At 37.5% G+C, this 252,149-nt stretch overlaps 1 protein-coding gene across 5 annotated transcripts; it reads right to left on the reverse strand.

Annotated features, from left to right (window-relative positions):
• Positions 1–18,850: 18,850 nt before the first annotated feature.
• Positions 18,851–191,006, reverse strand: RAPGEF2 (Rap guanine nucleotide exchange factor 2). Of its 5 annotated transcripts, XM_026675829.2 has the most exons (30): positions 190,190–191,006; positions 139,671–139,741; positions 136,390–136,446; positions 130,916–130,999; positions 124,258–124,333; positions 115,160–115,327; positions 110,324–110,341; positions 72,839–72,970; positions 60,971–61,148; positions 56,398–56,534; positions 54,881–55,039; positions 53,725–53,877; positions 50,179–50,343; positions 49,217–49,324; positions 48,914–49,117; positions 48,492–48,600; positions 45,182–45,428; positions 42,445–42,602; positions 38,126–38,366; positions 37,629–38,012; positions 33,387–33,598; positions 33,139–33,262; positions 31,080–31,103; positions 29,819–30,042; positions 28,942–29,127; positions 27,579–27,731; positions 25,964–26,183; positions 23,993–24,552; positions 21,764–22,072; positions 18,851–20,815 (listed from the first exon to the last, which is right to left on the reverse strand). In XM_026675829.2, the coding sequence occupies exons 1-30, from the start codon at positions 190,256–190,258 to the stop codon at positions 20,790–20,792; spliced, it is 4,956 nt and encodes a 1,651-aa protein (XP_026531614.1). In that variant the 5' UTR covers positions 190,259–191,006; the 3' UTR covers positions 18,851–20,789. The 5 variants fall into 5 exon arrangements, with proteins under 5 accessions (XP_026531614.1, XP_026531615.1, XP_026531616.1 ...); XM_026675830.2 differs by lacking the exon at positions 110,324–110,341; XM_026675831.2 differs by lacking the exon at positions 31,080–31,103.
• Between the last annotated feature and the right edge of the window lie 61,143 nt (positions 191,007–252,149).

Below are 252,149 nucleotides of genomic sequence, written 5' to 3' on the forward strand. Positions count from 1 at the left end.
ATGAAATGTTTGTGTCATTCCTCTTGTGAGTGGAGTGAACAGATGGCCTGTCAGGCCAAATTACTATCTATCCTAGTTCCAGCCAGCCTAGAGCCGTGCAACATAAAGCGACCCGTTGGCAAGAGATGGCTTTTTATCATTAAAAGTAAAAGCATTAACAACCTGCCCATCCTTTGCTGATCTTAACTTTGTAGCCTGAGAGATTTGTTCATCCTTCTATTTATGCTAATAGGTTGCCAAGATTGCGGTACACACATTGGTTGATGCCAGGTAAGGGATCTATTTATAAACAGATCTTGGGAATATTTTTTTTATTGCTTATAGCAGTAGCAGTAGCTGATTTCTTAAGGTGGGATAGACTGCACTCTATTGGCCAATAAAATACCTTGCAGTTTTCCCCCCTAATAATCTAGTAATATTTTTTAAAAAAAAAATCAAGGTAAACTTTTAAAAAAAAAATCATACCAAGCTTTTTCATACCTATTTGAATATATATTCTCCCTTTTCCTAAACTTGAAACCACTGAGTTTAATGTCAAGTCACTGAAAACCAGGGGAGATCAGGAAATAGCAGGGGGTTTATTCCACGTTTTCATGTGCTTCCAAAGCTATAGGGGTTTATATCTTTAATGCACAGCCATTTAAATGAATTGATCAGCAAATTACTGGGTTCATGAGGCTGGATCATATTGCGCACAAAGAATAAAAGAACAACAGAGTGGAGGGGACATTGAAGGACTTCTAGCTGCAGTCGTACAGACATCTACGTCAGAGCTGATGTGGAATCCATCGTGAGCCGGGCGCTTGCCCAGATGGCTGGCAGCCCCAAAGATGGCTGAAAAAGCAATGAATGGATTGCCTGCGTGAAGCCATGCGAGCCATAACTGTGATGCCCCACCAATACTGCAGACCGGATGAAGTGGCAGGTGAAATGCAAGACTGCAGACCCGGCAATATGATGGGGATAATGCAAAGAACAAGAACGTTCAGGAATTTTAAAAACTCTTTTAAGGCTTTAAATTCACATATATTCCTGCCATTCAAAATCTGGTTAATTAAAAAAAAAAAAGCATAAAATTTATTTGGGAGATCAATTCCAGCCCAAATGGGTTTTAAAAATTATATTTAAAAATAATGTCACACACTGAATAGGTTCAGGACCAGATGTCAGTGGGCCTTGATCATTTATATTCTCCATGAATCTCCTGACTGGCACCAATGTAACTTCTGCCTAATTGTTCTTCAATACTATTACACATTTTCTTCCTGTTTATCTTTTCGTGCTGGGGGATCTGTCTTTTCGTATGTAACTCAGTTGCCTCACTATTCAGCTTTGATCAATAGCTCAAGGAGGCATCATTCATTTCTTCTACAAATACAGGTGCAACATATCCAGTGCCTCTAGATGCAAATGTATGTGAATCTAAACAGGACAGAAGAAGGGCCAAGATTTGATCTGGATTAGACTCTTTCAGGAATTTTAAGGGTAAAATTAACAGTATCCCAAGTTTCTTGCAAGTTTTAAAATACCCATTTTTACTCTGTAAATAAAACTAAAATTCAAAACATGTCCAAAGATCTTGACCCCCACCATTGTAGGGAAGGCTCAGTGAGATATACAGGAGCTTCTGGTGGTCTCATGTAGCTTCTAAGCCACATTTGATATGATAGCACAGAACAAAAAAAATATTAAGTTGATAGTACATTTACCACCAGCATAACTTTCGAAAGAAGAACAGTAAATCAGATTCTGTTCCAGCCTGAAGCTCTTCCAATAAAACCAAAGTGTAACAATACATAATTTGTGTGCGCACACACACACACACACAAAGAGAGGGGCAGAGAGAGAGAGAGAGAGGATAATATGCTGTATTATGTAGCTGATCATCATCTCATGCAGCGATGGATTAAATACCTGAAGACTAGGCATGACTGCTTGTTCAATGTTCAAGCTGATGTGTTCAATGCTTGTTCAATGTTCAATGCTTGTTCAGTGTTCAATGCTTGTTCAAGCTGCTTGTTCAATGTTCAAGATGATGCCTGCATGGAATGATGCATACCCTAAATGTTTGCTGCTTCTAGCTGTAACTTTCCTCCAATGCCTGCTGATTAAAGCAGTAACAACAGATGGTCCATATAATGTATGATCAGAGTATAATATAACATTTTCTGGTGGTTTTCTCATCCAGCACTTTTAAATAAATGAATTCCTTTCCCTTTATTCTGGCATCATAGCCTCTATAATCCCACCCACCCCACCCCCACGAATCAAGCCAATTATATTTGGCATTGACTTTCTAAAACACAGCACAGAATTCATGGATTAGGAACTAAAAACTCATGGCATGAAACTATCGCTTCCAGCAACTCTTCACTTAAAGAGACATTGCCATCTAGCCTTAGTGCAATGTAAACTGCAGCTCGCTTTGCAACACTTTTTAAAAATGTTTCTCTAACATTTAATACCGATAGCAAAGCACCTGTGCTTTTCTGTTGAAGGAACCAAATGAGGAGGCAGGAAATCTCCACCTTCAGGAAGGAAAAACAACAAAGGAAATAATTCTACTAATAGACAAGCGTGACTTTTCTCGAAAGGGTCACATTTGATTTTTCATCACTCCTAATGTCCATATATGCCACCATATAAATCCAATGCTATTATCTTTCACTAAAGGAGCCTCGGTGGCATAATGGTTAGAGTGCAGTCCTGCAAGCTACTCCTACTCCAATTTGGCAGATCGAATCTCACCAGGCTCAAGGTTAACTCAGCCTTCCATCCTTCCGAGGTGGGTAAAATGAGGACCCAGATTGTTGGGGGCAAGAGGCTGGCTCTGTAAATCACTTAGAGAGGGCTGTAAAGCACTGTGAAGCGGAATGTAAGTCTTAAGTGCTATTGCTATTGCTAAATAAACTGTCTTGTGAAAAGTAATGGAACTGTCCCTATTATATTCCAACTTTAGGGAGGGGAGAGTGGGTGGTGCAAAAGATCACAAGACACATTGGGGTAGAAGGGTGCTCCATAAGGTGGGTACCATGGTAGAGAAGGCATCGCTCCTTGGACTCACCAAATGTAGATCCCTAGCTGATGGGACCCACAACATCCCCCATATCATGGAGGGCTTTAAAATAGGGGTCCCCAACCACGGGCCCCGGACCGGTACTGGTCCGTGGATCATTTTGTACCGGGCCGCAAAGAATGAAAGTTTGGGCGCCACCATCTTGTTTTGGCGGCGCTTGAGAAAGTGCTTCCGGGTGAGCTTGTCGGTCGTTGGTTGGAAAGCGGCGTTTGGGTGCTGAAGGAATCCTCGCACCTTAGTTTCGTCGAGGGGGGGCGGTTTCGAACGAAGAGCCATCCCGATGGCGGTGGAGACTCGCGTTACTCAGGAGGAGATTAAGAAAGGGCCCGAAAAGCCCATCGACCGCGAGAAGGTACAAAGGAGGAGCTGAAGGTGGCGGAGAGAAGCGGGGGATGGATGGATGGCCGGTCGCTCTTGCCTTGGTCGTGTGTGCTGATGCCGGTACCGGTCCGTGGATCATTTTGTACCGGGCCGCAAAGAATGAATAATCATGAAACTGGTCCCTGGTACAAAAAAGGTTGGGGACCACTGCTTTAAAAGTTAAAACCAGCATCTTGATTTGTGCTGTTCTAGGAGTAAACAAAACTGAGAAGGTTACTGCATTCTGTGCCAGCTGAAGCTTCTGAATATTCTTCAGGGGCAGCCCCATATAGAGTGCATTCATAGAGTAGCCTAATCTGGAGGTGACTAGGGCAGGAGTGACTATAAACAAGACCTGCCAATCCAGGAACTGGCACAACTGGTGTACAAGATGAGGCTGTGCTAAGGTCCTCTTAGCCACGGCTGTTATCTGTTCATTGAGCATGAATTGTAATTATAGGAGGACCCCCCAGATTGTACATTGGGTCTGTCTGGAGCAATGCAACCACATCCAACACCAGAGATCGCATAGTCCAAGAACTATTGAGACCCCAAATCCAAAGCCACTCACGCCTGAACAGGGTTCAGGTGAAGCCACAGCCTCCAGATATTGGAGACATTTCACAGCATCACTTAATATGGCAGGGGTGTAGATATATAACGCGGTATTATCAGCATACAGATGATATCTCACCCCGTGGCAATGGATGGGGTTCCCCAGCAGTCTCATATATGTTTAAAAGGATAGGAGAAAGGCATCAGGCCCAGTAACACTCCACATAGTAGGAGCTGAGGACAGGAATTCTCCTCCCCAATCATCACTAACTGGAGTCAGCCTGAAGGAAGGAAATGAATCAGCACAACACAGTATGGGCCAATTCTCTGAGCTGATCCAGATAAGTACCCTGGTCAATGGTATCAAAAACATCAAGCGGTCAAGTAGAGCAAGGATAAAAGTACTGTTCCTATCCTGCCCACACCAGAAGTCATTAGAAATCATGATCAATGCCGTTTTCATCCCAACCCCGAGTATGAAACCTGAGTGAAAAGGATCAAAATAATATGCTGTTTCCAATGTTCTCTGAAACTTGCAAAAAGGGAAGGTAGATTTTGTGTGAAAATTGTCCAATACAGTGGGATCCAGTGATGGGCTTCTTGTGAAGGGGTGACTTGAGGCCTCTTTAAGAGGAAAATAAACAATCCCGTCCCTCAGTGTAGAATTAACCATCTATTATATCATTTATTGTACCAGTATGCTACTCTGTGCAGCTCATAGCAGTAAAATAAATTACAATAACTTCAGTGAAAGATATGGCAAGCATGATGAAGTGAGGACACCAAGGCCTGGATGATGAGCAGATATCTACAGTTATATCTGTGTATCTAATATCTACATATTTGTACCCTCTCTATAACTTCATCTCTGTCAAATTAGGAAACCAGGTAAACTATGGAAAAGGAAAGATAAAAGGAGAAAGAAGATTTGGGGGTTGCTTCCCTTCCCCTTCCTGTAGATGAAAGAGAACTCATGAATAAACAGAAATGGACTAAGGAATTCAGTTAAGTGTATTCAAACTTTAATCTAGCTAATATATCACAGATATATTCCATCTTCTTAAACATTTTACAGACAGATAATAGGGATATACTAATGTGCAAGAAAGTTTATATCTAACATATAAATTGGAGAAGAAAATATGCCTTTTTTAGTGTGAGTACAGGTAGTCCTCGATTTACAACAGTTCATTTAGTGACTTCAAAAGTTACAGTGGCTTGGAAAAAAGTGGTTTATGACTGTTTTTCACACTTATGACGCTTGAAGCATCCCTATAGCCATCTGGTTTAAATTCAGATACTTGGCAACTGACCCATATTTATGACAACTACAACATCCTGGGATCATGTGATCACCTTTTGTAATCTTCTGACAAGCAAAGTCAACGGGGAAGCCAGATTCACTTAACAACCACATTACTAACTTAACAACTGCACTGGTTCACTTAACAACTGTGACAAGACAGGTTGTAAAATGAGGCAAAACTCACTTATCAAATGTCTTACTTAGCAGTGTAAATTTTGGGCTTAATTGTGGTCGTAAGTTGTGGATTACCTGTATTTTCTACAGGCACTGATGTGCCACAATCCAGCACGTTATTATAATTTTTTAATACAATAACCCACTTTGGGAGACTACAGTTTCAAGAGCTTTTTTAAAAAATAAAACTTTTAATAAAAAAAACAAACCTGAGAGTTCACCATCGCCTTTTATTTCTCTGAAGGTGGGCATTATATTCCAGCTGTCCCAAAACTGCTTCAGGAAAAAGTTATGGCACAATTAATATGGGATTCAACTAGGACCTCACACGCTAATCTAACTGCAGGCAAGAAGGTACAGTGTAAGTTTTTAAGATCAATCATGGAAGTCCCCAAATGTACGTCAACACAGCTTTAAGATTAGAACTAAGAATTATGATAGAAACTGGATCTGAATTGTTAACTTTAACTACACAACAGACCTGATATTCTTGGCTAACGGAGATAAGTTACAATCCACCTGGAAGAAATCCATTCGAGAAAAAAGTAAGTCTACAGTTTATCTAATGACACAAAGTTGAGACACAATCAAGCAAACATGTCACTGACACAGGAGGGCAACAAGATATTTGTTTTGCTCCAAGGCAACATAAATCAAGGAGACCTTTTTTTTTTAAACCACCAAACCAGGTGACTATTGCCAAACCCTCATAAACAACAGACAACAGGGAACATTTACTCTGGCTAGATTCAACAAATGACTGTGTGCATGGACTTCAATTTGTTGCAGGAGGCACTGAACAGGTGGGGGAAATTTTCAAACGAGCCTCAGTAGTTAATAATCCGAGATACTTCTTAGGATGGTCGTGCAAGGATTTGAAAAGATAATTTGAACCAAATTTATTATACAACCCGCTTTTTACCACTCCCAAAAGGAAGACTAGGTGAACATGAAAAGAGATGTTGAATCAGCATTACCTCCTTTAGTTCAAGAACTATTGAGCTGGTCTGAAATAGCAGGAGAAAAGGACAGGATTTTTTAAATCTACTTTCACAGAGATGAAGGCAGTTATTCTAAATAAGAGTCATTAGCCAGAACTACTGGAAAAACAGTGTGCAATCTAAATTAAGTGAATTCATGGCTGACTTGGTGGAAATCACGTTATCATTACAAGTTTTTTTCTTCATTTCTTCTTCTTTTATGTTATAATTGTTACAATTATCAATAGAAATATGAATAATTAAAGGTGCATTATAATTATAATCCTAATACACTTTATTTATATTTAGTTATAATTCAACATAAATTAAATGTATAATTATAATTAAAACATAATTATATATTATTATTTTTAATGATTAATAGCTATAATGTATGCAAAGGTTTTTTACTCTACAATAACTGCAGTATCTTTTGGCTTTTGGTATTTCTTATTTGTATTATATTTCCTCTGTAAAAATTAACAATAAATCTTTTTACAAAAGCAGAGGGGAAACTTCAAACCAGTCACAAATGCTACATCCTATTTCTATTATAATAACATAGCAATAATATACTAAGAATCATCACTGCATATGGATATAAAAGGCACTTAACTGAAAAGAAATCAACCAAAGCTGTATGCCAGGAATGTATTATCTATAGCCTCAGGGCTATAAGCAGCCTTAAAATGTCTCAAATTGTTCCTTTTTCTAAGTTGTAATGTTTAATTTTAAAGGAGTACCAATAATAAAATTTAACTTAAAATAAATCCAATCTATTTTATGTGCTGGTCTCGCCAATCTCTTTTTAATATAGCCTCTGGTAACTCCTCTTCTATAGAAAGTTGTTCATCCAGGATTTAATAAATGGGTTATTTGATGCAATTCCCTAGCTCATGCTGTATGTTGCTTTCAAATGCCATTTAAGAAGAAAACCAAGACATGGAATAGTAATATCTGTGGCCCTTGAACAAAACTAACAGTTCAATCATCAACATCAGGATTAAGCTGAAATACGTAAATTGGATATCTGGGGTATAATATCACTAGTTTGCAGTGTAACCTATTTAAGTAACACTGAGAAGGAGAAATAGTTTTAATGTAAAGTTAATGATCGTTGTACTGAATAGGAAATTGCCTTTTTATGCTTTAAGTAAATTTCATACCAAATTCAGCACAGAAATCTTACTTTAAAATTGTAATACTTGAGAATACACACAAGAGGTCTCCTTTGTTAAATATTTCAGATATTTCAGGTTCTCTTAACATTCTGTGAAACCTGAAATAGGAAAAAAATACGTCAGCTTACATTTTTGTCAAATAGTTGAACTTGAAATAGGAAAAGGATGATAAAGACTTTTCTTTCACTGTGTTCTCTTTAGTCAAGGGAAGAGGTGAGGTGACATTAGTATACTTAACAACAGTGTTCTGTACTAGTAGAGAGTAAGAAAAGGAGCTTGACTTCCTTCTCTGCACAATATTCCATGGCACTATTGGTTTTCCTAAAACTTAATGGGAACAGGTTATTTTTGAACTGTTAATGGTGTAAATACCGATCACATTCTATCAGTACACATAGTGGATATAAAAAGTCTACGTACCCCTGTTAAAATGCCAGGTTTTAGAAATGTAAACAAATGAGACCAAAATAAATCAGAAATTTTCTACCTTTAATATAACATATAAGTGATACCATTCATATGAAAAACAAACTGAAGTTTTATTTATTTTTTTGGTGGGGGGGAACGACAATATAAATCTAGAATTATCTGGCTGTATAAATGAACAGTAGTCAGTACACACCCATTTAAAGTAACTTTGATCAAGCCCTAATGAAAATGCTTATTTTTTTGCAGCATCAAACTGCAAGTTTTAAAATTATATATTAGTTAATAGTCTAATCCCCATTTGAAAAACAATATAAAAATCTGTATAGAAAGATGACAATACAAAAACATCAGTCATTGAATTCCAAAAAGTGATTTTAAATATAGATTTTCACTGTTATAACTTGAGATAAGTTTAGAGAAAATATATTTCATGTTTTTTAGCACGTAACATAAACTAGAAATTCACTGACTCCTTAAAAGGAACGTATGTCAATACTAAATATTATACTGTCCTTCCTCCAAAGATCTAAAGGTATCTTTGTATGATAGTATCACAACCCTGTAAAATAAATTATATAAACTTAATGCTTGAGGGACTTTGAACCTGGATTTCTCTATTGTTTATATTGCTCCTCCCTAACCCTAACCCTTCCTAAAGTTGAACTATAACTTCCATAATTCTGCAGCACAGACCATAATAACCAGGCTAAAGGGAAGTGCAATTCAACAATATCTGCTGTGGTTAAAATAACTTGAACGTGGAATCTGCATATGGGCCAATTCACATAAACATGCAACACAAAGTTTTTGGGGAAAAACATAACCTTTTATTAGGCAAACAATCCACTATTAATATTCAGAGTGATTACATTTCTGCTTGCTATTACTCTGCTATCCTGCTAGTATGCCATTGTTCATAATTTCTTGCAAGTTAAATAGAGTTAAAATAGTTATTTTATTGCTATTTATACCTATTTACCACCAGCAACAAACATATGCAATACAGAATAAGATTTCAATGCTGCATCCAACTAGATTATAAAAACACATTCCAGCATGTAATTTATATTACCTCACACTGTGTGTGGAGGGGTGTGTGTGTGTGGGGGGTATGTGGGTGTGGGTGTGTGTATGTAGAGAATGTGTGTGAAATGCATCTAGTATCTCACAGGAGATTAAGATGTGCACATTTTAGAAAGCAACATCCCTGTGGTTTTATGCCATGTTCTACGTCATTGCTATTAAAGGCTGATTGCTATGGAGACTTTTCAATATTTCCATGATGAATATTTAGGTGCAACAGGTGTGCACAGACAGCCTATATTTTCCTTTCTGTTCTCATACAATGAACTAGTGAATCTTTCAATTATTACTGGTCACTTTCAGGTGCACATTGATTCATTCATTCATTTTAGAAATGATACCTATAGCACCTAGACCATACATACATACATACATACATACATACATACATACATACATACATACATTCGTAGATTTTCACGGGTACAGGTATGCAGGTCTTGGCGTGTTCAGGTCTTTTCCCGTGTAAGATTGAGAGCATCTTGGCAACCTTTCGATGAGGTCCCACTCGCCATCTTCAGGCTGGTGCTTTCAGCTTCGTGCTTGTGCGAGCAAAGCGTGATCAGAGCTGCCATCTCCCTACATATACTGGTGGGGAGGTTGGCTGTGTTGTCATTTCTTGATTGGTTGATGGAGTTGATGTTTGATTGGCTGGCTTTTTCGTAAGAACATGTGCGGCTGAAGTATTGGCTGTGTGTCTATCAGCCTCCTGTGTTGTAATGACCTGGGTAATGGGCTGTGTGATGACCTTCTGAGTTCTATTGTTGTGGCATCCTGGGTCTTGTGCTGTAATCTCCTGGGTCGTTGGCTGTGTTGCAATATCCTGAGGTTTTGTGGTGTAACCTCCTGAGTTCTGTGATGCGATATCCTGAACGGGTGGCTGTGATGTGACATTCTGGGTTTTGGTTTGGCTCCAAGTTTGAGGCCTGGATATGTGTTCATGGCATGTATCCGTTTGCTTAGTTTGGGGGTCGGGATGTGTGGCAGCTGGTGATGCAGCCGTGGTCTGGTTTCCGGATGGTTGTCTTTAGTCTATGGGATGGTTTTAGGTTTGAGTCTGGTGAGGGAGAATGGTGGTGGTGTCATGTGTTGTTTTGGGTCCGGTGTTGGTTTTCGTGGCTGGGACTCGTTTGTTGATAAGGGCTAGTTTCCAGATGTCTGGTAGGTGGGAGGCATCGTCCCGTTTATTCAAATAGAGAAACACCCCCATAACATGAATAAACAGGATGATGCCTCCTGCCTACTAGACATCTGGAAATGCCACCTCTGACTGCCCCACCCCCATCTATTCTCTGCCTCCCGAATCCCAGCTGATTGGCTGGGTCTTCTTTTGTTGCCCTGCACAGGAGAACGGAGCTGGAAAGCAGGTTAGTGGGGTGGGGTGGGGAAGAAATGGGGATTTTGCAGTATCCTTCCTCTACGTCTACCAAGCCATGGCCACCAAGCCATGCCACGCCCACCAAGCCACACCCACAGAAACAGTAGTAAAAAAATTTGAATCCTACCACTGAGAGAGCGCCTCACTAATGTATGTCATTTTGTACTAAGCATCTTCAACTGCACGAAGGTGCTTGGTACCTTTAAATATATAACTTCTGTGAAATTAAGTGAAACAGAAAGGGTTAAGGTGTCATTTCAGAATAATAATAAGAAGGTTATTGAGATGGATATGAAAGTAGAAAACTATAGGTTGGTAATAGCTGCTTGTTTTCTTTGAATAATGTATAAGAGGGTGCTAAGGCTCAGCAGTTAAAGACACTGAGCTTTCAGCTGGAAAACGGACAGACCAGGTTTGAGACTCGAATACCACATGACGGGGTGAGTTCCCATTACTTGCCCCAGCTCCTATCCACCTAGCCATTCAAAAGCATGCACGTGACAGTAGATAAATAGGTACCACTTTGGTGGGAAGGTAACAGTGTTCTGTGCACCTTGGCATATACCATACTGGCCAAATGATCACCAAAGTATCTTCAGACAATGGTGGCTGGAGATGAGTGCCATCCCTAAAGTCAAACATGACTGGACAATATAATGATTAATAAGTGATAGTAGAAGAACAAATTATGGAAAATATTCTGAATTAATGTAATTCAGGAGGGAAATATCCTTCCATGTGATATAAATTGATTGATTTATTAAACCAATTTATATAGCAGCCCATCTTACAAAATAGCAACTTTGGACAACAACAAAAAACAGTAAATAAAAGTTAATAAATACATGAAGATGTATAAAAACCAGACTGAAACAAAGAACAACAGATAAAAAGATTTTTAAAATAGCTGAACCACTTCACTAGCGCATCTGTCTCCTGAAGTCCCCCAGCCTGCTGGCATAACCCAGTCATGAGGGACCTTTAGAAGTTCAAATGTGATGAAGCTCACCTCACTTCAGAGAAGAAAAGATTCCACAGTGCAGAAGCCAAAACAGAAAAGGCCTGCCACTTATAGCTTGTCAAATGTAGCTCCCCATGAGAAGGATGGGAAGGATAGTCAGATGAAACCAAAAAGAGGCAGTCACTCAAGTTAGTTCTGTTCTGTGCATGAAGGGCTTGTATGAATGAATGGATAAGAGAGAATGGAAAACTCCATGGTTCATTCGGAAAACTAAGAATGAGTAAAAACGGTGGTTGCTTAGTAAACTTCATCTTAGAAAAACCATTTTTAAATATGTCTATTCAATTGTTTATAATGAATAACTGGAAAACAAACTGAAGGGTAAAAGATTGACCAGAGGCTCTGAATATGGAACAGAGCATTTTTTGGAAAAAGGTCAGAATATGAGAGGTGGTACCTATTTACCTACTCTTATACTCATACTAGGTTTTAAAAAATGAACTTGAAAAAAAAAATTCAAAGCAACTGAATGAACATAGAATGATTGAAGCAATAGGCTGTGTTCCAATGAAAAACTTCAATGTATTATTTTCTCAACAAAATAAAATAATAGTTTGGTGATATTTAAAATATGTTGGTAAAGCTAATGAATGTATGCCCCTTTATGCTGTGTTATTGACTGAGCATCTGAATAATTTTTTGTGAATGTTAGCATTAGATGATGTAGCACATTGGAACTGGAGATGTTGGTATCAAAGGTAGTTTTGATTGACATGGACAGTGAAGTTGAAATTTATAAACCGTATAAAGAATGAAAAGAGCTGAAAACAGCACTACTTCAGCTTCAACCACAACAATACACGAGCACACGATAGATACAAACTCAAGGTAAACCGTACCCAACTCGACTGCAGGAAATACGACTTCAGCAACAGAGTGGTCAATGTCTGGAGTACACTACCTGACTGTTGTTTCTTCCACTAACCCCAAACACTTTAACCTCAGACTGTCTACTGTTGACCTCACCCCATTCCTAAGAGATCTATAAGGAGCATGCATAAGCGCACCAATGTGCCTACTGTCCCTGTCATAATGTTCCCTTTTATTCCTGATAAACCCTGATTTTACATATACTAACCGTAGCTAGAATCGTATATGCTTAACAGTGGAAGTGTGATTAAATCCCGACAGATGAGATTGTAATTAAGAAAATATTAGAACGTGCAGAAATAGATAGACTAACTCTTTCTATTAAGGACAAAGAAGGAACTAAATACTTTTTGACATGGGACTCATTTTATTGACGGCTAGAAAATAAAAACAGAAGTTAGAAAGAAAGGGACATAAAAAAGGATAAATGTTAAAAGGGAAATTAGTTAAAGTGGACAAAAACAAAATATTATTGTTACTACAGTATTAATGTTACTGTGATGTCATTGTAAACATCTTGATTATGATAGCCTAAAAACAATTGTACCCAGACAACACACTGTTTGATTGAAATTGATTTTTTATATATTATATTAATAAAACAAATAAAACTTAAAAAAGAATAAAGATGGGAGAACATGAAGAAAAGATAGTGTGTGAGGGATAAAAATTTGCCAAACTGAGAGAAAACAGCTATGGATACAAGTGTGTTTCTGTCCAATTTGTTATAAGGATTAAATGTTGGTTATACAAGGAGAAATATAGTGGAATATATCACTAATAGGGTACTACAAAGTATGTACCGTGTTTCTCACAAAATAAGGCAGGGCCTTATTTTTTTTTGAGCCCCGAAAAAACGGGTAGGACATCTTTTCGGGGGTGAATTAATTTCCCCCCCACACACACACCAGCGCCATCTCCAACAACAGCATCTGAGTCGCTCCCGCTTTCCCCCCGTCCCCGTAACAACAGGAAAAAAAGATTCTGAGGTACCTGGGAGCGCCGCGTGCTGCGTTTTGGTTTAAACCCAAGCGGCTGGGTGGGCATGAGAAGAGCTGAGCGAGCGTCTCTGATGCTGCTACCCTTGGTGCTCCAGCCTCGGGCTCTGCAAGTTTACAAAAGTCCCGGTGCGCAGCCCATTCCTGCATTCCAAGCGCCCAGGTCGAGCTGCAGTTGTCCCTCTCTCGCCAGTGCCATCTCCAATAACAGCGGCAGCAGCGGCGGGAACCGTGGAAGTTACGGAGGCAGCTCCCCCACCCGAGAAGCGGCTGAAACACTTCCACGGTTTCCGCCGCTGCTGCTGGAGACGGTGCTGGCGAGAGAGGGACAGCTGCAGCTCGGCCTGGGCGCTTGGAATCAGGAACGGGCTGTGCACCGGGACTTTTGCAAACTTGCAGAGCCCGAGGCTGGAGCACCAAGGGTAGCAGCAGCAGAGATGCTCGCTCGGCTCTTCTCACGCCCACCCAGCCGCTCGGGATTAAACCAAAATGCAGCACGCGGCGCTCCCAGGTACCAACATTGGTTTAATGTTTTTTTTCCTGTTGTTACAGGGACAGGGGGGAAAGGGAGCGACTCAGTCGCTGTTGGGACAGCACTGGCGAGAGAGGCACCAACACCGGTGGGAACCGTGGAAGCTATGAAGCGGCTGAAATATCCACGCTGACGCCGCCTGCCTGCTGACCCGGGTAAGGGAGGAGTAAGGGAGCCCTCCGTGCTCCACCATGATTGGCTGTTAGGAGCGGTTGATGGTGAGGCGTAGCTGCCTGCGGGCACTCCTAATGGCAAGTTCCCCCCGCCTCCCCCCAATTTCGCATGTTTTAAACTAGGCCTAAATTTGGGGGGAGGGGATTAATTTCATTTTATACCTAGAAAACATGCTGAGTCTTCCTATGGGGGGGGCGCATTGTTGGAGAAACACGGTAACATAAAATAAAAAGATTGGTAAATATCAATAGGTGATGAATTAATGTGGACTGAATACAAATTGAGTGACAGATATTAAAGAAACACAGTGAGATAATTTGGCCATGCTGAGAAAATAGAGATTAGATAGATGGATAAATAGCTAGGCAGGCATATATATCCAAACATACACACAAAGAACAAATGGGCTGACAACAAGAGCATGGCTGAGAAATTCATTAAGGAATGGAGTTGAAAAGATCCTGAAACACACAAAAATGAAGTGAAGTGGTATATGGACATAATGAAAGCATAGAAGCAAGAATAGTATTTAAAATTAGAAAAATATAGAGCAACTAGTGAATAACACTGATATAATCTAATTTTAGCTGTATTTCAGGGGTGGGATTCAAATTTTTTAACAACTGGTTCTGTGGGTGTGGCTTAGGTGGTGGGCGTGGCTTGATGGTCCTGTGATTGGGTGGACATGGCTTTGTGGTCATGTTATTGGCTGGGCATGGCCAACTCAATATTACTCACATCGAGGCACGCATCTCCTTGCCTGGCCTCTCATGACTGTGGGGATGCTGCAACGGTCATAAGTGTGAAAAATGGTCATAAGTCGCTTTTTTCAATGCCATTGTAACTTTGAATGGTCACTCCACACAAGCAAAGTACCAGCAAAGGGGGAAAAAAGAACTCCAGAGAAGTTCCAGAGACAGGAAGTGTAGTCCTGCCAAGAATATATAAAAGGTTAATGGAGAGGCAGTTTCTGTAAGCAACAACAGAATGTTTCCTTCCTGCCTTCTTTACAGGATTAGGCCAGTAATTTCTTCTAACAACTGGTTCTCTGAACTGCTTAGAATGTTAACAACCGGTTCTAGCGAATAGGTGCAAACTGGTAGAATCCCACCCCTGCTGTATTTCCTTTTCCCCCCTCATCTCATGTCTTGAATTTCCTTGGCTTACTATTCTATATACAGTATAATTTTGCTTACCTTAAAAAAGAAATGCATAAGTATTTAGGTATAAAACATTAAAGTAATTCAACATAAATTATTTAAAGCCAGTAGTGCTACATTGAGACAACCTCTGTGGTAGAAAGTATGTCATTAAGGTACACTAAATGTTTTCTCAGCTATTAAGGCCATTCAAAGCTACTTTTACAATTCACATGTAAGTTGCAATATATTCACTCGTTCAATCATCTTAAGTTAATTCCCATTTCCCAACAACTATTATTTTTTCATATTACTTTGATTCCCACAGTATCTAGGAACACTCTGTAGATGATAACCAGCAACTTAAAACACAACAAGATGCTTACTGAGACCCAGCGCAGCTCATGAGAGAGCGGTGCTTTATGGATATAATGAGAAATGCCAAAAACCTGCCCACATCTGTGTATTCAGGGCCAGCTGCAGCTTCCAAGTATTTTAAAAAGGCAGCCCCATGTAGAGTGAGTTACTGAAATCTACACAGGAGTGATTGAGGTATTAGTTTCCATGAGCAAGGCCTCCCAGTTAAGGAATGGATACAATTGGTACATAAAACAAATTTGCACAAAAGCCAGGATGGCAAAAAGAAATGGACTATTATATTGAAGACACTCTACGGTGCTATATAGAATTCTTTGAATGATTTCACCTTGGACTGCCCATCTTTGAACAGCATGGACAGCTTTGCCAACATAGATAATTTTCTCCTTTAAGCAATGACTGGTTTTGAAATACCTGGAGAAGGAGATTAAAGAGAATTAATACAGGGAGAGGGTCTGGAGTTTTGCATCAATGGTTGACAAGTTCAATCTCCTACATTTTTAAAAAAGTTAAGTTAAAGATTATTTTAATGAACTTTTTTTCACCTTATTTCTAATATTTCTTATTTTGGGAAGCTAGTAAGAAAAGAATCCATTGGTATCAGAAAGGTATTTGGGGCATTCTGTCAGATATAGATATATGGAAGGCTAAGCAGAGAGACAAATGATGAAAGGCATTTTTTTTTTAGACTTACTAGAAACCCATAAAGTTGCAGTAATTAGAACACTTGAACTAGAATAAGGTTTTGATTGATAGGTAGAAACTTTCTGTATTGTAAGATGTTCTGTTTTGGATCTGAAACATCTGCAAAATATTGAAATCATTTTGAAACTGAACCGTTGTTACAGGATGGCTTTGGCCGTTTCCTATGAAAACTACTAAGGGCATCTTATAAAATACTTTCCACAAAACACAGATGATCTTGATCTTTTAATAAAAAAGCTTGTCTCAGAATGTGATACTTTGTATCATCTCAGAGAAAATAAAATTCTGGGACCCAAAAAAAGTTGTACAAGTAATAGGTATGAACATACTCTCTATAGAAATAATCTTTATTGAAAGCTAGTGTTGGATAAGGCTAAAGGTGTATGCTGAGAAAAGTATAAAGAAATCTACACTTTTTTAAAAAAAATATCACTCTTATATCGAAACTTGATTTTCTCTCTACTTTCTCACGTATCAAGAAAATATTTATGTCAAAATATTTTTAGAATATTTTAGGTTGAGGGATGTACAAAGCTTAAGACTGCAGTTACAAAAATGGTCCAAAGGGGGGAAAGATTAATTTGGATCCCAAGCAACTCATGGAGCACACTTTTCTTACTTTTAAAAATGGGTGGATTTTATCTATACGGATAGTCCTCACTTACTGCTTATTCAGCAACTGTTCAAAGTTATACAGTATTTTTTTGCTGCAAAAGGATTTATGACTGATCCTCGAACTTTTGGCTGTTGCTGTATATTCACAACTCAGGCACTTTCCTACTGCTGTCCTGTTGTACATTATCACTTTCTAAACATAAAGACCAGAGAGTTTAGTCCTCTTCATATGAAGGGTCATTTCAGCAACTATGAAAGCATGGGTGCCTTGGAACATTGCCTCACCAACTGGACTTGACAAAGAATGAACTTGTCTTTGCTGTCTGGCTTTACATTTTGACCATTTCTGACAAAATGTATTTTCCCTTGTTTTGATTTGGCTTGTTTTTGAAGATTATCATAAACTCTGGGTGTTCTCTTAAAGACAATACATACAGAAACAGCATTTGTTTATTTACAATTATACTATTATCTGAATGAGTGGTGCGGTGGCCTAGAGGTATAGCTCTTGCCTCACAATCAGGGAGCTGTGGGTTTGATCCTAGGTAGAGGCAGGCATTTCTCTCTGGACACAAAGAGAATAGATCTGCTGAATGAAATTCCGCAGTGGTGACAGGAAGGGCATCCGACCAGTAAACACTCAGCTCCATTCAGTTGGCCTGACTCCAACCCGCAAGTGATTATGGGGTCATTAAAAGGAGATGATGATACTATTATCTGAATAAGACACCAGGTTTAATTTTGGAGATTTATACTTAAATTCTGTGTAAAACCCAAAGGTGCTTTTCCAAAAGGCAACTGGACTTTGTTTTTAGGACTTGGTAGGAAAACCAAAGTCCAGTTGCCTTTTGAAAAAGCACCTTTGGGACAACCACGACCTGGATGACTGAGAATTTCCACAGATATACTGTGTGAAACATTTTAACACTTTCAAGCATATTTGTAAAAAACTTAAATGTAATCATCTCATACTCAACATATTATTCAACAATTACAGCATCGTTTATTCTGTGACTTTCATCTCTGTCCATCTTTTATATAAAATGGCTGTGTGTATCCAGTCACCCTTACCAAAATGGAATTATCCACGTCTAACATTTCCCAACAGAGAAAATAATGCAACGTATTATCTGTACCAGAAAATAATTTTATAGCATATTGGGGAGAGATTTGTTTTTTGTTATATTCAATATGTTTAAATGTATTTCAAAAGCTAACAATCCAATTTTCATTTTTTTTAAAAAAAAAAAGTTACGTGACTATTTATTACAGGAGTGAAATTTGTTTCAGTTTGCTTTGTTATAAAATAAGGATACATTCATACAGTACAGGACCACCACAGATCATCAACCCTAATAAATCCAGACCTTGATTTCAGAGAACAGAAATAAGATGTAGATTATGCTATCAATAAAACAAGTTGTATAAAAGTAACCTTCTAAAACTCTTCATAGTTATTTCATAGAATCTAGTCTCATGGTAAATAAAATGAATTTCTGTAATAGTTAGCAATTTATCTTGTGCATTAAATATTTCATAAAATAAATTGGGTTAATATATATATATATATATATTTTCTTCCTAGTCCTCTTCCTGCAAGTTCAGGATCTGCTCTTTCTTTTTCAGATGAATAGAGCGTTATTGGTTGAGACAGGAACTGACCAACCAACTTAAAATGAGATATCATATTTTATATCTTGCTGCATATTTTGGATGAAAATGTGTGCATGATTTTTACCATAATATTACTAGTACTAGATCTTGATTTTATGTCAATATTAGTTCCTCAAATAACTTCTGTGACTAAAGTTATATGTATGGTTCCCCCCCCCCCACATGTAAGAATATTGCACAAAACCCCCCTCTCCCAAGCAAATCAGCATGAAACAAATCAGACATCATTAACATTATATTTATTTATATTCCAGCTTAATACAAACTGGATAGAAGCATAAACATAGTACATTTCTACCATTTTCAACAAAAATATATAACCAATATGTACAATTATTGTATTAAAAATACAAAAGGGATACAGACTCCACCAATGTCTTTCTAAAAGACATACAGGTACAAGTAGTATCAAAAGTATGAGGAAATCACCAGTAAGTCGTACATTCTGCACTTGACATCACAGAGTGAACTGAGATTAGCAGTCCTATGGTCTACAATTACTTAATTCCTATATAACATTTGTGCAACTTGTGAGACAGCTAGGTTTGTTCTGTTTTGCTATATGCACATGAGGTCCATAGCCTATATAATGAAACTGGCAAATGCATATTACATGTAAAATTACAAATGCATAATTGACAATGTGATATATAAGCAAATAGAGAAAAGCTATGATTATAGAAGAAAGAGATTAAATAAAGCACTGACATTGTTCAATACAGTGAAAAACCACTGTAAATTGATCTTTATAACTTGATACTATTTACTTTTATCTACTGATCAATATGATCAGCTGAATTTAATGAAAAAAAAAATCCAAGAACAGCAGTTTCTCACATTTGAGTACTACTCGGATTGGCAGCCTTCACTTTTCTGGAGTCTGTGCAAAACCAAAAATAACAACAGAAAATAGAAAGGGGATGTAGTTTCATTTCCAACACTAAAGGGTTCATAGCAGCTGTAAGCAGGTGATTGATACCCACTGGCCTCGTCTATATATGCAATGTTCTGTAAAAGACAATTGTGAATAATAGTTCACTGCAAAAGCTTGCTGAGCGACACCTACTTTCTTCAAAAGGTTCACTATTTTCTAATGCCAAGCCAATAGCAACACAATTTGAGATTAGTATTAAGGATTGGCACTGGTTGCAGGGTGTGCTGAATTGCCTTAATACATTACCCTGATTCTTTCTGTGTGACAAAAGCCCATTATGTAGTACAAGGAGGAGGATGGGAAAAAAAATAATGTAAATATTTTCAGTAAAAGATGATATTGCCATTTGACAATTGAGGACAAATATTTTTTACTCACCATCCTGTATTCCTTAAGGCACAGGAAAAGGACACTAACTTTCTTCACAGATTATTTGCAAGAGTCAATAGAATCACACCATTAGAGATGCAAAGCAACAAAACCAACAATTCTGAAATTAATCAACTGTGTTTTGAGTGGAACACTAAAAACAAAGCTTGAAAGGCTGAATCCTTCCTATAAACCATGCCATTTTTAGCTAACCACATCATCACTTGAAACAAAAAAAAAGTAGTCCAGGCTAGCAAACTTTCTTAAATAATACAAAATAATACTGTAGTTAACGCAGGTGTAACCTTTTATCCCTCTCCAAATACAATATATATATATATAGAGTAGCAACAAAGGCATTGTAAACAAGAAACAAGCACTGGGTACTTGAAGGATTTCAATACATTTCTTTCTTTATAAAGGCCAAATGTATTTGTCCACTAGTTGATCTCTTCATCAATCAAGTGAAGTGCTAGGATCATGATTAAGATAGGAAAAAGAATTTAAAATGCTTCCAGGCATGGGAGAGTGCAGTCAGAGTTATGAGTTGATCTTGGAATTTGGAATGATACTGTGTGATGTGGTAGACAGCGACAGTGATAGCTGAGAGAATGCTGCACTGCGCATTTCAAGCAACACAGTTTGAAAAGTGCCAGGGCAATTTCTTCACAGTATTTCACATGCAAGGGAGGAAAGGGTGGAGGGAAGAAGGGGAGAAGAAGCCCATGCTGCTTTAAGGCAGGGAAGGAGGCACAGGTCCACCATCCTTTAATTAATGTTCCAAGGCTCCTATATTAGGGATGTCATCTTGTGCTCTCCTTAAAGTTGGCTTACTTGGAATCCCGAAAGCTCCAATTCTTAGACGGCAGAGACTTGCTCATCTTCTGCAAACACAACATGACAGGAGGGAAGTAAAGATAAAGATACTTAAAACTTAATACCTGTGTTCATGCTTTATCTTCCTTAAACACTGAATTTTGGGGGACTATATTTTCTTTATTTCCTCTCCACTAAAATACTAAATGTTAATTTTAACGTGTCAATTAATTAAATTTGACAGGCAATTTGACATCCTGCTCAGAAGTTTTTTAAGTGATAGGTTTGTCACATACTTTTTTTTGTCAGTCTTGTCTTCTAGGGAATACATGCATTTTTCTAGTTTTCAGAATTGATTTGCCATTGCCATTGCCATTGCCTTTTTCCTAGTGCTGAAACAGAGGGATTGATCCAAACTTTCCCTGCTGGCCTCATGTCTAAGGCAGGACTAGGACTCAAAGTTTCTTGATTTCCAGCCCAGAGCCTTTAACTGTTACAGCAAACTGGCATATATTTGGTATTCTTAAATTTGGTTCCATTTAATTATAATCCTGAACTATATATTACAACTGAAGTACACCTTTATAATTGGCCTGAGGGACTTCACTGGAATTTGACCATACCTAGCTAGTATTGTGGAGCAAAATCAAGAAAGCCAGTTTCTTCAGCTTTGCTTTAAATATCTTGATATAGAAAACAGCGTATTTAAAAACGCCTTCAACATCTGTTCAGAGAAGCTCTTTTTCAACAAAAAAGCTATACACCACATTTAAACAATTATCAGCATGTGGTATGAGCTTTCAACCTTTCACAAAGGCTTGGGAGAAACCTAGCAGATTTGCCAAACAGTTAATAGTCCTATTATCTTTTCCTTCATAAACATATTCAGGTAACAAAGTGAGAAATTTAAATGAGCCTGCGTCTTTTTTTTTTTTTTGGTAGATTTGCACCATCCCTTCTAATGCCCTTTGCGAAATTATCCTTTTATGATTTTCAAAATGTGATAAGATGTTTACCATCCTCCTCTGTGGAAAACCCTTGAGACTGATAATGAGCAAGATGTGGGTCTGACTCGTTTGGTTTATGCCACTGAGGTTTGTTAACAGGCCTGATAGAGGAATGACCCTGTGACTGCTGCTGTGAAGGTGAAGCTGAAATCCCAGGGGCTTCATTAGACCGTGCCACCATCCTCGACCTCTGAAGTGCTACGTTGTAATCTGGAGGTTTTCGGGCTGGATGAGAAATTCCTTCCGCAAAATCAATAGGTATTCCTACATAACCCGGAGGGGTGGGTGGTGGTTCACGATAGCGACCCTCTTTTCGAGCTGTAGTAAAATAATACACTATTAGCAATCATTTAAAATATTAGTGTAACATCATAATACATACTGATATTGACTCTGTATTAGGTTATGTGCAATATTGTGCAAACCATCATAACGATGAAAAATCCACTAAAGGTCACAGTCTTTTGTGGATTTGCAGCATCTCCTCAAAAGCCCTAACTTTTTTATGACTTCCAAAATGTGATATGTTTACATGATCTTGATTACATAAGCCAGTCAAAAGGCAGTTATGTTTTCAATTTTCTCATGGGGAGCTGATCATGGGTGTAAAACTTTTCTATGAAGTAATTATCATACACAAGTGGTTAATTAGGCTTAATTTTGCAATCTATCTGCATAGTTTAGACATTATTTTAATGTGCGTGTCTGATTTATAAGACACAAATAGAAACACTTTAAGAAAGCTACAGAAAAGGCAGAAAAGCAATTGATCAGAAGTGGAAATTTAGAACCATTTTAGAAAGCACTCATAAAGGGAATTCACAAAGGAATGGTGACATCTGGAAAAGATATCTTACGACTTTAGTACCATAAAAATATAGCTACTACAAGGATTCTATGTAATAAGGTGTAATAATATTAAACCAATTTGTGAAATAAATGGTTTTAAATGTTATATATATATTCCCTCCTTATAACAAGATTCATGTTTTGCCTAATTTTTTCAGCATAGTTCAATAAAATCAGTAAAAGCAAGTTAATTATATTAAAACCAATAAAGCATATAATTTGAAGTATTCTTCCAATAAAACCATTGTTTTTGTTTATTTTTCAATTCACTAAACATTTCAAGTTTTTTTTTTTCTTCAAACATGCACAAACATGGGCGTAGAAAGCAAATTGAATTGGTATCTGGATAAGCTAAAAGACAACGTAAAGTCCTTTTGTGAGGAGGGAAAAATGAAAAACCAATCAATTCAGACAAAATTAGTAAAGAAGGCACTGTAATTATTGGACCTCATTGTAGGTTCTGCTTTGGCACATTCCAGACTCCTCACTCACTAATTTTTTTAACATTAAAAAAAAAAGTTTGTATGTGTGTGTGGGGGAGGGGGGGGGGAAGCTGGCCCATTGCAAAGGACGTCTAACATCATTTCTGTTTTTAAGACCATAACCTTTCTTAGACAATCAACTGATGGGCCAGTGCTTCATTTGCAAGTCAGCTCAATTGTTAGAAAAAGGACAAAATTTACAAGGAAACGTTGTGGTGCTTAGTAACTTGCTGTTTTGTTAAAGGGAAATCCCCCACCATCCCCACCAGTCATTTTATGAGTACATCAACCTGGTTTTCCAATTCCAAATATCCCAGTAAGCCAAAAGCTGGCTGGTTTAATTATATGTCCACACAGTCAAGTGAAATTGTCAATCTACTCAGAATGAGAGTAATGTTTCCTATTCTTAACTAATTTTATTTAACTGGGTCATTATGACAACTTTGGATGCTGTGTAATTACTAAACCATTACGATGCTAAGATATATGGTCAGTAATTTGCTTTCAGAGTTGGGGGAAGCTGATGGTGAAGGTGGGCTTAGGTAGAAGATATAGGCTAGAGTAGATTGGGTGAGAAACAGCAACTGTGCATAGGGAATTTATCTGTTCCATAACTCTTAATATTTACACACGTTGTCTTTATAAATATGCATTGCTTTGTGCAAATGAACTTCATAATTTGGCTTTAGTAACATGATGATTATTATGACAATGACAAAAGTAGTATCTGCAACAGAAAGCATTACTTTTCATAGTAGTATCTGCAACAGAAAGCATGGTTTCATGAAAAAAAGAGATAAAGGTTAACCTCTAGGTACATTTTTTAAAAAGTCTAAATAAAAATATCTATAAAATAAATTCATAATAAATATGTAGGATATTTTGTGGAAAACAAAATTAAACTTACCAATAAGACCCTTTGCGTTACTTGTTGGCATAGCTATGTGAGCTGGCATAGCAACTGGTTTTGAGTCCTCTGTTGTCATAGACGTTATGCTGCTGGATTCAGCTTCACTTGATACATCTTTCCCACCCCTCCGTTTTATGGTACCTGTATCACCTTCAGAGTCCTCTCCCCAGTATCCTGTGGAGGATGCCCAGCTTGCTCTGGACTGTGCTTGATCAAGGCCCTCCCTCCCTTGACTCTGCCTGGCATATTTTGTGCCATGATCGGAGAACATCAAGGGGTCCATGTGACTGCCTGAGGCCCACAGTCCTGCCCCATCGCCTGAATTATCAAAATGAACGTGTCCAAAAGGCAGAGTTTCCCAACTTCGCTGATGTTGTATTGTCTGTATGTTGTCATGGGAACCGCTTGAGCAAGAAGTCCAACTCCCTCGGCCACTGTCTGCTGCATCAAGTGACGCTCGATCTCCCTGATCCTGGGATAGCTCTTCCGTACTGGGAGAAGAAAGCATGGTTGCTGCAGCATAGAACCCTCTGTTTTCTGACAGTGCTGCATAGGAGCTAAAAGTGCATAGCAATGAAATAATTAGTCACTATAACATAACCCAATGATGTAACCAATAGCGACTGGTAGAGTAGAAGACAAATTTTATACAAATTTTATTCCCCCGAATACATTAAAAAGTTATTCCTCCCTTACCGCAATTATACAAAGCACTTTAATCATTACAGATCCAGGCAGTCCTCAACTTACAACTATTCAGTTAGTGAACATTCAGGGTTATAACACTACTGAATAATATGACTTTTATGATAGTTTTACACACTTAAAATCATTGCAACATTCCCAAGGTTACATGATCAAAATTTGGGCACTTGGCAACTGGCATGTATTTATTTCTCCTCGGGTCTCCTGGATCACCATTTGTAACCTTGCCAGATGGCTTTGGACAAGCAAAATCAATGGGGGAAGCCAGATTAGCTTAATGACTGCATGATTCACTTAACAACTGAACTGACTCACTCAACCACCCTGGCAAAAAAAATGGTCATAAAATGGGGCAGAATTCACTTGATTAGCCTTGATTAGCAACAGAAATTTTGGGCTCAATTGTGGTCATAAGTTGAAGACTATTTGTACTGGAATGTCCAAATACTGGCAACTAAATCTATCATAATCAGTACTATTTCAAGTAAGAAGGTTGGTTTTTCAACATGTATTTTTTCTATTTTTCTTTATTTCATATAAATGAATAAGAATAAGAATATAATATAAGAATAAGAATATAAATGAAATAAATAAGAAAATATTCAAATCTAGCAAAAAAAAACAAAAACAGATCAGTCTTAGAAACGTATATGGTATGGTGATACACAGATAAATAGATGCATTGGTGGATGTATATACACACACATACACAATGTTTAAGTTTTATGAGCCCAGTAAAAGGCTACACTGCTTCAACCATTGCATAAAGGACTTATCTATATTTATATGCTGATCTGCTTTGAAAGATCTTTTAGTTATTGAATCTAAAAGTACAGCAGAGAGGAGGGCTCAAGACTGGAATTAGTCTGGACTAGTTAAGTAAACCCAAGAAGAACAAGGTCTGACTCTCAACCACCCCCCACCCCATACATTTGAGCCTTATCTAATCTTCACCAGACAAAAACTGCTGGCTGACAATATTCCTGTGAAATAGGCATAAAACAATAAAACAGCAAGTTTGAACACCACATGTGTGTATCCGGTTGTTCATGCCTGACAGTTGATCTTTATTACAGATCTTATAGATTTGATCTTATAAATCCTATAGGTTTAGTCTTATATTTCGTATAATTTCTAAGTCATCAACAGGCAAAATTGTTGAAGTATAACAACGTATGTATTCAAAACCTGATTCAAAGAGCGGAATAAATAAATAAAAATCACATAGAAATCTTAAATACATAGAAGACATGAACATCATACCCTAAACTGTACTGATCCGGTTCAACCATGGCTCTTCTTTCAATCCTGCCCACTCCAAGATTAGTCTCGACAATGCTGACTGAATGCCTCTGTCTTCTTTCATCTTGTAGAGACATGGAGTCAAAAGAAGAATTGCTGACAATGCTAGACCGGGAAGAAATTTCACTGTGACCAGAGTCGGAAAAGTTATCCACTGTGCCACTAGGAGCCAGCATGTAACCTGCAGGAAGAATAGTTTAATTACTTAATAAAATTTTCCACAATTTTTATAAAAACTACAAATGAACAAAACTAATTCAAATGTCTTCTTATTCCAAAAACAAATAAAGTACAGTGGAATATTGATAACATCTCATTTCCAAGATGCTGAGTTTGAAAAGGAGGAAGTATAATATGCAATGTACTTTTTTGATAAATGTGTATTTTTTATCAGTTTGAAACCCTGCTTCGCACAATCTGTTCTTTTTCAGTCCTGATGAATATAGTCATATAACCTTTAGCATGATTCCTTCACAATGGACAACTATACTTGCACTTTTTATTCAGTTCTGACACAATAAACTAATAAACTGTTGGGCTATTCTATCCTTAATAGTACAAAATTTAAAATATGCAGTAGTAATTTACTTTCCTTGAACTTACTTATATGCTTTTTGAAAGAATTTATCTCCACATAAGGAGATACTATGCCTGAAAATGAAGGCAATCCTATGACTTATTAAATTCCCATACTTCTGTAATTATGATTCTTGACAGCACACAAAAAGGAACATAAATGCCAATGGAACAGTAAGAAATTATAATTAAAAATAACTACCATTCAGTCTAAAGACAAAGCAAGAAATAAAGAAAAAAAATACTAAGAAGATTAATTATTTCATGATGTTTAAAAAGTGCTTTGTAAATGCTGTGTATTGTTGCTTTCAGAAGCTCTCTGGTGTCTGGGCTAATCAAATTTCCAAGGAAAAGACTTCTTTGCAGCATATGGGTCACGACAGAGAAACCTATTTTCCCAGCCTTAGCTCCCAGCCTCATAAAAGTAATGAAAACTGACTTTTCTGAAGAAAAAACAAAACCAGAAATAAAGTTATAGAACTTGTGATTATGAAATAACTATAAAAATTGGCTGTGGCTGAGTTAATTAAACTCCTCTAAGTCTGTTCAGATGAATCAGCATTTTTCTAATTTTTTCAGTCAACTGAATGTAAAGGGAGTGTTAAAAACTGTTAGCAGTGGGTTTGGTTTTTTTTTAGACGAAGCATTCAATATTGCCTATAAATTTATGCATATTTAATATAAATTTAAGAACACAGAGAAAATTATTCCCTTAAGGGACTTTATGACATAGTATATAATTTATAATGGAAGCAAATGTCTCTTCATTATAAAACATAGTTTACAGGGTTTTTGGCAATGTATTATTTTTTTGGCAACTAAAGATTATGGCTATTGTTAACTGTTACTATAGCTAACTATGATTAGAGAGAGCATATGAGAATTTTAAAGTATTAATATATTGTATATTATCAAATATATTATATTTTAAAGTATATTAATATATTTTAAACTATATTTTTAAAAATATTTTAACAAATTAAAAATGTAACTAAAGTACATTTTCTTGGAGAGCTCTGGGGTGAGGTGGGAGGAGAAGATAATTGTGAAGAAGCATTTGAAATTGTGTCTTCTGCTTGCTTCTTGTGGCGGTCCAAACTTCCTTCTTCAGAGAGTGAAAGAATTTTCTTTAAAGCTTGTGGGGAGTTTATGCCTTAAAGAGAAAAAGGAAAACAAACTTCAGATATATATATATATATATACACACACACACACACACACACTTTCCTCAGTCAGTATGTGCATAAAAAGGCACTTCGTGGACCTTTCATATGTAATATTAATTACATTTTAACTCACCCTTTCCCTGTAAAGCTCATTACCCATTTACATTTATCTTCACCACCCCTGCCATGAAATTAGGTAATACACTGAGACAGAAGAATGACCCCCAAATCTCAAAGTGTATGACACTCTTGCTAAAGTCAACTCATGCCAATTCACAAATTATTATGACTCAGAAGAAACAACTGATATGTATAACTCATCATAGTAAAAAGTAAGTTTGAATAAAATACATGCAAATAATGACCAATTCACTCTCCGGGTAAAGAGAGGATCAGACTTCATCCACATATGCTCTGGATGGCTTCTCCTCATGAAGAGAAGAGAAATGCGGGACTGCATTTTTCGCACCAGGAGGTGATGCGATTCATCATCTCGCTCCCAACCACAGTGGAGACTTAAAAGACATTAAGTTCAAAAACCTTGCTTTCTAATCACTTTTGGAAATTGCTCATCAACTACTATTACAGACCTTCGGAGTGACAAGTTTAAAAAGGCTGGGTGAATCTGCTTTTAATCATGAACAGAAAAAGTTTTAATCATACACTTTAAAAAAAAAAAAATCTGAAGGAAACGCCAAAAAGCTAAACAAGATTTTGATCGTAGAAAATTATAAAAACCATTTAGGGTCCAAATAAAATTGGAATAGTGAATCATTTACAATAAAAATTTGGAATTAATTATAAAATATGAACAGATTCTTGCGGGAAATAGATCCTGTTTTGGTTGTTACAAGGCATAACATGTTAAGCTAAGAGATGGGATATGGAGTGAAGCAAAACTATTTGTAACATTAAAAGATGAAAAGTATATTTATACTTGTGATGAAGATTTGAAATCTTTATACACTTTTATACACTTTTTCTTTATTATAGTCTTATTCTTGTTTTTCTTCTCTTTTCCTTTTCATTATTCTTTTCCCTCCTATTATCTTTTCTTTAAGTTTAGCTTCTATTAGATTTTACTATTATTATCATAATTCTTAATAACAATTGTATATACTTTTATTTGCAAAGTTATTGAAATTTTTCTAGTGAAAATTTGTTTTCCTCCCAAACAAAATTCTTTGTGGAACTTACCAAATGGTGGGAGATCTTTTACTGGTACTTTCTTACGAGAAGGATAAAGTGATACAGCAGGAACCTGTAAAACCTGGTTTGCTTTGGACTGTTGCTGCTGCTGAGTCTTCTGTTGCATCCCTGACCGATGTGTTACTGGGGACGTTTCAGCTTTTCCAGACCGTTTGTCCCCTGGAGTTTTGGGTACTTCAACAAAAAATATAGAATGGCATAGATTAAGATGATAATTGAGTCTGTTAGAATGTTTGAATTTTAAATTAATGACAAAAGGTGTTAATATCTATTAAAAAAATAAAATATAATCTGTTCTCTAAATATTCTAAAATATTCCTTATTCAACTGAAAGGCAATTATCATTAAAAATAATATGGCATCATAATAAAGAGTAATAAAACTATTTACATAATTTAAGGCATGAAAACATAAGATATTAAAAACAAAAGTATAAGAAAGTATAAATACAATCTGCATTGGTGTACAGTAACCAGTTTGCTAATGCAAATAGCCTAATCATAAAGACTTTTCTTACTTACATGACAAAAAAATATTTTAATTTATTTTCATGTATTTATTATTTGTAACCTTCCATAAACTTATATACCTTAAGAAAGATTAGATTTAATTAAGAAATTAACAAATTATAAAAATCAAAGTTTTTTAATAAATAAAACCCAAATGTTTATGAATAGCCAGGCCTGAACTTAATGCCAAAATAAAATTATTATTAGTATAAGTTGACTTGGGTGCAGTTCATCTGTACCCTAATAATTATGAGGATACAGAGGAACATGATTCAGAATACTGTAATTCTTTAATTTAAACTTATTTCATCCCTGTCATTTGGGATACTAATAGAGAGTAAAAAAACAACACTTACGTGTATTGCTGGCTGGTTCACACTGCAAGGACAGTGCCTGAAGACTTTCTTCATCCATTTCTAAGTCTAGGTTAGAGAGATACTGCTTGACTTTTCGAGCCATCTGGGCATCTTCATACAGCTTTTTGGCATTAAGAAATGAGCTGCGACGCACCCGTTTTTTGTGTCCACCTGTTTGTGCGACATCAAGTACTGCTGTGTTTGTACTGCCTTGGCTAAGAGACCTAGGATAAAGGAAGATGATAAGTCAGAAATTGAGCTCATCGCTAAACCCTTTAAAGAACTATAAACATGCAAAGATCTGCATGAACTCAGTCTATGGTAAAGCTCACATGCCTCATTCAGGTAAGTCATACAACTAAAATAAAGGCTAAAAATCAAGGATTTTAAAATCACATTTTAGTTATAAGTCTCTGCATATCTTTATTAAAATATATCCATAATACCTCCTCTGCCCAAAATAAAAAATAATCAAATTCTACATCATTGGGAGGTGATCCATACTAATTCTTCACAATAATCTATTTCAAAAGCAGTACTAGTAAACAAAATGGACTCATGCATAAAAATGTCCGTAGTGAGTAAATACAAATCAAATTTCACTGAAGCTTAATGTTAGATACCTTTTTAAACAATGTATATTTGGAATTATATTTATTAAAACATTTAATTTGTTGCAAATACTGTAACAAATCTCTCTCCTCTTTCATTTTTCCTGGTTGAAATGAATTTCTTGTTATACAATAAAGACTCTTATTAGTTAATAAGGAAACAACATGCAGATTTGGATGTTTTTCTGTATGGGAGTTATATCTAAGTCGTTAACAGCAAAAATGAAGTTTGGTTTGAATGAAGACCGATTTGTAGAAAGATAATTTAGTTAGTTGAGCTGTAAAAAGCACTATATTTAAAATGTAGTTCACACAAATTTGAATAGTGCACCTAATTTATGAGACACATCTAAATTTATTTTTTGATATAACTGAACCATCATCACACAACCCAATTTTGGAACACAAATCTAATTACATGGGACTGCTAAATCCAATCAGAGTGTCTCATGACTTGTAAAGTTTCACAGCTCTTACATTTATGACCTCAAGCAAAAGAAGCACTAGGATTAAATTTGATGTAAGTAACAAAGTGTTATCAAAAAGGAAAAAGTGCTAAGGCATCAGAAAATTAAAGAGAAGCAAGAAAAGTACAATGCAGAAGTTCACGAAAGGAATGGCTGCCTGTATCGTTCTCTCCAGCCACTTACCCCAGACTCCTCCATTTCTTCTTCCTGCAAGTGAGAGCCATGAATATTGAAGCATGGATTTAAAGAAGAGACAGAGAAAGATTATAAGCTCAGAAGAAAAGAGTCAGACTTCAGGACAAGCTGTAACAGACATCTCAGAATAGCCTTCTCTCGGGCACTTTTTCAGAACAATTAACCATTATATATCTTTGACATTGGATTGGGACCGATAGGGGCATGTTGGTTTTGAATGTGCTTTGGACCTCCCTATGGAACGAACACCAATTGCCCAGACAACAAAGCAATAAAGCCTGATTCACATTTTTGGGATAGTTTTTCATTGGAAAATAAATTTTGGATTCCTATTTAACACATTTTCTTGCCTTTCTGGGCAAGATACACTAACAATATGGAAGGCTTTCATGAAATTAAGTGCAGGAGATTTATGTTGTACGACACTATTTCTTCCCCTATTCATCCTGATTAAAGGTAAATAAGATAGTGACTAATTGTACACTGCAATTTGAAAGTCTTTTATTGTCTTTAATCAAGAATATTACATTGTCTGTTCTCTTTTCTTGCTTAGAACACAAAAAACGATCCTGCAACGGACAGTCATCTTTATGAATAGCAATGAATGAATTTTTTTTCCCCTAAATTACTTTAAAACTCATTCATGGTATATACTGTAGTAGTTGCATTTTGATCATAGTTCAGCATGATATTTGATAAATTTAAGAATTCAAAAGTAGTTCTGAAACAAAAAAACCCTCAAGCTGGATTTAGTTAAAACTAGACAACAGTAAACTTCAGATTCAATCTGATAGCACAATGTCATTGCACTGTTTTATTTTTCTTTCCTTGTTTTGCCTTCTTCTTACATAATCATGAAATGATATGATTATACATATGATTATATGATTATAATAAACAACTAAATTTGAAGCACAATAGATGATGGCTTAAGACATTTTTTTTAATTTTTCTTCTTCTTTCTCCTCTCTTTTGTGTAAATTACTCAGGTATTTTACCTCACTCCTTTCTCCACTATAATACTATTTCTGAATTGTGCCTATATATGACCAGTGAGAATGATAAAGGATTCGACATGGAATATATCAAGTATGTAGAACAATTACAATTTAAGATTGCTTGCACTGAATTAATTGTGTCAATAGAATCATCTAATTTTCCTGAATAAACATTGGTAGGATGTTATTCAAATTGTTAGAAAATGTGACATGGTAATAGAACAATCTGAGTGCTTATGCTGAAGTAGTCATAACGAGAGAACCACAGATAAATCAGTGGGAAGGCAAACCCTGAATACTAATGTCTAAATGATGAGTAGTTCATCTATTACGTATAATGTTTATTGAACATGTTGGATAATGTTGATTGAACATGTTGGATTCTGATGTGAACCTCAAAAGGGAAAGTACATTACTTAAAAATGCCAAAAAAGTTCTCAAAGTTCCCAAAGTTCTCCAAGGACTTCATTGGTTCTACTCAAAAACCTATTATATTCTACAAGGATGCTAGAACTCCCATGCTTGATAAAGGCCATAGATATACTTTTTATACTAGGGCATTGCCCTGAATGCAGAGGTAGGTGCTATATGTAGCAAAAGCAACCAGACTTGTAATTCATTTCTTGCCTTATTGAATTGGGGCGGGGAGCCTTGTGGATGTAGACAAGTTCTGGCTTCTGTTTTACTTGAAAGGGTGATCCCCAATTACTCATCACTGCCAAACCACAGCTTTATAGCAAAAGATTTAATTTTTAATGTCATTTTTAAAGGTAAATAAATATTTCTATAGTTGTAAAAAAAATGCTAAAAAGACCATTACAGATTGTTTCAGATTGATAAATACAAGAATCCATGATTATGTAAAAACATGTAGTTATCTAAGAAATAATGATCTCTTTTCCAATTCATTTAAAATTCTACATGCTTATTAGTTAAGTAAATAAACATAAGTAATTAATGATTACAGTACAGTATGCCTGCCTCTTATTACATAGTAAATTATTTAATACATATTTTAACTGATTTTCTGTTGGTCAGCATTTACTCACCGAGTCCTGAACATTAAAGCAGGATCCATATTAACAGAAGCCATTCGGCCCACATGGCGGATCTCTTTTGCAATCATTCTTAGTTTCTCAAAATTCACCAAACCTTCCACTTTGGAATCATTTCCTATGTTACAAAATAATTATTGGCAAAGAACTATTCATTTTTTTCTATCTGTTGTAAAAACAATTGACACACTTCAGCAGAATGCTGAATACGTGGTTAAGTACCTGATGTAATTTTAACTGACCTTCATGAAGAAATGTAAGATCCTTTTTTATTACAGGGAACAATGGAATAATGGGCGGCTGTAGATTTTGGCTATTCAAGACATTGCGGTATTTTGCCATGTTTCTAGATGGATCAAATAAGTCCTGAAGATCTTGAAACAATTTCTCGTATTTGCTTGGAAGTTTTTCCCACGTGGTTCGTAATCTTGCAACCGGAGCTAAATTCAGACCACTAAACAATATTTTTAAAAGGTTTTTGAAATTTGCATGTGCACCACTCATATTCAGTTTGTAAATCAAGAATTAAATTAATTCAGTTGACATAAACATAGCTGAAAATCAGACAGTAGCGAAGAAAGCTTTTCAAGAGTTTAATCTTAAAATAAAAGCAGAAATCTTTGAACAGTGAATTGAAGGACAATAAAAAGATAATACAGTATTTCTCTTTTTCTAAATGTTCTCCCAAGTATTTTATAACACTGCTACAACACAAAGGAATACAGTACAAAGATGTGACAATGATTATTATAAAAAACTCTCTTAGGCTTGAGTCTCTGCCCTGACATTTGACATTCAGCCTTCATTTTCATAGTAATTTGGCTAAAATATAGGCAGTCTTCAATTACAACCACAACTGGGACCAGAATTAATATTGCTAAGCAATGTGGTCATTAAGTGAGTCTTCCCTTTTTATTATTTTTGTAATGGTGGTTAAGCAAATAACCATGGTAGTTAAATAAATGACATTAAGTCATTAAGCGAATCTGTCTTCCTCTACAGACTGTCAGAAATCAGCTAGCTAGGAAGGTTGCAAATGGCCAGGATGCTGCAGCCATCATAAATATCATGCCGGTTGTTAAGTATTTGAATCTTTATCATGTGGCTTTAGGGATGCTGCAAGGGTCATAAGTGTGAGGACCAGTTATAAACTGACTTTTCAGTTGCATTATGATTACTGAATGAATGTACTCAAACAAAAATGCCTGAATTAAGTATCCTAACTTCTTTCAATGGTATTAAGATATTAACAGATCAAAATTGCATGTTTTCATATTTAATTATAATAAGGGACAAGATACGGACCTCAGTATAAACTTACTGTACCATGTTCAAACTTTGATATTTAAGATTTTAAACATTAAAAAACTCCAGAAAACATGTTACTGTGGAGAGTTAGTGTTAAACATATATTGTGCTATAATTTAAGAGATTATTTTTGCAAAACAATTTACTGATGATATATGACATTAACTAAATTGTCTAAAATTTAAAAGAAATATCAAATAAGGACTAGAAATGTGAAAAGGAAGGGTGAACTTATTAACACGCATGGCAAAAAAGCAAAAACAAGGATACAAATTCATACAACAATGAAAAAGATATTACAGTCTAATATCATGATGAAACTAGAATTATACTTATTGAGTTGTATGGACAAGGAATTAAAAAAGAAATACGGGAGTTTTGGTTGACATAAAGAAATACAGATTGATTGTTTATTGATTGATTTAATATGCCAACCATGTCCCCAATAAGGCAACTATGAGTGGTTTACATATCATAAAAAGATAATCAGCAAAACAATTAAAATTTAAAACTATGCACATTAAAAAATTTAAAACTATGGGGAAAAACAGAACCAAGGAGTCAAGGGGCATAGGGATGAAGTTGTTTTACCCTGTCAACCACCTCCAGTGGTAAATGGCCCTCTCAGGGACCCAAGCCAAACAGCAAAACCAAGTTCGAATACTGTCATGCCCCCTCAGGGACTGCATCCGAGAAGAATGACATGATGGAGCTAGGACCGACAGAGGAAGATGGCACAGCCTCTCTTGCACCCGGGGAATGACCGGAGGAGCAGAACGAGACAATCCCAGGTCCCTTGGGCCTGGGAAGGGTCGCCAGCGAAGGAGAGAGGGCATAGGATGACCAAGCGAGGGGGGAGGCTCATTGTCGCAAGTTGGCCAGCACTGGGAGGACTGAGGCCTTGTGGACATATATGGAGGACCTGTTACGCTTCTGCGACCACCTCTACGTTCCTGATGGACCCCTCTATGGCACTGTCCTGTGTCAATGCCATGACAACCCAGCCCAATGCCATGACAGGCCACTTCGGGGTCTTTAAGACATTGTATTCAGGACTTCTGGTTTGGGCTTCTTTGGCGACGGACCAAAATCCACGATCGTGGGTGGTTTTGATCCGTGCTCGCCATCGGAGTACCCCGAGCCACTTGGATTCGGGACTAAAGCCACCCCGTAGAGGTGAAGACGGGGGAGACTACCAGTGGGATTGAGAAGAGCCACATCTCTCCTCCTCGGCTGGCCATTATTCCCTTTCCCAAAGGCAGTTGCAGCGGTGGTCAGAAATGGCCACCTCAAAGAAGAACCCGACCGGACAAGATTGTGCAGGAGGAAGATAAAAGAGAAAGTTTTGACTAACCAGGTCGAACTGAGAAGACAACAATACAAGGTACCCTGGGCTTTGAATTATAAAGAATAATACTATTCCCAAAAAAGATTTTTGAAGCGGCGAAAGAGAGGAAAGGGAAAAGATTTGGTGTTTTTTTTCTCTCATATTGACTGCTGTAATTGGCTTTAAATGCTAAGAAGAAGAGATCTAAGCAAGAAATTGATATAAATCCACTTTGACATTAGTAGGCAATTTTAAGCTGAAAATAAAATGTCAAAGGGACAATAAAGACTTTTGGATATTTCAAAATATTTCAAAGGAGAAAAGGAGAGAGAAAAAAAAGAAAAGGGTGGGATCTGGAAAAAATGGAGGAAACCACCTGAAATTAAGAATTAACAGTGAAATCTTAACAAGAAATCTTAACAAGATAAATTGTAATTGAAACTTCACCACAAGATAACAGAACCTCCGGAAAGAGAAAGTGGAAAGAAGAAGTAAGAAGCAGCAGCTCTGGATTATTTGGATTATTTGGTGATTTTTGGATTTTTGGTTGTTGGATTTTAATGACTAAAATTAATGGGGTGGTTGTTTAAAAGTGTTTAAAATGGCATCACTCCCTGAAGAGCTAAAAATGGAACTTAAAAAACAGAAAGAAAGAAGATGCACAAGAGGGAAGAGGATCTTTTGGCTTCGTATCTCAATTTTTAGAAATGGAGATTTTGAACTATGAAAAACAACAAGAAATGCTTGCAGAACAAGAAGGGTGGGACAAAGAAGAAGCCATCTTTAATGATCAAGTAATGCTATGTGGGGTTAAAGAGGAAAAGGGGGGAAAGGGAGGGAAAAACTTAAGATCTGAGAAAACAACCACAAAAAAAAAAAGAATAGCTTGAAAAGTAATTATAATACTAGAAAGAAGCAGAAGAAAGGATTACAGAAGGGAGAATTAGAATTAGAGAGAAAGGGGGTCAAAAAGGTGAGGGAGAAGAAGAGGGGGAAAATGGAAAGGAGAAGAAGTTATAAAGGACAGAAACAGGATATAGAGAAGCAGGGAAAACGTACAAGGATTCAGAGATAATGGTTGAAAACTTAACTGAAAGAGAGGATTCTGCAAGGGTACATTAGATAGTATTGTTATATTATAAATAGTAATGAGTATAGAAAATATGAAACTTGGCTACATTCATATTCTCTATTGTGCTTCATTATGAGTTCTTAAAAACTCAAAAGCTTTCAATGATTTTATAAACTTCATTGAATTGGATTTTCCCCCATTATGGGTAACAATTACTACTTTTTAAATGTAACTTACATTGTGTGACTTTTAAAGGACTTCTATATGTGTTGTCACCAGGATGGGAAGTGGGTGGAGACTACTATTTTTTTGCATTATTATTTATTATTTTCTTTTATTATTTTTATTTTTATATGATGTTTTTATATTTGTGTAAACAGCCTTAACTCGCCATGGGTGAGTAGACAGCAATATAAATTTTCTAAAACAAACAAACTTATGTCGCATTAACTCTTAAAAGAGAAATTTGTGGCCATTCATTTCAGTCCAAGTTTTTGGGATACTTAAGAATGCTTATAAATATATTTATAATGTAAACTTGTAATTATTATTTAAACAGGGAAGAAAACTTAGTATTTTACATTACTCTTGTCTTTATAGCTACTGAGATCGCTTCAGGTTGATGAAATATTTTTGTAATATAAATTTACTAATTCCTAAAAATATACAGTATGTGTGTATGTGTATCCTACTTTCCAATACCTTTTTAATTACAAAACATGTTAACCTTTGATACCCTTCTACATAAACATGAGAAAGAAATCTATCGTTGCTTACCTTATTATTGCAAACATTGAGTTAAAGTTCTTGCATTCTCTGCAGTGCAGAGCTATCTTAATGAAGTGCTTAATTATCTTCATCCTTTTCAGTTGGTTGGTTTCTCGCAAAATCTCAGATGCTACCCAAAAGGTTTCTTGGTTTATTACTTCTTCAAACTTTTTTAAATTAGCACAGTTTAATTTAGATTTCAGTTTAAATAAATCGTCTATGTACTCTGTAGGTTCAATGTTGCGGAACAGTTCAAAATTACGCATGGAGAGTTGGGTAGCCACCTCTATAGTGCTGAGCTGCAGTAGAGAAATTTGGCTCTCTCTTAGCAATTCCTGAGCATCTTCATCTGAACACAAAGTTTCTGTCTCCATGTTATTTTTCAGATAATACCTGAAAAATATTTTTCACATATTAACCTATCAGGTTTAAATAAATAAACAGCTTCCAAATGACTTTATTTACTGGACACCAATTGTAAGCCAAAATAGTATCTATTTTTTCACCTTCCACTAAGCTGTATTCTGTCCGCAAGTTTGGAGAGTTGATCTGGAAGTCTCCGCTGCTTAATGACACCCTCTGGAGTGACAGAGACCTCACATAAAGAATAAGCATCTGGGGTGGTGGTTAAAGCAAACTCACGAATAGCTTGAACAACTACTTCTTTTGCAGTTGTGTCCTTGCTTATCATAATATAGCGACTTTGCTGATCTGCTTTAAAAACTCGTAGTACCTGATCTGGTAAATCTGTAATGAAAAGAAAAATACACTAAGACATATAACAGAATAAAGTGTCACTGTTTCTCAGCAAGGAATAATATAATAAGAATAGGGATATTTTTCTTCTGATAACTTTTTCTTCATGATAAATCCTTCTTGCATAAATACCTTAAGTATCCTGTTTTTAGAATATTGTTTTCCTATTTATATTAGATATCACATCTAAGACATATGTAGAATGGATACACTAGATCTGAACAACAGACCTCTCTGTAAAGTGTACCATATATTTTCACCTATTCAATAAACAGTTGGTATACAGGTAGTCCTCACTTAATGACTGGCTGGCAACTTCATCACAAAATGATGTGATTGTTAAGTGAACATTATAACATTATATAACCAAATCTAACTTATGTTAATTATACCCTTTTTGTATGTTACAATTGTCCCTAGGGGGTTCCCGGGGGGCAAACTTTCCTTTCCTTCCAAATGCCCCCCCCCCCCAACTCACAGTTGTTAAACATGATATCACATGACAATGACTTGTTACTTTACTGCCAGCTTCTCCATTGACTTTGTGGGACAGAAGCTGGCTATGAGGGTCAAAAATACAAATCACTTCACCATAGGTCACTGTGATTGTCGTAACTGCTTGCAGGTAGTGAAGAACCCATATCACAGAGACATTGCAATGGTGAAAGTTCAAGGACCAATCATAAATCTACTTTTTCACTGCTACCATAAATTTAAATGGTTGCTGAATAAATCGTTAACCAAGAAACTATCTATAATCATATTGGAAATTTATTTACTGCATGAAGGCAAAGTAATGAACTATATTAAAATTACTAAAGTCAAATTTGGCAAGCTCCCCCGTCAACCTTCCTCTACTGTACCTGGTATTTTTAAATAAACTTATTTTAGCATCATGCTCTACCAATTTTGTACTTGTTTATTGAAATAACCAACTTCAAAGCTATAAAACTGATTTGTTTTCAAAAGCTTTAGTCATGATTAATTAAGAGAGTTAGTATTTTACCTGTTACTATGTTTTTTGTGTGGTCATCTGTAAATTTACATACAGGCATTCTGCATCTGTACAATGAATCAAGTTGAATGTTCTAAAACAAAATCCATTATTTTGATATGAGCCCTGTCATATCATGTTACATACAAAGACAGCAGTATCTCCAACCGTCTCAATTCTGATGACTACCAGAATGGATCCAAAATATATACTAGTCTCAGTTTTGAGTAGGGTAGTTTGCTGGCCCGTGTAAATTTATGGATGATCAGTTACAAAGCACCAGTTACCAGTTGCTTAATCACTGCTTGAATCATATGTATAGATGAGTAACCAGCAACTGAACCTGGGGGTGGGATGCTTCTAACAAATTCTAACAATACCAATCAAATATTGAAAACATGAGAGGAAGAATTAAGATGGCTTTTTAAAAAATCAAAATCAAAACAAGATTGAAATGGTTGGCAGGAGTCCTATGTTTTCATGAAGTGTTTCATAACGAGTTATAGCTCTTATCAAAATCTTAAGCTCTAAAGTTAGCAGACTAGGGTAACCTTTGTGTATGAATCACATGAGACAAAATTAAGGATCAAATGTTCTAATATAGTGTGAAATACTGATTTGCTGAAAGCGGGGGCAATTTTTTTGAACCTCCCTCATTTTTAATGTACCAGTAATGAAAAAGGAAGAGGTACACACTACTCTGGAGTTCATACTTTCCTTAACCCAAGGTCACATGCACCTCATTGCACCCTCCCTGATCAATGCCATGCAAATCGAACACTCCCTCACACTTCCTTGACCTGCACTACACCTCCCTCTCATTCTTGTGTATCCCTTGCTCCCTTCCTTGACCCATGCTTCTTACTCACCCCTTGTATTGCCTCTTTGACATCTTATTGTGTCCTGTGCACCCCCTCATTCTCTTACCCACCTAGCAACCGCCACTTACCTGCCTGCCACCTTGAAACTTGCAACTTCCTGCAGCTTCCTCAATGACTTTTATTATGGAAAGCCAGCATAAAATTGCCTTGCGTAACCACTGTGGGATTTGATTGACCATCTCAGTGAGATTGTGAGGATTAATATCACTAAGAGATGTGGTCATGCTTTATGATAATTTAGCAACAGAAATTCCAGTTCCGGTTGCCATCATGAGTTAAGGACTACCTGTATACCTCTGAATGATATGGAATGGACACTATAATATGCAAGGTTTCAAATCTATAATGTCTACCAAGAACTGCATTATGTCACAGTAAATTCAAGTAAAGGAAATGGAACGTCTAATTAGTATCTTGCATTAAATTATATTTAAAGATCTTAAGTGAATGCCTTATACAATGAAATAATCAGATTTAAAATACAAATCTGGATTATTACCCAAACCCATTAAAATGTAATTTGAATTTTCAATGTACAATCCAATTACTCTGGAACTACAAGTTTAAAATATTCATGTAACTAAACACTCTTGCCTAAGCAGCACTACAAACTTCTTAACCATAATAGACAACAATTCTATCTTTTTTTTTCTATTTTAGGATCCTGAAGTACTAATACCTGGATGTTCCTCCATCTTAGTCTTTATGCAGTCAATACTAACACCAACTAATTTAAACTGTGAACATGCTATTAAAATACAAATGGCAGCTTGAGATTAAAATACAACTTCCTTCAAAATTCCTAAGGGAACAATATATATTGACATTAAATAGACTATAGAATATTAAGAAATAGTTTTCAAAAAAGCACATAGCATTTGTTGAGGAAGTATATAATAGTTTATAATCATTATCAGCTATTCTACAAGATAGTTATTTCACTTCTCTTTATAAACTAAAATTTCTTTGTATTTTATTTACTAACTTCAAGCAATACATTTCTCTTCTTCAGAGAACGTCTATTTTTCCACTGTCCTTTCTTTCTCTTTACCGTTCTCTTAACTGAATTCTATATGCCATGGAGAACAGTTAAACAATCTGGGAATTTTTAGTTTACTGAAAATATGGCTGGGAAAAAATATCACAGTATATTTATGCATAAATATAGCATAAATATAATCTTGAAATATCTAAAGAGTTGTCACACAACTTCTCTACTGCTCCAGAGCAGTGGTTGCCAACTGGTGGGCCGCAGCCCACTGGTGGGCCGCAAGGAAATTTTGGTGGTCTGCAGAGAAATGTCACCCCAAAGCACCCCCCGCAATTAATCCAGGCTGCGAGGAACAAAAGGCTGCTCTGCCCCACATGGCCCACAGGGACACAAGACTTGTGTCGCTTGCATTAGGAACAACACGAGGTAGTGAGGGGAGCGGGGAAAGAGCAGAGGGGGAAACTTGCCTGGCCACCGGGTTGCTTCTTCCGCTTCTTTCTTCTTCTGCTTTTGGCTGCACACAAGGAAAGCAGCAGAAGTCTTTCTTTCTCTCCCCCAAACTCCACCAGAAATGAGTTTTTGGGATCCTGCAAGGCATCCTGCTCCAAGAGGCTGCACTGGCAAAGACTCATTTCTGGCAGAGTATGGGGGGAGATAAAGAAAGACTTCTGCTGCTTTTCTTGTACGCAGCCTGAGAACAGAGCTCAAAGCAGGCTAGGAATGGAGCTGCTTTGGAGGGGGTGGGAGTGTGTGAGGGAGAGAGAGAAAGAGAAAGAAAATCCCCAGCCCTCAAAGTTAGATCGAAGATCTCTCTCTCTCTCTCTCTCCCCCCCCTATATATATCGTATATTTAACATTGTATTTGTTTCATTTCATAGGTTCAGCTGTCTTTATTTTTGTTAAATGTTATTTTGTCCAATATGTATATGCCGGCCTCATTTCCTGTGAATGTGATAACTGATCTCTAATGGTTTCTAAAATAAGACCATGACTAGAACATTCTCTCTATGAGCAACCTAATTGGGACATATTTACTATGTTACTGAATTTGTGTACTAAATAGTCTTACCCATTTCTAAATATTTTACTGTGACATGAAGCAAACACAACTGAACTTAAGGCGCACATGTTTCATGTCAGTTTCTATATTCATCAACAAAATAAAAGGTTGATTCTAGATGACAATCAAAATTTGATACTCACCCGGGGTTGTATTGAAATCTAAGATTCGATGATGTGATTGCAATAAATCAGGATTACTTGATGACAGTGTTCCACTGACAGGTAGAGCAGGTGGAATGTGCTTGGTCTGCCTTAAACCTACAATGCTATCATCCTGAGATTGACCAATTCCAATATCACTACAGCAACAAGACAGAAACATAGTTACTGTGCTTACACAGTTAGTCCTGTATATAATGTAACACATCCTTTCTCATTACTCTTGAAAGTTATGAGCTTTCTTGCTGCTCGAAACTCATTGACACATAAAACTCATAAATTTAAGCATAACTTTGAAAAACCAACCATAATAATAAACTAAAATATATTCACAAATCTGATAACAGATGAAATGGCATTAATATATCTAGACACGGATAAAACTGAGAAGCTCAAGTTTGCTGTAGTACCTATGGAAAGAACAGAAATGTGTCCATGGATGGAATAGCATTTTAAAACTACAGGAGAATAAAGACTGGTATACTTAATAATTAGCTTCAGTTCCCAAATTATTCATGAGTACATAAAAACAAGTTTCCTGCATCTTTACAGTGTAACAGTTATTTAATCAGACTCTAATTATCAGAATAGTCAAATAATATTTCACTGAGCTTCATTTAATTTTGAGAATAAAAGAAAAAAGAAAAAGGCCGCTGCTACAAAAATGGTTTTTAAAAAGTAATTTAAGTTTCTGATATATTTGAATACATATTATTGCACTAAATAGATATTTAATTTCGAATAAACAATTTTAATTCATGATGGTTATACTACTAATTCTATTTTAGGTAAACATGAATACCTAAATGCTTGAATTGAGAGATGCTAAGAATTTGTTATAACACGGGTGGCTATACAAATATTTAAAATAAATAAATCAATACATAAAATAAATCAAACTAATTTGGTTGTTTAACTGTGCAACATTATGATAGCCTCAGAAAGAGTGCTTCATGGCTTGTAAAGCATTTCCAGCTGTTATATAACATTATACTGGCCCTCCCACAGTCACATGACCATATTTCAGGTACTTGGCAATTGCCTCATATTTATGACCAGGTGAAGTGTTCCGCAGCTGCAATTTGCAATGTTCCTTGCTCATTCCTGGAGTATCTACGGGTACCTACAATGGTTCATGCTGGAGGCTTTCAGGCTGTGGAAGTTGTTCTTTAAAATATAACTAAACCATATAGAAACCGAATCCTGATCAAGATGCAAAGCCCTAGTGAAAAAAAATGGCTCTGTGTGAGTCACATTTTTTTATCCCCTGAATTCTCTCATGGAATCCCACCAAGTTCTCATGGAAAGTAAGGGTTCTGTTGATTGGTTTTAAAAATCCTGCTTTATATTCAAACTTGGGAGTGCCCAGGCAAATTACTATAACTTGTAACATCTTGAAATACATCCTCCGCATTGGAAAATGAAATGGAATCTGCTATGTCACAGATTTAGGATTGGAAATATATATTATATTACATTTAGTAATATGGGCTAGCTCAGGGGTGCCAAACTCAAGGCCCATAGGCCAGATCCAGCCCGTAGGATGCTTAGATCTGGCCCATCGGGGCACTCAGGAAACAGCAAAGAACCAACCCGAGGTGCTCCTGCAGGAGACCATTGTGGCCAAAAACGGGCCCTGGGGGCCCCGCGCACAGTCCTCAAGGGCTCTGTTTTTCTAGCCCGCTAGCAGAGAGCTAGAAAAACAAACTCAAAACAAAACAAAAGGAGAAATGTTTTCCCTTTTGCATTTAAGCAAGAAGGGACAGGAAAGGAAAAAAGGAAAGAAGAAAGACAAAGAAAAAGAAAGTAAGTTGGAAAGAGAGCAAGGAAGGAAAAATAAGGAAAGAGGGGAAGGAAGAAGAAAGGAGAATGAAGAGGGAAGGGGAAAAAAGGGAGGGAGGGAGGGAGGGAGGGAGGGAGGGAGGGAGGGAGGGAGGGAGGAAGGAAGGAAGGAAGGAAGGAAGGAAGGAAGGAAGGAAGGAAGGAAGGAAGGAAGGAAGGAAGGAAGGAAGGAAAATGAGAGTGAGGGAGAGTCCAAGGGGAATCCTGCCACAAGTGGCCCTGACACGAGTGACATCAAGCTGGCCAGGCCTACTATGGCCACACCAACCTTGGCCCCACAACCCTGATGCGGCCCTCAATGAAAATGAGTTTGACACGCTTGGGCTAGCAATACTAGCTGAGTGGGAAAAATTGTCTTCTCATCCTTAATAATTTCTTGCAAAATCCTATCAAAATGCAAGAAGAAAAGATGAAGCTTAATTTCTTTTTAAAACAAAAAACATGACTAACAAACCAGTTCTGGAACCATTGGGTTGGGTTTAATTATTAACACAAAGCACAGATCAAGATGCACTCTCTGTGTATTTGCTTTGAGATTTCTTATCATTTATTCAACTGTCAAAACAATCTTAGAATCTTTCTCTAACCAACAAAATTTTATTTCATTTACCTGTATTCTTCTATGCCAGGATCTATATTCAAGCAAACAGAACTATCAATTATGCCTACTTTTATTCTAACACTTAGAAAAATAGAAATAATATTTCATTTGGTTTTCCATAAGCATATTTTGAAATTCTTCCCTTTCATCCCTGGTTTATTCTTCTATGCTCTTTGTTTATGATCATTTGTCAATGCTAAAAAATGCATGGGTAACATATCTAAGCTAATGCAGTATAGCATGAAAGCATATTGTCCTTCTACATTTCACACTCACTTGTATGGTTTCTGAGGCAGGATACTGATGCGGGTTTTGTCCAGTATTTTCTTTAACTTGTTTCTTCCTCCAACAGTGTTGGCTTTGCTTTTCTTTGTTACTTTTTCCAAGCCCATCACCTGTTCCACATCAACTGCAAGATCTGGGATGGAGTAACGGCTTGCTTTTTTAATATCACCAATTTTAGGAAGATGAGGAGCACCATTTCTTTTGTCCTCAGACAATCTTGCCAGAAGTTCTTTAAAAACTGCATAGAAAGAAAAAGAAAGCATGTAGAAAAATAGTCCTCCTCCATGTATACTTTGCAAGTTCCAGTAAATAGAAAATTCCACCAATCCCTTTTACAGGCAGAACTGAGTCTTCAAGATATACATATATTCCTCAATGTACAATCAGGATTGGAACAGAAGGTCCATTTCTAAGCAATGCATTCATTAAATGATTTGCATTTGATTTTACGTTGTATGCCATGTTGCTAAGCAAATCACTGCTGGAGTTAAGTGAATCATGCGATCATTTATGAATCCATTGACTTTGCTGCCAAAACCCCACTGAGAAGGTCTGTGATGGAATGTAGTCTGGATTCCCAGGAGGGAAAAAATGCAATCCAAAGGATCAAAAGACAGTGAAGTTTAGATAGTTTGTGTGAGAGAAAGAGTTAAGACAGCTTGGTCCCAGTAGTTTTCAGATTATGTTTAATGTTGCAAATAGTATGTTTTAGTTTGACAAGCTTTTTGTCTATAAATCAGAAATAATAAAGGAAACTGCTTAGAAGAACTTCAATCTGTCTTTCTTGGTTTTTGAAGCCTAACATTTTGATTGCTCTCCTTGATCTCTCAGCAGCTTTCAAATACCATCAACCATGGTATCATTTGGGGCCAACTTAAAGAGATGAGTGTGGGCCGCACAGTTTTGTGCTGGTTCACTTCCTTCCTTCAAGGCGGTGTTAATAGGGAGTGAGAGATCCAGCTCATGGCCCCTCCTTTGTGGGGTGCTGCAGGGCTCAATGTTCACTCCTTTTTAATATCTACATGAAACTGCTGGGTGAGAACATCTGACACCGTGGGAGGACATATCATCAGTATGCTGATGATACACACCTTTACCTTTCCATCCCAGTAAGCCAAGTGATGCTGTGTCTGCCCTTTTTCAGTACACGGAGGCTGTAGAGGTCTGGATAGGGGACAACAGGCTTCAGCTGAACCCTGGCAAGATAGAGTGGCTGTGGGTACAAGAGACCTCAGGATTCAACTGTTTATCAACTTTAATTCTGGATAGGTTTGCACTACCATAGATAGATCTAGCACACAATCTGGGGTTCTCCTGGACTTGGTGTCTCCTACTCTAAGAAGAGGTGGCAGTTGTGGCTATGAGAGCCTTTGTACAACTTTTGTCATACACACCACTTGTACCCTTACCTAGATTGTGAGGTCCTGCTCATGCCATCTCTTCGTTGGATGTCATCTCTTTGTTGGATGTCATCTCTTCGTTGGATTACTATAATGTGCTCTACTTGGAGCTAGCCTTGGAAAGAATTCAGAAGCTACAGCTGGTGTAGAATGCAATGATGTGCACACTTTGGGGGATCTTTTGTCAACAGAATACTGCTGCGTAACTTCGGTGTCCTCTTAGACTCATGGCTCCTGCTAAAGAGCAGGTGGAAGCTGTGGCTAAGAGGTCCTTTGGGCAACTCTGCATTGTGTGCCAATTATGACCGGGCAGCTCTCCATTTTGTCACTCATGACCTCGTCACCTTCCGATTGGACTACTGCAATGTGCTCTATATGGGGCTACCCTTCAAAAGTGTATGGAAGCTGGTGTGGCGAGATCTAGGAAGGCAACCTTCTCTGCTGCTGTCCCTGCATTATACAATATCCTTTCCCCAAAGCTAAGGCAGCCCCCACTTTCTTGCTTGCCGTAAAGAGGTCAAAACTGGCTATACGATCTTGCATGGGAGGCAAAAAGGTCCATGGTATTGTGGGGCTGGCTGATGCCATGAGAGCCTTATTAACCAGTGTTAAATTACCATCTTTGAATTATTTTTATTTCTTTGAAATGTTATAATCTTTTAATTGTTAAATTTTTAACCCTAAATTAATCTCAATATTTTATTGTTAATTTTACATGCTGTTTCATATATTGATTATACTGTATATTGCCTAGAGCCCCTCCTTGAAACATGAAATGTAAATAAACAAACAAGTGGTCTTTTTGCTGACTTTAATGTGATACGCAATGGCAATAAATAATTTATCGTTATTGGACATTTCCAATTGGTTTTCATGCACTGCTCAAGCCCCTAATTTTTCTGATGGGCTCAAGATTGACTCAGTCTTCCATCCTTCTGAGGTCAGTAAAACGAGGACCCAGATTATTGGGGGCAATATGATATTGTAAACTTCCCATAGGGTCTTGTAAAGCAATATGGGATGGTATATAAGTTTCACTGTTCTTCTTATTGATATGAAAAATGGGGATTTTGTACTGTTTTTTGTTAATACTTGTGTTGCAAAGCGTATCATCTCAGCCAGGTTGTTTATTAATTTGATCCATTCTAAAATCTGCTTGGTTTTATATCCAAACAAATATTGTTAATGCTTGCTGGTGTATGCAGTTTTTAATAGCATTTATTTACATATTAATTTATTTATTGTGGATTAGTTTATTTTATTCTTTAATCATCATGGTCATTTTATTGAAACCAGTGGTGTTTTAAGTCATGTTATTAATGAGATAGAATCATATAGTAGTTGATGGTATATAGGCCAATTAATTAGATAAATATTGTATCACACTTTTAACATACTTTACTTGAATAAAAATAACAACCTTGTCATTAATTCATATATTAATGTTGAGACTCTACAAAAAGTGCAGAGAAGAGCAACCAGGATAATTAGGGGACTGGAGACTAAAACATATGAAGAACGGTTACAGGAACTGAACATGGCTAGACTAGTGAAGAAAAGGACCAGAGGAGACAGGATAGCAGTGTTCCAATATTTGAGGGGCTGCCACAGAGAGGAAGGGGTCAAGCTATTTTCCAAAGCACCTGAAGACCATACAAGGAATAATGGATGGAAACTGAACAAGGAGAGATTTAACCTGGAAATAAGGAGAAATTTTCTGACAGTGAGAACAATCAACCAATGGAACAGCTTGCCTTCAGAAGTTGTGAGAGCTTCATCACTTAAGACTTTCAAGAAGAGATTGGACTGCCATTTGTCAGAAATGGTGTAGGGTTTCCTGCTTGGATGGGACTAGATAACCTACAAGGGCCCTTCCAACTCTATTAATCTATAATACTTACCAAATAAGTTTGTTTTCACAGTGATAGATAAATGGGTATTATTTTGAAGAATTTCCATGGCTTTTGCTAGCTGAATATTTTCAAAGTTCTGGCCATTCACCTCCAATATCTAGACAGAGAAACAAGAGAATCTCATCCTTGCAAATTAGAAAAATCAGAAGTTTAAAATATATTATAAAAACAACACTGTTTGTTTCCAATGAATTCACATTCAACTGATGTTTTTAGAATACACTTCTCTCTGTAATTCACTGTCTCATTCACAAAACTTTCCAGTGTTCCAGAAATGATAACCTTTCTGCAAATCTCCTGTGCTTTCCTACTCCTTTTCTCTCTCTTTAGTTTTCATATAAAAATGGAACAGTTAAACCTTTTCTTTTTCTGAAAGTGCCTACTGACATTTCAAATGTTAATTTGCATACCTGATCTCCACGTTTCAACCCTGCTTCAGTAGCTTTGCTACCCAAATCGACACTGTCAACAAAGATTCCAAATCCCTTTTCAGAGCCTCCTAGTAATAAGAAAGGCAAAGGAGCTTCCCGAGATGGCTTGGTTAATGTTATCATCCTTCGTTTAGCTTTAGCAGCACATGCAATATTTAACAGCCTCAGATGTCCACCCATTTTCTGTAAGCAAAAATATTAATTTAGATCCATTAATTTCAATATTATTCTCAACAGAGCACCAAAACTTTTTTCTTTCCTTGTCTAGGGCTCTATTTATACCTCTCTTTCCAAATTGTTCTCAAATTCCTCCAGAAAACGAGTCATTGCAGGGTCTCCCTCAAAATCATTGAAGTGATTGTTCACCCACAATAAAACTACCCGTGTAACCTGAAGGAAATATAAAATGGTGTTACATTTTTATATAAAAATATTACATTCAGTGAATTAATATTAATGACATTTAACTTAATAGAATGGTGTGAAATTCATCATTTAATAAGAGTACATCAATATAATAAAAAACAATCTGGAATTTTTTTTAAAAAAAATTAAAAATGTATATTTTCTGAATGATTAATTTCACCACAATTTATTTGCAAATGAGAATACACAGCCTAATAATTGAATAACACAAATAATAATAATAGTCAGCTAAGGCTAATCAGCACGTATCTCATTTAAGGACTTTTCAGTTCATATAGACTCTTCCAATGTTCAATTATTGAGAGGAGAATCAGGATTTAAGACTTTACAGCATGACATAAGGGTCAGGACAGTCTGAATCTCAGCTATAAAGCAGGATAATCAGAAATTTAAACCTACGTGATATATACAATATTTTTTAAATTATAACAAGAGATGGACAGCTTATCCAAGATTTAACATTCCATATTATTCCATATTAAGGAAACTGTTCATGTAAATGGTGATGATGAAGCAAACAAAACATTAAAATTTGGCAGGGGGGGAGAGACAGCTAACCGAAAAAGTTGAAACATGAAAATACTACTAAAAACCTAGAAAAACAGTTTACATTACTTTTTATTTGTAATGGAAAAAATTAATAGTTTTACTATGTGAAAATTGCATTGTGTTAGACATAATGAAATAAATATGTTAAATGCTATTTTGTTCCAGTGACCTGAAAAAAATATTGTCACTCCCCATCCTCCAGTCCCATATAAATTATCCAAATACATTACAGTTAAAATAAGGATATAGAAGCAAATTGTTTATGCAACCTTATCCCTGAGGCTAGGATCATTAAACCACTCCAATAACTTTTTTCCCACTTCCATTGGGCTTGAAAGGAAAGTTCTATATGTCAATAGGAAATCTTCTATGTAAGTTGGATCCACTACTGAATGCTCTTCGACTAAATGCATTGTTAATCTTTCCGGTGTTCCCTGTAAAAGTAAATATTCAAACATCAACAAATGAATGTGTTTTTCTTTGCATCTTATTTGTTTTATCAAATTTAAAACCGAATGGAATCTTTATTAGACTATATTTTAAATCAGACAATGACATATCACACACACACATACAATATATACATATATACACATATATACACACGTATTACAGATTAACATTTGTATTCATGCTATATGCAACTTTCTCTGCTACATACAAAGTTAGTAGAAGCAGTTTTAGCAAAGTTCAGTCTTACCACAAGAATTTTGTGTGTGTGTGTGTGTGTGTGTGTGTGTGTGTGTTTGTTTGTTTGTTTGTTTTATGGCATTTGGGCAGCTACATAATAATTTGCAAGGTGTTTTTGAGAATACAGATTCTAGCTTGTCTAAAATATCATGAAAATTCTTGTGGCAAAACTGAATTTTTCTAAAACTGCCCACTACTATCTTTGCATGTAGCAAAAAAGTTGCATATACTGTAGCATGAATACAAATAATGATGGTCCTCTAGTCTACATCTTCTATAACTTATTAAAGCATTACATAAAAGCTTCAGACCAAAAACAAGATGAACTATAGAACTTAATAGCAATAGCAATAGCATTTAGACTTATATACGCTTCACAGTGCTTTACAACCTTTCCCTAAACAGTTTACAGAGTCAGCCTATTGCCCCCAACAATCTGGGTCCTCATTTTACCGACCTTGGAAGGATGAAAGGCTGAGTCAACTTTGAACTGGTGGGAATTCAACTGCTGAACTGCTGGCAGCCAGCAGCCAGCAGAAGTAGCCAGCAGTTAGCAGAAGTAGCCTGCAGTACTGCATTGTAACCACTACGTCACCACGGCCCTTAATACAACATAATATTTAATTATGTTTATATACTTAAACATATAATTAAATATATTTAACCAAATTATTTAATCACTTTTATATTCAATTCATTCTGAATTAAATTGTTGATTGTGGCATATGGATGATTGCACCATGGAATGTAAGAGATGTCAGTGATAAAGAAGATCAAGAATGAAATGAAATGAAATGAAATACAAACAGGTAAGTAGTGCATTTATAGAAAGAAAGCAGAATCTAAAGTCTTTCAACAGAATGAAGTATAAAAAACGGTGCTTGATGAAGTGAAAGCATTTATGCATAAAAATACATATAAAACAATGATTACGTAACAAATGATTATAAGAAAAATATAAGATGTAGAAAGGAACAGTTAAAAAGCATGCAGTCAATGAGAAAAGAACAGTGATCACTAAAAAAGACAGAAAATGCAGAGCAATCTTTGAAAGAATTAGAAAATTGTTCTAGATGGGGATGGAGGGGGTAAGCAAGGAATCTCCTGCAGAATGAATTAAATATAAAAAAAATTAAATAATTTTAATTAAATATATTTAATTATATATTTAAATATATAAACATAATTAAATAGTAAAATTAAATATCATATTAAATATAAAAATAATTTTAGTATAAAATGATAATGGTACACTAAAAAGTAAAATATTAGGGTCCAAGAGAACAAGATGAAAAGGAAGTCATAAATACTGTAAAACATTGAAAATAAATACTGTAAAACATTCAAATTTAGACAGTGGAACTAGAGATACATTAAAATATGGATGTGGTTTGGCTATGGAGTGGCTATGCAATTTGTTTACTGTGTGTGTGTGAAGAGTGGATCTGCACTTGATAATTGGAAAAATCGTGTTACTGTTTCTCTGCCAAAGAAAAAGTAGGAAGAGTGAATGCAAAAACTGTTAGAGGATTCATTTGAAAATGTTAGAATTCTAATAGAGTTGATATAAGAATAAAAAATGGTTGATATAAGAATAATTGTGCATTTACTGATTTAGAGAAAGCATATGATAAATCAATATTGAATTATGAAATTTTTGGATGAATGTGGGATTATAAGTTATGCACTAAGAGTGGCATTTAATAGAACTAAAAATATGTACGAGAGTAAAAGAGAATGGTTCAATTGTGACTATGAGTAAGGCAAGCATGTGTGATAACCCTTTTTATAGAGAAATATGTAAGAAATCCTCATGGTTATGTTGAAGTGATGAGTTGGTTGAAGGACTTTGTGCAGATGTTGCTTAGTTTTTGGTAGAAAAACAAAATTATTTGAAATAATATTAAACAAATTGTAGGATGCAATTAAAACTACAGATCTGAACATTAATCTATCAAAGTTCACATAAGCTTAATTTTACAAGAAAAGTGAACAACTGCAGTGAAAATGTAAAAAAAACCAGATTAGACAGATACATTTTGTAGTTTTGCAGAGTATTTACAAAAGATGTATGCATCTTAGGATCTGCAAATGCTATTAGAAACTGGGGGATCTGGAATGAATGCTTCCTGAAAAATATGAAATTGGCTGCATATTAAATCTTGCTTGGCCAACTTCTTTTACAAAGTACTGAGAGTCAAAAGAAACATTAAAGTAAGGTGAATACAGTGGAAATGAGTACTTGGGAAGTGTAAGTAGTGTAATAAAAAGATAATTTCAAGAATGAATAGATGCCAAATAAGTATGGATTGAAGTGAGTGACTAGCATTCACAAGAGAATGTATGTGGATTAAACGGCAGAAAATACATGGCAGAAAAAGGAAATAGGCTGAAAAGAGGAGGGAATATCAGAATATAATAGTTGGATGACATTGAGAACATTCTCGATGGAGACTAGAGACGTTTAAAAAAAATAAAAGGTATGTAGGAATTGGTAGTGGATAGTGTAGGGATGCAATGGAAGCAAGTAAGGGTGGGAAAGAAAGGTATATAGTATCATACTGAATGGTGCTGGAATAAACAATTTTAGTTACATTTCTTTTCTTTATCTCATGCCTTAATTTTTTTTTAGTTTGATGTGATAGAATGTAGTCCAAATTCCCAACAAAAAAGGAGTGAATTCAGTCAAGAGACAATTCAGTTCAGAGAATTTGTGTGAGAGAAAGAAGGTGAAGACAGCTTCTCCCTAATAGTTCTCAGAGTATATGCTTTATGGGGGAGTTGGTATACTTCTATTTATGGGTAAAGAACAATAAAGACATCTGTGTGGTAGAGTCACAACGTATCTTTCTTGCTTTTTGGAGATTGGCATCTACCATTTCTTACTTCCTTTTTGGATTCTACATAACAGTACTTAAACCAGAAACTGGAAACTGCATATATATTTGCATATATCTAAGAATTCAGTTTTCTCTTAAAATTTTAATTTTAACTTAAAAATTACAAATACTTAAACCATTGAAAATAAGGCATTATTTGTGTATTATAACATTAATATACAAATACTCCCTTAAACAGCATTCATTTTTTCAATTACATACATGATGATGTAAATATATATATACCTTAATAACAATGTGACCTTTTCTTGTTCCAGTGCGATCCAATTCCCTATGCTCTTTTACCATAACAATCTCTCCTTCCTCTTCTACCTTTTGCATGTTCTTTTCTACTTGGTTCAGTATGCGACAGTAATCTTGTTGGGCTATACATACAAACTGGAAACAGAGGTTTACAATAGTGCATTAATTATTTTGAATTTTATCCACATATCAAAAATATTTAAAACTGTAAAGCCACAGTGTTATACTTAATTCCCTAATATAAAGTAGTAAGTAAGAATTCAGACATTATAGAAAAATAAAAATAAATAACATTCATCACAAATCTTTGTATCTTTATTCAGAATTAAGGTTTATGACTTCTGTGTGCTTATTCCACAATAACTACACTTATAAACTTAGTAGAATTAATGTTTTTCTACGTATTTATGTTATTTTTAATACTCTGTAGTCAAACCAAAATATTTCTAGAACTTCTATTTGATTTTAGAATAGTAAATTACTATGGTACTAGAAATAATTTATGTATTATTTTTATTATTATTATTTTTATTAGGTCATCTTTTTTATAAGATGAATACACAGCTATGCCAAAAAGTGATTACTGTTACCTCAAGTAGGAAACTGGACTAGGCTTCTTGTTTATGAAAGTGCATTAATAATTAATTCAATTTGAATAAACAACTATCACAACAATTTTATATCACCTTTCCCCTCCTTTTCTCAAATAAACCAATTTCAATGCAAATATGGCGTCTTCCAGATATGTGGACTTTTCACCTGTGCTAGATGGGGAATTAGTCATGCAGAAGGAAGTTCCTTAGTTAGGGAAATGTTAAAGAGAATGCAGTGCAATTCTGGGAAAAAATATATATATTCTTTTTTATATATTTATATAAAACTATACAGTTTTATATATTCACAAAGAACATACTGATATGTGGAGGAAGTAAGGTTCAGACAACTAGGCAGTCTGCAATTTGCATATACAGAAGATTATTCAAGAGACATAGGCTGAAACTGATAATTGAAAACAAAGGACAAAATTCGATTTCTGGTTGCTGTGGGGTGAAACACAAAAGGCACAGAATTTTAATAATGTCCAATCATAGGAAATTTGTAAACTCTTCTAATGGTTCACTCAGATTTCAAATTGTACCTGGCAGTCATCCACTTTGGTTCTCATGATTCCTTTCATATATTCTTTGTCCATAGTAGGAGAAACACCGAAACTGTTTCCCATGCATAATATTTCTGTTCTTCCATCTGGATATGTTACTTCTACAGAACCATTCAAAATAACAGACCAGGAATCAAGCTAAAAACAAAGTACATTATTTCAGATAAGAAAGATAAAACTACGTTTTCAGTTTTCTTCTAATAAATGCTTGTAAATAGGGAAGAAACAAAGATGTGACCATGCAAATTTTTAGGTGAAGATGGGTGTGCTTTAAGTCCAAATGAATACATAACAATTTACACATTCAGTCAACAAAAAATAAAGATATCACACTTGATATTCTGGTCTCATTTCTGAGCTATTTCCCAGGTAAATAAAGTAATAGGTAGTCTCCAATATATGGACATTATTTAGCAGCTGTTACGAAAGTTACAGCAGCAATGAATTATAATTATAACCACTCCTCAGAGTTCTGGCCGTCCCAGCACCCCATGATCTCAACCTGGATGCTGGGCAACTGATGCACATTTAGCACTCTGTGATGACATGATTGCCTTTTGCAATTTTCTCTGCTGGTTTCCCCAGAAATCAATGGGGAAGCTGGCAAGGAATGTTCCAAGTCACTGGGTTCAGTCTCCCCCACATCTCTGTACCCTACCTTAGCCCCTCTGCACTTGCAACATACTAGCCACTCACACCCCTATAGCACTTGCCCGACCCATGACTCGCCTCTCATCTACTCTTTTGCATCCTCATGCACTTCCCTGACCTGTGCTGCCACCCTGATCATACCTTCACCCATCCTTCCTGACCCATGCTTCTTACCCATACAGCCCTTCACATTTTTACACCCTCTCCCTGACCCATGTTGTATCACTTGCACATGCCCTTGCATCCACCCCAACCCATTCCACATCTCTCGTGCATCCCCTCACACTTTCCCCTACACTATCATACTCCCCACCTGACTGTTTCCCTATGCACCCCCCTTGCTCCTTGCCCCAGCCTGCCTGCCAGCCAGCCTGGGACATGCAACTTCCAGCTGGCTTCCCCGCTGATTTTGGCTGTGGGAAGCCAGCAGAAACCTAATGATCATGGCATTCTTTTAACAATGGGATCCAGAACTGTAGGAATTGCTGTCCCTAAGTGATGCACTTGTGCTTTACAACCACACTGCTTACCTACAGCTAGATTTGCTTCTGCTATAATCTACACAAATCAAGAATTGGATAGAGAATCCTAGTATTTTAATCACATACTCTTTCAAATTACCTGTCAGTTTATATATATTCGGAAATGTATATATATTTGAATAAAGAAATTCAGTTTCATAATACATACAAAACTGTGTATCGATCATTTTAAAGTCAATACTGTAACCAAATGCATGTATTTTACATTCAGCAATTTATCTATGATTTTATTAATGTCTTTATTATATGAAATAAAATGAAATAAATTTAATGTTTCTTTGATAAGAAGCTACAAATACTTACTTCTTCTCCATCATTTAGAACAATGGTTCCTGCCCTTTCTACAACTGCAAATACCATCACAGCACAGAGTTCTCTTCTCACTGACATAGTCATGTTAGCAAAAGCAGGTAACTGATGCATGAATTCCAAGAGTTGTTCTAGAGAAGAAAATATAGCAGAGTTATATGTGTACATGCAACATAATCTTAGTAAGGAGAATTAAAAATATTCCATCTATTGTATTATATATACCATGTCATCTCCAAATAGTTTACAATTGCCACAAACTGTTTAAACTAATATTAAAAAATAAAAAATAAACCATTTCACAACTTTTTAAAAATAAACAAATCATGTTCAGAAAAAAACAAATTTCATGAATCATACCTGGAAATTTTCTAGGTGTATATATCTTTCTAGCATATTGGGCATATATTAGATTGACGGGGCCCAGTTACTGACAGAATTAGTTCAATGACATTCAGATCAGTTTTATCTTAACAGAATGTTATACTTGCTGAAAAAAAAGTATATTGTTCCTTATGTAAGATTATGATATTGCTTTTTACTTAGAATGCTGAGCGTGGTTTATAGCAAGCAAGCAAATATGTTTCCACCCACCCCCAAAGCATTTAATGCTTTAGAAGACTAATAAATGTTATTTGATTATGCTTATGTTTTTATATTACCTATCATTACAATCTTCTGATAATTCTGATTCATAGAACAGACATGGAAAAATATCTTCCCCTAGATATTTCTCATGTTATTAAAATATATTTTATTTTAATAATAAAATTACCTAGAGAATTCATGAGCCATTGTGTTATGGGCTATCAGATTTCTTATCACCTTCCTGAATACCTTCAACAATGGCAGAGGCTTTAATGTACTGGAAAAATCTTAAAAATGCAGAGAGATATCTGTCTTGAAAGTAGCCCGTGTTGAAATGTATAGTACAGTCAAACACCAGCAGCTGACCACAGGAAATATTTTATGACATTTATTATTATTATGTCATAAAATGCTTTATAAAATTTGCCAAATTTCAATTCCAGACAAGCAATGGGTCCTGGATTTTGACACATTCTGTAAGTTAGCCCATTTGAGGTATTTTGTGTGAAAAAGTTTTGTCCTATAGTGCACCATTTCACCCAGCTAAAGGTTACAAGAATCTTAATAGTATAGATAATAAATGCTATGCTACTAGTAGTATAATCAATACTATAGATAGTAAATGTTGCCCGATTCCCCTGCTTTAAGAAAATTGTAGATTAACAATAAAAGAAATGAAATAAAAACAAATTAGGGGGGGGGAATTGAGTTCGCAAACAAACCAAGGGAGTGGTTGGCATATAAATTACAAAAAAATGAAAAAAATGAATTGAAACTACAAGAGGCAGATATTGTATTAATGGATAACACAGTCACACAAAAAGTATTTCATCAATATTTTCCCAACTTAAGGAACTGACATATCTCTGTGAAAAAAATAGATAAAATTCAAAGAAAATTTGGGAAGGATTACAGAAGAACAAAGGGATTATGAATGGACCTACAATAATAAGGGAAGTTTCTGAAGCTATAAAAAAGATTAAACCAGGAACAGTGCCTGGACTAGATGAATTATCAGGTTCTTATTATAATTATTTTAAGGATGAACTTTTTATAGCCTTTATAAAACGTGACAAACTCTATCTGATAGGAAGGAAAGATGCAGAAATTTGGAAAGAGGCCAAAATACTACTAACACCTAAAGAGGGACAAATGTTGACTTTAACAACAAACCATAGGCCAGCATCATTATTGAATAATGACAAGTTATTCACAAGAATTTTAGCTGGCAAACTGAAAATAATTTTGCAAAAAATTTGTTCATACAGCTCAATGTGGATGTTTACAGAAAAAAAACAGTTAAAACACAACATTAAAATAGTATGGAATATTTGAATCATCATAATGAAAAACAAACTGCACTCACAGATTCAGAAAAAAGCCTTGGACAGTGTGAACTGGGCTTTCCTATACAAGCTTTTAAAATATTTATTTTTGGAAAGAACTTTAAAAATGGATAAGATTGATTTATACTTCACAGAAAGCACAAATAATTATTAATGGAGCTCTAATAAAACATATGCAATTACAAAAGAAACAAGACAGCCATCATTTCATCTCTTTATTTAGTTCTTGAAATACTGGACAAAGACATAAGGCAAGATGAGAGGATTGTGAGAGCAAAGATTACAAAAGAAACTTGTAAATTAAAGACTGACTTGGTCTTGATTTGGGAAGATCGTTAAAGGGAATTGAAACATTAATGGGGAAATTAAAAGAATTTGGTGTATTAGCAAATTTCAAGATAACCAAATAGAAGTAAATATTAAAAAATTCAGATCAAGAAAAACTGGCAAATAAAACAGGTTTTAAGATTGAAAAGAATATAACATATTTGATTATCACTATGGCAAATATAAACTGTATGTTACTTCAAAATAACTATGTTAAGACATGAAATGAAGCTAAAAACATTTTAGATTGGAGATGGGAAAAACTACAACTGTCATTGCTAAGGAAAATTTCTGTGATAAAAATGAGTATCTTGCCTAATGATTGTGTTTTAGACAAAACCTGCCTTGACAACTGATGCATGGTTTAAAAAGTGACAGAAGAATATATTTCAATATATTTGGTCAAAAAAATGAGTTAAATATAAGATGTTACAAATTGCAAAGGAAAAAAGGAAAGCTTGGGTCTGCATGATTTGAAACTGTATTTTGTAGCTTACTGTTTGGTTTGAAACAGAGTGAGTGCTGCTTAGAAATAGAATGTCTTGCAGTTATAAGGACACAATCAGAGATCTGAGTGGTATAGATGTTTGTGGCACGACAAAGGCAATGTTAATGTGCATTTTAAAAATAATTTTGTTAGCGGTGCATACTGAGAATATGGAATAGATACAAATGCAGGTGTGCCTGAAAGCACCCTTATGACTTTCAGAATAAGAATCATTTTATAGACAAGTTAACAAGCAAATACAAATGGCTATCTTCTCAAACAAATACTAGAATTTTGTCAATAGGAAAGTAAAATAAAATCAGGAGAACTGTTGGCAAGTTGACATAGTTCTCAATTTTTTTTACTTACAATTATTAGAAATATTTAAAGTAGATAAAAGGATTTATGGTCTTGAACACTGTAAGACTGAATATGAAAAAGAATTATGCACAAATGATAAACGTGTAATTGTTAAAATGTACATTTTTTATTGACATTTGAAAAGAAAAACAGGTGAAATAATGTATGATAAAGTATGCTTAAAATTTTGGTAGGACAATATACAGGTGAATCAATATACTGTACAGGTGCGACAATGGAAAAATATGTGATTTAAAAGATTTAAATTTACACTATGCTATAATCTTAAAGAGAATTTTTATAAAATGATGTACTGTTGGTATATTGTATGTCACTAGAGAAATTGTCTAGAACAGAGGTCTCCAACCTTGGCAACTTTAAGCCTGGAGGACTTCAATTCCCAGAATTCTCCAGCCAGCTTTGCCTAGATTGGAGACTCCTGGTCAAGAATGTACAAAGTCACCCCAAGGTTAGAAATGTGAACGATAAGGATATTTTATTATGTTTGGTAGATATGTAAAAAAGCAAGAAAATTTTGGATTCAAACAGATTTGCTGATTCAGATTATATTAAACATTAATATACAATTAAGACCGTAGGCTTTTTTCTTTTGAAATTGATGTGAAAAGAGTCATGAAATTTTGTTTTTAAATATCATAACTGCAGCTAGATTGTTGTAGTGCATAAAGATAGAAAGTTTCAATATGACTCACAACGGAGGAATGGTGGGTGAAGGTAGAACTTCCCAAGATAGGTAAATTGACTTCTTTATGAGAGAAAATAATTTTATTGCTCACTGGAAACCTCTTATAATTTTTTTTTTTGCATAAAAAAGAAATAATGAACATGATTTATGGTTTTGATTATTACACACAATACATTATAGAAATAAGACCATCATGTTACAACTATAGACAAAGAAATACATTTATAATTGTACTTATAATTTCTGTGAAGAGATTGGAAGCCACTTCTATATATCTTTTTTCATTATTTTCTATTTTTTTTTTACTTTTATGTTTCTTGCACATTAAGCTTTCTTGTTGATTTCTTCTTTTACTTATTTTTTTTTACTTTATATTAGTTTGCATTATTTTTATTGTCTTTTCTAATTGTGTGTGTGTGTGTGTGTGTGTGTGTGTGTGTATAGACACACACAGAGATAAGTTAATGTTTAAAGTTCTAGTGTATTTCAAATTCTACTCCTAGCATTGAAAACTTCTGAAGCAAAAAAATATGAATCCTTAAATATGGGGTGGGAAGTCCAACAGGTTTCATCACTGCATGCATATACACAGCATGTTCATCTCAGACATTTAGAATTTGGTTTTGTTAATTCTATTTTGATTCATGGAAATAATTTCATTCTGTTAAATTCTGAAATTGAAAATATCTCATCAAAAGTTCTTAAGTTTTTAAATCGTCCTTTCCTTTTTTGTGTGTGTCAATGGTAGCTTACCAATATCATCATCTGTCCTGTCTATTGGATCTTTTTCTAGACAGTCTCTAACAATATCTCTGCTCATCAAAGGATCAGAAGCCCTCTCAATATCTTCTTCATCGTCATCATCCTCAGAATCTACTGCTGTTTCTGGTAATCCACTCAGGTCCATGTCACCAGCTTCACTTTCTGTGGCCTAAAATGATAATATAAAATTCAGAATAAAGGATTGTAGGCTTTCTATTATGCTATCGAAACATTAAATTAATTGATTTGATGTATTGCTTTTTATTCAGAAATATGTTTGCCAAAAATAAATTCTTAAGTAAAAATCCCAACATGTTGTAAAGGACCAAAGTTACTTCAGCTAAACTTCAGAAGCAACAGTGATATTTGAAAAGATTATATTTCAATAAATCACTTTTATCTTTTGAGATATATTTATGTTGATAATTTGTTGTTGTTATTGTTGAACTACAACAGGATAAATGAGTATTCTAGATAAGTGGCAGCACATGCATCTCCTATCTCAACTAGAATCCCAGACATCATATCCTGCCACTATCTATCATACCTGTTACAGACACTAATTTCTCATTCTCAGCTTTTTGGCCTGACAGCTGTTTTTTCTATTCATTCTGCCCAATGCTCCTTTTTTGGAATTTCTCAACCATTTTTTCAACCCATAACCAATACCCAACTGACTTTGATTTTTCCATTTATAGCTTCTCAGGCCACCTTCCTATTTTTTAAAACAGCAGAAATTACTACATATTATACAGAAATAAGAAAAATGAGTGTTTATTTTTTGCAATTTGATTAATTAAAAATATAAAACAAAAATGTTTAAAAATTATATCTAGCTAGCTAGCTCACTCACTCGCTCAAATAAAAGAAATTGATCTCCTGTTTTTTGAGAGTAGTTCTTATATAATATGTAACAGAAGGTACAGAAATTAATCTAGTAGGAGTTGCGGTATCTGTATTTTAAAGTGTTTTGAAGAACAGTCTTTTAGTTTAGCCTAGTAAAAATAATGAACTATGAAACAAGGCCATGTTATTTTTGCTAAAGTACCAATCCCATTACCGCTGGTTAATAATCATATTTAAAATAAATTTTAGAAAACTAAAATTGTAAAAAAAAAAACCTAACCTTTATATCAAAGGGGCTTTTTATTGTTGTTGATAGTTATTTATTTCTTCATTAGAATTATGTTATGAGCCAAGGGTTATGAGCTAACATGACTGGAGGAGGAATTCTGGGAGTTGAAGTCCACAAGTCTTAAAGCTATCAAGTTTGAAGACGCCTGTTATGAGCACATACATTCCTCCTACATTTCCCCAAAGTAACAACAATGAAAGCCAGCTAGGTGACTTGGATCAGTCGCTCTCAGCTCAACACACCTCACTGGGTTGTTATTGTGGGGAAAATAGGAGGAAGATGTATTAGGTATATTCATCACATTGAGTCAACCAAAACATAAACAGACAGAGAGCTACGATGAGGTTAAGAGTTATGCCCATGGTAAATAAAAAACTATGATGGAAGTAAATAAAAAAGTTATTGCTTCTATAATAAAGGATATCAAAAAGATGGCTGCAATGATTAAAATAACATCTATCAAACAGATCAATTGGTTTGCCTACAGTACTGCAATGATGTTTAACAGAAGAACTGGGTATCAATATTAGAAAACCAAAAAAGCAAAATCTTATTCAAACCTAAAGTAGATCAGACTGGAGGATGAGATAAAAAAAATTAAAATCAGATGTAAGTAATTTAAAGAACATGAAAGAACAGAAATTGAAAAATGTAAAGAACAAGACAAATCTAATAAAAAATTCCAGCTTAGTACCAGAAAAACTGAAGAAGCTTTGGAAAGCATAAAGCAAAGAACCACAGCAGATAATTGAACACTGTGAATCATTGCATGAATCATCCAATTTAAGCAAAATCAGCTATTTCAATCAAACTAAAGGTGATTCTCATCTTCAAAGTATAAGAAATAAAATTCTGAAAATAGAAATTATTAGAAATTAATATTACTTAATATTTAATTAATTAGATGCTGGAAATGAAAACAATGCATGTCAACATTAAGAGAGACAAGATCACCCTTATTATTTGTCACTGCAATGATCCAACTTTCAGTCATGGAGAAAACAAATATTGGCTACCAAGCAGCAAAAATAATTCTAATAAAATCTCACGTTCACTTTATATGGATGATCTAGAATTTATGGAAAATCAGAAACTGAAATCAGGTCATTGACAAATACTGCAGTAGCAATAAATCAGGGTAAAATCACAAACAGCAATGAAATTGAAATGCCAAAAGGCCAAACCACCAGAAGCCATTAGGATGAAGTCTACAAGTATCTGGGCATTTTACAGTCGGATAACATCCAGTATGAACGTTAAAATGTGATTAATAAAGAATACACCCAAAGATTGAGAAAATGCTAAAAGCAAAATTGAATAATGGAAACACCTCCAAAGCCAGAAATACCTGGGCAGAGGGAAGGTACTATAGCAGAAAAAGCATACCTCCTGGTCCCACCAACCAACATTATTTGGCTGATGGGACCCAGAAAATGCCCATCTGGCCAGACCAGATTGAATGGGTAGAAATAACTGCCAGAAGATGGCCCCAAGCCATGAAGCGTTTTAAGGTGAGAACCAGCACTATTAATTGCAACTGGAAGCATATTGGCTAACAACGCAGCCACTAAAGCTCAGGCACAATCCAGTACAAAGATGCAGACCATGTGCAGACTTTCTGGAACAACACCAAGCTCCCTCTGATTCCATCAGTCATTGGGGGTAGTCCAATCTGTTAGTATCAGTCTCCCTGTGGAGTGGGGTACCACCACAGAAGGGTCGTTGGTTCTCACCTGATACAACCTTTCTCTTTGGGTGGAGATAGCATTCAGGATTGTGTGATCAGTCTCTGCTTGCTGATTGGACTGGGTCTGTCAAAACTTTGAGGACACTCCCTCTGCTGTTAGAAATTGGCGAAGGAATAGTGACAGACTGACGTGTTCTCCTATAAACATATCATACACCATTTCATTCGGAACGCACCACAAATGGGTGGGACTGAATGCTATCTCCACCCAAAGAGAAAGGTCGTATCAGGTGTAAACCAACAACCCTTCTCCATTGTGGTGGACATAGCATTCAGGATCGGGACATACCAAAGCAGGCTGTCCTATGGGTGGCCTAGTGCGGTCCAAATCCCTTATACAGGATGGACCTTTTGCAGAACCCTCCGTCCAAAAGCTGTCTCAGCAGAAGCAAGAGTCCAGCTTATAGTGTCTGATGAACGGAGAAGGTGAGGCCCAGGTAGCTGCCCTGCAAACCTCCCCCAAAGAGGCCTGGGTGGCCCACGCCATCGATGTGGCCGCACTTCTCATTGAGTGCGCTGTTATCCTTGGAGGAACTGCAAATCCTTGGGATTGGTAGGCTTTGGATATGCAGTCTTATCCATCTCCCCACAGTCGTTAGAGTCACCTTGCAGCCCATGGTAGAAGGTTGAAAGGAAATAAAGAGGGATTCAGACCTCCTAAAGGACGATGTTCTCTTAATGTAAATCCTCAAACATCTAGAGTATGGCATCTTCTTTCTAACGCGTGCACAGGATGCAGACAAAAGTCAGATAAGATTAGTTCCTGGGCTCTGTGGAACCATGAGTTCACCTTTGGCATGAATGAAGGGTCTAGTCTTAACACCACTCGGTTGGTGTGAAAAACACAAAGGTTTTTCCTGACAGACAAGGCTGCCAGGTCTGAAATCCTTCTGGCAGAGGTGATTGCTACCAGAAAGGCTATCTTACAAGACAAAAACTGCAAGGGGATTGACCTCGGTGGTTCAAATGGGGCCTCAGTCAGCGATTGCAGTACTTTGGAGAGGTCCCATGTCGGATATCGATGAACCACTGGAGGCCTCAGGTTTGTAGCATCCTTCAGAAACCTGTGGATCATGGGATGTCTAGACAAAGATTCCACTCTCCCCAAGGACAGAACAGAGGACAAGGCTGCAACCTGCCTTCACAAAGTGTTAGGTGAAAGTCCCTTGTCGAGGCCCTCTTGGAGGAAGCCCAGCACCTGGGCAATTGAGGCCCCAGAAGGGACAATGTCAGACCTAGAACACCATTTGCTGAAAGCCTTCCAGGTTGCATTGTAGATGCGGTTGGTGGAGGGTCTTCTGGAGGCCTGGATAGTTCTTATTACTCTGGAGGAATAGTTGTCCCAGATCAGAGATCCCCGCTCAATCTCCAGACGGCCAACTGGAGCCACTGGGGCTCTGGATGTAATATTGGCCCCTGGCTGAGCGGCACTCTGTCCTCTGGTATCCTCCAAGGTCTCGAGATGGAAATGTTTACTAAGTCTGCAAACCATGGCCTCTTGGGCCAATGAGGGCCTACACGTATAAGTTCTGCTCTTTCCGCCAACAATTTCTAGATGACCCTCGGGATGAGGGGCAGAGAAGGAAAGGCATACAGGAGCTCCCATGTCCAAGGGCTGTATAAAGCGTTTGTTCCCTCCGCCCCCGGAACCTCAAACCTGGAGTAGAAACTTGGGAGTTGCATGTTGTCCTGGGAAGCGAAGAGATCCACTGCTGGCCATCCAAAGTGCTCTGACAGCTCCTGAAATAAATCGGGGTGCAAACGCCACTCTGCATGGTCAATGGTGGCTATGCTAAGCCAGCCAGCCTCAACATTGGCCACGTCTGCAATGTACTCAGCTCTGAGCGATACCTGGTGTCTCTCTGCCCATAAGCAGAGTTGTTCTGCCTCTAGCATCAGGGGCCCTGAATGTATCCCACCCTGAGGGTTAATGTGTGCCTTTGTTGACACATTGTTAGTCAAGATCAGGAAATCCTTCTCTGTGACAGAATCCACTAATTGTGTCAGGGCCAAATGGACTGCTCAAAGCGCTAGCCAATTGATATTATGGCCCAAATCTGCCTGGGACCATTGTCCCTGGACCACCCTGGATTGAAAGTGGGCTCCCCAGCCACAAAGACTGGCATCCATGGTCAGCACTAACCTGTCCAGTTCCTTGAACAAGAGCCCTATGGAAAGCACCTCAGATGACCACCATTATTGAGATTTAAGGACCAACTGAGTTAATCTGACCTGAAAGAGAAACATCTCCGACCTGTCTTCTGATAAGGTAGAAGAAACCATTGGAGTGACCTGGCATGCAATCTAGCCCAGGGCACTATATTAATGCGTGATATCATTTTCCCCAGGAGCTTGGAAAGCATAGCCAGGAAGACTCTAGGTTTGGATTTTACTTGCCCAGTTAACTCCCTGATACTCTCCTGATGTTCCTGTGATAAGTACATCTTGCAGGAAATGTTATCCATTACAGCTCCCAGATGGAGTTATGTATTGGTGGGAGTGAAGTGGCTTTTGGCCTCGTTGACAGAGAAGCCATGCTCTTGGAGCACCTGAATGGTGATTTCCAAATCCTCTGCTGCCCTAGATGGGGAAGATGACTGGACCAGTATATTATCCAGGTAACATTGCACTCTTACCGGAATTGCCCTAAGGTGGGCTGTCAGGGCTGCCAACAGCTTGGTAAATGACCAGGGGGCTGATGAGAGTCCAAAGGGCAAGGCCCTGTATTGATAGTGCCACCCATTATAGCAGAACCTGATGAACTGTTGATGGGCCGGAATAATGGGGGCATGGAGGTAGGCCTCCGTTAAATCTATGGAGGTTAGGAAGTCCCCTTCCTGAATACCCCCCAGAATAGACTGGTGTGAATGCATCTTAAATCGCCTGTATTTCACCCAGCGGTTAAGACGCTTCAAGTCCAGAATTTTCCTCCATCCCCCTGAGGCTTTGGGGATTACAAATAAGATGGAATACATCCCATGCCCTGTTGGCTCTCAGGCACTGGCTGAATAGCCTGAATTTCCAGCAGGTGCTGAATAGCTGTTTCCATAAGGGCCTTTCTTTCTCTATTGCCAGAGACAGGACAACGAATGAAAAACCTCGGGGGTATAGAGAGGAACTCTATGGATAGGCCCATCTCCAGGACCCAGGCATCTGTGGTTACCTCCTCCCAATGCCTGGCAAATAATGCCAGATGTCCCCCAATGGGAGGGTTGACATCCAGTTTATCTGGGGCGTCGGAAGGGACGACCCCCAGCCCCTCGAAAGGGCCACTTATTGGTAAATGGGTGACTTCTACCTGTCCTCTCCTGGGGTTGCTCCTGCCTGGGGGCGAAAGGCCTCTGTGGCCTAGGGAACCCCCCTCCTACTTCAGGGGTCCTATAATAGGAGCGTCTGACATAGGGTCTGAAGTCCCCTCTTCTGGACCTGGACGGCAAGACCTTCCCCTTGTCCTTGGAGTCCACCAGAACCTTGTCCAGAGCCTCTCCAAATAACTTGTTCCCCTTAAAGGGGGCAGTGGCCAACCTCCACTTATGTCTCATGTCAGCCTGCCATTGCCTTAGCTAGAGCAGGTGACCAGAGGTAACAGTTCCCCCTATTGCCCTAGATGCAAATCTGGCTGCACTGAGGGTGGCATTGGCTAAAAATTCCACTGCTGCTAATAACTTGTCCACCTGTTGGTGTGATCTGACATCGTCCAGTGGAATTCTCTCTTGCAGCTCCTGGAGCCAGGTAAGAGAGGCCCTGTTAAAGAAAGATGCGGCTGTGGAGGCCCTCACTGCCCATACCATTGACAGGTGTGTTCTCTGCAATGTTTGCTCAGCCCTCTTCAATCCTCTTCAGTCCTCCGCCTTCAGCAAGTCCTCAGGCTCCCCAGGGATGTCAGTGGTGGCTTGCAGGGCCGCAACTGGGGCATCAACATTGGGCACTTGCAGGGCTTTGGCTAGATCTCCTCCCACGTTGAACATCTTCTTGTCCAGGGAGGAAGGGCTTGGACCCGACCCAAGGGATGACCACTGCCTTTGGATGACAGTGGTGAACATCTTTGGTGCAGGAATGACATCAGCTGTTACTGTTTTTTCTGAAAATAGTGGGTCATTGAAGTCCTCAGAAGGGTCAGTAAGCTCCTGTGGTTCAGGAACCAAGCCTCGCCCTGTGGCTTTTTTCGCCTTGAAAAGGAGCGACCTGAAGATGGCTGGTTGGAACAGACCTGGTATAGAGACTTGGTCAGCATCGTTGAGGCCTTCATCAGTAGTTTCTGTCCAACAGTTGCCCACTTTCAGATGTGACAAGAGTGGGAGCTTTCAGCAGGAACATATGAGCCTGATTCTGAATGCAGGGAAAAATCATCCTCATGAGGACACCTATGTCTCCTGTTACGTCTGGATGAAGGGACTGAAGCCTCTGAGGGTGGATCTCCTAGTCTGTCTCAAGACAGCTGACACCCCTTGCCTTACTGCCTCATTTAACACAGCCTGCATATTAACCTGGTACTCAGGCTCCTGCCCCCTGACTGGCCTAATTCCAGATGACATGGGGGTGAATGTGGCTTCTGGAGCCCTTCTGTGTCTCTGATCAGAAACTGTCAGTTGCTCTGTTGCTGGGCAGACAGAGAACAAATTTCTAATCTCTGAAGCCTCAATAGAGTCCTGCTGCTCTTCAGCTCCCCCTGTGGCCGCTTCTGTTACTGCACTTCCTGTCAGTTTGCAGCTGCCTATCTCCTGTTAATAACGGTCGCTCCTGATTTAGGCAGGAAACTAAAATGGGCGCCATTTCTTCAGAAGTTCGGGCTGCTTCTTTTCCCCGAGCCCACAACTTATCTAGAGCCTTGTCTCTTTGGTGCTCGTCCTGCTCAGCTGGCCGTGCCTTGCAGAACGAAAGCTCGTCCTCTTCGGTGCTCGTCCTCCTGCTGGCCGTGCCTTGCAGAACGAAAGCGCACAGCCCCTGCTTGGGCACCGCTGGGCTGCGCATACCTTACGTGGTGTGCATTGGAGTTCTTTTGAGCCCCTGCAACCTAGTCCTTTGGCTTGGGGCTGTAATAGGGAGCTGTTTGGTCTGGGGTTGCTGGGCTTAGAGACTGTGATGGCCAGCGAGCCATCTCCTTGCCCTCCTGACATCGCAGTTAGCGTTTGACTCCGCCATCTTTAACTCCAAGGTTTTTATTCCAGAGTTGAGAGGCTGAGAGCCTTGCCGCTGAGAGCCTTGCCAAGCCAAAGCGCGGGGAAGCAGTGTGGATGGTGTTTCTACACACCTTCTGCAAAAGGTACCTCAGTACAATGTAGATCAGCCCTCAGCCAATCCGTCATCCGGCGGCCTGGGCTGAAGCCCCCGACCGCGTTGTCTGACAGCTGTCAAACCGGTAGACCAGTTCCTCTTTGAAATGGTATTCAGGATTGGTGTTTTTCTCTGTTTGTTGAATTAAATTCAATTAAATTTTGGTTGTTTAGGAGAAGAAATTAACACGTCGTCCAGCTAGCTGACTGAGTCAATTTCTGGGGAGGTCCCTAACAGCAGAGGGAGTGTCCTCAAAGTTTTGACAGACCCAATCCAATCAGCAAGCAGAGACTGATCACCCAATCCTGAATGCTATCTCCACCACAGTGGAGAATGGTAGGCTTACCAGGCAATGAAATAAGCATAATATGAGGAAACCAATATGTTTCCCAAATTCAGAATACTCTGCCAGTGCTCCAATAGAAAAACCAGGCCACGTATACAACCACTATTATACACTGGGCCTGGATGACATGAGCCAAGACCATGGCCATCATGATGGCCATGAACTCCTGAGATATCTCTGCCCCAATACCCAGGGAAGACAAATTGAGGTCTCCTCAAACCAAAGGTCCTGGGAATTCCACTGCCAAATTTGTCACAGAGTCAAGACGCTCAGGCAGAGAGTTAGAGCTCAATGTAATAAACACAGTATGGTATCACACCCAGCAATCTGAGGAAAGCTGCCCCTGGATGCCTTCATGAGTTTGGGAAGACTGGATGATATTAGACGTAGGGCAATGTTCCCAAAGAAACACATCCAGAAATCTACAGCGTAATCAAAGTGGTGTTAATGTCAGGAAAAGTTATAGCTTGTTTGAGTATATACTAAATATAATAATAAGAGCAAGCAGGGGTTCATCAAGTTTACAGTAGCTAGTGCAATGAATATTTGGAAAGCAAAGCAATTGATTCTGAGAAGATTTTCTAAAGTACTCTTACTGATTAAATAGAGAAAAAAGGGTTGGAGGCCATTAACGTTAGATGGATTCTAACTAAATCCAGAAGGAGTCATTACTGGCAGTGGTTCAATCCTGAGGGAGATTTTGATGAGAAGATAGAGGGTGTTTTTATCAAATCTGAAACCATACAGGTGGCAAGGATAGGTAATATTGAAGATGACAAAAATAGTTCTGTATGCTCAAACCCTAAATTTAAAACCTCAGTTTAAAACTTCATCATCATCACCATGTATGGGAAAACTGATAAGCTATCAGCAGTTGTAAACATACAGAACTTTGAATAAATTGTCAGTTGAATGTAAGTTAGTAAGACTGTGTTTCCCTGAAAATAAGGCCCAGCACTAGGGTTTATTTTTGGAGAAACACAATTTCAGGGTGATCAGCTCAGCTGGGCGCCTTGCCCCCCCTCCCCCAGGGCACACACGAGAGTCAGCAAGCATGTGGGGACCAACGGTATTCAGCAACAGCTGTACCCTGCCAGTCACATGGTTGGTCACTCTGGAGTTGCGCAGAGCAGAAGGCATGGAGCAGAAGGCAGATGATCCCGACGCGTCATGAGGGCTGTAGGCAAGCCGAGACACGTGCAGTTGAGCCTCCCGCGGCTGTCCACCATGCCAGCTCACTGCTGCTCGGCTTTTCCATGCCCACGTGATGCATTCAGATTATGCATGTCGAAATTGTAGAGAAGCAGTTATCAGCTGACTTGTATGAGAACTTTCTTAGAAGCATGAGACCTTTTTCACATGAAAGATTGCTTAAAGATGAAATGGAGTCTCCTTTATTGAAATTATCTAAAGAATGGCCAAATATCACACTCTAAAGCCATATCTTGTCTGTGGAAACTGAATTGACCTGGAATTTGGAATATATGATGTGTAGGATCTAATCACATGATATTCTTAACTGGGTTGGGAGAGATGTATTTGCATATACCCTAACATTTCCTAATAACAATGAGATAGAAAGAACTAGTTAGCTTCAGTTGATGTTTATCCTCGTTGCTGATAAAGAGAACAAATGTTCGGTGGTTCTACAAAACTGAGGAACTTCTAGAAATTATCTCCAACTTTATTATGCAATCATTGGTTTGCAGAGACATTAATGGATAGAAACTGGCTCTCCACTCTTACTCTTAATTCAAACTTCTTTGGGCAATCAGCTATTTGATATGGTTTTAATCTTAGTCTGAAATAGTCACAACATAGCTATTATTGATTAAAACCACATCAAACCTCTGACTGAATGACGTTATTACAGCTTCTTCTTTTAAATTCAACTTGGCACCTTTTTCTCCTACTCTTCCAGCAGCTTAATGGAAACCCTGCTTTGTATTTCTCACACTTAGTGTTAGATTTTACAGGTAGTCCTTAGTTCATTTAGTGATTGTTCGAAGTTACAACAGCACTGAAAAAAAGTTACTTATAATCATTTTTCACACTTACGATAACTGCAGCATCTCCATGGTCATGTAATTAAAATTCAGATGCTTGGCAACTGACTCATATTTATGACACTTGCAGTGCCCTGGGCTCATGTGATCCCTTTTTGCAATCTTCTGACAAGCAAAATAAATGGGGATGCCAAATTCACTTAACAACTGTGTTACTAAATTAACAACTGCAGTGATTCATCTAATAACTGTGAAAAGAAAGTTCATAAAATGGAGCATAACTCACCTAACAATTGTCTTGCTTACCTTAGCAACAGAAATTTTGGGCTCAATTGCGGTCATAAGTCAAGGACTATTTACATTTACATATTCACATTCTCAGCACTCCTACTTTGGGACACTAGTTTCTACTGTATCATTTATAAATATTGAAATTGTCAAGGTTCCAACTAATGAGCCCAAGCAAATCAGAACTCTGAGGCTATCATTTTCCTCAAATAATTCCTTTACTGGGCACATACCGGCCCACTTAGCGTAAAACCAATTCTAACTCTTTCCCTTGGTTTCAGCATAGTTTAAACCCAGCAACAACCCTTCCCTCCAAGTGTCACTTATCATGTTGGCCATTTAAGCTTGGTTGGCAGGTTTCTCAGGCACTTCTCTCCTTCTTCTTCCATCACCTTGGTTCTCACAGGAAAGCCTTGTGTCTAGTAATGCATTCCCTCCCCCTCCACCCAGTGTGTGGCAATGGCGAACAGGGAAAATGGCTTCTGCCATTCTGGTTACTACTTTATATCTAATAGGTCCCCAATAAGAACCATAAGCTAAGTATCTGAGTTTGCTTCGTTGTATGACAAGTAACACACACACAAAATCATAAAATATTTCTATGATTCATTTTTTAGATTTCTTTTGTAATTATTAGTCAAAGCAAACAAGCCCTTCTACCAAACGTAAATAAAAATATATATGACAAAATAACTACTGCATGTTGCAAAGTGTTATTTAACCACAATATGCTTGCTGATAATTGTAACTAGATATGAATCAAATTGTTCTACTCTCAATTTCAAAATTCAAACGCGTATTCATATGACTTAAAAATTAATGGATGGATACATAAACATTTTTGTAAGAAGAATACTTCTAATCCATGATATGCTTCTGAATTACAGCTTCCAATAGTTTTCAGTACCAGTTGTTACTACTTGGATAGTCAGTAGTTGTTTGTCATCAACATAAATCACTGTTGGTTTCACAACTCTGCTTAGATTTGCAAAATAGTTCAACAATGATATTCAATTGTTAAAATTTAACTAAGAATGAGATTTTAAAAACCATTGTAGCATACCTGATAGATATCAGATAGACTGCTGCTGCCAGAGTCACTGGTGATACTACATCCTGAATGACTAGATGAAACGTGGGTCACCTGTGGATGGAGACTGTCAGTGAGGTGCAGTTTTGTAAAATCTGCAGGTAGCTGTAAACAGAAGGAGAAAAATATCTTTAGAGTTTGTATAATGGCAAAAATTTCATTAAAAATTTAAAAATTTACACTACATGTTTTTTCTAAGATATAAGCAAATTATTAAGCATATTCATGGTTTAAGAATCTTGGGAAGAAATATTTAAATGTAATGCTTCATATTCATAAGTGAAAAACTTGAATGCTCATTATGCTTAAACAGCAACAGCCTTTGTTATTTTTCAAAGAAAGGAATATGCATATCTAAAACAGACCTTTAGCAGCAATTTCTACTGAAATCATTAAGAGTTTTAGAATTTATAAGAGTACCATGAGTGTAGTACTGATTTATATGAGTGGAACCCCTGTTAATTTTTAAATATAAATGCTTTGTACAGAACTAAAAACAATATTTCAGTTACTAGAATAAGTATTCATCTTTTCTAATGCCTAAGGACTACAGAAAATCATTATAAGTACAATAACCCTCAGTTTTATCAGGGAAAAGCTATGTGTTGGATATGAATTATAGTCAAATTTATAGTCAATCAATTTACATTATTTAGCAACATCATTACACAAAAGATATAAATTGATACAATTTACCCAAATTTCTTTTAAAAATCCATAAAGTAGAATTTATCTGCTACCTGAGATATTAGGAGGAAAGTTTTGTTGTTTGTTACATCTAAATTCTGCTAAACTAAAGTCTTTTAAATTGATGACTTATTGTTCTAAGATTTTACACCTGGCAATGCTTTTACATGTGTTTCTCACATATTAGTATGGGATTAAAAAAGAAAATGTGAATTTTTTATTTGTTTTTAAAAAAAGAGTACACGATGTACAAATTCTCTAACTCTTAATTTGGAAAGAAGCATATTAAAAACTGGTATACCATATAATACTTTCTTTAAGTTCTAATGCCAAGAATGAATTTTGAATCTTGAATCTTTTCAAAAAGTTTACATCTGAAAATTTATTGGCACCAAGTATGTGCAAATTGTTGTCTAATTTCAGGAAATCTTAGCTACTTATAATTTCTAGAAGTACCAGCAACTCTGACCATCTCTTGACACACAATAAAGTGTTTCTTGCCCTCTATCAATTTCTCTAACCATTTTTTATTTTGGAACTGAACCAAGCATGGAACAAATGACTGGACCACAAATATTGAACAACAGTATTCAGAAGGAGACTTAGCTCAGCTCAACTGAACTGTTCCCAATTTGAAGTCTTCAAACAGTGAAGGACATTTTCAAACAAGAACACGGGTATTCCCAGCTGAACCTAAAGAAATTCAGTTGATATTGATAGTAGTAGTGATTTCCTTGAACTTCCCATCTTTGGTCTGCATTTAATCATCTAACAGGTATATCCTATAATTTACTTTCCATACCATCCTATTCAGTTTTGTACAGATCAGTAATTTACAGCAGTGGTCGCCAACTGGTGGTCCGCAGCCCACTGGTGGTCCATGAGAAAAATTTGGTGGTCGGCAGGGAAATGCCACCCCAAAGTAATTAATCCAGGCTGTGGGGGAACACAAGGCTGTGCCACCCACATGGCCCGGGAACACAAGGCTTGCATCGCTTGCATTAGGAACAATACAAGGTAGTGAGGGGAGGGGGGAAAGGGGGGAGGGGGAAAGGGGGGAGGGGAGAACTTGCCTGGCCACCGGGTTGCTTCTTTCCGCTTCTTTCATTTTCTGCTTTTGGCTGCATGCAAGGATAGCAGCAAAAGTCTTTCTTTCTATCCCCCAAACTCTGCCAGAAACGAGTCTTTGGGACCCTACAAGGCATCCTGCTCCAAGAGGCTGCAAAGACTCATTTCTGGCGGAGTTTGAGGAAGAGAAAAAAAGGCTTCTGCTGCTTTCCTTGCATGGCAGCCTGACAACGGAACTCAAAGCAGGCTAGGAATGGGGCTGCCTTGGAGGGGGTGGGGGGTGTGAGGGAGAGAGAGAAAGCAAATCAAATTCACCCGGGCGGGGGGGCAATTTGCACATCTCTGTGTCTTTTCTTTCCAGTCTCAAAATGGTGGTGGGGGGGTGAGGAAGGAAGATCCACATTGCTGGGGAATTAAATTCACGGGGGAAATTTGCATGGCTTGACTGCTACAGAGTGACCTATATCAGGAAAACGTTAGATAGTACTGTGCATTCAAATGTTTGTCCTGTAATAACTGGAATGAAAATGGAGTGGAAATGGGTATTTCGTGCTTGCTGACAAACTTTCATAAGTGTGAAAGTATAGGGAAAAAATACTAGTTACACATTACTCTTAACAAAGGACAAAACACCAGGACTTTGGATCCCCCCCAAACCCAAAGGATAAGAGAAGCCCTTTCCTTTCCCTTCACTCTGCCCCACAGTTCCCATCTAAGTTTAATATAAAAAATAAAATTTTTACATTAAATATATTATCTTTTTTTTAAAAAAAAAAATCATATTAGTGGGCCTCGGGATTTAAAAGTTTGAGTTTCGTGATCCCTGAGGTCCAAAAGGTTGGCGACCCCTGATTTACAGCATTATAGTCATACAATGCATGTTTAACCCATTCTATCCCCCTCTTCTCTGCTCACATAATTACATTGATAAAACACTTCACAGATGATAAGCTGAGGTGGGCCATTAAAGAAATACAAGGAAAAGATAAAAACAACTTTTGTTAAATATTGATACTTTTAACCATTAGCTAAAATATAATCATAAATATAGTCTTAGACACAGATAAGTAGGTCATTACTCAGGTGATCTTGATGACGCAGACAAACCCCCAAGTGGCACAACTTTCTAAAAGAATGCAAATGACCAGCTGCCTTCAAGGAATATAAATCCCCACCATCCAGTCTTGAAACATCTTAAAAACAAAAACAAAAAAACAAGAAAATCCACTTGCCTCTTGAAAAAGCATGTTTGGGAAAATTATGACCTGGGTAACTGAGAATCTCCATAGAAATTTAGCCTTCTTCAATCTCTTTCTAATTTTCTATACTGAACTAACTTCACTATATGGAAACACTCCAGTAGCCCATCTAGGCATCATCTATTTACTTCCTCAAATATTCAAACTAGTCACCCAGGCTGCCATATTGTTTCAAGCACTGGAACTATCACAACTGAAATATCAGGGTTCACTAACTTATTACTCAGACCTTACACCAGCAATATAACTATACCAACATCTTCCACAAAGTCCTCAATTTATGACCATTTATTTAATGTTCAAAAATATGAGGCTAAAAAAAGTTATTTATGACCAGTCCTTACACTTCTGACCACTGCAACATCTCCATGTCAGGGTAATGAGGATTTAATAGCTGACCAGCTGCTGTAATGTTGTAATACTGCAATGTTGTAATGATGATGCAATGGTAGCAATGCTGATTACTGATTGCTGTTTGTTCGAGGCCACCCAGGAGCACAAGACAACCCAGGAGCAAATATATCCATATCCATACATACATACATACATACATACATACATACATCCATACATCCATCCATACATACATACATACATACATACATACATACATACAAATACAAACCTGTGTGCTGTATTTGCTCCTGGGTTGTCTCACCTAGTCACACTGTGTGCACTCTGACATTACATAGATTGAAATTTGGGTGCTTGGCAACCAGCATTTATTTACAAAGGTTGCACAATGGATTCACATAATGATGGTGTGATTTTCTTAACCACCATAGCAATTTGTTAACCACAGTGGCAAAAAAAAGTTGTAAAATCAGATGTGACTCTCTTAACGACTGCACTGCTTAGTGATGGAAGTTCCAGTTCCACTGTGGTCATAAGTCAAGGACTCCCCATAAATTTTAAGCCATAATCACTGCTGCTAAAACAGCATGCCTTATGTTAGCTTCCCTAGATACTCCAGGCCAAAAAAACCAACTCCACAAGAAAGCTAAAACTACTTTTATTGAGATTACCTATAGAAACATAATTTTGTAAAGCTGATTGCACTGAGCTTTTCCTGCTTTTCATAGTTCAATGAATTAGGGACACATCTGTATAAGTCACTTCCAAACGTTATCTGCACATTCTGGAGATAAAAAAATGCTCTAACATGTTATTTACAGTTCAAACCACTCTATTGTATTAATCAACCACTTACTGGACAATGAAACTGCATTTTCACAAACACTTGATGGCAGGTCCAAACTGCTCATTCTTAATCAAATTCTCACAAGGAACAATAAACAACAGGACAATAAAACTAACATGGGAACCAGACCCTACAACCTTAGTAGGGGAACCAGATCTTACAAGAAATATACTTGTCTAAGGAAGTCTATTTTGCCATTATACACTAAAAACATCATTACAGGTTCCAATAAGGGTATGCAGAAGATAAAAGTGCCTCCATGGTGATATATACCATTATCTGCTACTCTGGATACTAAATGTATAACAGGGACCAGTTCTGTGCAGAAGGATTAATGTACAGTTTGACATTAGAACTCCAAACAATGAAAATATAACATCAGAAGATTTCAAACTCCAAGAACAATTTATGGCGGAACTCAAACCATCATGAAAAAGCAGGAGTTGAACAGCACCGCTGAGCTACAGATTACTGAACTCACATACATGGAAAGATTATAGGCAATCACAAAAAGGCTCAACAATGTATTTTGACACATTACAATTGTTAAAGTACTTACCGTATTTTTCACTTCATAAGACACATTCCCCCCCCCCCCCAAAAAAAAAAGTGGGTTGAAATGTCTGTGTGTTGTTGCTGATCCTTTGAACAGCAGATGGGCTGCTGTGGTGGGGTCCTTTTACAGTGCTGAACCCTGCCTCTTCTGTCTTTGTCAATGCCCCTCTTCTGTCTCTTTTCCACAGTGCAAGAGTCAATAGGCCAAGCTGGCACATGCTAGACACCTATCTGTGGTCCTCTCAGGCTCCGCCTGATATTTTTTTTCTTGTTTTCCTCCTCTAAACCTAGGCGCGCCGTATGGTCAGGTGCATCTTATAGTGTGAAATATACAGTATAATCTGTCCTATGTGTACCTGTATCAGCATAAGCAATCTCTATTGCTCTCCTTTCCTTCCATCTCTTTTGACAAAATCTGTAAAGATAGTCCTCACTGAGCAATCACAATTGGGATTGGCAGGTCCTTTGTTAAGCAAAATGGTCGCTAAGTGAGCCTGACCCACTGAGATAAAATTTTAGTTATCTGATTCAGTCGATTAAAAGGGTAAGAGTCAATACACCTGATTACAGAACAATGATATTTATAGACATAATAGACAATGAATTTATAGACATTAAAAAGAGACAAATCCAACATAGGATAAAATCCAATTAAGTAACATTGGAATGCTATTTTAAATAAATGGTTCATTTTCATATAATTTACTGTATATTAATCTAATGGCCACCAGAAATATATTGTATATTGATACAACAACTTCCAGAATCACCAATAAATATGACATTTTTAACAATTATCCGGAAGGAGGAGGATTTCTTACATACAGTTGCATATACTGCTTTATCATTTCAATCACTAGTTACAAAAAAAAATCTGACTTTACTTATTTATTTATTTTTCAATTTGTATGGTCCCCTGTCAAGAGACTATGGATGATGAACAGTTTTAAAATAAATTAAAAACAATTCCCAATATAAATATAAAAAATAAAATACTTTCAGCTAAGGAAAATACCACAACAGTCGCTGTTAGCCAGGTGACAGGACCCTTCTCACACTTAAACAGAACTTCAGGGCCTTACAAAATGCTAGCAGGATCAGGATTATCCTACTTTCGGGATAGAGAATATTCCACAGTGCTATGGTAGAAAGGAACCACCTCCTGGGTTCTACCAACCAGCATTCGTTGGCTAAAGTGCTTCAACCACAACCCGTATAGTATAGTATAGTATAGTATAGTATAGTATAGTATAGTATAGTATAGTATAGTATAGTATAGTATAGTATAGTATAGTATAGTATAGTATAGAACAATAAATTTAATGTAACATAACATAATATATAATAGCATAGCATAGCATAATATAATATCTAATCGGCAATGGGCAACTATTAAAACTAAAACAATATAGTAAGCACAATGTTTATATAAATAATTTCCTAAACTTTTAGTAATTGTTTAACAGAGATTATAGTTAAGATAATAGTCAGATAACTAGTTTTATCCATCGCAATAATCTCCAAAAATATAAAATATAAATCATAAAATTTAGTTTCCAAATAGATTATTCACTGCAAATATTTGTATGCCAGTCATTTGAATGATTCTAGACAGTTTACAATAGCTACACATTAAAAAAATTCATACATTAATTCAGCATTAAAACTTTAAAACAAAATCTGTACCTGTTCTCAGTAAAATCTCCCTTATTGAACCTCCTATGGAAAAGGATTGCTTTTTAATCAACTTTATAAATGACAAAAGAGCAACCTAACTCTAGACGGCAAACTATTCTAAACTGAAGGGGTTGCCACTGAGAATCCAATAATTCAAATCATTCTCTCCTGGTGGACTGGGTAAAGTAGGCAGATTCTAGCTGGAGGGGATGATCCCACAAATTCAAAAGTCCAAGACATATATGGCACTAGCATCTTGAATTTATTTACTTTATTACTCTGTTGCTGATTTCTAAATAATCCGATTGGCTAATAATCAGAAACATAATCAACTCATGCACCTTCCAAAAATAATAAACTCACCCATAAGATAACCCAATTACAATATAAAAAATGACGGATGGAGGAAAGAAGTTGTATGTTAAACTCATATTTTCAATCACATCAATCAGTCCTCCTTGCGAATGATGGAATAACCAGATCTTAACTGAATCCCACAATTAAAGGAGAAGACTGAATCTCTGTGGTGAAGAAATTCTAGATTGGGGCCTATCAGAATATAAGGAGGATGATCTAGTGACAGAAAGCTGTATAATGCTAAAAAAAACAAAAACAAACAAGTATAGGTTTCCCCCCTTTTACTGTTTTGAGTGTGACACCTCAATAGTTAAAATATACCTTTATTCCCACATCTTGATTCCCAATAAACCATTATTTTTAAGAAGTTACAATAATAATCATTACATCTTTTCATTTGGATTCCGCAGCATATTTTCCCCACTTGATTTTTAATAAGAGTTATCAGTATCTATATTACCCTATTTTCTAAATATTTTTAATTGCAGAAATATTCTTATTACCTTGTCACCCTGCAGAATCCCCTTTTTAATTCATCAACCATTATCTCTGAAAAAACAATTTCTTTTTAACATTTTACTATTTCCATATTTCTTTATTTCATGCACCTGTTTCTTACAGCTTCTCCTCCCCCTCTTTTCCCCATATCTTTTCTCATTCAGTTAATATCCCTCTCTTTCTTAATATCTTCCTTTCCCCTTTTCTGCTGGGTCTTTCTGCCTTTCCTGACTTCACAGGTATTCCCCCTTTTGATTGCCTTCTTAAATCTCAACTTTTTAGCCTTCCTTCTTTCCCCACTTCTTTGTAGTGTTCTTTGTGTTAATTGTCTATTTAAAATGTCTTCTCCTTGAGTCGACTCCTCCTCCTCTGAAGCTCTTTCTTCTTGTTCTTCAATCGTCATTTCCATTTTTTCTAACACAGAGCAAAGTGATTCGCCTCTTTCCTGTAGTAATTCTCTCATATTTTTAGTGTTAAAATTTATATTAATCTAGAATTTATAAAAAGAATGTGTAATGGAAAGGGAATATGACAGACTAAAGAACCAACTAAATTAATAAGTTAATATAGACTATTAAAAGCAAGGAGAGACATTGGTAACTTTTATTATTATTATTATTATTATTATTATTATTATTATGCAAACGCATATTGTTTATCTTTATTTTTAAAATAAATATTAAAGGATTATATTTGAAATAATTGAAATGAAACAAAAAGATGTTTCGATTGAGATTAATGAAAGAGGCTAGAATTAATGTGTTTGTTTCTCTCCTTACTGAAAATTTGGAATGGAAAAGGTAATAATATAATTAAGTATGCATATATGAATGTATAATTGCTGTCATATTTGTATGTAAAGGTGCTGACCCGGAAATATGTTGTCCACTAAAAAGAGATTTTTGTTTTTAATGTGAAAAACTGAATAAAATTTGTTAAAAAAAAGAAAAAGAAAGCTGTATAATATCAGCCATACACAATCTGCAATCCATTTCCTTTATGTGTCTTGAAGTTAGCAATATATTTCAAAAGAGAAATGCTTGAAGTGTTTAAGATGCAATGGAAGGGGGAGAGGAGAGAGAGCACACTAAATTGCACATAAAGTAAAGATAAAAGTTCCCCTGGAGTCTTAGTGGACAACCAGCTAAATATGAGCCAGCAGTGTACAGCAGCAGCCAGAAAAGCTAATGCAATCCTAAATTGTATTAACAGAAGGATACAGTCAAGATCAAGGGAAGTACTAATACCACTCTATAAAGCCTTAGTAAGACCACACCTAGAGTACTGCATCCAGTTTTGGTCACCACATTATAAAAAAGATGTTGAGACTCTAGAAAAAGTACAGAGAAGAACAACCAGGATGATTAGGGGACTGGAGGCTGAAACATACAACAAACGGTTGCAGGAACTGGGCTTGGCTAGTCTAGTAAAGAGAAGGACCAGGGGAGACATGATAGCGGTCTTCCAATATTTGAGGGGCTGCCACAGGGAGGAAGGGGTCAAGCTATTTTCTAAAGCACCTGTAGGCCAGGCAAGGAATAATGGATGGAAACTGAACAAGGAGAGATTTAACCCGGAAATAAGAAGAAACTTTCTGACAGTGAGAACAATCAACCAATGGAACAGCTTGCCCTCGGAAGTTGTGGGAGCGCCATCGCTTGAGACGTTCAAGAAGAGATTGGACTGCCATTTGCCAGAAATGGTGTAGGGTCTCCCACTTGGGCGGGGAGGGGTGGGGGGTGGACAAGGTCCCTTCCAACTCTGATTATCTGTTATCTGTTTACCTCGCACATACATGCTAGTCATTTCCAGTTCTAGGGGGCGGTGCCCATCTCTGTTACAATGCCAAAGAGCCAGTGCCGTCTGAAGATTTCTCCGTGGTCATGTGGCCAGCATGACTAAATGCCAAAGGCGCATAGAATGCTGTTACATTGCACATACATTATATTAAATTACCCCATTATTGATGTATGACAGAGTTAGCGTCCACAGAGGTGATATCAAAAATTACAACATTCCCAGAATATCATCAGATTGGTTTTGTTGACTTATGGAAGCAATGTTGAAATTTAGAGAAAAGCACGAGTTAATAAAATCCACAAGCTCCAATATTTTTATTCTTCCAACATCAGCCAAGAAAGTTTCCATTTTCTCTGCCTTATACAAATAGAAGTAGGAAAAAAGAAAAGCAGCACAGCCCCTTAGCTCCAGGGATCTGAGCAGGCAGAGGCTCTAAAACAGGGGTCTCCAACCTTGGCAACTTTAAGCCTGGAGGACTTCAACTCCCAGAATTCCCCAGCCAGCAAAGCTGGCTGGGGAATTCTGGGAGTTGAAGTCCTCCAGGCTTAAAGTTGCCAAGGTTGGAGACCCTGCTCTAAAATGTCTGCTGCAGCTCAGCCAGACCACAGATAACTTGCTTTCTAGGAATAGTACATTTTCTAACCATCTCTAAGATGGTGATGAGGATTAGGGTATAAATGACTAGTCTCTGCTTACAGATATCCTCAATGGTACAAGGAATATGTCTGATATCTATCTTACCATACATAAAAGAGGTTAAATGCTTCCACCTTCTGGAATGCTCAGTGAGACACTGAGAGGCTGAAATCTTCCTTAAATAACTGAACAAGATTTCCACTCTCAACTAATATGCATTTGGAACTCTTGTAAACTTTCATAATCTCTTTTCTCAGTGTGGCATCTGCTGATTTTGTTTATCAACCTAAGAAAATAAGCTCTTAGAATCAATCAATTAGAACCTGTATTCAGGTCAGAACTGGCTTCAGGAAACAAGACAAGTGCAAAAGCTCCATCTAAAAGCCAACTTGACACTAACGCTGACAGTTTTTCAAAAGAAAGAAAGGCTTCAAAGAGCTTTCAGGGAATAAGTGAGTGGGTGCTCAAAGAAGGAAGACAAGGGAAAAGAAGGGAAAGGGGTAAAAAATAGACTTGACCAAAGAGAATGGCAGCAGAAATGGCACTCAACTAGACTTCCGAATAGAAAGTTCACGTATCATGGAATTGTCTCTGAAAAAGACTTCTATTGTCAAATATTTATGCAGAATGGGACTGAAAAAAATATTTGTCTCAATAAGTTAAAATGTGTGAGGAAGACAATTATCAAGCAACCTGACCTCAAACTTGAATTTATTAACATACAGACACTGAAACTGTTGAAATAGGGTAATCATATACTATATGATGCTCACATCAGTCAACTGTCTTCATTCTAAATTCTGAGATATCTGAATAGTTTTCAAAAATTATTTCATAAAGGATATGACGCAGCATCCCAAATGGGTTATAATACCACCAGGCATTACTATGATTTTTACAATTGGGCACAGTAGATGATCTACTGTCTAGTAAATATTTACATTAGGGGAGAACTAAAGTAAATAATATATAAACCATACTGTGGGATGGATTAACTGAGCTACTCTTAGCCTGACGGTGCTGCTATACAGATTGCTGGAAGGAGCAAAGTCCAGGCTATTCATCTAACATATTTTTTTTTCACTGTCTTTACTCTCTTGTTCACTGCCTTAACTGTCTGGTTTGGTTCTGCAACCCAACAAGACAGACACAGACTTCAGAGTAATTAGGACTGCAGAAAAAACAATTTCTACCAATCTGCCTTCAATTGAGGACCTGTATACTGCACGAGTCAAAAAGAGGGCTGTGAAAATATTTATATATACTGTTATATATACGCTGTCAAACTATTTACTAAGTCTGCATTACCATTACTATTACTATTAATTCTCCCATCCTTCCTTTCACCCATCTCCTCCCACTTATGACTGTATGACTGTAACCTTGTATCCTAATGATTTTTATTGACTGTTTCTTAGTATGATTTGATTGCTTATTGTACTCTATGACTATTATTAAATAATGTACCTTATGATTCTTGACGAATATATCTATTTTTTTAATGTACACTGAGAGAATATGCACCAAGACAAATTCCTTGTGTGTCCAATCACACATGGCGAATAATGAATTCTATTCTATTCTATTCAAAACCCAGCATCATCTTAACGTTAACAGAATCTGGGCTGCTAAGTACAGTTCTAGCTGGCAAGCTAGTTTTCCTGCCTTCAGAGAAGGTAGGAATGAATTTCATCATCTGTAGCACTCAGCCTGCTAATATCATAACATAAAGCTTGCTATTAAAAACAAAAGCACAGTAGAACCTGTAGAAATGACTAGGTGGTTGCTTCTTTTGAAAACAATAAAGGGCAAAAGGTGCAAAAGGATTACCAGTTTATCATACTACAGCAAACTTTTCAACTAAATCCACATATTCAGAGCTTGTGCTTTTTAACCTATACTTTTCATTAATTACATCAATTCTTTAAATAACAATAATGTATTACAATCCCAACAAAATACAGATGAAGATTTACTGGAAGAAGACTCACATGGGCTTTAAAGTACAAATAATAATAGCAAGAATTTCAAAAATCCAGAAAGAATAAAATGTAAATAATATTTAAAACAACACACAATTTATTTTACAACACAATATGCCGAATGAATGAACGAATGAATGAATGAATGATTTTTTTTCCTTAGGTCCTTTTGAAACCACATATTCCAAAGTGAATTGTAAAAACACTTCAGCTTCACAAATTGTATTAAAATGAACAGGAATATTATGATATAAAATATTGTTCTTTTATTTGAAGTCTCATTCTAAATCTTCACATTTGTATGAGGAAAGAGCTTTATATACCTAGAGATGGTGTTCTTGTCTGTGCAATTATGAGATGGAAAAGTAGCTCTCCCTTTCACTCATTCTCTGCATTCAAGCAAGTATCCATGTATGTATCAATTCAGAGTCCCCAATTCCCAGACTCCGGACCAGTACTTCCAGTCCCTGGTGCCAAACAGGTTAGGGACTCTATATTAATGTATACTATAGATAAATATGCAAATGTTTAAATATATACTATATTCATACAACTATACAATTCATCAAAATATCTTCCTCTAACTCAAAACTACTGACATAAACTAGGATTATGTTTTCTTCTCTTTCTTTGTACAAACATACTGATGAGAAAGCCAAGAGACATTCAGGTTTTAGATGAAAAAGTAAAATACACATTTTTTTTCAGCTTGATATCCATGTATTCTCCCAAATTACAACAACAGCAGTATTTTGCTGTTTTTAAATCCAAGTACTAAATTGTGAGTGAATTGAATTCAATAATGTGAAAATAAATGTTACAATTTTCTTTATGTAATCCCTAGTGCCTCAACTCATGATATAAATAATTAATAAATCTTATCAATTAATGATGAAGAAGCACCTAGCAATGGTCAACTCATATAGAAGATTCTGGGAGTTCAACTATCAAGAACCCTACTGAAATGATGCAAAAAGATTAAAACAAGTTTGACTGTTATAGCAGTGATCCCCAACCTTTTTGACGCCGCGGCCCGGTACCGGGCATCAGCTGGGCGCCGCCATCTTTTTGATGAAAAAGTGCTTCCGGTGACCTCACCGGAAGCACGTTTTCATCAAAAAGATGGCGGCGCAGCGCTCGTGAGCTTTTCCGGGTAGAAATGGCTTTCTACCTGGAAAAGCTCACCGAAAGCGCCGCCATCTTTTTGATGGCGTGCTTCCGGTGAGCTTTCTACCGGAAAAGCTCACCGGAAGCACTTTTTCATCAAAAAGATGGCGGCGCCAGCAAACCAGCGGCCCGGTAGGACTTGTTCCACGGACCGGTGGTTGGGGACCCCTGTGTTATAGAACAAATACCTTATTAATAAATCAATTTGGCAAATTATGGCTTCATAAGTCCGTAAAATGCTCAAACTAGTCCAACAAAAATAATATCTTAACTATAAGAATGGGCACTGAGAAAATCAAAGAGAAGACAATATTAACAGATGGAAAGAAAAAGGTTGAAATGGAACTTTAAATTATTAAATACCATGTTTCTCCAACAATACGCCCCCTCCCCAATAGGACGGCCGGCACTGCTTTGTACACATGCAGTGAAATTAAGCCCTGCCCCCAAAATTTGGGCCTATTTAACACGAGGTGAAGAGACATAGGGGGAAAGGGGGGAGAGGGGGAGAAAACTTGCCGAACTCATCCCACGCGCAGCCTCGCTTAGCCTAGGAATCCAGCCTTAAGTCCTCCTTGTCCCAGGAACGCATCTGGTACTATTTATTTTTTTGCAGGAAAATCTTAACGCCGAAGTCTCCCAACTCCTTGGCACGTTCTAGTCTACCGATGCCCCACAGCCCTGTTTCTCCTCCGGATCATCAGCCCACTTTTCCTGGCAGGGACGCCACAAAATGTGTCACTTTGGTTGGGTGGCCCAGGGGCTCTTGCGCAAGAAAGATGGGCTGCACCAAGAGGCGGCTGCCTCCACTTTCCCATCTGCGCAAAGGGCACCAGCTCCCCCCTCCCCCGCTACAGCCCCAGCAAGGGCGCAAGAGCTGACCTTAAAACGGACACCATCCGCGTCCCCTTGGGCGGCCAGAACAGGGCTTGGCAGAGACGCCTCCGGCAGGACCGCAGAGGAGCGAGACACCCTTTGACCAACACTCCACTCTGGGCACGAGCGAATGCAGCAGCAGCGCGGCCTCCTCCTGCTGGCCGTGCCTTGCAGAACAAAAGCGCACAGCCCCTGCTTGGGCACCGCTGGGCTGCGCATACCTTACGTGGCGGCACCTCCTCCTGCTGGCCACTCCTTGCAGGCCGAAAGTGCAGCTCAGCAGCTCCCAAGTGGGGGCTACGCATTTTCGGCCTGCAAGATGTGACCAGCAGGAGACGCCGCCGCATAAAGTAAGAGCGGCTGGCGGTGGCACTGGAAGCCAGGCCGAGCGGGGCAAGTGCCCAGAGCAGAGCATTGGTCAAAGGTGGGAGGCCAGCAGCAGGCTGGGTGGCTCACTCCTTTGCGGTCCTGCCGGAGGCGTCTTTGCTGAGCCCTGCTCAGGGCTATGGGGCATCGGTAGACTAAAACATGCCAAGGAGTTGGGAAACTTTGGCATTACAATTTTCCTGCAAATAAATAAATAGTACCAGATGCGTTCCTGGGACAAGAGAAGGACTTAAGGTTGGATTCCTAGGCTAAGTGAAGCTGCATGTGGGGCACTCCTTTCGGCCACTAAAGAAGCAGCCCAGTGGCTAGGTGAGGCTCGTGGGGGGAATTAAGGCACCCTCAAAAAGATAGCCTAGCCATTTTGGGGGGGGGGGTAAAAAAAAAGGCCCAGCCTTATTTTCTGAGAAACACGGTAGTATTTTATATAATAGATTGTTTGTATGTAAGATTTGCATCAACTTTTGCTTTTTAAAGAAACAAATGACCATCAATTGTAGATAATGTCATAAAACAAACAAAGGAGAATGCAACAGATACAAAATAGAATTGACTAAAAAAATCAGCTTAGAAAGGAACCTAGCAACTATTCTGTAGATGATTATATCAATAAAAATGTGGTCATGTTTTAAAACACTGTAAGACAAGCATTGAATCTCCTTCCCATGGAGTTTCAAAATCAGAATACCATTGAGAAGAAATAATTGGTACATATTACTTCATAAACAGATGAAACGAAATTCAGGAGAGCATTCTCATTCTCTCTCTCTCTCTCTCTCTCTCTCTCTCTCTCTCTCTCTCTCTCTCTCTCTCTCTCTCTCTCTCTCCCTCTCTCCCTCCCTCCCTCCCTCCCTCCCTCCCTCTCTCTCTCTCTCTCTCATACACTCACCCTTCTTCAGGTCTTTCATATTTTACTTGGTTCTCTTCAACTGTGATCAGCACTACAGGCAGTCCTCACTTAGTGACTGCCTCATTATTCAGTGACTGTTCACATTGCAATAATAATGAAAAAGTAACTTTGTGACTAATTCTCACATTTACGACTTTCAAAGGTCTGCAAAGCAAACAAAAGCTGAAGTGAGATAATAACCACAATCAGTTTCACTTACCAACCAAGTTGCCAGTTCCAATCATGGTCGCTAAACAAGTCCATCTCTATACAACTTTGCTTTGTTTTTCACATTACCATGAAAAGACACATAGCGTAAAATATTTTACTACTGCATATCTGTGCAGAGGTAGTGATGGAAAGCCATTATATAATACACAAAGAAGCAAATGTAGTATTTGTTTGCCACTCTTTAAAGCAGCAATATTTTTTTCTAATATGAACCAGCAGGCAGCCATGCAATTCCAGGAAAGATGAAGTTGCGTTAAAGAATTGAAGACTATACTTTACTTCCATGTAATCGGAAGCCATTTTTATTCTTTTCACTAAAAGAATATTGGTAAGAAATTATGTAACGAGGATCAGGACTCTTTCAGCATAATTAAATAAAATCTGAAACAAAACAAAATAAATTTGCTCTAAGGGGGAGAAGTCAATAAAAGAAAGATCACCTTCCAAAATAGATTAAATTAAAGCTGTGGAGAAAAAGCTTGCAAAAAAAAATCCACTAACTCATCCTTATGGGAGAGGCAGGTGGGAAGTGACTCAGAATGCTTGTGACTGTGAAGATTCTAAAACAGAAGGTTTCTATGATAAATTGACTGACTTAGATAAGGTACTGATGAAAAGGTGATTAAAAAATTGTATGGATATTTATTAGAAATTAAACTAGAAGAAGAACAAGTTAAAGAAACTATGATTGCTTGGGGGAAGAATTTTGGATATGGGATTGATTTAGAGAAATGGCAAAAATTGTGGTCTCAAAATTATAAAATGACAATGTCAACAGCATATAAAGAAAATTGGTATAAGATGTTTTACAGGTGGCATTTCCCCCCGACAAGAATCGCAAGAATGTTCAAGAATAAATCAGAAAAATGTTGGAAATGTCATCAGACACCTGGCTCATATTACCATATGTGGTGGACTTGTGCGGATGCTAAAAAATACTGGACTAAAATCCACATGTGGTTGGAAAAAAAATGACGAAAAAAACATATAGACTTGAAACCAGAGATATTTTTATTGGGAATTTTACCTGAAATATATAGTAAAGACTTGAAATACCTGATTGTAAATGTATTAACAGCAGCTAGGATTGTATTTGCTAAAAACTGGAAAAATGAGAAAATACCATCACAGGAAGAAATCATTAAGAAAATATGGGAATGTGCTGAAATGAGTAGATTAACATTTGAAATTAGAGAACAAGAGGATAGACAATTTTATAAAATTTGGGATCTTTTCTATCAATGGTTAGACAACAAAGTACAGTAATGAAATATGTAGATTTTTAGAAAATAATAAATATATAAAGATGTACTTCTTTCTTATTATAACTACAAAATGATTTTAGGATAGATTTGGGATGATAATATGAACTGTTATAAAATAAATTAAGTAAATTATGGTTATCTTGTAAAACATGAATGAATAAAAGTATAGTCAAATGATTGATTAATAATGATACTAAGGTATTTAATTTTTGATTGACAATATGAGATTATATGTAATGTAATTGTAATTGAAGACTACGAAATGGAAGCACAAAACAATTTGTAAACCAACCGGCACACTGTATGTACACCTATGGAAGATAGCTTGATGTTTTTATGTTTTGTTTGTTTATGTTTGTTTTTAAAAACCAATTAAATTTTTTTTAAAAAAAGAATGCTTGTGACTGCTCTAGGCAGATTTCCCCTCCCTCCTGTTCATGTGACACAAAGCAGAGCATATATATCCATCCTTTGCTTTCTCATCCACATATACACAAGGAAATGGCTAGTGCTGATAAAGGGGTTGGAAAGAATGACACAAGTCACCCTCTCCACGCTTTTCCTACTTTGTCGGAACTGAATCTTGAAACACTCCATAGCCTTTATTTCTATAAAGTGAGTTTCTCTGATGAAAAGTAACAATGGAGAAGGCAAGACTAATCTATAAAAATCTCCTGAAGCCACCTGATTGGTAATCTTGAAACTCAATGTTTAGACATCCTTTCCACTCCTCCTACTATTCCTGGCTATCCAAAAGTCTAAGTAATGCCTTCCTATGTTAAGATGACAATCAATGGACAAGTTCTCCTTCTGTCCACCACCACCCCCATTTCATATTATTCCAATATAAAACTTGAATATTTTGTTTCTATATCACTTAAGCATCCCATCATTGAGTCAGTTCTTAGCATGAGAAATTAGGGGTTTTAGACATGCCAATTGGAATGAAAACGCGCGCTAGGGTAATGGTTACTGTTGTCACATCAATATTTTGTTATAAAGAAGGAGAAGGCAGTAAGTACTCTCCTTTGGAAGCTTCAACCTTATTTAAAATGTTACAATCGGCAGTGATTCAGAAAGGAAAAACACATATAAAGACTGTAGAATGTAATGTATTACTGGAGATATTTAAAGAATCTAAATAGTATCTTATTCACTAACACAATATTATTTTGCAATTTGAAAGTCACTAAGTTTAAAAATACTAACAGCCATCTGATACATTCTGATTTCAGTTTTAGCTTTAAAATTCTTTCAACATCTATTTGTTTTCCTCTTTCATGCATCAAGTATTACTTCTATCCATATGTTATTGAAGATTAGTGCATTTCATTCCAAGGAAAACTTCCTACTACTCCTCAGGCCTTATATCGCTTCAGCAGGAATATGGCAAACTGTTTAAGGATGTAGGATATTCATAAATGTCATACTTGCACAAAGCATTTTTTTTTTAAAAAAAAATAGTTTACTGAATAATCAGAAGCATATATTGTAATGCTAATTACTATATATTTTCACACATTTTAGTGTCCTGTAAAGTTTAAATGACAAATAAAGGCCATTATTCAGGCAACCATGAAATGAATTGGCTCTGCCCAGAGGAATTTCTGACCTCTATTTTTCAAACACCAGTCTTTTTACATAGCATGGCAAACTGCTTTGAAACCTCAGGGGAATTTCTGAGGCAATTTGATCAATGCTGCGTAAGGGGCTGCCATTCAAGGGGAAAAATAGGGAGTTCTGTTGGGCACACCTATAGTTTTCTGGATTTTGGCCTTAAATTTTTGGCATTCAAGAGTAACACTTAAATTTCAAGAGTAACACTTAATTTTTTTCTCTTCTTATAAATGCAATCTTTACATACAAGAAACAGTACCTACCTATGGGATTACTAGATTATATAAGTATAGTTGACTCATGGGATCAGTTAAAAGAACTAGCATGTATTGCTTGTAAATTTTAAATAATTCCAATTTTTAACACACAAGATTTGCCACACAGGAAAAGCAGATTTATTATGTACACACAATGAATTAAGAGAATTATTCCACTTCACTGTGCATCCTGAAGTAATTTTAACTTTAAAAGAAATATGATCTGAAGTTCAACTTAAGTATAGCCTACATAAAGTTAATATTACAAACTTCTTTATTTAGAAGCATGCAACTTAAATATTTTAAATACAAATAAAAAATTAAATTCAAGCTGGTCCTACTGCAATGATTCACAATTATTTCCACAAAAGTAAAGTGAGCATAATACAGGCAGCTACAATGTAAAATTAAATGTAGAAAACCCCTTTAAAAATAAGCAGAATTTGCTATACTTACTGAATATTTCTCCTGCTGGCCCATAACTCCATGGTTAGCTGGGATTGCAAGAGGTTTCATAATGAACAAACATATGCCGAAGTTAATTTGCACATGATATACTAATTTATCATGAATAGCAATCAACCTCTACTGCAATAAATTAAATAACGAAAAGACAGGGGGGAAACAAGCCAAAAGCTCAAAGTATCATTCACAAAATCTCTCACACTGGTAGTACAAAAATATAATCCAAACAGCATTTGCCTCCATATTTGTAACACTTTATATCTTAAGCATGCACAGAGGTAAAGTCCCTAGCCACACCATGCATATCCAGTATTCTTCTACAAGAAGCAGGAGCATTCCCTGAGTCCAAAAAGGAGGGAAAAAAGGAAGTGGGGGGGGAGCTAAAATGGCTGACTGCACACAAGACTCCCTCAAAAAAGCTTAAAACCATATAGTATTAGTCAGGATGCAGCAACCAGCTTCCTGTACACAGCCAAGATTGTTATTTCTCCTGCTTAGTTTGCAATCACGATGTCAGAGAGCTCTTCAGCCCCATTTTTTTTAAAAAAAATTAAAAATTAAAAAAAAATAGGGCAGAGCATCTGAATAGGGACCTCCTCCGTGGCTGCTAATGATGCTGACAGGATGACCAGTGATCTCTGTTCCAGTCAACTAGCCAAGTTTGCACAATTAATCTAAGCACCATAATACTGACAAGACATTTAATTTAATAATGTCTGTCCCTCACATTCAAGGAAATCATGTCGAACAGCGGGAACGTCACTAAGGAAAGGGGGGGAGAGCACCAAAGGCACATACACAGAGAAAAACAAACCTAGAGAAGAATCATGAGTCTGAATGTAATACGCCAATATAATTACGTTATTGTGCTTACTTTGGAAGACCATGGCTGCAGGCAGTTGGCATAGCAACGCACAAGGAAAGCCATTTCCTTGGTAGAAAGAACGCTTCCTTTTCTAAATAAAAAATCCCTCTTAGGATACAAACGGCATTGCTGCTTCCTGCAGAAAGCAAAGACACTGTAGTCTGTCTCTTAACCTGCACACAGGCACACTCAATGCAGTTCTAATGATGTAAGTCGATCTCTCCCTGCCTCCCCTCCCTTTTCCCCCCATACATCGAAAAATCCAACTCAAATGGAAAGACAGATTCCTTGCGGCTCGCCCCCTCAGCTGCTTAACTATTTCACTCATTAAAGTACAGATGGACAATTCAAATAGAGTAACAAGCGCTTGCCTGTATTATATCAGCTTCTGTAGGTCAAGCAAATCCCAGAAGGGAAGAAATCCATTGACTGCTGGCTCCAGTGCCTTACCAAGGCAGGGTAGGAATAAGGAGATTTACTTACTTAACAGTCTCCAAACTAAATATAAATGTTCACCAAGGTGAATATAATGCATAGCATTGGTTGATACCTCCCCATTCCATACTTCATCCAAAAAATCATATTGCACCAAAGCTGTAAATCTCTAATCATTAATGGAGTACTTGACAAGATTTCAAATTCACAGGTACAGGTGCTATTCATTTAGTGACTGTTCAAAGTCACAACAGCACTGAAAAAAGTGATTTATGACCATTTTTCACACTTTTGACATCACTGTGGTCATGTGATTGAAATTTGGCCGCTTGGCAACTGGCATGTATTTATGACTGTTGCAGTGTCCTGAGGTCATGTGACCTTTTGCAACCTTCTGACAAGCAAAATCAATAAGGAAGCCAGGTTCACTTAACAAGTATGTTACTAACTTAACAACCACAGTGATTCACTTAACAACTATGACAAAAAGGTCATAAAATGGGGCTACATTCACTTATCAACTATCTTGCTTAGCAACACTAATTTTGGGCTCAATTGTGGTCTTAAGTTTAGAATTACCTGTATAGAATGCTTTAGGTAATAGTGAACCTTAGTCATGGATTTAAATTTTTAGATTCCTTGGTTGAAAATTTTACTTAAATGACATCTACCCTTTGCCATAGAGATTGTAGAAGTTCTCATTTAAACAAGTATTCATAGATCATAGGAAACCACACTTTCAATATATTTTACTCAATTTAATCTCTTAATTATTTTATTTTTAAAATATGTAACTAGCATACCATTGTGGCTCAGGAAATTTGGTTTAGTCTGACTTTTACAAAAAGAATAGAGAAAGTAGTTTTACAATCTCTTGACTTGGTGAACTATATTAAAGTGGTTTCTTTACAGTATCAAAAAGCAAAATATCTGCCAGCTGAGAACACAAGAGTTTCTTGGTTATGTAAACATATTTCTAAAATCACACATACTATATGCAATAATTCTCAGAAGTATGAATGTTCTTCTTCAGCAAATCCTGATGGGAATAACAACATTAATACTTGGAATTGTTGCAACTGCTTATCTTGTCATATTTTGTCTAAAGAAAGCTGAAATATTCCTATAAAATTATAAGACTATTTTTTTCTTTTTTAATGCTAACATGCTATATTTTTAAAAAGATCAGACAGGAGTTTAAACTTGAATAGAGGTGTAAATCTTTCTAAAAGGAGGGGGGGAGTGTACTTCCTAACTTTAAAAAATGAAGTATTTGAAATATATTTTTTTAAAATGCTTGTATAGATCTAAAATCATTTTGTTATTCTAAGAACCTTAAATGTAACAATATAAATATATGATAATGATCTATCGCTATTGCTGTATGTACACTGAGAGCTTATGCACCAGAGACAAGTTCCTTGTGTGTCTAATTATACTTGGCCAATAAAGAATTCTAATTCTAATACATTTGGCATATTAAAAAGTTTATGAAAGTGATTTTGTCACTATATTATCTGATTAGTTAAGTATTCAACTGCAATGTACATAAACTACTAAAATATATCCATGAATCTGAAACAGAATTTAATGAATTCAGAGTTCTCTGAATTATCTTTATCCTTCAATAAAGAAGTATACAGTGCGACTGCTTGCTTTTGTAGAGACTGTTTCTTTCACAGATCTCAAGAACAGAAATCAGGGCAATGGGAAGAAATTCTTTCCCATTTCAAAACTTTATATTTGGTTTATTCTCTGAGCCAGAAAGGGAAGAAGTTATTAGTGTTTCCTCTACCTTCCAGAAATATTGGGCCAGTGTGTGTACACAGCCCCGTTCACATTAGTGGCGGGTGCCGGTGCTCAAAGCCCCATCCTGTGCTCACACAAATGAAGCTGTGCGTATGTACTCATGCATGCATACACACCTGCCCCTCATACAAAGCCATCCCCCTCTTTCCCCCTCTTCCCCCCGCCAACCCGGAAAGATTGGGGAACGCTGTATTAGAACAATTCACCAAAAATTCCTTGTCATAATAAGGGAAGAAGAGAACAGTATGATAAATGGATAAAATCAAAACAATTAAAGTGAAAATAAGAACTTTTATGGCTATCACATAATATAGCACATAATATAAATTACAGATCGAGTGGCAAGGTCCCTATAGAATTTGGAAAACAAGAAGCATCAGACTGAAAGAGGGAAAAGAAAAATATACCATAAAACTGGCATGACAGAATAGAACTCGGGCGCTATCCTGTTCCAGTTTCAATTCACACACACACACACACACACACACACACACAGAGAGAGAGAGAGAGAGAGAGAGAGAGAGAGAGAGAATAGCAATTTACTCAATGTTGAGTAGACAATGGCAGACAAGGAAAGGAATGTAAACCAAATGGAATGTAAATCAATCAGTCTCTGGGAGAAGGCAGTTTTGCTGCGTAATTTTGTTTTCAACAGGAATGCACAGAAGAGTCAAAATCCAGTCTAAAGTTCAGACAGCCAAGTCAGAATTGTAAGATATTCCACAGGTCAGAGGTTCAGGGTTTATACATGAGCACAATTCACAAGCATGACATGCCAACAGGATAGTTATTCCCTTGCTTGGCAAGGAGCCTCACTGAGTATTTTTGCTCTACCCTCCACTCTGCTTGTCAGGTCCAAAGGGCTTGGAGGCATTCATGTGTCATCATGAAGCTGCTCTTGTTCTGATGGTAACTGTGTTTGATCAGCCTCGGGTTATTCTTAGCTTGGTGTCTCCTAAGGCAGACATTAGGTGGAACAGCATCACCAGAGGCTGAGTCCTGGGCCATGATAGAAGGGAGAAGAGAGAAGGGGGGGGGAGTATTGGACTAAGTATGGAATGAACCAGTCCTCATTAGAAGAGCTTCTGAATCTCAAATGTCCAAATCAAAGCAGAAATTATTAAAGATTATGGATGCATTTCCAAAATATTTACCAATCAAATAGATTTAAGTAGTGTAGTAGAATATCATATAGATACAAGGAAAGGTCTCTACAACAGCAACATTACAGAACCCCCAAAGTAAAGGTGTTAAAGGAGGAGCTCAATCAGATGTTCTAAATGGACATAACAGATGCATCCAAAAGTGACTGGTTGTGCTGGTACCAAAACCAAATGGGAAAGCCAACGGCCTCAGGGAATGACATGAATGATATCCAAGATGAGTTTAGTGAGGGCTAAAAAAATGTACAAAATAAAAGGATAAGGGCAGATTCCAGGAGAAGCCAATTCAAAAGAAATGCCATCCCTCTTTTAGTTCATGATGACGCCATTTATGATGAATGTGGAGCAGCTACCACATTCCAACATATCACTTACAAAATCTTACTTGGTTAAGATGAATAAAGTGCCACAAATCTGAATATGATCATCTATAGTAAAGGCATCTCCAACACTTGGGATTGGTAACTCAGAGACCTCAGAAAGCCAGTTTAACTTTCAATCCAGTCAACTGGAGGGAGATATATTTAAGGAATTGGGAATCAAGTCTTAAGGTACAAACTAGCTGTCACCATTTTCAACTGCCTGAAAAATTACAGCAGAATCTTCCCAAGTTTCTTCTTCTGACCGTTATTCCATTTGGAAGCTCCTCCCTTCCTTTTCTGATTGTTTCCTAGGTAGCATCTCGTCTCCGGATTCCCCAAGGTCATCCACACATTCTATTACACAAATGGCAACCCTTCTTCCTTTCTTCTCCTCTCTTTTCAGTAATAGGATCACATAGCTGTTGATGAAACAGTAGCGTTTTCAAATTTTGGGTAGAGGAGAAAAGACAAGCACTTTGAAGCTATACAGACAGAGGAACTGTGAGAAGCATATAGACCGGCAAGACACCTGTTGGCCTTGCCATGTAGAAGAAACACATTATTTAAGCTAATTCTACTTTATTGTAAAGCTACATTAACAGAGTCTTCATTAACATAATCTTACAAGTCTGAAAGTACAACTTTCCTGCTGTCACCTTTAAAGCCCGATAACTTAGGCACCGTCTCTCTTGAGCCTCTTCTTCATCCACAATGCAGTTGTGAACTGTGCTCCCTCTTATCTGACCATTCCCTATGTAGTAGTTCTTTGTCAGGTTTCCAAGATCATTCCCACATACTATTACATCACCAGGAGAAAGGGAGAAAAGATCTGCCGTTGGATAATATTTCTGGGCCCTGTAAAACACTGGGAAAGCAGCAAAGAACAGCAGCGAAGTCAAAGTCTTGGTGACCAAAGAGCCAGCAGGAAAGATAGTAGCAACTTGGAAACTGGAGTTTATGTCCCATCTCTTGCCCCTCCCTCCCCTCTGCCCAGGCTAGTCTTAAACTTGAGGTAAGGCAAGAGCCTGGAAGAAAAAGAAACCTTGGCTGGAGAAAGTATTCCCAAGATGAAAAAGTAAAGAAACAAACAAAAAAATACAAGAGCCCTACCTGCTGGCTGTTGGAGAAAAAGTAAGGGCTTGGACTGAGCAGAACAGAACAGAAAAAGAATCTCAAAAGATATAAACAAAACTTTTTTTTTCTGTGGAAAAGTAATAGGTACTTAAGATATTAGCAGTAAGGAAATATATAGATTAGTACTAGAAATATGAAGATATACTGATGGGTATTATTTTATAAAATAATTGAAGACATTCACATTTCCCTTTTGAAAACCATCCATGTTTGTATTATAAAAGCAGCGGTACAAGAAAAATCAACCAATCATGGTTAAAAATCAGAGTAGAATTATATGGCCACAGAAGCTGATTGGAAAGGAGCACACATTACTAAATTTAGAGTTTCTAAGTTAATTGCATACTATTAATTTGCGTATAAAATCATGCCTGGTTTATTATGAACTTAGTCTCCCTTTTATTAGGCCTTTGTATAATTTATCATATTATTTGATATAGAAAGTTGTAAGACAGGGAAAAGTGGAATGAAAGACAAGAGGTCAACTAGAAGCAAAGTGGGTAGTTACAGCTACGTTAGTGGTGATGAGTGCACCATTAGAAGATCTGAAAGACCAGGTTAGAGACAGATCATCATGGAAAAAAATCTAAGTGATCACTATAAATCAACAACAACTTGTTGGCACATAATTAATCAATCTGATATAAGTGTAAACACTAAATAACAAATCCCTGAAATATAGCAAATCTTTCCTGACGTTTTGGTAAGCTGTATTTATATACCATGAAAGACAATAGGTCTGATAGAGGATTGCAGTTCAGAAGGATCACCCTATAGCCATACTTAAATAATCATAAGGATTTAATGTTGTACATTATGATTACTTCTTTGGGAAAGCTACAGAGAAAAGCAACTGAGAAAAGCCAATCTATATTTAACAATCTTGTCAAGCAGATATGGTGAATTCTAATCCACTTGAATAAAGCTTGACAGAAAAATTCCTGCCAGCAAAATGTACCTTGAGAACACTAAGCATAACAGCTGGGTACTTACAAAGACTTTGAAGAACATTCTTTAAAAATTCCAGGTTAAGGCTCTACTTTTATAAAGGAGAACGTACAAAGATATTTGACCAGAGTTGACCAAAGATGAATAACTCTGATCAACAAAGTTGACCAGTGGAGGGAAAAATTGTCTTCCATTCATAATCTCCTGATCTAGTTCTGGTATCCTTCTAACTACCAATAATATTCCAGCTAGCATTTATCAAAAACAGAAGCAAATAATAATTGGTAATATTTGGAATCAAAATGTGAAACAGTTAGGAAAATTATTTAAGAGTGAAGTCAAAAGAATTAGAAAAAAATACTTTAGAATTTATTGGCATATTGAAATAGTATATTTTTGTATTAATTGCTTTATTTTTATCAGTATGTTTCCTTATTTTAGTTCATTACTATATTTGATCTATGAGACTTTAAAACTGACAAACCTTATCTGCATGCTTACTCTAATTTACATATTATTGTGTGTATAAAAAAAGAACATCCTATTATTTTCTGTAAACTGGTCATTTGTAACATTTGAGGGAATATCAGAAGAAACCTTGACTCTAGTTCCACTGCAAAACTGAAAATAATTTTAAAAAATCCTTTCATAAGCTGTGAATATTGTCCCAATACATATTATCTTCCCATAGCAACTCAGCACTGTTAATTTTCATAAATTGGAAAAAAATCTAAACTTGCAGCCACATTATTTAGAACCCTAATTTTATCTACAACACCCTTATTATACTTAGTTTCTAAAGCAACCAAAATGTTGGCCCAATTATGACATCAGTCAAGTACTTCTGTCAAAGGAACAAAAAAGAAAAAAATAAATTCAAGGAGTCACTCACAAAAATCTGCCCCACAGATGATGTAATGCAAAAGACTTTCAAACAGAAGATGAAATTTAGGTAAACAAATGGGAACCATAATCATGAACTGATTATTGTGTGCTATTTTGAAATAATAAAAAAAACCTAGCTAAGTTATGTATCAGTAAAGGAGAATACTTGGGAATAGAGGATATTATGTTATGTTATGTCATATATAATATTATATAATATTCCATACGTAATGTCACCTAGCAAAAAAAAAAAGACATTTACCAATCATTGTGCTATGGGTTTTGGTCTATAGTTTCCTAGCACAAGTCATTAGCCCTGAGCAGGCAATGAATAAGAACTGTTAAAATTCTCTGGACTTTACTCTCCTTTTGCCTAGCCAAGTCCACAACAGGCTTTCCCAAAGTATGGTTGCTGTTAAAACTTAATGTTGGTTTTGTTTAGGCAAAGTAGGAACAACTTTTGAAGTGTTCCTGCTCTCCTAATACAAGTGTGATTAGCTTAAATATATATTGTAACAACCCCAAATTGTTCCCAAGATAAATCATTTGTTAAAATCCATGAGTTATAGAAAACTCTGAGAATATAAAGTATTCCATAAATTTATACTAAATTAATATTAATATGGACACTACTAGGCAGGAATCACAGGGATAGACAAAAAGGATGCAATATTAATACTAAAAAGTCTGCCAGGTAAGAATAACAAATTTTAGAATACTGGAAAGGTAAATATTCAAATTTTCACTTCAATTCTTATTGTAATTCCAGCCTTGTTGTCTTCCTGCCTAGCTTGAATTACAGTAATTACTCTGTAGGAAAATCTTTTCACAAAGCCCACAATAATTTTCTGCTTCTAGCCTAAGTCTTGGATTTAGGCTTTGACTAATCAAATCATTCTTACTCCATAAGAATTTTGATTAGATGTGGCTTCAATTGCCATTGTAAAAGAGCATCTCTACCTCTTATCCATTTTCTTTTATGGGTTCCATTACATTCACTGCTAGGAAATATCCCAGAGAGCTATGGTCAGTTTTATTCCACATTTTTGTCTCCTGCAGCCTTTTCACTTTCCTTTGCTTTTTTTTAAAAAATTCTTTTTTCTATCTCACCCTCTTTAAGAAGTTCTCCATTCTTTGCTTCTTCTCTTAGAATTATACTTGCTCTCCTAGGACATCCGCTCCACTCAGATATTCTTCTTCTCTTCAGGTTGCTAAACAATAATCCTTAGCTAGTTCTACTACCCTCTTTCCTATATCAGAACGGTGCTCTTGAATTTAGAATCTGACTGGGCTTGGTAGAAAATGCAGATCTATTCAAGACCTACTTCTACTACTTCTTCACTGGATTTTAAGTTGCATTGTAGCCATAATCCAGCAATATAGCCACAATTCTCTAACACCTTTTGAGGGCTATGGAAGTGTTTTCTGAAACACTGCTTTAATGTGTGTGAATGTGTGTTTCACTATTTCAGAATCACTTTTTCTGCCTTCTCATAACTCCTCACCTCTTTGTCTAGAAGAAAATCCTTCCAGTGAGATCACATCATGTTATCCACTCCCTTCGTAGCCACTGAGTTGGTCTAAAATATTTCAAAGAATGCACAAATGTCTTACACCTAATGCCAACAGTTAAATCTCCTAATTGACATGACCACTTTGGGTGAGATAATAAGATGGCATGAGTTACGGTAATATCATTATGTGGCCAATAAAATATCCCATGCTGGGCAGGTTGTACCATTCAGATGTTTACCTAGTGCCTAGAAGCTGTGGAGCTAGATAGAAGGGGACCTAAACAGAAAGAAAGATTCGCTTTGACTTTTTGGCTCCCCGGTTTTCAGTGAGTCATCATCCTTGACTCTCACCCCAAGTTGGTTTCTGCTGGCTTCATAATTCCTGCTCAAAAAACAGGTGTCAGCTATGGCTACAGAGACCTTTCCAGACGTTTGACTTATGTATCAATTGTACCTTTTCCTGGACTGAGGGTTACACACCATCACTTACATCTCAGTTGGATTATTGTAATATGCTCAATTTGGGACTGCCCTTGAAAACTACCCATAATTTACAACTGATCCAGCATGCGGTGGCACATGAAATGCTTCACATTTTACTATTTACATGGCCGCTGCACAAGCTGAACTGAACTGGCTCCCAGTTACTTTCAGATGCACTTTCTGATTATCATCTTTAAAATCCTAAATGGCATAGACCAGGTTATTTCCCTAAATCTGTTGTCTACCCTACTGGTTAGACAGGATGAGTGCACTGCAGTCCCTTCCCTTAAACGTTGCCATCTGACTGGACCTTGGAAACATATGTTTCCTGTGGCTGCCCTGACTCTTTGGATTGAGTCTGAGGGCTATAAAGACTTTCACACAAACACTGGACTAGGAAGGAATTAAAAACAGCGGTGTAGAAGTGATGGGATATTATAGTGCTGTGGGTTGTGATATATGATGCTGTGGCAGGGTTGTTTTTAATAAAATGTTGTGAGCCCCCTAAGCTTGTCATGTGTAAGACCATGTAAGTCTTCTATGTAAATAAATAAATAAAGTTTTAACATAATAGGGAATTTCCCTAGGGACAGCACTAGCACCTGGGACAGATTGTTTTTTTCTTCTTTCTTTACTCCATCTCTCTCTTTCTCTCTTCTTCTTGAACTGCTGAAACTTTGTTTTTTACTTCCTTTTTGTTAGTCTAAGAAATTTCTCTATGATGAGTTCCCTTTATCCTACTGCTATTCCTTGTGAAACCTTCAACCAGTCCACTCCTTTTTATTGCTTTTTAATTAATAGAGTCATAAAACATAAAATTAACAGAGGTGGTGATATATGTGCATGCCATTATAATAATAGTTACAATTCTATACATACTATCTCATGAAATATTATTCAAGTACATATATGTTTCTTTTATATCAACTGTATTTTGTATGAATGAATCCCATAGTTCACAAGATCTACATCTATAGGCATTCCTCTAATAAGTGGAAAGTGTAATCAGGTCTTCAATCCATTGAATAAACTGAGCCATACATTGTTTGATTATCAAATTACATGTAGTAGGTATATAGTTCAAAAGAATATTATTATCTGAAAAGTTTAGCTTTGTCGCACAATTATGTTTATGAGCAATGGTGGCACAGTGGTTAGAATGCAATATTTCAGGCTAACTCTGCCCACGGCCAACCTTACATCCTTCCAAGGTCAGTAAAATGAGGACCAGATAGGGGCAATATGCTGACATTTGTAAGCTGTTCAGAGAGTGCTGTAAAACAGGGGTCCCCAACCGCCGGTCCGCGGACCGGTACCGGGTCAGCGAACAAGCCTTACCGGGCCGCTGGTTGCTGGGCGCCGCCATCTTTTTGGTAAAAAAGCAATTTTTCATCAAAAGATGAGCGGCGCCAGCGCTCGTGAGCTTTTCCGGCAGAAAGCCATTTCTACCCAAAAGCTCACCGGAAGCTGGCGCTTCATTACGTGATTGAAAAATCACTTCGTGACGTCACCGAAGTGATTTTTCGCCAAAAAAGATGGCGGCACCCAGCTGACGCCGGAACCGGGCCGCGGCGCCAGCTGACGCCGGAACCGGGCCGCGGCCGAAAGGTTGGGGATCCCTACTGTAAAACACTATGGAATGGTATATAAGTTTAAATGCTATTGCTATTTATATAATCCACTTATTTCTCCCAAAACCTGCTAAGTACAGAACATTAATCCTCACTCATTAATTGGTAATAATAATTTCTGTAAAGATATTCTCAGAATCAAAGAACCCCATATAAATTTTCCAAACAAAGAATTTTATGAAAATATTCCCCTGGTGTATGAACTGCAATTCCTCTCAGTATATAAATTAATCTCAAATGATATTCATTTTGACAGCATTTACCTTTCACAAAGGGTAAGGTTTAAGGCAGGGGTCCTCAACCACCAGGCCGCGAACCGGTACCGGTCCGTGGAGCACTCTGTACCGGGCCGCAAAGAAATTTTTTTTTAAAAAAATGGTGGCTTTCTTCGCCTTCGGTGAATGCTGCTGGGATCGGGGATCAAGGACACAAATGAAAGAAGGGGAGGGAGGAAGCAACCGAAGCCTGTCCTGCTCTCTGGCTCAGCAGCTTCAGTTTCTTCCCGCCTCGTTCCTCTCTCAGTCGCTCTCTCGCTGCTCCACCAGCCCAGGAAGAAACTGCTTCAAAGAAGCCGGGGGTGGCTTTCCTGTCGCCGCAGCTCCTCCAAGCGCCGTTTACCCCCCACCCCGCCCGCCGCGCGCTTCAATTCAGTGCTTCGTTCTGCCTACCTGCCTGTCTGGTTGTTTGGGAGCAGCTTCGCTGAGAATAATAACTATTCGCCTCTTTTTATCAGCCGAAGCTGCTCCGAAGCGAAGGCAGGCAGGCAGAACGAGCACTGGGCTGAACCGGCTGGGCGGGTGGGGTAAACGGGCGCTTCGGAGGAGCTGCGGCGACAGAAAAGCCACACACCCCCGGCTTCTTTGAAGCAGTTTCTTCCTGGGCTGGTGGAGCAGCGAAAGAGCGACTGAGAGAGGAACGAGGCAGACACCTGAGGAGGGAGGGAGGGAGACACCTGAGGGATGGGGCTGAGGGAGGCAGGGCCGAGGCGCTCCTGAACTTGGTGGTTTGCTGGCAGATGTTTTATTACCGACTAGGTAACAACATCAGATGTTACCTAGTCAGGTAATGAAACGTCTGCAAGCAAACCACCAAACTCGGATTCCCCCGCCGCCCCCGGTCCTTGAAAAAGTGTTTGTGCTTGAAACTGGTCCCTGGTACAAAAAAGGTTGGGGACCACTGGTTTAAGGGACTCCCATCTATTGATATCTGAATAAACTGCTCTAAATATTTTATTTATATCACATGTTACTAATCGAGATATCCTTTGGTATATACATAACTAAATGTTTAAGGGATTTTGTGGAAATACGTAATTAATATTTCTTACACTACACTCTTTTGGTATAGTGGGGTTTATACAATAGTTGTATTGTTTTCCTCCCTCAACTGCTGTGAGAAGTTGTACTTTGTTTTTTACAACTGTGGGCTTAGTACTAGAGTCTATCATTTCCCCCCAACTACTTCTTTTATCTTACTTATTAAAATGAAGGGTTCTATTAGCTTTGAGTTTCTCTCCTTCATCATCAACTGTGAGAGAATTTGATAAGCCTTCAGCTTACTACTGGACTTTGTAACCATCCCTCTCTGTCCCGCCCCCCAACTCTCTCTCACTCTACACATATATAAACATACATAATATATAACTTCCCCCTCTGAATCTGACATGCCCACTTTTTAAATTATCCCATCAGCTAACCCTTTTGCAAAAAAAAAAAATGTGTGTGACCTTGAATCTCCAGGGTTCAAGAAACACTGGATACCAGCAAATCTTTGGTTTAACTATTTCTTTTTCCTGGATCTTGGTACAATTTTTCAAAATAATCTGCTGCTTATCTGTTAATTCCCACCATGCTATCATCACTTATTGTGAGTTGTTAGAATTCATCAAACAAGATACAGTAGATAGTGTCCTTGTTATGAATCAAATTAAATTACTTTTTCTATTTATAATGTATTAGGGAAGTGGCATTTAGCTAATGCATATAAACAGAGCTCCAGTCCCCACCACGTACATCTTATCCTCCCGTATATATTTCTAGCATCTTCCTTTAAAGAAGGATTGAATGTAGTAAATTTCTGTATGGTTAATTGTTCTAGTATTATGACATAAGGTATAGCCTTCTGTCAACAAGAATACTTCTGTTAATAAGATCTATCCCTAGTTAATATAACTAAGTGTATAACTATTACTCAATTTCCCAGAGACTCTTATCAAGGGCTTTAATTAAACTTAGCTGACAACCTATTTTGTCTACCTTAATTTTCTTTTCCCAGTCTCAGAATCTCCTCTCTCTCTCTGAACGTCCGAGTCAGGTAGTGTGTTCTCATGCTGCAGTCATTCGCCTCCTGACTCTACTTAAAGAAATTTGAATTTTCAAAGAATTTACATATCTTCAGGAGCCTGAGACTTTCTAATTTCATTATCTCTTGTTAGCAATTTTCCACCCTGCTGAGTCCAATACTAACTTCCTTTTATTTTCTTAACCTATTTAACCTCTCCTTTCGCTCCATAGGCAACTTCAATACTAAGAGAAAAGAGGAACAACTACCCATATTTTAATCCACAGTGCTGATGGGAATCTATTAGAATCTGTAGACATCCTTTCACCATCAAAATAGACATGCCATTTTGAGGATCCATTTTATTTTGCCTTCTCTTACTGCAAGGTACAAATTGGCTGGGACAACACAACAAACATCTTTCAACACCAGCAATGTTTAAACCCTTCATAGCAACATCAACTTGCCCTTGTTATTGTAGGCAACAATAAAAAAATAATATTGACATTGGTAAGAGAGTTACTCTAAAACTGTTATAACAGATAACACAGAGTTTAATATTTTGTTATTTGTCACTTAGGCCTGGGATCTTGTTTACTCCAAAAACACATTTGGTTTTTTTTCTTTAAAAAAAAGTTTAAACTCATTATTGTGATATGGAATACTAAAGAACTATTTTGATGTAAATTGAAGTTCAAAATTCTTTTTTAAACAAGAAACATAATTTCAAATAATAAAAGCCTTTTAATAAGATAACTACAAAAAATTCAATTTTTGACATGTAAAAATATTAAATTCTATACATCTGAGCATAGTAGTGAACAGATAGATGCTTTTTTAAGGTATAGTAATTTTTATATATTTTTTTGTGGTTCAAGCAAGTAAGCTGGGTATGCTTTTAACTTTACAGGAAATCCATGATACTATGACATGATAACATCTGGGGGGGGGGGGAACTTGACCAGATGAAGTGATTATAAAATGATATAAAAAATACTGAAATAGCTTCTCTACTTCTTTAGATACTTAGGTATCTTTAATTTTAAAAACGTTTAAGGATTTACAAGTTATCATGCAATATAAATGTTAATTGTTGATGCTAAGATTTTAATAGCTACTTTAGCAAGAACATTACAGAAAATGTTAACTACATCCTGCATAAATGAGCCTCATGTAAGGATGTCAGCATGCAGATAATATTAATATGAACTAGATTTTAAAACAATATATATGGAATTAGATATACTTTAGCTGTGCTAATTATCAATTTCCTAGGATTTTAATAGGGTTTTTTTTCCTAGCTCTTTTCCATTGTCTAGTGAATTTCTTTTATTTTTCTTTTTGTTCCCCTCAATAGCTTAATATAATTTTTGCTTTTTTCACTTCACTATATGAAAGGTTGGTCTAGTAGTTTTGGCACTGAGCTAAAAATTGGAAGATTGTGAGTTCTAGTCTGGCCTGAGGTACAAACCTAGCCGGATGACCTTGAGCCACTAACCACTAGGAAGAAAGTAAATAGTAAAGTGTTTCCAAATTTTTACCAATAAAACTTCAGGGAATAGGCCAGGCAGTCCCCAGGAGTCAACAACAATTCAAGGACACGCTCTGTCTGTATGTTTATCATCTATCTATCTATCTATCTATCTATCTATCTATCTATCTATCTATCTATCTATCTATCTGCTGGTATCTACTTATCTATCTACAGGTGAAACTCAAAAAATTAGAATATCGTGCAAAAGTTCATTTATTTCAGTAATGCAACTTAAAAAGTGAAACTAATATATGAGATAGACTCACTACATGCAAAGCAAGATAGTTCAAGCCGTGATTTGTCATAATTGTGATGATGATGGCTTACAGCTCATGAAAACCTCAAATCCACAATCTCAGAAAATTAGAATATTACATGCAATCAATAAAACAAGGATTGTACATAGAACAATATCGGACTTCTGAAAAGTATAAGCATGCAGATGTAGTCAGTACTTGGTTTAGGCCCCTTTTGCAGCAATTACTGCCTCAATGCGGTGTGGCATGGAAGCTATCAGCCTGAGGTGTTATGGAAGACCAGGATGCTTCCATAGCGGCCTTCAGCTCTTCTGCATTGTTCGGTCTCATGTCTCTCATCTTTCTCTGGGCAATGCCCCATAGATTCTCTATGGGGTTCAGGTCAGGCAAGTTTGCTGGCCAATCAAGCACAGTAATCCCACGGTCATTGAACCAGGTTTTGGTGCTTTTGGCAGTGTGGGCAGGTGCCAAGTCCTGCTGGAAAATGAAGTCAGCATCCCCATAAAGCTCATTTGCAGAAGGAAGCATGAAGTGCTCCAAAATCTCCTGGTAGACGGCTGCGTTGACCCTGGACTTAATGAAGCACAGTGGACCAACACCAGATGATGACATGGCCCCCCAAATTAACACAGACTGTGGAAACATCACACTGGACTTCAAGCATCTTGCAGTATGTGCCTCTCCATTCTTCCTCCAGACTCTGGGTCCTTGGTTTCCAAATGAGATGCAAAAGTTGCTCTCATCAGGACTTTGGACCACTGAGCAACAGACCAGTTCTGTTTTTCTTTAGCTCAGGTAAGACGCTTCTGACATTTGTTGTTCAGGAGCGGCTTGACAAGAGGAATACGACATTTGAAGCCCATGTCCAGGATCCGTCTCTGTGTGGTGGCTCTTGATGCACTGACTCCACCCTCTGTCCACTCCTTGTGAAAGTCCCCAACACTTTTGAATGGCCTTTTCCTGACTATCCTCTCCAGGCTGCGGTCATCCCTGCTGCTTGTGCACCTTTTCTTCCACACTTTTCCCTTCCACATAACTTTCTATTAATGTGCTTTGATACAGCACTTTGGGAACATCCAACTTCTTTTGCAATTACCTTTTGAGGCTTTCCCTCCTTAGGGAGGGTGTCAATGATGGTTTTCTGCACAACTGGCAGGTCAGCAGTCTTTCCCATGATTGTGATTCCTACTGAACCAGAATGAGAGACCATTTAAAGGCTCAGGAACCCTTTGCAGGTGTTATGGCTTAATTAGCTGATTAGAGTGGGACACTTTGAGCCTAGAATATTGAACCTCTTCACAATATTCTAATTTTCTGAGATTGTGAATTTGGGGTTTTCATGAGCTGTAAGCCATAATCATCTCAATTATGGCATATCACGGCTTGACCTATCTTGCTTTGCATGTAATGAGTCTATCTCATATATTAGGTTCACCTCTTAAGTTGCATTACTGAAATAAATGAACTTTTGCACAATATTCTAATTTTTTGAGTTTCACCTGTGTAGTAACATTGGTACTTAGTGCATATATAATATTGCAAACCAATGTCTTTTAAAAAATAAGTTAAATGTAATGTGTCAGAAGTTTGATGAAATTATTTTTTAAAAACGCTTCTTTCTTTTCCTTCACAGCAGAGTAGATTAAGATAAAGTAAACATCTAATTCTGTGTGGAAGGACCCAGGAATAAGTAGATGCTGATTCATCACATGACAGCAGAAGGAGCAAGAAGACTGCGACAAAGATGAACTGGGTGGTGGAATGCAAGGCAGCAGGAAGCCAAAATGGCATAAATGGGGGTAGATAGCCAGATTGAGGGAGTTGCAGGACCCTTGCGGCCATAAGTGCAGGTGGGCTACCAGGCACCCAAATTGTGATCATGTGAACAGCCGTAACTTTGGGCACAGGTGCTGCAACAGCTCTGTATCTGTGCTATAGATGTTAGTTACTTTGGTATAAAATCTTATACCATTTCAATTTTAAGCAAATGAAAATGACAGAGATTTTATTTTAAATATGCAATTGGTACTTCAGCTCGTTCCATTACATTCTGAATATACAAGTAGTCCTTGACTTACAACCATTTCCTTATCACCCATCCCACTTGACTGTTTCCTAGTATGATTTGACTGTTGATTGTACCCTATGACTATCATTAAGTGTTGTACCTTATGATACTTGATTCTTAATGAATGTACCTTTTCTTTATGTATACTGAGAGTATTTACACCAAGACAAATTCCTTGTGTGTCCAATCACACTTGGCCAATAAAGCTATTCTATTCTATTCTATTCTATTCTATTCTATTCTATTCTATTCTATTCTATTCTATATTCTATTCTCTATTCTATTCTATTCTATATTCTATTCTCTATTCTATTATATTCTCTATTCTATTCTATTCTATTCTCTTCTCTTCTATTCTATTCTATTCTATTCTATTCTCTCTATTCTATTCTATTCTATTCTATTCTATTCTATTCTATTCTATTCTATTCTAGTGACTGTTCAAAGTTAAAACAACACTGACTGAAGATCAGTTTTCATACATACAACCGTTGAGAATCTCCATGGTCATGTAATAAAAATTCAGGTGCTTGCCAACTGGCATGTATTTATGACTGTCCTCGGGTCAGGTAATTGTCTTTGTAACTGTCCCAGCCAGCTTCTGACAAGCAAATTCAATGGGGGAAGTCAGGTTTGCTTAATGGCTGCATGATTCACTTAACAACTGCAATGATTTTCTTAACAATTGTGGCATGAAAGTGTTATAAAATGAGGCACAACCCACTTAACAATTGTCTTGCTTATCAAGGAAACTTGGTCATAAGTCATAACTGACTTATGCTGTGGTCATAAGTCAAGGACTACCTGTATACTGTTGCTTAAATAACACTAACTTTTGTTATAGAGCACAGGTGCTGATCTGTAACATATAGCTGCTGCTTGAGAATGAAAACTGAAAAATTTATAAAGAGAATACTTAAAGGGTGTGTTCCACTATTTTATATATGTAAGCATTGTATATTTAAATTATGAGATTTTTAACAATGAAAGATGCCACACAGGCAATCAAAAATAACAACAGCAAAACAAATGAAATGCTAACAATGATGATGCCACAAGGATTTACATTTGTGACTTAAATTCAAACTAAAATATATACTATGTAGTAGAACAATAGGGATATGACACAAATTTGCAACAAGCCAGAATTAAGACATTAGTCACACACCAAACTTGGGAAAAATAAACATTAAAGGACTATACACATAGGTTACAATACCTGCTGTTTAGTGCATTCCTGTGAGCCAAAATGAAATGAATGCCATGTAGGAGGAAAGGAAAAGATGAACATAATCAGATATAACAAAACATATACTATTATGAGCTACTGCTATTATCTAAGGAAGTTTTTAAAATGGATTTTCCCTAGGCAACTTAGTCAATTTAATATAAAATGTTATATATTAGTAATTTAATATAAACTAGTATTGCTAAAATTTATCAATTTTCTTTAATAGATTTCATCTATATTTCCTTTCTATATGTTATTTCTTTTAGCCTTTAAAACATAATTCAGTGAGCATGTGCAATTTCAGCAAATCTTTGTTTTATAAATCAAGTAAAGGATATTGCATCAAGAAACCAAACATGCAAATCAAGTTTTATTTTACAGCCTGATTTGCTGCCTTTACAGTGAAGGACAAAAAAAACCCTTGCATAATGAAGCATTATATTTAGAATGAGCACATATGAGAACCACAGCCAAAATGCATCTCTGCCTGCTCCTACTATGTATTTGGGCAAATGTGAGAAATGTATCGATGTTTCTGCTTTATACTTTTTAAAACATATCAAAAACCATCCCATCTTTAAGGTATTGAGTTCAAATGTAAGAATTCATAAAATCATACAGAAAGTTACCAATCCTTTCCCTGAGAAGTATTCTATTATATAAACAAAATAAATAATCAGGGTTATTCAACAAGATTCACAAAACAGCAAGAAAAAACTATTTGATAGCAAACATTTACAGGCCAGCAATAATTATAAACTGAAAATGGCTACACATAAAGGAATAAACATTCTTGAAAAAGTTGTTCTCCAATACTTTAGAATCAGAGAGAGCACTTGAAGGTACCAAAAGATTCAAAAGATTCTCTATTTTCTGCATTATATAAATGAATGAATTCTTTATTGGCCAAGTGTGATTAGACACACAAGGAATTTGTATTGGTGTATATGCTCTCAGTATACATAAAAAGAAAAGATACATTCGTCAAGAATGATAAGGTACAACACTTAATATAGTCATAGGGTATAAATAAGCAATCAAATCATACTAGGAAACAGTCAATATAAATCGTAAGGATACAAGCAACAAAGTCATACAGGGGGGTCATACAGGGGGGTCATACAGTCACAAGTGGAGGGGATGGGTGACAGGAGTGATGAGAAGATTAACAGTAATAGTAATGGAGACTTTGTAAATAGTTGGACAATGTTGAGGGAATTAGTTCTTTAGCAGAGTGATGGCATTCGGGGAAAATGTTCTTGTGTCTAGTTGTTCTGGTGTGCAATGCTCTATAGCAGTGGTTCTTAACCTGGGCGATTTCATTTTTCAGGGGGGCGATGGAACGAAAAGGGGCGATGCGGGGGTGAAGGAATGGAAGGGGAGTGATATGGGGGCGATGGAGCGAGAAGTTTTGGGGACACTTGAGACTTTTTTCATACAGTGAACAGCTGTATATCTGTCGTACAAAAACATAAAATCGCTTGCTATTAGTGGATTGAACTGTGTTTTAAAATGTTCTGTAAAAATTTTCTTTGTGTCTTTTTAACCCTTTTTACAGTGTGCATGAATATATATTTTCCTCGAATCTTAATTTAGTTTCAGAGTTTTCGTCTTGAAATTCTTGGTTCCTGCATTACGGTTTGTTCTTATGCCCTTTTTATATGTCTTTTTGCGTCTTAAAATTCACTTGTAATTAAATCATTGAATGTTACTGGGTTTTTTCGGGCATTTGATTTTCTTGCAATTGAATTTTGTTTTCAGTGGTCATTGCATTTAAGTGTCTTGAATAAATAAGATAATAATGAAATACTTGTATCACGAAGTTTGGGAGTAAAGCAATGGGTGGCATCAGAATTTTTCACACAGTTGAGATATGGGAAAATGACTGGAAATAAATTATTTGCATCGATATGTCCTGATGACAATTTTAAAGAAAACAAAAAATCTGTTTGCATAAATTGAAGAATTATTTCCCTGTGTTCTGATTGAGAGGTTATGTTGGGGGAGGGAGGGCAATGATAACTTCCTCAATGGCTCAAGGGGGCAATTCTTTCAAAAAGGTTAAGAACCACTGCTCTATAGCATCATTTTGAGGGTAGGAGTTGAAACAGTTGATGTCCAGGATGTGAGGGGTCTTTAAATATTTTCACAGCCCTTTTTTTGACTTGTGCAGTATACAGGTCCTCCATGGAAGGCAGGTTGGTAGTAATTGTTTTTTCTGAAGTCCTAATTATCCACTGAAGTCTGTGTCTGTCTTGTTGAGTTGCAGAACCAAACCAGACAATTATAGAGATGCAGATGACAGACTCAAGAATTCTTCTGTAGAACTGGATCCGCAGCTCCTTGGGCAGTTTGAGCTTTCTGAGTTGCGCAGAAAGAACATTCTTTGTTGTGCTTTTTTTATGATGTTTTTGATGTTAGGTGTCCATTTTAGGTCTTAAGATATGATGGAATCTAGAAATTCGAAGGTCTCTACTGTTGATACTGTGCTGTCTAGTATTGTAAGAGGTGGTAGTATGGGAAGGTTTCTCTAAAGTCTACCACCATTTCTACAGTTTTGAGTGTGTTCACTTCCAGATTGTTCCAGTCGCATCATGTGGCTAGTTGTTCAACCTCCCGTCTGTATGCGGATTCATCGTTGCCTCAGATGACACCAGTCAGTTGTATCATCTGCAAACTTCAGCAGTTTAACAGATGGATCATTTGAGATGCAGTCATTGGTATATAGGGAGAAGAGAAGTGGAGAGAGCACACAGCCTTGGGAGGGGGGGGGAGGCTGTGCTAATTGTACAGGTATCAGATGTGATTCTGCCTAGCTTCACCTGCTGCTTCCTGTCTGTTAAGAAGCTTATGATCCACTTACAAGTGTGTTCAGGTACTGCTAGCTGGTTTAGTTTAGTTAGAAGAATGTCTGGAATAATCGTATTGAATGCTGAACTGAAATCTACAAAGAGGACTCTTGCATAGGTCTTTGGAGATTCAAAGACCTAGTATGTAGTGCAGAGCCATATTAACAGCATCACCTGTCGATCTAGTTGCTCGGTATGCAAATTGCAGCAGGTCTAGCAGCAGGTCCATGATGGTTTTCAGGTGGGACAGCACTAGCCTTTCAAAGGTTTTCATAACTACAGATGTTAGAGCAACTGGTCTGTAGTCATTCAGTTCCTTGATGGAGGGTTTCTTTGGCACTGGGTTGATAGTAGAACATTTGAAGCAAGAAGGAGCATAGCACATCTCTAGTGATTTATTGAAGATGGGGGTCAATTGTTCGGCACAGACTTTTAAGCAAGGAGGAGTTATCTTGTCTGGCCCTGGTGCTTTTCCTGGCTTTTGTCTGTGAAATAGATCTTGCACTTCTTTTTCTGTGATCACCAGAGGTTGTAAATGCAATGGGTTGGGGTCAGTTGTGGAAGGTTTGGCTGTTGTTGGTGTGGTCTGAGATGGGGTCAGTTGACTAAAGGAATCCCTAGTGTTTTATTGAAGATTAATGAAGATTATAATGAAGATTAATTCACTGTATCAAAATTATAAAATTAATCAAAAGACTTTTTCCTCTCATAAAATGTCATGTCTTCCCAAGCTAATTCTTCTTTATGTAACTTTCAAGTCTGATTCTTCATGTTATTATGTAGTGAAAATAGTTATCAAATTCTCTATTGGTACAGAATGAAATGCCTAATATTGTAACTGGGAATAAAAAGAAGTTAATACTATGCAATTTATGTTACACAATTTACCCATGGACTAACTCAAAGTGTTAGTCTTAAAATTAATACGTGCACAGTGAGTATATCCAACTTTATTATTCTATGTTCTTATTCTATGTTCTACAAAAATCTTAATCTCTTCAGCAGTAATTCTCTCCTCAGGACCCCATTTGCAAATCAGAAGTTAAAATAGTTCTGCTATTTGAGCCCATCTATTTGTCAGGAAACCGTTAGGCTTTCAGAAGCAAGAGCCACAAGCCAGAGCCTCTTTCTAGAACAAGGAAAATTTCTTCTCTCTTGTTTTTATGTAGAATTTTTAAATAAAATTACATTTTTGAGAAATATAAATTTTGTTTAGTACTGTACCATCTCAAGCTTTTAAAAAAGCAGCATATTTAAACATAACGAACAAACAAAAATACTCTACTTAGCATTAATGTTGTGACCAAAGATATTTATAATGCCACACTCAATGTATATGTACTTCATTTATTTCATCATATAATTTGCTCCAGAAACCTACTTTCATAATGAAAAATGGCAGTATAAGCTATCGCATCATTCTTGTACTATGGAATGCTGACACGAAGACTCTGGTATTTCAAAATACAAATACTTTTAAACAATAGACAAATATTATAACATTAAACTAAAATATGACTTCTTCAGCTAGAGTACCCAAATCATTGGCAAACTAATTATGCAACATAATGCTCTCTCAGAGGATAAAGATTTGGTTCTGATTTGTTAAATGATGTAATATTATGTCAGCATACCAGTGGAAGATACACAGTCTGGTTTAATATGTTGAAAAGAGACAACGTAAAATTGAGCTTACATAGATAACACATCACAAATTTGTTCTTTGGAATGAGGTAACAATAATTCATTGATATGAATCTTCAGACATAGAGTTAATGTAAAATGTACTTTAAATATCCATCACATTAAAATGCATTCTGCACATAATAACTACTTATTATAAAAGCAAGGCAACTTCTATACAGGGAATAATTTGATCATATCTGTTTTCACAGTAGAAAATAGTTAATGATTAGCAATTTTATAGTCTAATTCTCATACTGTAACATACACTATACAAATATTGACAGCTTACCGTATGATAACCTCTAGGTAAGGGTGGTTTCCCTACAGGATAAGCATCCACAGTATCAATAATTGTTTGTCTTTCTCCTTTTTGGTTGATTTTTCTAAATCTCCTTCTAGATTGTCTATGTGAAGCTTGTCGCTGGAAATACTCTTCATTTTCATCCATGTAATCCACCTAATAAATAAGCAAATATAATAATGTACTTTCAATGTATTTTAAGCAACATTAACAGATGGTCTCCAATGCATTTGCAAAGATTTGTTTTATTCTGAGGATATGAAATCACAGTTTACTACCTACAAATTGTATATTTTAAATAGTGACTCCAACTGCTTTAAAAGAGAATGAATTTTAGATATTATTTCTATCCTGGATCTCACCTATAGTTGTTACATTTTACAAATGTATTTTAACTCTGTCTTAAATTTTATTGTGTTTATTATCTGTACTAGTCTTTGGCCAGTATGTTACCTTCATCCCGCTCCCATCAGAAGTCATCCACAAGCATGACCAATGCCATTGAAGTACCAAACCCTGCTCTAACCCTGACTGAAAGGAGTCTAGATAATTTGCTTTATCCAGACTTCTCGGAAGCTGCCATGCAACACTCTTTACCACCTTCCCTAGAAAGGAGAGGTTAGACAAAAATTGTCCAGGCTAGCTGGGTTGAATAATGGTCCTTTGAGGCAGGGGAGCACCACGACCTCTTTAAGAACTGACAGGACCATTTTCTCTCTTCAGGAGGAGTTAACTATTGGCCAGATTCCCCCATCCATCCCCTCCTGAGAGGCTTCATTAACCAGAAGGGGCACAGATCTAACACACAGGTGGCTGAGAGAGCCCTACCCATTTCCTCAGGTTCAACAGGCTCACTCTTGTCCCAGATCACCTTGCAAGATGTAGTTCCCATCACCTCCACAGACTCTGCCCTAAGGGTCCAATGTAGAGCAAATGCAACCAATTTTATCTGCCAGATGTTCAGCATATTCTTCACAGCAATCTTTTAGGTATATTTCAGCACTGCTCCCTCCAAGTAGGGAACAAGTCACCTGGAAGAGGCAGCTATCAGCAAACACAAAAAGGGAAGAGAAGTAGCTCCCAGTAGTATTCACAAACCTTATTGCTATGAGTTAGGCATGAATAGCGGCTCTAGCTCTTGTCCAATTGTCTTCGGTCCTTGTGTTTCTCCAGAGATGGTCTAGATGCCCCTTAATCCACTTAGTTTCCCTTAATTCCATTGTATACCATGGGGTAACATCAGGAATCCTGGGTGTGGAGACACTACTAAGGCACAATCTGATCTAAAGCTACTGTCACTGTTTTTTCCACACAGTCACCAAAGCTTCAATCACACCGAGTAGCAGGCTTTCCAAAATAACCCCAAGTTCCACCTGGAATCCAGTTGGGTCCATTAAGCACCTGGGATGGGCTGATCCAATAGGTTCAGCCTCCCTGTGGATGGAAGTGGCACCTGAGAAATTGAGGATCAACAGTGAGTGGTCTGCCCTTGGCACAAGAGAAATCAAAATCTCCTCCAATTCCAGAACACTCTGGCATTGCTCTGACAGAAAAACCAGATGTATTAGTGCTGCTATGAACTTGCTGCCCTTTTGGACTAGGCTTCAAACAGTAATACAATATTCGTGTAAAATAGTTTCCTTTAAATCTATGCTGTTACCAAGTTCTTCACTGATACTTCTATATAGCTTTCTTGACAACATTACAGAAGTAGTTTGCTATTGCCTTCTTCAAGGTGGTTGTTGTTGTTGTTGTTGTTTTGTTGTTGTTGTTTTTAAACAAATTTTATTTTTAAAAGCATACAAAACATACAAGATAAACATAAAACCTTTTTTCTAAAAATTTCTAAAAATTATTTGAAAGTTTTACAACATTAACACATTTCCTTACAATCACATATTTTCCCTTTCTAACTTGCTTTATTTTCTTCTATCTTTCTCTCCATTGTCCTTTTCTAACCTTTCTCCAAGGTTTTATTAGCTCATTCAAACATAAACACATAAGAACACAAAACATATAAACATAAAAAAAAAAACATCTTTTCTGAAAGTTGCTTAATCCCGGGTCAAAACTCTTCTCTCTGTCCTCTTTACCCCTTTGCCTCTCCACCTCCCTTTTTCTCTGCTTTCCTCCTTTCTGTTGTCTTCTAACATAATATCTCTTTTTCATCTTGTTTTTCTCTTTTTTGATTGCTTTTATAGGCCTTAAAGTCTCTTTTTCCTTTTTCTCTTTCTCCTTTCCTTCCCCAGCCAAAGTCACTTGTTCATCAAAAATGGCTTCTTCTTTGTCCCAGTCGTCCTGTTGTCCATTCAATTTTACATAAGTGTAGACCGCCATTTCTAAATACTGAAAAAGAGTATCAAAAACGTCCTTCCCTTCTTGCTTTTCTTTTTCATATTTTTGATATAAAAGTTTCAATCTGTCCACAAGTAATGCCATTATAAAGAGAAAAAGTTTTCCCAAGCAACCACCCAAGTGCTTTTAATCAGAGATAATTCTCAAAAGTGGTAAAATCACCAAGCAATCCAAGTAGATTAATTCTTTTAAGCACTTTCTCCTTCACTTTCTCTTTCTGGGATTGGAGTTTGATCACAAAGTTCCATTTAATATATATCTTTCAGAAGCCTTGTTAGTATTTATAGCTCTTTAAAAATCCAGGCAATCTTCTCCTTATTTTCAAATTCTAATCCAATTTTTCACTCTCCCTTCCCACTCACAGCAAAAAAAAAAAATGTTAAGTCTTTTTAAAAAAAAATCATTCAGAAATCCTTATCTCTTCAGTATTTAATTACCTAGATTTTCAGATTTCTCTTGTTATTCCATCCGCTGTCACGTTAGGAAGGAGAGTGAAGGAAAAAAAAAAAACTTTCCCTTTTAGAATTCTGTGCGCCGCTTGTAACTCTCTCTGGAAACAATGTAGCAACTTCTTCGTAGCAATTTTCAAGCCCCAGGAAACTTTCTTATCCCTTGGCAACTTTATCCCGGTCCAGAAACAACTCTCACGATTTCCCCGTTTTTCTTCCTCCTGCACAATCTTATCCGTTTGCAGGTTTCTTCATGGCGGCCATTGCTGACCGCCACTCCTCTGCCTAGGGAAAAGGGGGTTTTGCTGGCTGGGGAGGGGGTCTGCGACACCCCTTACCCCCTTTCCAGATCCCCCCTGTCTTCAGCTGCCCCTGCAGGGCAGCTATATCCCCCAGATCCAAACGGATCAGGGGAACCTTGGCAGTGAGCTCGGCAGGGATCGCGCTGGATCGCAAATCCCTGCCGCTGCCGAAGCCTCGCAAACCGGAAGGCCCTGGTTGTTGTTGTTTTTTCAACACCCCAATTCAGCCTGGGATTTCATGATATTCCCACCCAAATACTAAGTTCAAACTTGTTTACTCAAACACTGTTAAAATAAGCAAATTAAACCTTGCATTGTTGGCATTTGTGAAATGGCCTGACCTACTTTGTAGCTCTCATTTCTCCTAAAGTTTGAAGCAGGGGTGGGCTGCTGGGGGTTCGCGGAGACCCTCTAGCTAAGATTCTACACAGTTCAGAGAACCCCCAAATCCCACTCTTGTCTGGCCCCGCCCACCCCACCCCTCCCAACATGGCCCATTTTGAATGCAGGCAAGTGCAGGGCGCGCGCAGAGACTTGGGGAGGGCAAAAAACGGGCATCCTAGAAGTTCGGGAAGGCTGGAAACAGGCCCATTTCCGGCTTCCAGAGAGCCTCTGGAGGCCAGGGAGGCCGTTTTCGCCCACCCAGAGGCTCGAGGAAAACCTCCAGAGCCCAGGGAATGCAAAAACACCTCCCCGCTGAGGTGCAGGAGGCTGACTAGGCCACGCCCACCATGGCCACGCCCACCCAGCAACCAGGCAGAGAACCCATTGCTAAAATTTTTTTTTTTTTTTTTTTTTTTTTTTATATAACAAGTTTTATTAATTTTTAAAACACACAAATTGTCATTATTCATTACATGTTTAAACCTTTTTTCATTGTCAATTTAACAAGTCAGATAAATTATAATTCTGTTTTAAACCATTTCCATACAACATACCAAAACCTCTTATTCAATTTCTCTTTACTTCTCTTTAGTCTTATTCAATATCATTATTATTATTTCATCTGTTTCTTTCTGACTTAGTTACCATTATTCTCAATCTATATTTCTACAATTTTTAACTAATTCTCCCCCAAAAAGACATATACACACACAACACACAAAACATAAAAAAAATCTTTTGAAAGTAACTTGGACCCAGGTGTCTCTCTCTTCATGGACTTCAATTATATTCATGCTCATCTTACATATCATTACTTATTTTATTTACCATTCTAAGCCTTCTATATTAACTTCCCCACATATTTCACACTTCTTACTTCTATCTTAATTAATCATCTTAATTTGAATCATTATATTTATATCTTTTGTCCATTTTTATCATCCCTTTGTCTCATTCCTTATAAAAAAAAAAGAAAATAAGTTTCTCCTGAAATCATTAATCAGAGTCTGATGCCTTTCTATCTCCCCTAAGTTAATCAAATTAATCTTTAAAATAATATCTAATACCCAATCCGATTTTGCTTGGTACATTCTATCTAACTAATACATCCAACATAATTAAGTACATAATTAGACAATAAATCCAAATATTAAAAAGATACTATAATAAAATTTTATAATAACATCAATACCATAGTCTTATTAAACTCTTTAATTAAAACAATATTCTAAACCTCCCTATTATTAAGTTTTAAAGCCAATCATTTTTAAACATTTTAACATTTTAATCTCTTATCAACTCTTAAATCATTACAATACTACCATCTCATCTTATGTACCTTGCAAAATCTTTTTTTTTAAAAAAAAAATTATACTTTATCCATTATCCAAAAAAGCTTCTTTTTTTCATTTAATTTCAAGACATTGTAGCTTTTCTCCACCTTTTCCTTTCTTTCTTCTCCCAACAAACCTTTCTACCCCCCTTCTTCTAGCCTCTGCCTTGCCAGCTTCCCTTCTCTGTCGTATTCCTTTTCCTTTTGTTTACTATCATCATATTGGTTTTGCACCTTATTTTTCCCTTTCTTAAATGTTTTTTAAATCTTAAGTCCTTAAGTCCTTTAATTTTCTTCTTTTCTCTTCTTTTCTTTTCTTTCTCTCTTCCTTCTTTCTGGATCAAGTTCTGAGATTCATTAAAGATGGCTCCTTTCTTTCTTTCTTGTTCCTCTGCTGTCTTCATCTGTTGTAATGTTTGTTGATAATTAATAAGCGCCATTTCTAAGAAAAGGAAAGCTTCTTCCACACCATCTTTACCATTTTTTTTGCTTGTTCATATTCTTTTCTTAGTTCCTCAACAGAAAGAGCCATTATAAATCTTTTCTTTTCTTTTCCCTTCTTTCTTCTTACAACAACCAGAATATTCAAAAGAAAATAAAAAAAAAATAAAACAGTCCCAAAGTTATCAGTCAGTCCAAACCAAGGCAGAATTCTCACTTTCTCCTTCTGGGGCAATATCAATCCAAGAGAAAGAAAGTCCAAATCTGTTTAAAATCTTATTGCAATATATTCTAGTCTTCAAATCCTTAAGGCATCTGCTCCAACAAATCTTAGCATACAAATGTTTTCTTTTTAATCCTCTCTTCCCACTCATCGCTTAAAATCAATTTTCACCTAAAAGAAATAGGTTTCTTAATATCCAGTTATTTATTCCGTAGGAAAAGAGGGAAAGCTATCCTTTCAGCACCTTCACAGCCGCTTTTTTCCTCTTCTGGCAGGTATAATTCAGAAAGTCATACTTTTCAGGAATTTTATTAGATATGTCTTAGAGTCCTAGGAGCCAAGAAAAACTTTCTCCTCTCAATCACTTTCTCCACTTCCTCCTGCGCATTCTTACCCGGCTGCCAGCTTCTTTGTGGCGGCCATTACAGACCGCCGCTGCACCGTCCTGGGAAAAGGGAGTTCTGCCGGCCAGGAGGGGGTCTGCAGCACCCCCAAACCCTTCTCCGGATCCCCTACCTTCAGCTGCCCCTGCAGGGCAGCCTAGCTCCGCCCCGGCTGGGTCGGAGCCCCAAAACGGCTAGCGCGGCAGGGATCGCGCAGCTTCGCAAATCCCTGCCGCCGCGAAGCCGACAAACCGGAAGTTCCCCATTGCTAAAATTTTTGAATGGTTTGAAGAGATATATTGGTCACAAGTTCAGCCAAACTAGGAATTGAAATTTTTGTCACTTCTAAACTGTGTAGAATAAGGAAAGATGAAGGAACTTAAATTTATGCAAAACAAGATGGGATCTATTTAAATTAAGGAAATTATAAAATAAATTAAAACAACAAAAAGTACTGCTCCAATTTATTTTTCCCAACACTTTTGAAATCATTCTTTATTGGGGCTGGGGTTAAAACCTACAAAGCAAACAGTTAAAGTTTTTTGTTTTCCTATGGACAAAAACTTTCTTTATCAGATGTTCCAAGTCACTAAAAAAATTAAGATTGTAGGCTTCCGGTTTGCGAGGCTTCGGCAGCGGCAGGGATTTGCGATCCAGCGCGATCCCTGCTGAGCTCACTGTTAAGGTTCCCCCGATCCGTTTGGATCTGGGGGATATAGCTGACCCTGCAGGGGCAGCTGAAGATAGGGGGACCTGGAAAGGGGCAAGGGGTGTCGCAGACCCCCTCCCCAGCCAGCAAAACCCCCTTTTCCCGAGGCGGAGGAGCGGCGGTCAGCAATGGCCGCCATGAAGAAACCTGCAAACGGATAAGATTGTGCAGGAGGAAGAAAATCGGAGAAATTGTGAGAGTTGTTTCTGGACCGGGATAAAGTTGCCAAGGGATAAGAAAGTTTCCTGGGGCTTGAAAATTGCTACGGAGAAGTTGCTACATTGTTTCCAGAGAGAGTTACAAGCGGCGCACAGAATTCTAAAAGGGAACGTTTTTTTTTTCTTCACTCTCCTTCCTAACGTGACAGCAGATGGAATAACAAGAGAAATCTGAAAATCTAGGTAATTAAATACTGAAGAGATAAGGATTTCTGAATGATTCTTTTTTTAAAAAGGCTTAAAAAAAATTTTTTTTTTGCTGTGAGTGGGAAGGGAGAGGGAAAAATTGGATTAGAATTTGAAAATAAGGAGAAGACTGCCTGGATTTTTAAAGAGCTATAAATACTAACAAGGCTTCTGAAAGATATATATTAAATGGAACTTTGTGATCAAACTCCAATCCCAGAAAGAGAAAGTGAAGGAGAAAGTGCTTAAAAGAATTAACCTATTTGGATTGCTTGGTGATTTTACCACTTTTGAGAATTATCTCTGATTAAAAGCACTTGGGTGGTTGCTTGGGAAAACTTTTTCTCTTTATAATGGCATTACTTGTGGACAGATTGAAACTTTTATATCAAAAATATGAGAAAGAAAAGCAGGAAAGGAAGGACGTTTTTGATACTCTTTTTCAGTATTTAGAAATGGCGGTCTACACTTATGTAAAATTGAATGGACAACAGGACGACTGGGACAAAGAAGAAGCCATTTTTGATGAACAAGTGACTTTGGCTGGGGAAGGAAAGGAGAAAGAGAAAAAGGGAAAAGAGACTTTAAGACCTATAAAAGCAATCAAAAAAGAGAAAAACAAGATGAAAAAGAGATATTATGTTAGAAGACAACAGAAAGGAGGAAAGCAGAGAAAAGGGGAGGTGGAGAGGCAAAGGGGTAAAGAGGACAGAGAGAAGAATAAGCAAGGGAGAAAGGGGATGAGAAGCCTCAATAGTAGAGAGCAAGATGTAAAGAAACAAAAGTTTTTTAGAGATAATGGGTAAGCTTTATTGATAAAGGGATTCTAGAGGTACATAAGATTGTTTTTTATATTTGTATTTAGAAATAATTTTAGAAAGTTGGAAATAATGTGTAATTTAAGGTGTGATAAAATGTTTAATATAACTTAGTGAAACTTGTCTTAAGAAAAGGGGAACATTTTATGAAATAAGGATTTGAGATATGATGGGGGGGGGAATTAATTGTGGAAAATATAAGTATTCCCAAAAGGCATGTTATTTAATTGAAATGGATAAAATGGTTAAGATATAAAGGAGTTGGAGAGAAAGATATAAATGAATGTCAATATTAATTAGATTGTGTTATTTCAGTGGGAATTTTTTTTTTTTGGAAAGGAGAGATTTGAAGTAGGAGAAGCAGGAATACCTTAATGAAATAATGATTTAAAATATGTGACGTGGGGGGGAATAATTATGGAAAGTAGGTGCTCCCACAAAAGTATGTTAATTAATTGAAAAGTAATGTGCTAAGTGTTTATGATATAAAAGAATATGAATATTAATGAATAGATTAGTATTGGTATTGATAATATTGTATAATTTTAGAATGTACCAAATAGAATCCCAATGTAAGTTAGGTATTTTATATTAAGTATTATAAATGTAGGGGGAAAGAGGTAAAGGCGTCATACTCCAATTAGTGTACAGGAGAAGCTTTTTTTTTTTAAGAAGAAAGATAAATCGATAGCTGGAAATAAACAGACAAAGAATAATAAATATTATGATTTGAATTGAGATGAGATAAATAAAATAAAATTAAGAGAATCTAAGAGAGAGAAGAAGCTATATAAAAAATTGAAAATGGTAATATTGATATGGAATGGCATATAAAATGAATATGAATTTGAGTTGGTGTCTGTGCAAAGAGTTTTGACCCGGGATTAAGCAACTTTCAGAAAAGATTTTTTTTTTTTTATGTTTATATGTTTTGTGTTCTTATGTGTTTATGTTTGAATGAGTTAATAAAACCTTGGAGAAAGGTTAGAAAAGGACAATGGAGAGAAAGATAGAAGAAAATAAAGCAAGTTAGAAAGGGAAAATATGTGATTGTAAGGAAATGTGTTAATGTTGTAAAACTTTCAAATAATTTTTAGAAATTTTTAGAAAAAAGGTTTTATGTTTATCTTGTATGTTTTGTATGCTTTTAAAAATTAATAAAATTTGTTTAAAAAAAAATTAAGATTGTAGACAGTCTCCCTATTGCTAGCAGAAGTATTTTGGCGAATAATAACTACAATATAGCAAAATGACTTTTTACTGGCATTAATCTAGCTATACCTACCACAATCATTTCAGATGGTTCTAGAACAATGCATTCACAGCCACGCCTGAAGCTTCCTGCAGAGCGTTTCCCAAAACTAAAGGAGAGAAAAAACATTTAGAAGAAAAAAAACTGAAAAATCAAAGAAACTTCTAAACAAATTAATGCTATAACAACTGTTAGCTGATATCATTGCTAATAGCAATAACACTTACTTATATACTGCTTTACAGTGCATTACAGCTCTCTCTAATGGGGGGGGGGGGGAGAAGTGTGTAAAATTTACCATTAATACCCCACATTTAAATAATGAGTTCAACTATTCTAAATGGATTATGTTACCACTGATTATAATGCTGTTACCCAGACTTTTTTATTCTTTGGTTGAGCTGAAGGTTGACGGCAGAACAGATATCAACCACCTTCTATTAATCCTGTTCCTAAATAATCACAGTAACAACCATATATTTAGAAGATGATTTGAGAGCAGTTTATTTAAACTAATGAAGTTTTTCTTAGGGTGGACTGATTTGCAGGCTTTCTGGAGCAGTCTCTCTCTTTAGACTCCACTTTTTCTTTACAGTTACCAGGTGGCAAGAACACCTTGAATTTGACATCTACCTCCAAAGGTATTTTATATGGAATAATGTGTGACAGTTAAAATAACTATTTGTTCCTCATTATACACTGTACAAGGTTTATAATATCCCAATATTCTAGACCAGGAGTGTCAAACTCACAGCCTGTGGGCTGGATGTATTATGCGCTGGCCACGCCCACTCTTGGTTTAGCGAAGGGGGGGAGTTGTGATATGTCACGTGATGACATGACGACATGAGTTTGACGACACCCCTGTTCTAGATAATTTGTCCCTTATCATCACAATGATCTCACTTGGACAAAAAAATAAAACAGGGAATGTTGCTCAAAGAACACTAGGAAATCACTGATTAAAGGTTCAATGAATAAGGATATGGTCAGGTTTTCTTCATTGTGGGTTTCCAAGGAAAAGGAAATAGACTGAATTGTTATAACCTAGCAAATTATTAGAAAACATCATATTTTAAATCATTGTCAGGCCATCAGCTTATCTTTTAATTTTTTAATTTTTATTTATTAAAATAGTGAAATATATAGGAATTACTCTTTAGTAGGAATATAAAATAGTGATTATAAAGTTAAGAAAACATTAGGCATAATAGAAATATTAATATAAATATAAATTCCTAGCTATGGGCTCCAATTCTAGTAGCTTTTTCTCTTTGCTATTTATGCTTAAAACTTTGAAATGCCAATTAGCAACTAAAATCCATTTGATCTGTTCAAGCATTGGCCAATAAAGTAGCTCTATTATTTTAATAAAACAATACAAATAAAAGTATTATAGAGGACACTTAGTGGTAGATGTCACCCCAAACTTGTGTCTTCTATTTCTCATCCAACTCCTCATCAACAGTAGTTTGACTAAACTTGGTAGATGTATTTACTTTTGCTATTATGTATAGATAATGCAGCAATTCTTTGCTCTCGCCAGATTATTTAATAGAGGACTTTGGTCTTTCATCTCCTACGGCTATACTACAAAACTTATCATTACAAGTAGTTCTTTACTTATAACCATAATTGAGCCTTGCAATTACGGTTGTATGTCATGATGACTGCAAAGCAGATCATCACTTAACCAACTTGATTTTGCGACCTTTTTCTGGTGATCCCTAAGCAAATACCACAGTTGTAAAGCAAATGCTGCACTTGTTAAGTATACCCATTGTTCAATGTAGGTCAGTTTTTGCTAGGAATTGGAAATAAATGCCAATTTCCAGCAAAAATGTCATAAATATGACAGTAGGTTGCAACAAACAGCTGTACATGTGAGCCAGTTGTTGAGCATCCAAAATACAGTCATATGATTGAGGGAATGGCATCTGAACCAGGTTATAAGTAGCTTTGGGGGGGCTTAGTCATAACTTCAAACATTTGTTAATTTTATTCATTCATTCATCTATCCATCCAATTTACGTATCATCAAATCAATACTCACAGCCATTCACAGCAACCCAGTAAAAGGATACAGTCAATTAAAATGCCCATAGAATCATAAAATCAAAATTACAAATGCATAATAAGTATAAATAACACAACCAAAGTACTAGACAAAAATTGAATCTAACATTTGCATTGAATTTAACACTCTGCTCTTAGAAAACACCATAATCTTGAGTTCTCTAAAACATCTCACAGTTGTTTAATGTCAGCAAAGTAGGCTATTCTAGCAAAAATGAATTATAAATTTGTAAAAGCTTCAGTTCATTGGAGAAGATGCAGTTTAATTTGCCTGTAATCCCATTTACTGAATTCAATCAACTAAGGCATTAGCATTCTTCTCAGTAGGGTTAATAGCTACTAGAGGATAATTTTCATTTTCTTAAAGGAGACCTGGGGAGAGGAAATTTCTAGCCTAACAATGTAATCCAGAGTTTAGCGTAAAGTATTTATGGAGTTCCATAAAGGCACCAGGTCTGAGATACTGATCTTCAGGAAGGCTTGATGGTTTTCAAACAGGACAATAACATGAACTATTCCATTATAACAGATTATACCAAATGCCTGGATCCAGTGAGCCATTTTTCCAAAACAACCTCATGAGATATTTCACTTCATTCTTAGAACACAAAGTCAACTATTTGAGGTAAAGTTGCTGAAACCAATGTGAATAAATACTCATTATCAAGGGAACTGAATATTTTCCTAAAAGTAGTGATTGTATGTTCAGATGTAAACTATATCTCTGTGTTCTCCATATATAAAGTCCTACATATTAAGTGTAAAAAGATGAGCTCAGATATTTTTCTATTTATATTGTGATTACTCCGGTCAATCAGACTAGAAATACACTTTAACTATATACAATAGAAATACAGAAGAAAGAAATGCCACCACCTAATTCTGCAGCAGGAAGTTAATACATTTCATCTCCCCTTATGCAGATCTGGCAACAGCTAGTGATTAAAGCATCCTGGGCAGGTCAAGGAATTTCTCAAGATTGCAGTCTTCCACTTCATAATAACTCTTCATAATAACAAGCACTATAATTTTGACTCAATTTTATGAATACTCCATAGAGCTGCTAACATCAGATAAAAACTGTTTGAAGACTAAGTCAGGACCACAGACTGTTAATAATTAGTCTTCCCTACCCTTAGCAAAAGGATATGCATGCATAAAGGCTATGCGTGCTTTTGTGTTAATATAGGTTAATAGTTCATCTCATAACTCAATTCAGTCTACAGGGACAATGTCACAATGGGGTTGCAAGTCAAAATGTACATCATTCAAAATTATGCTGCATTTCAGAATTCTTTTAAAAACAATGCTTACAACAAACAGCCAATAACAGCATTCCAAACTTTCCAGAAAATTAATTAATTTTATATAGCTTTCTGTCTTATATCCGTGAATCTGGAAGCCTCACAAAACTGTATAACAAAAGCAATACTCAATTACAAATAAACAACTAAAATAAAACCATTAAAACCAGTGGTGGGATTCAACCAGTGTAACTACCAGTTCGCTAATTACGTTTTGCGCGCGCATGCATGGGTTTGTCTGAATGTAAGGAAGAACTGTTGCAGGACTTGTGCCAAAAATGTAACTGCAATGTCCTGTGTATATAGGAGACCCACAGAGACAACCATCATAGAAGACCTAAAATATAGAGCATGTAGCTTGTAGTAGAGAGACCCCACTGAAAGTAGGGCAGTGCAGTTTATGTGAAGCCTGGTATCCTGCTTCAGTCCACAACAACATCAGAAATAAATAACATAGAAGTAATAACTGTAGAGCCAAGAAACTGTATGATCAGAGTATAAACCATCATTAACTGAGTTCAAGGGTGACAAATTTAATACATTTTATTTATTAATATTTACAGACCCCTCACATCCCGGACAAAACTGTTTCAACTCCTACTCTCAAAACGATGCTATAGAGCACTGCACACCAGAACAACTAGACACTAAAACAGTTTTTTCCAGAATGCCATTACTCTGGTAAACAAATAATTCCTCCAACACTGTCCAACTATTTACAAAGTCTGCCCTACTATTACTGTTAATCTTCTCATCACTCCTTATCATCCATCGCCTGTAACTTTGTTGCTTGTATCCTTACGATTTATATTGACTGTTTCCCAGTATGATTTGATTGTTTATTGTACCCTATGACTATTGTACCTTAGGATTCTTGACTCTTGATGACTGTATCTTTTCTTTTATGTACGCTGAGACTATTTGCACCAAGACAACTTCCTTGTGTGTCCAATCACACTTGGCCAATAAAGAATTCTATTCTATTCTATTTAATAAGGATAAAATTATTTTTGTCACTGGAGACTTTGTCACAATAGCATCTGGGGTTATCCTGATGATGACAGAAATGTGGAGGCTGTTATATAGTGGGCAGATTTGAATAACCTGGTTCTTTTATGTGACAACAAATTACCAGCTTCATTTAACAGTGAAAGGGACCGCAGGGGATATAACCCAGACTTAATATTTGTGAGTAATCATACAATCCAGCAATGTGACAAAGTAGTCTGCCCACCTATCCCAAATTCCTAGCCCCCACCAATTATGTGTCATGTTATTGCTGTAGTTTGACCTCAAGAGTCCCATTTAGACATAAAAGTAAAAAAGCTAAAGTTAAAAAAGGTGACTGGCCTAAATTTCAGAGACTACTGGGCAGTGCTGTTACTCAGTTAATACCTAAACCAAGCTATTACAGCAAATTTGAGGAGGCTGTTAAAAAATGTTCCCAGTTATCAATCCCTCGGGGCTGCAAAACCAATTATATCCAAGGCCCTTCAACAGAAACGAAGAGTAAATTGCAGAAGTATATCACTCTTTTTGAGGCTGATCCCATGGCAGAAGACACAGTGAATGCAGGACAGCAGTTAATTACTTCTATAGATGAAGCTAAGAGAGAAAGCTGGATTAAAATAATGGAGGAACTGGACATGAGCACAAGTAGCCACAACTAGACACAACAACAGCTTTTTCCCAAACGCCATCACTCTGCTAAACAAATAATTCCCACAACACTGTCCAACTATTTACTAAGTCTGCATTACTATCACTATTAATCTTCTCATCACTCCTATCACCCATCCCCTCCCACTTGTGACTGTATGATTGTAACTTGTTGCTTGTACCCTTATGATTTATATTGACTATTTCCCAGTATGATTTGATTGCTTATTGTACTCTATGACTAACATTAAGTGTTATACATTATGATTCTTGATGAATGTATCTTTTCTTTTTATGCACACTGAGAGCATTTGCACCAAGACAAATTCCTTGTGTGTCTAATTACACTTGGCCAATAATTCATTCATTCATCATTCATTCATTCATTGAAGAATTTGAAGAATTTGAAAGCAGTGGAAAGATACTAAGAATCAATACTGAATGGAACCAACAGAGGAGCTGGCAACTGGGTCTGACAAAAGCTGGGAAGTATGGAAATTGTTGAACAGACTGCACACAGGTTCAAGAAGATTCAGAGACACTCTGAACAAATGAGGTTATCTGATGGTTTATGCTCTTTGCAATTTTGGTGACATGCAGACAATATGCATACTTGTCCTTTGTGTCCCAATCAGCATAGCAGGTAGGCATAACAGAATGTAATTAATATTGCTAGTTTTGGGGCAAGATCTGTTTAATTCATATATATTTTAATTTTGTATTTTATGTTTTATGTCACGTATTATGCCTCATTTCAATTGTGATGTTTCTGAAATGAATAAACACCTGGCAATAGTGGGACAAAAATTGTGCTTCTCTCCTTGATCATAGTACCCTTCTGGACCAGTTTTGGGGATTGGAGTGGGTGGCAAAATATTGTGCTGATTCTCCTCTTTCCTTTGAGGCTAGTTCCAAGCATGGTGATAAGGGAGCAGATGTCCAACCCATGGCCCTTGTTATGTGGGATGCTGTAGGCTTCAGTGCTCTCCCCTCTCCTATTTAACACCTACATGAAGCCACTGGGTTAGGTCTTCCACTGGTTTAGGGTAAGCTATATATTTCCATCATGGAATCTCCAAGCAATGCCATGGAGGTCCTATCTGATCAATTAGAGGTGGGGGAAAGGGTCTGGATAGAGAACAATTTCAGCTCAACCCTAGGATTCTCCTGGTTCTGGGCCATCTCGTGTTCTGGATGAGATTGCACTACCTCAGGCAATTTTGTACTCGATTTGGGGTGCTCCTAGATTTCCACTCCTTTTCAAACAGCAGGTAACATGGCCAGGAGGTCCTTTGCTGAATTTCATATTGCAGTGTTTTAAAGTCAATAGACAAGGTCCAGAAGAAACACAATCTACATGTTATATATTTTAGACAATAGCAATTATATTACAGGTAATTTAGGTAGCATTTCAAATAAAGTTTTGAAAAAGAACATATTTTGTGCTCTGTACCAGAAACTGCCTACATGTATAAAGTTTCTATTGTATTTTCAGTGTATTGTACTTTTAGTGTAATACACTTATATGTTCATATCAACAGATGTAAATATTCTATTGAAATATGCAGTATTGGTAACTGATATAGCTTTAAATATGCAGATGCAATCAATTTCTCTTTAAATATTTAAACTAAAATGAATTCCAAACATACCTGCTCCTTGGAAGAAACATTGATTCTTTGATAAATACTGAACCAGACAGAAGAATATACCAACAGGTCCCAATATCATCAGGGCTGTTAAAAAAAATGAGAAAACTTTAGGATATGTGGTTTTAAAAGAAGAAAAAGTAGATAAAAGCCATGAAAGAAAACATATACAACAGTGCTGCAATTCACATAAGTAACAGTGGTAAGTTAGTCTTAACTGATGCATATTTTTTAAATATGATATTTTTTCACTGTCTTATCATATACATTTCTATAGGATAAACAATTTACTTATTTTCTTGTTTATTTTACTATTATATCCTGACAAATCATATACTCATAGCAGTTTATCAATAAAACCAAATACAAAATCCTTACAGCAACAAAATCAATAAAACATCTTCCCACCCTAACCTACTATCCATATTAGCAACCATAAATGTAAAAATCACTGTTAATTAAACTCTCTGTGGAAAAGCCCTATTTGAATGTCTTCTAAAATGCCATCCAGAAGGGTGGCATTTTACATTTCCAATAGTAAACTGCTTCATATGAATGGAATACAAGCTTGCTCTATTCAGGACTCAGGACTCAGCATCCATATTCAGTGCACACATACTAGATGGACTAGTTCTTCCAGAAGTAGGTATTCCTCAGTCATAAAAGGCTTTATGAGCAAAAACTAATACTTTGATTTGTATGTAGAAGTTCACTGCCAATCACAGCCGATCAAGTGCCCACAAAATCAGTAAATAAGGCAAGTTATTTGTCCATGCTAAAACTCTAGAGTCTATAAACTAACTGGGCATAGGGCAAAACATTTTCAATTAAGGTACTTCAAATGGGCTAACTTGCACAAACGTGTCTAAAATCTAGGACCCATGACTCCCACAGAAATTTTATGACATAAACATTCACCTAAAGCATTTAATGACATAATACACAGTATCATCAAACATTTCCTCTGGTCAACTTCTGATTTTTGATTGTGCTATACAGTTCAACATGGCTTACTTTCAAAGCAAATACATCTTTGAATATTGTATTAAATTTTTAAGAACCTTTCTAGTAAAGACAGTATATTAGAAACTCTACCACTATTGAAAGCATAGAGGAATCTGCTAAGGAAATATCTATGAAAACTGAACCAACAGGTCATGGGTTGCCCAGTAGTTTCTATTCAGAGCATATTATTAAATGGAAAAAAAATCTAATTTATTTCCTTTAGGATCAAAAATATTGATAGATTACAGAGATCCTTAAAAGTTTGTGAACACTTTTAAATGTTCAGTATTTTTGCATAAACATGCTCTACAATATGACTTAGAAGACACAAATCTTAGAACTACACTGCTCAAAAAAATAAAGGGAACACTTAAACAACACAATGTAACTCCAAGTCAATCACACTTCTGTGAAATCAAACTGTCCACTTAGGGAGCAACACTGATTGACAATCAAATTCACATGCTGTTGTGCAAATGGAATAGACAACAGGTGGAAAGCAGAGGCAGTTAGCAAGACATCCCCAATAAAGGAGTGGTTCTGCAGGTGGTGACCACAGACCACTTCTCAGTTCCTATGCTTTCTGGCTGATGGTTTGGTCACTTTTGAATGCTGGCGGTGCTTTCACTCTAGTGGTAGCAGGAGACGGAGTCTACAACCCACACAAGTGGCTCAGGTAGTACAGCTCATCCAGGATGGCACATCAATGCGAGCTGTGGCAAGCCGGTTTGCTGTGTCTGTCAGCGTAGTGTCCAGAGCATGGAGGCGCTACCAGGAGACAGGCCAGTACATCAGGAGACATGGAGGAGGCCGTAGGACAACAACCCAGCATCAGGACCGCTACCTCCACTTTTGTGCAAGGAGGGACAGGAGGAGCACTGCCAGAGCCCTGCAAAATGACCTCCAGTGGGCCACAAATGTGCATGTGGCTGCTCAAACGGTCAGAAACAGACTCCATGAGGGTGGTATGAGGGCCCGACATCCACAGGTGGGGGTTGTGCTTACAGCCCAACACCGTGCAGGACATTTGGCATTTGCCAGAGAACACCAAGATTGGCAAATTCGCCACTGGCACCCTGTGCTCTTCACAGATGAAAGCAGGTTCACACTGAGCACATGTGACAGACGTGACAGGGTCTGGAGACGCTGTGGAGAACGTTTTGCTGCCTGCAACATCCTCCAGCATGACTGGTTTGGCAGTGGGTCAGTAATGGTGTGGGGTGGCATTTCTTTAGGGGGCCGCACAGCCCTCCATGTGCTCGCCAGAGGTAGCCTGACTGCCATTAGGTACCGAGATGAGATCCTCAGACCCCTTGTGAGACCATATGCTGGTGCGGTTGGCCCTGGGTTCCTCCTAATGCACGACAATGCTAGACCTCATGTGGCTGGACTGTGTCAGCAGTTCCTGCAAGATGAAGGCATTGATGCTATGGACTGGCCCACCCGTTCCCCAGACCTGAATCCAATTGAGCACATCTGGGACATCATGTCTCGCTCCATCCACCAACGCCACATTGTACCACACACAGACTGTCCAGGAGTTGGGGGATGCTTTAGTCCAGGTATGGGAGGAGATCCCTCAGGAGACCATCCACCACCTCATCAGGAGCATGCCCAGGCATTGTAGGGAGGTCATACAGGCATTTGGAGGCCACACACACTACTGAGCCTCATTTTGACTTGTTTTAAGGACATTACATCAAAGTTGGATCAGCCTGTAGTGTTTTTTTCCACTTTAATTTTGAGTGTAACTCCAAATCCAGACCTCCATGGGTTGCTAAATTTGATTTCCATTGATAATTTTTGTGTGATTTTGTTGTCAGCACATTCAACTATATAATGAACAAAGTATTTAATGAGAATATTTCATTCATTCAGATCTAGGATGTCTTATTTTTGTGTTCCCTTTATTTTTTGAGCAGTGTATATAAAAAGAACAAAATCAACAAATTAGTCAACTGCATGTCAAGAATGCATTATCTTTGTTCATTTATTCTTTGAGGAAAGTGACCCAAAGTTACATATTTCTATATGGCAAAAGAATGTGAACGTTGATTTTCAATAACTAGCCTGCCACATTGGTCAACAATAATTACAACAAAAAGTATAAGTACATTTACAGTAACTATTGATTAATCCTGCACATTGGCTTGGAGTAATTTTAGCCTACCCTTCTTTAAAAACAGCTTCAGTTAGGTATCAGGACTGCCATCCTGCTGTACCAGCTATTCTTTGCCAGATGCCAGTCTGCCCTAACTGACAAGGAGAGGGGGCTGCAGGGACGAAGGAGGAGGGCTGGGATAAGGGGAATCAAAACTACTCTTCGTATCATCCTGTGAGAGCCACTGACCATTCCAAGGTCGTGGAATGGAATGCAACACCATCCAGCCTGGCAAGTCAGGGACATCCACAACATTTCTACAGGATGTAGCCACCTTCTGCTTTAACCATTCTTCAGTCATACAACTTGTGCTTGTTGGATTGTTGTCTTGCTTCATGATAAGACTTTCTCTTGAACTTTAATTCATGGACACTTATCCTGACATTTTTTTATTGCTGTAGTTCAGAATTCATATTTCCACCAGTAACAACAAATTGTCCTGGTCCAGAGGCAGCAAAGTGTGCCCAAATCTAGGTACGGCTGCCGCCATGTTTCACAGATGGGATGAGGTTCTTATGATAAAATTCAGTGTTTGCCTTTCACCAAATATAATACTTTTCATTCAAGCCTAACATTTCAATTTGCATCTCATCTAACCACAGATTATTCTTCCAATAGTCTTCTGTCTTATCCATGTGATCTTCTGTAGACAGGAAGCAATGTTCCTTTTTTTTCAAGTAATGGCTTTCTCTTTGCAATTCTATTGTACACATCATTGTTCCATGTTCTCCCAATGGTAGTCTTATGAACATTGGCATTTGCTAATGCAAGAGAAGCTTTTAATTCTTTAGGCACCAGCAAGGTTTGAGACATTATGGAACATTAATGCTATGCTCTTGGTTGATCAATCATTCATGGGGAGAGTAACACTGATGTTGAATTGATTCCATTTGTACACGATCTGCTAAACAGTTGATTAATGGAGTCCAAACACTTTAGATTCCAGTTGTGTAGTTTCATCACCTTCTGGTGAGCATCAACAACTATTTTTCAGAGATCTTCAGACATCTCTTGTGTTGAAGCCATGACACACTTCCACAAACTTTAATTGGGAATACCTAGCATTCTATTTTTTTAAAATAAGGTAGGACCTCCCCCACACACCCCTGATTATCATTCCATTGATTGAACATCTGACTCTAATTTCCTCTTCAAATGAACTGATAATATTAGTGGTCCACATACTTTTGCCACATACAAATATGCACCTTTAGATCATTTTCTTCAACAAATAAATGAATAAGTATAAAGGTTTTACACATTTGTTTATTTAGGCTATCTTCTGTCTAATTTTAGGACCTGGTAGAGATCATATCACATTTTAAGTCATATTTATGAAAAAATATTGAAAATTCAAACAGATTCACAAACTTTTAAGTACAACAGTACTTTTTCACAAGTGAGCTTTAGGACTAACCGGCAATGAAGTCAACAAATTATTTAAATATTTGTGCTTGAAATACATAGGATTGTAAATATCAAGTTTATGCTGCTCTGCCAAATAATCTGCAGAATAAACCGCAAAATAATTCAACTGGCAAGTAAGACCAGAGAATGAAATTAAACTAGAACTATTATTCTGAAACAGTTTAAATAAAAATTGTTAAATAAATTGTTAGCTAAATAAAAATTGTTTTTATTTCTAAGTCTCTAACTAAAGGTAATCATCGACTTAACCCCACAACTGAGCCCAACATTTCCATTTCTAAGCAAAATAATTGTTACGTGTGTTTTATGACCTTTCTTGCCATCATTGTTAAGTGAATCACTGCAATTGTTTAGCAACACAGTTGTTAAATGAATCTGGCTTCTCCATTGATTTTGCTTGTCAGAAAGTTACAAAAGGTAATCACATGATCCTGAGACTCTGCCACTGTCATAAATATACGTCAGCTGCCATAAGTCACATTTTTCATTGCCATTGTAACTTTGAATGGTCACTAAATGAATAGCTGTAAGACAAGGACTACCTCTAATGTCATGAAACTGTTGGGAATTGTAGTAATGTGAAAACAACTCAGTTATGTGTAAGAAACAATTTCCCTCCCTCCCAAAATTTTTAGAATGATCACACATAGTATAAGGAGTATATTTTTAAAATATCTGATAGCATAAAGTATAAAATACTTCTAAAACAAACTGCAACGAACAATATTACAACTACTTTACACTATTTGTTTCAATTAGGAACATGGTTAAGAAATACATTTTTCTCAGTACAGTTAAAGACAACACAATGCTATTTGAAAAAGTAACCAAACATGAATATGCAAGGTTCCCAAAAATAAATAATATAAAATTAAAAACTCACTAGTATAAAACTTCATTGGCTTCATGTCGCTCATATCTCACAGTTTCACACATGATTCTGTAAAACAATTAAAAAAGCATTTATAATGTGATATAAGAGTTTAGCTAATTATTGCTATTTAGCATTAATTTTCATGACTGTTTTAGCTATTAAGTTTCTTGTCCTCTCTACTTGTATTATTAAGGTCATATGGACCAGTTCAGGAGGAGCTAAACCTAAAGTCTATACAATATTATGTGTTCCTTTGCCTATATTCAAAGACTGTTAGATATCTGAATTATTTTCCTTTGTGATCTGCAATATTAGGTGAGGGAGATAAGACAAGAGGAAACGATGAGAAAAGTATACATCAGAAAAAAGACAGTTTCATCCATGTTTGGTCCTTTCTTATTCCCAATGTCAGTAACATTAAATTGTAATTGGTTTCCACATATATATCAAAACAGATGAACAGAATGTAGATACTGTGTTTATTATATTCTGTGATATTTCATTGTGCATAATTGCCAACATAATAGAAGATGCTATTTTACTGTAAATTAAATAACTCATTGAGTATTAAGAAATGGTCAACTGAGAGAAAACACAATGAATTCTGCTTTATGAAAACATTTAAAATCATTCACAAAGTAGTGAGAACAATATTATGCTATTTAGAAAGATCTTGACAACATTGTGCAGAAATATATTAAGAAGCGTATGAGAGAACCAGGGCAAAGTATTAATGAATCCTTTATTAATATCATCAGAAAAGATACTCCAGAAAAGAGTGTTTACATGCAGATATCTACATGACACAGCTGATTGTGAGCAATCAGAACATTACCGATGTAGGTGAAGCTCCTTCAAGAGGAGAAGCCGATTTCTTAGAGACATTCTACATACACAACAGAAATAATTTCTAATGATTTGCTAATGAAGAATTCTAGGTGGAGGCATTTTTTTCGTAAAAACATTATCACCAAATAGTAAGCTAAGCAGAATAATTGCCATTATTGTATATATCTTCAACTGAACTAATTATAATAGTAAAATATACCAGAAATTGAAAACCATGATTACTTTCTAAAAATTGTGTCTATCCTTTAATGTCAATATTTGAAATAGTTAATAGTAAAGGATAGACACATTTAGTGTCCAGAGTATATATTTTTCTTAATAAATCTACATTTAGATGAAATATAACTTCTCAGGTGTGATAATTCCAATTAAAAATAAAACTGGTAGCATTCCTAAATGAAAATTGCCAAGTTGAAAAATGGAGGCACCATCACTTCCATTTGGTTGCAGATACAGTACTTGATTTTTCCTCAGCTTTTCTACAGCAATTGTCATAGTTAAATACGGTCATTTCTAACTTCCAGAAGTCACCTTTGGCATTTCATAATGATAATTAGCAAATTGTAGTTGTTCATGAAGCAATGCTGTGAGAAATCTGATGGATACAAATTCCTCTCCCTCATAACTTACTCATAATTGTCTAACGGAGAACCATATTTTATCAAATAAGAGAGACAGGTTTATAGTAGATCTAGATGAAGTTACACCCTCTTTGAATGGATAGATTCACATCCTCCCTAATCCAGTTCTGCCACTTGAAATTTAGATATCATTGGGGGCTAATTTGGATTAAGCAACACTAGTTTACCAGCTGCAACATCTTGAATAGGAAGTCTGCTCACAATCATTTGTGTTATTATCCTTCAACCTTATTAGTTCGTGAGACTGCATTTAAAGTTAGTTCAGGGGCTAAATTCGATGCAAATCATATCTGAACATATTTAATAAAACCTTGTTCCTGGAGCCTGTTCCAAGTAAGGTTAGGTTAAAGTGCCAGATTATTTTTTAAACCTTATAATGCTTGCAGCATGTAACCTTAAGGATTGCTTTCCTTCAACATGCCTGAAAAATCATCTATTGACCCCTTTCTCTAAGTCTCTAAGAACTCAACAACATTTTCCCAAATAAGTACCAGAGGCATATTTATAACTAATAAATGAAGATAATAATAATTAATAGCTATAGCAATAACTCTTAAGACTTATATACTGCTTCATGATGCTCTACAGCCCTCTCTAAGTGGTTTAACAGAGTCAGCATATTGCCCCCAACAATCTGGGTCCTCATTTTACAAAACTCAAAAGGCTGAGTCAACCTTGAGCCAGTCAGGATTATATAGGATAATTAAACCTAATTAAATATAATACTGAATATTTATTTAAGTAATATGTTATCTTAAAAATACAGCAAGCCACCCACAAGAGCAGCCAAACAGAAGGTCATTCTCTTCCACTCTCATGGGTTGGCCAATTGACTATTTTTCAAGACTATGAACAGGATAATTTCAGATGGCAAGCCACATCTGGACTGCTGTTATAATTTAAAGTATGTGGCCATTAATAAGTAGGCTTGTTTGCTTGCAGAACTCTAATGATTAAATGTTTCCCATAAGGCAGGGGTCTCCAACCTCCAGACCATGGACTGGTACTGGTCCACAGTCTGTTGGTAATTGAGGTGTAGAAGTGGCAGTTGAGCATGCAAAGCTTCATTTGTGCATGCACGGAATCTAGGTTGTGCATGAGAAACCATCCCCACCCTACGACCACCGCTTCCACCATTGCTGGTCCATGGAGTCAGAAAGGTTGTGGACCACTGTCATAAGGATTTTGCCAAGCACTAATGCTACTTTCATCTAATGACAGATCATAAAAAATTTAAACTCATCCAGGAACTTGGCTGAGCATTCTTTTGGTTTCTAATTTACTTTTACTGGAGTAACTTACACATATGTATAACATATGTGCACACACCAAAAAATACTTATTCTTTAATTTGAAATTTTGAAATTTCATATACTTACAAATATTTCAATTGGAAATTGGAAATTTTGTGATAATTTTTTAAAAATTCCTCGATAAGGAAAAAGAAGACACTTTTACATTAACTGTTAACTTTATTAAGATTTCAGAAGACATTTATATAAATAAAAATAATGATGGTCATGTTTTTCTCATTCATTGAAAACTATGTAATAATTCATGATAGTCATGCAGAATAATAAGAGGTCAGTTTTATTTGAAAAATGAGATGAGTATTACATGCACAGTTTCATCTAAATCATTATTTACTTCCGACTTGTGTTATTTTCCTTTAATATTAATTTTATCTATAATTAAAATAATTATATTAAAAAATGCAAAGCAGTAATCAATTAAAGCAATACTTTGTAGCAAAACTGTATAGGCCTAAAAACAGAATGAAATACAATCAATTCAGCTTACCTGAGCTGATGTTCTCTTAAATTAGACAAAGCTTCCATTCCATGTAAATAAGAATATACTATCTCCAGATCCTGGAAAAAGAAGAGAACGAACATTTAATGAGAAAGTATGACAGATACAATAGTTCCTATTTGTATAATAAAAGGAACTCAAACCAAATAATTTGATTGTATACAGTGTGTTATTGACCTACCAAATGTGAACATTTCTTAATTCCATAACACAGGATTTTCTCTGAGAAAACTGAATCCCTGGACATAATTTCAATTTTAATTAAATAACATTTTAATTAATGGATTTCATTTACTACAAATCCTGCCCATTCCACATACTATCACAAGGCTTCAATTTACAAGTTAGGATGACTCTAAATTATACCTGAAAAATATGCCCATCTCAGAGATATTCTGAAAGCTCACATGTAAGTCCATGTCTAATGTACAAAGAAATAAAGCTGGAAAGGAGATTCAGCAAATTAAAAGGGTATAATACAAATGAAAAATAGCATTATTTTGCAACTTTTTTCTTCTCAAATATGTTTCTTTAAAAATACAGAATTGTTAAGAACATATGAATCTAAATGAACTGAGATCGTACCAATAATAGAAAATAAAATATGGAAGCAAATTGATGTATTTTGTTAAATGCTTAGATTTATAAACAAAAACAAGCCAGATAAGTAAGGAAATGATCCAGATAAATATAATTAAATTTACACTAAACGTTCAAAACATACAGTTTTGAAATATTTTCCACTCATAAAACTAGCAAAGAATAAGAGTTCTAGGGTTATTTATTTTTTTAAATCTACAAAACATACAAAAACTATGCCACACTGATTATTATTATGAAAAGGGGGGGGGGGGGCTGGTTGCTAACTTTTCATTTTCATGAACTTGGTGAAAGGTAACAGAGAAAATTATACAAAATATTTAACACTAATACTGAAAAGCAATGCAGGTAGCCGCAATTAATGACAACTGGTTCACCTATTGTTTGAATTCATGAAGGCATTGAAGCTGAGTACCTGTGCACCCGTGCATTCTTGCATTCAAAATTACAATGGTGCTGAATAAAGAGAATTACAATCTATGTTGAAGTAGCAGCTGCTAGAGCCCCACAGTCACATGATCAAAGTGCACGCACTTGGGAGCCAATTGGGATACTTTTGTACCATTGTGTGCCTGTTTATCTATTATAATATGACAATCAGACAAGAGTAAATTCTTCAGTTGGTTCTGCAGTTGGTTCCCTGGTCCTGACTGCCCGTTTATAAGAAATGAAGAAAGTGTGCCTATTATCAAACTTTTAATTGTTAATTATGCTAGTGGTATATGATTGATGGATTCTTAAAACTGCATTGAGTCCACAATTATATTTTACTGTGGAGAAAGGGCTTTGATCTTACCTGACATAGCCTTTCTCAGGGAGTCGACAGGAGAATCCAGGTTGGGTAGTCTCTTGTCTCATTACTCTTAGTCTGAATTCTGAGGACACGCCTCCCTGGTAACGGTCCCCAGTTGAAACGAAGACAAAGCAAATCCTGTTCATCTTCTGCCAAAAGGTAGTCATCCCCCCCGGACCCTGACCAGACAGTCCTCAGGGTGGGACTGGATTCTCCTGTCGATTGCCTGACAAAGGGCATGTAAGGTAAGACCAATGCCCCTTCTCCCCTGTGTAGACGGGAGAATCCAGGTTGGGACATACCAAAGCTGGATGTTCTATAGGCGGGAATTGGTCTGGTCTGGAGTCCCCACCTCAACATGTACATCTTGCAGGACACGCCCTCCAAAGGCCACCTTTGCAAAGGCAAAAGTGTCTAGCCAATAGTGCCAGATGAACGGTGATGGTGATGACTATGTCGCTGCCCAACAAATTTCTTCTACAGATGCCTGGGTTGCCCAAGCTGCCATTGTGGCCGCGCTTCTGATAGAGTGTCCTGTAATTCTCCTGGGCACCAGAAGGGCCTGCAGCTCATAGGCCTTGGCAATACATGCTCATAGCCACAGTGGAAGGTGTAATCTTGTGACCCAGAGTCAACAGCTGAAAGGAGAAAAACAGGGACTCGATCTTCCTGATGGAAGTGGTTCATTTGATGTAAATGCGGAGGGTCTCCTAATGTCCAAGGTGTGCCATTTCTTCTCCAGAGCATGTTTAGGCCCTGGACAAAAATAGGGCAAGATCAACTCCTGGGAGCGATGGAACAAGGAGTTCACCTTGGTCAGAAAGGCAGGGTCCAACCGCAGAACCACCCTGTTCGTATGAAAAACACAGAGGTCCTTTCTCACAGATGGCTGCCAACTCTGAAATCCGCCTGGCAGATGTAATGGCCACAAAGAGCCACCTTGCATGTGAGTAAGTGTAAGCTAACCTCTCGCAGGGGCTCAAATGGTGCAGAAGTCAGTGACACCCCTAAGAAAGGCTCTCACCTAGGGTGCTGGGTAAGAGAACTCAGATCCTCAAATGACACCACCAAAGCCAGGGCTGTCCCTGCCGTCGTAAGGTATTAGAGGAGGGACTCTTGCAGAAAATCCAGTATATCCCCCGAGGTGGGTAAATCCCCCAAGGTGGGTTCAATGTGGCGCTTCGAACACCAATCACAGAAAATCTTCCACATTGCATTATAAATCTAGTAGTGGAATGCCGTCTAGCCGCCTCTATGACCTTATTGGAGAACTTCTCCCATCTCAGAAGTCCCCGCTCAAGTGCCACATGGTCAACTGGAGCCACTGGGGCTCCAGATGGTTGATGGGACATTGGCTGAGGGTGACTATGTCCGGGGGAATCCTCCAAGGTCTCGAAATCAACAGGCTGACTAGATTGGTGAACCACGGTCATCTGGGCCAGTGAGGAGCTATCAGCAAGAGCTCTGCCCTTTCTGACAACACCTTCCTGATTACCCCCAGAATCAGGGGAAGAGGGGGAAAGGCATACAACAGGTCCTGGGGCCATGGGCAACACAGTGCATTGACCCCTTCTGCTCCTGGTGCTGGAAACTTCACAAAGAATCTTGGAAGATGAGTGTTCAATGGAGAGGCAAAGAGATCCAGAATCAGATGGCCAACCTGCTCCGAAAGCTCCTTGAACAGACTGGGATGCAGACGCCACTCTGACTGGTCGACTGTGGCCCTGCTGAGCCACTCTGCCTGCACATTTGAGACTCTCGAAATGTGCTTTGCCTGTATCGATGGGTGGTGTTTCTCTGCTCAAAGGCAAAGTTGGGTCGCTTCCTGCTGATTTATGTGGGCCTTGGTGGCTACATTGTCTGTGAGGAGGACATGCTGTCCCAAAACCTCCTGCTGGAAACTGCTGAGGGCCAAATAAACCACCCTGAGTTCAAGCCAGTTTATATTGTGACATAGCTGAGACTGAGTTGAAAACTGGGGACCGTCACTAGAGAGGCGTGTCCTCAGAATTCAACTCAGTCTGAAGAGCAATGAGACAAGAGACTACCCAACCTGGATTCTCCTGTTGACACCGTGGCGAAAGTAAAGTAATTACTAAATACCAATCATTATAAGTAACTCATCAATATCCATAAAACTGAAAGGACTAAATCCAAGATTCTATGCATGCACAACTGGGGAAAACGTAGGCACTTCTGTTATCTTTTAATAGTTCTTGAAATTAAACTATTATTCAGGCCAGTTCATTGACAGGCTAATTGAATACCATACTAAATCTTCAGAAGATGTACTTAGTTGTATTCAGGTTTACCAACATGGACAATATTGTGATGTGTAGGCTTCAACTTCCAGAATTTTCAGCTAATACAGCTAATAACTCTGGGAAATGAAATTCACATATCTCAATTGTTACTTAGGTTGGAAAATCTGATTTGTAATGGTATATGGGAATGACCTTAGAAGAAGAGCCACAGACTGGATAACCATCATGTAAAAGATATTTCAGAGCACAGAAATGAGGAGGAGGACATAGGAAATGTTTCAGAAGGGACCCTGCCTAGTTTTCTGGAAAGTAAAAAGAAAGTAGGGGAGATATACTTTCAATCTTACAAGATTCAATTGAGGTAACCTTGCAATAAAGACAAAAATTGTGCTTCTTTACCACAAAGAGCTAACAAATTTAGACTGTTTTATATAACTAATTCCCCATCAGACTTGTTTCTGAAAAGCATAAAACTGTAAACCACAATACTTTTAGGACTGTCAAGATACTCAAGAATTGCTAATACTGGCACAGTATTAACTGTTGTCTAAAAACAATATATTGACCTGGAAATGAGATAAGTAATCTTGATTTCTAGATCAGATTATTAGGTTAACTGTAAAAAAATTCCAGAAATTTATAAGGCTGCCCAACTCTGTAACAACTCTAGGTAATCTACAGCAAAAAACAAAACAAAAACATTAAAAAAAAACAGAAGAAGAAAAGCATACTTTAAAAGACACTGTTAAAAGCATACGTATGGCATCCACTCTAACCCACAGCCTAGGGAAAGAGCTAGGTTTTCAAAACTCTTTTGAACATGGCCTGGGTGGTCTATGTACCAAGACAAAAAGGTGGGTGTGAAATGTTACAAGTACATCAGATGGTTGAAGAAGAAAAATGGCTTTGGAAGAATATCTGAAGGACAATTATGAAGATGCACTGAAGTTAGTATATCAGGAAGGCTTACTAACTATTGGAAAGACCAAACTGGCCTACAAGAAAGACCAAATGAAGAACAGACAAAGCACTAAATGGCCAGTACATTTTTAAAAAATAGCAGGGAAAACAGATAACAACAAGACCTGGCAATGGCTAAGAGAAAGAAGCTTGAAGATAGAGACTAAGGGACTAATTCTGGCTGTAACAAGACCAAGCCTTAAGGACAAATGTATATAAAGCCAGAATTGAGAAGACAGCAACATATAGTAAGTGCCATCTATGCACAGAAGCTGAAGAAACAGTGGACCCACCTGGTAAGCTGCTGCAAGAAGATTGCACAGACCGACTACAAGCAGCGGCACGACAAAGTAGCAACAATGTGCACTGGTAGATCCGCAAGAAATATCATTTGCCTGCAAAAGCAAGAACTGGTGGGGCCAGAAAATAGAGAAAGTCATAGAAAATGAGGAAGTTAAATTGCTCTGGGAATTCAAACAGTCAGGCACCTGCCACACAACACCCCAGACTTAACAATTGTTGATAAGACAGACAAAAAAGACTGGATAGTGGATGTGGCCGTACCTGGAGACAGCAGAAGAGAAGAGAAAGAATTGGAGTAGATAACAAAATACAAAGACCTACAAATAGAAATAGAATGATGGTGGCAAAGGCAAGCAAAGGTAGTACCAATAGTAATAGGATCCTTGGGTGCAATCCCAAAACAACTGGAGCACACTTGAACACCATAGGCATTGACAAATTCTCCATCAGTCAATTGCAGAAGGCAGCTTTACTTGGAATAGCTTCCATCCTGCAATGATATCTGTAACATCAAACATAGATCTGCCTAACCCAGGTCCTTGGTTAAGGACTCAATAGGTAGACAAAAATGCCAAACCCAGTCTTGAACATCTGGCTTGACTGTGATAACAATAACAACAACAACAACAACAACAACAACAACAATAATAATAATAATAATAATAATAATAATAATAATAATAATAATAAATATCAGTAATACTTTTGTTTGTGTCCTTGATTTAGTAAGATTTAGAAACTAAAGATTTATTTTTATTATTTAGAATTAATATATCTGAATATTTACAAAAATATAAACAAACATTTCAATTCCACAAGATGGCAGTCTCAGCCACCTTTAGCTTCTGAAAGATTGATAAAACTAAGAATCTCCTATAAGATAAATATGATTCAAGACAGATTAATTCAGTGAAACCAAGTTGGATTAACTTTATGAATTAATTCAAATTGCATTAATGATATAAACGAATGGTTTGAATTTAAACTGATGGTAATTATAACCAACACTTATATTAGCTATGAAATTAGCTATGAAACTTTTTTCTGCATATATTCTACTTCAGTTATTGTTCAACTTTAAGATGCTACAACCAGTATATTATTTGCTATAAATAATATCATATATTATTTGCAGGTAGTCCTTGCTTAATAAAGGTAATGGGTCTGCCAAGACTGCCATCACTAAGAGATGCAGTCGCATAATGTATACCTTACAACCACATTACTTAGAAATTCAAGCCCAATTACCATCATTAACCAAAGGCTACTCGTAACCTTTCTCCTCCATGCTGCATCGAGAGCCCAGGATGGGTTGACTCCTTCCTATGACGTCATAGCTGAGTCTGTACTAAGATATAAAAGCCAGCCCCCGGAAGAGACCCCAGCTTTTGACTCAGCTCCTTTCAGTCAGTTGCTGTGTCTCTGAAAGCGTTCTGTTAGATAGAAATCACCAGGGATATTCAGTACCTTTTTCCTCTCTTCAAGCAGCTCCCAGGGATCTGGGCAGCTGCTCTTCCAGGAGAGCAGCTCTCTCTCTCTCTCTCTCTCTCTCTCTCCCTCTCCCTCCCTCCCTCCTGCAAGTTGGGAGCAGCTTTACAGAGCTCTGTGCAGGCAAGCTGGGCAGCGTCTGCAGATCTCCCTCACGCCTGCAGTTTGGAGGGATCGTAAACACAATCGGCAAACTGATAAGAGCTCCAGCCAGCTGATCATGTAGCTGGTTGCTGTGTTTTTCCCTTGCTGACTTCGCTCGGGGCTCTGTATAGCCTAAGGAGCGATTCTTCAATCTTGGAGCCTGTTTTCCTGTAGTCAGCAGCCATCTTGGATTCAAGCCTTCCACCATGAGGTGAGCAACCATTTTATAAGCCCGGGGGCCATTTATACCCTAAGGGGCTTAATGGAAAAATTTCTAAACAGCTTCTTTCCAACACAAGAGCCTTTATTTTACAAATGGAGCAAGATAAGGCTCTGGCAGAGCTTTCCCCCCACCCAGTGGAACAGTCTCTTAAGCCCAATAGGAGAAAAAGATGTAGGCAATGCACCCAATCAGTCAAGAGGGAGGTGGCTGCTAAAATCAAAGCTAAGGCTCTAGCCCTTAAGAAGGCAACTCAGGCTGAATTGAGGGCAGAGAAGCGCAGGCATTGCAGCTCTAGAGAGGCAGTTCAACAGAACTATTCAATAGAAGGGAGTGCAACTACAGCATGTTTCATGTGATACTCGTGGGCCCCAACCAAGCCCTCCCAGGGGAGGAGAAGTTATCTATGAGCCTTTCCATCCTCTATCCTGGTCTCCTGAGGCTCTTGCTGAACAGTCAGATCCTCAGGATTTAAGCAGATCTGGGCCTCATTTCCAACAGGCTTCTGTGCCCTATGCTCCTCCCCCTCCCTCCAGGCCTCGAACCTCTCCTCAATCTAGGCCTGAAGCCACCTTCACTCCCACAGCAGCGGGCCTTCAGCCTTCTGCCTCTACCTTTGAGCATAGACCAAGGGATATCCAAGATGTAGTCTCATCAGCTATTAGGCAGGGATTGGCTGAAGGCTTCAAGCAAATTCTTCAACCTCTGGAAAGGGTTCAGGCCCTTCTCCCTTCTCAATCTATACGTTCCTTGCCTCATCATCCTGATTTACACAGGCCTCAGGACCTCAGGGTCGATTCTTCTCTACCAGAATGGGAGGAGGTTGATGAGGAAGGAAGGCCTTCACTATCTGAACACAGTTACTCCTCTCATTCAGAGTGTGAAGAGGGTGAGATTTTTGACCAAAATCTTTCAGAGGAAGAGGATTCTTGCCCAGAGCAGACATCCTCTGCATTGGTCTTCAAACCTACTCTCTTCAGACCTTTACTCAGCAAGGTCACTGCCAAGCTGTCGCCAGAGGAAGTGTCTCCCGAGCCACAAGGAAATCCCTCTAGCCAAGGGGATTCGCTCTTCTCCAAGCCTGTAGTGCATGCAGAGGTTTTGCCTTCTCCCATTTTGTTCCTGGACATGGTCAAGGAACAGTGCGCTTCTCCTTCGGCAGGTCCTCGCCCATCTTTTCTAGATAAGCGTTTCTACAATGTCAGCGCAGCTCTGGACAATGCCCTGGCAGTGCCTTCTGTTGACATTCCGGTTCTGGCCTCGTTCTCATCTTCTGGCACTCCCACGGAGCCAGAATATATCCTGAAATCGGATGATAAACGTTCCAAACAGACCCTCAAGCGCAATCACCAGGCTGCCGCTTGGGCTGTTCGGGCTTCAACAGCAGCATCCTTCTTCACCAGGGCATCCATACGGTGGCTGCGCCAACTCCAGAATAGATTGCCTGCTTCTGACCTTAGGTCTTACCAAGACCTTAATAAGATTATTGCAGCAGCAGAATTCACTGCGGATGCCACTCTCAATTCCGCCAAATTTGCATCCAAGGCCATGACATCTTCTGTAGTAGCAAGACTTTTATGGCTCCGAAATCGGCAGGCGGAGTCACGTCGAAAATGGAAGCTGGCTTCAGTTCCTTTCACAGGCGATAAGCTTTTTGGCGATGCTCTGGAACCTTATCTCATCGAAACCAGAGATAAGCCTAAAATTCTCTCTTCCTCTGGGAAGAAAGCCGACTATCGCCCAGCTCCTTATCACCCTCCTGCCTTCCGAGCGGAGACCTCATCTTGCTTCCCCTGCTCTCACAGGCCATACTCCCAATGCCAAGACCAACAGGCAGGAACATCTGGCAGGCAACAACCTTCTGCTGGTAAACTGCCCTTTCGGGGGGAGGGGGTCGTTCCTTCCGTCGCTCTAAGTAATCCCTCGTTCTCCCCACCCATCGGAGGTCGCCTAGCCTTCTTTGCCTCCAAATGGGAGGAGTCAACGACGGACGCCAGGGTGCTCAGCACTATTAGGTCAGGGTTATAATTGGACTTCCTAACCCCACCCCCCCAAAATTTTTTGATCTGTGCTGTGTTTCGGGACATTTCCAGACAAGCCCTCATGAATCAGGCCATTCAGCACCTTCTTGAAATCAGGGCTATTCAACCTGTTCCCCCGTCTCAATGTGGACGTGGGCTTTACTCTTGCCTTTTCATCGTTCCCAAAGCCTCAGGGGGGTGGCGAGCCATCCTTGATCTAAAATTTCTCAACCAATTTGTAAAATACAGATGATTTAAAATGCAGACTCTGCATTCTATTTTGGAGACCGTTCGGGAGGGCGACCTCCACTCTTCCATTGATCTCACCGAGGCTTACCTCCACATCCCAATTTGCCCTCATCATCGCCAGTTTCTCCTTTCTGTTATCAGAATACTCATTACCAGTATTGAGCACTTCCCTCGCCTCACCTCACAAGGCTGTTTCAGGGAAAATAGAAGGAGGAAAGAGTAATTGTCTCCTTAAAGTATTCCAAAAAATAATGAAGGTGCAATAAATCTTTTAAAATAAATAAATAATAATTAAATAAGATGAAATAGATTGTAGGTAATTATTTTCACACCAGAATTAAAAAGTATGCAAGTAATATAAATGTGGGCATTGGAATCCATATTTTACAATCCATATTTTACCACTTGATCAGAATTCTGCACACCCAAATTCTGCTGCTTTATTACATTACATAAAAGTAAGCCTAATATCCTGGAAATTTTGATTAAACTAATTAATTATTAAAGTATGCTTCCAGTTGTTTTCCTGTGTATGGAAAAATGAAATACAAATATATTTTCTTGAATTTTTGCTTTACATTATTTATTGTGTTAGAATTAATTTTATCTAATATGTTCTGAACTATTAAATTGATGGTGCAAAGATTCACCCACACAAGCAGATTTAAGTGCATGAGTCCAAATAAGCACAATGTATGCAATGCATGCTGTTGTTAAAAACTTTTATCAGAATAAAAATAAAATAAGTCATCCATGATTATAACAATGCCATAATGAGAAGATAAGTGTCAAAGACACTAGGTGAAAAATTAAAGCCTGTCAGCTCTTTCAGTCACTAAAAAAAGTAAACAGAAAATTGCAGGGTTCTTCTATGTGCCTCTTTTGCCTGCTTTGGAGACACTGTTGTAAGGCATACAATTAAAAGACTTAACAAACAGGACTGAAGAACTGTAGTAATAAATCCTTTCCCACATTATATAACAAAGCTACCCAGATTTAGTATTAGACACTAGAGACAATAAAGAACATTATATATCGTTTGAGTCATTCTATCAAAACATATAACCTGTCAATTATTATCTTGATCATATACATTCAAATTTAGTTCAAGTAACAGATAATTACTTTTCTTAAAAGAAAAGCAAATTGAATCCAAACACATCTGATGGTTTCGGGAACTTCTTTAATTTACATAAAACAAAAACAGCTGTAATTATTTGTTTATTGAATTTTTAAGATCAATGATCCTGGGTGGTATACAGTTCATAAAATATATTACAATTTAAAAAATTTAAAAGCTCTTATAAAATAATAAAACCAGTAAAACCAATAAAAAAGCATTAAAAACATCTAATTCAAGATACACAAGATATTTGGCCCATTAGCAATATAGCCAGGAAATGGTCCCTTGGCTCATTGAGTGGCTCAGGTTCAAAAACATAGCCAGGTTTTATAAAAGGTTAACAGGCCATTCTGTTCTCCAAAGGGAGGATGTTCCATAAAGCAGGTACCATCCAGAAAAAGGTCCCCTTCTGATCCCTGCAGCCGACATTTTTTGGCTGATGAGATCTGAAGAATGTGATTTCTAAGTAGGGGGCCTGGAGTAGATAGATCTCTCTCTTTTGCCTGCTTTTTGCCTGCTTTATCTCTCCTTCTATCAGTACTGACTGGAACTTGTCTCAGAGATAGGAGGAGAGTCAGCACAATACAGTGCTGCCTACTCCCAGTTCTGAAGCTGGCCCAGAAGCATATCATGATTAATGGTATCAAATGCCACTGACAGCTCAAGAAGAGCCAGGATAGATTCACTACCTCCATCCAATTCCTGCCAGAGATCATCGGTGAGCGTAATCAATGCCACCTCAATTAGTCCCATTCAACACAAAATGATTAAAAATTAAAGCTGCTATTTACAGACCTTTTAAATGGGCTGAAATATACATAAATTTCTAATAACATATAGTTTTCCTTTTTAACATCTGACCCATAGAATAGTCTCAGAGTTGGGTGAGTACAGGTGATTCTTGACTTATAACCACAATTGAGCCCAAAATTTCCATAGCAATTAATCTTGGCAGTAAGCAAATTGTCACAATCAATTAAAATAAATATCCAGACAGATAAATACAACACATATCATTATTACTCTGCCTCTTATAAATATGTATATTCTCCCACAATTTGATCCTTTTATAGCATGCGCACTATGCACTTCGCACTTCTATACTACATACTACTAAAGTTATTAAGAGAAAATACTTCAATTCTATAAATTCTGGCAGCTTCCAAATTTCATCCACATTTTTTCCTCGGGTAGATTACAATCTTACCAAGCCCTTACTTTAGCTTCAATGCAATTAATTAAAATATATATGATATCATCTTTGGGTAACTAACTATAGCCCTAACTTCAGCTTCAATTAATTAAATATATATGATATAATAGTTGGGTAACTAACTATAGGGTAAGATCATTATTCCACTGGCACAAAAAACATGGTCTCAGAGGATGGTAGGGCAAATAATGCTTTGTCTCATATCTTTAAATACTAACAATGTCCCAGAGCAATTAAACAGATAAACTGATTACTGAGTACACACTATTACAAGACATAAAATGATTTCTTACATATTAATAGACGTTTCTTTAGAAGCTAGCTTAAGTACAGATTATCATTTCGTTTGAATAACTTGCTTTAAACAAAGGATTACATGTTATTTGTCTATAGGATAGGAACTCTAATAGCAATAGCACTTACTTATATACCGCTTCACAGTGCTTTACAACCCTCTCTAAACTGTTTACAGCATATTGCCCCCAACAATCTGGATCCTCATTTTACTGACATCGGAATGATGGAAGGTTGAGTCAACCTACTACCACTTATTGGAAATAAACACAGTATACTTTGAATAAACTTATTTCTAGAATAAATTTTCTTAAGATTTTAGGCTAAAAATATAATAAAATAAAAACTCTAACATTATGAAACTATAAACACAGTAAAATCTGACATGTAAAAGTTGCTAAAAATCAAACAATACTTGATATTCACAATGGAACCTAAGATCAGGATGATGAATTATCAAAAACTATATCTCAAAATACCCTTTGCAATAAAATGCACTTGATATCTCTAAACCAGTTACTCTATCTCACCTCAGGAGAGAAAAGAAACAAGCTAAAAAAAAGGTTGAGACAAAAATATATAATATCAGTGAAAGTCTGTAGAGATTCTCAGTCATCCAGGTCATGGTTGTCCCAAAGGTGCTTTTTCAGGAGCTGAAGAAGCTTCTTGGATGAGAAGTCAAACGTCCTCAAAAAAAAAACAAGAAAGTCCAGTTGCCTTCTGAAAAAGTACCTTTGTATCAGTGAGTGGACAAAGGAATTACAACGATAATATTGTTAGACATTTTTTTTCTGGAAGATAAAGTAATACACATATTTCAATATAGAGTATAAAATAATTATATTACAATATGCCATCTTTACCAAATAACACTTCAAGACTTATGATAACAATTGGGACCAAAATCTTGACTGTTCAGCAATGGTCATTAAGTGAGATGCCCATGTTATTGCTTTGCTCGACTATAACAATCCCAGTTCTCCCAGATGATGTTGTTAAATAGATGGAGTGAAAGTATGGGTTAAAGATAAGATGAAGATAATGTCACAACAATACACCAGAAGAGGTGGGTGGAGCATACCTGTCTTATGTTAAAGAGAAATATGGTTGTCTCTAAACTAGCTTTCGTTGTAATCAAATAGCATATATAATTCATAAGAATGCTGGGACATATATTCCTCATAATGACACTATAATGAGCTCTTGAAATTTTCCTTCTGATTCCATTCATACATAATCCTTTATACTTTCAAAAAATGCAACGAGAAACAGTAACCTTATGCAGACTAAATGATCTTATTGTAAATAACAACAAACCCATACTAGTTATTTAGTTAAATGGCTATAAATTATCACACGATTTATTTCATTTCAAATCTGAAAGATGCAGCAACAGCGAACAGGCCTTTTGACAGAAATGAAGCAACTTACAAAGATATATCATTTAGCCAATAAATGAATGACTACTCTGTACAGGTAAATATACTTACTGATACAGGGAGCGTTTGAAGTTTTAATAGAATTGGTGGGAAAAAGCCTGCTTTCCTCAAAGGAATAAAGCATACTAGCAATTAATTTCAGCCAAGTGATGGAAATAACCCAAGGTTGTATGCTGATGTTTTATTTATGTATTTATACATATATATATATATATATATATATATATATATATATATATATATATATATATATATATATATATATATATATATATATATATAATTATTACTTTATATAATGCTTCATCATACTTTATATTCAACAAGTAAGAATTGATATATTGCACACAAAACAAACTTTGTACATTTTTGGTATCTATTTTAAGCTATTCTATTTTGGGGGAATATAGCCTTCCCAGAATGCAGTATAATTATTAACAATGTAATCAATCTCAGACCAAACATACCTTTGTCAGTGATTGAAGTATCAAATAAAAATTGACTTGAATATTTATTTTCTTTTTATTACAGTTACCACTGAAACTGAATATTTTTTTTTTCTTTTTATTGCAGCTACAATTGAAATCTACAATTGAAAAAAGTGGATAAATCTATGGATAACTGACCATAACAAAAAATATGTTAGTATAGAGTATAAGCAATTTTTAGCAACTACAATTGGGACTGTAACTGGGTCATTAAGCAAAGTGATGCTAAGGAAACCCAGGAATATGCTTATGATGTTACCTCAGCTATCTTTTGCTTCACAATACTGGAAAGATCACAAATGCGAAGATTGTTTGCAAAGTTAGTTTTTCATAACAATTGTAGCTACAAACAATCACCACAAGAGGCAGTCACTAAATGAAATTACCCGAATAATTCATATGTAATGATTTTGCCAATGGTCAAAACGTATTTCAATCCTGATAGTAAATTGGATTCCAATAATACATCTCTATTTGTTTTATTGCATTTTAGATTGATTTGTTCAACTAAAGACGGTGAGGTTATTTTTGTTGAGTAAATAGACAATACATAATTGCTATGTATTTATGCTGTTAAATTCCTTGCAAAATACTTTTCTAAATTAAGTAACTTTTTTTTAAAAAAATCTTATATTGTTAAGCCAATATTACAGAGGAGAAAGAAATCAGAGATCCTGTATACTAACTATTCACCAGGCTAGAAAGCAATACCTTAGGGAGGAAGTTGTCATATTTCTAACAGCTGCAGAGTTGATGAATAAAAGCTACAGCTGAAAATAAGTAGAGGAATATGAGTAAACATAAGGGAGGAAATAACTTTAAGGGAGTATCAGTTTCCACAGAATAAGAACTTTTAGAGTTTAAAGGGTGGGGAAGCCAGCCAAGGGTAAGTATGTCATACTTACTACATAAGAATGAAGGAAAAGGGAACTTCTACATTAGTTGTGCCCAAGTTTCTGGAAAAATACTGCTGACCCAGAGTAAAGAGTTTCAAGCTGAGCAATCCTTGGTGAATCAGTCACCAAGTTATTTAACTTTGCCATTTTCTGATTTGTTAATACTGGTTTAGTACCTAATCCAAAAAAGTTCTCTTTTATATCCTATACTACATTGTTCTGTTTTTTTAAAAAAATAATCATGTTAAAGGTGTGTAAGTAGAGATTTTAAAACTGTGTAAACCTTGGAAAACTGCTTTTAAAGATATAAGTGAAACCATAGAAGTTTCATTTTCTGTTAGTGAAAATGGCTCTGGATTTTCTTCAGCCCACTCAAGAAATTATTCCTTAATCCTGCTTTGTCTATCTTCTCAATTTCACAATCAGAATTAATCAAGTAAGAAACAGCACAGTAACATAACAAAATCAGGCAATTTTCTGCTTACCAATTAAATAGTAAAGCAGCCAAAAATATCAGGAGAGAGCACATAGCTTGAAGAGAAGTGAGTTTTAAAAGCACTATAATATGCTGACCATAAAAATGGCTGAATATGCTAATTATATGTTTTATTGATAACTATGCATGCTTAATACCAACATGCATTGTAACAGTACAATACTTTAGTAAATGTTCCACTTGATTCATATATTTTCTCTAACCTAAAACAATAAAATTTGGAATTTTAATTGGTTAATATTTTTTTTTTAAATATCATGAAATAACTGTTTCAGGGAAATTTTATTTGCAGATACAAAGGAGGCAGACATTTGTATTTAGTAGACTAATTGGGGAGAGTATTCCAATACTCCCAAACCTCCATTAAATATGAAAGTAATTTGCAGCAATTTCTTTTGCATAATGATGCAATTAATGTGGATTATATAAGTTGTTAATGTATATCATCTGTGTAATATCAGTATTTAAATTAACTAAATAATGAAAATAATATAAATCAATTATCAATTATCAAATTCTAGATTTTTTTAAAATCACAGAATAAATATAGTCATACTTAAAGCATATCAGTTTATGACTACTCAAGTTTTTAAATCATTTGAAATAATTAGAAATCTGGACTGCCTAAAACCATAGACTGGTACTATATTCTATTAATGCAGCTTTTGATTTCATAATGTGACCTGAAAACATTAGCAACATCCAAAAACTCCTAAGTTATTCTCAGCATTGAACAGGTTCTGGCACTTTTAAATCTATACTACTCTTCTTACAGACAATTATAAAAAATGGCTAAGATGGATATTCAGATATCTGGAATAAGGATTTAGAATACTCAATACTTTATTAACAATTTGATTGTTAAATGTCTTAAAGAATATTAAGTCTATTAATTCTATTAATGATTTTAAGATGGCCTAATTCAACAAAAGATAATCTTCTTTACTTGACATGGGGAATGTTTTTTTTTAAAACTTATGCTGGAAATTATTATTATATAATAATGCAAGCTGTATTGATATGGACTTCTTTTACTTTTCTCCCATTTGTTTAATATCCATATGCTAGTTAATATGGTTTTGAAAATAATATAATTCAAAGCTATGAATGAAACTCTAAATTCTATATAATAAATATGAAATGTATTATTCATTTTATGAATATATATCAAGCCTTCCTTTTATGATAGAATCATGCTTCCCAAATTTACAGACTTTGTAGTAATGTAATACTTTGCTTACTATATCTATATCTATATCTATATATATGTATATATGTATGTATGTATGTATATGTATATATATTTATATCTAGTGATATAAACACGCACCAATATTATCCCGTGAATAATATTCTCCTTTTAAATCTCTTTTAAATCCCTTTCCCGACAACTACACACACACAATATGGATATAGATATAGATATGAATAGATATAGATACAATATCAATATATATATATATATATATATATATATATATATATATATATATATGTATGTATGTATGTATGTATGTATGTATATGTATATGTATATGTATATGTATATATATATATGTGTGTGCATACACACACACACACACACAATTAAAACAATAATAAAATTTAAAATAATTAAGTTTTACAAACATTTTATTCCTCTCCAATCTGATAATCATGGACTATTACAGTTATTAAATATCAGGATGCAGATATTCTTCACCTAGAGACAGTAAACTAGCAATAGCAACTCTGTCACTAGGTGACAGATGCAACATCATATGACAGTGCTGTGCAGTTCCAATTGCCATTATCTCATCTAGGGCCATTTGTGGTTTTCTGCTTGCTTTCCCATTAACTTTGCTTGTCAAAAGCTGGCAGTGACGGTCACAAATTATGGTCACGTGACTGCAGGACACAGCAATGTCATAATTGCAAGCTAACTGTGGAGCATCCAACCCACAATTTTACGAACTGTTACCAAGTTGGTGAATAGTTACTTACAGAAAACCATGTCAGAATTTAGTAGACATGACATATGATACATAGTCTTCATATATTTATTAGAATACAACATCTTATGTATGCATAAGTAAATTCCATTCATATTCTAATTTGTTGTTTGATAGGCTGATGGGCACCCTGACTAAAAAGCTATTGGGACATAGTTGTTCTTTGTAGGGCTGCATAGGACTAGATTTAGAGTGTGATTATCAATCCAGATTCTAGAATCTAAAAGACAGTTGAAATTCTCATTACGTTTTACTGAAAAAGTAGATATAGTAGAGTTGTATATAATTTCTAACCAACAGTGGGAGCAAGAAGCTTTCAAGTTACAAATTGTTTGGTTCAACTTGTAGACTAAAGGAGTGGGATAATTATAAGTCCACTGATATATTTTTTTCAGGCATCTGACAGGCTAACAGGGAGCATTATCTTCTGTAGCAAGATAAGTGATAGAGGGAAGCCTCATTGTCTCCTTCCTAATGACTGTTAACAAATTAGTGGGAGGGAAAGATGCTTCCCTCCTCCCAATGACTCAGCTCTGAATATATGAGTATGCCTGTAAGAGAATTTATGCAATTTGTGTCTGCTAGTGCAGCATCTAGTACAGAGGTCCCCAACCCCTGGACCAGTACTGGTCCGTAGCTAGTTAGGAACCGGGCCACACAACTAGAGGTGAGCAGTGGGCAAGCAAGCAAAGCTTCATCTGTGCATGCATGGGATCTAGGTTGTGCACAAAACTATCCCCCTGCCCCCCCACCCCCGATCCATGAAAAAAATGTCTTCCACAAAACCAATCCCTGGTGCCAAAAAGTTTGGGGACCGCTGATCTAATAAGTGTATAAGAAACAAAATTCTTACCAAGCTGATAAACAAAGGCAGTTGTTTATTTGCATGTTCCTGATAACAAATATTCTCACCATACAAGTGATCATCTCATATCTGTAGATCATAAACACTGAGGCTGTATGCACATTAAAAAAAAATGATGTGGAAAAATGCTTCATAACAAATGCAAGAATGGCACTTTTCTTTCTTTTTATTACAATGAGCTGGTTTAATTATTATCCTTAATATTAAGATTATTTTTTAATTCATTAACAATAGGTCTGTGTAACAAACATGAACAGAGTACTTTATAAAGTACATTGTTATAACAGAAGCATTTCTTCTGGAAACATTAAAACAGTTCAAGATATTTAGCATGGTTGCTTCAAAACTCTTCCTAACTATCCCTCTATCTCTATCTGTCTGTCTGTCTGTCTGTCTATCTGTCTATCTATCTGTTTATCTGTCTATCTGTCTATCTATCTACTTTCCTGCAAAAGCATCAGGGAACAGAGAAATCTTAATGAGCTATCCAGAAACTATGGCAAAGAGGTGTTTACTCATTCCAAAATGCTTTATAAGGTTTGGAAATATTTTATACTTAATACAAAATCCAAAAAAAGATAAAAGTAAAACAATTCAAAAATGTGCATAAAAATAAACTAACAAAACACACATAGATTGTCCCTCCTGGCTGAATATTGATATATATATATTTCAATATAGTTTTCCTCCCCCACCTTGCAAAGCAGTTTATAATATATGACCTTCCAAATTTCTATTTGCTAAATTACCTATGACATTAAAATATTACAAATTTGAAATCTATCAATAACCAGTCTATCTACTGCAGGGGGGGGGGGGGAGTTAACAGGTAGCCCAAAGAACAAGTGAAATTTCAAAGCCCTATTAATGATCTGTTATTGTGTTTAATTGGCAGAAAGTCCTCAAACAACTTCAAATCTATTACAAACCCACTGCAATCATTATTTATGATCTGTCCAGGATCAAATAATCCTTGACTGATTCTTGATAATAAAACTTTTTCTTGAAATAATAGCTGGGTTTTTTCCAAATAGTTGCATCTCACTCCCCAGTCATAGGTGTCAACTGATAGTTTCTCTGCAGCAGTTGTTCAATAGGTTTTCCTAAAATTGAATGAAAACAGGGTATCAAACTCAATTTCCTTAAGACTGCATCAGGGTTGTGTTTGACTTCCGGGGGGATCAGGGCGTGTGTGGCCAGAACACTCATGTCAGGGGCACCTTTAGTGGCCCGGGTGGGGCTGGGGGTATCCGTTGTCCTCCTGGGCTCCATTTTGGCTATGACAGCCTCCTCCAGCCCTCTGCCAGTGAAAACAGAGCCCAGATGGGCAACATGTGCCCCTCCTGAGCTCCGTTTTCACTGGCAGAGGTACTGTGGGCTGGTCCTTCACTGTTTCCAGGGTGATCCTACAGGCCAGAACTAAGGACCCCATGGGTCTTGAGTTTGACACCCCTGCCCTAACAGTTGTTTTCTAGCTGCATACAGTAAGTCTCTCTCACAATCTCCTTCAGCTTTCCTAAGAAAGCTTTCCTAAGAAAGCAGTCCATCACCCATCAGCATGATCATCTCCACTGATTAAACCTGTTAAATCGATGCCCTTTTCAGCCTCCTATACAAAATCTCCAATACTCAAACAAAACTTTCAAATCTGTTAATGAGTTAATTAATTTGGCTTTATGAAATCTTCTTAAAATTGTTTTATTTACTCTGCTGACTTATATTATAGACTTACAAGAAAGATTCTATATTCTCTCATAGCTCAAAAATTGCAAAGCTAAAATCTTTAACTTATAAATTCACTGATGGTTTAAAAGTAAATGACTTTCAGCAATTTAACACTGCACTGCAGTGGTGCCATGTTTTTATATCAAGTTTTGATAGGGTTTATCTAAGCTTGTAATGAAGTATTTCTATCCAGGTCTAACTTGCAAAATGGTTACAAAAATTAAACCACCCGCTAATAAGATTGTTATTATCACAATCGCTCTAAAGCAGTGGTCCCCAACCTTTTTTGTAGCAGGGACCAGTTTCAAGCACAAACACTTTTTCAAGGACCGGGGGAGGCGGGGGGAAGAATCCGAGTTTGGTGGTTTGCTTGCAGACGTTTCATTACCTGACTAGGTAACATCTGATGTTGTTACCTAGTCGGGTAATAAAACGTCTGCCAGCAAACCACCAAGTTCAGGGAGCGCCTTGGCCCTGCCTTCCTCAGCCCCATCCCTCAGGTGTCTCCCTCCCTCCCTCAGGTGTCTGCCTCGTTCCTCTCTCAGTCGCTCTCTCGCTGCTCCACCAGCCCAGGAAGAAACTGCTTCAAGGAAGCGGGGGGTGGCTTTTCCTGTCGCCGCAGCTCCTCCGAAGCGCCCGTTTACCCCCACCCCCACCCGCCCGCCCGCGCGGTTCAATCCACAGTGCTCCGTTCTGCCTGCCTGCCTGCCTTCTTCGTTTGGAGCAGCTTCGGCTGATAAAAGAGGCGAATAGTTATTATTCTCAGCGAAGCTGCTCCCAAACAACCAAACAGGCAGGCAGGCAGAACGGGCACTGAATTGAACTGCGTGGCGGGCGGGTGGGGTGAGGTGAGCAGCGCCGGAGGCGCTGCGGCGACAGGAAAAGCCACCCCCGGCTTCTTTGAAGCAGTTTCTTCCTGGGCTGGTGGAGCAGCGAGAGAGCGACTGAGAGAGGAACGAGGCGGAAGGAAACCGAAACTGCTGAGCCAGAGAGCAGGACAGGCTTCGGTTGCTTCCTCCCTCCCCTTCTTTCATTTGTGTCCTTGATCCCGATCCCAGCAGCATTCACTGAAGGCGAAGAAAGCCGCCATTTTTTTTTATTTTTTTTCTTTGTGGCCCGGTACAGAGTGCTCCACGGACCGGTACCGGTCCACGGCCCGGTGGTTGAGGACCCCTGCTCTAAAGAAAATGCTAAATATTTTTTCTCTTCCCCTTGTATAAAACTCAGTAATCATACTTTCGATGTATCAGAGTCTAATGTACATCAGACAACATTTATACGTGTTCTTACTGATTTATCTCTTTAGCTGTAAAAAGGTTTACATTCTCAAAACGGGAATGGATAGTGGATATTTTAAAGGATTTATATTTATCCACAAATCTGATAATGATGATGATGCTATCCATTCAGTTGAGTCCAATTCTTAGCGATTTTGACAGGCCAGATCTCCCCACATCTTCCAATTTTCAACTATTTCTTTGAGGTTTTCTATGCTCTTGTTGGTGTCAATTTTAATGGTGTCTTCCAAACATAATTGCTTTCTCTAATTAATTTTGCCACACAACATGGCCAAAGTAAGCAAGATCCACAAATCTGTATCTATATAAATAACAGTAATACATTAATCTTATATTTTAGCAGCTTCTAATATCATTCTTTATCTAATATCATTCATTATAAATTAAAATTAAATTCATCATAAATTAAATTGTGTCACACTATTTATAATTTAAATTTGTAAGGCCACTCAGAGTCACTATTCATTTGATAGCCTTATAAATCTAAATTATAAATAAATCCAAAGATATAAACAAAGATAGTGGACCAAAGGATCAACCAGCAACAGTTCTACAGTATTACAGCATCTGGCTAAGGACAACAAAATTCTTATCATGATTTAAATTTAAGCACAGATTCTGTTTCCATTATTTAGCAGCACCAAAATCTTGACAGTTACATTGTCTCAAGAACAATTGTTCTTAAATTAGCTGTTCGGAGTCTTTGAATACAGCAATTTTACCCTTAATCCTCTGAGAAAAGATTATACATTTCCTTGCAATTCCATGAAGTTCCTGTTTACCAAACATATTTCTTCACTTTGAAATGCCAATTTTCATGGAAAAGGGGGAGGGGATAATTAAGACTTTTAATTTGAATCAACCATCTCCTGGAATCTTACATAATTTTATTCATGACTATAACCATTATACCTAGAATTATAAACTATTGTGATTGCTCTTTCTGAATATCATATTGTGCATCAGCATTTAGTTCTTTCAACAAAAAATGTTAGACTCTAAGAGCAATGTAGTTTCTTAAAAAACATGACTTAAAAAAAAAAACATGGATTAGCCCAAACCCTTAATCCCCACCACTCATAAACATCAATGAAAAAAAATGGTGCTAAATTCATTATTGAATATTGCTAACATAATTTAAAGGAAACTGAAGTACTGGAGATGCACAGTTTGAAACCTAAACCTGATCTGGAATTGGGCGATTTGGAATGGTTTTTGATTGTTCTGATCACTGTCTTTAACTGTTTCTAATTCAAAAATCTTTATAGACCTTTATTTGACTGCACAGCAAACTGAAAAGACACTGTTGCATACCACAAGGGTTGTGTTCCTTCAGAATATTCAGTGAAGAGAATATGAAGGAAATGGGAATATTGAATTCAACAACTAGCTTTAATTGGAATGCTATATCCATCACAGATTTTTGTCAGGTGGCAATAATACAGGAGGTAGACAAAGTTACTTTAGCTGCAATCACTTATCCTGCAAATAACCAACTGATTCATTCTGAAATACAATCTGAGAGTATTCTAATGCCACATTGAGTCATCTCTTCAATCAATCAATGTTAGTAAACAGAGAGGTACGTTACAGGCAACAACATGCTGGTTTATGAATTGTGCTTTTTTCTGATTTTTGCTCTTAACTAAACTATTTTCAATTTCCTTCTTTGGTTTCTAACTAATTAAATAAATGAACATTTCATTATCCCTCTTCAAAACTGGGATCATTGCTGCACATTTCCAATAACTATACCAGAGGCTAAAGTTAATTGTTTGTTTTGTTGTTCTTGTTCTTGTTTCTACACTTGTAAACTTTAGACACTAAAACCAGCTATTTAGCAAGCTAGATTAATTTTGTCCTATGGACTCAGCTTGTTGAATATGAAGATTATCTTTATATAACAAAAAAAAATCTTGTTTCTGTAATTATATTCTATTCATACAATTATAATATTACTTAATTTAGGGACTAGATTTTGAAACTGCAAGCCCTAGTCCTTTGAAACCAAAATGCTTTAAGAAATTGTGAGAATTTAAAAAAAAAAAAAAAAGCCTGAAAGAAGTATAAGCAGGATGAAAAAATCTTAATTTTCAGCTGACAAGCTTTTCCTTCTATATTAATTGGTTCCCAACACATTTTTCTTACTTATGTCCTATACTGACATCCTTTCTTGCCACTTGCTCCAAAAGTGAATGGAAAGTAGTAATTTCAGTGTAAAATAACAAGTGGAGCATTTCAGACTTTATTTTTTCTCTATCTACTCTGAATTTTTATGCCTATCCCTGATTGGTACGGATTTATTAGCAACTTCATTCATCATTTTTCTGAAGTATAGTTTGATTGCTAAGTTAGCACATTTTTCCATTTATGCTATATTTCTTTTACCTTTATGATCCATGTTTTTGCCAAGCTAATAGCTTTGGTGTGAAAGCTAAATTTACCTTTCTCCATTATCTATTTACAAGTTTACACAGCTGGATAAAAAATTAAAAGCCAAGTTCGTTCTTCCTGCTCTTTACTTGATCACAGGATATCTAAAATGAATTAGGTAAAGCTGAGAAATGACTAGTCAAAGGCAAACATTTTGTAACTTTGAAGAATTATTAACTTGTGACATAATAAAAGAAAACATTTAAATATCATACCTCCTTCTTAAAACCACTACTAAGTAATCTCCTTAACTGGAAAGAGAAGACGGTTGAGAACTCTTCTGTTTATTTTCCTTGCGTGATTCCCAATATATACCTTCATTTCAGTATCGGCAATGACATCCAGAGTTTTGAAATAATACTCTTACTCACTGTTTTCCCAGATCAGATACATACCGCATTATTCCTTGGAATCCATTCAAAGATAGGTTTCACAGGCAAACTTAATAGCTAAGAAAAATTTCAACTATGTTGAAAGGAGGATCAGAGAGCTACTCTTGCATAACTCCATGTAAGCATAGTACACATTGCAAAGTGCAGAATAATTGTTCTGTAAAATAAGTTTAATTATACAAATACTATTGGTCTGTATACTTTAAAACATTGTATTAAAAAGTTGACCCTTGTATTAAAATACTTTTATGAATTTTCTGAAATGCTATTACTTAAAACGTTATTCACTGGAATCCAGTTAGAATTTAGTAACAGAACTTATACAATTACCAATATTACAATTCTCATTTATTTTCCAGGTTTACATATAAATTCATAAGATGTATAAAGATGTATTTAAAGCTGTTGTCATGAAACATTCATTCACAGTACAATTTCAACTATGGCGTATATCCCAGCTGCTATGTGTATTATTTTTATACTATGCATTTCATGGGTTTCATCTATTTTCTAATCACTTAGAATCCTGTATGTGAGAGGAGTGACTCTACAAATCAAATAAATAAACAAAACAAAAAAAATAGAATATTGATGACATACAAAAAGTTGAAAATCAATGTTACTAGATGGTAAAATTAACAGTTTCGTAAAATGAAAATATGCTCTGTAATTGCTTGAGATTATTCAACAGTAGCTTCATTACTTTGTCATAAATTTGGGGTTTACATATTGTTCTTAATACTATTTAAGCATACTAATTGTAGGCTATCTTAATCTCATATCAGATTTAATTTCCAAGTTGAAGGTAATATCTGAAGTAACAACACAAACTTGTTCTTGCAATGTTTCCCTAATTTTCCTAGTTTTCATGAGGAAAAACAGAAAATGTCCTTCTCTACCAAAAAAAAACCTACTACATTTTACTTTACTTCAAGCTTTAAACTGTAACTGAAACAGTGGTATTAGATGAGCAATAAGACTGCTTGCCCACCTGCCCTTGAGGAGAAATTCTCATTTGCTTGTTATTTCTGAATCAGTCTTACAAAGAAAGACTGAGTTTAGGAGCTCCAGAATCAGCTATTGGATTGAAATACGGTAACGTCTGGTGGTTTCATGGATGATATTTAGTTGGGAATCAACAGAACAATGAACAAAGCTGCAGCAATCCAGATACTTAAGAAAATTATGAACAACAGAGCTAAGGTAAAATATATGAATATATACAGTAATTTTACTGTCTTTTACATTACAAGCCAGGTCCATATACAACCTTCCAAAATATTCCTCCCCGGCCTCGAACTGGCACTTTAACTGAGTGGGACGAGCTGTTTTCCTAGTCCTCTAGTAGTTACCATAAGAAGGAAAAGTCCTTTCTCCTTCATTAACCTGTCTTTTTCCATATGATGTTTGACATGACCTTTTTACCTGTGCATAATTTTGATTTAATGATTTCTATGCTTTACACCCAGAAGTGTTGCTTTATTTCTTTGACAAAAGCAGATTTCAAATTAGAAATGAATGGATCATGCAAGTCTAACTATGGTATTTGTTGTCCAGGTGTGCATGAACATCTAAGGGTTCTGGGGACTGTCAGCCATTTAACAATTGATGTTTCTTCACATCATATAGGGTTATAGAGATATTTCTTCATTCCATATCCCATCCCTTATCTATAAGCAAATCTATACAACATCAACTTTTCAAATAGCAAAAAATACATAAAAAGGTTGCCAGAACATTGCAACAAAATATTTTCTTTTAACGTTGGTAAAATAAACTAACTTTATATGACTTCATTTTACTTCTAAGTCTTAATATTTAATTGAATCAAATATTTCCATAGAATTTAATTTCCCTTAAATTCTTCTTCATCACATCACACAGATTCATTCAAGGGCTTAACAAGCCTCTTTTGTACTTCCAATAAGTAAACTTTTTCCAGGTCATTCACTTGGTTTATCATTTGTTTTTCCTTTTAATTTTGAAAATTCCAACCAGGTTTTTTTTTTATAACTAGTAAGGCATCTATTCCAAATCATTCTTTTGGCCCATCATTTGGTACTTTTCTGTTTTATCAGATAAAATTTGTTTCACATCTGACAATTTTTCATTAACACTAACTGGTATACAATGTTTAACACATTTAAAATGTTTACGTTTCTAATTTCAATTCTTTAGTCTGTTCTTTTTCCTCTTAAAAAGCACACTCTTATTATACAGGGCAATAGCACTTAAGACTTATATTCTGCTTCACGGTGCTTTACAGCCCTCTCTAAGTAGTTTACAGAGTCAGCATATTGCCCCCCAACAATCTGGGTCCTCATTTTACCAACTCGGAAGACTGAAAGGCTGAGTCATCCTTGAGCTTGGTAAGATTCGAACTGCCAAATTGCAGGCAGCAGGCAGGCAGCAGAAGTAGCCTGCAGTATTGCATTCTAACCATTATACCACAACAGCTCTTACATAGTATATATAGTATAATAATAGTACATAGTATTATTGAAACCATTCTTGCTTAAATTGATTCTTGATTAAACTTCTGTGAATATATGCTGTTAATTTTGCCACTACTGCATTTTCTCTAAGTTTAAGTCCCAGTCTGATATCTTCAGTCATGTATCTCTTTTCCAATATTGTGCTGAATTTATTCTTGCAGCTGTGAACATGAACCTTAGTAAATTGAATTTTTAAAAGAATGCATTTTAGAATTATGCCTAGTAGGAATACTTGTGGATTCATTTCAAATTTGATTTCTAAAAATTATTTGAATAGTACTGTGCTGTTTTTTTCCAGTATTTTTTTATATATTTCTACAATGTATCATAAAATATTCTTCCTAATGGTATTTCCATCATTTATTAATAGATGATTTGATTTATTGTCAATATGAAGAAGTTTAACATAATCTATAAAAACATTTTATACCATTTTTCTCTTAATTTTTAACCAGGATTAAGCATTATAAAAGTTGTTCCATAATTCACTGTTCTGTTGTTTTAAATTTTGCATCCATTTTGATTCTTAATTTAAGTTCTTTTTATTTTTTATTTGCATTTTGTTTTATATCTCCCTACCCCACTTTAAAACTGCCGTAGAAAACAAATTACTGAAGAACTGATCACAATTTCTGAAACAAAACCAGAATGTAACAATCCTGTAAATATGCTTCCCATTATTGTAGTTCATGTCCTTAACATTTAACATTTAAAATTATGATTGAAAAGCAGAAATCCGTCTATGGTTTTCCTATATGGATACTCTGCCACATCTACAGTATCATTATCAACTGTTGACAAATATATCTCAGAACCATTATCCATAATAAATAGTTCAGATTCTACTACTATGTGATTCTGAAACTTACGGTATACCAGATTAGATTCAGGGTAGCTAGCAAGATATTAAAAATAATAGAAAAAACAGCATCATGACAATATTAAAAGAACTAGAACAAACACTTTCCATTCAACAAAGGGAAGTAGCAAATGCCCACAAAACTGTTACCGTTGAGCAAAAAAGTAACGTTTTGTGGAGGAAAAAGAATCTAAGCTTGATCTCTGATCAAGCATACCATCAAATTCAAAAGTAGCTAGAGGTTACTTTGCAATCTTATACATAGCTACTGGGCTCTGCAAAACAAACCAAGCACAGCACCATCCTCAACTTCTACTCACCGACAATATAAAGTCTCAGAAAACAACAGCACCATTTCTCCACAGCTTTAAGGAAAAGAAAGATGATGGGTCTTCTACTAGTCCCCACTTTTGATTCTGTATTCTTTACAGGGTGGATAAAAATCAATGATTTTTAAAAATAAAAATAAAAAAACAGATTTTTTAAAATTTAAATTGGATTTTTTTTGTTTAAATCAGATTTTTTTATTTTTATCAAATGTATTTTAATAAAATGCTTTTGGAGTTCAAATATATCTAAAGATAGTTTTCTATTTAAGATACATTAATAATTTAGTTTATTCAGCATGAAATGGAGCTTAAGTCTGTATGTTCTGCAATATTTACATTTTTAGTTCACTCATTCAATGAATCCAAGCTCTGCAAGCTGAGATAACATGCAATGCATTGATGCATTCACACAATTTCACAGTAACCATGAGATAAATCATAAAACAAAGTTCAGGAATATTCCTTTATTCCATTGTTTTGCAAATCTATGTACGCTACAAACTGTATGATTGTTTGAAGAGAAATGCATCTGTACCACCAGGCTCCACACCAAGTGTGAGGAGGAAGGACAAGGAGTAAAAATGAAAGTGAAACCTTCTAAAGCAGCTTATAAATACAATATTAAAGAGCACTTGTCATTTCAGATCCATCATGGCAGGACCTGTTACCGGGCATCCACTCACCTGCTGCTTGACACATCCCTCACCTTGTTGTGTCACTGTCACATCACCAGCTGTCCCATTAAAGGGGATGGGACTGTTGGTGAATCAACAGTGGGTCAGAGGAGGAACCGCTGTGGGACAGAGATGACAGTTGCTCTTTAAAAATTATGATTTAAATTGAGTTGATTTAAATCAAGCCTTTTTACCAGTGATTTAAATCATGATTTAAATCAACTTGATTTAAATCCACTTGATTTAAATCAAATCCACCCTGATTCTTTATAAAGTATCCCTATTTTTATTCTTTCCTTATATTTGTGGTCAATTGCTCTTGATCCATATTAATGTCTCATTACCTATCTAGGGTTTTATAAGTTGTTATGTGGGTATCAATCTACAATTTTATCTGCAGTGCTTGGTAAAATATAACCTTCCTTAGATAGCAATATATACCAAACCTACACCCTTCTTCATTGTTAACTAAACACTAATAATTAATTCATGAAGCTGCCAACACAAATATTTATCACATATTCTAATCAGTTTTTCTGAAGTTAACACTTGTGAGTTTCTATTATCCTGGAACTGAAAGTTGCACTTCTCAGCAGGGAATGCAGTTTAAGCAAAAGAAGCATCCCAATAGCAAAATGTTGGGTGGGGGTTCCCCTCACTCTGCCTTTTTAATATAACTTGGGCTCATGCATACAAACTTTATTTATTTATTCATTTAAATTCTGTGTCCTTCTCACCATAAATATGCTAGGTGGCGAACAACAATAAAATAGAAAAGAATGTTTTGAAAATGTAGAAAATAACACTAGTAAAGGAATAAAAAAAGAATGGAAGTATAATAATATGAAATTAAACAGATAGGCAGTGGGGAAACAGGAAATATAGGGGGGAGTGGGGTCAGAAAGTTAGGCCAGCAGCCACCTTCAGTCAGCTACTCTCCTATTGGATTCCCAGGCCCTTGCACAAGGATAGGAGAGTGGGGGGTCAAGCCGCACTCGGGGGGGGGGGAGCAGGATGTTCCCCGAGGGCCAGTGCTACAGCAGGGAAGGCTCTTCTCCTGGATTCTGTCAGTCAGAGTTCCTTGAATCACTTTGCTGCTTTGCACTGGTTTTGCAAAATTGGTAATTTAATAATACCAATTCATAATTATCTTCCAACATATTGATTACTAGTATCCAAAGATTGTGCAACAAAGATATGAGATTATGATAGCTTCTTACAAAAGAAAAAAATAAATCTAGAAACAGCTTCCAACAGGTTGCTAAACTATTAATAGGTTGCTGAGATATCTATAGTATGGATATTATATGTTACAGCATGATGCTTAATTATTAATTAATTGTGTTTATGTTATCATGACATACTGATTAAATGTATCTTAGGACATAGAAAATGGGCATTAGTAGAAGTTACCCTGAACGCCCTTTCTATCTATGCTGCGAGAGAGCCCAGGGTGCCATCAGACCTTGGGGAACCGGAAGGGCCGCAGCTCAATGCAAGACCTGACCCACCTGCTAATAGTAGTAGAAGAGGCCTTGTGCCCCAAGTGAGAAGGGAAAAAGTAAAGAAACATGGCTTCCGACTTCCTGAAGGAGGAAGTGCGCTTAATGTATATTCTAAGAGCCCTACCTACGTCTAGCGAGTGCCACTGCTGCTCTAAGTCATGGAGCGGGAGGGGGCAGAAGCCAGGCAACATAATGTCCTGGGACCTGTGAAACAGGTGTGTTAACGCTTGGAATAAATGAGGGGTCCGGACTGAGGACAACCCTAACATCGTGAAAGGAACAAAGGTCCTATCTGATGGAAAGAGCAGCGAGCTCGAATACCCGCCTGGCTGAAGTGATGGAAACGAGGAACACTACCTTCAGAGTCAGGAAACGAAGAGACAATGTTCTAAGGGGTTCAAAAGGGGGCTTTGTAAGGGCATAAAGGACCACATGAAGATCCCAGGAAGGATACCTGTGAACCACTGGAGGGTGCAGGTTGGAAGCCCCTTTCAAAAACCTCCTGACTGAAGGGTGATGGGATAAGGAAGGAAGCGAACCCCATGAAAGAACCGAGGAGAGGGCCTCAACCTGCCTGCGTAAGGTGTTGGGGGCCAAACCTTTCTCCAGATCATGCTGAAGGAATCTAAGAACCTCTGCCAACTGGGCTAAAGCGGGAGAGAGAGACCCTCCCTAAGGCACCATCGGGAAGGGCCTTCCAGGTGGCATCATAGATGCGCCTTGTGGGAGGTTTGCGAGATGCCAGGATAGTGATGATGACCCTTTCAGGAAGATCAGCCACCTCTAGCCGCTGCCACTCAAGTGCCACATGGTCAGCTTGAGCCACTGGGGCTCCGGGTGGAGCAGAATCCCGATGAAGGGAGGTTAGATGGGCTGGGAACCTCCAAGGAGAAGCCACCAACAGGTTGACCAGGTCTGCAAACCAGGGCCTCCTTGGCCAATAGGATGCCAGGAGGAGGAGCTCCACTCGCTCCTCCAACATCTTCCGAATTACTGCCAGAATTATGGGAGCGGGGGAAAGGCATAGAGGAGACTTTTGGGCCATCTGCACCAAAGGGCATTGGTCCCCTCCGCTCCCTGGCAAGGAAACCTGGTGAAGAATCTGGTGACCTGGGCAATTTGAGGAGTGGAGAAGATCCACCTCCGGCGTTCCGAATCTGAGGGAAAGGTCTCTGAATAGAGAAGGCGGAATAGACCATTCTGCCTGGTCGACTAGGCTCCTGCTGAGCCAGTCAGCCTGGGAGTTGTTGATCCCGGAGAAGTGGTCCGCTGAGATCGACAACAGGTGTTGCTCTGCCCATAACCCCAACCGTAGAGCCTCTCTCATGAGGACTCTGGACCTCGTCCCCCCCCAAATCGGTTGACATGAGCCATGGCGGCCATGTTGTCCAAAAGGACTAGAACATGAGAGCCAGTCACTGAGTGCCTGAAATGCTTGAGAGCTAGAAAAATGGCTCTGAGCTCTAGCCAATTTATGGGAAGGGCCTGCTCTGACCTGGACCAAGGTCCTGAGCTATCTGGCCCTGCATATGGGAACCCCAACCCAGGAGGCTGGCATCGGTGGTTATCACTAGTCTGTCTGGGACCCTGAAAAGGAGTCCCTTCCAGATTAACGGGGAATGCCACCAATTGAGAGATCTCCGGATTTGTGGCGGGAGCGGGACCTTGATGGATGAGTGGCTGGTTCCTGCTCGTTGGTAGGGAAGCAGGAACCATTAGAGTGGACAGGAGTGGAAAAATCCGTGGCTCTGGAGATATGACAGGGTAATTTGCAGATCCCGATGGGCTGCATGGATGAAGGAGGACAGAATCAAAATGTTCAAGTAGCATTGGAACCTCACTCGAACAGAAAGCAGAGATGCCATCAACACTGCCAGAACCTTCGTGAAGACCCTTGGAGCCGATGAGAGGCCGAAGGGAAGTGCTCGATACTGGTAATGGGTATTCTGATAACAGAAACGGAAAACTGGCGATGATGAGGCCAAATGGGGATGTGGAGGTAAGCCTCCATGAGATCAGTGGAAGAGAGGAGATCGCCCTCCCGAACGCTCTCTAAAATAGAATACAGAGTCTGCATTTTAAATAGCCTGTATTTTACAAATTGGTTGAGAAATTTTAGATCCAGGATGGTTCTCTACCCTCCCCCCCCCCCAGGCTTTGGGAACGATGAAAGGTGAAAATAAATCCCACGTCCACATTGAGAGGGGGGAACAGGTTTGAATAGCTCAGATTTCAAGAAGGAGTTGAATGGCCTGATTCATGAGGTTTTGCCTTGAAATGTCCCGAGACAGGACAGATAAAAAAAAATTGGGAGGGTGGCATTAGGAAGTCCAATTGTAATCCTGACCTAATAGTGCTGAGCACACAGGCATCCGCCATTGACTCCTCCCATTTGGAGGCAAAGAAGGCTAGGCGACCTCCGATGGGTGGGGAGAACAAGGGATTACTTAGAGTGACGGCACAAACGACCCCCACCCTCCCGAAAGGGCTGTTTACCAGTATAAGGAGCTGGGCGATAGTCGGCTCTCTTCCCAGAGGAAGAGATAATTTTTCGTTTATCTCTGGTTTCGATGAGATAAGGTTCCAGAGCATTGCCAAAAAGCCGATCGCCTGCAAATGGAACTGGAACCAGCTTCCATTTACGGTGTGACTCCGCCTGCCAATTTCGGAGCCATAACAGTCTTCTTGCTGCTACTGAAGATGCCATGGTCCTAGATGCAAATTTGGTGGAATTGAGAGTGGCATCTGCAGTGAATTCCGCCACTGCAATAATCTTATTAAGGTCTTGGTGAGACCGAAGGTCAGATGTAGGCAATCTAATCTGGAGTTGGTGCAGCCACCGTATGGATGCCCACGTGAAAGTGCCAGAAAATGGGAACGAGGCCAGAACCGGAATGTCAACAGAAGGCACTGCCAGGGAATTGTCCAGGGCTGCGCTGACGTTGTAGAAACGCTTATCCAGAGAAGATGGGCGAGGACCTGCCGAAGGGGAAGCGCACTGTTTCTTGACCATGTCCAGGAACAAAGTGGGAGAAGGCAAAACCCCTGCATGCACTACAGGCTTGGAGAAGAATGAGTCTCCCTGGCTAGAGGGAATTCCTCATGGCTCGGGAGCCACTTCCTCTGGCGACAGCTTGGCAGTGACCAAGGCCATGCTGAGTAATGGCCTGAAGAGAGAAGGATTGAAGACCAATGCAGAGGATGTCTGCTCTGGGCGAGAGTCCTCTTCCTCTGAAAGATTTTGGTCAAAGGTCTCGCCCTCTTCACGTTCTAAACGAGAGGAGTAACTGTGTTCAGATGGTGAAGCCCCTCCCTCCTCATCAACCTCCTCCCATTCTGGTAGAGAAGAATGGACCCTGAGGTCCTGGGGCCTGTGAAAATCAGGATGATGAGGCAACTTATAGATTGAGAAGGGAGAAGGGCCGGAACCCTTTCCGGAGGTCGAAGGATTTGCTTGAAGCCTTCAGCCAATCCCTGCCTAATGGCCAAAGAGACAATATCTTGGATATCCCCTGGTCTATGCTCAAAGGTAGGAGCAGAAGGCCGAAGGCCCGCTGCTGTGGGAGCGAGGGAGGCTTCAGGCCTAGATTGAGAAGAGGATCGAGGCCTGGAGGGAGGGGGAGGAGCATAGGGCACAGAAGCCTTTTGGAAATAAGGCCCAGATCTGCTTAAATCCTGAGGATCTGACTGTTCAGCAAGAGCCTCAGGAGACCAGGATGGAGGATGGAAAGGCTCACAGATAACTTCTCCTCCCCTGGGAGGGCTTGGCTGGGGCCCACAGGTATCACCTGAAACATGCTATAGTTGCACTCCCTTCCGTTGAATAGTTCTGCTGAACTGCCTCTCTAGGGCTGCATGTCTGCGCTTTTCTGCCCTCAACTCAGCCTGAGTTGCCTTCTTAGGGGCTAGAGCCTTAGCTCTGATTTTAGCAGCCACCTCCCTCTGAACTGATTGGGTGCGTTGCCTACATCTTTTTCTCCTATTGGGCTTAAGAGACTGTTCCACTGGGGGGGGGGACTCTGCCTGACCCTTATCTTGCTCCATTTGAAGAATAAAGGATCTTACGATGGAAAGAAACTGTGTGTAAATTTTTTGTATTAAGCCCCTTAGGGTATAAATTGGCCCCCAGGCTTACAAAATGGCCGCTCACCTCATGGTGGAAGGCTTCAATCCAAGATGGCCACTGACTATGGGAAACAGGCTCCGAGATCGAAGAATTTCTCCTTAGGCTATAAAGAACCCCAAGTGAAGTCAGCAAAGGAAAGGGCAGCCTCTGGCCACACGATCAGCTGGCTGACGCTGGTATCGGTTTGCCGATCGCTTTTTACAACCGCTCAAACCGTAGGCGTGGGGGAGGGCTACAGACGCTGCCCAACTTGCCTGAACAGCACTCTGGCAAGGCTGCTCCCAACGCTGCAGGAGAGAGCCCTGCTCTCCTGGAAGAGCAGCTGCCCAGATCCTGGGAGCTGCTGAAGCGAGGAAAAAAGGCACTGAAGATCGCTGGTGAGTGCTATCTACAGAATCTCAGCTGGCTGAAGCTGTTATCGGTTTGCCGATCACTTTTTACGACCACTCAAACCGTAGGCGTAGGGGAGGTCTACAGATGCTGCCCAACTTGCCTGAACAGCGCTCTGGCAACGCTGCTCCCAACCTTGCTTGAAACGAGGAAAAACGGCACTGAAGATCGCTGGTGAGTGTTATCTAACAGAAGCTTTCAGAGACACAGCTACTGACTGAAAGGAGCTGAGTCAAAAGCTGGGGTCTCTTCCGGGGGCTGGCTTTTATATCTTAGTACAGACTCAGCTAAATGACGTCATAGGAAGGAGTCAACCCATCCTGGGCTCTCGATGCAGCATGGAGTAGAACAGTATATGTACAGGTAATCTTACGACCTCAATTGGGAATGAAATATCCACTGCTAAGCAACGTGGTCATGTTGTGTGATGTCACATTATCACATCAGTTAGCCACAGCAATCCTCTCACCCTCCATTGCTGTCATTCATCAAATTCCACAAGTTGCTTGCTAAGGACACACTCTAATCCTAGCAATTTCAATTTGGTCCTTTCCAGCACCAAGCCTTAGTTCTTCCAAGGCAAGGGATTGCCTCCCCTTCAACTCCCCCCAACTGCCTATTCTCTCCCATCTCTGCTCTTCTGCCCATTCTACACCCTTTCTTGCAGGATGACAAACAGTCCTATAATCACAGGGCCCTGAGGCTGCTTGTCATGCTGTGCTTCAGGGACTGCTTGGAAAAACCAAAGGGCTGCAAGAAGGCCCTGAGAAACAACAAAGTATGAAGCTGCCCCTGGAAGTCTATGCTGCCCCAGTCTGGCAGTGTGATACAAAGTGCCATATCCCGGGTACTCCCAACAGTATGACACAAAGCCACACAATCCTGGACTCGGCCATCTCAGTCCAGTCCCAGCCAGAGTTACTCTCATCATCCTGTACCCCGAGGCCTCTGCCCTGCTGCTGAGACATGTCAGTGCTATCCCTTTGAAAAGAAGCTGTTGGCCATGTGAGGCCATCTTGTAGGCCTTGCACAGAAACTGTTGTGCGTGTCCTTGGAAGGAAAGCCTCATGGAGCCAGCAGCTGCTCCAAAAAGCCAACTGGACATGCTTGGTCAGCAGTGGAAGAATAGGTCAGCAAAAGCAGCAGAGGCCACAGAGTACAGGGGGCCAGAAGTGCACAGATGTGTGGAAGATAGGTGACTAGGGAAAGCTGAAGTACCCCTGCAGTTGTAAGAGTGGGTCAAGGACCTGAATTTTGATTATGTGACTGCAGGGGGGCTTGCAACAGTATAACTTCAGAAACTGGTCATCATTCAGTGCCTTAGTCTCACTGACCTTGGTTGTTGCTTGCAGACATTTCTTTACCCATGCTACTAGGTAACATCATCAGAGCTTACTGATATTTTTCAGCAGTATAATGAAACATCTCCAAGCAAACAACCAAGTTCAGAAAGCACCAAGGACTCCGTAGTTCACCTTGAGCTATGTATATTCTCTTTACTGATACTATTAAAATCACTATCTCCTGGTAATTTTTCAGTTTTCCTAAATTAAACTGGCTGTTTTTGAATATAACAAGTCATTGGCAATTATGGAAATAAATAATTTTATAAATTTTATTTCCTTTTTTATATGCTTTTTACAGGTCGGGTATAATTTCACAATAGTAAAAGCAGAGTTCTTAGAAAATATTAAACTTGTTTTTAAGGGCTGTCTGGAGTTACTAGTTTATATATTATATTAAAAGTAAGGCATACATACATACAGACTGTATGGATATTCATTTTATATACTTTTTATGGCTAAGAAAAAAATTGCACGTTAAATACATTGTGTCTGTGATTTAAAAAAAAAGACAACATATCTAAAAAAATAATTTACATCAACACCATTCATGCCTTCTCTCCATGCTTCTGGTACCTACACCAATTTATACATAACTTTCTTCTTTTTAAATTTCAGGATCTTGATTTGATCCATATTCATTTGCATATTTATATTAAAAATAATTAAAGATAAATATTATAGCCATTACATCATTACCAAAATAGATATAAAATGAACACTGGTTAGTAACTACCAAAATAAACAGCTTTCAAGATCTTTGGAATGTTTCATGATAACTCCTCTTTCAATGGAATTTTCAGTTTCAACGCTATTATGAAATCCAGTGAATTAATGATTCCTGGTATGAAGGTTGCAAAAGAAATGCAACTTAATTATGTTTTTTCTAAAGAGTGACCCAAATCACTTGTTAATAGACAAAATGTAACACCATTTATGGTACTGTTACACTATTAATTTTAATTCAGTTTATGAAATGGTAATAGTAACATTGAAAGCATTCTCTATTAAAATTCAAATTAATAGTCCAACGTTGCAGTGCTTCATTGCACTCTGTTCAAAAGACTCCTGACATCACCTTTCTGTCATCTTTTCCTGTGACTTTCTATCTCATGTTTTCTTCCTTGCTCTCAATCTGGTAGACCACTGGTGGACCACGAGAAAATTTTGGTGGTTCACAGCACACCCAGGTGGAAGAGCTGCTCCGGGATGACCAATAGGCCAGTCCTGTGACTAGAGCTCTGGAATATGGGACCTGCCAGCCAGCTCATGGTGGGGCTGCAAATCTCCGCGGTAGAGGATGGTATGTGGAACATGCAACTTTGCAGGTGGTGCAATGTACAAGGAGTAGTGCAGCCCTCACCGGCCAGAATGAGGTAATGGTGCTGTTGCGGCAAGAGGGGGTGGGGTGCTGAACCGAAGCAATAGGTGTTGGCAACCCGTGGCTCTTTCGTCCCCCTGCTGTTGCATCCTGTCAGCTGAACCCACCACTGGCTGGCCCCACCCCTCACCCAACCCTCCCACTCACTCCTCACCTGCCCTGAGAAGGGAAGGGCTGGGGATGGAGATTTGCTCCATATTCCAGAGAGGGAGCAAAGCTTCATCTCTCGCTGGGTCTCACGGCTGTTTTTCACTGTCAGAAAGATACAGAGAGATACACACAGATAAGAGATCCCAATGTTTTGTTTTCTGCGGAAAACAGGTCCAAATGGCTCTTTGAGTGTCTAAGGTTGCAGAAACAGGTGGCCAAGCTAAGGACTGCATCCCGTCACTGGGAGTCCAGGTGCTTCAGCAAACAACGCACTGGAATCATATTAGTAGTCTGCGGGATTAAAAATTGTGAATTTAGTGGTCCCTGAGGTCCGAAAGGTTGGTGACTCCTGATCTATAGCATGCAGATATTGCATTCATTTTAAATTCTAACATTCACAGTATGTTCTATAGCAGTGGTAGTCAACCTGGTCCCTACCGGCCACTAGTGGGTGTTCCAACTTTCATGGTGGGTGGTAGGGGTTTTATCCCCTACTTTATAAATCACCATTATTGTGGAACCGGTGGGCGGTTAGAGAAAATTTTACTACTAACAGAGATACAAAAGTGGGTGGTAGGTATAAAAAGGTTGACTACCCCTGTTCTATAGTAACTACAAATGCAATTTTTTTTCTTTCTTCCACACCACTCACTGTACAGATACTCTCTCCAATATATCATATTATGCAATATTATTCCTTCATTTATTATCCAGTTCCTTCTCATACAACTTTTCTATTTCTGTTGTTAATTTCAGCCACTTTACCTCCGATCTGTTTAATGCAGAGGTGTCAAATTCACAGCCCACAGGCCGGATGTGTCACAAGCTGGCTACGCCCACCTCTGGTTTAACAAAGGGGGGGAAAGTTGTGATACATCACATGACAATATGTCATCACAAGTTTGACACCCCTGATTTAATGAAACATTTTTACAAAACACAAAAACTGATTTGTAATGCAAGTAGTCCTCTACTTATGATGGGACCAGAATTTCCATCACTAAGCAATGAGGTCATAAAGCACAACAGCATTACTTAGTGACAACAATCCCTGCAATCATGGTTGCCATTGTCAACCGCCAGTTGGCTTCTCAAAATGAAAGTCAGTGGGAAAGCTAGGAAGCCACCAAGAAGTTGTAAACCCAAGACCAGTAGGTAGGTAAGTTGCTATTACTGTTGGTGGGCAAGTGAGGGGATGCACAGAAGTGTGAAGGGGAGTATGTGCACAAGAGATGCCGCGCAGACTGAAAGGGTGCAGGATGGTGTATAACTGATCAAGGTAGTGTGAGCAAAGAGGGGATGCATAGGTGAGAAGAGTTACTCCAGTGACTTGCAATCTTCCCTGCTGGCTTCCCCACTGATTTTCTAGAAAAAGTGGAAGGCTATAAAGGGCAATCATGTGATTATGGGCTCCTTGGCTACTATTTGTAAATTTGAATAGGTTGCCAAGCACCCAAAAAGCAATCACATAACTATAGGATGCTGGGACAACCATAACTCAGAAGACCACTATATTGATTGCTGAACAAATGGCCGTAAGTTACAGACTACCTACATATTTACCAGGTCTTTTTCAATGAATAAATGAAGAATACAGAAGGTAGTATTAGTAAGAATGATACATTGCAGATTATTCACCAGATATACAACTTGTAACTCGAGTGATAGAGACTTTTGAATTCATCGAAAATTGTAAACTAAAATAAGCTTAGTGTGTTCTGAGAAAAAAATAAGCCTGGAACATCTGGGTCCAGATTTCCATTCAGCCACAATGTTTATTAAGTAACTAAACTAGTCATTACTTTTGAATCTAAACTACTGTAAGAGAGATTGTAGTATTCTACCTATGGTAACTATAGTATGATCTGAATGAATAAAGAAATATGTAATAAAGGAAATGATAATGATTAGGGCATGCATGTATGATGGCTTCTAAATTACAAACTCTATTATTGTGTTTATTTTTACATAGCAAACCACTTTGTGGCTAAAATTGCCAGGACAATCATACAAATGCAAAACTGGTGAAACCCAATTAAATATAATTATAAAAATAATCTCACAAAAGCAGTTTGAAATAGTGAAGCTAAGATATAATAAACAAATGTTTCTTTTTAAACTAGAAATATTTAAAGAGACAGAAATAACTTTACAATGCACCTTAAATTACACATAAATTCTAACCTATGTAGCAAATTAAAAGACATAACATAATAATTAAAGCTATACTCTGAACCCACAGAAGAATGGAGCTAACTCTCAGGATGATAGATCCAGTTCATTTATCTACAATCTCATTTATATGGAATTCAAAAACTTCTATTGCAATTGTATTTTGAGTTGGGAAACACAACAGCCTTGTCAAGTATATACACTTTGACAAGTACCCTATATAACACAGAGAAGAAAGACCAAAGGATTCCAGAATCTATCCTCAAATCAGACTGATCCTTCCTATTAGAAATCCCACTTTTGAATAGGTTGCACAAACAGGGCTATTCAATTGCTACATCTGATTGTTATGATGAAAAAATATGTTTTTTCTTAGAATGCATATAAACTGTTTCCTTATAAAGAAAGCATCAACAAATAATTCAGAAAGAGGAGTAAAAGACAAGTGAAGACATTGAAGAAAATAAAAAGGAGGAAAACATAAGGAACTAACTGATATATCTTTAAAACAAAAATATGCTAAGAAGTACTTCTGTCCTGCCAAGAAATTCGTTAGTAATTAAACATGCTAAGAAGATGTTTTGTAACTTTACTGATTTTAAAAAAGTCAAATCCTTTTGCAGTGTTCATATGATAAACAGTTGTAATTATTTATGATCAATTAGTCCTATGAATAAATGGGAAGCAGATTACAATAATACCCTCTACCATACTAACGCCATACACTGCCAGAGAAAAAAAGGCATACAAATGACAATATCAATATAAGAGCAAACTACTGTATATTTTAGAATGGTGGCACTAGGATTTTACAAAGTATTTAACAATTCCCAGACTAAATTTATAAACTTGGACTTAGATCTTCCCCATCCTAACCTAACAATTCTTTAAACCAGGTTCAGAATATAAGGAAGAGGTTTATGAAGCACAGGAATCAATTTTAAAGTGCAGAATTTATGGCTTTACTATTATTATTCTCTTTTTCTCATTCAGCACTGTGACTATCAAAAGTTAGTTCTTAATTACCTGCAGTGCTGTGTACCATGTCTCCTTTTCCAAGAAGTCAGCACTTTCAAATTATAATAAACTGGTAAGAAAACATTTCCAAGTTTCACCTTCCTGTATTTGACATTGTTTCAGCATTTTTCAGATTAAAGTTAATTTACAAAAAGTGGGAGAGAAGAACCAGCAGCACTAAAAAAAAGTAGAGAAAATGAAGCCATTTATCTCTGAATCTCATGCATCTTGGATAATGTGAACTGCTTCTGTTCTGTGTAATTTAAATTCCATTTAAAACTATTGTTTTCATAGTTTCCACTTTAAGATTTAAAAATTTGTATAGAAATTATATTCAAATCAAATGCAGTTTGCTGCTGGCATTAGTTCCATAGATAAATACACACCAGTTTGGTAGCATTCTATATATGTTATTTACAGCAGCTTTTCTGTATTCAACCCCACCCCTATCTGAACCCCATTGCTATTGAGCACAAACTCAGCTGTGATGATTTGCATCCCAGTGATGTAAGAAATAGCCCATAGAGACATGTAGAGTTTTTCAAACAAAGAAGCTAGTCACTGGGGTAAACTGTCTGCATGCTAATTGGCAATGGAGACAATAAAGAGTTCAGATAACACTAAAAACAAAGAAAGGTCTGATTTTATCTCTTTGCTTGCTTCATAGCATGTATGTATAACATTCTATTGTTATGCGTAGGGATAGGAGAACCAGATCAGTATTCTGTAAACAAAGAAACAAAGCTTAAACATGATCCTTTCAATTTACAATAATATCCAGGCTTTCAACCTGTTTGGCTTCCAAGTACATTTAGACTTTTGACTATAAGTTATAGGCTTTTAAAGTGTCTGTTGCTGAAATACTAATTCACCAACAGCTGAATTTGTTAAAACATTAAAATATACATACATCTGAGCACAAAATGATGAAGCTAAAGAAACCACAACCATAAAGAGTGGAAGTCTTGTGTTCCAAATAGAGAACTGTAAATGAAACTTATAACAATATACTGACAAATGTAAAATGCTATTTAATACTTTGATAAAGAATTCATATGGTTAATCTTTGACTTAGAACCATTCATTTAGTGACGGTCAAAGCTACAACAGCACTGAAAAAGTGAATTATACCCATTTTCACACAATCATTGCAGCAGTCCCATGGTCATAAGACCACAATTCAGATGTTTGGCAACTGGCATGCATTCATGTCCTGGGTTCACCTTTTGCAACCCTCTGGCAGCAAAGTTAATGAGAAAGCCAGATTCACTTAACAACCATGTTACTAATGTAACAACTGTAGGGATTCTCTTAACAATTCTGGCAAGAAAGATTGTAAAATAGAACAAAGCTTACTTAACTGTCTTGCTTAGTGACAGAAATGTAGGGCTCAATTGTCATCAGAAGTAGAGGACTTGCTGTATTTCTGGGTAAACTAAAAAATTCAAGGAACTTGAATTCAAGGAATGTGCATCAAATTCTTCAGTGATTATTTTATGCATTAAACAGAATGGTTTTTCTTGATCCCTCATTAGCAGGTCAGCACAACTCATAGCAAGAAAAGGACCACTCTGATAAATTAACTATAATCGCCGGCCACAAAAGAATAGCTGGCACAAAGGTTAGCTGTTCAGCAGTTAGCTGCGTAGAAACAGAAGCAGCAATGTGGGTGAAGCCTGGAGGCCCTGAAAATGGTCACTACATGAGTCCAAGTTGCAAAAATAAAGGGGTGGGTTCTGAACCCTTCCTAAAAGTGGCAACTTTGACAGCAGTGGATTTCTTGAGTTTTCAAAAAATGCCCAGGCCACACAAGGCTTCTTAATGGACTACATGAAGTTCATATACATTATGTTTGCAAGTCCCAGTCTACAATTATTATGTCAGTTGTTAATCAATTAACTGGCACTCTAATTATACCATCTAATATACTTGCATTTTCTATTGGATACTCTATAAATGGGTATAATCTATTCTTACTTGTTCTGTTAATTATGTATTTTGGCAATCATTTTTTGTTAATTATTGCTATCTGACTGAATAGCATACAATTAATAAAGCCAACATCCCATATCAATAACAAAATGTTCACACAGTCTAAAAAGTTTTTGAAATTATAAACATTCCCTTATTAAATATAATGTAAAGAATGAATATTCCCTTTTGTTTATACAAGTAGAACCAGTATGAGCTAGGTAATTTTAAAATATAAATAATGCAGTAAATAAAACCCTTCCTCTCCCAAATCCTGGGGTGTTGCCACATTTTGTGTGTGTATGTGTGTGCACATGTGTTCTTAGGACAGATGAATGAAGAATGACAGAAGTGTATACATATTCTCAGCAGGATCACCCAAGGTGTGAAGCTGTCCCAGCTGTCCATCTAAAGAAAACTGGCATCTATATTGGAAAGCAGGGATATAAGATGATGCTGGAAATAAAATTCTCACTTTATTGACAGCAAAAAAAATAACAAACATTTATACAAAGGCATAAATCCATACTGTTCAGGAGAAGATAAACATAAATCAGTCCTGTAATTTCACAAAAAAACCATATGGATAAGAAAATGCACAACTATTGACCTATCGGATGATGGGCCTCTTTTTCAGAAAGAACTTAACAAACTGAGGAAGATCTGAGGATCTTTTTGGAGCACTAATGATGCTTTTGATAAATCTTCAGAATATCTAGTTGCTGAGGTTGCCATATGAGGAAAGGAAATCCAAAACTGCAAAGGCAGAATTAAAGTTGGAATGTTAGAAGTGTGAATATAGGAAATCTCAACACAGGGAAAGTTTGAATGAAAAAAAATACAAATTGCCCTCTTCAGCATCAGTGGACTGAGATGAACTGGGATTGGACATTTTCAGTCAGGAGATACTGTTTACATACTCAGGACATGGAAAACAAAGAAGGAACTGTGTTGTTTTGATTGTCAGGAATAATATGGCAAGTACAGTACTTGGCTACAATACAATCAACTATCAAAAATATCAATTACCGTAGACTTTGTGGACAACCCTTTAACATGACAACCATTCAGCTTTATGCTCAATCACTGCAGAAGAGGGAGCTTGTGAGGGTTTTTTTCAAGTTCAATTTAAAATTGACAAATATGAAAGCAAGATGCCATTTCACTCACTTAACAACCATCATAAAATCTGTCAATATCTTTAATGTACAATTAATTTCACATTTTAGAAAAGTAATGCTTAGGATCAACCAGAATAGGTTAAAGCCCCACATGATAATAGAGATGCCAGATGTTCAAATTAGCTTTAGTCCATGGAATGTGAGACATTATTGTTGATCAGTGGTGGGATTCAATTTTTTTTTTACTACCGGTTCTGTGGGCTTGGCTTGGTGGGTGTGGCAGGGGAAGGATACTGTAAAATCTCCCATCAGAGGTAGTATTTGCCGGTTCTCTGAACTACTCAAAACTTCCGCTACCGGTTCTCCAGAACTGGTCAGAACCTGCTGAATACCACCTCTGTTGTTGATCCATGCTAGATAATTGAAAAAAGGCAAAGAAGTCTGTATGTGCTAATTGATTAAAGAAAGGCCTTTGACTATGTCAATCACATCAAGCTGTGGAATATGCTCAGAAAATGAGAATCCCAGCACATATATTTTCACAAATATCTTAGATACAGGTCAAGAAGCCATAGTATGGACACAAAGTAGTGAAACAGATTGGCTCCAGGTTAGCCAAGGATGTGAAAGGACTTGTTCAGCCTATATTTAAACATATATTAAGGAAAGTTGGAATTGAAGATGAGCATGGTTTTAAAAAAAACTGGATGAAGAAATATTAATAACCTGCCCTATGCTGATGAGACTGTTCTAATAACCAAAATTCAAAGGATCTGCAAGCTCTAGTACTCAAAGTCAAGGAGCACAGCGAAAAACATGGGACTGAAAATTAAACATAAAGAAACCCAAACTAACAATAGATAGAACAAGATATAGAATTGGTGAATAGCTTCTGTCTTTTACTATTAATCATCAACACTAAAGGAATAGGCAGTCACTGCAGACAAATCCTTGGGAGAACAGCCATGAAGGCGATGGAAAGGTTAGGCAAATACCATATCTACAAATATCAGAATTATGCATGCCACATATTCCCTTCTATGGAAACAAAGGTGAACTCAGGAATAATTAATATTGATTCTTTTGAACTTTGTGTTGGAGAAGACTCCGGAAAATACTTTGGATAGCCAAGAAAAGTTCAAAAACTCAAAAGTTCTCACCGAAAGCACAAATGACTCGGCTCCAATTATCCTATTTTGATACATTATACAAGTCTTTGGAGAAGGCTCTAAGTTTGGGAAAGACAGAATAGGACAACCAGAAGCACAGTAGATGGACTTCTGGACAGTTCTGATCAGTGTACCACTTGAAGACCTGAAAGACAACATTAAGGACAGATTGCAATGGAGAAAATCTATGTGGTCACAAAATGTCGACAATAATTTGATGGCACAAAATCAGTGAAATAAAAGCATTTACATATTGTATTTATCAACTGTGTTTCTTTCTACTGAAATTATTACCTTTACTGTCAGAGAACAACATGGGTACAATGATGTTGGCTACTATCCCTTGTTGAAGGGAATGGATGGAAGAGCCATCATTTTAAATGTCCGTTCAAATGTCCTTATCTGTTAGGCAATTCCATTTAATTTGTGAGGAAAGAGTGGTTCTCAAGAGTTAGGATGTCTCAAAAATGTAATAGAATTACAGAAATTTCAGAGTTATGCACAAGTTTATCCTCTCTAGCAGTCTGTCTCTTTGAAAGCCATCAATAATGTTGCAATATATGGTTATTTGTTTTGTATTGTTGTATTCACTGATTTAAATTTGTAGCCCAATACAAATTGTCTATAACTGAATTCATTATGATTTACTTATAAGGATGTGTGAAATGACCTGCTCTGTAAAACATCCGTAGCCAGATTTTTTTTTCTATACATTGTATGGTATGTAACACTCCTTACAGCTACCCATCCTATCCACTTTTCTAAATATAAGGAGGAAAAAGGAAGCAAGAAATTTTTGTACATGTTGCGATGATACCTGCAAGTATAAAAGGAGCAGAGTTTAAATTGCACTGCTTTCCACATTTTGATAAATGCAGCAAGCTTCTACAGATGTCTATAAATGAGGCAACCAATTATTTGTGAAGAGCACAAGTTTACCTCTATATCACAAGAGTCAAACTTGCCACATCACGTTGATGTCACGTGATATATTGTGACTTTTTTGTCTTTGCAGAGTTGGGGAGGGTCTGGTCTGTGTGCGACATATTCAGCCCGTGGGCCACAAATTTATTACCTCTGCTCTATGGTAGCATACAACATGCCATAAATGTGCATTTAGGAAACTGCAAACTAAACCGTACATAACCATTTCCAAAAATTTGAGATACAGGGCCACACACAATATAGTTGCAAAACACTATCAAAATAACTCGTGTAATTTTATTATTAGATCAAGCTTCATTATTAATCACTCCTACATAATGAGAAAACGTAGAAAAATCACATTAAGAGTATCAAATTAAAGCCAAATCTAACAGGATTTATTTGTATACCAAGATTTAATCTCAAATGCTAGTAACACATTTGGACAATAGTGCTTCTACAGATTATCCAATAGAAAAACAGATGTTATGAGGATTAAATTTCTATCAATCTACATTCTTATATATTTGTATGCAGAAATGAAAGGTAAGTTAGAAATCTGGAAGAGAGGTTTAAAAACATACATGCAATATCTTTTTTTAAAAAAAAATACATGTAGCACAGGGTTGAAATAAGGGTTTCTTGGTGCTGTCTGATCTTGGTTGTTTTCTTGCAGATGTTTCATTACCCAAATTAGGTAACATCATCAGTGCACTGATGACATCTTCCAGAAAACAACCAAATTCAGTGAGCACCAAGGACCCCTCAAAAATCTTACAAATAGAAAAAGATGTAGAAGACTGAGTTAAACAGACTGATATAGCCAAAGATATACCATTTGCGCTTGATTATACCATTTTAACACTATAACTAAAATCTATATTCTCTAAAATGTGAATCAACAAATAGTCACTAATATCACCACCTAGAAATATTTGTTTTTACTGGAGGAAGGTTCTTTTTTCTTTCTTTAATGGGAATTATATTAATTCTCTATTGTAAAGAGCCAAAGTAGTTTCTCTAATTGTAAATATAACTGCATTCAGATGTAACCAAACCATAAAACACAAATTGCGGTGAGCACCCTGGCCAGACACTCCATCTTTCTTTCTACACAAAGTACCAAAAAAAATTAAAAGCACTCAAAGTATATTTTGCAGCAGTTAAACTTAAAATTATAAATAATTTCTAACCTGTTTCTGCAGTAACATGCAAAACTGAGATAAACTTGCAGTTATCAACTACTCAGAAGGAAAATCTATAAGTGAGTAAGCTTGCCACTTGTCCACGTGGATATCTATCTGAAGCTCCTTCTTTTTAAAGAAACTAGCTCTTGAATTCTTTATTACTGCTTGTTACAAAAAAAACATTCCCAGTCTAAGACTGGAACATTTCCTGTTTTGTTTATTAGATTCTTTTACCCTGCTTTTATTTATTTATCTCAAAGTGGCAAATATACACAATTTTCCTTCCTCCTCCTAATGGTCTCATTGGTCTATTACTAGCCATAATGAGCTAGTCTTAGAGGGACCTGAAGGTCCTATTGTTGTACATATACATCTGAAACAGAAATCAGCTCCTAAAGGCAAGCATTTAGTAAGACTTCATGTTATAGAATGCTGAGGGGGAGTGAATGTAGTTTGGAAGCATCAATTCAGGTGTATATCATGGGGTAGAAATGATGGTATACATTAAAACCTAATTATTGCAAGGAAAAGGCGATGGACTTCTAGTTAGTTTATTTTAAAATGCATTCTCAATATGGATATCACAACGAGAGTGAATACAACCCTCTAGCTTAAAGATCATTCTTATTAGTACTATGCCAGTTGCTGCCGTAGCTTAGTAGCATGTTTCTCCAGGATTTATTCCTGAATGAGATTGTCAATCTGGAGACTTAGCTGACTGAAAAAAGATAAATTAATATTAGTCATTAGTACTATTTTAGAAAGCCCCTTTTTATTATTTCAATTTCATTTCAAAATAAATTTCGTATGCTAAACCATTTCATTTTGTATAAATAAAATCTGAAACCTGAAGAATGAAATTTCCTTCAAATGAATGAATTAATTTATGGCCATAATAAGGATAGTAACATTTTAAAACATGCCCTTGTCTGATGATCATTCATTCAGTGATTGTTCAAACTAGCAATGGCAGTGAATGAGAGGTAGTTATGACTAGCCCTTGTATGGCTGGCAAGCATCCCTATGATGATAATTTGCAATCTTCCCTCCTGGCTTCCAACAAGCAAAATCAATGTGGAAGCCGGCAGGAAGTCACAAGTCACATGAGGTCCTTGCCCAATAATCCAGTCCTCTTTTAACAATAACCATCAGGATTATCGGAACTGCCATTGCTAAGCAGCATGGTCACATGGTATTTCAACTTACAGCCATGTCACTTAACAATGGAATTTCTCCCCTCAATTTGTATTGTTAAGTGAAGACTATCTGTATTCTTCCCACAAAGATTCTCACTTTTAAAAGACTCCCTAAAACGGTTCTATATTCTGGTGTTTAAGTAAACTTCATAATCAGTCTTTAACAACTGTTATCCACCAATGATTTTGGGCTTATCATTTTCTTACATCCCAGTCTTTCACTAACAGATTGTCATTTGGGGGAATAATGAGAGGGGAGTATTATGTACACTACCTTTAGCTTCTCAATGAAAAAGGTGGGATATAAATCTAATAAACAGTTCTGTTCAACTAAAAACTATGACTAAACCCAAAACTAAAATGATCGCCTTAAAGATGTAATAAATATTCATAAACAGAATCTGAAAGGAAATATGGATAAGTTTATAGGCCATGCAACCAATATATATTGAATAGAAATTGAAAACAAAATTACTGAAAGTTGTAGCTTCAGCAATACAAATTAGTTTTCTGCTCAGTGGATTGTCAAAAATGAAATAAAAGGTCCATTTATTAACTTAAACAAGGCCAAGTACAGTAGTCATTGAATTTTCTGCTGCCTGGATATATTTTACTGACATTTGGGATTAGCTGTGAACTCATGTGCAAAAAGCTTCCTTTAAAATGTTACAAATTTTTAGTGTATAAACATTTTTAATATTGCAGCAGCAATATTACAGTCTAAGTGTTGTCACATCTTACTATTAAACACCTGGTAACTACTGTCCAACTTTTCTAACCTACTACTTGAAGTGTATGTGTGTATGTGTTGTATGAACCATCTGATTAATGTACTGTATGAAGAATAAATAATAAAAATACTCAACAAAATGATTAAAATTCCAATGCCTGGATCTATTAATATTTACCGGGGCAAAATCTTTAAAAAAACCAATCTAAATCATTTATCAATATCAAAGTTTCAGATTAATTGGATAAGATTTTAGCAGATTGCAACACTGTTATAAAACTTCAAAATAATTGGCTGCTATAGCAATTAAAAAGTGCCTTTTGTAAAATCAAGATACTCAGAAACACTTTAGGAAGCAGGTAGAATGGCCCGAATTCCAACAAATAACATGAAGGTAAGCTACTGAGCCAAGGCTTCAGTGGGACTGGCAAACAGCTTATGCATGTTTTAAAACTTCAGTAATAAACTTTCAACTATTATTCCGAAGTAGAAATAATTTGCTAAGATTTACACACTGTTAGAAGAGTAAGCATCTTCCAGTTTGGATACTGTTTACTAATAGTTAGTAATCCAACAATGACAGTGAGTCAACTCTTGACACTCCACAGAAGCAGGACAAAAATAAACAGGTGTTTTAAAAAAATAATGCTTATCCCTTTGCATTTTAATTTTGTTCCATTTTTTAACAATTTACTTTTTTGAATTACAAACAAAGTAATGGAAAACTTAAAAGGGAATTACCAATTAATTGCCTGTTATAAAATGAAGTGTCTTAAACTACAATAAGCAATAAACTATATTTACTATGTATCTTCAAAAAAAAATCTAATTGTTCTGTTTCAAAAAAAAAATCTCATTCAGAAAAACTTGTAATAAGCAAAATACATAAAGAAGTTAATACTGATTATTCCTTCCTGGCAATCTGATTACTTGGTTTCTAAAGATATAAATACTTATAACAAATGAATGAATACATCTTTTAAAAAACTACTTTTGCTTGCTTATTGGAAGAAAAACACATTACACAGGCCTCCAGAAACAGACACAACAGAAGTTTAGTAACCTAGTAAAGTAAATAAACTTATCAAGCAATCCCCAATTTGCCTACCAAAAGTGTTCCTGAAATTGCCTGCCTCTAGCAACACATTCATTTTGGCAATATAGGAAAGGCAAATGGCTAAATTAAGCATTTGTCTTAATACAAGTAACCATCTAAGAGGTGCATACTTAATGGCAATGGGGGACGGGAAGTCTGCTGCTGTGAATCAATAAGCTTTTCTTTCTGTAGTTTACCTGAAAAAATATGTTACTGAATAAATATATATGTTAATAATTACATAAATAAATGTTACTGAAAAACATATTTACTGACAGAGCCACGTACAGATAGGACGCAGCATTTAAAACACCCGAGCTCCTGTGATTTGTGAATGCCATGGACACTTTTGTTGTTTTTTTAAGGGCCCAATTCAATTACAAATACAGTTGTATTTGTACCATTTATACAAATACTCACGTTTATACTGCTCCCTGTTGTTTTGTAAGCCATTGACAAATCAAATAAATCAATAAAACAGTTACCGAAAACAACCAATCTGTCCAACCTGGACACTTATACCCGGGGCACTCCATTCTCACTAACAAATTACACATTAAAATGGGATGGAAAGTTTGGGGGTAACTATAGATATTAAGGAGAGGTCCACCACCACCACCCACCATTGCAGGAACAAAGATGAGAGGATTTTTAGGAGGGACGACGGGTTTTAAGATGCAGAGTAAAGGAAAGAAATTTCAACGTGTATATAGGCCAACTTGGAGAGAAAGAATTCATCCGAGGACGAGCAGAGGTCTCCTTCCAACGGGGGACACGTTTTATATATATATATATCGAGTTTGTATATACATATATATACAAATATATATACATATATATATACATATATATATATATACATATATATATTTGTATATACATATACAAACATATATATATATATACAAACTCGACTGTCGGGGGGAAGACATGAGGAGGGTCTCTCAGAAGAGGGGGGAAATATTGCTCAGAAGTACCTGGGGGCTCCTGTCGACCGGGTTTTTCATGACCGCCTGGCGGAAGTTATTATCCACGTAGGACGCCATATCGCTCCCCCGTTTTCGTTCCGTACTTCAGGCCGGCGCGGCGGCGGCGGCGGCGGCGTCCCGGCCCGGTTCCCGTCGCCCTTCTTCCACGTTCAGGCGCCTCTTTTTCCTGCCCGGGAAACCGAGACGGCGCCTGTCCCGGGCGAACGAGTTATCCTCCACTTCCCCCCCCACCCGCCCACCCCCAAACGTGGCAAGGAAAGCTGAGGTAAAAGTCGCCCCGGCTGAGGTAAAAGACTCCCGCAGCTGCTACTGTTCGTCCTCCGCGACCCCCCTCCGCCTCAACAGCGCCGCCCTCCGGTCGGGCCCCTCGCCCAGAGGAGTCGTGGGTGCTGGCGGCGGCGGCGGCAGAGACGACGACGACGACAGGCGGCGGCGGCGGCGGCTCCCAGCCCCGCCTCTGCCGGCCTGCCCAACAGTGGTGTTGTCGCTGTCGCCCTCCTCCCCGCTCCGCCGCCGCATCCCCTCGAGCGGCAGGGGCGGGAGAAGGACCGCCGCGTCCTTTTGTCGAGCTCGGGCCTGGAAAAAAGGATGAAGGAGGCAGGAGGAATTTCGGAAGAGGTGCGGAAAGAAGCGGGCGCCGGGCCAAGCAGGCGGACGGCGGGGAACGGGGCCTCCTCTTAAGGCTCGCCTGGGCTTTGTGCCGCGGCAACCATGGTGAGGCGACGGACGAAGAGAGGAGGGAAAAGCACCGCCCGGCCCGCACCGGCAGCAGCAACAGCGAGGCTGGGAGGAGCCGCGCCGCCTCACGTTCCCGCCCCTCCGAGCTGAGCTCGTCCCTCAGCCGCGCCGTCGCTTCCCTTCTCAGGGCCGCGGTCGAGCGGTTGCCCAAAAGCACCGGGATTCCTTGGACCGAACCACCGGCTCCCTTCTTCTCTCTCTCTCTCTCTCTCTCTCTTCCAATTTTACTTTGGGAAATGTCGCCCTAAACTGGGACTTCTTGGAATTGTGGAAAGGGGAGAAGCGAATTTGATAAGCAAGGGTGCCCTGTGAGGAAGTTTCAGAAATGTAAACCGCATTCGCTACAATCCTGGTTGGAAAGAGTATATACCCCTTTCAGCACAGGCTGGGAGATATAACCGATAATCAGAGTTGGAAGGGACCTGGTAGGTCATCTAGGCCAAGGGTTGCCAACCTTTTGTACCTCGGGGACCATTTTTAAATCTCGCGGACCAGAGACCCTGGGAAAAATCCCCCCAAAAAAAGTCTGCAGGAGAATTCCCCACCCCGTTTTCTTACCGAACGATAGTTCTTTATTTGGGATCATAGGATATCGTCTCCAGCTCCGTTCTCAAGAGGAGAGAGAGAGAGAAAGAGATATTTTTGACTTCATGCAAGGAAAGCAGCAGAAGCAGCAGGAGTCTTTTTCTCCTCCAAATTCCTCCAGAAATGAGTCTTTATGAGACTTGTCATACCTGCGCAGCCTTTTGGAGCAGGATGCCTTGCAGGGTCCCACAGACTCATTTCTGGCCAGTGGTGGGTTTCAATTTTTTTTACTACCGCTTCTGTAGGTGTGGCTTGATGGGCATGGCAGGGGAAGGATACTGTAAAATCTCCAGTCAGAGGTGGTATTTGCCAGTTCTCCAAACTACTCAAAAGTTCCGCTACAGGTTCTCCAGAACTGGTCAGAACCTGCTGAATATCACCTCTGTTTCTGGCGCAGTTTGAGGGAGAGAAAGAAAGACTGTTGCTGCTTTCCTTGCGTGCAGCCAAAAGCAGAAGTGGAAAGAAGCAGCCCGGTGGCCAGGCAAGGCGCGTGGGGCAATTGGTGCAAGTTCTCCCCCTCTGCCCTTCCTCCCTCCCCTCACTACCTTGTGTTGTTCGCAATGTAAGTGATGCAAGCCTTGTGTTCCCACGGGCCATGTGGGCGGCATAGCCTTGTGTTCCCGCGCAGCCTGGATTAACTGCTTTGGAGGTGACATTTCTCTGTGGACCACCAAAATTTTCTCACAGACCACCAGTGGTTCCCAGCCCACTGGTTGGCGACCACTGATCTAGTCCAACCCCCCCCCCAGCAGGAAACCCTACACCATTTCCGACAAATGGGAGTCCAATCTCTTGAAAGTCTCAAGTGATGAAGCTCCCACAACTTCCGAAGGCAACTTCTGTTCCATTGGTTGATTGTTCTCACTGTCAGAAAGTTTCTCCTTATTTCCAGGTTGAATCTCTCCTTGATCAGTTTCCATCCATGATTCCTTGTCTGGCCTACAAGCGCTTTAGAAAATAGCTTGAATCCTTCCTCTCTGTGGCAGCCCCTCAAGTATTGGAAGACTGCTATCATGTCTCCCCTGGTCCTTCTCTTTACTAGACCAGTTCCTGTAAAAGGTTAGGAGAAAGAAACCTTGTGGACCCATCTTTCCCTCCCAGTGGCAATGATTTTGGTGGGCTTTAGAAAGCCTAGGAAACTTGATCAGCCTTCTTCAAACTCTTCACATCTGTTTGAATCCCATAACTGCACAGTGGCCTCACCTTCCTTGTAAGGAATTAACCATTAGAAGGTATTAGATAGGATAAAACATCTGAATACTCTGACAGTAATCAGGGTTAATAAGATTCTTAAAGGCATTTGGCCCCACGCTGAACCATAATCATGATGATTGGCTTCCCATAACATGCTAAAGCTAAGATAAAATGTGATTGCCTATCTTGTGGTTGCTTGTTGTTGGAACATAGCTACATTGTCTGAATATATGAATAAAGCCAACAGTATTAAATTTTCAGGCCTGATGTTTTACAAAGTTAAATAGGACTTGCATACATACGTCTTATCAGTGGTATAAGGCTTATTATTAAAATACCCTATTTGACATGTTATTTTCAAAGCACTCCCAGGCAGTTTAATTACTTTCCATTTGTACTTTGAAGGAATAAGACAGTCACTCAATCTATAGCCCCACTTCTCATTCTCTCGGACTTTCCAAAATTGTGTTTTCCTAAAAAGCCTGCTGGCTAAAGCAGATGGGAAAATAAATGTTCACTATCACCCTCCAATTAATTTTAAGGCAAGTAAGATGTTTTTTCCAAGATTGTAGAGTACAACCTAATCACTAAATCGTTTCTTTTTAGCTGTAAGCATACAAGTCCCCTCCTGAGTGTTGTGCTAATTTAATGTAGGCTTTTATCAGTATCAGTTAAAAAATAATTATTTCATACAACCAAGTTAATGAAACAATAATAAAACAGTAAGCATTATATACAGATTCAAGACCCAAAATAAATAGATTTTTGATAATCACACATTCCTTTGAGAGGAAGCCAGTGGTATGTCATGTTCCTAGTAAAAGCTGCTATCCTCCATCAAAGCTCCTCTGTATTTGCCAAATGTCCTTGCTTTCTGATAAAAGTCTTAAAAAGTTATTTCTAATCTAAATTATGGAATGGATTTTTTATTTAATCACTTGAGTCTTTATGAAAGTTATATTTATAACTTGAAATTCTATTTGCCATACACTAACTGCATGAAGGATGCTTCACATATTACACTGGTGAGACTAAAGTACCTACAATGAAATGTGTGGATGACTTTATCTAATCGTATTTCCTATCTGGTTACTTTGAGATGGCTGACTGCGCCTCTCTTCAAAATGTTTTTACTAATAGTTATTATTAAAGTTTATAGGTAATAAAGATACAAATGAATACAAACTAAACAAAGAAAAAACAAATAGAAAAGAATGAAAAATGTAAGTGTAATAAAGAAAAACAAAAGAAAGATATAAGGAAATGACTTCCCATTTCAGTAAACAACCTGAGGATCCAATAAAAGTTCTCTATTTTCCACATCTTATTACTTATCTATAAACAAATCTTTAAAACCACCTCATTCAATTCTGGTTAGTAAAAGCTCAATAAGAATTGCCAAAAACAACAACTTATCTCTCAGAGCTCTAAATCCACTGGAAGCCACTTTCTTACAAATCTCCTGAAGAGGATCTGGAGAATTTGTGAGGCATCCTGAGTCCTCTCCTTATCCACAGGGGAATTCTCAGCAACCAAGCCATTTGCTGGCTCATTTCATTGCAGTCATCTTCGGTTTGCCATTGTTTTTTTTCTGATGTCACTTATCTTCAAAATGTTAAAACAACTGTATCTTTCATGTCACCATGATTGCTTAAATGCTTTCCGAGCTACCTGCACATATGTGTCCATGCACAAACAAAATTTCTGAATCAGAATTGTTTCTGAACACATTTGTACTGGTAACAGGGAACTTTAAATCACACATGCAAAACTTTCTGGAAGGTATTTCAAGGAGAGATGCTTTTGCTGTCACCAGTGCACTATCCAAAGTGCCTCATTCAAATCCGTTCCCTGTGAAATTATGTGGACATTTAAAGAGCAATACTTCAACTGTATTTTGCCATAGACAACTCACTAGATATATCCTGAGGTGTGGTTACACTGAACTTCCTCCCCCCCTCCAGCTCAGGACTGCACTGTCTTAATGTGGATCTCTCCCTGCAAAAGCTCTTTATTGCCAAACCCCATTCCTTTAGGTACACATTCCATCACAATTTCCAACAGTTCTATCTCTAAGGCCATAGAGAGAACCAACCTTTTTAAAAGGAAAATCTATATATGGGTGAATCTGCCAAGAGAAAATTAGAAGTGACAGAATAGGGGAAAGCAAAATACATATGAAATGCAGATGGGCCATTCAGTTTCTCTTGGCTCTAGGAATAAGGCAGTGGCAAATCACATTAAAATGTTTCTTTGCACTTGTCTGTGCAAATACCAGGTATCAAAGCTGACTCAAATACTATGTATGTACAATATGTATGTGCTGTATGTATGCATATATGTATAGATGGATGGATGGACAGTATGTATGTATGTAACCTAAATACACTAGGATAATTCTATGCAGTTTCTAATCTTAATTCCTAATATTGACTCTTGTTAGGTATAAAGACATATGAGACCATAGCTGAGATGGCCCTTTCTTCTGTACAATACCAATTTTAACTCTGATTTGTGGACTCATGTTCAGCTAAATTCAAGTGGAATTAGGGACTCTTTGTAGCAATTGAATCTTAACTGAATTAAAGCCTTTATGGTTTTACCAACACTCAGTTTCAAAATAGCCAGCCAAAGTTAGATTCATTTAAAATTGAGGAGATGTGATCTGAATAAATTTCACCAGCTAAAATTCTGGCACTTCTATTATGAATTAATTATGAATAGACATTATCCTGTTCAACCTCGCTCTATACTTTGATTGCTGCCTTGGGACTTAGACCTCCATTCTGTGTATAGCTAAGTGAAATGATTTCTGAATAAAAGGTAGAGTAATAAGTTGGACAAGATAGAGGAGAAACTGCAGAATGGCCCATAGGAGAAAGTACTCAAGTATAAAGTATTGTTCTTGCTTTAATTCAGCTTCCAGCTGAGTATTGTAAAGCAATGTCTCAGAAAAGTTTAAAACAGAAACCAAAGAGTTCTGGTTACAAATATAACAATATAATGTTCAACTATTCTATGACAGAGTGTAAAGGCTATAAAAAAGGGACTCAGGAGGGCAGAGCTGGTGTCGCGACGATACGGCATGCGATCTTGGAGGTCTGGGATCGCTGCCGATATCTTTGCTCCTGGACGGTCCAATCGGATCTAAACCGTCCCAAAGAGACGGTGAAAGTAAAGCGCGCATCCTGTCGATCCCAGGGATACCGCAAAGTCCCTGGTAGATCCAGGAGAAGCTCTTTTTGCCAGCGGCAAAGAGGCAGCCATTAAAGCTGCTGAAGCTGGAACAACTCCAAAACGAAAGAGAACAGAAAGAGAGAGTGTGCCGGTTTGGTGAGAATTTTTTCTTTATTCTAAGATTTAAAAGGACACCCTAAGGAAAAGAAAGAATCTGTAAAAGTTTTGACAGAAGTGACTAAGCAGCGATTTTAAACAGGAATGTCAAAGTAATATTTTTATTTTCTCATTGCTGGATTTTCTACACATGATCTTATATTTTGAAACTGGACTGGTTTTTTCTCTTCTTTTATCTATTCTTTTACTCCTTTTTGATTTTATAATATTCTAGGCTAGAGACTCCCTTTTAGTTATTTTTTTAAAATATCTTTTTCTTTTTTTAATTAATTCTTATATTTTGCTTGGAAAAGGAGGGGGAAAGTGAAAGCAAAAGAAACTGTAACACTGCCAACTAGAGGCTTGGAAATATTCTATTTCTCTTTTGACCAGACAAAGCTGAGAAAGAACTGAGACTTATTTTCAAGGACATTGCCTGTTTGATAAGATAGAGGGAAGAGCATGGGAGAGTATTATTACAGGTGGTCTTCTGGGTTTCTATCAACAGCTGGAGTCTGGTGTTTAAGCTTATAGGAAAAGAAAAGGTGATAAGTCTCTGGAGAAGAGAGTTATAACAAGAGCCTTGGATAATTAAAGTGCAGTGTGCTCCTTTTATTCTTTTTAAGATGTGCTACCCCTCCTCATCAGTTTACTTTTTGTAATAGCTGTTTGGATTTTTGGCCCTTTGGAACTTGTCTTTGTTTTTTGTTTTTCTTATCTTTGGAAGTTAAATTTCTACGCTTGCTCTCTATTTTAAAGGAAAAGCTTTAGTATTAATGATTTTCTTCCCTTTCTTTTTAAGGGAATAGTCTTTTTTTTTCTTGTTTTCCCTCCCCCTCCCTGATATTTTTGTCTTTCCATCTACCTTCCATATTGGCTTTTTTTCTTTTTCTTTTTTTGGTTTATTTTTCTGGCCCTCTTTTTTTTCCTTATGCATCCTTTTATATTTGAGACCTGTTAATTGGATTAAGGTGTTGAAGAACCTGAAGAATTTTCCCTTTCTCTTTTTTAGCTTTTTATTTTTCACTTTTCCGCCTTTTTTTTTTTTTTTTTTTTGGATTTTACAACTTTTTCTTTTTTGTGTGTGTTTATGGTCTTTTCCTTCATTTTTGAATTTTTACTGCTATCTAACCAATCGATTGGATTAAGGTAAAGAAGAACCTGAAGAAATTATTTTTCTTTTTTTATTATTATGACTATTTGGCTTCTTTTTTCCTACTATTTTTATTTGGAATTGCAATTGGTTATTTCGCAATTGGATTAAGGTCTAGAAGAACCTGAAGATTTTGAATTGCTCAAAATGAGTAGGAAATTAACAGTCCCTGGTTCCTCAACTTCTACTTCTTCCTCTCCACCATCTGGAGGACAACATTCAATACAGACAATGTTACGGCAAGAAAAAGAAAAAGAAAAAGTGACTCTGCAGATGATTATGCAAGGAATTCAAAATATTCAAACAAGAACAGAGAATATTGAAAAGAGAACAGAGAACATCGAACAAAGAACAGGGAAAACCGATGAAAAGGTGGAGAACATCCAACAAATGATGATGAAGTACGATGAGAGAGTCCAAAAAAATTGAAGAAGATAAACAAAGAGACAAGAAGATTGGAGACATCGATAACAGATTAACTGTGGTTGAACAAGATAAAAGTGGTATGCGGAGATGGGAGATGGACAGATCAGAATTTTATTTTAGATTCCAAAACATAGAGGAAGAAAAGGGACAAAACCTAGCTGAGATAATGATAGAAATATTGGCTGAAGCTTTGGAAATAACTGAAGAGAAGATGATGGATGGAATAGATGAGGTCTATCGAGTCTTTACAAGATATGCAATGAGAAATAGCTTACCAAGAGAAGTTCACATCAGATTTACAAAGAAAGCCATTAAAATGCAAATATTGCAAGTGGCAAGAGAGAAAACATTGAAATACAAAGACAAGGAGATTGTGGTCTTGAAACAAGTACCCAGAAGAGTGAAAGAGATGAGAAGAGAATACCGATTCCTGACCAAAATGCTACTTAAAAAAGAGGTGAATTATAGATGGCTGATTCCAGAAGGTTTAATGTTCACATGGCAAGAACAGAGATATAGAATTGACTCAGTTGAGAAAGCTGAATCATTTTACACAGAATTTTTTTAGAGGGAAAGAGGAAGAGGCAGAAAAAGAAATCTCACTAATTGAATTCCAAGAGGACTGCCAAATGACGACTGAAAAAGAAGAAGGTGCAGTAGGTGGAAAGGAGGAAGCCAAAGAACAATGTGAACCAAGATCTACGAGAGCTGTTAAACCTAACTACAAAATATAACCATGGAAGAGAAAAAATTGATTACAATTAATATAAATGGACTTAACTCAGCTGTTAAAAGAAGGAAAACCTTCCATAAATTAGAGAAATTAAAATTTGATATAATCTGCCTACAAGAAGTACATATTAAAAAGCAATATGAACAATTGTTGATACAGCCAAAATTAGGGAAAATATTTACTTCCATGACACAATGCAAGAAAAGAGGAGTGGTTTTATACATTAAAGATATTATCCCAGCGAAATTGATTTATACTGATGACGACGGAAGAATACTAATGGTGGAAATAATGGACAATAATACGAAAACACTCCTGATTGCAATCTATGCCCCGAATGACAAACAAGAAGAATTCTATAAAAAAAATTACATATGAAAATAATTGAACTGGACTATGCTAGTATAGTTATGATGGGAGATTTTAATGGAATTGTAGACAATAAACTGGACTATACAGCACAGAAAACAATAAAGCAAAACAGAAAGACCCTAAATCTTTTTTTAAAATGGTAGATGAAATAAACTTAAAAGATACATGGAGAGAAAGAAATGCTAAAACCAAACAATACACTTTCTACTCACATAGACATTTATCATGGTCCAGAATAGATATGATATGGATGTCAACAGAATTGTTACCTAATATTCAAGAAATAACTATTGAAACAAGTACTTGGGCAGATCACAATCCAATGACAATTAAATGGAAAGGACAAAGAAGAAGGTCTAGATGGACGTTAAATAATACTATTTTAAAGGAAAAAGACTTCACACAGTGGATCGAGAAAGAACTGGCTTTTTTCTTTAGAGAAAATAAAAAAGAAGATACATCAATCCAGAATGTATGGGATACAATGAAGGCATATGCCAGAGGCTTGATAATAGACTATACAAGGAAAAGAAATACCATGAAAATACCATTAGCCTCTAAGGCATTAGAGGATGAGTGTAAAGGACTTGAAAAGGAGCTACAGAAAATGCCACAGAAAAAGGACATTAAGTTAAAAATGGATATAACCAAACATAAAATGGGTCTAATAGAAAAAGAAGAACTAGCACAGAAAATTAGAGGTGCTAAACAGAACTACTTTGAAGATGCAAATAAACCAGGTAGATGGTTAGCATATAAACTGAGAAAGGAGAAAGAATCAAGGAAAATATTGCAATTAATAGATGACCAAGGCCAAGTTTGCTATGGTAGTAAAGAGAAGAAGGAAATCATATGAGACTATTATGGGAAACTATACACACAAGAGAATATTGATGAGGAAAGAGTTAAACAGTATTTACAGAATGCTAATCTACCCCAGATACCTAAAGAGATTGAAACAATGTTAGAAAGCAATATAACAATGATGGAGTTAACTGAAGCACTCAAGAAGCAAAATAATGGAAAGGCACCAGGCCCAGATGGACTTCCGGCAGAATTTTACAAAACATTACAAGAATCGTTGAATCTTCCATTGCTAGAAGTTATGAATGAAGTTATGTTAAAGAAGAGGATACCTAAATCATGGTCAGAGGCTTATATTACACTTATTCCAAAAGAGGAGGCCGATCCATTACAAATCAAGAACTATAGACCTATTTCCTTACTAAACGCAGATTATAAAATTTTTGCTTCAATATTGGCAGAAAGACTTAAAAGATACTTAAACAATTTTATCCATCCTGATCAAAATGGATTTCTGCCAAAGAGACAAATTAAAGACAATATGAGAGTAATCTTGGACACTTTGGAATACTGCGAGGCACATCCTGAAAAATAAATGGCTTTGATATTTTTAGATGCACAGAAGGCATTTGATAATGTGAATTGGCGATTCATGTTATTACTGCTGGAACAGATGGGCTTTGCTAAAGAATTTATTCAAGCAATAGAAGTTATATATCATAAGCAAAAGGCAAAGGTAATGATAGAGGGAGAACTGACAGACTCTATCGATATAAGAAAAGGAAGAAGACAAGGGTGCCCACTATCACCTCTGTTGTTTGTGTTAACCTTGGAAGTGCTAAATAGAAATATTAGAGATGAAAAGAATATAAAAGGGATGAAAATTAAAAAGGAAGAATTTAAATTGCAAGCATTTGCAGATGATCTGGTTTTCATTTTAGAAGACCCACTAGAAACAGCATCAAAATTGATAGAAAAGATAGAGACATATGGAAAGGTGGCTGGTTTGAAAATAAATAAAGATAAGACAAAGATCCTGACAAAGAATATGTTATCAAGCTAAAAGGAAGAACCGGCAGATCTATTGAAAATCCAGGTCACAAATAAGATCAAGTACTTGGGGATATATTTGACAGCAAGATGCAGTACACTAAAAGAGAATAATTATATCAAACTTAAGCAGCAGATAGCGCTAGAAAATTTACAACTGTCATTAATAGGGAGAATGTCAACAATCAAGATGAATATATTACCAAGAATTTTATATTTGTTTCAAACAATTCCAATTAGGCTTGGAAAAGACTACTTTGAAGATTTAAATAAAATTGTGTTGAAATATATATGGCAAGGTAAGAAAGCGAGAATAAAGTTAAAACTTTTGCAAGATGCTAGAATAAGAGGAGGATTTGGTTTGCCTAATTGGGAGTTGTATTACCAAGCTACAAATTTGATGTGGGTTAAGGAATGGATAACATTAAGAAATACTAGATTGTTGACTTTAGAAGGACATGATCTGTTGTTGGGGTGGCATGCTTTTTTATGGTATAAAGGAATTAAAACACAGGGGTATTTTAGAAGACATTATATACGGGAGTCTCTGTGGTTAAACTGGGAGAAGATTAAAAAACAATGCTATTTGAAAATTCCAGTCTGGCTATCAACTATTGAAGCATTTTCTTATCCTATAATATACAAAAAGGAACAAACAGTTAGATATGGTGAAATATTGAATGAAAAGGGTGAACTTAAATCTATGCAAAAACTAGAGGAACAAGGTATAAAGATGAATTGGTTTTCATATGCGCAAATACATTCAAGGTATGATAAAGATTCTAAAACAGAAGGTTTCTATGATTGACTGACTTAGATAAGATTTTGACAGGTACTGATGAAAATGTGATTAAAAAATTGTATGAATATTTATTAGAAATTAAACTAGAAGAAGAACAAGTTAAAGAAACTATGATTGCTTGGGGGAAGAATTTTGGATATGGGATTGATCTAGAGAAATGGCAAAAACTGTGGTCTCAAAATTATAAAATGGCAATGTCAACAGCATATAAAGAAAAATTGTATAAGATGTTTTACAGGTGGCATTTTCCCCCGACAAGAATAGCAAGAATGTTCAAGAATAAATCCGAAAAATGTTGGAAATGTCATCAGACACCTGGCTCATATTACCATATGTGGTGGACATGCGGATGCTAAAAAATATTGGACTAAAATCCACATGTGGTTGGAAAAAATGAGAAAAAAGCTTATAGATTTGAAACCAGAGATATTTTTATTGGGAATTTTATCTGAAATATATAGTAAAGACTTGAAATACCTGATTGTAAATGTATTAACAGCGGCTAGGATTGTATTTGCTGAAAACTGGAAAAAAGAAAACACCATCACAGGAGGAAATCATTAAGAAAATATTGGAATGTGCTGAAATGAGTAGATTGACATTTGAAATTAGAGAACAAGATGATAAACAATTTTATAAAATTTGGGATCTATTTATCAATGGTTAGACAATAAAATATAGTAATGAAATATGTAGATTCTTAGAAAATAATAAATATATAAAGGTGTATTATTATATCTACAAAATGATTTTAGGATATATTTGAGATGATAATATGAACCGTCATAAAACTAATTAAGTAAAATATGATTATTTCGTAAAACATGAATGAATAAAAGTATAGTCAAATGATTGATTTATAATGATATTAATGTATTTAATATTTGATTGAAAATACGAGAGTATATACAATGTAATTGTAATTGAAGACTACGAAATGGAAGCACAAAACAATTGTAAACCAACCGGCACACTGTATGTATATATATGGAAGATGGCTTGATGTTTTTATGTTTTGTTTGTTTATGTTTGTTTTAAAAACCAATTAAAAATTTTTTTTTTAAAAGAAGGGACGCACAATCTAAGTTCTTAAAATCATTTGAATCTCCAAGAAATTTGGAGTGTGGTTCCCAAAGATCTTTTAAAAGTGTTACCCAGTTATAACTTTTAATATGACACAAGGAAAAAATATTAAATAAAATACTATTATCTAGGATCTATAGTTCATTCGCTCTTTCTACAACCAGATCTGACTTGATAAATGGTGTACCTGATGGTATAATGACACAGAAACACATACAGTTCCTTACACAGGAGTTATTCAAGGCAGTGAAGGACTCAGTTGTGGCACATATATCTCACATTGTGGGTGATCTTATAGGATGTGGTCCAAATATATCCCAAGGTAAAATAAAGTTATATTTAGTTTTTGTCTTGATCTAAACCACTGCTTTTTGGTCTCAGCTGCCTGCATAATACTCAAACAGGTATTATAGAAGGGTGTTTAGATAAGATAAGACTCAGTTACTGAAAAAATAGGTCTGACACCATCTGGCCCTAGAGAGACTCCTCTAAGGCTCCGGATCAGTGGTGGGATTCAGCCGGTTCTCACTGGTATGCCCAAACCGTAGTTAATTGCTTATATGCAGTTTGGAGAACAGGCTAAAAATAAAGTGCAAGAGAGGGGTTTTTTTCTCTCTGTCTCTTCAGTTAATAGCTCCAGGCAGCCAGCCAAGAACCACTTAACAGTTGCAGCTGGAATGCAGCTGATACATGCTGAATCAAGTTAATAAATAACAGAAACTGACAGGATTAGGGCAGGGAAACCCATCAGTCACCCATCTAGGGATGGGATTAATCGCTTTCTTTCAGGAAGAAGGACAAGATTACAAACATTTTCATTATAAAGAGTATTAAGTAACACTTCTGTGATCAGCTGATACTCCCTGGAGTTCCCCAAGACCTTTTATAGCTGCTGCAGTGTTGGCTACTTCTTGTTTCTTCCTAGGGGAAAAGATACAGGAGTGGACAATAATGCAGCTTGATCATACAGGCGTGAATTTAATGCATGTGTGGTCCAGCCAGCTGTATTGCTTCTGCTGTGAAGCACCCAATTTAGAACATAGAGAACATAGAATAATACAGTTGGAAGGGTTAATGGCTTTTGGCAGCATGCCCAGGCTTTCAATTAGCATGAGTGCCTGGTCTTAGTTTTCCTCTCAGCTGTTGTGTTTGCTTTGGGGTTGATTTTTTTAAAAAAGGGGGAATTTTTTTAAAAGGGGGAATGGCTGTTTTAAGTTTTTTAAAAGGGGGAATGGCTGTTTTAAGTTTTGTGCATTGTTTTAGTGGCTCCTGGCACTGTTCTTTTGTGGTGTACTTCCGTCACTCTTTTTCAAAGCCTCTAATGATGGAGCACCCACAACTTCTGAAGACAAGCTATTCCATTGGTTGATTTAAATTTCTCCTTAGTCCTAGGTTGCTCCTCTGTTTGGTTAGTTTCCATCCATTGTTTGTTGTTGTGCCTTTTGGCGCTTTGGAAAATAGACTGACTCCCTCATTTTTATAGAAATTTCCTGACAGTTAGAACAATTAATCAGTGGAACAACTTGCCTCCAGAAGTTGTAAATACTCCAACATGGGAAGTTTTAAAGAAGAGATTGGATAACCATTTGTCTGAAGCCTTATGCCTGCTTTTCTAATTAACAATACTCTGAGTTGAGCTGACAGTGGGACTCATGGTCTCCTGCTGTCTGTCCTCGTGCCTCAACCACTAGACCAAACTGGCTCTCCTTAGTTAGGGCTGGAGTTTCTCTGTTAGTACTTCAGTTCTCTGCCCTAATGACTGAGTGGGCGTGGCCAACTTGATTGGTCTCACCCTTAGGAAATTTATCCTTAGTCCAACTCACAATAAAATAGCACTGTTCCAATATTTAGAATAGAATAGAATAGAATAGAATAGAATAGAATAGAATAGAATAGAATAGAATAACAGAGTTGGAAAGGACCTTGGAGGTCTTCTAATCCAACCTCCTGCTTAGGCAGGAAACCCTACACCACTTCAGACAAATGGTTATGAGGGAGTCATTATTTCCCAAAGCACCAAAAGACACAACAAGAAACAATGGATGGAAACTAACCAAAGAGAGAAGCAACTTAGGACTAGGACATAAGGCATACAGTCCTACAGTCAAAGAAGGCTCATGATATGTGTCAAAGCTATTGTCCTGAACAAATCTCAGAGCATCCAGGACTCCAGGAATACTTCATTAAAATGGCACCCAAAGATGAACTGCTGAGAGAATGCCAGAGAGAACAGGCATATAAATATGGGAGCAAGATCAAACAGAGTACTATGACAAGACAACACCCTGCATAGGATGTGCCATCCATCCATGGATTGCTGAGATGACAGACATTGGGAAATCCTATTAGTGGATGAAAAGGCCTCGACTAAAAAACAACACTGAGGCAAAAGGAATAGCATACACTGAACGCCGTAACCGAGTAACTGGTATTGTGTACAGGAATATCTGCACGGTATGGGCTAGACCCTCCCAAGTTTAGATGGAGACTGCACAAAAGACTGTGTAGAATAACAGGGCTAAGATCCTATGGAACTTCCATGCTAGCCAAACAAGCAAACATCGTGGTAGTAGACAAGAACCAGAAGCAGCATTGGTGATCAATGTAATGATGCCAAGCAATATCAGGAAGAAGCAGTATGAGATGCTAGACCAGAGAACTGTAAAGGATGTAGAAAGTAAAATGGGGATAGGAATACTCAGGAATGTGGCTGCTACACGGGGATACTTGGCTCCAACAGATTCCAGGAACAACATCAGGGTTCTCTATCCAGAAGAGTGCAATGTTAGGAACATGTAAGACACTTCATAGAACCCTCAAATTCCAAGCCCTCAGGTAAAAGAGCTGAAATTCAAGAAGACACATACCACTAAGATCATTCGTATAGTTTTATCATAATTGATCTTTAAAAAATGTTTATTGCATTAAGAAGCAAAAATATATAATGTCTTCTCGAACCTATCAAAGTTTCAGAGAGAATACTATACTATCCCTATGTAGGAGTGTTCCGATGTTTACATTTGGCTGGGTGGTAGTCTAAATTGTCCAGGTTAGCAATCAGTGTGGCAATGGATAACTTAAACAACAGTGGAGCTAGGATGCAGTCACACCTAACACCTCCAAAAGTGGGAATTTCTTCAATAAGATGTTCTTGGATATGGAATATTTAGATAAGTATTGCATTCTTTCATTAAATGACTTACTCCCATTGAACCCGAAGCTACTTGTCAATAGAAATATGTACAATAATCCTTGGAATGGTCTTAATCAGCTGGCGGAGGAAGGAGATCTAAGGCAAGGCATTACAATTGTACACGAATGAGCCATGTAAAATTCAGTAATATTATACACAGAGCTGTTTGACATGGTGTATCCCTCATTGCACTTCTGCACATGTAGCAACTTCTATAATATCAGCATTAATATCAACATTAATATCAGCATTAATATCAATGTTTTTTCTAAACAGCTATCACTCATTAGGTTCATAAAAAATAGTTGTACAATGAATAGAAACAAAGACAAGAGCCAAATTGCTTGCTTGTTTGTTTGTTTGTCTATATATCCTGCCTTTATTACTTTTACAAATAAGTCAAGGTGGTGAACATATCCCACAGATCTTCCTCAGGGATGGGGTTGGAAATGCCTCTCTTTTCCTGCTTTTTCAACCTCAGCTGTGCCGCGCAAAGCAGCTGAGGTTGAAAAAGCAGGAAATAAAGGACAGGTAAGAGCCTAGGCGGGCGGGTGGGCCAAACAGCAGCAAACACAGAACCGGTTCGGTGTCTGCTGCTCTTCAGAGATACCGGCTGTATAGAAACGGGCAGAACTGGTAGCATCCCACCCCGGATCTTCCTCCTCATACTTTCCCCACAAGATCCTGTGAGTTGAGTTGAGTTGAGTTGAGTTGAGTTGAGTTGAGAGATTGACTTGGCCCAAAGTCACCCAGTTGGCTTTCATGGCTAAGGTTGAACTTCATCCATGGTCTCCTGCTTTGTAGCCTTGTGCTTTAAACACTAGATCAACGTGGCTCTCATTTTTGGTAGTTTACATTTGAATAGCAATAATTATATTATAATTATATATCCTTCCCTACACATATTTTCAATCTGGCAAAACTGATTTTTCAAGAATAGCATGCATGCATTTCAAGTATCCTTTTTTGGGTTAAGACCCCACTAAATTCAGTTTAGCTGACTGAATTTCATTATTACAAATAGCATTAAAGTAAAGCAAATATTATGTAAGGCCCAAATAAAGGGCAGGAGCAAAACACACAAGAATTTACCACAAAAAAAAAAAAAGGCAACCAGGTTGTGAATTAATGATTCTATCTGTTAGCTTCTAAAATGGAGAGTTTGATATTATTATTTTTCCCCTTAACTCCAGCTATCTAAGGCACAGCTGAAGATTTAAAACAGTGTCCTTTATTGCAATAAAGCAATAAAATTGCTTTATTGCAATTGTTTTGTTAGATCTGCAATATCCAATTTACACAGATTAAAAGAAATACCAGATACAGTAGATTTCTTTTTGTGTTTCATGGGGAATTCTAGTGTATCTACAGCCAAACTAGTGTGTGAAATTTGTATATAGATCCAAATATGTGATTTGGGGGTCTTCTAAGAATATTTTTTATTTAAGAATGTATCTTCTCTGTTCTTGCATATTGAACTTGAGATTATTGCATAATAGGAAGGTTTGTGCAGATAATTTTCACTGAGGTTTATTCAAACAAAGGGTTAAGCTCTTCCTATCCTGCCATTCCATAGGAAATATGCTAGCCAAACATGCTTTGTTTTGATTGTCTGATCTTATCATGGTTTAAAAAATTACATCCTTTACATTTAAACTATGTATTATTTTACAAAACTAACCTCATCTTGATACATAATGATCTCTTAGGCCTCTTGATCACATGTAGAAATATCACTTTGTCATATAACTCATATCAACTCAAAGCACACAGGCTAGTGGATATAAGAGCAGCGAACGTAAGAAAGGAAATTAGAATTTTATAGGCAATATACAGTATTTTAATCACCTCTACCTAGCCTTAAAGTGCAACTGAAACTGATGTGTTTCATCCAATTTAAACTACACTAAGCAGACACAAAGAAATGACGAAATGCTCATTCTGTGGCATGACTTAGAAGCTCGGAATTGTTCGTCTATTTTTCTTTTGAGGGAGCAACAAAAATCTATAAAGAACCCCGGGACATCATCCCCCATTAAAATCTAATTACCACTTTATCCAACAACTTTCATTCCGTGTAGGTCAAAGCTCCAGTAAAAGCCTGTTGTGGATTTGTTCAAATGACACCTGACAAGGTGATTCTAATGCCACACCTCTTTATAAGTCTGCATCTAACAGGAATGGGCTAACTTCTGTAACGGGTCAGGGGGAATACTTGTACTTGGCTATGGATGTGAGCATCTGTGGAAAGATCAGATGACTTCATAATATTAGTGCCTGCAGCGGTAAAATCTTTACAGTTATAAACAATTTGTGTCCATTGTTTGGTGACAGTAGGGCTTAAGAGCAAATATACTGTACTTTTTCTCAAGAGGCACAACTATGTTCCAGTTGTTTTCAGTACCTCAGATAGCTCCAAATGCACAATATGTAAAATTTAGACAAAAAATACAGTACAAGCTTACTATGTAAAACTCCCCATTCAAAGAGCAATTGCTTCATTACAATACTCTGTCTGAAGTATGGTCTCTTAAAGAAACAGTACCTCGATCCAAAGAGAAGCAATTTTCCTTCTTCCATGCCTTCTAGTCTAGCATGTTTCCTATGGAACTATGAAGAGAACCAATTTAGCACTTTGGCTGAATCAAACTCAGTAAAAATCATTTGCAAATATCCTTCTGATTCAACAACTGCAGCTTTGTAATAATTAATCTCAAATCCTGTATGCTACTCTTGGTGTTGTTTTTTTAACTGGTGGAATTATACCCTAGCTTTAACTAGCTCATTCTTTTATAAGAATATTAGCCGGGGTAATAGGCTTATAGCTGGCTTCCAAGAACATTTCAAGGTTTGTGTGTGTGTGTGTGTGTGTGTATTTAAAACCTTATATGACATTTGTATAAAGCTCTTTATTTTTCTCTCTCCTTTTAAAAATATCTTTATTAAATTTCAAAATCAAGCATTACAATCCTTTATTTCTCTCTTTTGAGATACCTGTGTATTGTATAATGCCAAGAAGATATACCACACTGAGTTATTGAGTTATGGATTAAAACTATAACTTAAAGCTGACTCAATAAAATAATGCAATTTTATTTACATTTGGTGGAGTTACCTCATGGGTTTTAGGGAATAAAACCTACATCCAGTCCAGTGTTTTTCTTGAAAGGAAAGCAATGGTATGGACCATGTACTATGTCCTTTTCATAGGGGCAACTTTCTTTTAGACTTTTTTTAGAGTCTGTCTAAAGTTCCACTGTTGACAGTTCATGAACTAAAAGGATACAACAGAATTTACCATAAATATATCCCTCTTCCATTAACATATATTCACTGGTGGAATAATAGCAGCATTTTCATTGTGACACAGTATCTGGATTTCCAAATAAATCTTTGTGTGATTTTTAAATTAAGCCAGATCTTCTAGTACTGCATCTTACTTTTGTAATTCCTTTAGACTTCACTATTTATAAATATTGAAACCGATAAGGTGGTTCTGGCCATCTCAAAGACAAGGTCTCAAAGCATTGTCTTAGTAATAATTAAGTTTTGCCATGCACATAAATTATTTTTCCTCCATTGATCAAATGCTTTTGCACACTCTCCTTCACAAAATAAATATTTAGTATCAAAGCAAGAAATGATAGATCCAGACTGATTATTTTTATATGTGCATCACCTGTTATTAAAAAGCTGCCTACTAATGAATGACTTCTTAAAAATGTATTTTGCTATTTACTGTATATCAGAGCAAAGATATTTCTGCAAATCATCCCTTTGCATTGTTGCAAAATCTTGATCTGAATCTTTTATTTCACAACATAAAATTAGCTGTTTAACAATTGTTTATTATCTTATCTTCAAATCCTATTGGGATTCTACTATAAATTTCAAAAGAAGGGAACAAAACTAAGGTTGGAGAGAAAGAGAACCTGTCTTATTTCTTTCTCATTGAGATAATGAACATTCCTGGTTTGGGCTTTCCCAAAATACATTTCTGAAAGCTGTTCTTGTCTGAAATGATAGTATTATGTTGTAATATGCTTGAGATTCCAGATCTGTTAATAACAAATGAGAGACCTATAGGCATTTTCTCCCCGATCCCCATATCATTACACACCCATATGTCTACATTTCACACCTCTTCCTGCAACAAAATTCTGATGCATCTGCATGAATGAAGTCATATGTTTTATCTCTCAGCCCAATATTATTTTTTTGTGAAAGCCTGCATATTATGAATACATTCCAGATGTCCTGATCTCATGAAACGAAGCAAATTATGTGTTTCCTTCAATATTCATCTCAAAATTCCATTGAGCAAATGTTATACAGGTCTTTTAAATGGTTGTCCAGAACATTTGGTGTATTTTAACACATTGATGACAGCAGTAAAAATAAGTTCAGTGTAGAACCTCAGAAAATGATTTTGGTGGAGTGATTTCCAAGCACAACTATTGGAACTGAAATTAAATTACAAGTACTTCTAAAATACCAAATATTGGAACATTGTGCCCCTGTAGGTGAGATCTACTCCCATCTTCTTGATCTTCTGAAAGAGCCTCAAAATCTGGCTCTGCCAGAATGGCCTGGAGCCTCATTGAGGGCATTCTTTGAACATTCTTGAACTTTCTTTGAACATTCTTGAATGGCGTAGTTCAAGATTGTCCTCAATGAGGGCAATCTTGAACTACGCCGCCTACAGTTGGACTTAAGCGTAGTACACAAAATTATCTGCTACAATGTCCTACCAGTCAATGACTATTTCAGTTTCAGCCGCAACAATACAAGAGCACAAAATAGATACAAACTCAATGTTAACCGCTCCAAACTTGATTGCAGAAAGTATGACTTCATCAACAGAGTGGTCAATGCCTGGAATGCACTACCTGACTCTGTTGTTACATCCTCAAACCCCCACTCCTTTAACCTCACCCCATTCCTAAGAGGTCTGTAAGGAGCATGCATAAGTGCACCATCGTGCCTCCTGTCCCTGTTCTATTGTCCCCATTTATTTGTACCTATTTCCTGTATTCTTACTCATGTTTATACTTATATCTATTATCTTGTAAGTGATTGACAAATCAAATAAATAAATAAAAATAAATAAATAAATTCTACACTGGAGGTGTTTCATAGTCTAGGAAGTCCTCACCCCAATGAATTCTGGTTCCTTACTTATCTAATTTCTGTTAATTTTTCATCTTCATCTTTTTAATGTTCTGCACTTTTATGATAGCAATACCAATAGCATATAGCAGGGGTGGGCAAACTTTTTGGCTCTGGGGCCGCACTGACTTTTAAAATTTGACAGACGGGCCGGGTCAGCACAAGATACGATACATATAAAAAACTGCATCTGTTAACAGTTCCCCTTTTCAAAGCGAGGGGAGGAAAGAGTTTTGTTTTTTAAGCGGGAGAGACGCCTACTCGGGGTAGGAAAAATAACTATTTTTTTCTCTGAGACACCCTCCAAAACTCAAGTTTGGCGTCATAGTTAAATTCGCAAAACATAGATAGATAGATAGATAGATGATAGATAGATAGATAGATAGATAGACAGATTCTTCCCCTACGAATAAATGACTCTGTGTGTGTGTGTGTGTGTGTGTGTATGTATGTATGTATGAATGTACCCCCTCAGCTTACACAAGTTGGCCACTTATAAGATAAAAATAAATAAACGCCCACCCCCAAAACATAACTCCTCCGGTGCCCACGGATAAACTGTGAACCACCAATTAGTAGCAGGGCTGACCCTCCCTCTTGAACCAACGTCTAATTGGGGGGAGAGGACCGGCCTTCAGTCTCTTGTGAGAAACTGCTGGCTAACCCTGCAAACCGCTTTCCGAGGTGTGTGTGTGTGTGGGGGCTTTCGCCTGCCTTTCCCCCCGCCCGCCCAGCGCCCATCCCGCCGCCGCTTTTGCCATTAAACCGCGAGTCCTCCCGCTTGGAAAGCCCGCTCGGCAGGAAACATCTGCACGCCTCTCCCAGGACCTGCCCGCTCCGCCCAGCCTCCCCTCCCGGCTTACCTTGAAGGCCACGGGGAGGGTCTTGTTGCATCTCCAGTGGGAAGGCAGCACCGAGCAAAAGAAGTTGGGGCTGTTGGTCCTCACCAGTTCTCCCGGATGATCGGCCAGGACGTCCACCACCGAGCGCACCTCGGTCTGGCTGTGAGGTCCCGGGACCGGCGCGCTGAGGGCACCGCTGTTCTCTCCCATCTTACCGCAGGGGAAGGACGTGGAGGGAGGTGTGAAGCGCCTGCTGGTGCTCGGGTCTACGGGAATACGCATCACAACAGCAGGTGTTAGGGGAGGAAGGAGGCGGCGGCGGAGCTGCTGCTGCTGCTGCTGGCTGAGAGGTGAGGGAAAGGTGTGCCCAGGGCGCAGCAAGCCAGATGCCCAAGAGCGCACGGTGGGCCGCTCCGAAGCTGGGCGCGGGAGAAAACCGCCCCAAGCCCCCGCCACACAGGTTGGGCCCTCGCCGCCACTGCCAGTCCCGGCCGCTCTGGCCGCCAGTTGCTCCTTGGGGCGCAGCTCTTCCCGTGGCCCCATTGCGCTTCTCGTGCTCCTCGCCGCCGGCAGTGCTCGGGGCTCAGGTGCCTCGGTGGAGGGGGATTCCCCGGGACCGAGAGATCTGAGCTGGCCGCTGCAGCTCCGACGCGCCTCCTCCCGCCGCTCGGCTTCGCCGTCCCATGGCATCTGAGTTCCAGAGCGCAGCCCCAAGGTCTGCCGGCCGCGGTGGGGAGCCCAGAGACGCTCACCGGGCGGTTGGCCGAACCCCAGAGTGCTCCTTTGGTGCCGCCTCCCACGCCCCCTTCCAAATCAAATGCGGCTCAGGTGAAATCAAGCTGGGCTCCGTCAGTGGCGGCCGCGAGAGCAGCGCTCAGGGCTCCTTCTCCCGCAGTCACGATGGAGGGGTGGGGAGGTGAGCCGGCAGCATCCTGCGCTCCTCCCGGCTCAGCGGCTTCTCTCCCCACGAAGGGACTGCGGCGAGACCTCAACAGGTTTCAGCTCTCTTCGCTCCGCTGGGCTCCTGTCCCCGTTTCCTGCTCCACCTGACAAGCCCACCAGGCGCCCTGCTCGCTCTCCGCCGCCCTCCCTCCACCTCAACTGCCTCCTCTCGACACGTCTGAAAGCAGCTGAAAAGTGGCCGCGGTTACATACGGACCAATCTTCGGCGGGCCAGATAAAAAAGACCAATGGGCCGGATGTGGCCTGTGGGCCGTAGTTTGCCCACCCCTAGCATATAGGCTTATATAGCACTTTACAGCATTCTCTGGGTGCTTTACAATGTCACCATATTGCCCCCAACAATCTGGATCCTCATTTTACCAACCTCAGAAGAATAAAAGGCAACCTTAAGCCCCATCAAGATCAGGGTTTGAGCAGAGTTTGACTGTGATACTGCACTTTAACCACTGTACCATCATGGCTGATATTATAGGCTGCACAGAGTCACCTGATTGTGGGATGAGCAGCATATAAATTTAATAAATGATAACAATAATAAAAAGAACAAACACATTATAACAAAGCAAATATTGTAAGTAATGATATGTCATCTTGAATATGGCATGCACATTTTAAAATGTAGTCATCACAATCAGTCCACTTAATTACTGCTAAAATAGTTGTCTGAATATGACTACATTCATTTAAACATTTCCATAACCTTGAATAATACTGAATAATAAGGAAAAGATCTCACTGGTAAAAAGCAGATGCTGTCAACTTATTTTCTCTTCATAGGGTAATGTTATCCATACTACTAAAAATAATATACTGTAATATGTTTTTGTATGCTTTACAGATTTCCATTCCTCCAAATGGGGCCATATGTATTAGCTAAAAAGTAAAGGAACTATCCAAACAATAATATATTTAACCATATAGTACCTTTTCAGGAAATAATATGCATTCATGCTGCGAGGACATCTTAGACTGTTTCACTACAGGTTATCCTTATTTGCAGACAGTAATTAGGACTAGGAACTTCATTACTAAGCAACAGGATGTTGCTTAGTAAGGCAGGATGTCACATGACCATACCAACATACAACAGCAGTTTCAACAGTCTAACCTCATACAGGTACAACATTCCATGGTCACATGATCAGTCTTTGTAATCTGGCGGCTTCCCCATAGACTTTGCTGGTTGGAAGCCAGCCGTGAATGTTGCAACAATGAGATTGTCAACTCGTAAAGCATTCCTGGCCTGCTCTCAAGTGGCCATAGAAAGGAGTGGGGAGAACTGATGGAACAGCTTGATTGCTATGACCAGAACCACATTCCACACATAACTTTCTTCAGATTGTATCCCAAGTTACTAGAGCCAGCCGGAGAGGTGTGTTTTCTATTGTCCACAAAAGTGCTCTGTTGGAGAATGTGATTTATGACACACCCTGGGAGGAGGGGGCGAAACAGGGTCATAGGTGGGCAGTAAATTACGTGGGGCAGAGCTGACTGCACTTGGGAAAGTGCCGACATGTTGCTCCTAATAAATAATTGGATTTCTTTTGAAACTTGGCTCGAGGCTCATGAATTAAATGGGGCATCCTTCAGAACCTTGACAGAGATCATGTAACCACAGGGTGCTGCAAAGTCATAATAGCAAGCCAATTGCCAAATGCCCAAATTGTGATCAGGTGACCATAAGGAAGCTACAATGGCTGCAATTAAAAGGACCTGTCCAGGGGTGGGATTCTACCGGTTTGCACCTATTCATTAGAACCGGTTGTTAATATTCTAAGCAGTCCAGAGAACCGGTTGTTAGAAGAAATTACTGGCCTAATCCTGTAAGGAAGGCAGGAAGGAAACATTCTGGTGTTACTTACAGAAACTGCCTCTCTGTTAACCCTTATTACATTCTTGGCAGGACTAGTCTTCCTGTCTCAGGAACGTCTCTGGAGTTTTTTCCCCTCCTTTGCTGGTACTTTGCTTGTGTGGAGTGACCATTCAAAGTTACAATGGCACTGAAAAAAGTGACTTATGACCATTTTTCACACTTACGACTGTTGCAGCATCCCCACATTCATGAGAGGCCAGGCGAGGAGATGCATGCCTCGATGTGAGTGATGTTGAGTTGGCCACGCCCAGCCAGTCACATTACTACCAAGCCACGCCCACTAATTAAGCCACACCCACAGAACCGGTTGTTAAAAAAATTGAATCCCACCCCTGAACCTGTCCAAAGTACCCTTTGTTCCATATCATGTTAACTTCTGTTATTGAACAAGAGTGTTATGTGAGGACTCTCTGTATTTTAACAATAATATGGGTTCTAATTGTAATGCAGCTTTCTTCAATCGGATGCACTTTAGCCATAAAAGTAAAACACAATTGGCTAACTGGGGCAGAAGTTGTAATCCACCAGGCTGTGGAAAGCTTTTGTGAGACTATCCATGTAATTTTAGTGGAATACCAGATTACAGTGTATCCAGCTACATATAAAAAATCCATAACAATTTCCTACCAATAGTCTTTGACTTACAACCATTCATGTAGTGACCGTGATAAGCTACAACGGTACTAAAACAAGTGACTTATGATCAATGGTTTTCAACCATTGTAACTTCCCCACGATCACATGATCAAAATCCAGGTTCTTGGCAACTGACATGTATTCATGATAGTAGCACTATCCCAGGGCCGTATCATATTGTTCCTGGCTTCTGACAAACAAAGTCAGTGGGGATAGGCCAGACTCACTTAATGACTGATTGGTTCACTGAACAACTGTGGCAAAAAAGGCCATAAGGACCCCTGGTGGCACAATGGTTAAAGTGCAATATTGCAAGCAAACTCTGCCCGCAGACTGGAGTTAGATCCTGTGGGGCTCAAGGTTGACTCAGCCTTCCATTCTTCTGAGATTGGTAAAAAAAGGATCCGGATTGTTGGGGGTGAGGTGCAAATAATGCTTACATTGCAAGCCATCCAGAGAGTGCTGTAAAGCACTATGGGGCAACATATAAGCCTAAAATGCTATTGTTATTGCTATAAAATGAGGCAAAACTCACATAACAACTCTCTTGCTTAGCAACAGAAATTTGGGGCTCAATTATGGTCATTAGTCAAGGACTACTGGCATATGATTACAAAGTATTCTACCACCATGAAATACTATCTATAAAACCTAACATACAAAAGACACTTGTTAAAAGCCTTCTGGACTAATTTGACCTTGACAGTCATTGGCATTGCTAGTGAAGACAACACACTTTCTCCCTCACAATATGCAAGTGACTCAGAATTTTGTTTCGGATCATCCTTTCCAAAGATATTATGATTATATAAAGCTCTTTGATGTCCCTTCCTTGCTTCGATAATGTTCACGTTAGAGTTCATTTTTATCATAAGCCTTATGCACTCCAAATATAAGGAAAAAATGGAAAAACAGCTTGCAATTGATAAAGGCTTGTGCCCTTATGCTGCTAAAACTACCGTTCATCATTTAACCAATTATAATAATAATGAAGGATGAAAAGAATGTTGTAAGAAAGAGCATACATTAGTCAGAGGATAGTTTTTGAAAGCAGTGAGAAAACTAGAAAACTAGAGGGAGGGAGGGAGGGAAGGAGGAAGGAAAGAAGGAAGGAAGGAAGGAAGGATGGATGGAAGGAAGGAAGGAAGGAAGGAAGGAAGGAAGGAAGGAAGGAAGGAAGGAAGGAAGGAAGGAAGGAAGGAAGGAAGGAAGGAAGGATGCCAGAGGCTTCTGAGGGATTGAAAATGCTTTTAAGGCAATTGAAAATAAGCACAGACTGTCAACACAATTGTTAATACAGGTGGACTTTATTTATACAGTGCTTTTTAAAACTGAAACCTACAATAAGCACATTATAAACATGAATAGAGTTGCTATTAATTCTTTTTTTAATTAAACCTTAAAATCAAATGAGCAATACCTTCTGTGCTAAATCTAAGTTCACCATCCATCTAAATAAATAGCTTTGCTTTCAGTCAGCTTCCCAAAAGATTTCATTATGACTGGGAATAAATGCAACTTAGATGCACAAACAAAAACCTGGTTGTTACATTCTTAATGAGCAACGTGTAGTCCTAGAGCTAATAGTGTGTTATAATCAAATGTGGGAGTCAGCCAAGAATAAAACAGTCTCTCTCTCTCTCTCTTTTTATTATATTCACATTGCATTCAACTGCATGTTTGTTTGGGTTTGGCATAGAATGTTATCTGTGCCAATCTTTATAGTATGCAATCCATGACTTATGATTAGCCCATGTAAGAATTAACACATTGTTAAAACAATTTTGTGTGATTTCAATGTATCAGTATATGAGTTTTCAATGAATTTATCTAAATGGATGTATCAGTATTTATTCTGGACTCTGTGGTTTATCCACTGAAAGCAAAATATCTGGGATGAGTTTTAAATTACCAACTCCTATGCAAAGATATCACAACTGTGCATGTACTGTAATTATCTTATGTGAGCATTAGACTGTTTTTTTCTATAATCCCATCTTCTATATAGTTTCCATCCCACTGCTACAAGTCCCAGCCAGACTGTAAGGAACAAACTTACATGAAATACATTCATTCTTACTGCCGTGTTTTTTTCTCAGTTCTGCTCTGAAAAAATCAGTATATGAGTTCCCTTCAAAATGAATATCAGATAAAAATTCTTCTAGTGACAATGCATTTAAAAAATGGGGCAGTCCTTTTTAGCTAAACCATTAAAATCCTTTTGTTAAGGTTTTCACTAGTAAAACTAATGCTTTAATTATTCTGATCTTAGTTCTCATACAGCCCCAAAATGAAAGAGTTGGAATAGATCCTGGAGAGCAGGTAGCCCAAGTAATCCTAAACCACAATATCGCCCCCCAACAAATGGAAAAACCACTTTTCAAGTTGAATAGTTTAAAAGTTCTTGCTGTTGGGAAATGTTCCCTGACGTTTACTGAGAACTGTTATAACTTTTATTATATGTATTGTAATACAGCTACATATGCCCTTACTCTTCATAATCTCGTTTAAGCTTATTATCTTTCTTCCTAAAATAATACCCTTTTAACCATTCAGCTCATTGTTCACCTTTATCTATTCTTGAACTGCCCTGCAAAACAAGATTTCAATTCTTCACCATCAACTGTAAGTTAACTAAACTTACATTTCAGTTAACCATTTTTCAACCTTGGCAACTTTAAGATGTGTGGACTAATTCCCAAAATTTCCCAGCTAGTATCCATATGAATATCTTAGAACATAGAATAACAGAGTTGAAATGGCCTTGTAGGTCATTTAGTCCAACCCCCTGCTGAAGGAGGAGACCATACACCATTTCTGGCAGATGGCTGTCCAGTCTCTTCTTGAAAGCCTCCGGTAATGAAGCACACACAATGTCTGAAGGCAAGGCATTGGTTGATTGCTCTCACTGTCCGAAAATTTTGCCTTATTTTTAGGTTGAATCTCTCCTTGATCAGTTTCAATCCATTATTCCTTCTCTGACCTTCAGGTGCTTTGAACAGTGATCCCCAACACTTCCCCCCCCGTCCGGAAAATTTTGCCTTATTTTAGGTTGAAAAGTCTCTCCGTTGATCAAAGCTTTCAATCCACCGGGGAGTGTTCCGTGGTCTCTGACCGGTTGGGGACCCTGCTTTAGAAAATAGCTTGACCCCTTCCTGTCTTTGGCAGCCCCTCAAATATTGGAACATTACTATCATGTCTCGCCCTAGTCCTTCTCTTCACTACTGGCCATGCACATTTCCTGTAACCATTTTTCATATGTTTTAGTCTCCAGTCCCCTAATCATCCTGGTTGCTCTTCTCTGTACTTTTTCTAAAGTCTCAACATCTTTTTTATAGTGTGTAAACCAAAACTGGATGCAGTATTCTAGGTGTGGTCTTACTAAGGCTTTATAGAGTAGTATTAATACCTTACTTGATCCTGATTGAATGCCTCTAGGATTGTATTGTTTTTTTGCTGCTGCTGCACACTGCTGGCTCATATTTAACTGGTTGTCCACTAAGATTCCAAGATCCCTCTCACAGTTACTGCTATTAAGCCATGTTTCACTCAATCTATATATGTACTTTTGGTTTTTCTTGCCTAAGTGTAAGACTTTACTTTTCTCTACATTGAATTTCATTTTGTTAGATAGGCCCAGTGTTCAAATCTGTCAAGGTCCATCTGGATCTTGAGTCTGTCATCTAGGGTGTTGGCTCTTCCTGCCAGCTTAGTATCATCTGCAAATTTGATGAGTCCTCCTTCAATTCCCTGATCTAAGTCATTTATGAAGATATTGAAGGATACTGGGCCTCTAAGACTGAACCTTGTGGAACCCCACTGCTTACTTCTCTCCATGAGGACATAGACCCATTAAGGACTACTCATTGAGTACGGTTTTTCAGCCAGTTACAAATCCATCTGGTGGTGATGCTATCTATCCCACTTTTTTCTAGCTTATCAAGAAGTAAGTTGTGGTCTACTTTGTCAAATGCTTTGCTGAAGTCTAAGTATAATACATCAATAGTATTTCGTTGCTCTACTAATTTAGTCACTTTGTCAAAGAATGGAATGAGATTGGTTTGGCATTATACAAACACACACACACACACATAGTATACATAGGCACTTATCTCAGAATAATCGTGCATCTGATTGCATTTACATACACTTATACCATAATTTAAGCTTCTATGCTTTCACCGGGAATATATAATAGGCAAACCTATGAGATTTAATTTGCTTACTCAGGGACAATGTGTGGTTTTCTTTTTTTACAAACAGATCCCCAGAGAGAAACTGGCCCTATGTAAATACTGAAGAAGGAATTTGACAGCATAGGAACCAGGTACAACAGGGCAGCCAGAGTCATTCAGGGATTTAGTTGGGAAGGTACATAACTAAAACTAGGAGGCACATGGAATTCCTGAAAATGTACAGAATTTCTTGGTGGATTCAATTTTGCACTTGCCCAATTCAGTCAGTAAAAAAATAAAAAGGTGGGGAGAAGTGGGAGAAAAGAAATAGGCAAATCTCAGGGTGTATTTCAGTGCTCTTTAATTACTGCAAGCTAGAGAACAAAGCAATTAACTGCAAGACACCAGAGAGATAATGCAGAAGGCAGTTATTAACAGGTGGGGGCAGGGAGGTGCGTTGGAATAATAGTGTGTGTGTGTGTGTGTGTGTGTGTGAGAGAGAGAGAGAGAGAGAGAGAGAGAGAGGCCTTGATACCATTTAAAAAGTAGAAAACTAATTACTTTGGTAGTCATTCTATACTAAGAGTTCTTCAAATCTGTTATTTGTCAGCTGTGTTAGGTACTACCAAACACATACATTTTATAATCTGTTTAGAACATAATTTATGGCATCGGGAGTAGATATCCAATATAGCTCTCTAGATCCTAAAGGAGTGCTTATTTTGGCAGAAATGGCAGGGTTTGAGTTTTTTGTAGCACAAAATTAAGCATCAGTCAATAACAGTTGCACAATGAATTTCTATTAACGTAAGAGTTATTAAAATAGCATTCTTATTAGCACATAGCAAATATTTCTTCAGTCATGGGAAAGACTTGTCTAAGGAGGACTGAGCTCATTGTTCTGTTATTATATTGAGAATCCACTGTGGGTTAGAAAATCTTGATCAGACAAGGTTAAAATCAACAAAAGAACTCCTCCGTTGAGGTGTTAGGAATATGTGCTACAATATGCAGGTATCATCTTGACATCACGCTCAGGTGACAAACCTGGTTGGTCAATTTCTGCCACAGTGGATCAATGCTCAGTAGATCCCCCTCAAAAATGGACCTTGTATACATGAAAACACTAACACTTAGATTTATATACCACTTCATAGTGCTCTACAGCCCTCTCTATGCCGTTTAGAGAGTCAGCATATTGCCCCCAATAATCTGGGTCCTCGTTTTACCCACCTTGGAAGGATGAAAGGTTGAGTCAATTTTGAGCTGGTCAGGATTGAACTCCTGGCAGTGTTTGAACTCCTGCAATATTTCATCCTAACCACTGTACCACCACAGCTCACCACCACTGGGAAAACAAAAAATATATAGTTATCATATTTGGACTTCAAAAATTTAGAAACCCAGAAAGTTCTAACCTACTGTTCTTTTGTTGTCTAGATTTTTGCCGCTATTATAGTAAGCAAAATTTATCTGACTAAAACATCACATTCTACTTTGGACTAGGTCAGGGGTGTCAAACTCACGACGACACAGCATCATCACGTGACATATGACAACTTTTTTCTCCTTCACTAAACCGGGAGTGGGCATGGTGATGTGAGTTTGATACGCCTGGACTAGAGGCACCAATGACCCTTAAAACTCTTGCTTCTTCAATGTTTTTTTTTTTTTAGAATCAGGACAAACCACTCACTTTTCTTGACAATTGAAGAATCACACAATAATAAATATTGTTAAATTGGAATAGAAAAACTGAGGCTTTCCGGTCTAGTAAATCAATGGTCTCAGGGTTGTTGTTTTTTCTATTTTGCTCAGAGTGTTAAGCTGAGCTAAATCAACTTTATTGGACTTCTCCGTGAATGTTTTAAAAGATCTAGTCATCTATTTTTCTCTGCTTGTGAAAACAGTAGATTTGAAGATATGGCTTGGTCTTGCCGTCTGATTTTTATGTATTAGTTGAAAAAAAACAACCACACATAATGTTTGATGAAAAGATAAAATGTGAGTTTTATTAAATAATAGTTTTTTAAAAACTGTAGCTTTTTCTATCAAAGAATTCTGGATCTTTTTAACCCGGATTGTTGCAAAAATTATTTTTGGAAATGGATTTACAGGCATGATACCACAGATTCACTCAGATAATACGTTTCTGAGTGATCAAGATTTAATTTGTTTTTTAATGAGTTATATTCTATATTTGCATACTCGAAATACTGCCTTCCGATTGGTCCATCAATACTGCCTTCTGATTGGTCCGTCAACACTGCCTTGTGATTGGTTCATTTGATATATTTGCATACTTGTAATACTGTATTTGGATTGGTCCATCTGACGGTGGGAAATTCAAGGAGCCGTCATTGGCCGCGAGCCGCTAGCAGCCGCTATAAAAGAGGCTGCCGCGGCTTCAGTTTTGTTGAAGTTACTGAGAGCAAATAAAGAGCTGAAAGTCACACTGGTCTCGAGTCGATCTTTTCCCGCGACACAAGTGAGATGCATTACTTTTTCAAACATACAGAATGTATTTTATTCTGTTACATTTTGGGGGTGGAGGTTTATCCTGGGCGGGGGGCATTATTTTGTTTTTTACTTGTTCTGGTTTTTTTTGTTTCAATATAGCTATGCAAAAGAAAGGTAAATTTGACTGTAGTATGAGTTCAGCATTTTCATTTTCTGCTTTCTCAAGAGAAAGATTAAGATTTTGTCACTTAGTTGTAGTTCACAGCATTTTGTCTGCTTTCTTTCAGGGTGGCTTAGTACTTTTCTCCCCTTTCATAATCCTTCCAAATCACAGACATGTGGCAATTATTAATAGAAAAAAATCCTCCAATGGGTGATTTATTATCGGTAACCTTTATCCAACATAGCCAATTTTCAGATGGTGTTCACAGCTGGAAGAGGAAAAACAAACATTTCCCTGCATGCTATGATACTAATTTAGATTAGATATTCTGTGCTTATTCTGGAACAAAAATTTGAAAGGCAGCCACACATAATATATATTTAACATTGTTGGAAGAAATGTCCATCTGGATTCAGTTCCAAGTGGGAAGAAAGACACTGGAAACATGGGGGCTTATTGGAAAGATGGTTTAATGGTAGACAGCAGGACTACCTGGTTTTGAGGTCCTGGGCAAAAAATGAGCACATGGGTGAGAGAGGGAGAGAGATTTATAACCTTTGTTGGGCTTTGAACTTGCTTCCTGTTCCTGTGGCAAAAAAAAATGTATCCTGATTGGTTGTCAAACTCCCATGAGGCCATGTCTTGAGTCCATGGCTTGGTTGAATCTTGCTGAGTTATGTAATCCTCCAAGGTGCCATGTAGTGAGATGGGTAGAGGGCTAATCCTATCATGTCTTTGTTTGTTTGTTTTTTGAAAATAATTTTATTGGTTTTTAAAGACAAACAAAAACAAACAAAACATAAAAAACATCTTTCATAAATATACAAGCAGTGTGTCGGTTGATTTACCAATTTTTTGTGCATCCATTTCGTAGTCTCAATTACAATTACATTGCATGATAACTCATATTATCAATCAAAAATTAAATACCCTAGTATCACTATTAAACAATCTTTTGACTATAATTTTATTCATTCATACTTTGCAAGATAACTATAATTTACTTAGTTTATTTTATAACAATTCATATAATCCTACCAAATCTATCCTACAAACATTTTATAGATATGATATAAAAAGAAAAAGAAATATATCTTTATATAGTCATTATTTTCTAAAATTCTAGATATTCTATTATTGCATTTTATCATCTAACCATTGATAGAAAAGGTCCCAAATTTTATAAAATTGTTTATCCTCTTGTTCTCTAATTTCAAATGTCAATCTGCTCATTTCAGCACATTCCAATATTTTCTTAATAATTTCCTCCTGCGATGGTATTTTCTCATTTTTCCAATTTTTAGCAAATACAATCCTAGCCGCTGTTAATACATTTACAATCAGGTATTTCAAATCTTTACTATATGTGTCAGGTAAAATTCCCAATAAAAAAATCTCTGGTTTCAAGTCTATGTGTTTCTTTGTCATTTTTTCCAACAACACCCTATCATGTCTTGAGGGCCATGTCTTAATGCCATCACCCTGGAGTTGAAGTGGGGGCATAGAGCTGCAAGAAGCTGCTTTGTCTTTAAAAACATGTTTCTCCTTTTTTCATCCAAGGAACTATATTATTCTGCCTATTTTAATATTTCATTCTTCTAGGAGAGGAGTGGGTGCTAACTTTCTACAACATAACCTAGACCTCTAACTCAGTTACTGCTACAATGAACAGTACATACTGCGTAACAAGAATTTGGAGCCCTGATTTTTACAGGGAAAACTATACCAATGATTATTCTTCCTAAAGTATTCATTCTAAACACATGGAATGTCATTGAAGATCAGGGAAGAGTAGCTTTGATCACACATGGATTTACTTCACAGACATAATGTATGGAGGGAGCTGAGTTTTTCTTATTTAGATAACTTTTAATGAGTTTAAAACTGAACTGACATAATATCCTTATATGGTTTATTTGATTGTGATTTAACATGTTTTGTGAACCCAGCAAATATGCTGTTTACAGAATGTATTTATTCAATTTCTATAGCCACCTGTTTCAGCCAGGTGACTCTGGGTGGCTTACAATTCTAAAACTATAAAACAGTTGAGACAAACAGAAACAATAAAACTTCCAAAAATAAATACATGTGGCAGCCAAGCTAGCGAACCAACTAACAGTAAAACCAAGAAACAGGACCCTTAACAAGCTCAAAGCTCCAGGTCATTCTAACCTCTATGGAGAATGTTCCATAAAGCAGGGGATACACAGAGAAGGGCCAACTTCTACACCTCCCAGTCAATACTCTGGCTTATGGGATCTGCAGCACATCCAATCTGCTGGATCATCTGCAGGGTAGATGATCCCACAGGTAGCCTGGTCCCAAGCTATGTAGGGCTTTAAAGGTGACAATCAGCACTTGGAATTCCCCCCAGGAAAACACACCAGTAACCAATGCAGCTCAAGTAATAGTGATTTTACAGGCACCATGTATCTATCACCAGTTACAACCCCTGCAGCTGTATTCTGCATCATTTGAAGTTTCCAAATACTCTTCAATGGCAGCTCTGTGTAGATCTCGTTGCAGTAATCTAAATGAGTGGTAACAAGGGTTTGCATGATGATAAGTAGGGCCTCCTGGTCCCGGAATAGGTCCAATTGGCACACTGACTAGAGCTGTACAAAGGCTTTCCTAATTACAGTCGCTACCTACTCTTTGATCAGGAGCCGTGAGTCTAGGAGGACCCCCAGAAAGCACCTTAGATCTGTCTGGGGCAATGCCATCCCATCCATATTTCATCCCAAACTGACAGATCAGTTTAACAGCAGATGAGAAGAGGAGAAAGCCCTGAGACCACCCACCAAGTATAGGTCAGTAATCTGTAATATTCTTTATTTTTTTCCATATTTTAACCATTGTAAACTGTTTAGACTCTCTGCGATTCAAGTGGCATATAAATTTAATATATTATGATTGCTGGTCATATAGTTAGCCAGATTTTTAAAGTGGATTGTTATCCCCTTATCAAGGCCTTCCCAAGGACCTTGGATAGGCAGATTCTGTTGTCTGATAGTGTTAAAAAGGTATTGCTGCAGAATGAAGGTTATTCCAAGTAAAACTGCCCTTTACAATTGACTGGTGGTGATTTTGACAAAGCCAATGGTATTCAAGTGACACTGTAGATGTTTTTGGATTGTACCCAAAGTGCCTATTGCTATTAGTACTGCTTTCTTTCCTTTGCTGCAGTCATTCTATTTGCAGATCTTTGTATTTTGTGGCCTTCTCTTCCCTCTCCTCTCCTCTCTCCTCTCCTCTCCTTCCCTTCTCTTCCATCCCATCCCATCCCCTCTAGGAACTACAGCCTTTACTATCCAGTCTTTTTTTGTCTTCTTAACAATTATTAAGACTGGAGTGTTATGTGGCAGGTATTTGTCTGTTTGAATGCTAAAGCCCCAGAAGATTCTTCATTTTCTGTGACTTTATCTATTTTGTGGTCCCACCCACTTCTCGCTATTATTATTTTTGTATATAAAAACATGTGAAACCACAGCTGCCAGTTCTTTAACTGGTGTTGGCCTCCATTTGCATCAAGTTCCCAAGAATTTAGGACATCCTAATGCATCGGCATAGTATATGGGTGAATCCAAGCCTTTTGTATGGCCTTTTGCAATTGACAAGTGGTACTTTTGTCACTGTGCAGATATTTTAAAAATCCAAGCTTTTTTTGGTTATGGCACCCAGTGGTCCAATAACCATTGGACCATGACAAATGCTTTAATCTTTCAACTTCAGTCCTGAAACATTATGATCTTCTACAATTATTTGTCTTTTATTCTATTATCTCCAGGTATTGCCACATCAATTATTCATATTGTCTTATTTTCAGACACAATTAAATCTGGCGTGTTTGTCATATTTTTGTCATATAACTCTTTATCTGTTTGTATTCAGAAAACCACAATATTTTAACCTGCTGATTTTCAATTATTTTTCAACTATATAATTCCGCCAATTTCTTTGTTACTTAATTTTTCAAGTCTTAAACATTTTATTAGATTATAAGATAAGATACAAAATACAAAAGTAAATAGGAAAGCAGTGGGGGAGAGGAGGGAGGGAAGAGAAGTGAGGGAAGGTTGGGAAAAAGAAAAAAAAGCATTGACTTTCGACTTCCTCTGTTGCAGCAAAATAAGGCATTAACATGAAACCACAACTTTTTGCTTTTTCATAGTAATATAAACTAGTCATTTCTACAAGCAGAATATGATAATTTTTAAGATGTGCCAGTGGATCATTTTGGTGACTGTTATAAACATTGTTTATAAACATTGTTTATAATCAGTTTGTGCAATCTTCTTGCATTAACTGAGATATGCTTGTAGGAAGTTAAAAATCACCCCTTTCCTAGAAAAAGGAAATATTTTAGGAAATATTAAAAGGGCAGAATATTTCTCCTAAAAGAGAGGCAGAAACTCAGCCCCCCCTTTGTTAATAGGCCATTAAGGCCTGGGCCAGTCTATTCTACATAACAAAGCTCTACCTCCTTCACGCAGAGTCATTTACTTCAGCGGTCTCCAACCAGTGGTCCGCGGCCCACTGGTGGGTCTTGAGAAAATTTTGGTGGGCCGCAGAGAAATCTCACCCGCAGAGAACCCTCCCAAAGCAATTAATCCAGGCTGCGCCACCCTCATGGCCCGCAGGAACTCTCCCCGCCCACTCACTCCTTACCTGGCAAACTTGCTTGCTAAAATTGCTATTTTTCCTTTTTCCGACCATCATCTGTTCTGCTGTGCCGGGAGATTTAGATTACCTAGGAAGCAGGAAATGGTTGGATTTCTTGCTTTCTAGCTAGTCTTTAGATCTTCAGTTCTGCTTCCCTTACTACTGAAGGTTTGCTTGCAAGCAAATTCAGTGCAGACTCACGGCAAGCAAATTTGAGAGACTGAGCTAGCCGATGGCAGATAGATAGATCACTGAATGATTCTGTGAGCAACTCAATCTGCCTGCTTTGCCTGATTTTGGGTAAAAATTCCTTTTTATATAAAAAAAATTCAATATTTACATACATGGTGTGTTGTGAGTTAATTTTGTGAGTTTGCTTGCAAGCAAATTTTATGTGACAGATTGAGCTAGCCAATGAATCTGAATGAATGAATGAATCTGTGATTCACACGAGCACCAAGCCACATCCACAAATTAGGCCACACCCACAGAACCGGTTAGTGGTCCCTGGGATCTAAAATTAGGAGTTTGGTGGTCCCTGAGGTCCAAAGGGTTGGCGACCCCTGATTTACTTGCCCTTCATTGCATCACCCAGCATGATTCAACCAAACTTAGCACAAAGACAACCTACAAAGCTAGCTATGATCTCTGACAGCAACCAATCAGGATACTCTTCCTGCGCCCCAGGAAGTTCAAAGCCCAGAGAAGGCATAAACCTCAGGATCTCTTCCCTTTTTTTCACCCAAGATCTCCAAGGCATGTGATCCTGTTCATCAGAAAACGTTCTTCCGAAGCAACTTCCATGAATCCGGTGTCTTTTTCCCATTTGGAACTGAACCCAGAAGGATATTTCTTCCGTGTTTCTGGCATTTTCTCTGCTTCTGTGCACAATCTGCCTATATATGTTTCAGTTATTACACATTTCTCCTCCTGAGCTTCTTGAAACTATGAATCTAATCACATACAATTTTCACCAACCTGGAATGGACACAATTTCAGATGTATTCAAGTAACCTTTTGTCCATTATGGCTATGAAATTGGCTACATTATGTTCCAAAGAGGTTGTGATTAAAAGAAAATCAAATTCATTTTACAGACCTACAGTTCTGCCAAGAATATCACCACTTTATACAACACTTGCATGACCTTGTTGAAAAAGAAAGGTCGTTCTCATTTGCAGTAATCTATTCCTGTTGAAATCAGCTGATCACAGCAGAAGGCAGCACAGCTAGCATGCCAGAATGCATATTTTAGCCAATATCCTAAATGCAGATCCTGGAAGACACCTTGATTAGGAAGTAACTGCTACAATCCTAAAAGCGACAGGCTCTTCATAGCTTCAAATCATAAGACTGTCTCTTTCGAGGGAGTGTTGAAAAGTGGATTCAAGTTCTGTACTTGGCCAAAGGAAAAATAAAATGCATTGTGCAAAACAGAGATGGTATTCAGCAGGTTCTGACCAGTTCTACTAATGACCTCACCCCTTTCCTAAGAGGTGTGTAGGGGGCATGCATAAGTGCACCAACGTGCCTACCATCCCTATCCTATTGTTTCTTTTATTTTTCTTATATGTATCCATGTATTCATAACTATGTTTTTACTTATACCTATTATCTTGTAAGCAATTGAGAAACCAAATAAAATAAAATAAATAAAAAGAAATAAAGTTCTGGAGAACCGGTAGTGGAAATTTTAAGTAGCTTGGAGAACCAGAAAATACCACCACCTTTGACTGGAGATTTTACAGTATCCTGCCACGCCCACCAAGCCACGCCCACAGAACCGGTAGTAAAGGATCCCAGCACTGGTGCAAAAGTACAAATAAATCGTACATTGTACGTCTAATATGAAATATAACTGTATCAGTTAGACTAAACAAAGGGTTGCTACTTTTTTGAGGAGGTAGGGATATTTGAAAATTTCAAAATATTATTAGATTAGATTAAATTCATATGGTCATGCTAGGCAGGGGTGGGATTCAAAATTTTTAACAACCGGTTCTGTGGGTGTGGCTTAGGTGGTGGGCATGGCTTGGTGGTCATGTGACTGGGTGGACATGGCTTGGTGGTCATGTTATTGGCTGGGCGTGGCCAACTCAATATCACTCACATCGAGGCACGCATCTCCTCACCTGGCCTCTCATGACTGTGGGGATGCTGCAACAGTCGTAAGTGTGAAAAATGGTCCTAAGTCACTTTTTTCAGTGCCGTTGTAACTTTGAATGGTCACTCCACACAAGCAAAGTACCAGCAAAGGAGGGGAAAAAAAACTCCAGAGACATTCCTGAGACAGGAAGTCAAGTCCTGCCAAGAATGTAATAAGGGTTAACGGAGAGGCAGTTTCTGTAAGCAACACCAGAATGTTTCCTTCCTGCCTTCCTTACAGGATTAGCCCTGTAATTTCTTCTAACAACCGGTTCTCCAAACTGCTTAGAATATTAACAACCGGTTCTAGCGAATAGGTGATAATTGGTAGAATCCCACCCCTGATGCTAGGTGAAAACCTCTCAATCCACATCAAAACTCAATACAATGCATGAAGCCAGATAATGACTAATTTTGAGAAAAGTGTTTTATTCTCACAAGAGATGTCCATGGGCTGATAAAAACAAGATAAAAATCTCATAAAGGAGAGAAATACAAAAGATCACATTTTCTTGTTGTTACTCTCAGAGCCGCTGTTGGGATGAACAAACGTGGAGGCCTCTTTCCGTTAGTTATTTCACCACGAATTAATCCGATAGCTTTAAAAGAAATGGAAGAGCTCCAGAGTCATGAAAATGTTCTAGAGTTTAGATCCTTTGCTGTGACACAGCTGGAGGAAGCCAAGGAAGGAGTCCTATTGGCCGACTGGCTCACAAGGACAGTAGGTCACAATGCAGCAAATGCCCCCTAAGAGCCGATCTCTGCCAGAGCTGCTTGGCTTCCAGTCTGCATTGTCTAGCAAAGACAGGTGGAGGCATCAGCTGCCACCTTCCCCAGAACAAGGGTGAGCCTGCCAAGACCTCAGAGTAGTGACACTGAAGTCTGTGGCCGGGCTGCCAGGGACATGGCGAAAAGAGAGAGTTTGTTTTCTGCCTCCCCACTAACAGATAAAGGGAAAAGAATAATATATACAGGTAATCATTTCCACCCCATTGCTGTCTTAAAGAAATTAATTCTAAGTAGATCAAAACATTACCTTTCATTAAACAGATGGCTCAAAGAAAGAAATGTGATGTTCAGTTGAAACCTCATGTATGGAATTACATAACACAACCGCATCTAACTCCGTAAGTGTCCATTTATTAATTATACAGCTGAAAGAGCACAAAGAAAAGAAAATTGCAGCATCTTACAGAACCTGGGAGAGCAATTTATATCTACAGCCATGCAATTTACATCCATGTCTCAGCACACTAGATTCCCGTTTAGAGGGTGTAAATATACAAGATGGAGCCCAGGTGTATTACCAGAGCTTTGGGAAAGGTGCAGTATTGTCAGACATGAAGTATTGTCACAATATTTGGTGATAGTAGGGACAATCAAATAGAGGAAGGGTAAAAGTTGTGAGGATTTTCAGAAGCAACAGCAAACGCCCATGGAGAATGCTTTTAAAACAATGTCATGCTGCTATAGCGATAAACAAAACAACATTTTTTAAAAAGCAGTATTGCCAAAATAAAGGAAACAATTGGAATGATAAGAATTATCATTCTTGGTGGTGCAGTGGTTAGAATGTAGTATTGCAGGCTACTTCTGCTGGCTGCAGTTCGGCGGTGTTTAGAATGCCAGCAGTTCAGTAGTTCAAATCTCACCAGGCTCAAGGTTGACTCAGCCTTCCGTCCTTCCAAGGTCGGTAAAATGAAGACCCAGACTGTTGGGGGCAATATGCTGACTCTGTAAACCGCTTTGAGAGGGCTGTAAAGCATTGTAAGTGATATGTAAGTCTACGTGATTATTGCTATTGCTATTATAAGAAATGCTCTTTAATATTTTTTTTTAACTGCTTCTCAGGAAACATTCCGTAGTTCTAAACAATGAAAATGTTTTGAAGTTTTGGACTTAAAATTAAATCATGAGAAAATATTTGCCATTTAAACCTTTTTTTTTTGGTGGGGGTGGATGAAATCCTTGCATGATGTTATTCTTATGACAAAGGCCTGTTATTTCCTTTTTAAAATGTTGAAGGTATAGGTATTCTGTCACTCTGGATAGAGTGAGTGGGACAGTATATGTCTTTATTATGCCATCTTTTGTATATTTTCCTTTTGCAGGGTTCAAAGTCTGATTCTGTGGTTGCAGAGAAGGAAGCTGCTGTCCCAAACAGAGACAAGCAGTGTCTGCAAGCATATATTGGTTTCTATAACTATTGTTGCTTTTCACTTCAGAATAATAACAATCCCCCTTTTCAGATATTTGTCTTATTTCAATTTTCAAATGCTATTTAAAAGAAAACCTTTTGATGGCTTAAACAGCCGCTTATAATGTACCTTGTTCTTCCTTGCCTCTTCACTAATGATTTAAGTGAAGCATCCTGTATATATTCTATATACAGGAGGTATAAATAATGTATTTAATCAATGAGCTATAGTGCAGTGTATTCGTTTTACTTGTGGGATGAAATGTCCATTTCCCCTTTCAGATTTCTGTTCTCCAATTCTTCTGGGTTCCCAAGTGACACATCTTATCTTCACTTCTGCATTCCCCTGACTTTTCTCAAGCATTTGTGCAGCATTCCTGCATGCTTTGTGGCCACTAAAAATGCTGATGTTAGCATCCTGTCAACTTGTGCTCTGCCCTCTGAGATGCAAGAATATTGTGCTCCAAAATCCAGCTCTACTGTCTATATCTCCATTCAGTATTTTATCCCAGAGGTGTTCCTAATTTCTCCCACTGGCTAGCTTATTTAAAACAAATTTGGAAAAACTCCTGCTCCTGTTGACATAAAATGGACTTATACCTTAAAAGTATTAATCAAATTCTAGCTTTAGATCTGAGGCTAATCTCCTTCATTCATGTAATTGTCATCAAAAAGAAGAAAGCATTTAGTTTCAAATCTTGCCCATTTTTCAGACAACAAGCAGCCAAGAATACCTGGGAAATGTCAAACAGGCTAGCTTATCTGGGTTGTAAAAATCTGGACAAAACTGCAGTACTTGGCAGCAAAGGATCTGAGTTTTATGTATCTGTTTTTTGTCTTCCAGTGATCATCTGGATGATAGCTCTAGACAGATAGTTGCCTATTTATGAAAGATAGTTGCCTATTTATGAAAGATAGATAAATAGATGATAGATAGATAGATAGATAGATAGATAGATAGATAGATAGATAGATAGATAGATAGATGATCAATAGATAATGCATATTCCTACAAAATGTCAACTGTACATCTTACATCAAATGCATAGTTCATTAATCATAATCTTAACATTATTGCTAGAAAAAGACTGATGGGATACTGATAAATGCTGAAACTCTGGCTATGACCAACAGAAATCCTTAGAGAAAATAGCACAAGAAAGCAGATGCCTGCATCTTTTATTAGGGAATATATCTTAAAAGCAGGAAGGATGAAACATTGGCCTTGGGAAACATGTTGGAAGATGTTTGGGATATTTGCTGGCTTTAAGAATTCTTGCTACTGAGATTGGGCTGCCCCAACCTTCAGATCAAATTAGATCAAGATACATGGCATATAAAACTAATCATATAAGGCAAACACACACACACACACACACACACACACAGTCACACACAAATTCCTCTTTTCTGTCTGACTATAAAAACACACCAACAATAAATTAAATAACTAATAATGTATGCCCTTCCATGACACTACAACTGCTTGTGCACCAAAATAATTCATTCCTACTGTATTCTCACCACTATTTTCTAGAGTGGTGATGGTGGTGAAGTCCCTTAAATGCCAGGACTTAATACAAAACAATGGAATGCATTAGGCCAAAGCTTCCCATCCCTAACTGCAATATATTAATTTTAGTTCAGAATAATAACAAAAAACCAAGTTGATCCCATATAAAGATAAACTGTGGGCTGTACAGTGTAGGAGAATCCAAGAGCTCAGCCGTGTTTAAGCACAGAAACCTAACCTTCAATCTTGTAGAGTCCAAATAATGCACAGGAACTTGACTTGAAATTGCAACTAAGATATTATATTTCCCTTCACCACAGTAGTTGTTTACATTTGCTGGTCTTTGTATTTTGTTATCTTTTCCAGTTCTTTCTCTTCTATCATGCTGCCTTCAGGTTCTGCCATAACTACTATGCAGGCTTTTTTTGGTCTTTCTTATTGACAACAATGTATTATTGTTAATGTATTATGTTTGGGTGAGTTGGGAAGGGTCATTGTTATCAGTTGCAAATTCCTTAAGAAATTTAAAGTAGGAGATGACCAAACTGAGCCTGAAGGTGGGATCAAACACATCATCAGTTGTAGTCTCTCTGCCCCTATAAAAGAGCTAAGTCTAGCCCCCCACTTTAAGTCCATTGACTCTTATCTGCTGCCAATTTACCTTGACTGTTAGTAGTTCAGATTCTTGTGTATAGGTGGAATGAAATACACTGTAGTACTTTTGCATTCTATCCTGGCTCCTGACCTCTTGCACCTGACATTTAAAGGTAATAATCAACATAAGAGTTGCAGTGGCACAGTGGTTAGAATGCAGTAACGCAGGCTAATTCTGCTGATTGCCAACTGCCAGCAGTTCGGTAGTTCAATCCTGGCAGGCTCAAGGTTGACTCAGCTTCTGAGATATGTGTCAGGTGGTGCTCCATTCAAAATTCAAGAAAGAAAAACTTAGACTCTTTAGATTAGAGCAAAGAAATCTTTTACTGAAAGCGAAGTGGTAGCATCGAATAGAATTCTGAATCTAGGAAATTAGGCGTGCAGATCACATATATAAAGTGTTGGAAACGTTCCCACCCCTCATAGTCCAAATGAGTCTTCCAATTAAAAGTTGTGAATAGGATCATGTGAGCATCTTCAGGTGGTAATGAAGCCTCTGTCCGTTGACCTTGACATATTTTGATAAAGATTTGCAGCTGCGCAGAGAAAAGAAAGCTAGACGAGGAATAGAAACTTAAGAGCAAGAATTTATACTCCCCCCCACTTCTCATTTACACAACACAGGAATGTAACACCTCCAGCTCTCTTCCCAGACATAACCCCTCCCCCCCGTTACTTATGGCAGCCAAAAGATGCAAAGCAGTAGAAAAGATCTTGAAGGCTGACAATATGTAAAATTGAGGACCCAGATTGTTGGGGGCAATAGACTGATTCTGTAAACTGCTTACAGAGGACTGTAAAACACTATGAAGCAGTACATAATTGTGTACTGTTATTGCTATAACCCAGGGATGTCAAACTGGCGGCTGGTGGGCTGGATGCCTTACGCCCATCCCAGCTCCACAAAGGGAAAAAACATCGTGATATGTCACATGATAGCAACATGACATGGCGTATTTGACACCTGTGCTATAACCAGATAATAATTCAGATTGCATCAGTATAAAAAGGAGAATGAAAAAAATATAAGCATATTATACCAATTAAAACTATTTTTTTAAAGTCTGTTTAATATAAATACAGAGTAGATTAATGCATGTTTTAAACAGACCTTTTGCTTCCAAATAATTGTATACCTTTTTTCTCTCAAGGTCCAGATGGCATAGGTAATTACCAACCAAAGGAACTGGATTATTGCCATTACATAGGATCAAAATCTCCACCCGTGGAGGCCACTAGTGATGCCAAGTATTTGTGGAGACATTCACCACGTAATCCTCCTCCATGGATGCACAGGCATTGCTTTGTAGGAGAAATTGGCTGGAGAACCAAAGAGTTTGGCTCACAAACTGCCCTTCCCCAGAGCAAGAAGATAATGGTAACTAGCAAAATGTTACTTCGGAATACTTTCTTTGCAACTGTGGTGATGCAGCTAGCTCTAGTGGTTTTATATGCTAAGTATTCATAGTGCATTACTAAGCGAGGAATATGTTACTTGATGTCTAGCTTGTGCAGTGACATTTTTCTGAAGAAAATGTGTGCCAGAAAACATAATAGAGAATATAAACATTTATACCATCTTAGCTACGAACAACATAATGTACTGAAATTTAAAATCAAAAATTCAAAATACCAATCCAGTATAGTGACGATTCCTTCATAAACAGATGGACATGGTCTCGCTTTGGTCCTTTTCCTCACGCACACAAACCCTGCAGCATCCTTTGCACATTCAAACTCTGTTGCAAAGGAAGGGAAGTCAGACTTGAACAGATTTTGAGAAAATCTGAAAGATCTCTAGAATAGCCATTAAGTAATCTTTAAGGAAGGAAAGAAGTCAAATGGATGGACGTTATGTACTACTAATTTTTCCCACTACCAAGTTAAAATATTGTCCACCCATCTCTTAACTCGGCACAAAACTAAGTTGGCATAAATTATGCTGCTGGTTTTACAGTCCCTGTCTTGCTTCTGTTGCACCTCCTTAAAAGTCAGCGCTAAACAGTATTATTTTGTGTCAATCAATTAAAGGCAAGATTGCAGTTTTCTCGTTTGGCTTTGCTGAAGTTCCTTTTCAGCATAGTCCATCAATCAAGATCCTGCAGCAAAAAATAGGGTCAATCTCACTGCAGGATTCTTGCTATTTTGTCTTGGCTGACCTCTATGTTCCTCTTTCTCCCACCCCCTGTCAGATCCCATTTGGGCATCCTAAGATAAAATATGCTTTAAAAAAAAAATACACAGGAAGGCACAAGGGCAGGAAAAGCATCAGAGAAGAGGAAGGCAAGCTTTGCTATAATTGTGCAGCTAGTTAATTCTGTAGAGCAGGATAAACAAAACCCAGTCATTGTTAGGCAATTGTCCCCCTAATGGGAAAGCAGGGACTGGTTGAAACTTAAAAATACAGACAATCTGGCAAGTTCAGCTTCTCTTATTAATCTCTGGACACTGCAATAAAGAAGAGAAGGGTTACTGCAACTAAGGATAAAGGGGATTTGAAGGAAATAGCCAACTATCCACACACAGGAAAGGTAAGTGAGAGAATCATCCACTGTACTGACTGACAGATATATGAGCTCTAACTGCTATTTACTACAGTAGGCAGATCTTCTTTCATAATTGGCTTTGTTTCTGATCAGCAACAAAGCATCTAAATTAGTCAAGTCATGTCCAGGCAGTTACTGCTGAGTAAGTGAATTCCAAAATAAGGCTCTGGAGAGCATGAGAAACCTAACTCTATAGTCATTAGGCTGAATCAAGCATGACAGCTGTTTGGTGGATTAGCACAAACATCCTCTTCATCTTTTCCCTCCTCCCCAAATAACAGGGATCTGTTCTCCTCTATTTTTGACACGGTTGGTGTCACTGTGGGTAATAAAATAAATACAGACATACTGACCTACGTCGTCCCAAAGGTGCTTTTTCAGGAGGAAACTGGACCTTCCTTGTTTTTTTTTCTCTGAATATGTTTTGCTTCTCATCCAAGAACCTTCTTTAGCTCTGACAGGATAGTGGGGAATGGAAGGAGTTATATTCCTCACAGACAGCTGGTCATTTACATACTTTTAGAGGGTTGCGGCAAGGAATATTAAATCCTTCCATTTCATTCTTCACTATCCTGTCAGAGCGGAAGAAGCTTCTTGGATGAGAAGTGAAACGTCTTCAAAAGCAGCTTTGGGACAACCATGACCTGGATGACTGAGAATCTCCACAGACTACGGTGGACGACAATTGACCTACATACACATATATACTGAGGAAAGAGTCCTCCCTGTGCTTCCCAACAACCAAAATAACACCTTGGATCACCTGACCTCAACTCCACATTAATTGGTGGCAAAACGTTACACACTGTATATATGTTGTAGGTCTAATGTGAGGGCATAAAGAGAAAGCATGACTTTGTGTCTAATGGTGAGTTAAGATTGAGTCTTTCATGGGCTAGGGTCAAGATGAGGACAACATAATGGACCCAAGGGGGATAACAGTTTTTGTGAAAATATGACAGAATTTGCCAATTTTTGACTGGAAACTTTTCTGGAAATTTGACCTGAAAAGATACTGGAAAAGATAATTAAAAAACCAGATCTGTTATATAAAGTTATAACTAGAAGCCAGCACAGATTTGTTAAAAGCAGATAATGCCAAACCAATCTTATTTCATTTACTTGACAAAGTGATTAAATTAGTAGACCAGTGAAGTATACTTATAACATATATAACATATATGTTTATATATGTTTATATATATGTTTATATAATTATATAACATAGGTATACTTGGATTTTAGTAAGGCATTTGACAAAGTAAAGCACAACCTACTTCTTGGTAAGCTAGAAAAATGTGGGATAGACACCATCTCCACCAGATGGATTTGTAACTGGCTGATAAGCTGTGCTCAATGAGTAGTGCTTAATGGTGCTACATATACACGGTACTCTTCAATATTTTCAAAAATGACTTAGATGAGGGAATAGAAGGGGAATTCATCAAAGTTGCAGATGATACTAAGCTGGCAGGAACAGCCAACACCCGAGAAGAGAAACTCAGGATCCAAAAGGATCTTGACAGACTTGAAAAATGGGCCCTATCCAACAAACTGCATTTTTTAAAAAAAAATATGTTTTATTGATACATTTTTCTTTTATAAACATACAAAATTCCATATCTGTTTGAACAGTGTCTTGTCTGGGCAATACAGTTAGTTATTTCAATACAAATTTTTATTAACTCTGTTTAATTTCTAACCTCTGTTCCTATTGATTAACCATTAGTAAAATAAATCCAATATTAAAAAGTATTCTGTTTCTTCCTTTTCTTTTATCTTAAATGTCAATCTATCCAATACATGTAATAATATTTTTCCCTTTCTAATTTCTAATTTCTACATCTATTCTAGATCTTAATAACACAAATCTTATATCAGTAGGTATTTATTTCTGTCCACCATCTCTTGTCAATTTAGTGTTTTAATCCTTGTTGGTTTTTGGAATGTTTCCCATATTCTTCCATTTAGATTTTCTATAAATTACCTTAGTCCAACTCATATCATTATGGTAACATTCTAAATATAATTAAAATTATTAACACTGTAGTCGTTGCTCCACCATGTATTTAAACCTTCATCATTCAATTATTCAACATTTTAATACACATTACTAATAACCATAATAACACTATTTAAGTATACATAATACCATCATCTTTCAACTTCTGGTCTATTCATCTACATACTTAACCATCATCTCTTGCTCTCTTTTGTATTTCAATTCTTGATGATTTTTTAGCATGCTTTCCATAATCCTCTCCTGTAATTTTGTTCCTCCATTCATATTTATTCTAAGTATTCCTTGTATCTCTACTTCTATCTCTCGCTGCCAAATCTTCACTACATCTATCAGTGTCATTGTCCTCACTTCTGAAATATCTTTTGGTTTATCCAATTTTATTATTTGATCTATTAATGTGTAATCTACTTGGTCTATTTCATCCAGTTTGGTCATCTCTACCTTCTCCTTGTCTTGATTCATTTGCTTTATCAACTCTATCCTTTCCTCTGTTTTTTTTATTTTTCCCCCAATTTCCAGGGTTACCTGTTCATTTTCTATTGTCATTCAATTAGCTTTACTATATCAAATCTTTTATCTCTGTATGGTTTTTTGTTATGGTTTCATGAATACTTTGAAGCATCAATAATTCTTTTTGAAATGTACTTATTTTTTTCTTGTTGAAGCATTTTGTTTTATTGTAATAAATCACAAATTTAGTGAATATTCTACCAAAGTCCCAAACTCTCCATTGTCTGTAATACCTAAAAGCCAATATTAAAACAATTCTTTCAATCCGAAAATCATTCCTCAGGATACACAATATTTATCATTCTTTGTAGTTCTCCACCAGCTAGTTTACTTCTTCCAAGTTTCCCAATAAATCTTTTCTTTTCCTTTAATTTTTCTTCTTTCATCTTTTTATATAGTTATCTCAGTTCACTGTTATTTATAATCCAAAACCAACATCAAAAAAGGAAAAGAGAGTAAAAAGAAAAAACTCATCCACTTAGTCTCAAAACAAACCCAAACCTCTGATTGACTTGCTAGTTGTATCTCCAAGTTCAATAAATAATTGTTCAATAAACAGCAGATGTTCTTAGGTTTTGAGTTTTCTTTCTAATGCCCCAGACATAACATTCTTCTTCCTTTTACTTGCAATATCCTCTCCAACCAGTAGATGTGTCTCTTAACCAGTTTCTCTGCTTTTCCTACAATATTTCAAACTGTCCAAAATGTCTAAAGTAAGACTTTTTAAATATCTGTCCAGCATAAATCACCATATTATCAGTTTCAATATCTTTAAGTGTTAGCATTTAAAGAAAAAAGAAACCAGTCCAGCAGAGGTGGTATTCAGCAGGTTCTGATCAGTTCTGGAGAAATAGCCATCTTCTTCCCTGCCGATTTGAGGGCTTTCCCTGGACCTGCAAAGGGTTGCTTCCCTCCTCGCAATCCACAGAGTGTCCCCCTCTTCCTTTGACACCTCTTTGGGGTGTCTTTTGACCCCTTGGGGGGATTCCTGCCAGGAAAAGTTCAGCTGGCTTAGCAGAGCCCCACTAAGCCACCGTTGTATCGCCGTGACGTCAGCTCCGCCTCTCCAAAATTGAATTTAATGCTGAGAAAACAAAGGTTGGAAAAAGCAAAGGTAGAAGTACACATTAACTGACATTTAGGTCAAACACAGTAACTGTGAGAGAGCCCTTGGACTCATAGTGGACAATCACTTAAATAAGAGCCAGCAATGTGTGGCAGCAGCCAGAAAAGCTAATACAATCTTTGATTGTATAAACAGAGGCATAGAATCAAAATCAGATGAAGTATTAATAATGCTTTATAAAACCTTGGTAAGAGCACACCTGGAATACTGCATCCAGTTTTGGTCATGTTACAAAAAAGACGTTGAGACTTTTGGAAAAGTGCAGAGAAGAGCAACTAAGATGATTAAGGTCCTGGAGACTAAAACATATGAGGAATGGTTGTAGGAACTGGGATGGATAATCTAGAAAAAAGGACTAGGGCAGGGGTGTCCAACCTTGGCAACTTTAAGACTTGTGGCTGAGGAATTCTGGGAGTTGAAGTCCACAAGTCTTAAAGTTGCCAAGGTTGGACACCCCTGGACTAGGGGGATGGACTAGGTCCTTTACAGTTCCATTCTGAATTAGTAAATGGAAAATATGTCAATGTTTATCATGTTTATCATGTTTGAACATCATTTTAGAGTTTTCCTATACTACATATACAATTCATTCTTCACCAAAACATACACAGCTCTGAACTGCATTTATTTTTATCAGCATCATCTGCATTTGTAAACTGTTTGCAAGTGTTTTCTTTAAAAGAAATGTCCATAGGAGACATGGTAGTAATTGCTGTCATTACTGGACAATGCTACCATTTATTTTCCTCTCCTCTAACGGATGATGTAGAGGTAGATGGAGAAGATTAGTAACTCAATTTCTTCAAAATTAGTGAAAATATTGCTGCTCAAAATTGTCATTTACCAATGAATTTCAGGATCTTGAGGTACTCTCAGGGCTGTAAAAATGTTGCCCATTTCTGATCTATTTTGTCTGGTTATGGAATATCTTTTTAATGATAAGTCGGTGTTTATTATTTGTACCTCTTGTGCACTATCACATATTCTGGTGGCATATGGTCCCACAGATAATGTGCCTTGTGACATTGTTCATTACAGGATCACTCAGTTGACTCTGCTTTCCTTTAAAATCTTACATAGTTAGTTATATTTAGATCATTCCTGACATAAGTGATACAGTAGCAAAGCAGTCAGATCAGTGGAATATAAATAACTCTCTGAGAATATTCTTTTGTTTCCCTTTGACAGCCTAAGCTAAATCTCCCAGCTGAAGAATATGAAATAATTAACGAATACAAAAATCCCAGGTATGGATACTTGTGTTTCTTTTAATACTTTATATCAGCTCATTTGCAAAATCTCAGGATAAACATGAGATTAGTAGCATTGTCAATAAGCTTAACCTTGAATAAAAAGCTTTGATAATTGCATCTTAAGCTATTGCTAACTGATGTTAATTTACCTTCAGATAATTCGTTGTGAAACATCACTTTGTTTAGCAACAAATTTCAGTTGGATAAAAGAGAATTGACAAAATACTGTCTGCAACATAAAATTGAAGTTAGCCGATAACAAAAATATTGACTATTTTTGGTTCTCCAGTTTGCCAGTAGCTTAACTGTTAATACTGTATTCAAACATATAAATGGCACTTTTTGATGATACAGATTTGAGTGAAGTGCCTGTTATGGCTCTGAGAAATGTCCAACATCTATTCAATGGTTCAGATTTACATCACTCACTTAGTGAATGTAAATTCACATTCTGTTCTGTGAATGTGCAGAAACTATGATTTGCAAGGCAAATTGAACAATTAAGGAAAATTGGCTCTGCCTTGATTCCTTGTCAACAAAGAGCAGTGTGCCTCCGAGAGCTACTTTGTTATATCAAAGCAAATGCAACATGCCTGCATAAGGGATACACCCACTCCAATTAATATGTTTCCCAATCCCGGAGAAAGGAAAGAAGTGCATTCAATATAATAACATACAGCATAGACACAAAGCTAAGTAAATCATTGCCAGTTAAAAATACAGCCATCTCTTTTTCTGCAGAGGAATTACTGATAAAATATCAATATTTAACCCTAAATCAGTATGGATTATTGTGCTTTCCTTTCTATCACAATTAAGAACATTTCCCAATATTGCTACAGTATTGCATTATGGCAGTATGATCCCAAAGTGAAAATTAAAGAAATTTTCTTTAATCTTCAAGGTATGCAAGTCACCCTGTTTTTTCATGGTTTTTATCTTTATAAAAGCACCGAATTATTCCATAGATTTTGACCTAGTGTATGATTATCATGTGGAGATAAATCAATCTACTTCTCTTTCATCTCATTCCAGGAAATTGACATTTAATCCCAAGTACTGAGAGTTTGAACATTTACCCAATGGATATAGATGTGCAGCTGATTCTATGGGTTATTATAAACAGAAGCACTCTGTCTTTCTGCCCAAAGGACAATCAAGAAGGCTAACAGTTGCTCTGGGGGGAAAAAACAGTTAACATTAGCTAATTCAAAGTAAAAAGGTATGGTAAAAGAGGAACATCTTGAGGAAAAACAGTATTATTGCTTATTAACTGAATGCAACTCACAGGAGGGAAAGTGAAGTTATCTTTTGAGGCCTTGCTTGCTGACCTTAGTGTCCAGAAAGGCAGCAAAACAAGATAGGTAGACCTTAACTCTCTAGAACAGGGGTGTCCAATGTTGGTAACTTTAAGACTTGTGGACTTCAATTCCCATTCTGGTTAGGGAATTCTGGGAGTTGAATCCACATTGGACAACCCTGCTGTATAAGGTAAAATCAGAGGGAAGGAGCTTGTGTGTTTCTGCTGCAAACAGATTCATTGCCCTATTTCACATCCCAACAGAGGGACTTGTTTTCAGATTGTGCCTTCTGGACTGAGCTCAAAGGACTATCTATTACAAATACATCACAAAACTTCAAGCTACATTGATGATACTATCTACTAGAGTCAAGAAATATTGGCAACCACAAACCCAGTTCAATCCTCAGGCTAGATTAACTATTCAAAAGATAATCTGGGGACTGATATGCTATCCTTGGATGCATTTTTATATTTGCTTTCATCCTATTGTTGATGTATGGTTTTCTTGGTTTTGATTTATTATGCTGATTGATTGAGTTTTTATAGTGAGTTTTGATTTTAATTGTGCACTGCCATGATTCCTTGGGAAATATGGTAGAGCCAAACTATAGTAAATAAATAAATATAAGTTGAAAGACTAATTCAGTGGCAAGCTGTATTGCTGCCAAGCAAATCATGCATGCATATCTATTTAATTACCATATGTCAAACTTACTTCATGAAGTCTTCATCTTTTAAAAGGATTTCAGCAACTATTCAAGGCTAAGACATGAAAACCCTTTCAAAGAGATATTGTAGAGCCCTAAGACAACTGTTGTCAAGATAGACCAATGACCTTGCTCATTGTAAGGTAGTTTTGTACCTGCTCATTGTAAGGTAGTTTCTCACCATTCCCTATTCCCACAAGGCACATAAATAAGGGCCAAGATTTCTAAACAGGAACACTATGCAAAATACCTACTATGCATATGTATACATCAGTATAAATAGGATAAAGAGATAGCGGACGTATAGAACAAGTTCATATATTTATAATACTGTCATAAGAATATGGAACACTAAAATAAAATGAGTGAAGTATACCACAAGTACTCTTAAAAAATGAAGGCAAATGAAAAGATAATCACAAATTGAATGCAATGAATTAATAAACTGCTTTCCAAAGTGAAGTATTAGCCTGGGAAATAATACAAGATTCTGTTCATTAAAACGATTTTAGATTGCAGTTCGCTTTAATTCAGAAATGCAATTTAACCTACCGTATTTGCCGGCGTATAAGATGACTTTTTTGCCCTGAAAAACATGCCTCCAATTTGGGGGGTCGTCTTATATGCCGGGTCGTCTTATACGCCGGCAAATAGTAATTGGGAAGCACGGCTGCCCGCGGCTGAGGCACTTTTGCGCACCATGGAAACGAATCCCGTGAAGCCGAAAGGAGCAGCCAGCCTTCTCCCAGCTCCCAAGGAAACGAGGCTCGCACCGCCCGAGCTCCGCTGAGGTATCTGGCTGGGGCTGTCAGGAGTTGTTACGCGCTGGCGCGCTCCGCGCTGCTCCAGTCCCGTTGCCTTGGGAAGGAAAGGCAAAACCAGGAGCCGCTGCTGCCATTGCAAAGCGCTGCCACGGCTCTTCCTTGCCTTTCCCTTCCTGAGGGAAGGGAATATCTCAGAGTTCACGGTCTTTGAAATAATATTAAATTTTATAGCAATAAAATACTGGCAACTAATTTTAATTGCATTTGAAATATCATGGAATGTATCCAGCACTATGATCAACTGTATTTTTTTAAAAAAACATTGCCATATGCTAAGTGAAAAATGAAAAAATCTATAAATGTTCAGATATTCTAATGCAATAGTTTATCTTGATATTTTTAATATCATATGAACTTGATTTTCATTGTATCTAGCAGTGATGTATCTAGTAGTACTGACATACCAGGGGTTACATGCATCCACTGTGGCAAATCATAATCCACCCCAATTCTCTCATCTGTTCACTGAATCCATTCTCAAAACGAAAACCAAAAGTTTTAAATAAAATTATGTTTCTAGCAGTTATAATTAGAAAGTCCCTATTCTCTAGTCAGATTGAAACTACAACCACAAGTTCCATATTGATGCTTGATTTCCTTCAGAAGTCATTATTCAAAGTGCTGAAAAAGAGGAAGACAAACAGTGACATCATAACATAACAGTTCCTAAACACCTGAACTGCATAGTTAGCTAGACCTTACCTCTCTCCTGGGGCTTATAGAAAACTGAATCATATAAGATTAGTAGTAAAATTTCAGTAGTCATAACACCATCTTCAGTGGTCTTATAAAACGTAGTCTTGTAGAAGTGAGGCCTAGTGGATGGACCAAACATTTGAAACATAGGTCAATAGCAGAACTTGAGAAGTGAAGTAGAATAACTCTGCATTTAGGGTTTGGCCATCAAGAGCACCTGCATCCTTGCTGAGACGGAACTTGTTCACAGTCTTGCTGGAGAATTTTGAGAAACACTCTTGAACTGATGTTGATTCTCATTTCCAACTTTTCCATTAAAGCTTTAATGTTTATTTGTTATCGTGTGCAATGTCCTCAGGAAAGAAACTCAGTGAATAGATGTGTATGGTAGTCCAATGTATATTCCTCCCTATATTGAAATTTGGAGGGCATAATAACATTACCATTTCTTCTCTGTTGTTTCCACCAGTCTTATCTGGTCCAGAAGGAGGGTTATGCTCCAGCTCCCATTAGCTTAGGATCAGGGGTGGGATTCTACCAGTTCGCACCTATTCGCTAGAACCGGTTATTAACATTCTAAGCAGTTCGGAGAACCAGTTGTTAGAAGAAATTAGTGGCCTAATCCTGTAAGGAAGGCAGGAAGGAAACATTCTGGTGTTGCTTACAGAAACTGCCTCTCCGTTAACCCTTATTACATTCTTGGCAGGACTAGACTTCCTGTCTCAGGAACGTGTCTGGAGTTATTTTCCCCTCCTTTGCTTGTACTTTGCTCGTGTGGAGTGACCATTCAAAGTTACAATGGCACTGAAAAAAGTGACTAATGACCATTTTTCACACTTACGACTGTTGCAGCATCCCCACAGTCATGAGAGGCCAGACGAGGAAATGCATGCCTCGATGTGAGTGATGTTGAGTTGGCCACACCCAGTCAATAACATGACCACCAAGCCATGTCCTCCCAGTCACATGACCACCAAGCCATGTCCACCACCTAAGCCACGGCCACATAACCGGTTGTTAAAAAATTTGAATCCCACCTCTGCTTAGGATTGCAGGCTAGTGGGTCCCAGATGTTTTTCCCCCTGCAATAGTGCCTGTTTCTCTGGAACATTCTCCTTCCAGAGATTGGGATGGTCTTGACATTGCTGGCCTTTCCTAAGGCCCCAAAGACCTGGCTCTGTGATCCAGGCCTACTGCTCCAAGTGCATGAAGGGATCCATCCTGACTATATGGATGATTGTTGGTTTTCTCGGCTGCTGTATATTTTATTTTTGTACATTTGTTTTTATTGTTCACTGCCCAGAGTCATTGTTGATATAAAGAAATGACCTTTAAAGAAATGACTTTTTATTTCTTTTTGTATGCATATGATGGAGCTATTCCAAGTATATTAGTTAACAATTTCTCCATACTGCATTTATTACTCATGTAGACACCAAGCAGATACTAGTTTTCTCCAAACAGGCTATTATAATAAGCATAAATGTTAAAGATAATTATGGCTTCTTGTAAACAAAATTTAGCAATACATCATTTTGTATTTTGTCCTTTCTTTACTGTAAACATGGAGGCTGAAAGATGCAAGGGGAATTTGTAAATGTGCAGTTGTAGAACTCTATATTTACAGCAGTTGTTAAAAAGAAAAAAAGAAAACAAAACAAAGCTGAGAAGAAAATTAAAAGCAGCTTCCCATCTGATATATCTTTGGCCAAATAAATGATTTTTTCCCCCCTAGGAATCCTTGCTATAGAAATTTTGGGGTTGCTGCTTGCAAAGAAAAACATAAGATTTCATACCTAAAATCCAGCTGAACTCCAGGGACTGTGATATCACAATATGGAGCCATTCCCCCACCCAAACTACCATAATATGTTGTTTTTTTCAGCTGAAATAAATCATACATATGTGCAATCATGTGACTGCAGGGGTGCTGCAATCATGTGACTGCATTGGTGCTGCAACGGTTGTGAGAGTACAAGTTGTCAATAAATTTTTCCCCCCAGCCACAGTAACTTTAACCTGTTGTTGTAAGTTGAGGACGACCTATAATCCTGAGCTGCTCACAATGGTTATTATTAGCCAAGGTTTATTTAATTCATTTTTATCCCACCTTCATTTTATATGTACAATAGGTAGCAAAAATAATTCTCCATCTTTTGTTTTCCCCACAATAACCCAAACTATGTTTGTGGGGTAAAACCAATAATGTAAATAAAAGTTTCCTACTTGCACGCAGAAATAGATAAGGAATGTCCTATTACACATATCTATGGGTACAATTTTTTATTTGCTTAAACATGAACTTTCAGGTTTGTGTGGCACATAATGCAGCTTGATAATATGCAAAACGGTTTGGAAAAATGGCAAATATAACAATATGACAATAAATTGTTTTTCACTTAAAAATTACAAGCATTCTTTTATTTAGACTTAAATTTCACTGCTTTGGCAGGTGGGAAGAGTATTTGTTCATAAAAGCCACTTGCAAAAGCTACAGAAGCTGAATAAACAAGAAGCATATTCTTGCTTTTTTTACTTACAGTAATTGCTTACTGCTGATCTTGTAGTTTTAAAGCAAGAACTCTGCTGAATTTGCTGCATGAAGCAACATAGAAAGTAAAGAGTAAAGTGCCATCATGAATTTCATTATTAAGAAAGCAAGTACAGATTTATTTTAAAAAGCAGAATTAGCACTTTGTTCTCTACAACAGGGTTTAAGAATGTCTCAAGAGGGAATTTTTTTTAGTTCCGCTACCATATTTAAAAATGAGAAAGGTCACTAATAGCAAAAAACTAAAACCCATCCTAATTATCCCAGGGAATAATAAACAATGCTACCATCTCTCATTAGGATCAGGTCATTAATGACCGCTTCTTAGGATAAAATATACCGGTCTTTCCTTAAGCAAATATTAGCTGCTCATAAAATTCTGTTGAATTCAATTACTATCTACCATCCAATTTTCACTGTTCACCCGGAGTGGAGGTTTTCTTCTCCTTGTCTATTCCCAGTTCAGTATGTCGTCTTGACTTTTTAAATTGCGATAATTTTTCAGCAGATTTAGTTTAAAAGTGCTCAAAACCTGAAGCAAACCTTAATATATAAAATACATTTTTTTTCCTGGCATTTAGTCTCAGTTAAGGAACTGTGTTTGTTAGAATCTACCCAGAGGATTCCCTATAGACTTTTGGCAGATTGTTTTTAACGCTGGATGTAAGAAATACAATTTATTTCTGAAGACCTTGTCCTTGCTAAATTGCTGGTTATATGCATTTCATCAGCTGCAGTTCTCCAAAACATCCTCCCCTTTAGCAGAAGCTCAGCGGCTCAACAAGAAACAGATGCATGTCATTTAACGATAGTTTGCCAGGATACAGATTACTAATATGTCATTAAGCTAATCTTATGTCCTCCTACAAGTGGGTCAAAGCTATTTAATTCTGCTGGTCAATCTGTTTAGCGGCGGCTTTTCCTCCCTCTGCAACAATCCCACCTGGCATATCTTTCAGAAAGTTTATTTCATGGATGCAGAAATAATTCGAAGTCTTACTTTTACCTGTGGATCATTTATTGGTCTGGCATGTCTTTGTGAATGTTCCATAGTTTAGATGTTAAATGGAGATGTTTTAAAGAAGAAAAAAAATTATATTAATAAACTGAGGTCTGTCAAAGCATATTCATTGCAAATCAAATTGAGGCAGTGTTACTTTATTTTTTTTAAAAAAAAAATCCCATAAAGCACTAGATTCAGGGGTGGGATTCTACTGGTTCGCACCTCTTTGCTAGAACCGGTTGTTAACATTCTAAGCAGTTCGGAGAACTGGTTGTTAGAAGAAATTACTGGCCTAATCCTGTAAGGAAGGCAGGAAGGAAACATTCTGGTGTTGCTTACCGAAACTGCCTCTCTGTTAACCCTTATGACATTCTTGGCAGGACTGGACTTCCTGTCTCAGGAACTTCTCTGGAGTTTTTTCCCCCTCCTTTGCTGGTACTTTGCTTGTGTGGAGTGACCACTCAAAGTTACAATGACACTGAAAAAAGTGACTTATGACCATTTTTCACACTTACGACTGTTGCAGCATCCCCCAGTCAGGCAAGGAGATACGTGCCTCGATGTGAGTGATATTGAGTTGGCCACACCCAGCCAATAACATGACCACCAAGCCATGTCCACTCAGTCACATGACCACCAAGCCACATCCACCATCTAAGCCACACCCACAGAATTGGTTGTTAAAAAAATTGAATCCCACCCCTGACTAATGGGCAAGCCATTATAACTCACTGCAATTTTCTTCTTTCCCAATTATTTAAGGGACATCAATGATGCTCACCATGAAATACCTATAAATATTTTAAAACGTAGTACATACCGTAATACAGACATGACTGATAAAAGAGCTAACTGGTCTTTGCATTCTTATAAGCAAATTATAATGTATGTATGCATATTAATGAGCACAAATACCTGCCTGCCTTGATTTATTCAGTCTAAATGCTTAAGAATACTCATACAGCATCTTCTCTTCCTAATACACCTTATCTCAGACTGCACTTGAGTGTTCCATCAATTGAAGGTCTTCTAGTCCAACCCCGTTTAAGCAGGAAAACCTTATACAATTTGAGACAAGTGCCTGTTAGGTTGAATGTGGTCATCAAATATTCTCCTCTTATGCAGGACTAAGCATGTTAATGTGACAATCAAGAGGGCTTTTTTGCCACATAATTTCTGACAAATCAGTCGAAGGTCATCTACATTTAAAAAACGCTGTCAATTTAGAGAAGGGCAAGCAGGTGATATCGTTACTCAGTTCATCTTGTCTATTTGCGGTTTAATGTGCACACTTCTGATTTTCTGCACTTCTCTAATCAGTTTGCACCTGCACTTTACAATCTGGTTTCTGACCACTGAGGAGATAAAAACTGAAATCAAGCAGGAAACATATTGAACATTTTTTTCCCTTGCTTATGGTAACATTTCTTAATTTGCTAGCACGGTAGCTCCTAGCTTGGCTGCCATAAATGATGAAACCATAGAAAATGAAGGATCCCCTCTGAAAATGACACACCCCTCTGTTAGAAGCAGATACAAAATAATCTTGTCAGTCTGACAGTGGAACAGAACAGAAAAACAGAATTTTAGTATTTTTAGTTTATTCACAATTACGTTATTGCACCAATGCCCCCCTTGACACATGATAACTGCCTATTTATAACCAAAGTGTTGTGGCCTCTCGGCCACCGCTCCCCCGACAGCCGAATCAGAGGAGGCAGTGGAGTGGGAGTCGGGTATCAAGACAATCTGAGAGCTCTAAGGGGGAAGAGGGAATAAAGCTGTCAGAGATACAGAGGCGGAGCCGGGCCATCCATCAGCCCCCAGAGGGAGAGTCAACAGACCCCCAGGTCCGTAAGTGGCTGATGAGGAAGGAACAGCTGGGTCCAGTGCCTGATGCACGGATGCACAGAAGGCAGAGAGCACCGTTGCTATCTAAACCCCACCCCAGCTCTGGGGATAAAAGGCAGGGGGCGGAGGTGAATAGGTGTGGCAGAAAACTATTCGTCTCCCTGTTGGTCAGCCACTGATAGTCCGAACTTCTGAATCCTTTCTGGAACTGTATCGGAATCTGCAATGTTGAGAGTCAGGTGCGCCTTTGGAGCATGCATGTGTCTGTGCTGCTGGAAAAAGAGCGAGCACACCTTACAGGACGTCCGTTACAAGAGAGACAGAGAGAGAGAGAGACAGAGAGAGAGAGAGAGAGAGAGAGAGAGAGACAGAGAGAGAGAGAGACAGAGACAGAGAGAGAGAGAGTCAGTCAGTCAGTCAGTCAGTCAGTCAGTCCTGGTGGGTTGGAGCCATTTCAGGGGGGAAAGGGAGCGAGCTTTGATTTCCATAGGCATTTAGATATTTTGTTAGCCTACTGTGAGAGACTCTTTGATGGCGCTCCTAATAAAGGAAACGCTAGTTAACAAACAACATGCTTGTTGTGTTTGGGAGTCGGGTCAGAACACAAAGTGTTCTAAGAAGCTTCCAGAGTTTGACACTAGTATCCATACTCCCATGTAGTACTTGCATGTTCTCTCTGGAGATATCCTATAGAACTCTGTGTCTTTCCTTAATAAGTAACGTGTTACTTAACTCAAGTAATCCAGTTTATTGACCCAGTTTGTGAAAGAGTGGCTGTGCTTAGAAAAACACAGCTGTTATGCTGGCATTTTGAAAGTCCATTCCTCTTCAGCAATGATCCGTTCCAGAACAGCTCGTTTCAGATGAGATTCCCAGAATATGGCAAGTCTTTAAATATTAGACATCAACATACAAAAAAATGTAAATGCATTCATTTATACAGGGAGTCCTCGACTTAACCATTCATTGAGTAGTCAAATAGTTCAAAGCTACAATGGGTCTGATAAAAAGGACCTATGACTATTTTTCACACTTATGACCACTGCAGCGTCCCCACGTGATCAAAAATTGGATGCTTGGCAACTAATTCATATTTGTGACAGCCGCAGTTGTCCCAGGCACACGGGATGACCTTCTGCAACCTTCGGACAAGCGAAGTCAATGGGGAAGCCAGATTCATTTAACAACCGTGTAACTAGCTTAGCAACTGCAGTGATTCACTTGGCAACTCGGTTAAGAAAGAGCCATGGTGGTGAAGTGGTTAGAATGCCGTATTGCAGGCTAATTCGTCTGACTGCCAACAGTTCAATTCTCACCAGCTCAAGTTTGACTCAGCCTTCCATCCTTCTGTGGTGGGTAAAATGAGGACCCAGATTGTTGGGGGCAATAGGCTGACTCTGTAAACCGTTTAGAGAGGGTTGTGAAGCACTGTAAAGCGGTATATTAAGTCTAAGTGCTATTGCAAAAATGGGGCAAAACTCACTTAACAAATGTCTCACTTAGCAACAGAAATTTTGGGCTCAGTAGTGGTCGTAAGTCAAGGACTACCTGTATTACAAATCACTTATCCACATTTTTAAAATAAGCTAACAAAATTTCTTTCTGCTTCCATTCTTTAAAAAACACCCACACTTTATGTTGGAAAATTAACCTATGGCTATTTGAAAGTATATGGCCCATTTTCAGAATCCTACCCTTACTCTATCGAGTTTGCTTATTTTTGTTTTATATATAAAATACTGTTATACCATTTAAAAACTTGAGAATCTTTTAAATTGAGAGCACTATTTCTGTTATGTTAGTGGCAGTTTTTCTCCTGCATATTTATCCGTTTAAAACTACAGCATGCTAATAAAAATCATCCATGACTAATCATAGATATAGCTTCTATCCTTCAACAAATGCTTCAACAAAAACAGAAATTGGAGACTGCCTTAGTAACAATGTATTGAGTTAACTGAGGTAGTATTACTTAAGGTGGAAAGTTTACTTTCCCTAAAAACACCATTTTAATCTAGGCTATTTTTCAATTAAATATGATGTAAGCTATCCATACTTAAAAAAAGAGTTTCCTAATATATTATTAGCTATTATCTTATATCTGGGTTAATGTACCATTAATGCAAATAGAATGTATATCCTGAAAATGTAAGGAAATTTAAAAAACTCGCCCCGATATTTTAGTTTTCATAATGGAGCCTCAATTTAGAAACAAATAATGTTCCTTCCTCTTTTTTTTAAAGGGTGATTTGCAACAGGTGGTATAATATTAAGTCATTATTACATGGATAAACTTTGCATCAAAAATTGCCAGCACTATTTATTTTAGTTGTCAGTACTTTATACTTCCATGCAGTACTGTTCAGTCCAACACAGAAAGGTTATTAGAAGAATAAGAATAAAATAACCTCATCATCAAACCATTTGGGAGCCTTCTTAACAGACTCCCTTATAATTTATCATGATAATTCAAAGTACTCAATAAACTGCATAAACCCTATGCCTTTAAACGGGGATAGGAAGATAATGGCTCCCAGATAGCTGCATTATAACTTTCAGCCTCCTTCACTAGGGACAATGTTGATAGGGCAGCTAGGGACACAACAATGGAAAGGCTACAGGGTTCTTATCCCC

This window comes from Notechis scutatus, chromosome 4 (assembly GCF_049901735.1).
Source record: "Notechis scutatus isolate UNSWTSFEM ecotype Mainland chromosome 4, rNotScu1.2, whole genome shotgun sequence".
Classification (NCBI taxonomy): Eukaryota; Metazoa; Chordata; class Lepidosauria; order Squamata; family Elapidae; genus Notechis; species Notechis scutatus.

What these genes read in the sequence shown, in the direction of transcription:
- RAPGEF2 (XM_026675829.2), bottom strand. Translation starts at nt 190,258, where the DNA reads ATGGCGTCCTACGTGGATAATAACTTCCGCCAGGCGGTCATGAAAAAC. An exon ending in TTCTAAATGATGGAGAAGAA is followed by an intron (nt 55,040 to 56,397) that starts GTAAGTATTTGT and finishes CTTTGTTTTTAG; the next exon opens with CTTGATTCCTGGTCTGTTAT. An exon ending in CTGCCTCAGAAACCATACAA is followed by an intron (nt 42,603 to 45,181) that starts GTGAGTGTGAAA and finishes TTGTTGCTGTAG; the next exon opens with TGATATTGGAATTGGTCAAT.